At 44.1% G+C, this 270,426-nt stretch overlaps 3 protein-coding genes and 1 pseudogene across 4 annotated transcripts; 2 read left to right on the top strand and 2 right to left on the bottom strand.

The window, feature by feature from the left end:
* Nucleotides 1-30,966: 30,966 nt before the first annotated feature.
* On the bottom strand, nt 30,967-113,167 carry LOC144495054 (isocitrate dehydrogenase [NADP], mitochondrial-like). 2 transcript variants are annotated; one of them, XM_078214889.1, is made up of 11 exons: nt 112,841-113,167; nt 84,374-84,465; nt 80,586-80,751; nt 75,740-75,900; nt 71,328-71,471; nt 70,155-70,291; nt 55,533-55,684; nt 43,553-43,665; nt 40,052-40,149; nt 37,966-38,058; nt 30,967-34,078 (listed from the first exon to the last, which is right to left on the bottom strand). In XM_078214889.1, exons 1-11 carry the CDS (start codon nt 112,926-112,928, stop codon nt 33,994-33,996), a joined length of 1,329 nt encoding a protein of 442 aa, XP_078071015.1. In that variant the 5' UTR covers nt 112,929-113,167; the 3' UTR covers nt 30,967-33,993. The 2 variants fall into 2 exon arrangements, with proteins under 2 accessions (XP_078071015.1, XP_078071016.1); XM_078214890.1 differs by lacking the exon at nt 112,841-113,167 and adding an exon at nt 85,482-85,610.
* Nucleotides 95,201-95,403, top strand: LOC144495385 (U2 spliceosomal RNA; annotated as a pseudogene).
* Nucleotides 113,168-123,337: 10,170 nt separating the features above from the next.
* On the bottom strand, nt 123,338-160,088 carry ptcd2 (pentatricopeptide repeat domain 2). The gene is made up of 10 exons (XM_078214893.1): nt 159,971-160,088; nt 156,307-156,399; nt 152,102-152,231; nt 148,710-148,827; nt 138,899-138,977; nt 136,910-137,001; nt 133,341-133,454; nt 130,993-131,067; nt 128,262-128,375; nt 123,338-125,855 (listed from the first exon to the last, which is right to left on the bottom strand). The coding sequence occupies exons 1-10, from the start codon at nt 160,065-160,067 to the stop codon at nt 125,631-125,633; spliced, it is 1,137 nt and encodes a 378-aa protein (XP_078071019.1). The 5' UTR covers nt 160,068-160,088; the 3' UTR covers nt 123,338-125,630.
* Nucleotides 160,089-160,094: 6 nt separating this feature from the next.
* mrps27 (mitochondrial ribosomal protein S27) lies at nt 160,095-254,299 on the top strand. Its single transcript, XM_078214892.1, has 11 exons — nt 160,095-160,374; nt 166,767-166,847; nt 178,335-178,405; nt 180,359-180,417; nt 210,906-211,020; nt 219,187-219,265; nt 222,410-222,525; nt 232,064-232,166; nt 232,296-232,438; nt 244,097-244,258; nt 253,984-254,299. The coding sequence occupies exons 1-11, from the start codon at nt 160,314-160,316 to the stop codon at nt 254,221-254,223; spliced, it is 1,230 nt and encodes a 409-aa protein (XP_078071018.1). The 5' UTR covers nt 160,095-160,313; the 3' UTR covers nt 254,224-254,299.
* Nucleotides 254,300-270,426: the final 16,127 nt, after the last annotated feature.

Below are 270,426 nucleotides of genomic sequence, written 5' to 3'. Positions count from 1 at the left end.
ACCCACACTCCCGACTTTCCACACCATGCTGTACCCATCCCCCTGTTTGCAATCTCTGCATTGTACAGCATAAAACTACCTGTTTTTGGGCTCTGACCTGTCAATCAGGCTGATCCTGGACATGGAAAGTGATTTTAAAAAAGTACATGCCCAGGATATGGAGTTAAAACTGAACAACTTCTGGGATGACCAGAACTGTTTTCCTCTCCCCCCCCCCACCCCACCCGCCCCCCCCCCCACCACCCCCCCCCACCCCCCCCCCCCCCCCCCCACCCCCCCCCCCACCCCCCCCCCCCCCCCCCACCACCCCCCCCACCCACCCCCCCCCCCCACACCCCCCCCCCCCACCACCCCCCCCCCCACCACCCCCCCCCCCCCCACCACCCCCCCCCCCCCACCACCCCCCCCCCCCCCCCCCACCCCCCCCCCACCCCCCCCCACCCCCCCACCCCCACCCCCCCCCACCCCCCCCCCACCCCCCCCCCCACCCCCCCCACCCCCCCACCCCCCCCCCCCCACCCCCCACCCCCCCCCCACCCCCCCCCCCCCACCCCCCACCCCCACCCCCACCTGAATCCTGCTCCCATTTAGAACTCCTACTCCAACAAGTATCATGGCTGTTAAGTTTATTTATTAGTATCACAAGTAGGCTTACATTAACACTGTAATGAAATTACTGTGAAAATCTACACTTCGGTGCCTGTTTGGGTACACTGAGGGAGAATTTAGCATGGTCAATGCACCTAATCAGCATGTCTTTCAGACTATCGAAGGAAACCAGAGCACCCGAGGAAACCCACGCAGACACAGGGAGAACATGCAGACTCCACACAGACAGTGACCCAAACCAGGAATTGAACCCGAGTCCCTGGCACTGTGAGGCAGCTGTGCTAACCACTGTGCCACCGTGCCGCCTGTCACTGGATCAAAATTCTGTAAGAAGCTGATGAGGATTTTTACGCGCTGTGGTTAAGGTTGACTCAAATAATCAATTTAAAGCAGAAATGTAATAATTGCCACCTGCAATTGTATAGACACCGTCGTGAGAAACAAGAGTCCTGTGGGGAGAAAGGAGAGGGTCAGACCCTGAAGAGGACAGCTGGAGGTGTAAAGAGGTGAAATCATGGGGACTGCAATTATTCCCAGTTAAGTGCGTGTCTGTTTTAACATGAAAACCAGAGGCAGTGATTTTGATTTCTAGATTTTGTTCATGAAATGTAATTGTACATCATTGTAAGCAGAGCCAACAGCAAGTTACCTGAGCACAAATCTCCTTCATGTACAAAAATGCACTGAAGAGGCATGAATATGGAAATATAGACTTCTGGCCGATGACTATCTGAAAGGAAGGTAGGGTGCTGTCTGCAACCAATGAAGGATTAGTTCCAAAATGGCCGCCTATTTCTGTTTTGGACCTTTCCCCTTTAATTATCATTCTTCAAATATTTATATTTCTTAAAGTATTTTAAGAGGATATTTATTAATATTCGCTGCTGATGAAGCCATTTCTATTGCAGAATTGCAAAGCTGGCAACAATATAAAAGAATCAGTTGAAAAAAATAGCAGAACAAAAATCCATCAACAAGTAAAAGACACAGCGGTGTTTGTAATCAGACAAAGAGAAGACTGGAGCATGTGAGGAGGAAGATACGCCTCTTTGTTCGCAGGGAGTGACCGGATTCAATCCCACGAGGCTCTGTATCAGCACTCCTCACTATTTCCTCTTTGCAACATGCACAATGTGAAACAAGGAGATTGACCATTTTCTGGACTTTTTAAATTCCTTTTTCTCTGCGCAACTTGCAGCTGAGTTCCCTTATTTCTTCAAACAAAGGAAAGGAAGCGGAATCGAAAACTCTACCCTCGTTTTCCCGAGGGACTGAGTTCACACAAGAATGACCGACATGGAAAAAAGAGGGATTATAAGAATACAATGGAACATGGCACAGCCATTGCTCAAAGCACAGACACAAGTGAGTGTTTCAGTTCTGCTGACCTGCTCACACAACATTTGTCTACAAGCAGAAATTTTAATTGCATATTTTCAGAAACAACATTCACGCAGAAACAACACACACATACAGACCCACACACATACATATAGATAGACACCCACACACATGCCTATACACTCACACACACAAACTCTCACATACCCACGTCCACATATCCACATTCACACACCCACACCCATGCACATTTGCACATATCCACACCCATGTTAATCCACATGCACATAAACCCACATACATACGCACTCAAACACACTAACCCACACATACATACACAGACACAGGCCCAAACTCACAAGCAGAAAACCATGTACACACACATTCTCACATGCACACACATAGACATGCCCACCCACACACAAACACACATATACATACCCGCACACACACATCCCCACCTACCACCAGACACACACACACCCACATGCACATCCCAAACCCAGGCACATGCACAAACTCGTGCCCACATAAACACGCCTCTATACATACACTCAAATACACATGCCACACATACACTCACATGCACAAAATCACAAACATACAAACGTTAACCCACACAAAATATCCGTGTTGGATTTACTGTTCCCGTTCTTCTCAGCTTCTCGATGACAGGAACAGAATGTCTCGCGAGAGACTCAAATTGCATTTTATGTTGGCGGGAAATCTTGTCAAAAATCCCCCCCCCCCAACCCCCCGACCTCCACCCCCCCCCCCCCCCCCCCCCCCCCCACCACCCCACCCCCCACCATGGAAATCCTGATGTTGAACATTGGAAACCCAATTATAATAAATTTGCATGTCATTATCAGACTTCTACGTCTCATCCCACTCCCGTTAGCTAATCCATTCACAAAGGCATGAATTATGGCTCGATTCCCATGGTGTGCGTCTGGCGGACAGACCCAGCAGAGGATCCCAAGTGAATGTCTCGCTTAGGGGGAGCAGGTCATGAGCAGGCAGTACCCTGGCACTGACCATGAAGTGCTGCTAGGCACTGCCCCATGGCACTGCCCTTGGCACTGCCCCCTGGCACTGCCTGGGAACAGGTCTGGCTGGCACTGCCCTTGGGCTCTGTGCTGGCATTGCTCTGACCCCCGGCAGTTCCTGGGACCAACCCTGGCACTGCCTGAGATCAGCCCTGGGAACAACCCTGTCACTGCTTAGGAACAACCCTGGCACTGCCGCCTGGCATTGTATGGGGCAGCGACGGGGAGGGTTGCATGGGGAGATGCGCACAGGGTGGGTTTCTATATTAACTTTTGTGCATTGAGGCAGCCTTTAAACTGGCACCGTGATCTTTACAAAGCTAAGTAGCTGGGGGGTGGACTCAATCAGGCACCCTGCCATTGTGAAGTTGTGGGACCCGCAGTTTCTAGCAGTGCGGTGAGCAAGCTGCAGTTGGTGCCAGCGACTCCAATGCCACTTTTCCCACCAGCTACCACACTCCGCAACAAAAGAGGTAAAATTCCCAACCTGGTCAATTTTCCTGTTCAGGCCTCAGCATAGATGAATTTGGTGATCGCAGTCACTTGATTGGTTTGATCGTACCTCTGGTGTGAGCCCATTCCCTGGAAGGACCTGCACTTAGAAGCAGAGAGGAAACTCAGCCAATGCTGTCGCAACAGTGGATTCAGCCTGCTGTCCAAAAACAATGATCAGAATCTCCAGCTGATCCCTGGCTCAATGTTCCTGAAGCAGAAAATCGGCCTCTCTCTCTCGAGGGTCCCTGTCTGCCCTGAAGGCAGCTGGACACAAGACTGTAAAGCATGTTCCTTGTGGATGCCCATCTAAATGCATTTGCAGATGCACACACTTTTGCTCACAGATACATACCGATATATTATTGTGTTTGCATCAAATACAATTTAAAAAGGATGCTAACTGGTTTATTTTAAATTACAATTTATTCTGATATCTCAAGTCACATAATGGACCTAGGGATGTCACATGAACACATTTGCTGCCAACATAACACAGCACAACTGCAACTCCAGTGATTGTTTACAGTAATTCCCAAATTACTGATGTTTAATAATGAAAGTAAAAGGTTCTGCAGATGAACGAGAGACTTTTACAACTTTAGTTCAAAACAGCACTATCCTTTGCTTAAACTAGTATCAGAGAGATTGAAGAAAATTGGACTGTGCCTCATTTGAACATAGCCTCAGAGTTCCATAGCCAATTGAGTGCCTTGGCCACTCGCCAATTTATGGGAGAGTGAAAAATCATCTTGCTTCTACACTGGACTGGGCCTGGGAGGGGGGGGGGGGTCAAGCCTGAGGGGGGCCTGAGAGATGGGAAGGAGCCAGGCTGGATGGAGAAGTGTAGGGGGCCAGACCTGGTCTAGGGTGGGGGAGGGGACTGAGCCTACGCTTAGGCCTGTAAGGGAGAGAATAGGGAGGAGGCAGAGGGGTGGGGGGCTGAGGTGGGATGTAGTGGGGGGTGGGGAGGCTCCCATTTGTCCAAAACCCAGTCAGGTTCTCTGACCTCACCCGCAGCTGGGATTTTCCGGTCCCGCTGCAGTGAATGGAGATTTGGCCGAACGCCAAATTCGCTGGCACCGGCAGTGGGGTGTGATTGGCCAGAGAATTCCGGCCCCTTTGTCCTTGTAGACATCAACAGAAAGTAAAATTGGACAGCTTGTATAATGGGTGACTAGTTCAAAAACACCACTTTTACAGCACAATGAGAGTTGTCCCCTTGGGCTTTACAGCCAGGAAGGAAGGTGTCTGAGAGGTGATCTTCTGACAGAATATCGAGAAACCTGCTTGTGAAAGTGAAATGAAACGGTGCAAAGAAGATGCCGTTCCAGTGATTTTATTTTACTGTCAGCACTGAAAATGAACAGAGATGGAAGGTTCAATGCTTGAGAAGGTCCAAGTAGCTTGAAGCGACAGTTTTCCTTTTTAAAAGAAAAAGGCAGAATGAAAAATTAGAATTTCTCATGTCAATGTTCTGATCTTGGTTGCTGTTACAATTTCCCCTGGGAACGGACAACTAGGGAAGCCAATTATCCGTTCTGAGGAGTGAGGTCTAGAGGCTGATTCAGAAACTAGACTGAGTGATAGCTAAACAGGATGGTTAACCAAAGCCAGTGAATGGGACTTTTTGCTGTAAATCAATTAGAAATAAGTACCAAAACCTACATTCCTGGAAGACAATTCATACGAAAATAAAAATGTGCATTAAGCAAAGTTCATTTAGCCCATTAAATCCATTCCTCTATGAGTTATCTATAACTGAGCCAATCATGAACACTACAAAACTGAATTAACCTCTTGAAAGAAATATTCCAAAATAAATTCGCCCTCAACTGCAAATACTGCAAAGTGAATCTCTAGCATATTTAACTAACCTTACTATCTCTGTTATTCAATCCTATCCAACCATTTCTCACTGATAACCATTTCTCTGGTCAAGCCACCTTTTATGGAGTGTCCAATTAGATCTGATTTATTCATATAACCTTTAACCTTGTTCCAACCAGATATTATCCAATTCCTTTTAGAAAAAGTTAACTAACATCCTATTAACCGGTGGTCTGTTGCATATATCCATTATTCTGGCAAAAAATCTTCTAATCTCTCATGTCATTGCAACCTTATTCATTTTGTATTTGGACCCATTAGTTCTGTGTTAACAATCTAATTTAAACAGTCTGGCTGCCTGTGTAACATGAAAGTCAAAGCTTTTTATTCTCTTTGTGAACCATTGATGTGCAATCACTTGGACTTTATACAGAGTTTATTGACTGTTCCTATGGATATGCATTCATCTCAAGCTGCAGATAGTGACAGATCTGCTTGCACTAATGTAGGGTTTATCCACCAGTCAAACAATAGCACTCACACCAACCCTTTGCAAACTTCCAAACTAAATCAGTATCCAACCAGCAAACTAGAAATACAAAACAAATCAAACGCTAGTTATGTAGGCTTCATGAGCCAGACTGCTGGGATTATTTACCAAAGAGAAGGACATGGTGGATGATAAATCTGGGAAAGCGTGTGTAGATAGTTTGAGTCATGCTGAGAGGACCATCAGAGGATACAGCAAGATATAGATTGGTTGGAGGCTTGGGCGGAGAGATGGCAGATGGAATTTAATCCGGGCAAGTGTGAGGTAATGCATTTTGGTAGGTCTAATACAGATAGGAAATATACAGTAAATGGCAGAACCCTTAAGAGTATTGATAGGCAGAGGGATCTGGGTGTACAGGTAAACAGGTCACTGAAAGTGGCAACGCAGGTGGAGAAGGTAGTCAAGAAGGCATACAGCATGCTTGCCTTCATCGGCTGGGGCATTGAGTTTAAAAATTGACAAGTCATATTGCAGCTTCATAGAACCTCAGTTAGTCCACACTTGGAATAGTGTTCAATTCTGGTCACCACACTACCAGAAAGATGTGGAGGCTTTGGAGAGGGTACAGAAAAGATTTACCAGGATGGTGCCTGGTATTGAGGGCATTAGCTATGAGGAGAGGTTGGAGAAACTTGGTTTGTTCTCACTGGAACGACGGAGGTTGAGGGGTGACCTGATAGACGTCGACAAGATTATGAGGGGCATGGACAGAGTGGATAGTCAGAAGCTTTTTCCCAGAGTGGAAGAATCAATTACTAGGGGGCATAGGTTTAAGGTGCAAGGGGCAAGGTTTAAAGGAGATGTAAGAGGCAAGTTTTTTACACAGAGGTGGTGGGTGCCTGGAACTCGCTGCCGGGGGAGGTAGTGGAAGCAAATACAATAGTGAGTTTTAAGGAGCGTCTGGACAAATAGGTGGATAGGATGGGAATCGAGGGATATGGTCCCCAGAAGGGTAGCGGGTTTTAGTTCAGTCGGGCAGCATGGTCGGTGGAGGGTTGAAGGGCCTGTTCCTGTGCTATAATTATCTTTGTTCTTTAAGAGTGGGAAATGGCGCATGAGCAGTAAGTGGAGCACTCCGCTACTGTCTCAACATGTCTCCTCAATGTTGGTTAATGGATAACCCGTCTTCCTCTTTGGATTTTCTTCAGGACACTGACACCCTTTTAAAGATGGAGCACACACAATCACAATGGAAGGGTAGAGTAATGAAAATTTGATGACCTTTCCCGTGGCGGAGAGTAGAGAAATCTCTCTGTAACTTTCACAGACCCAATTCGCACCACCCTCCTCCTGGAAGTAAAGTCACTGTAGAGCCACACTAGCCCACCCTGCAACCAGAATGCACTGCAGGTGAGCTAAAATGGCTGCCAATGGGAATTCCACCTCTCACTGGGAAGGAAAGCACCCCTCGTAAGATGCCAGCCAATCGGATTGGCCAGCAGATCCAGCAATCCCAAGAGTGTCAAGAGTGCACTGGTAGGTGATGCTACAACTGCCGGCATGCCCAAGGAGAAGGGCCATGAATCCTGGAGCAAGCTAAGTCCTGGGTGTGGTAGGTTTGGGCAATCTGAGGAAGGGAGTGAGGAGGTGGGTGGGTTAAGGGTTTTACGGAGCAAGCGGGTAGGTAGAAAGAAGGGTACTATCTTAGAGAGGCTGCCTCAATATGTAAAGGGTGCCTCTCCTCAAAGATTGTACCTCTTCCTTCCCATCCTTTTAAAAAGAGTTTTTTAAAATGGCCTGCACAGTCACGCTTGACTATGCATGTCAACCACATTATGACATAGGACAGCGGGTTAACATTTGTTAACAAATTCAATTTATCCTTGATTATTTCTGTAAATATCGCAGACAGCCTGCTGATTTTGGGTGCCCAGCCCACCTCTGTATTATGGGGGTGAGTTCTGGGGTGGACGGAAAGGTGATGGTGCTAGTTTACATGCCCCCTCCATCAAAACCATGCCAGTCCGGGGCACATAAAACCCAGCCCTCAGTCTCTCAATCTAAATCATTGATACAGATTGTAAAGAGCTGAGACATAGAAAGATAGAAGCAGGAGTAGCCCATTCGGCCCTTCAAGCCTGCTCCACCATTCATTTTGATCTTGGCTGATCATGAAATTCAATATCCTAATCCCGCCTTCCCTCCATATCCCTTGATCCCTTTAGCCACAAGAACTATATCTAATTTCTTCTTGAAATCACATAACATTTTGGCCTCAGCTACTTTCTGCAGTAGTGAATTCCACACATTCACCACTCTCTGGGTGAAGAAATTTCTCCTCACCTCAGTCCCAGCACTGATCCTTTTGGCACTTCACCATTCCTTGCCTGCCAACTTGAAATAGTCCTATTTATGCCCACTCTCTGCTTTCTAGGTGTTAACTAATCCTCTACTCACACTAATATATCACTCCCAATTCCATGAGCCCTTATCGTGCCTACTAACGTTTTGTGTTGCAACTCATCAAATTCATTTTTGAAGTCCAGGTATACCACATCTACCGATTCCCCTTTATCCACCCTGTTTTCTCTCTCCTTCCTTCTTTGAAAGGCGATGTAACATTTGCCAACTTCCAATCCATTGAGTCTGTTCCAGAATCTTCCAGCATTTTCTCTTTTGGTTTCAGATTCCAGCATCCGCAGTAATTCGCTTTTATTCCTGTATCGACCCTGTCTCGTCCTGTTAGAAGTTTCTAAGTTTCTATGAGATCCCCCCTCATTCTTCTGAATTCCAGCAAATATAATCCTAGCCGACTCAATCTTGCCTCATATGTCAGTCATGCCATCCCAGGAATCAGCCTGGTAAACCTTCTTTACACTTCCTCTGCAGCAAGAACCTTTCTCAGATAAGGAGGTCAAAGCTGTACACAATATTCCAGCTATGGTCTCACCAAGGCCCTCCGTAATTGCAGCAAGGCATCCGTGCTCTTGTACTCGAATTCCCTTGCTATGATGGCCAACATACCATATGCCTTCTTTACTGTCTGCTTCACCTGCATGTTTACCTTCAACCACTGGTGTGCGAGGACACCCAGGTCTTGTTGCACATTCTCCTTTCTCAATTTATAGCCATTCCGACAATAATCTGCCTTCCTGTTTTTGCTACCAAAGTGGATAACCTCACATTTATCCACATTATACTGCATCTGCCATGCTTTTGTTCACTCACTCTACTTGGCCAAATCACATTGAAACATCTCTGCATCCTCCTCACAGCTCACCCTCCCACCCAACTTTGTGTCATCTGCAAATTTGGAGATATTGCATTCAGTTCCTTCATCTAATTAATATATGTTGTGAATAGCTGGGGTCCTAGCACTCATCCCTGCGGTATCCCACGAGTCACTGCCTGCCATTCAGAAAAATACCTTTTTATTCCTACCCTTTGTTTCCTGTCTGTCAACCTGTTTTCTATCTATCTCAATACATCACTCCAATTCCACGCACTTTAATTTTACGCACTAATCTCTTATGTGGACTTTGTTGAAAGACTTCTGAAAGTCCAAATAAACCACAACAACTAGCTCCCCTTCATCAACTCTACTAGTTACATTATCAAAGAATTCCAGTAGATTTGTCAATCTTGATTTCCCTTTTGTAGATCTATGCTGACTCTGTCCAATTCTGCCATTGTTTTCCAAGTGCTCTGTGATAAAATCCTTGATAATGGACTTTAGAATACTCCCCACTACCAATGTCAAGCTGACTGGTCTGTATTCCCTGTTTTCTCTCTGCCTCCTTTTTTAAATAATGGGGTTACATTAGCTATCCCACAATCTGTAGGAACTGTTCCAGAGTCTATAGAATCTTGAAAGATGACCACCAATGCATCCACTATTTCTCAGGCCGCTTCCTTTAGTACTCTGGGATGTGGATTATTAGGTTCTGGGGATTTATCGGTCTTCAATCCCATCAGTTTCCCCAACACCATTTCTCTACTTATACTGATTTCCTTCAGTTCCTCCCTCTCACTAAACCCTGTGTTCCCCATGGGGTAGTTATTTGTCTGCATTTTGTGAAGACAGAACCAAAGCATGTATTTAGCTGGTCAACCATTTTTATGTTCCCCATTATAAATTCTCCTGTTTCTGACTGTAAGGAACCACATTTGTATTCACCAATCTTCCCCTCCTCACATACCTTCATAAAGATATTAGTAAACTAGAAAGAGTGCAGAAAAGATTTCCTAGGATACTACCAGGACTTGATGGTTTGAGTTATAAGGAGAGGCTGGATATACTGGGACTTTTTTCCCTGGAGCATACGAGATCTATAGAGGTCTATAAAATAATGAGGAGCATAGATCAGCTAGATCATTGTCATCTTTTCCCAAAGGTAGGGGAGTCTAAAACTAGAGGGCATAGGTTTAAGGTGAGAGAGGAGAGATACAAAAGGGTTCAGAGGGGCAATTTTTTCATACAGAGGATGGTGAGTGTCTGGAACAAGCTGCCAGAGGTAGTAGTAGAGGTGGGTACAATTTTGTCTTTTAAAAAGCATTTAGACAGTTACATGGGTAAGATGGGTATCGAGAGAAATGGGCCAAAAGCGGGCAATTGGGACTATCTTAGTGGTTAAAAAAAAGGGTGGCATGGAAAAGTTGTGCCGAAGGACCTGTTTCCCTGCTATAAACCTCTATGATTCTATGACTCTATATCAATAGAAACTTTTATAATCAGTTTCTAAGTTCCCTGCAAGCTTACTCTCGTACTCCATTTTCCCTTTCTTAATCAATCCCTTGGTCCTCCTTTCTTAAATTCTAAACTGCTGCCAGTCCTCAGGTCTGCTGTTTTTTTCTGGCCAACTTCTATGCCTCTTCCTTGCATATAATACTATCTCTAATTTCTCTTGTAAGCCATACACATTCTTCCTCTTCAGAAATTGCCATTGTACAGCAAAGGACTACTTTGATACATCAGTACCTTTTAAAAAATTTATTTGTTCGTGGGATTGGCTAGGCCAGCAGTTATTGCCTATTCCTAATTGAGAAAGTGGCGGTGAGTTGCCTTCTTGAACCATTCCAGTCCAAGTTGTGTAGGTACACCTTCAGTGCTGTTAGGGAGTTCCAAGATTTTGACCCAGTGACAGTGAAGGAATGGTGCTGTGCGCCTTGTAGATGGTGATGTTCCCATGCATCTGCTGCCCTTGTCCTTCCAGGTGGTAGAGGTCATGGCTTTTGAAGGTGCCATCAAAGGAGCCTTGTTGAGTTCCTGCCATGCATCTTGTAGATGGCTCAGAGTGCTATCACTGTGCATCAGTGATTGAGGGAGTGAATGTTTAAGATGATGGATGTGGTGCCAAGCTGGCTGCTTTGTCCTGTTTGGTGTCAAGCCTCTTGAGTGTAGTTAGAGCTGCACTCATCCAAGCAAGTGGACAGTGTTCCATCACACTGCTGCCTTGAGCCTTGTAGATGGTGGATAGGCTTTGGGGAGTCAGGAGGTGAGTTATTCTCCTCAGAATTCTCAGCCTCTGATCTACTCTCGTTGCCACAGTATTTATATGGCTAATCCAGTTCAGTTCCAGGTCAATGGTAACCCCCAGGATATTGATGGTTGGAGATTCTGAGGTAGTAATACCATTGATGTCAAGGGGATATGGTTACATTCTCCTGTGGGGAATGGTCATTGTCTGACAGTTGCGTGGTGTGAATGCTCAGGTAGCACGGTAGCACAGTGGTTAGCACTGCTGCCTCACAGCACCAGGGGCCCAGGTTCGATTCCCGGCTTGGGTCACTGTCTGTGTGGAGTCTGCCCGTTCTCCCTGTGTCTGCGTGGGTTTCCTCCGGGTGCTCCGGTTTCCTCCCACAGTTTGAAAGATGTGCTGGTTAGGTGCACTGACCCGAACACGTGCCTGAGTGTGGCAACTAGGGGAATTTCACAGTAACTTCATTGCAGTGTTAATGAAAGCCTTACCTGTGACTAATAATTTAACTTTACTTTTAACTTTTGCTACTTGCCACATATCAGCCCATCTAGAGGCAGTTAGATGGGTGGCATTATTATGGAGCTCAGTCAGGGTATGAAATCATTTCATTGACAGAACAATATGTTGGACTCAATAAAAATTCTCATCAAATGAAAAATTCAACTGCTTGGCATGTTTTTACAAATCAAACAGATTTGATTTTGCAGAAATTGTTAAAGATTAGGAGAAAAAACCTGATGTGGAGATGCCAGCGTTGGATTGGGGTGCACAGTACCATGTTGTGGAGCACCAACCTCCTCAGAAGACAAACATGGGACACGACCGACAGAGTACCCTTCGTCGTCCAGTACTTCCCCGGGGCGGAGAAACGATGACATCTTCTTCGGAGCCTTCAACATGTCATCGATGAAAATGAACATCTCGTCAAGGCCATTCCCACACCTCCACTACTTGCTTTCAAACAACCGCACAACCTCAAACAGACCATTGTTCGCAGCAAACTACCCAGCCTTCAGGAGAACAGTGACCCACAACACCACACAACACTGCCATGGCAACCTCTGCAAGATGTGCCGATCATCGACATGGACACCACCATCACAAGTTCAAGTGTTCTCCAAGGCGGCCTTCAAGACACACGACAACGCAGAATCGCCGAGCAGAAACTGATAGCCAAGTTCCGCACGCATGAGGACGGCTGCAACCGGGATCTTGGGTTCATGTCACACTATCTGTAACCCCCACCATTTGGCCTGGGCTCGCAAAATCCTACTAACTGTCCTGGCTGGAGACAATTCACACCTCTTCAACCTGTGATTATCCCTCTCTCCACTCGCATTGTCTGTAACTGTAAAGATCTGATTACCTGTAGAGACTCGCATTCCAACCATTATCTTGCAATTGCGTCTCTGTCTATATGTGCCGTGTTTGTGAACCCAACTCTCCACTCACCTGATGAAGGAGCAGCACTCCGAAAGCTCGTGCTATCAAATAAACCTGTTGGATTTTAACCTAGTGTTGTGAGGCTTCTTACTGAGAAAAAAATCTATCATTGTTACTTCAGTTACCTAAGTAACTATTCCAGGGGGAGGAAAAGAGAGGGATGCAGTGGCATAGAAGAGTTCACAACTGCCTTTGGGGTGAAGAAGACAGAGACCCCTCAACACACCAGGAAGGCTGATTAATGGCTTGTAATGTTTTATTTCACATCTTAATATGGTAACAACAGTAAATCAACCTGATGAGTTGGAGTGAGGTGGAATTTTTCTATTGTTTTGTCTGCTCTAGGTCACTGGATGTTCATTAATCATGAATGATATATGATAGAATGATAAATTTATTTCAATTTGAATAAATGCATTGTGTGTTGGAAGGGATTCAACTCTGGTTATTAATCATTGCTGTAAGTGTTCAGACAATGTTTTTTGAGGACTTTCCATGGCCAAATTAGATTGATTTAAACCCAACTGTTGCTGTCAGCCCCCCGACAGGACAGCAGTCTCACGTGAATAATGGTCGACCAAATTCAATGTAAATGCTCAAGCTTAAACAGGCTAAAAGGAAATTAAATAATTGAAGTATTCAAACAAGAGCAATATGCTGTTCTTTTTACAGATTTCTCTACAGGCCTACAAAAGACAAAGGGAAAGGAAAACTGCAAATTTCATGACTGTTCTTCCAGATATTATAAATAAAGAAACTTTTAACAATCATGTTTGGATGTATTTGAAACATACATGAAGTAACACCTGTAAATATCTTCTTGAAAGCTTCTAATTTCTGAATTGAAATGAGAGGAAAGTGTAATTGTCAGGCAGGTGCTATAGATATGGAGTTGGTGAGGTTTGATTTGCAAAAGTTGTCCAGGGTAGATGGATAGGCCATGCTAAATTGCCCCTTAGTGTCCCAAGATGTAAAGGTTAGGGGGATTAATGAGGGGCGGCACGGCAGCACAAGGGTGACATGGCAGCACAGGTAGCACGGGAGTGGCACGGTAGCACCATAGGGGCGGCACAGTAGCACAGTAGGGGTGGCACAGTAGCACAGTGGTTGGCACTGCTGCTTCACTGCGCCAGGGACCCGGGTTCGATTCCTGGCTTGGGTCACTCACTGTCTGTGGGGAGTTTGCATGTTCTCCCCGTGCCTGCGTGGGTTTCCTCCAGGTGTTCCGGTTTCCTCCCACAGTCTGAAAGATGTGCTGGTTAGGTGCATTGACCCGAACAAAGTGGGAGAAACAGAGAGAAGTTGTGGGAATTCAGACAACATTTTTGACTAGATTTACAGTAGTATTGCAAACAATCTGAGAGTGTGACGACTAGAGAAATTCCACAGTAACTTCATTGTAGTGTTAATGTAAGCCTTACTTGAGACTAATAAATAAACTTTAAACTTTAAGTATGTGGGTCTATGGGGATAGGGCGAGGGGAGGGTTAGCCTGAGTAAGATGCTCTGTCAGAGAGCCGGTGGAGACTCGATGGGCCGAATGGCTTCCTTCTCCTTCTGCACTGCAGGGATAATTATATGAAAAGTTAACCCGGATTTCCATCTGAAGCCGGTTCGAGGAGTATAGTCAGTGGGTGGGAGCAGGTGAATGGGGCAAGAGGCTGTCTCTGGAAACTCACAACATGATCCCCAGCAGTTGGGGTGTAGCAACAGTGGGGATGGAAGCCTCACTTCCGCTTCACCTGGCCACAAAGAAACTTCACCAAAAAAAACTTTTTAGTTAACTTTTCAATCCTGTCCTGGGCTTGCTGCTGCTTTGTCAAAGCTAAAAGGCCTTTTAACTTTAACAAAGGGTCATCTGGACTCGAAACGTCAACTCTTTTCTCTCCTTACAGATGCTGCCAGATCTGCTGAGATTTTCCAGCATTTTCTCTTTTGGGACCTGGATCTGCATCTTAAGTGCTGTAACCTGCAATGCTACAAACCAGGTGCTGCAAAATGGGATTAAAATGGGCAGCCAGTTTCTTTTCTTTCGGCCGGTGAAGACATGATGAACTGAATGGCCTCTTTCTGTATCGCAACATTTCCATAGTTCTAAATACAGCATTCTGCAGTCCCCTCTGCAAGAAATTACAATTAGGGCTCTAACAGTGATTACCACAAGTGGAGGAAACATTACATGGGAACTGCCTTCACTAATCGTGCTAAAAGTTCTTATCAGTTATTGGAACCACATGATATAAAATACACCTCATCAATCGCTGTGATTCAATCACTATTCAATGGCATTGAGTCAAAGTTGTTCCATAGCACTCATAAATATCCTCAATCTCCGAATACAGAAATATTTGCCAAATCGTTTTTGATAATTGCCATTGAGTCTTTAAAGTATGGACCGCAATTCATTTAGTAAATAATGATTCCAATAAATAAAATGGTTATTTTTTCTTCAAAAATGTTGTCATTTGGGAATATTTACTGTGCAAACTTGGAAGCATCAAACCACACGCCACTTTGAAATGATTAATTTCTATTCCTTAAGCATATGGTTAGCTGTTTCTCGTGTGAACGCTCTCAGATTGTTTGCAATACTACTGTAAATCTAGTCAAAAATGTTGTCTGAATTCCCACAACTTCTTTCTGTTTCTCCCACTTTGTGTGGATAGAGACATGAGACTGAAACCAGAAAAATGTGAGGTACTCACATCCTCTTCACAAGTTCCTGTGTGTGAAAATTATCTGTGCTTCATTCTGTTACATATTATTCAAGAATAAGTAATCATCATTATTCTCCAACAAAGAAAAATGATGCCTATTATTCCAGCATTGTCCATTTTTATCAGGCTCTCTAATAAACTACAGACAATTAACGTTGCTTCACTAGCGGAGAACATGCATATATATTCACTTTAGAACATGTTTTTAGTAGTACACACAAAATATGGCAATTCTTTTGATGGCTTGGTGATTTTAGTCAGGGAGTAAGTGAACCACATTGAGCAGAAAGAGACCATGTGTCATTCCTGTGCTGAATTGGCTGATCTCAGCTGGGATGAGAGTAAGAATTTTACTTTCGGCCCTGGCAGTCTTGAATTCAAGGAAAAGAAAAGTCTGCCGTGACTTCTGTTCTTGGTCACGATCCAGTGGTTATTCGGTGAGGACAGGATTGAGTTTGGGTTGTCATAGGAAACATAGAAATCTCTAGCACAAAAGGAGGCATTTGGCCCATCATGTTTGCACTGGCTGACAGGTAGCCACCCAGCACTTGGTCTGTAGTCATATAAATTAGACAACTTCAAGTGCATACCCATGTACTTTTCTGATGGTTTCTGCCTCTCCAGCTCTTTCAGGCAGCAACTTCCCCTGGGTGAAAAGATTTCCCCCCAATCCCCTCTCAACTCTTACTTCCTATCCTAAATCTACACCCTTCGATTCCCTCAATCAAGGGGAATGGGGCATTCTAATCCATGCTATCTATAGCTCTCATCATTTTATGCGCTTCAATTAGGTCTCCTGTCAGTCTTCTCTGTCCCAGAGAGAACAATCCTAGCCTATCCAATCTTTTCTCATAACTGAAATTCTCCAATCTAGGTAACATCTTCATAAATCTCCTTCGTACCCTTCCGAGTACAATCACATCTTTCCTATCGTGTGGTGACCAGAACTGCACGTAGTACTCCAGCTGTGACCTAACTAGTGTTTTACAGTTGGAGAATCTCCCAGTTCTTATACTCTATGCCTCAGCTAATAAAGGCCTTCTTGGCCACCTTATCTATCTGTCCAACTACCTTCAGAACTCAGGGGCATTGACACCAAGATCCTTCCATTCCTCTATGTTTCTCAGTAGCCTACAACTTATTGTGCATTCACTTGCCTTGTTAGTCTTCCCCTAATGCATTCCCTCACACGCCTCCAAATCGAGCTCATTTGCCACTCTTCGCCCCACCTGACTAGTCCATTAATATCTTCTTCCAATTTAAAGTTTCCTTCTTCATTATCAGCCACACAGTTAGTGTTTCTATGGTCTACAAACTGCTTAATCATACCACCTACATTCAAGTCCAAAGTCCTGAAAACAGTCACTGAAACACCCATTCACAATGACCTTTTTCTTCCTGCATCTGAGCCAGATTTGGATCCAATTTGCCATTTTGCCTTACATGCCATGGAATTTTACTTTCATGTCATTTGCAACCTCATCAAAAGCCTTGCTAAAATTTATATAGACGACATCAAATGCATTATCCTCATTGAACCTACTTGTTCTGTCCTCAAAATACTCAATCATTCAGGCAGCAATGACCTTCCCTTAAACCGTGCTGGCTGACTTTGATAAATCTGTGTCCTTTTAAATGAAGATTTATCTCATCTCATCTCTATAAATTTTCAATAATTTTCCCATCATCAAGATTGGGCTGACTGACCTGTAATTCTCAGTCTACTCATTTTGACCTTTTTAAACAATGGTACAACATTAGCTGTCCTCCAGACCTCTGGTAGCACACCTATAGCCAGAGAAGATTGGAACATCATAAAGGCAAAATACTGCGGATGCTGGAATCTGAAACAAAAACAGAAAATGCTGGTGAAACCCAGCACATCTAACAGCATCTGTGGAGAGAGAATAGAGCGAATGTCTCGAGTCTGGATGACCCTTCGTCTGACTTGGAACATGATGGAAGATTGGAAATGAATACCAGAGCCTTATTATTTCTTCTTTTTCTTCCCTTAACAGGCGAGGATGAATTTTGTCCTGGCTTGGGAGCATTCACTTTCAAAGATGTTAAACCCTTTCACAGTTCCTCCCTCACAATGTTAATCTCATCAAACTCCTATCCCCTGTTTATATCATCCCTCTCTTTTGTGAGAACAGATACACTGTATTCATTTAGAACCATACCATTTATAACCCATCTCCACACACCCTTATGTTCCCAATAGTCCTGACTCTTACTGTAGTTATCCTCTTCTTTCCATATTTAAAAAAAATTCCCTATGGGATTTTCCTTGCCAATGTATTTTCATCTCCTCTCTTTGCTTTCCTTTCTAATTTTCCCCCCTATACTTTATATACACCTATAGGTTTTCTAGACCTCTATCTCTGTCCTAAGTTCCCCTTCTTTGCTGAATCCTCCCCTTTAAAATGCTTGACATTATTTATGTATTTGTCAGTCTCACCCTTTTTCTTTAACCGTTCAACCTGCCACTCCATTCCACTGATCCATTTGTGATCCTGAAAACAGTCCAAAATCGTTCCCTCTCCTGTTGGGTTTACTACAGTAAGAAGTTTAACAACACCAGGTTAAAGTCCAACAGGTTTATTTGGTAGCAAATAAACCTGTTGGACTTTAACCTGGTGTTGTTAAACTTCTTACTGTGTTTACCCCAGTCCAACGCCGGCATCTCCACATCAGGGTTTACTACATCATGGGTAAACAAAAGTTCTCCTGAATGAATTTTAAGAATTCTGCTCCCCCTTTGCCTAATCCTATTCGAGTCAATGTTAGGGTGGTTGAAGTCTGTCACCACCACAGCCCTATTGTTTTACAGTTCTGAGATTTGTCTGCAGATTTGTTCCGTTATCTCACTCTGACATTGGCAGGACATATATTCCCAGCGGTATGATTGCTTCTTTTTTTGTTCTTCTGTTCAACTCATAATGCTTCATTTAATGATCCTTCAACCCATAATCCTTCATTTGATGATCCTTCAACCCATAATGCTTCATTTAATGATCCTTCTACCATACTAGCCTTCTTCACAGCTATAATTGCTTTTTCAATCGATATTGCAACCTAACTCCCTCCCTATGTCACCTGAAAATCAATAACCAGGAATGTTGAGCTGCCATTCCTTCTCTTCTTTCAACTATGAGTGGGATTTTCCAGTCATGCCCACCCTGAGACTGGAAATCCCTCCCCCCCGCGAGGTCAGCAGACCTTTAAATAGTCCATCAAATTTTCTGTCTCGCTGTGTCTCTGTTCTAGGTATTTTTTACTCATGTGGCAATCTGTGCTCTCTGTTTATTCGCCTTATTCTGTAGATTTCTTGTAATGAAGGACACTATTTAGCACTGCCAAACTGACTTGTTTATTTTCTAACCTGTTCCCTCTGCCTTCCAAAAACATTTACTAATTTTCTGCCTTCCATTCCAACTCTTCTCTCCTTTCTGAATGTATTTTCAGGATTCCAACCTCCGCCAGGCTAGTTTAAACTCTTCCCTACAGCACAAACAAAACTTTCTGCAAGGACTTTTTAAAATTTCATGGGATGTGGACATTGTTGGCTGGACAGAATTTATTCCACATCCCCAATTTCCCTTGGGAAAGTGATGGTGAGCCATCTTTTTGAACTGCTGCAGTCCATGTGCTGTAGGTACACCCACAGTGCTGTTACAGTGGGAGTTCCAAATTTTTGACCCAGCGACGGTGAAGGAACGGTGGCGATATAGTTTCACATCTGGATGGTGTGTGGATTGGAGGGGGACTTCCAGGTGGTAGTGTTCCAATGCATCTACTGCCCTTGTCTTGCTAGATGGTAGTGGTCATGGATTTGGAAGGTGTTGTCGAAGGAAGCTTGATGAATTGGTTTCATTGCACCTTGTAGATGATACACACTGCTGTAACTGTGCATCGATGGTGGAGGGACTGAATGTTTAAGGGGGTGGATGGGGTCCTAATCAAGTGGATTGCCTTGTCCTGGTGTCAAGCTTCTTGAGTGTTGTTGGAGCTGCATTCATCCAGGCAAGGGGGGAGTATTATATCTGACTTGTGCCTTGTAGATGGTGGGCAGGCTTTGGGAGTCAGGAGGTGAGTTACTCGCTGCAGAATTCCAAGCCTCTGACCACAGTAGCCATAGTATTTATATAGCTAGTCCAGTTCAGTTACTGGTTATTGGCATCCTCCAGGATGTTCATAGTGAGGGATTCAGTGATGGTAATACCTTTGAATTTCAAGGAGAGATGCCATATCTCATGAACGAATAAAAACAGCTCTGTTCTATCATTCAGTTAGATCATCGTTTTACTATATCTTACTTCATTTACCTGTTTTAGCTCTTTACCCCTTCATATCTTTCTTTAACTTATTGTGCTTGTTGGTTATTTTGATTTGATTTGATTTATTATTGTCACATGTATTGGGATATGTTGAATCGTATCTTTCTTGCGTGCTATTCAGACAAAGCATACCATTCATAGAGTACATAGGGGAGAGGGAAAACAGATGGTGCAGTCACAGAGTGTTACAGTCATAGCTAGGGTGCAGAGAACGATCAGGTGAATATATGGTAGGTCTATTCAAAAGTCTGATGGCAGCAGGGAAGAAGCTGTTCCCGAGTCAGTTATCATGCATCATATCAGATTGCTATACATTTCTACATTATTGACTTGTTTGCTGCTTTATACTAATTGGAAAATGTTTCTGTAATAATTTAGACTTGTGACTTTATGGTGGGATTTACCAATCTGCTGCTAAAGCTGTGTCATCAGAAACCTCATAGTAACCACAGATTATCATCTATTGATGGTTTTGCTTGGGGGACCCTAGAAATGTTTCAGCATATTCAGGAAGTCCCTTGGAGTCTGATGTTTGCAGGAGGTCCTTGTGTGTGCTGATTTCTGAACATAGAAAAGGTGGAGAACCTCTTCATTTAAAGAAAATCAATGTTCTTGCATTTATGAAGTGTCTTATCAAAGTTGCCAGTTGGTCCAAAATATTTTACAACCATCAGATGGTTACCTTGGAAGCACAATCATTGTTGTTAGATACCAGCAGTTAGTTTGTACACAGCAAGGCCTACAAACAACAAACAAATAACATGTTGCTCTGTTTCAATGACATTGGTTAAGGGAGGAATGTTGGCTAGAAGTGAAATCCACATTCGGCTTTGTATAATCTCATATCTATCACGCACAAAAACAGAAAATGCTGGAAAATCTCAGCCGGTCAGACAGGATCTGTGGAGGGGGAACAGAGCCAACGTTTCAAGTCTGGATGCTCTTTGGCGGAGCTCTGCATTCCGCAGTAATTTGCTACTATTTTAGTGTCGTGTTTATGTTCACTTGGTTTACTCACTTATTTGAAAGATGATGGGTGGGATTCTCCAATCTCATCCATCCAGTCCCTGCAGCCAATGAGAATGGAGAATATGGCGCTCAGCCAAAACTCCATTCACTGCAGCGGCACTGGAGAATCTCAGCCACTGGCAAGGTTGGAGGTTTCTGGCGGAAGTGTTTTTTATTCATTCATGGGACATGTGCGCCACTGGCTGGCCAGCATTTATTGCCCTTCTCTAGTTGCCCTTGAGAAAGTGGTGGTGAGCTGTCTTCTTGAATTGCTGCAATCCATGTGCTGTGGGTTGACCCAAATGCTGTTAGGGAGGAAATTCCAGGGTTTTGACCCAGCGACCGTGAAGGAACGGCGGTATTTTTCTAGGTCAGGCTGGTGAGTGGCTTGGAGGGGAACTTGCAGGTGGTGGTGTTCCCATGTATCTGCTGCCCTTGTCCTTCTAGATGGAAGTGGTCGTGGGTCTGGAAGGTGCGAAGGATCTTCGGTGAATTGCTGCAGTGCATCTTGTAGATAGTACACACTGCTGCTACTGAGCATTGGTGGTGGAGGGAGTAGATGTTTGTAAATGTGGTGCCAATCAAGTGGGCTGCTTTGTCCTGACTATGTACCATTGCCTAGGTGCTACACTCAAATCAGTTTGGATTATAGGCTTTAGAATATGGTGACACATGCCCTTTTGACTGCAGCAGATACTTGCCTTTATGTTTTGTGGTACTTTAAATTCCAGAGGATGAGTGTGCCCAGAGTGTTCAGGGGACATAAGGGAAATAAGAAATGCTGTTTCACTCTATTCAGGGGGGCACAGAACTAACACTGCCAGCAAACTAAACTCAGCACATAAAACAATTGTTAAATGAGTGGTCTCCTTGGAACATGGAATTAGGTGCTCTCTTAATCATATAGAAAGTTTCACCTCAACTTTTCTGGGTTGCGTACAGTTCCGTTTTAAAGGCATGTACTCTTACTCAGTTGTTTCAGGGAGCACATCCCCTTTCACATTCATTTGAAGTGCTTGTTCCTATGTGGTCTGAAAATGAAATGGATTAAACTTCATTTTTAATTTTTTACGTCTATTTTTATACAGCAAACATTTCAACTACTATTACACAGTGGCAAATTCAACTGCACTTATTGATATAGTTGATAAGCTATAAGGATTAAAAGGAAACATTTACCAGCGCACTTAGAAACTTAGAAACATAGAAAAACTACAGCACAATACAGGCCCTTCAGCCCACAAAGTTGTGCCGAACATGTCCCTACCTTAGCGATTACTAGGCTTACCTATAACCTCTATCTTACTAAGTTCCATGTACTTATCTAAAAGTCTTTTAAGAGTCCACCTCCACCACCGTTGCTGGCAGCCCATTCCACGCACCCACGACCCTCTGAGTGAAAAACTTATCCCTGACATCTCCTCTGTACCTACTCCCCAGCACCTAAAACCTGTGTCCTCTTGTGGCAACCATTTCAGCCCTGGGAAAAAGCCTCTGACTATCCACTCGATCAATACCTCTCAACATCTTATACACCTCTATCAGGTCACCCCTCATCCTTCGTCTCTCCAAGGAGAAAAGGCCGAGCTCACTCAACCTATCAAAGAACAACAAAGAACAAAGAACAATACAGCACAGGAACAGGCCCTTCGGCCCTCCAAGCCCGCGCCGCTCCCCGGTCCAGGATTGAATCCTGAATCCAGGATCCCCGCCCAATTTTCCAGCCTATCTACATACCAATATCCTATCCACCGAGCTGTCCCTCACAGCTACGATGCTTTGTTCATTACAACCTATTAACTTACCCCCACCCCCCCATTCCAGACCATGTGATCTCCAGGGAGAGGCGAAAACCCAGAGTGAAAAACCCCAGGGCCAATATGGGGAAAAAAAAATCTGGGAAATTCCTCTCCGACCCCCTGAGGCGATCGAAACGAGTCCAGGAGATCACAATGGCCCCGATCGGAAAATGCTTCCCAACCCTAGTCATTTCCACTTCCACGAACACCATATGAATTCCCTGCCCCCGAGACAGGTTCCCAACTATCCGCAGTCTCACTCTGTACTGGCACCAGCAAGATGATCGTAGAATGAAGCCTTGAAACGAGAAACAAGGAACAATTAGCCCGCGCCGCTCCCTGGTCCAAACTAGACCACTCTTTTGTATCCCTCCATTCCCACTCCGTTCATATAGCTGTCTAGATAAGTCTTAAACGTTCCCAGTGTGTCCGCCTCCACCACCTTGCCCGGCAACACATTCCAGGCCCCCACGACCCTCTGTGTGAAATATGTCCTTCTGATATCTGTGTTAAACCTCCCCCCCTTCACCTTGAACCTATGACCCCTCGTGAACGTCACCACCGACCCGGGGAAAAGCTTCCCACCGTTCACCCTATCTATGCCTTTCATAATTTTATACACCTCTATTAAGTCTCCCCTCATCCTCCGTCGTTCCAAGGAGAACAACCCCAGTTTCCCCAATCTCTCCTCATAACCAAGCCCCTCCATACCAGGCAACATCCTGGTAAACCTCCTCTGTACTCTCTCCAAAGCCTCCACGTCCTTCTGGTAGTGTGGCGACCAGAACTGGACGCAGTATTCCAAATGCGGCCGAACCAACGTTCTATACATCTGCAACATCAGACCCCAACTCTTATACTCTATGCCCCGTCCTATAAAGGCAAGCATGCCATATGCCTTCTTCACCACCTTCTCCACCTGTGACGTCACCTTCAAAGATCTGTGGACTTGCACACCCAGGTCCCTCTGCGTCTCTACACCCTTTATGGTTCTTCCATTTATCGTGTAGCTCCTCCCTACATTATTCCCACCAAAATGCATCACTTCGCATTTATCAGGATTGAACTCCATCTGCCATTTCCTTGCCCAAATTTCCAGCCTATCTATATCCTTCTGTAGCCTTTGACAATGTTCCTCACTATCTGCAAGTCCTGCCAGTTTTGTGTCGTCCGCAAACTTACTGATCACCCCAGTTACTCCTTCTTCCAGATCATTTATATAAATCACAAACAGCAGAGGTCCCAATACAGAGCCCTGCGGTACACCACTAGTCACAGGCCTCCAGCCGGAAAAAGACCCTTCCACTACCACCCTCTGTCTTCTATGACCAAGCCAGTTCTCCACCCATCTAGCCAGCTCCCCCTTTATCCCATGGGATCCAACCTTTTTCACTAGCCTACCATGAGGGACTTTGTCAAATGCTTTACTAAAGTCCATATAGACAACATCCACGGCCCTTCCTTCGTCAACCATTTTGGTCACTTCTTCAAAAAACACCACCAGGTTCGTGAGGCATGACCTCCCTCTCACAAAACCATGTTGACTATCGTTAATGAGTTTATTCCTTTCTAAATGCGCATACATCCTATCTTTAAGAATCTTCTCCAACAACTTCCCCACCACGGACGTCAAGCTCACCGGCCTATAATTACCCGGGTTATCCTTCCTACCCTTCTTAAATAACGGGACCACATTGGCTATCCTCCAATCCTCTGGGACCTCACCTGTGTCCAGTGACGAGACAAAGATTTGCGTCAGAGGCCCAACTATTTCACCTCTCGTCTCCCTGAGCAGCCTTGGATAGATTCCATCAGGCCCTGGGGATTTGTCAGTCTTTATATTCTCTAACAAACCTAACACTTCCTCCTTTGTAATGGAGATTTTCTCCAACGGTTCAACACTCCCCTCCGAGACACTCCCAGTCAACACATCCCTCTCCTTAGTGAATACCGACGCAAAGTATTCATTTAGGATCTCCCCTACCTCTTTGGGCTCCAAGCATAAGTCCCCACTTTTGTCCCTGAGAGGTCCGATTTTTTCCCTTACAACCCTTTTGTTCCTAACGTATGAATAAAATGCCTTGGGATTCTCCTTAATCCTGTCTGCCAAGAACATTTCGTGACCCCTTTTTGCTCTTCTAATTCCCCGTTTGAGTATTTTCCTACTTTCATTATACTCCTCCAGAGCTCCCTCCGTTTTTAGCTGCTTGGACCTAACATACGCCTCTCTTTTCCTTTTGACCAGTCCCTCAATTTCCCTGGTTATCCACGGTTCTCTAATCCTACCCTTCCTATCCTTCTTTTTTACAGGCACATGCTTGTCCTGTAGCCCTAACAACCGTTCCTTAAAAGACTGCCACATACCAGATGTGGATTTACCCTCAAACAGCCTCTCCCAATCAAGAGCTGCCAATTTCTGCCTGATCCCAATAAAGTTAGCCTTCCCCCAATCCAACACCTTACCCTTGGGACACCACTCATCCTTTTCCATCACTATCCTAAAGCTAACAGAATTGTGGTCACTATTTGCCACATGTTCCCCGACCAAAACTTTGAAGACCTGACCGGGCTCATTCCCCAGCACCAGGTCCAGTATAGCCCCCTCTCTAGTTGGGCTGTCCACATATTGTTCCAACGAACCCTCCTGTACACATTTTACAAATGCCTCACCATCCAGAGTCCCTGCCCTCAGCGATTTCCAGTCTATACCAGGGAAATTGAAGTCTCCCACTACAACAACCCTATATTTCCTGCACCTATCCAGTATCTCCTGACATATCCATTCTTCCACTTCCCTTGGGCTGTTGGGGGGCCTGTAGTACACCCCCAACATAGTGACTGCGCCTTTCCTGTTTCTAAGCTCCACCCAGAGTGACTCGCTACACGACTCCTCCGAATTGTCCTCCCTCTGCACCGCTGTAATATGCTCTCCAACCAATACCGCTACTCCCCCACCTCTTTTGGCCCCTCCTCTGTCTCGCCTAAAACACTTGTACCCTGGAATATTCAGCTGCCAGTCCTGTCCCTCTTTCAACCAAGTCTCCGTCACCGCAACCACATCCAAATTCCTCGTGCGCATTAAGGCCCCAAGTTCGTCTGTTTTACCTGCTACGCTCCTTGCATTGAAGTATAAGCACTCCAGACCCCCAGGCTCAGTGAGGTCGTCCTCCCCCAGAGTGCTCTTCTTCTTTGCCAGCCTTGTCCCAGCCCCAAGCTCGTCCCCAGCCACCACACTTATAGACCTAATAGTTTGATCCCCACCCCCCTGCCATACTAGTTTAAACCCCCCCGAACTGCATTAGCAAAGCTCCCAGCCAGGATATTTGTACCCTTCCAACTTAGTTGTGACCCCTCCCTCTTGTACAGGTGCCATCCTCTCCTGAAAACCTCCCATTGGTCTATGAAAATAAAGCCCTCCCTATCCTCATAAGGCATGCTCCCCAACCCAGGCAACATCCTTGTAAATCTCCTCTGCACCCTTTCTATGGCTTTCACATCCTTCCTGTAATGAGGCGACCAGAACTGAGCACAGTACTCCAAGTGTGGTCTGACCAGGGTCTTATATAACTGCAACATTATCTCACAACTCCTAAACTCAGTTCCTCGATTGATGAAGGCCAGTACACCATACGCCTTCTTAACCACAGCCTCAACCTGCACAGCTGCTTTGAGCGTCCTATGAACTCCTATGAGCGTCCTATGCACTTTACTGAAATCATTTATTTTCTCCTTTCCTCTTTCTCTCCTGTTGACTTCACAATGGGATTCAGTTTTAACAATGGATATCTTACCTGAATAATCATTTTTGTTTCTACATTTAAACAGCGAGTGCTAACAGTATTAGTTGGAAATGAACTTACACTCACCCATTGTCCTCTCTCACACATGTATATTCCTCAAACAGGACACTGGATAGCAATCAGGAATATGAACCCTAGCCAATTTTCTCTCGTAGCAGTATTTTGCAAAGAACAATGTGTTTGTTCATTTTTTTAAAAACATACCTTAATTTTTTCCATGTTTCTTTTCCTGCACATTTTTCCATTGAAATAAAAGTTAATATCACATTTTTTTTGTCCTAATAGGAAACATGCATTCCATCTCGTACTTTATTGTTTGTTACAACCCACTGTTCAGATCTCATCCTACCTTGCCTTTCGCTTGCTGCAAAGCTGACATATAATATCACAAACATTATGCCCCTTTACAATTTGCTTTGCTTTGGCAGTTTAACAATCAGCTAAAGCATAGTGGTCTTACACCAACATTGTCCAAATAATGCAGCTAGAATTGTTTGAGATGGTCACCGACATTGTTGATAGAGAAGTGTCTTGATTGTCTGTATCAACTTCCAGAAGACACAATAAGCTTCCACTGAAGAGAAGATGAGCAAAAATAAAAGAATTGGAAGTAATCATTTGACATGGATTGGGGATTGATTGGGAGTTGGAGACATGGAGGAGGGATAAAGGAAATTTACTCGAGTTGGCGGGATGGGGCAATTGGCGTTCCTCATGGATCTGTCCAGAAGCTTCAGTTATTCAACATTTATATCAAAGATTTGGATTAAAGAATAAGGAGCTGTATATCTAAGTTTGCGAAATTAGAAGTTGTGTAGATGAAAACTGGCAATTACAAAGACACGATGTGTAGATGCCAGCGTTGGACTGGGGTAAACACAGTAAGAAGTTTAACAACACCAGGTTAAAGTCCAACAGGTTTATTAGGTAGCAAAAGCCACAACAAGCTTTTGGAGCTTCAAGCCCCTTCTTCAGGTGAGTGGGAATTCTGTTCACAAACAGGGCATATAAAGACACAGACTCAATTTACATGAATAATGGTTGGAATGCGAATACTTACAGCTAATCAAGTCTTTAAGATACAAACAATGTGAGTGGAGAGAGCATCAAGACAGGCCTTCACGACACACGATGGCGCAGAGTCGCTGAGCAGGAACTGATAGCCAAGTTCCGCACACATGAGAACGGCCTCAACCGGGATATTGGGTTCATGTCACACTATTTGTAATCCCCACAGCCTGCCTGGACCTGCAGAGTTTCACTGGCTGTCCTGTCTGGAGACAATACACATCTCTTTAGCCTGTCTTGATGCTCTCTCCACTCACATTGTTTGTATCTTAAAGACTTGATTAGCTGTAAGTATTCGCATTCCAACCATTATTCATGTAAATTGAGTTTGTGTCTTTATATGCCCTGTTTGTGAACAGAATTCCCACTCACCTGAAGAAGGGGTTTGGGGCTCCGAAAGCTTGTGTGGCTTTTGCTACCAAATAAACCTGTTGGACTTTAACCTGGTGTTGTTAAACTTCTTACTGTAATTACAAAGACAGTCAGACTAAGCGAGTGGGCAAAACGGTGCCAGCTGGAGCTTAATGTAGGAAAGACTGAGGTCATCCATTTAGAATCCAAGAATGACAAGTCGAATTATTTTCTTATTAAGAGACTAAGAACCACGCAGCCGTAAGGAGATTTGCATGTCCAAGTACAGAAAACAGAGCACAGGTATAAAAAAATCAAAAATGCTCATGGAATATTAGCCTTTACCTCGAGGGGACTTGGAATACAAAAGGAGAAGTTAGACTTCAGTTGCACAGAACTTTGACAGATCCCATCTGGAATATGGTGAGTGCACTTCAGAAAGGAACTTTTTATCTTGGAGGGGCAGCATGGTGGCACAATGGTTAGCACTGCTGCCTCACAGTGCCAGGAACCCGGGTTCGATCACTGTCTGTGTGGAGTCATCACATTCTCCCTGTGTCTGCGTGAGTTGCCTCTGGGTGCTCCGGTTTCCTCCCACAGCCCGAAAGACGTGCTGGTGAGGTGCATTGGCCATGCTAAATTCTCCCTCAGTGTACCCGAACAGGTACCAGAGTGTGGCGACTAGGGGTAACTTCATTATAGTGTTAATGTAAGCTTACTTGTGACACTAATAAAGTTTATTTTTGTAACACCGCTTCAGTAGAGTAGGCTTAAAAAAGTAGGTACGTGGACACGCTGCATAAACCTGCAAACCAGAACATGGTAACACAACCTTAAAATTTGAGAAAGGCTAAATATGAGTGAAATCTGGAAGCACTTTTTCCACACACAAGGTAATAGAAAGTTAGAACTCTCTCCACAAAAGGCTGTAGATGCTGGGTCAGTTGGTGATTTTCAAGACTTGGATTGATTGATTTTTGGTAAGGGTGTCAAAGTGGATCAAAGGTAAGTAGATACAGTTGAGGTACAGATATTATTGAATGTCAGAACAGGTTGGAATGGCTGAACGGCATACTGTTCCTATTAATGACCTGGTCCACCAGTGCACGGAGACCTGGACAGGCCACATTTTTGGTATTTTCCATTAAACTTGGCTGCCATTACCGAACAAAAGAAAAATGATTCGACCAATGAACAAAAGGAACATTTCCCAAACAACTCTTCCATGCAGCCTTACCCAATGGGCAGGATTTTACAGCGTCGCTCGCTGCAAAACCGTAAAATCCCACTCAAGGTCTATGGACCTTCCCAGTGTCTGTGCCTCGCACGCTCCAATTCCCGTGGCGGACAGGGTGGTAAAATTCTGGCAAATGAGTTTCATGTGGTCAGATTAACAGGAGGCAAAGCACTGCATGCAATGGGGAAGGGGGGGGGGGTATTTTCCACTCCCATTTAGGGGGGGGGGGGGGGGGGGTGTGGTGGGAAGTACAAAATGGGTGGAGAATTGAGCAGGAGACCCAAAATGATTTTCAAGCCAGTGGGATTTCCCTGCTCACTTGTCCCCACCCCTGCCAATGATGTTACGGGAATCTCTACTTTATAGCCGTGATCTTCATTTGCATTAGTCTCCCTACGTTACATTGTCCATTTATATCGGGGTGACGGCACACCCCCAATGTGAATCACAACAGGTCCCCAATGCGGGCACCTGAGTAATAGAGCCCACCGGAGGTGTACAGGTAGAGCACAGGGGCAGAGAGGGTCATGCCCCAGCTGTACCTGGACAGAGCCAAAGTGGGGGAGGCAGTGAGTTCCACTGGGGGGGGGGGGGGCTTCCCTCTGCCTTTCCCGCTTGAGACACTTAAAAAAAAAATCAGAAAATTCCAGCCAATGTCCCTCTCTCTCTCAATAACGCACAGGACTTTCTTACTTTGAGAGAGCAAAGTAAAAAACCGTTGAGTAAAGCATCAAAAAATAATTGTTGCATATCAAATAATGATGATATAACTCCTGGCTTTGGAGTTAAAAATCTGAAAGTTGTAAGGAGGAAAGACAAAGCAAGGTAAAGATTAATCAGAGATTTAATTAGGTTTGGTTCTACATGCTGCTTCTGGCTGGGTGCTTGCAATGATATGTTACCACTGCAAATTGGTTGGAAGTAGCAGGTCTGGATGGAGAGACTCCTGCATCAATGAGTCATAGCCACATCCATAATGTGAATTCTGCCTTTCCTCTGATATTCTTAATTAAATTTGAGGAAAAATTGCACGATTGGGAGTCATTTGTGGAAAATAGAAGTTTCTTTGTCCTGTTGTTCAACAATACGTTAGAAAGACTCAAAGTTCACCTAACTGTGATCTTTCCTTACTAGCTGCTTTTACAATTGTTTTTCTGCAAGTGGGAGAGTGGATGGAGATATTCTCCTGAATGACTATTGTGGGGAACACACCCAGGGCTATTGTATAGCCAGCAACTGCCTTGATACTGTTACAGGCATAGCCTGCTTTTGCTTGCCCACCAGTCTAACATAGAAACATTGAAACTAGAAGCATGTGTAGGCCATTCGGGTCTTCAAGCTTGCTCAACCACTCATTATGATCATGGCTGATCATCAATTTGAATATCCTGATTCCCCCCTTTTCCCCATATCCCTTGCTCCCTTTAGCCCCAAAAGCTATACTTAATTTCTTCTTGAAATCATGCCTACATATTGCTGTATTGATATATGGTTTGAGGTTAATGAACCATACAGTGCAGGAAGAGGACATTTACCCCATCGAGTCAGCACCGAATCTCAAAAGAATATCCCAGTCCTCCCCTCTGTGCTATCCCCATAATCCTGCGCATTTCCCATGGCTAATCCCCCTAATCTACACATCTTTGGACACTAAGGGACAATTTAGCATGGAAAATCGACCTAACTTGCACATCTTTGGACTGTGGGAGGAAACCGGAGCACCTGGAGGAAACCCACGCAGACACAGGGAGAATGTGCAAACGCCGCACAGTGAAGAACTAGTTTCATATAAACCTACAATGTTCAGCAAGAAATTGATAGATTCCACTAGGTCACCTGTTTTATATCTGACCTGATTCTATTCTCCGTCTCAAAATAATAATAAAATAGCAAAAACTGTTTACTCTAGATCCTTTAGTTAGTGGTATTGACAACGTAGAAAGTAGTGATTCTACCACAATTGATCTTTAAAGACGAATGGAATAAGAATCAATAGGAAGCCATATGGATAATGTACACAATCCGAGCAAACGGTTCATTATCTTGATTCGGTCACACCTTTCAATTTTCATCATTTTCTATTTTCTCAATTGTCAGAATGCCAAAAAACAGGGGGAAAAGGTGTTTCCACAGCTTTCATGGTGTGTGAAGTTCCTCAGATTGACAACATTAGTGAGAAAAGTCAGCACATGTACAAAACAAGAATCTTATTAAGTTGGGCTAATGAATTGTCAGCTGGGTTTTTTTATTACTATGCCACAATCCCTAGAACTTATTAACTCCCTACTTGCTCACCATTCCCAAACCTTGTCATTTCCCATTATTATCCATTCATTATTTTATTCTGGTTTGTTTCTTCTATTGCTCTCTTTTGCCCTTTGTGCATCTAACCCTTAGCCCTTCACTTTGACATCTTCTCACTGCCTCGACTGGAGATAATTCCACTTGGCTCAGTTTATCTACATTTAACTTCCTCTTTCTTGTTCAATACATGCAAGTTCCCATGTCTGCTTGGCCCTCTGCTATTTCAACAGCTGGTGCAATCTGTTTGCACATTCTCCCGACCCGATATGCCTATTTGTCATTTCTGCCGAGCCTTTGTAAAGTTTCTTTAGTCCTTGTTCTTGATCATAGCTGGAGTCAGTGGGAGGAACTGTTATCCCAAACTCGCCTGCAATGTAAAATCAGTCTATCCCTGTTACATAGAATGGACTAATTAGTCACTGTAAAGTAGGGGAGGTTAAACCCAGCAACTTTCCCTGATTGAGAGCAGAACTGCCCTGACATCTATAGAGATAGGTATGACTAGAGGATCGATTGTACTGATGAAGAACAGAGTAGCAGTAATTAAGTTAACAACCTTGATGGGAGGGTATTTTCACAAGCAAGCAAGGGGAGGCAGATTTGGATGCATTCGGGGGGTTAAGTTTTTAAAAAGTGACATCTGGAGAGAATCTAGACATCATCCTGTTATCTTTTGGGTTTTCACCCCAGTGGTTTTGTAGACAAGTGGGGAACTTCCAAGCAGCTGTCAGGTATGGTACTTAAATATTCAAATAGGTCATTCAACTCTGTTTTAACCAAGGGTCCTGTCTTCATCAGGCAGCAGACGGGTTTCCTGAACTGTCGGCAACTCTCCAGCGTCTCCCAGGCAAGTGCATAGTGAGAAATACTCCTGACCTGGGGAGCCTCTAATCAGCGAAAGTGAAGAGCTCCAAACATGGTCAGGTGAGAGGTTACTGCTCACAGGCCCCTTCTCAGAGAGTGTTTTCAGTGCTTAAGGGGTGATTGCCAACTTCTTGCAAGGCACTTCACCTGTCCTGCATTTCACTCACCTTTAGCTGTAGCTCTCTGTTGCCAATCTTTGCCACGGCATGGGAGCAGTTTATATATCTTTACTTTTCATCTCTGATGAAGAGCAAAAGGGGTAACAGCACCAACAACAACTGGACCAGAAGCAGAGGGAGCAACAACAGTGACAGCCACCTTCTCCTCGGCCCCCATGTCGCTCCACAGGTCAAAGGGGATGGACCCCAAGATCCAGTGGAAGGAGGCAACATCTCCAACACACAGAGGATCAGTTCTCTCTCTCAACATCTTTGAGCACCTATGCCTCGGGAGGCTAGTATGGATAGCAGAGAAGGACACCATTTGTCAAGGGTGGTTGTGAATCATGGGTGCGCAAGGGCAATAGGCTGAGGGTGAGAGTGAGTATTAGCTGCTCAGATGGAATTGGCTGATGGAGACTAGGCTGGGAGGCTCGCGGAGGCTGTGGCACCCAGCGGGAAGCCCGCGAAACGGCACAGTGGGCTGGGAGAATCGCCCCCATGCTGTTCGGAGGTGATCGACACTGGAGAATGCTGGAAAAGTCAGAGTGTGGGGTTTGGCATCTGAAATTATCTCTCCACTCAGCTTCCCTATCTCCCCAAGGACCTGGATCCTCCTGGCACTTAGTCTCCAGGATAGAGGGTCCACACTCTGGCTGCTGACTTTCCCCATGCCCGCTTAGTTGGCGAGGTCATCCTTCTCTGTACCTGTGCTGAAGCCTCAACAATCCAGTTGCAGTTGAGCCTTTAAAACATGTGTCGCGATCCCTAGTCACACCAACCGGAGATTCAACAGGTTCCCAACCCAGCCCTCATCCTAGTGTTTTGACGGGGGATATCTTTATCCTGCATCCATTCTTTTCTATAACCACAATAACCTGTTAGTAGTTAAATTTTAACTTTCACTCTAGTATCGATATCATCATTCATTACAAAGGGGCTGGAGATTTTAGCATAATTACTGCAAGTCTATTTCATTCTAATCTCCTCACACAAAGAGTCAATATGATATTTAAAATGAATTGGCAGCATTTTAGAAATCTTAATATGAAAGCTTCCGTTTTAAATCTCGGTGGGCAAGTTAGAGAGCAGCCTTTCACACCTCTTTCACAGATATCCCAGTGCGTAACTCCAGCTTATCTGAACGAGAAGGGTTAAAATGGTATTATAGAGCAGCACAGTTTCCAAAAAAAAACTTTCATTTTAAAAACATTTTTTTTAAATTAAAAGGCGCAAAGTACAAAGTTTCAATGGTTACTGAGCAGTTTCTATTGGCATAAAGAGAAGTTACAATTGGCTCACTTCTGCGTTACAGGTAACAGGCCCGAGACCACATGAAACCAAGAGTTGTTTTTGCATCAAAACTGCTGCCGCAAAGGAAGGGATTACAGGCAGTCGAAAATAATCATTTGTTTCCAATTTAAAATAAAGCCCATGTTCAAATAAACATATAACAGCGACGATGAACAAGAGTTCATCTCAAATCAAAGCAAATCCAATCGCCCGAGTAAACTAACGTCTAAGTGCCTTAAATCTGCATCAGAAAATAACGTCGGCTAACAAGCATCCGGGAATGAATCCTGAAGGTTCTTCATTGTTCTCGGCCCTTTTCAATGACTCAACTTCTTGTCCAAGTTTTCCTTGATGGCATCGAGAAATTCTTCAGTGTACACATAGTGCTGCCCTGGTTTTACACTAGCAATGGAGGAAATGACAGAATGTTAGTGGAAACAGCTTTTGAGCATTCAGTTCCTTTTCAATTCAGGCACAAACAACAGAATTTGACCTTTGCAACCATACCCAGTTTGAACTGGTGCCTACTGCTCTGTAGCATAACTATTGCAACTAACCAGTCCCTGCAGTCGGCATCAATAACTCAAGCAATTTTAAAGCAAGAGATCAAAACTAAGGGGTGCGGCACATTGCATTTGGGCCTAATTTAGGTAATTCCCCCCCCAGAGGAAAAATCAACACAAAATTCTGGCATGTCACTACCTTACATGTGTTACATTATTTTTGAGCACTGTTTACCAGTATAAGGGTGGGATTTTAAGGCCTTGTTCATTCCAAAACCATAAAATCCCGCCCGAAATCAACGAACCTTACAGTGGTCCACCACTCGCCCGCTCCAGTTCCCATGGCGGGCAGGGCGGTAAAATTCCAGCCTAAGTGTTTTTTAAAAATACCTCATTTTTGCTTATTTGTTTCAGACTCCTTTATTATTTATGCCTGGTTTCTTTGGCACTGTGGATGCAGACAAATTTTGTAACTAACTTTCTTCATTGCTCTGCTCACTATCAGTTCTTCATTGCTACTTTTTGCTATTCCTCATTTGCCTACATTTTCGACAACTGATATTGATTATTGATAGGAACTATTAGCTAATTAAGATTTTTTGCCCCACCTATATGTGATGTTTTGCAGCGCACCACTTGGGAAGCAAGGTGTGATACCTTTGAAAGGTAGAGAACTATGGATCTGTACTGCATGCAAAACATTTAATTATATAGGTTTTTCCTTAAGTGAGTAAGCAGCAGAAGATATGAGAAAATTAGTACAGAAATGGAGGAGCTACAGATTTGGAAGTCAACACATCTGTGGGTACAGTGGTGCTAGTTACTTCTGTAAATAGTCTCGGCACCTTGCAGTTAGGAGAATGCCCACACTGCCCAACATCTATTAATACAGTAGTGTAATATAGTCCATCAGCCTTCAGTTTCAGAGCAATACTCATAATACTCTCCATAATGTAACATATTTAGGAAGGTCAATATGTGGCACAAAGTCCTCATGAACTTTGTAACAATGGTACACCCACAAAAAGAAAATGGGAAGAGGTCGTCCAAATCAATTAAGGTTAACTCTCTGGTATATTGAATCTCTCAGCATGACATCAGATTGTACTTTAAACAACCCCAGTGCTTTACTGTACTTAGCAGATTACCCCACATGTTTAACAATCAAAAGAAGCTTTTCCTGATAGCACATTTAAATTTACATTTCAACAATATCCATTTGTGTTCCCAATCCTGAAGCTTGGTATACGTTGAGATAATAATCTGTTTTCTATATCGATATACCATTTTAGAGTTTAAGCTATTTTGATATATTCCCCTATGTATTCCCTTTCTTATCTAGAAGGCTCAAGATTCTTTATTTTTCTCATAGTTCTTTCTTTTCCTGAACTCTTTCTAATGCCACGTTTGTAGTGCAGTGCCAAAATGGCATTAATTAAATTGTTGTCTGACCAATGCACTGTAAAACATCACAGTCTTAAATTTTACTTTTAAGCTAAATTGCCAAGTAATCTATTCATTTTTATAAAATGGTTTTGTTGCATTGTTCCCAGAGTTGAAAATGATATTGCTCTCATTACGCTCCAGTCCCATTCATTCTTTTCCGCAGATCTGTCATCAGTTCCTGACACCAAGCTCAGGTGTACGCAGTAGCGCCAAAACATGGGGTGAGGAAAACTTGCACTGCTGAATCTGCCAATCTGTGCGTCAACAACAAATTTAGATTTATGGCATTCTATCACAGCACTTAAATGTTACTGAATAGAGTGAATTTTTGAGGCCCTCACAAAGGCCTTTGTGGAGACCATTGACCCGATTTTACCATCACGTTGCGCCCGTTTTCGGGTGTGAAAATTCGGTAAAGTCGGGCGTGAGGTGAATAGCGCATTTAAATTGACTTAACGGGTTGCACACCCAAACTTACCAGCATTTCCCCCTTTACCACCGCATTCGCCTGTCCAGATTCGGCACAAAACAGATATGGTCCGCAAAGGTCTGATTCAGACGCTCCAGCTTCTGAAGAGGTAAGGTCAGAGCTTCCGGCGGCTCTCTGACTCAGATCGGGGGGGGGGGGGGGGGGGGGGGGTGGTTTCTGGTGAGGTGGGGAGGGAGGCAGGTCAGATGGCTCTCTGGTGAGGGGGGAGGGAGGGGGGAGAGGGTCACATGACTCTCTGGTGTGGGGGCAAGGGGCGCATGGGGGGTCCGCTGCCACTCTGCGTGCGATTGGTGGGGGGAAAGGAGGGGTCCGCTGCCACTCTGTGTGCGATTGGTGGGGGGAAAGGGAGGCAGAAGGCCGCGATCGGTCCGGGTAGCAGGGGGGTGGGATAGAAGGGGATCAGTTGTGTTGTGGGGGTGGGGCAATGTCTGTGGGGGCCGGGGGAGGCATTATCCGGCCTGGGAGCAAAGTGGCAGGGGAGTGTTTTTCTATTTTTTTACTGCGCATGCATAGTTGAAGGCTCCGATCGGAGCTGCAGTGTTTCGGATGTGTCAAGCCCCGCCCAAAGGCTTGTGCAGCGCAATTCAGAATCGCTGCTATTTTTTCAGGCAAAGTGCTTATAGGGACGCCTGAGAATGGGTCTAAAAGCCGGATCTGAAACACTCCCAGTTTCAAGTCCACATAGCACTTAGAATCAAAATGATAAAATAAGGCCCCATGAGTCACATCCTGACAATTGAAGTACCTACTTGTAATAACTTTGGCTCACCAGCTAGATATGAAACAACTATGGGCAATCTTACCAAAAAATCCTAAGTGCCGAACGAGTGTGAAAATGGAAGAGAATCGCGCAGATCTTTTGGGCGAGTTAAAAATCGAATCTTACCACGCTCTAAGGAAAAATGAAGCAAGATCTGTTTCCTGCCAATAGGGGGAGGGAGCAGGTTCTAAACTGGCCCAAAAGCCAGCGGCTTACAGCAGAGGGCGCCATTGCGCATATTTCTCTGTTCTGTGCTGTTGCACACTGGCAGTGTCACTGGGCACCAGGCAGTGCCAAAGGGTTGGTGCCTAAGGGGAGGCAGCGGGGGGACTGCGCACTCTGCAACTGGGATTGGGAGGGTAGAACATTGCCCACTCTGCAACTCCCCCAATCCCAGTTGCAGAATACGCAGCATCCCCCCACCTGCCTCCCCTACGACCCAACCCCCTTGGCCCTTGGCACTGCCCAGTTCTCAGTGGACACTGCCAGTGTGCCAGGCTGATATGCCAGGGTATTTGGTGGACAGTGCCAGGGTGCCAGGCTGGCACTGCCCAAGTGGCACTACCCTCCCCGCCCCCCCCAACCTCCTGGGGGGTCTCAATGATCTCCGGTTCTACCGGCAAGACCATCACGGCAGGTCCCCGTTAATGGGGACCATACGTGATCCTCGCCAGTGGAGACCTTCACCGGAAAGGCTGCTAAGGCAAATTAGTCCAGACGATTGCGTTCCGGGCTTGCTTGTAATATTTAAGTTCTATTTATCATAGAATTTAAACATTATAATCAGCCTCGTGCCTTTTCTGGGCATTAACCCCAGTTAACTGTCTTTTAGCTGGGGCATTATCAAATGCCTTCTGGAATCTATATTAAAAAATACCCATAGTCATTCCCTGATTAGAAGTAACGATCTTACGGGCACGAATAAACTTCTCATGGATCTTCCCTCATTCCTGTTCTAAACAAATCCCTGACCAAGTTTCATACCTTGCTCTTGATTCCTCTGCTGTTAGTTTACATAGAGGCTTTTTAAACTGATTTGTGGATTCAGGATTAACTGCAATTTTATGATATAAAAAACATGCTCACTTACTTCTGCAGCCCATGAATACAAGCTGCCAAGTCCTTTGTCATGGTACCACTCTCCACGGTTTCTACACACACCATCTCCAAGATATCAGCAAACCTTGGAGAAATATCAATAACAGAAAGTTGTATCACAATGGAAAAACAACAGAATTCTTTAATGTGCCACGTCAGAGAGTGGGAACAAACGGGTTTGTGGCTGTAGCTCTCTGATAGGAAATCCAGTCCCTGCAGTAGACTCGGGAAAATATACTGAAGCAGACCACGTGCTTTCTTACATAGAGGGAAGAGCGAATGGTGAGGCAATCACACTGGACACTTCCTCTAGGTTGCTGCTGCAGCAAAGGCCTTCCTATCTTGGACAGAACTTGTTACTGGGTTTGAAGTGACCTCTTGCAGCTTAATGAAATACAAAATCCCCATAAATAGTGAAGGGAGGCGCTTAACGGTGTAAAGAGGAAGGATTGAGATTGGACAAAGAAAAATTGTATTCTGATAGCGAGTTCATAAGATATAGGAGCAGAATTAGGCCATTTGGCCCATCAAGTCCACTCCGCCATTCGATCGTGCCCAATATGCTCCTCATCCCCATTTTCCTGCCTTCCCCCCCATAACCCTTCAACCCATTACCAATTAAAAATCTGTCTAACTCCTCCTTAAATTTACTCACTGTCCCAGCATCCACCGCACTTTGGGGTGGTGAATTCCACAGATTCACAACCCTTTGGGAGAAGTAGTTTCTCCTCAACTCTGTTTTAAATTTGCTACCCCTTATCCTAAGACTATGACCTCTCGTCCTAGAATGCCCCACCAGTGGAAGCATCCGCTCCACATCTATTGTATCCATATCTTTTATCATCTTGAATATCTCAATTTGATCTACCCTCATTCTTCTAAATTCCAGAGAGTATGGGCTTAAACTGTTCAATCTCTCTTCATACGACAAACCCCTCATCTCTGGAATCAATCTAGTGAACCTCCTCTGAACTGCCTCCAATGCCACTGCATCTTTCCTCCAATACAGGGACCAAGGTTTCTAAATAGATGAAAGCATGAAGATATTAGGGGCATAACTATAGGGTTCGTGGTGGGAGATATAGGAAGGATATCAGAGGTAGGTTCTTTACGCAGAGAGTGGTTGGGGTGTGGAATGGACTGCCTGCAGTGATAGTGGAGTCAGACACTTTAGGCACATTTAAGCGGTTATTGGATAGGCACATGGAGCACACCAGGATGATAGGGAGTGTGATAGCTTGATCTTGGTTTCAGATAAAGCTCGGCACAACATCGTGGGCCAAAGGGCCTGTTCTGTGCTGTACTGTTCTATGTTCTATATTGATATTTGAAGAGAAAGGAGCTCCACTTGCAGTGGGCATCCGATACAGCTGTGAAACTCAGCAGGAGGTTTGACAAAGCTGGGGATACATCACAGCTGAGTGACATGATGTCCATATACATGGGACGGCACGGTGGCAGTGGTTAGCACTGCTGCCTCACAGCGCCAGGGACATGGGTTCGATTCCCAGCTTGGGTCACTGTCTGTGCAGAGACTGCACGTTCTCCCTGTGTCTGTGTGGGTTTCCTCCAGGTGCTCCAGTTTCCTCCCACAGTCCAAAAGACATGCTGGTTAGGTGCATTGGCCATTCTAAATTCTCCCTCAGTGTACCCAAACAGGCGCCGGAGTGTGGCGACTGGGGGATTTTCACAGCAACTTCATTGCAGTGTTAATGTAAACTTGTGACTAATAAATAAATAAACTTTACATGCAATTTCCAGAATGGGTCCCTGGAAAGACCAGATACCATAACCATAGCCCCAAATGATAAAGTTCCGACCCCAGAGGTTCTACTTTCATCCATTTAGAAAACTGGAACAAGCACTTGGAACTACCAGAAGCATAAAATCCACATTTTTGAAATTTAATGCTGAATGGAGTTTTCTGCTTCAGTGTTGAACACTGAGGATTTAACCATTAGTGCTCACTGCGTGAAACACTCAGAGTCTTGTCAGTATAATATTCTGTGTAGTCATGGTCAATCCATAAACTTCTGGGCATTCTCAGTACATTGCTTTCAAAATCAGAAAAGACTCACTGTTTGAGTTGCTGACTGCCATCGAGTTTTGCTCTGTGCTCTAGCCCTCGAGTCCAGGCAAAGATACTGGCGATGGGGTTTGTGCTTGTGGCTCTGCCCTGGTGGTAGAACAAGATAAAAAAAACAACAGCATAAGGTCACTGTGTGGAGTGCTGAGAGGTGGTAATTCAGAAATAAACCGTGATGCACCAAATGTTTGTGCCAAATTCACACATATATCAGGGCTTCCCAAACTCTGGGTTGCAAATGGGGTCACACGATGATGTTCTGGGGCTGCGAGCCCCAAAGCAGAAATGGCTGCTGGGTGCTTGTTTCCTTTCACAGTCCAAAGATGTGCTGGTTCGGTAGATTTGCCATGCTAAGTTGCCTCTTAATGAGCCAAGATGTATTAGGCAGATTTGCGGGGTAAATATGTGGGTTATGGGAATGGGACCTGGGCAAGATGCTCTGTCAGAGAGTCGGTGCAGACTCGATGGGCTGAATGGCTTTCATCTGTACTGCAGGGATTCTATGATTCTATGGATACTATCCCAACACACCCTAACCTGGCTCTCACTCTGGGATCACTTGGGTCTTGGCAATTTTCAAACCTCATATTGGGTGAAGTGAGTAAAAGTTTGGGAAGCATTGGCCTACATGTTTTCTCAGTCACCTGTGGTACTGCACAGAGGGTCAAGACCAAAGTAAAGCATGACTGGAAGGCAGGGATAACACAATATTATATTATAATAGGGAAAACAGATATAATTCAAGTCCCATTTTACAGTCACACATTCTACCTTTATTTTTATACACTCCACTATAAATGCCCACATCTGCACCGATAATGAATGCTGCCTATGTAAACTTTTCCTGCTGTAACTATACCCACCAGCCAATGGTGGTGCAGTAGCACCCCTACTGGAAGCAGAGTAAAATTACAGGCTGACAAGTTCCCATTGTATGTCCATTGGAATTTGTGGCTGGGTTAAAATATTGTTTGGCAACACTCCTGGAGACAAATTACTATGTTCAAGGTGATATGAAAGTCCTGTTTAAGTAAAATTCTGGAGAATAATAAACACATTCTGGCATTCCAGGTACTGTGGACAGGACTATCCTTCACACACGTGTTACAGTTTCTTATACACACACGTGTTACAGTCTCCTATACAAAGTACAAATGAGCAGGACAATGGTATAGCGGCAGAATAGGTAGAGATAGAGTTCAGCCCTGCTCATCTTAGCTCCCAATCTGACACACATCTAGTGATGAAATGCTGTGAATCTCAGGAAATGGCCACTTTTGGGAGTAGCAGCAGTGCTCTGGAAGTGGGGGGTGTACCTGCTTTCTCAAATTCAGAAGTGTCACATCAGATGGGAAATTTACAGTGGGAACTTCCAGGACAAAAACATAAGTAAGTAATCAAACAGAAGTGATTTCAATGGCTTTGTCTATATCTCAGAGCTTTATATTATGCAACAGAACAGAACAGTTTAGGAGAGTGGTCCAAGAAGTGGCTGATGAAATTCAACGTGGGCAAGTGCGAGGTCGTACACTTTGGAAAAAAGAATAGAGGCATGGACTATTTTCTAAACGGTGACAAAATTCATAATGCTAAAGTGCAAAGGGACTTGGGAGTCCTAGTCCAGGATTCTCTAAAGGTAAACTTGCAGGTTGAGTCCGTAATTAAGAAAGCAAATGTAATGTTGTCATTTATCTCAAGAGGCTTGGAATACAAAAGCAGGGATGTACTTCTGAGGCTTTATAAAGCACTGGTTAGGCCCCATTTGGAGTACTGTGAGCAATTTTGGGCCCCACACCTCAGGAAGGACATACTGGCACTGGAGCGGGTCCAGCGGAGATTCACACGGATGATCCCAGGAATGGTAGGCCTGACATACGATGAACGTCTGAGGATCGTGGGATTATATTCATTGGAGTTTAGGAGGTTGAGGGGAGATCTGATAGAAACTTACAAGATAATGAACGGCTTAGATAGGATGGACGTAGGGAAGTTGTTTCCATTAACAGGGGAGACTAGGACGCGGGGGCACAGCCTTAGAATAAAAGGGAGTCACTTTAGAACAGAGATGAGGAGAAATTTCTTCAGCCAGAGAGTGGTGGGTCTGTGGAATTCATTGCCACAGAGGGCTGTGGAGGCCGAGACGTTGAGCGTCTTCAAGACAGAAATTGATAAATTCTTGATTTCTCGAGGAATTAAGGGCTATGGGGAGAGAGCGGGTAAATGGAGTTGAAATCAACCATGATTGAATGGTGGAGTGGACTCGATGGGCCGAATGGCCTTACTTCCGCTCCTATGTCTTATGGTCTTATGGTCTTATATAGTAACTTATGACATAGTGTATATTGAGGTTCCCTCTAGCCTGCACAGGGAACAAGCCCTTCACAAGCGATGTTCCTGTTAAGATGTGGACATGTGCTGCCACACATTAAGCAACTGTACGGTGCAACAAATCTGCAGCTCACAGCAAACAGAAGTTAGAAGGAATATGGGTTGATACAATCCCTACAGTGCAGAAGGAGGCTATTCAGCCCATCGAGTCTGCAGCGACCACAATCCCACCCAGGCTCTATTCCCGTAACCCCACATATATTGCCTCCAATGCCACTGCATCTTTCCTCCAATACAGGGACCAAGGTTTCTAAATAGATGAAAGCATGAAGATATTAGGGGCATAACTATAGGGTTCGTGGTGGGAGATATAGGAAGGATATCAGAGGTAGGTTCTTTACGCAGAGAGTGGTTGGGGTGTGGAATGGACTGCCTGCAGTGATAGTGGAGTCAGACACTTTAGGCACATTTAAGCGGTTATTGGATAGGCACATGGAGCACACCAGGATGATAGGGAGTGTGATAGCTTGATCTTGGTTTCAGATAAAGCTCGGCACAACATCGTGGTAGAACAAGATAAAAAAAACAACAGCATAAGGTCACTGTGTGGAGTGCTGAGAGGTGGTAATTCAGAAATAAACCGTGATGCACCAAATGTTTGTGCTAATCCCCATGACACTAGGGGCAATTAAGCATGGCCAATCAACCTAATCTGCACATCTTTGGACTGTGGGAGGAAACCGGAACACCCGGAGGAAATCCACGCAGACAGGGGGAGAATGTGCAAACTCCACACAGACAGTGACCCGAGGCTGGAATTGAACCCGGGTCCCTGGCGCTGTGAGGTAGCAGTGCTAACCGTTGTGCCACCGTGCCACTCACTGACAATCCTTTTAATTTTAATTACAATTAGCTCCAGTTAAAAAAAAATCAACCAGCATGAGTTCTTATCGTTGAGTCTCAATTTACATTATGAGTGCTTTAAAAAGAATAGAATTTAGAAGTTAAAACAAACATCCAACACCATGGGGTGTTGATGCTACAGTCAGGTTGTCCTTTACAGTATCTCTAACTCAGGTGTCTAGCTTTATCTGTCAGGGAAGATAAATAGATAAGACATCCCATGCTGTATTATTTCCCAGCTCCCATGTGCAGCCACACTGACCTTCTGATGCTCTCTGAAATGGCGAGTTACGGTTCCATGAGCTGCCTCAGCTTCGATTGTTTTCCCATCTGGACAAATCAGCACTGAAGTCATTAGTCCAAGAGAACCAAAACCTGCAGACAAACAATGTCAGTGTGACAAACGAGACACAGTATTAGTCTGCAGAGCCAAGTAGGAGCGGGATTCTCCCCAAAGCAACCTCAAAATAAATTACTGTCAACGTAACATAAACTCAAGTATTTTCATACACTCAGCCAAACACTTGCTTCAGAAAAACATCTTACCAGCTCAAAGAATTTGTGTTCATTCTGTTCCTATTAATTTACTTTTGGGCACTTTCACGTTCAACAATGAATGTTACCACTGCAGAAAGGAAACATGCCATTTCAGGCACTGGAGACGGTGGTTCATGCACCTGCAATTAGTTAGCCCCTTGTGAACTCCGTATTTAAACTATGGAGTGTTCTCAGGAAGCCCAAGGAATTCAAATCCTCACCACCTTTTTAATGATGCTATTTAACTGACAGCAAGAACCAAGAATAAAGGGAGCAACGGCTGAAAAATGTGCTAAAATGATATGTTACCCAGTAGGTAATGTGTTGCGCAAAACTGCAACTAAATGCAAGTCAGAATTCAACACATCCAAACACTTCTATCAGCATCTCAAACTATAATCTCCCTTTAAGTCATAGAATTGTAGAATCCCTACAGTGCAGAAGGAGGCCCATCGCGTCTGCACCGACCACAATCTCACCCAGGCCCTATTCCCGTCACCCCTTAGATTTACCCTGTTAATCCCCCTGACACGAGGGTTAATTTAGCATGGCCAATCAAACTAACCCGCACATCTTTGGATTGTGGGAGGAAACCGCAGCATCCGGAGGAAACCCACACAGACACGGGGAAAACATACAAACTCCACACCGACAGTGACCCGAGGCCAGAATTGAACCCGGGTCCCTGGCGCTGTGAGGAAGCAGTGCTAACCACTATGCCACTGTGTTGCCCATTTAAGGTCTGCGGACTCTACAGGTGGGATATTACGGCCTCGCTTGAGACCAGAAAATCCCACCCGAGGTCAACGAACATGTCCATTGTCCGCTCCTCCCCCGCTCTGATTCCATGGCGGGCGGGGCGGTAGAATTCCGGCAATACTATGGCTGGAATTTTAACCTGTTAGTGACCGGTCAAAAAGTGGGACCTATAGCAGGTCTAGAGCCTCACTGCTGCAGGAGTAAGCTTTCTGTGGCTGTTTCATTGAGTTACAGGTTTCCAGGCCTATCAGACAGGTCTGGTGGAATGAAGGCTCTTTATTAAAGGGATCCTGTCAGGGCTCTGAATGGCTGCAGGATGTTTTGTGTGGGGGGGGGGGGGGGGGGGGGGGGCGAGGAAGGAATCAAAAAGATGCCCAATGGAACATAGGGTAGGTTGTCCCTCCCCTAGCTCCCTCCCCCCACCACCACCGCCCACTGGTTCTCAGTCACTTCCCAGGAAACCATGATGGGGAGAAGGTGGTGTTGGGTAATGTCACCTGACCGGTAATCCAGAGGCTCAGGCCAATGTTCTGGGGACATGAGTTCAAATACCACATGGCAGCTGGTGGAAACTGAAGTCAATTAACAATCTGCAATTTAAAGCTAGCCAAAACCCCTCACACTACACCCCATATAGAACAGGGGAATGAGTAACCTGCATCCACCTTAGCTAAAACCACAGGGGTAGTGATAGAAAGTGGGAGAAAAAAACAAGGGGATTTGCTTGGGTGTTTATAACAATGGTAATGGAGTAACAATGATCTTTATTTCAATGAATGGATAATTTTGTGTGAACTTCTCCCCTGACTTGTACTTTGTTGAATCCACTTTCACCCTGGACTGTCGCCTTCAGGTGAATGGTCTGATCAGCCTTTCACAGAAGGACGGAATACAAGTGTGATGGTTGTCTGATGGAATGAGATGCGGTGAGGGGGACTTCAGAGGTGGGAACGAGGGCACAGTGTTTCCGACTGAATGCTCAGATGCAAAGTGAAGCGTGCATGGATGAGTCTATTGTGTGTCTCTGGCAGCCCAGTGTGTGGCTGCAGGAGCCATGGGAACATCCGATTCCTCCTCCTCCTCAGAGGCCCAGGCTCTTTAGCCAGTGAAGGCTGACAACAAAGGTTGAGACGCACATGAGTGAACTCCAAGTCACTTGAAGGTAACTCTAAAATGTTGTACTTTACTTTCGAAGTAGTGATTTCAGGCAGACACTGGTCAGCACCAGGATTTCGCTGCGGCTCAATACTAGCTGCCATTTTGCAGTATTTGAAGCCTTCCCGACATATCCAAATCTGTAGGCAATCACCCTCCATCACCCTCTCAATCCATGGTGGGATTCCAAGAGATAATGGAACCTGTGTGCGGGCTGTTAAAGCCAGAGCAAAGGGTTAAAGTCTCAGTTAATTGGGACTTAGTTTGTATTATATAGTTCATCATATTCATTTCCTGAGAGCTGGGTAGGAATTCCCTGCCCATCCCCGAAGCTGGCCAGCTGAAATCCGGGAGTGGGCGGGATGATGGCAGGTTCCCAACCCTAATCCCACACCTATGCCCGCATCCCCATGTCCCATTCAAATTCCCCCTTGTGTGTGTGCAACAGCTGAAGCTTTAGTCACTCAGGAGATTCAGTCCAGGACCCAGCTTTAATAACTAGCTGACGCAGACTCAAGCATGCAAGTTTTCAGTGCTGCCTCTCCAGCCCCCAAGCTTGTGCAGTGCTGGGCGCAGTGTGGTTAACCAGCCACATACCCAATTTTATGCCTCACATTCAACACCAGCAAAAACCTCTCATAACCAGTGGGGCAGCATAATCTTCAATCTCGGCATTAAGCACTTCTTGGTCTAATATTATTTGGGTCTAGCATGCACTAGATGGGCTAAATGGTCTCCTTTTATACCTTACTGATTCGAGAGGTTGGATCTTATGCTGGCATATTTGAAGGGGAGCCTCCTAAAATAAAATAGATGTCCTGCTCACCCTTGGCCTATTGAGGCCCTTAAGTGGCCAATCAATGGTCGGGGCCTCATTCCATCTCTGCCGTTGTATTACGTGTGGTGGGAGAAGGTGGAGGCAAGGCAGACAGCTTTCACTGTGTGGCTTGCTGTCACACAGGAAGGGGGATATCTCCTTTGCCCTGTGCCCATCATTTCCCCCAGCAAGTCCAGCCCTATGATGTTATGAATACAATGCAATACTCTCTACTGCAATACGCTCTCTGCACAGTGGTCAGCTAGTTATTAAAGCTGGGTCCTGGACTGAATCTCCTGAGTGACTAAAGCTTCAGCTGTTGCACACACACAAGGGGGAATTTGAATGGACATGGGGATGCGGGATAGGTGTGCGATTAGGGTTGGGAACCTGCCATCATTCCCTGGCTCAAGAAGAGCAGTTCATATTAGACCCACATCAGACTTTTCCACCTCCCTTATCAATCATCCTGTGGCTTTCAGGAGATAATTAATGCAGAATTGGGGTGCATTTTGCACGTTCCTTCACTAACCAGTGAGTCAGATTGAGACAGGGCACATTATGCACCATCCAAAACCATTCAAAGCGAGATTTGAATCGGTCTCAAACCAGCTGAATGCCTAATCCAAAGGTGCACAGTGGCCAGATACTCTTGCTACCTGTTGATCTACTCTGAGCCCTAGAGGTTTACAGCATGGAAACAGGCCCTTCGCCCAACTTATCCATGCCACCCAGTTTTTACCATTAAGCTAGTCCCAATTGCCCGCATTTGGCCCATATCCCTCTTTACCAATCTTACCCATGTAACTGTCTAAATGCTTTTTAAAAGACAAAATCGTACCCTACTACTACCTCTGGAAACTCGTTCCAGACACTCACCACCCTGTGTGTGAAAAAATTGCCCCTGGACCCTTTTGTATCTCTCTACTCTCACCTTAAACCTATGCCCTCTAGTTTTAGACTCCCCTACCTTTGGGAAAAGATGTTAACTAACTACTTGATCTATGCACCTCATTATTTTATAGACCGCTATAAGATCATCCCTATGCCTCCTATGCTCCAGGCAAAAAAGTCCCAGTCTGTCCAGCCTCTCCTTATAACTCAAACCACCAAGTCCCGGTAACATCCCAGTAAATCTTTTCTGCATTCTTTCGAGTTTAATAATATACTTTCTATAGCAGGGTGACCAGAACTGTACACAGTATTCCAAGTGTGGCCTTACCAATGTCTTGTACAACTTCAACAAGACGTCCCAACTCCTGTATTCAATGTTCTGACCAATAAAACCAAGCATGCCGAATGCCTTCTTCACCACTCTGTCCACCTGTGACACCACTTTCAAGGAGCTATGAACCTGTACCCCATGATCTCTTTGTTCTGTAACTCTCCTCAACGCCCTACCATTAACTGAGTAAGTCCTGCCCTGGTTCAATCTACCAAAATGCATCACCTCGCATTTGTCTAAATTAAACTCCATCTGCCATTCGTCAGCCCACTGGCCCAATTGATCAAGATTCCGTTGCAATCGGAGATAACTTTCTTCACTGTCCATTATGCCACCAATCTTGGTGTCATCTGCAAACTTACTAACCATGTCTCTTAAATTCCCATCCAAATCATTAATATAAATGACAAATAACAGTGGACCCAGTACCGATCCCTGAGGCACACCACTGGTCACAGGCCTCCAGTTTGAAAAACAACCCTCGACAACCACCCTCTGTGTTCTGTCGTCAAGCCAATTTTGTATCGATTTGGCTACCTCACCCTGGATCCTGTGAGATTTAACCTTATGCAACAACCTACCATGCGGTACCTTGTCAAAGGCCTTGCTAAAGTCCATGTAGACAACATCAACTACACTGCCCTCATCTACCTTCTTGGTTACCTCTTCAAAAATCTCAAATTCGTGAAACATGATTTCTCACTCACAAAACCATGCTGACTGTCCCTAATTAGTCCTTGCCTCTCTACGTGACTGTAGATCCTGAGTCTCAGAATACCTTCTTACAACTTACCCACCACAGACGTTAGGCTCACCGGCCTGTAGTTCCCAGGCTTTTCCCTGCAGCCCTTCTTAAACAAAGGCACAACATTTGTCACCCTCTAATCTTCAGGCACCTCACCTGTGGCTGTCGATGATTCTAATATCTCTGCTAGAGAACCCGCAATTTCCTCCCTAGCTTCCCACAACGTCCTGGGATACATTTCAGCAGGTCCCGGGGATTTATCTACCTTAATGCACTTTAAGATTTCCAGTACCACCTTCTCTGTAATATGTACACACCTCAAGACATCACTATTTATTTCCCTAAGTTCCCTAACATCCATGCCTTTCTCAACAGTAAATACTGATGAGAAATATTCATTTAGGATCTCACCCATCTCTTGTGGCTCCACACGTTGATGACGTTGTTGATCCTTAAGAGGCCCTACTCTCTCCCTAGTTACTCTTTTCCCTTTTATATATTTGTAGAATCTCTTTGGATTCTCCTTTGCTTTATCTGCCAAAGCAATCTCATGTCCCCTTTTTGCCCTCCTGATTTCTCTCTTAACTCTATTCCTTTACCCTCTATACTCTTTAAGGGATCCACTTGATCCCAGCTGCCTATGCATATCATATGCCTCCTTCTTCTTCTTGACCAGGGCCTCAATATCCCGAGTCATCCAGGGTTCCCTACTTCCACCAGCCTTGCCCTTCATTCTAAAAGGAACGTGCTTACCCTGAACACTGGTTAACACACTTTTGAAAGCCTCCCTCTTACTAGATGTCCCTTTGCCTGCCAACAGACTCCCCCAATCAACTTTTAAAAGTTCCTGCCTGATACCATCAAAATTGGCCTTGCCCCAATTTAGAATTTTAACTTTTGGGCCAGACCTATCATTCTCCATAGCTATCTTAAAATTAATGGAATTAGGGTCACTGGTCCCAAAGTGATCCCTCACTAACATTTCTGTCACCTGCCCTTCCTTATTTCCCACGAGGAGGTCAAGTTTTGCCCCCTCTCTAGTCGAGCCATCCACATACTGAATGAGAAATTCCTCCTGAATACACTCAACAAATTTCTCTCCATCCAAGCCCCTAATACTATGGCTGTCCCAGTCAATTTTGGGAAAGTTAAAATCCCCTATCATCCTATTTTTCTTGGAGCTATCTGTAATCTCCTTACAGATTTGCTCCTCAATTTCCCGCTGACTATTTGGTGGCCTATAGTACAACCCTATCAAAGTGCTCCCTCCCCTTCTTATTTCTCAGTTCTACCCATATAGACACAGTGGGCGAACCCTCAGAAATATCCCCTCTCAGTACTGCCGTGAGGTTCTCTCTAATCAAAAACACAACTCTCCCTCCTCTCTTACCTCCTGTTCTTTCCTTCGTATAGCATCTGTATCCTGGAACATTAAGCTGTCAGTCCTGTCGCTCCTTAGCCATGTTTCAGTAATAGCTATAATATCCCAGTCCCATATACACATCCATGCCCTGAGTTCATCTGCCTTGCTCGTGAGGCCTCTTGCATTGAAATAAACGCAGTTTAATCTAGACTTCCCTTGCTCTCTGTCCTGCTCTTGCCTGACCTGTCTAGTATTAGGATTACCGAAACTGTCTTTACTATGAATGAAAGAAAAATCTCCATGTTTTCCACAATAACATACTTATTTATTGGGTTCTGACAGCTTTTGTTTGTCCTTATAACTGCTAAAAATTAAATTTCCACTCCCCACCCTGCACCACCCCCCCCCCCCCCCCCCCCCGCTCCCTTCAATAACTGTTCGGAAAGCCTGCTTGACAACAAGTAACTAACTGCCAATCTCATACACATCCTCTTCAAAGCCTAAGTTTCTACCTATGGCAAGAGCTTTGACTTGGCCAACTGATAAACTTGATTGCGTAGATATTTGTGCCATTTGCTGAGAATAGTAGCTAAGGCCATAAACTTGTAAGCCTATAATAAAGCAGAAAAGGCAGGCCACACATAGCTCCACAAGCAACAGTTGTGAGTAGTGGGAAGATAATCAGTTTGGTCTAATTCCTTATCACAAACAACTGCATTTGGTGTCAACAGCTTCTCAGAACTAAGTTTCCTGTTGGTATCCACACGCACAGAAGTAACACTATTTTAGTTTAAGGGATCTTTATAATATTTTCACTTCTTCTTCATGAAAGTAACTTCCTTTCACGTGAGATGGCCTTGCCCTCGAGCTCATCCCTGTAGATGAATAACAAGTAGGTTTACAGAGAACGTCGAGAGCCACATGAGGTTTTAAAACCCATTGAAAGATGAAGGCAGCATTAATCTGAACAACTTGCATTTACAGAAGGCCCTTTAATATAAACAAAAATTTCATGGCACATGGAAACAGACACTGAGCCATAAGCGATTCGGGAGCGAAGATAAATCAAAGTAATGAGCTTTGAAAGATACAGTGAGGAGTGTAAAGAGATTTAGGAATCAACTTTAACATTTCAAGATTGAAATTGAATTGACTGAAGAGGGAGAGGTGATGGCCCAGTGGTATCATCACCAAACTATTAATCCAGAAACTCAGCTAATGTTCTGGGGACCCAGGTTCGAATCCCACCATGGCAGATGATGGAACTGAATTCAATTTTTAAAAATCTGGAATTAAGAATCCACTGATGACCATGAAACCATTGTCGATTGTCGGAAAAATGCACCTGGTTCACTAATGTCCTTTAGAGAAGGAAATCTGCCGCCCTTACCTGGTCTGGCCTACATGTGACTCCAGAGCCACAGCAATGTGGTTGACTCTCAACTGCCCTCCAAGGGCAATTAGGGATGGGCAATAAATGCAGGCCAGCCAGTGACACCTATGTCCCATGAATGAATATAACAGACTCTGCCTCTGAAGGGTTGGAATGATACCCAGAATGCCGGTGTGTTTAGGAGTGGTTACAAGGCTGGGGAAGATTGTAGACATAGCTTGGGGTTAGGCCATTCAGACTGATGAAGGGTAAGGATTTTCAAATTGAATGCACTGGGGTTGAGATGTGAAGAAATGACAGGGCAACAAGTGGAATTTGATAAGGAACGTGCAAAGTTTTAGACAGGTTGTAACTTATAGGGTAAAGAAGAGGACAAAACTTCATGTCTGGTGGCTATAACGACATACATAAGAGTTTCAGCTGCAAAGGGACTGAGATAAGGGGCGGAGGTGGGCAATGTTGCAGAGGTTTATATAAAGCAAGCTTGATGATGTATAAAAGCAAAATACAGCAGGTGCTGGATATCTGGATACAAAACACCAGGTTTGACAGCATCTGTGGAGAGAAGAGCTCTGAAGAAGAGTCACACAGACTCGAAACGTTAACTGTTCCTCTCTCGACAGATGCTGCCAGAGCTGCCGAGTTTTTCCAGTATTTTCTGTTTTGGTGATGGATAAGATGTGTAATTTAAAGTTAATTTCACATTCAAACAGGATGCCACGATTGCAAACAATCTGGTTCGGCCCGAGAATGTGGTTAGACAAAGAGATGGCATTAGTGCCAATGGACTGGAGTTGGTGGCAGAGGGTGAAGGCGATGAATTTGGCTTCCCTGATGATGCGCTGGAGGAAGATGTGATTCTGCCAGGACTTGATGTCAAAAAAGTAGTCAGACCACATGGGAGCAATTGAATGTTTGAGAGAAATGATAGAGAGCTACAGTTAAGTTCCATCAGCCCTCTTGTTCCAAAGGATGTTGTCAACAGTGGAACCGCACATTGATAAAGTGGAGGACACAGTGGGTCTCTCAACATCTCAGAAAGTGGAGAAGAGATTAAAGACCATTGCTGTGGATACAATGGTTGTTTTTGGGCAGATAGGAATCAAATCCTGCCAGGGCAGTGCCATGAAGTTAAACAAAATGATGAGAGGCCTTTGAGGTGAACAGCGTGGGTCGCCATATCAAACACTGTGGGAAGAGAGAGGCTAACGGGTAAAATATAGAACAAAATCATAGATCACTTTAAGTTGGACAATTCTGATAAAATGGGACAATAATATTTGGTACAAATCAATATGATCATTAACTAAATTTAATAATAATATAATGCAGAAAGCTGCCAAACAACACAAAACACCGATAACAGAAGCCAGGGGCTGTAACAAATGTAACGACAAGTTAATACTTCAAGTGGAAATCTTGGGTCAGAAGTTGCGGTGGAGGATTGAAACATTGGCTGGGATTTTACTCGTCCACTGAAGATGTGGGCAGGCTGGTAAAATGGTAGCGGGAAGGTGTGGGAAGGGAAGCTCACTGTTCTGGCTTGACCAGCCCCTGACTGAAATGGGCAGCCACACTATTCAATTAACAGGCCAACTGATGGCCATCTTACGACCCCACCATCATTATACCAGCAACAGGACGGACTCCCACCATACGGGAAGACCACCAGGTACATTGAGGTGGCAGGTTGCCTGCAGGAACAAATGTGTTGCAGAGAACTAAATAAAGTTGAACATGTGATTGCCCATTCATAATTATTGCAGCTGTATAAACTCAAATTCTATTTATAGTTGAACTCAGAAGGAGTCACTGCCAGGTTAGATTGGTGAGTGTTGCTCTTGGCTATAGAGGGGGAGACAAACCATTCGACTGAAATATGATATGGGAGGGAGGTAAACTGGAAAAATAACAGCAGACAATACAGGGAGAGAAGATTCTACCCAGGGTCTAGGGCAAAAATGCTCAGCTCAGTTCCTTATAGACGTTAGCTGTACAGAAATAAGGTAACTCTGAAAATACAAGTAATCATATGAGAATTAGTGTGTCAAGTTCATTATTTTCTTTATCTGCAAGAAACAAGGTGAAGGTGAAAGGAATGAATGATTTTAGACTTTGTGTGTTGATATGGTGCTAAATAAGTCACGGAAGCATTTTCTCACCAAGTGCTTGGCTCCTGCGCAGAAAAGCAAAAATCTAATTTGGGTTATAGAACATAGAACATAGAACAGTACAGCACAGAACAGGCCCTTCGGCCCACGATGTTGTGCCGAGCTTTATCTGAAACCAAGATCAAGCTATCCCACTCCCTATCATCCTGGTGTGCTCCATGTGCCTATCCAATAACCGCTTAAATGTTTCTAAAGTGTCTGACTCCACTATCACTGCAGGCAGTCCATTCCACACCCCAACCACTCTCTGCGTAAAGAACCTACCTCTGATATCCGTCCTGTATCTCCCACCACGAACCCTATAGTTATGCCCCCTTGTAATAGCTCCATCCACCCGAGGAAATAGTCTTTGAACGTTCACTCTATCTATCCCCTTCATCATTTTATACACCTCTATTAAGTCTCCCCTCAGCCTCCTCCGCTCCAGAGAGAACAGCCCTAGCTCCCTCAACCTTTCCTCATATGACCTACCCTCCAAACCAGGCAGCATCCTGGTAAATCTCCTCTGCACTCTTTCCAGCGCTTCCACATCCTTCTTATAGTGAGGTGACCAGAACTGCACACAATATTCCAAATGTGGTCTCACCAAGGTCCTGTACAGTTGCAGCATAACCCCACGGCTCTTAAACTCCAACCCCCTGTTAATAAAAGCTAACACACTATAGGCCTTCTTCACAGCTCTATCCACTTGACTGGCAACCTTTAGAGATCTGTGGATATGGACCCCAAGATCTCTCTGTTCCTCCACAGTCTTCAGAACCCTACCTTTGACCCTGTAATCCACATTTAAATTTGTCCAACCAAAACGAATCACCTCACATTTATCAGGGTTAAACTCCATTTGCCATTTTTCAGCCCAGCTTTGCATCCTATCTATGTCTCTTTGCAGCCTACAACAGCCCTCCACCTCATCCACTACTCCACCAATCTTGGTGTCATCAGTAAATTTACTGATCCACCCTTCAGCCCCCTCCTCTAAGTCATTAATAAAAATCACAAAGAGCAGAGGACCAAGCACTGATCCCTGCGGCACACCGCTAGCAACCTGCCTCCAATCCGAAAATTTTCCATCGACCACCACCCTCTGTCTTCGGTCAGACAGCCAGTTACCTATCCAATCGGCCAACTTTCCCTCTATCCCACACCTCCTCACTTTCATCATAAGCCGACCATGGGGGACCTTATCAAACGCCTTACTAAAATCCATGTATATGACATCAACTGCCCTGAGGTTATGAGGGGGAACTTCTGTTAAACACCAGATAGTCTGCCCTTACAACAACAACTTGCATTTAAATAACATCTTTGGGTGGCACAGTGGTTAGCACTGCTGCCTCATAGCGCCAGGGACCCGGGTTCAACTCCAGCCTCGGGTCACTGTCTGTGTGGAGTCTGCATGTTCTCCCCATGTCTGCATGGGTTTCCTCCGGGTGCTCCAGTTTCCTCCCACAGTTCAAAGATGTGTGGGTTAGGTTGATTGGCCATGCTAAATTGACTCTAGTATCATGGGGATTAGCAGGGTGAATATGTGGGGTGTGGGGAATAGGGCCTGGGTGGGATTGTGGTCAGTGTAGACTCGATGGGCCGAATGCCCTCCTTCTGCACTGTAGGGATTCTATGGAGCAAAGCTTACCATGTCACTTTACAAGAGTGTACCAAACAAAATCTGACACCGAGTAACAAAGGAGATATTAGGGGAGTTTAAGAAATGTTTTAAAGGAGAGAGATAGCATGAAACAACTCACACAGAAGTAATAAGGTATTTAGACCATTTACAGCAACAATTGATGTCACTAGAACCAAGAATGTATCTTCAACCTTCATTTCATTTTATAAAGTTAACCACACATGCTATCTACTTATCAGCATACTATTCACAATGCATTTACGCTAAACCTTTATTTTAAGATAAATGATTGCACTTTTCTGCAGATGTTTTTATGTACACAGCGGCCAGTTACACATTGAAGTATTTTGGCAAAATCTTTCTGAATAAGGTGTACACTGATCAGCTACTCAGCAAGTGCTTTCGGAAGCGAAGGCAAGTATCGGTTGTCTCTCCTTAAATGAGAATTACCTTGCGCCAGGATGTCAGATTGAACATCTCCGTCGTAGTTCTTGCACGCCCAAACAAAACCTCCCGAGGATTTCAACATCTGAGCCACCATATCATCGATTAACCGATGCTCATACCAAATGCCCAGCTTGTCAAACGCTGCTTTGTAATTTCTGTTGGAGCATAAAGGCCAGGCAAAAGCCAGTGAACAATGAGAGTCAGGTATTAATCATTATTAACTGCAGATATTTCACCATGTAACAAATGACAGCCCAATTCTAGTTAGATCTTGTTTATAGAAAAAGTCAGTTTGGTTCAGTGAAAATGCTATTGCATCAGTCTACGCTGAGATAAGAACAGAATTTGCATCGCAGTGACCTGGCAAATTAAAACTGATTCAATTTAATACCTACCTTTGGGACCCATACTGAAGACAGTTCTGCTAATTTTTTTTCAATATGGCTTCTCTGGACTGTGGGAGCCGTGTCTATGTATCACTTAAGCACTTTAACAAAGGGGTTTCTGTAGTTAAATCACAGGATCTGATTACAACATATACCCAGCTGAAAATAAAATGTGCATGTTTTATTCAATGGCAAAAGCTCCAGACAGCTAGTGTTAAATTATTGGCTTCAGGAACAGGGAGGATGTGCCTAGCACGACCCCTGCTGGAGACCTTGTGCCTGCACAACCAAGCTGTCATCATGGTACAAATATTCATCAGATTGCGAGGGGGAGAAGCACTATAAAATAACCATCGCTGAAAGTAAGAGATAAAGAATAGAATCATAAAACAGACCTTTCATAATTAATTATGTTTCCTCCTTTATAAGCCACTATCAATTTCTCAAATGGGTTAAACACAAAGCAAAATGGCAGCTTTCAGTCTCATTTCTTCTGGTCAACCTGAGGAATGGTTCCTTGTTTATAAGCTGCTATCAACTTCACCATTTGGAAACTGAGAGTTATTTGGCTTGTGATAAAAGGGACCATGCATTGTCCTCAGGATCTTTGGGTTGATTAAACTCAAACATCTCCATTATAATTTAAGAGGTAGGCCATTTACCCCATGAAGCATGGTTCATCAGTCAGTGAGATCATAGCTCATGTGTGACTTAACCCCACATCCCTGAATACCTTTATCAATCTCCAATTAAACATATGAGCAAGGAGCAGGTGGGGGCCATTCGGCCCATCAAGCCTGCTCCTCTATTTAATAGGATCATGGCTGCTGTGACAGTATCCTCAAACCTACATCATGACAACCCCCAATAGAGTCATAGAGGTTTACAGCATGGAAACAGGTTCTTCGGCCCAACTTGTCCATGCTGCCTTTTTTTTAAACCCTTAAGCTAGTCCCAATTGCCCGCATTTGGCCCATATCCCTCTATACCCATCTTACCCATGTAACTGTCTAAACGCTTTTTAAAAGACAAAATTGTACCCGCCTCTACTACTACCTCTGGCAGCTTGTTCCAGACACTCACCACCCTCTGTGTGAAAAAATTGCCCCCCTGGACACTTTTGTATCTCCCCCCTCTCACCTTAAACATATGCCCTCTAGTTTTAGACTCGCTACCTTTGGGAAAATATATTGACTATCTAGCTGATCTGTGCCCCTCATTAACCTTTCAGTCCTTGCTTACCAAGAAGCTATCCACCTCTGTCTTAAAAATATTCTAAGATTCTGCTTCCACAACCTTTTCAGGTGGAGAGTTCCAAAAACTTTGACTCTCAGAAAAAATTCATCTCATCTCCATGTAAATGGGTGATCCCTTATTTTGGAACAGTGACCTGTAGTTCTCGAGTCCCCGCATGAGGAAACATCATCTCCACATCCACTCTGTGGAGAACCCTCAGGATCTTATATCCTTCAATCAAGTTGCCTCTTACTCTGCTAAACTCCAGCGGATACAAGCCTAGCCTGTCTAACCTTTCCTCATAAGACAACCCACCCACTCCAGCTATTAGTATGGTAACCTTCCCTAAACTGCTTCCAAATTAACAACTGATCCAGCAGCAACTACCGGTTAAATAAGAGAGTTCAGAACTTTAATTATCCTTTTCGTGATGATAGTCCACTCAAACTTCACATGAATGAATGCTACAACTGATTGAAACATAGCAAACATAGTAACATAGAAGATAGGAGCAGGGGGAGGCTATTTGGCCCTTCGAGCCAGCTCCACCATTCATTATCATGGCTGATCATCCAACTCAATAACCTAATCCTGCTTTTTCCCCATAACCTTTAATCCCATTTTCTCCAAGTGCTATATCTAGCTGCCTCTTGAATACATTCAATGTTTTGGCATCAACTACTTCATAGAAATCATAGAAACCCTACAGTGCAGGAGGCCATTCGGCCCATCGAGTCTGCACCGACCACAATCCCACCCAGGCCCTACCCCCACATATTTTACCCGCTAATCCCTCTAACCTACACATCTCAGGATTCTAAGGGGCAATTTTTAACCTGGCCAATCAACCTAACCCGCACATCTTTGGACTGTGGGAGGAAACCGGAGCACCCGGAGGAAACCCACGCAGACACGAGGAGAATGTGCAAACTCCACACAGACAGTGACCCGAGCCGGGAATCGAACCCAGGACCCTGGAGCTGTGAAGCAGCAGTGCTAACCACTGTGCTACCGTGCCGCCCTTGTGGTAATGAACTTCCTGTGGTAATGAATTCCACAGGCTCACCACTCCCTGAAGAAATGTCTCCTCACCTCTGTCCTAAATGGTCTACCCTACATCTTCATACTGCACCCCCTGGTTCGGGACACCCCACCCTTGGGAATAGCTTTCCTGCATCTACCCTGTCTAATCCTGTTAGAATTTTGTAAGTCTCTATGAGATCCCCCCTCATTTGTCTGAACTCCAGCGAAAACAATCCTAACCTACTCAACCTCTCCTCATACATCAGTCCCGCCATCCTCGGAATCAGTCTGGTGAACCTTCACTTCACTCCCTCGAGAGCAAGGACATCTTTCCTCAGAAAAGGAGACCGAAACTGCACACAGTATTCCAGGTGTGGCTTCACCAAGGCGCTGTATAATTGCAGCAACACATCCCCGCTCCTGTACTCGAAACCTCGCGCAATGAAAGCCAACATATCATTTGCCTACTCGTAGTTGTGGTACCAGACTCCAATAAGTCGAAGAAACAGAAATTAGAAGGAGTCAGCCATTCAAGCCTGCTCTGCCATTCATGTTGATCTTGGCTGATCATCAAATTCAATATCCTGACCCTGCCTTCCCCTCATATCCCTTGATCCCTTTAGTCCCAAAAGCGATATCTAATTTATTCTTGAAATCACATGTCAATGGGATCAGGGAAGAAAGCAGTGAAAAAAATTAAACTGATGCTTTTATTTTCAGTGTATCTCCTCAATCGTTAAGCTTTCGTTACCACTTTCACTTGTTTGTTTGAGTTGAATAAGATGGTAGGGATTTAGGATGCTTAGGATCTAGCTTCAATATTTTTGCGCGGTGATTGGAGAGTAATTTAGTAGCTTGCCCCAGTAGCTGATAAACTTTTCGCGCACATTGTGTTGTAAGGTTTCATTTCTGAGTGAACAGTCAGGAATGAAGCAGAGTATCAGACCCCTAAAAAGCAGTGTAGCTTTTGCAAGAGAGGATTTGCGGGGGCAAAAATCTGAAGAAAAGGAAAGCTCAAAAGAATCAGAATATTGAGATGTTAACTTGTTCAAGTCAGGCAGAATGTACAGAGAATGGAAAAAGGAAATGCGAAAAAAGAACTCTAGAAACATGTAAAGAGTAAAAGTCAAAATAATAGTCAAAAGGAAGGGCGAGGTCGATTAGGGGCTGAAACGGAAATCTTGTCTTGGCCAAGGTACTAAATTACCACTTTTCATCTGTTTGTACAAAAAATAATTCTGCGAATGTCAGAGCAAAGGGGAAGAGAGTAGAGAAATTGGATAGGATAAAGGGTTTAAAAGGATGCACAAAATGGAAAAGTCACCAGGTGTGGAAAGGATGCAGCATGGATTGAGTGAAGTTAGGGGTAGAAATAATGCAGGCGCTGGTCAGTCCTCCTCGGACACCATCATGATGTCAAAGGACTGAATGCAGGAATGTTGGGAAATCACAACATCAGGTTTTCTTGCTTTTGAAAACTAACATGAATATTATAACTGATTGACATGGTCATTCTAAACCTTATACTGAACTATATTGTTAATCCTGCTTATGATACGCTCGGTGTAAAAGCAATCTGGAGGTGGTGATTTCGGTCTTCATTGCCAACTGCCCATTGATCCGAAAGGTAAAAAGGGGGACAAACGGTGAAAAGGCAAACTTCAGCAGAAAGCTACTAGAGTGTGAAAACAAAAGGCCTGCTGTGTGGAAAATAAAAGACAGACGTTCCCAGGGGCCCAGATACAGCTTGAACCGAGTGTGCCAAAGCGACAATTAGGCCAGGCATTAGCATTGGAATGTTTATGACCTGATAGGTGTCAAGAACACGGATAGCACAAGATCCCGAGTGTTTTGACTTGGCTTGGATGGGCAGATGGTTCAATTACATCTTTTGAAATTGTGCCGTTCAATTAATAGCAAGGTAATGATTGGGTTAAATCGGTCTCCATAGACTTTACAGTGAAAAGAAAACATGGAAAAGGATTCCCTGGGCAGGGAGAAAGATATATTCAGCCAGAAGTGGTGTGACCATCATGGAAGAACAGGGCTGGGAGAGTGACCAGGCAGTGATTACACGTACACTAGTAATCCAGAGACGCATGGTATTGCTCAGGGGACCCGGGTTCAAATCCCACCCATTCTGTGTCCATTAAAATCTTTCATCAAGTTAAGAACTCTATTAGGTTACCCATCCAACTTCATTTTTCAAGAGAAGGGACTAGTTTGTTCATCCTTTCCTGGGTATAAGCTCACAGCTCTTGTATCAACCTGGCAAACATTTTGCACCCTCTCCAGTGCCTCTATGTTCTGTTTACAATTTGGCCATCAGTACTGTGCACCATACCTCAAATGTGTCTAACTATGGTTCGATACAGGTTTAGCATGACCTCTCTACCTTTCAATTCAATCCCCCTCAAAATAAAATCGAGTGCTTGGTATCCTTTTTAAAGGACCTTATTAATCCCCATTGCTACTTTTAGTGATTTCTGTGATTGCACAATTTGCACCAATACCCCAATTAGAATTTTATTTCCCAAATAATACATACCCTTCTTAGTTTTTGTACCAAAACGTAAAAACTCATATTCACTTGGGTTGAAGTTCATTTGCCAATTCTGTATGTCTACTCTGCAAGATTGGTGATATATTCTTGCAATTTGCTCTTATTCTCCTCAGTATCGACTAGCCCCTGCACAATTTGGTGTCATCTGAAAATTTTGAAAGTGTGCTTTTGATGGGATGGATCTGGAAGAGTTACAGAGGCTGGGATTATTCTCCTTAGAGAACAAAGAACAGTACAGCACAGGAAACAGGCCCTTCGGCCCTCCAAGCCTGTGCCGCTCCTTGGTCCAACTAAACCAATCGTTTGTATCCCTCCATTCCCAGGCTGCTCATGTGACTATCCAGGTAAGTCTTAAACGATGTCAGCGTGCCTGCCTCCACCACACTACTTGGCAGCGCATTCCAGGCCCCCACCACCCTCTGTGTAAAAAACGTCCCTCTGATGTCTGAGTTATACTTCGCCCCTCTCAGCTTGAGCCCGTGACCCCTCGTGATCGTCACCTCTGACCTGGGAAAAAGCTTCCCACTGTTCACCCTATCTATACCCTTCATAATCTTGTATACCTCTATTAGATCTCCCCTCATTCTCCGTCTTTCCAAGGAGAACAACCCCAGTCTACCCAATCTCTCCTCATAGCTAAGACCCTCCATACCAGGCAACATCCTGGTAAACCTTCTCTGCACTCTCTCCAATGCCTCCACGTCCTTCTGGTAGTGCGGCGACCAGAACTGGACGCAGTACTCCAAATGTGGCCTAACCAGCGTTCTATACAGCTGCATCATCAGACTCCAGCTTTTATACTCTATACCCCGTCCTATAAAGGCAAGCATACCATATGCCTTCTTCACCACCTTCTCCACCTGTGTTGCCACCTTCAAGGATTTGTGGACTTGCACACCTAGGTCCCTCTGTGTAAGGGAAGTAAGGGAAAGGCTAATGAAGGTGTGTGAAATAGTATAAGGGGAGAAACTATTCCCATGGGCAGAGAGTTGGTAACTCGAAGGTAGTGACTTAAGAAATTTGACAAAAAATCCAGAAGGTAGATGAGAATTTTTTTAAGCAAAGAGTTGTTATAATCTGGAATGCATGTGGGTGGCGGAAGCAAATTCAATAGATTTCAAAAAGTTATATACTTGAAATGAAAAACTGCCTTTGGAAAGAGCAAGGGAACAGATAGTCCATTCAAAGAGTCAGCACAGGTATAAAGGGCTGAATGGTCCCTTTCTGAGCTGTATGATTCTCAATCAATAATACTGAAATGGAGTAGCGTAGCATCTTCATCCTTTTAATATCATATAGAGATAAGATGTATCAATTGAACAAAATAAATCTGGTTGTAAACATAGTTTTGTATGTAACTCCTGCAGACTAAAACATTTTTACCAATTCCAGATAAGTCTTGCCCCAAACAACTTGGTTTGCCTTGCCGGATGCAGGGTCAATGTGGCAAAGGCCATCCAGTCAGCAGTAACGGATAGCCAACAAAGCCCATAAATGAGGTAAGTGGAGGAAAGGTGCTAGCACTGCCAGCATCTTCCTGACAATGGATGGGCCCCTTGCTGAGGTTGGAGGCTGGCAGGTAACTCCATTTTGAGTTGCCCTCATGGTCTCCTCCCTCGCCAAGCAGCACCCAGCTCTCCCAGCCTGACATAATTGTTGGGTCTCTGATAAGGCTTCCAACCTCTCTGGTCTGCCCACCATGTTTAATTGAACGGGGGTCCCAGAGGTGGCTTTTGAATTGGCGGCCTTCGGGACGACTTCCAATAGTAATCTGCCACAGCCACTTCCAGGTTCCTAATCCCAATGGGATTGTGCTCCTTTGTTTCTCTCTCCAGAAGACCTGCTAAGCATTTCCAAGCATTTTCTGTCTTGATTTCCACATTCATATTCACCTTTGCTTTTTGGCAATGCGTCTAACGCCTCTTCATTGTGCAATCATATTTATCAATTTTAATAACATATACCTTCCGATCAACATCAAATGCCGTTTACGATTCATCTGCCCAAATCCTCCACTCTGTTTTGTTTTTCTGGGATCATGTTGTTTTCCCAAAGTCAGCTGAGTAAACCGCGGTCAGTTTGGAATCAGGAGCCTTGACAGTGACAAATCCTGACGGTAATTGGGTCTCCATGAAAGACGCTGGTGAGGCAGGAAGCAGTGAGAGGAGATCAAGACTGTACAAGAAAGAAAAAAGAGAGGAAAAGAGAAAGAAATAAAGGGAGACGAAGTATTAGTAGAGAACAGATAAGTAGAGGTGACTGCCAGCCAGCAACTAATGAAACTTGAGCAATTCAGAACTGCAGTCAGAACAGTTGAGATGTGACTGGAAGTCACTCCTGTGTAGAGGACCAAGACACTGTCTAGGGACACTGAAGGAAGAATTTCAAAATAATCTCTGCACGTTTATTAAAGCTTAGGTAACAGGGATGACCTCAATAATTTGGAGACAATGATCAAAGTCTAATAATACAATCTGGAACAATGTTCAATGCATCACCTGAACTGGCTGTAAAAGTAAATACAGGGGAGGGAGGAATGAATACATTTGGAAAACAGATAAAAATCCATGTACTGACTGACAGCCTTTGGCTGTGGTGCCACTTTTGCCAGGATAAGGACATGGTAGCTTTGGCATTTTTGTTACTGGATTAATGATCCATAAGAATGCAAATACAGCAAAGGCTATGGGCCCCAACAACATTCCAGCACTAAAACTGAAAATGTGCTCTAAAACTAGCCGTGCCCCTATCCAAGCTGTTCCAGTACAGCTGCAACACTGGCACTTACCCAACAATATGGAAACATTCCCAGGTTTGTCTTGTGCACAAAAAGCAGGACAAATCCAACCTGGCCAATTACTGCCCCAGCAGTCCACTCTCAATCATCAGCAAAGCGATGGAAGGTGTTGATGACAGTGCAATCAAGCAGCACTTATAAAACCTGCTCACTGATGCTCAGTTTGTGTTCCGCCGGGGCCATTCAGCTCCTGACTTCATTACAGCCTTGTTCCAAACATGGACAAAAGAACGGGGGGGGGGGGGGGGATTCTCCCAGCCGGCTGTGCTGCTTGAGTAGCACAGCAGGCCAGGAGACATCAGCGGCAACCGTCGGACGTCACGGAGTTTTTTCGTGTAATAAGCTCCACACCGGAAATCAGCACGGAACTGATTACAATATGGGAATCTTCATTTCCATACGATTAGCAGGCCAAGGACCGAATTCTCCGAGCCCGCTAGCGTGTCCCCCGCTGCCGGGAGTGGCTCACTCCAGAGGGATTTACTCCTGCTCCCTACTAACGGGGAACAGGCGGCCTGACCCCACTGAAGGGAAGAAGCCATTGAGGCCCGCTGGGAGGTCGGGGGTAAGCGGAGGAGCCCCTTGGGCAGTGCCAGCCTGGCATTATCAGCCTGGCACCCTGGCACTGCCCAAGGGGCAAACTGGCAATGCCCAAGGGGCACCTTGGCACTGCCTACCAGGCATAGGACTGTGCCAAGGGGTGGGGCCTATTGGGGTCCCGATCGGTGGGGAGGGCAACTCTCTGACACTCTGCGCTTGGGATGACTGGGAGAGGGAGGGAATGAGGCCAATTGGGGGCTGGCCATCTGGGTTGGGGGGGATCAGGACTGGTCATTGGGGGTGGTTAGGCGTGGACTGTCCGTTACGTGTGGTGGGGGGGGGGGGGGGGGGGGGGGTGTGTGTGTTCGGGGTGATTGGGGTTGGCCAGTGAATGGGGGGTGGGGAGGATCGGAAGGCCAGCGATGGAGGGTTGCGAGGTTGGCCGGCAATCGGAAGGCCGGCAATGAGGGGCCACTGCGCTGACAATTCGGCACACGCTCTGCTGCTGGCCTCTCAGGCAGGAATAGGCCCCACCCATGCTAGAACACTCTATGATGCGCAAAGTGCCGGAAATTCATTCTGAAAATCACACTAAAAACACCAGAGGGATTTAATCCCATTTTCCCACACTTTGAGAACTTAGAATTTTTTTGGGAGAATCCTGGCCCTGAACTCCAGGGCGAGGTGAGATCGACCGCCCTTAACATCGCAACAGCATTTGACTGAGTGTGGCATCAAGGAGCCCCAGCAAAACTAAAGTTAATGGGAATCAGGGGAAAACTCTCCACTGGCTGGAGTCATTCCTAGCACACAGACGGTGGGGTGGTTTGAGGTAAATCATCTCAGCTCCAAGACATCACTGCAGTAGTTCCTCAGGGTAGTGTCCGAGGCCCAACCATCTTCAGCTGCAACATCAATGACCTTCCCTCCATCATAAGGTCAGGAGTGGTGATGTTCACTGATAATTACACAGTATTCAGTAACAGTCATGACTTCAGATACTGAAGCGGTCCATGCCCAAATGCAGCAAGACCTGGACAATATCCCTCCATGACATTAAATGGTATTACCATTACAGAATCCTCACCATCAACATCTTGCAGATTACCATCAACCAAAAATTTAACGGGACTAGCCACAGACTATGACAACAAGAGCAGGTCAGAGACTGGGAATTCTGCAGAATAACTCATCTCCTGAATCCACAAAGCCTGTCCACCATCAACAAGGCACAAGTCTAGATGTGTACAGCTCCAACAACACTCAAGAAGCTTGACATCCTCCAGGGAAAATTAGCAGGCTTCATTGGTGCCCCATCCACAATCATTCAATCCTTCCACTACTGACGCACAGCAATGTGCACCATTTACAAGATGCAGTGCAGCAATTCACCAAGGCTCCTTTGACAACTCCTTCCAAACCTGTGACCTCTGCTGTCTAAAAGAACAAGGGCAGCAGATACACCACCACCTGCTCATTCCCCTGCAAGCCACATATCATCCTGACTTGGGAATATATCGCTATTTCTTCACTGTCACTGGGTCAAAATCTGGAACTCCCTCCCTAACAGCACTGTGGTGTACCTACAGCTGGTGGACTTCAGCATTTCAAGAAGGCAGTTCACCGTCACTTATTCAAGGGAAATTGGGGATGGGCAATAAATGCTGGCCAAGCCAGCGAGGCCCACATCTTGTGAAATAATTTTTTAAAAACTTCAAATCAGAGTATTCTGCGAATTTGACTTCATTTTTGAACAAAAGGAATCTCAAAATAAAAATTGTTCTCAGTAAAAGTAACCATGAAGCTGCTGGACTTTCCTTATAATCCACCTTGTTCAAATATGTCCATGGAGAAAGGAACCCAGTCCTTCAGATCTACTCTGGCTATAATAGAATCATAGTTACAGCAATCAGGAGGCCATTCAGTCGTTGTGTCCATGCTGGTTCCCTGCAAGAGCAACTCACCCTAGTCCCATTCCCTCATCCTTTCCCCAGACACCGACATTTCTTTTGTCTTCAGTTAATTATCAAATTTCCTTTTTGAAAACCCTGATTGAATTTTCTTTTAACACTGGCAGCCAGAGTTTACCAGACCCCCAACTTCACACTGGGTCCAAAACCTTTCCTTTGATTCTGAAATCGATGACCTCTGGTGTTTCACCCTTTTGCCAACAAGGACTGCTTCTTTCTATCTATGATGTGGAGATGCCGGCGTTGGACAGGGGTAAACACAGTAAGGAGTCTAACAGCACCAGATTAAAGTCCAACAGGTTCATTTGTGGCGCCACAGTGGCGTTTGCTACCAAATGAACCTGTTGGACTTTAACCTGGTGTTGTTAGACTCCTTACTGTCTTTCTATCTACCCAGTCCAAAGCACTCATGATTTTTGATCTCCCCTCAACCTCCCCTCCTCCAAGGAGAAGATTTCCAGCTTTCCCAGTCCATCCACCTAACTTAAATCCCTCATCTCTGGAACCATTCCCATAAATGTTTCCTGCATCTGCTTAAATGCCTTCATATCCTTCCTAAAGCGTTGTCTAAAATTGCACACAATACTCCGGTTGATGCTGAACCAGTGATTTATAAAGGTTCACCATAACCACCTTGCCTTTGTATTCTATGCCTCTGTTATAAAGCCTACGATTCTGTGTACCTTATTTACCACTTTCTCAGCCTGCCCCGCCACCTTCAGTGATCTGTGCAAATATGATCCCAGGTCCCACTACTCCGGCACGAAATTTAGAATCATATCCTGCATTTTATCTTACCCTTCCTGGTTCTTCCTACCAAAATGTATCACTTCACATGAGTGAGTTTAATGTACCGCTTGTGAGCCCATATCACCAGCCTGCCTACGTCCACTTATAGAGTCATAGTCAAAGAGGTTTACAGCATGGAAACAGGCCCTTCGGCCCAACTTGTCCATGCCACCCTTTCTTTTTTAAAACCCCTTAGCTAATCCCAATTGCCCGCACATGGCCCATATCCCTCTATACCCATCGTACCCATGTAACTATCTAAATGCTTTTTAAAAGACAAAATTGTACCCGCCTCTACTCCTACCTCTGGCAGCTTGTTCCAGACACTCACCACTCTCTGTGTGAAATAAATTGCCCCTCTGGACACTTTTGTATCTCTCTCCTCTCTCCTTAAACCTATGTCCTCTAGTTTTAGACTCTCCTCCTTTGGGAAAAGACATTGACTATCTAGCTGATCTGTGCCCCTCATTATTTTATAGACCTCTATAAGATCACCCCTCAGCCTCCTACGCTCCAAAGAAAAACATCCCAGTCTATCCAGCCTCTCCTTATAACTCAATCCATCAAGTCCCGGTAGCATCCTAGTAAATCTTTTCTGCACTCTTTCTAGTTTAATAATATCCTTTCTATAATAGGGTGACCAGAATTGCACACAGTATTCTAAGTGTGGCCTTACTAATGTCTTGTACAACTTCAACAAGATGTCCCAACTCCTGTATACACTGTTCTGACCGATGAAACCAAGCATGCCGAATGTCTTCGCCTTCTTCACCACTCTGTTTACCTGTGACTCCACTTTCAAGGAGCTATGAACATGTACCCCTAGATCTCTTTGTTCTGTAACTCTCCCTAACGCCCTACCATTAACTGAGTAAGTCCTGCCCTGGTTCAATCTACCAAAATGCATCACCTCGCATTTATCTAGATTAAACTCCATCTCCCATTCGTCGGCCCACTGGCCCAATTGATCAAGATCCCGTTGCAATTGGAGATAACTTTCTTTACTTGAAATCTTTCACTATCCTCCTCAAAGTTTACAATATTTCCCAGATCTGTACCATTCCCAAATTTTGAATTTATGCCCTGTGCCAAAGTCTAGGTCATTAATAAAGATCATGAAAAACAGTGGTTCTCTCTGAACCCCACTGGCTGTCTTGTCTGGAGACAATACACATCTTTTTAGCCTGTCTTGATGCTCTCTCCACTCCCATTGTTTTGTTTCTTAAAGACTTGATTAGTTGTAAGTATTCGCATTCCAACCATTATTCATGTAAATTGAGTCTGTGTCTTTATAAGCTCTGTTTGTGAACAGAATTCCCACTCACCTGAGGAAGGGGCTAAGAGCTCCGAAAGCTTGTGTGGCTTTTGCTACCAAATAAACCTGTTGGACTTTAACCTGGTGTTGTTAAACTTCTTACTGTGTTTACCCCACTGTACACCAGCATGGATAGACGATTGGCTAACTTGGCTAACCATATCCTGTCATGGATAGAGGATTGGCTAACTAACTGGAAACAGCAAGTAGCAATAAGGGGGTCTTACTCAGGTTGGAGGGCAGTAACCAATGGAGTGCCACAGGGATCAGTGCTGGGAAAACAGCTCTTCACAATATATATTAATGATATGGAGGAAGGAACAAAGTGCACTGTGGCCAAATTTGCGGAAGATACAAAGATGGGAGGTAAGGTAGGTTGTAAGGAGGATATAAATAGTTTACAGAGAGATAATGACAGGTTCAGTGAGTGGGCAGAGAATTGGCAAATGGAATTTAATGTGGGAAAATGTGAGACTGTTAATTTTGGAAGAAGGAATGGAAAGGCGGGTTATTATTTAAATGGAGAGAGACTGCAGAAAACAGTAGCGCAAAGGGGCTTGGGGGTACTTGTTCATGAAACCCAGAATGCTAGCATACAGTGCAGAAGGTAATAAGGAAGGAAAATGGAATGCTGGCTTTTATTTCAGGGGGTTTAGGGTATAAAAGCAAAGAGGTGTTTCTGCAACTGGACAAGGTACTAGGGAGGTCACATTCAGAATATTGTGTACAGTTTTGGTTCCCTTATTTAAGGAAAGATATATCACTGGAGGCAGTACAGTAGAGGTTTACTAGGATGATCCCGGGTATGGAGGGTTTGCCATATGAGGAAAGATTAAACAGCATGGAGTTCAGAAGAATGGGAGGTGATATGAAACATATAAGATTCTTAGGGGGTTAGACAAATTAAATGCTGGGAGGATGTTTCCACTCATGGCAGAGTGTAGGACCTGAAGGCATATTGCAGAATAAGGGGATGCTCGTTTAAGATGGATTTAAGGAAGAATTTCTTCTCTCAAAGAGTGGTGAATCTTTGGAATTCTTTACTCCAGGAAACTGTGGAGGCGAGTCCTTGAACATTTTCAAGGCCGAGATCGATAGGTTTCTAATCAGTATGTGAATTAAGGATTACGGAGTTAAGGCAGGAAAATGGATTTAGTGAGTGTTTAGCCATGATCTCATTAAATGGTGGAGCAGGTGCGAAGGGCTGAATGGCCTACTCCTGTTCCTACTTCTTATGGTTTTATAGTCTTCCTCCAATCTAAAAAAACAATTGTTCACTGCTGCCCCTTGTTTTTTGCTACTCAGCCAACTTTACATCCTTGCTACTGCTTCTCTTTTTATTCCATGGGCTTCAGGTGGCAAGCCTATTATGTGGTAATTCATCAAATGCTTTTTGAAAGTTCAGGTACACCACATCAACTGCATTACCCTCATCAACCCTCACTGTCACCTCATCAAAATCTCAATCAAGTTAGTTAAAGGTGATTTAGTTAAACAAATCCATGCCGCTTTTCTTTAATTAATCCACATCCAGCAATTTGGTAGGACAGACCTGGAGTATAGCTGAAAAAAGAGACATACTGGGTGGGATTTTAGGGCCTCACTCCAGCGAAACCGGAAATTCCCGCTCGAGATCAACAAAGATTTCTGTTGTTGGACCCTCACCCGCTCCGATTCCGTGGCGGGCGAGGTGATAAGAGTTCTGGCAACTAAGTGTTTCATCTCGCACTAATGATTTCATTAGGACAGCTCTCAAGAAAAGACCATCAGTAAAGGGAGCAATGAGAAGAGAGTGCTGACTGGTTGGAAAGTGGACTCTGGTTGGTGGAGGCGTTGCCATGGGGAATGCTGATATTGTTAAATGCCAAGCTTTTTGTTCAAATTCAAACCTGACTCTGGATTGCTCTTCGTCTTTTTTCCATAGCTCATCTCAACTAGAATCAGCATTTAGCTAGCTAGATTGCAGCATAAGATTCAATTCTGAAGGATAAAAGAGGAAAACTCACAGCTCAAAAATATCCTGGAATATATCCTTAAACCGTCCATCATAAGCCTTCATAATGGTGTTTTTTGTACTCATATAAAGGGGCCATTTCTTCGTTAGGGCATACTGGAAGCAGCTGTGTGCAAATCCTGTAATAGACTATACATTTAAAAAAAAGTAGGTTAAAGACTATTCACTACATAAGATTTGTTAAAAAAGATATACAAGATCAGAAATATTAGTCCAATGTTCTATATTCAGTCTCCCAAGGGCTTCACACTGATGCGCTATCAATTAGGCAAAAGACTACTTGTGTGCCAATACAACTGTAGGCTTTTATTCATAACAGAATCAGGAGCACATCCCAACAGGTAACTGACCCGAACTGAACAAGGGGGAGGAGACAGCCACCTTTATACTAGGTGACAAGGGGAGGAGCCGAGCCGGCAAGGGATGTGTCCAGGCATAACAAACACACAATGGTGGTCCAGGCAGGACAAAGGCACAACTGAAGTCCACCACACACACTAATACTGGAGGTGAAATTCAATGGCCGCAGGAGTGGGCCTGTCCACCGGCGAGAGAACTGGTGGCAACTCCACCGTGGCCATTCCAGACCATTCCTCCTGCCATCCCGACCGGATGTGGTGCTTATCAGGCACTTAACTGGTTAGCATCAGGGTCTTTGTTGTGCTCAGGGCAGATATCTAATGTCTCAATCAGAGGCTAGCAGCCAGCTTTCTCGTGGGAAGAGTGTCACTGCCAGTATTGCAGGACCCCCAGGTTGCAGGATTGGCACCAGAGCCTGGAGTGAAGGTAGGAGATGTGGGATCGTAGTTCCCGTCAAGGACACCCATCCACGATGGGGAGGGGTTTGGCTTAAAGGGCAAGGAGTATCTTCAAGCCTGTGTGGCATTGCCATTGGCAGGTATCTCCAATGGACACTGGCCACCCAAGTAGCTTTGAGTTAGGGTTATGATACCTCAGAGCAAGGAAGTTACAGGCCATATATATTATACAACACAAACCAAAGGAAAATACTTTAAATATGAAGGATTAAATATAGAAATTATAATGTGCAAGTTGGGAAATATGCACAAATATTAATAAATACTCAACAAAAGGTTACTGTTAAGTACAGGATGGATGGATAAACTTAAGCCACACTAAATTCTGACAGTCGCAAGTGCCTTACCTCATCTGTATTGAACATTCCCATTCCTACCCCTCCACCAGGGAAGTCAAACACATTCCATTCCAGGGATTTACTCCCATCCTTGGGTATGAAGACAAGTTTAAAATTTCCTGGTTGGTCCATGACAAAATCTATGGCTCGATACTGGAATGCAAGCAATTGTTACATTTAGAGACTCACATAAAAACATAAACCACAAAGAGTAAGAAGACATTTCAGTTTAATGTTTGACACTTGAAACCCAAGTCTGCAGTGTCGTTTTGTTTAATTTTTCTATGTTTTAATCACTTATACAAGCCCTTGGCTTCATCAGTTATTCATTGCTGTTGTGCCTACTTGCTTCAGTTCTCTTCCACTATCTGGTGTTACTTATAAGCTATCGTTTTGTATCTGAAGAGAAAATTCCACACTTATGGGGAAATACAAATTAGGGGCGGCACGGTAGCACAGTGGTTCGCACTGCTGCTTCACAGCTCCAGGGTCCCGGGTTTGATTCCCGGCTCGGGTCACTGTCTGTGTGGAGTTTGCACATTCTCCTCGTGTCTGCGTGGGTTTCCTCCGGGCGCTCCGGTTTCCTCCCACAGTCCAAAAATGTGCGGGTTAGGTTGATTGGCCAGGTTAAAAATTGTCCCTTAGAGTCCTGGGATGCGTAGGTTAGAGGGATTAGCGGGTAAAATATGTGGGGGGAGGGCCTGGGTGGGATTGTGGTCGGTGCAGACTCGATGGGCCGAATGGCCTCCTTCTGCACTGTGGGGTTTCTATGTTTCAGTGTAACATCTTGTGTGTTATGTTTTTAAAATAAGACTAAAATAGGTCATTTTAATATAAAACTCAAGTGTTCTTTGGAGACAACAAGATCCCTTGAATTAATCTCATATGGAGTAACACACGGGCTAGATTTTCAAGGGTGTCTGGGAGATTCTGTGGAGGGGTGAAAGTGATGGCCGGGACCCGATTCCAGTATTCCCTACCCCATTCCCAGGGTTTCCAATTTTCAGGAATGCCTTTTAAGCCAGCAGGCTGGTTCAGGTCGCCAGCACGCTCTCTGCATTCCTGGCCTGGCCTGCTCCATTGCAGGGTCTGACACAGCCTGGTCCTCTGCAGTTTTCATGGTGTCAGGCCAGTTTTTCAGCGAATCGTGTTTCACCGTACCTCAGAGAAGTGTTGTGAACCATGGTCTACATGAGGTAAGTTCGCAAGGTCCTCCTGATTCTCTCTCCCCCATGCCAAGATATACACCTTCCTACCCTCTATGACCCCTCCTGCCTCCTATGCCAAGCTATGGCATTTCCATGCTCATTCACCCTCTATACACTGTATAGAACCAATGAACCCTTTCATGGCAATAGGAAAAATAGCTTTAAAATATTGATAATTTTCTGTTTTCTTTAAAAAAAACTCAATTTTTATTACAGACCAAGTGTCAACCATCCAGACCCTTTAATTCCAATGGATCTCTGGGCTCTCAGCCAAGACAAATTATGTATTCTTGGCTGATACCCCAGAAATCCAATAGAGTGTTGGAACACTTGAACCCAAGGGAAAACATTGCTTAACAGCTCTGGCTGTCTGACCTCTTCAGTCAATTGCCCAACATTTATTTATACAATCATAGAATCCTACAGTGCAGAAGGAGGCCATACGGACAATCGAGTCTGCACTGACCACAATCCCACCCATCCCTGTCCCCGTAGCCCCATGTATTTACCCTGCTGGTACTCCTGACACTAAGGGGCAACTTAGCATGGCCAATCCACCTAACCCACACATCATTGGACTGTGGGAGGATACCAGGGGAAACGAGAACACTCGGAGGAAACCTACACAGTGACCCAAGCCGGGAATCGAACCCGGGCCCCTGGCACTGTGAGGCAGCAGTGCTAACCACTGTGCCACCATGCCGCCCGACAAGATACAGAGGTGTCTAGTGCTTGTAGTTTCAGCTACTGATACTTATAAGGGCAACACACAGACACACACAGACAGTGAAAATTCCATCTTTCCTGGCTCTCCTTCCAAGGTGGGCAGGCTGAACCAGAAATTTTCAACTCCTGCTACCCACCTCAATGATGGAAATTTAGCCCATGGTGTGAAATTAAGCAATTACCTTGTGTTAAAACATCTAACTTTCTGTTTATAGTGAAAAGTGGGAGCCAACTTTCAGGTTCTTTCATGTCCTTTCAGAAACCAATCATTTTTGCTGAAAGCTTCTAATTCCATTTTCTTTCTGTCACAAAGACTTTTTATTCAGACCTCTTACCTCTCTGCCCATCTCTACCTCTCTCTGAGCTGAAAGCACCTGCTTCTGAAACCATCTTTTACAGATGCACCATAGAAAACATTCTTTCTGGTTGTATCACAGCTTGGTATGGCTCCTGCTCTGTCCAAGACCACAAGAAACTACAAAGGGTCGTGAACGAAGCTCCGTCCATCACACAAACCAGCCTTCCATCCATTGACTCTGTCTACACTTCCCGCTGCCTCAGAAAAACAGCCAGCATAATTAAGGACCCCACGCACCCCAGACATTCTCTCTTCCACCTTCTTCCATCGGGAAAAAGATACAAAGGTCTGAGGACACGTACCAACCGACACAAGAACAGCTTCTTCCCTGCTGGCCATCAGACTTTTAAAAGGAGCTACCCTGCATTAAGTTGATCTTTCTCTGCACCCTAGCTATGACTGTAACACTACATTCTGCACTCTCGCCTTTCCTTCTCTATGAATGGTATGCTTTGTCTATACAACGCGCAAGAAACAATACTTTTCACTGTATGCTGATACATCTGACAATAATAAATCAAATCAAATCTGTCCTTGCTTTTTCATTATCAGACACAATTATTTCATTATTCCCCGCCCTGAACCCTCTGCAATTTCCAGTGCATCAAATTTCAGCTACTCAGATCCGATCCCACCCCACATCAATCTTTGTTGGCTTTGGCTGGATGTTCATAAGGAGACCAGTTCCCGACCCCACAAACACATCTCCGTTAAGGATGCCCTGCTGCCCTAGTTTTGTGTCGGGGAGGCGGGATGGAGGCAGGCATGCATTGGCGATGGAGGTGGAGTGTGGTGAGGTCAGCAGGTGAGGAAGGCCCGCCTCTGTTGACTGGGACGTCGGCCCAGTTGTATCATGACCATTACGTTCTCGAGCTCTTGCCCCAAAGATCACTGACCAAAAACGTTCACTCTGTTCCCCTCTCTACAGGTGCTGCCTGACCTAGAGATTATTTCCAGCATTTTCTGTTTTAATTTCAGAAATCCAGCATTCTGCTTTTGTGTTGTTATTAAGAATGACTGGTTTCCTTCCCTAAAGCTCACTCATGAAATAGTTGGGGTTTTTTTACGGCAATCCAACATCCTCAGAGTCCCAGCAAGTCTGACAGCATCTGTGGAGAGAGATTAGAGCCAATGTTTCGAGTCTAGATGATCCTTTGTCCACAGACGCTGTGAGATCTGCCGAGATTTTCCAGCATTTTCTGTTTTTGTTTCAGATTCCAGCATCTGCAGTATTTTGCTTTTATCCTCATGGCCCCTTTTAATTACACCAGGTCTTAATTCCAACTGTATTTATTATAAACTGAATTCAAATCCTCAATCGTCATGGTGACAGCTGTTGCATCTCTAGAACATATGTAGCAACCCCAGCACATTTCAAAGCTCTTCAAAGCTTTATTAAATGTGAAGTGTTGTTCTGTAGTAAATATAGCTGCCAATTTGCACACATTTACGATCCCACAAATAGCAAATGAGATGAATTAACAGTTAATCTCTCTGGGTGGAGCTAGTTGAGGGATAGATATTGACTAGATCACCAGAGACCTCTCCTGGATATGCAGCTATTTAATATCTTATTCAAAAGGGAACAACTCCAACAATACAATGCTCTTACAAGTATCAACCTATTTTACCCTCTCGCTATGAAGCTGCTCTGTATTATAAATCACGGTGGCTATACTCAGAGTAATAGTCATAGAGGTTTACAGCATGGAAACAGGCCCTTCAGCCCAACCTGTCCATGCCGCCCTTTTTTTTAAACCACTAAACTAGTCCCAATTGCCCACATTTGGCCCATATCCCTCTATACCCATCTTACCCACGTAACTGTCTAAATGCTTTTTAAAAGACAAAATTGTACCCGCCTCTACTACTACACTCTGGCAGCTTGTTCCAGACACTCACCACCCTCTGTGTGAAAAAATTGCCCCTCTGGACCCTTTTGCATCTCTCCCCTCTCACCTTAAACCTATGCCCTCTAGTTTTAGACTCTCGCACCTTTGGGTTTGAAGACAAATACTGAATGCCACAAGCAGGTTCAACCATATGCAGAACACTTGAACTGATCTCCGGCAGGGATGAAGCAATTTCTTCACAATAGGGCAATAAATCTCATCAAACAACAGTCTTACCTGATCTCCATACGCATGTCGTCCTATTGTGATAGGTTTCACCCAACCGGGAACAAGCCGTGGGATGTTTTTGCAAATAATTGGATCTCGAAAAACGGTGCCACCTAAAATATTTCGGATCGTTCCATTTGGGCTTTTCCACATCTTTTTCAGTCCAAATTCTGAAAAATGACCAGTTGGGCTTTGGTTAGTGTTCACATTGCAAGAAACTACATTGGATATTCTGCAAAGACTGTGCAAGGAGAACATTCATTATTAAGAAGTCAAACATTCGCAGGCAGTAGATTCGCGGTTCCTGGGTCAGTCAGACGATCATATTCACTATTTGAGAGGAAGTTCACCAGCACCACCAGGTGGCAGAATGATAAAAAAATTAAGATTACAGTCATGGTGAGAAGATGAGGCACATTAGTTTTACAACACAAAATGGAAGAACAGATATTTTAAAACCGCTTTTAAGCAGCGAAGCTGCTCTCATTCTTTTTCCAATGGCTGACATCAACGCCAGACATTTTCTACCAACTGCAGATGAACTGACGAGTATTCCCGAGTGGGGACAGCAAGAGTCAGTCAGTAAATCAGATCACATTATTCAAAGCCAGCCAAAAACAGAATCACCAATTTAAAACACTTTCATTGTAAAGTAAAACTGATCACACCATTACAAATAGATTCCTAGCACGGGATTTTCCAGCCTTTCCTGCCAGCGGGAATTGCCAGCCCCGCCGAAGGTGACCCCTGCCACAGGTTCCCCAGCGGGTGGAATGGGCGAGCCACACAAAACACCATGGACTTCGGTGGGACCAGAAGAGCCTTCCAGTCCCGCTGAAGGCTAATGGTGAGCCACCTCACCACCAGAAAACATGCCGCCGCGTGGTGGGGGGGGGGGTGGAAAATCCACTTGCACCAGGGCTAATCATACCTCGTACTGAGGGAAATGAGAGTTGTCTGTTATCTTCCAGACAATTTAAATTTAAACACCACAGGCAGGCGGATTATCTAATTCAAATGATATTCCATCCACATACAGAGCTGTAAGAACAGATGAACCATATTACAGTCAGTTTAACCTAATTATTTTTTTAAAGTCTTATCTTCACATATCAGCTGCTCTAATTCTTTTTGACTCCAATTGTTATCTTTTCATTCTCTCAACATTTGAGTTTTTGTTCCCTCATCGCTTATTTCCCACTCGTTTTATCCCACTGATTCGCCTCTTATATCAATCTCTGGTTTGCTATCTGTTAAATTGCTCTTGAAGGAAGATCCGTTGACACTAAACAAATCACAATGTATTTAAAGTATTAGAAATCATAGAAACCCTACAGTGCAGAAGGAGGCCATTCGGCCCATCGAGTCTGCACCGACCACAATCCCACCCAGGCCCTATCCCCACATATTTACCCGCTAATCCCTCTAACCTACGCATCCCAGGACTCGAAGGGGCAATTTTTAACCTGGCCAATCAACCTAACCCGCACATCTTTGGACTGTGGGAGGAAACCGGAGCACCCGGAGGAAACCCACGCAGACACAAGGAGAATGTGCAAACTCCACACAGACAGTGACCCGAGCCGGGAATCGAACCCGGGACCCTGGAGCTGTGAAGCAGCAGGGCTAACCACTGTGCTACCGTGCTACCGTGCCGCCCCTAAATTTAAATTCTCATTTAAACTTACAGTTCTGCCTTTATTCCTGCCAAGTTCAGCCAGCCATAGAACGTTTATGGCACAGAAAGAGGTCACTTGGCCCATCGTGACTGTTCCGGACGAAAAACGACCCACCCAGCATAATCCCACTTTCCAGCATTTGGTCTGTAGCCCTGAGGGTACTTATCCAGACAGCTTTTTTTTAATCATTCGTTGGACATGGGCGTCGCTGACCAGCCAACATTTACTCCCTATTCCCAGTTGCCCGAGGGCAGTTGAGAATCAACCACATTGCTGTGGCTCTGAAGTCACATGTAGGCCAGACCAGGTAAGGACGGCACATTTCCTTCCCTAAGGACATTAGTGAACCAGCTGGGATTTTCCGACAATCGACAATGGTTTCATGGTCATCAGTAGATACTCAATTCCAGGTTTTTTTTTATTGAATTCAAATTCGACCATCTGCTGTGGCGGGATTTGAACCAGGATCCCCAGAACATTAGCTGAGTTTCTGGCTTAATAGTCCTGTGATAATACCACTAGGCCATCACCTCCCCTATAGCTTTTAAATGAATTGAGGGTTTCTGTCTCTGCTACCCTTTCAGACAATGAGTTCCACACCTCACAACCCTCTGGGTGAAAAATATTTTCCTCATCTGCGCTCTAATCTTTCTACCAATCACTTTAAATCTATGCCCACTGACCTTGTTCTCTAAATTAAATAGGCCCTTCCCAGCCACTCTATCCAGCTCCCTTTCCTCATAGCTGTAATCTTCCAGTCCTGGCAACATCCTCGTAAATCTCCTCTGTACGCTCTCTAATGCAATTAGATTCTTTCTGTAATGAGGTGGCCAGAACTGCACACATTACTCATGTTGTAGCCTAACTAATGTTTTATTTCCTTCCAGCATAACCTCCCTGTTCTTATATTCTGTGCCGCAGCTAATAAATGAAAGAATTCCCTTTGCCTTCTTAACCACCTTATCAACATGTCCTGCTACCTTCAGAGATCTGTGGGTATTCATTCCAAGGTCCTTCACTTCCTCCACATCTTTCAGTATTCCTCCCATTTATTGTATAATCCTTTGCTTTGTTTGGCCTCCCCGAATGCTACACCTCACACTTCTCTGGGTTGAATTCCATTTTCCACTATTATGTACGGGCGGCACGGTAGCACAGTGGTTAGCACTGCTGCTTCACAGCTCCACGGTCCCGGGTTCGATTCCCGGCTTGGGTCACTGTCTGTGTGGAGTTTGCACATTCTCCTCGTGTCGGCGTGGGTTTCCTCCGGGTGCTCCGGTTTCCTCCCACAGTCCAAAGATGTGCGGGTTAGGTTGATTGGCCATGCTAAAATTGCCCCTTAGTGTCCTGGGATGCATAGATTAGCGGGATTAGCGGGTAAAATATCTAGGGATATGGGGGTAGGGCCTGGGTGGGATTGTGGTCGGTGCAGACTCGATGGGCCGAATGGCCTCTTTCTGTACTGTAGGGTTTCTATGATTTCTATGATGTTCACCTGACCAGTCCATTGATATCTTCCTGCAGTGTACAGCGATCTGCCTCACTATCAACTATGCAACCAATTTTTGTGTCGTCTGAAAACTTCTTGATCCTCCCCCCTCCATTTACATCCAAATCATTTATATATATATATATATATCTGCGCCCTCCACCGGAAACAGCATTCCAGTCACAAAAACATCCATCAACAATTACCCTTCGTTTTCTGTCACTGAGTGAATTTTGCAGCCAGCTGGATTCTCTGAATTCCCCTGGATCCCATGGGTTGTTATTTTTTTAACCAGTCTGCAATGTGGAACTTTGTCAAAAGACTTGCTAAAATCCATGTGGACCACATCAACTGCACTACCCTCATCAATGCTCCTTGTTACTTCCTCCTGTGTGGAGTCAGAGGACATGGATATAGTTCTCAGCTTAAATAGAGAATGGAAACCCAGACTTTCCTCGACTGCATGCTTCAGGTTTAGCTGACCATCGAGCCATCAGAGCAACGCATCAGCTGCCCATTTCAGATTCAGCTTGTAACCTGGATCAAAGACAAAAATTTCTTCCACTACCTGCATAATGTCAAAATACATAACTCTTCATTTCTGGACAAAATATCTCTTTGTCAAATCATTTCAATCTAGATTACACAAAAAATATGTACATTCTGCAAGATATTTATATTTTTTCTATTTTAGATAATTGGGCAGCATGGTGGCAGTGGTCAGCGCTGTTGCCTCACAGCGCCAGGGACCCGGGTTCAATTCTGGCCTCAGGTCACTGTCTGTGTGGAGTTTGCACATTCTCCGCGCGTCTGCGTGGGTTTCCTCGGGTGCTCCGGTTTCCTCCCACAGTCCAAAGATGTGTGGGTTAGATTGGGCTGAATTGACCTTAATGTCAGGGGGATTAGCAGTGTAAAGGTGTGGAGTTACGGGAATAGCACCCGGGTGGGATTGTGGTCAGTGCAGACTCGATGGGCTGAATGGCATCCGTCTGCACTGTAGGGATCCTATGATATAGCTCTTGGGGCTAAAGGGATATGGGGAAAAGGGGATCAGGATATCGAATATAATCAGCCATGATCAAAATGAATGGTGCAGCAGGCTCAAAGGGCGGAATGGCCTACTCCTGCCTCTAGTTTCTTGTTTCTATTATGTACAAGTCTCCTCTTTGCCCAGCAACTGTTCAGAGAGACAGAACTCACTGTTGCATGATATAAATACCAACCTTTTTATTAGTGCGCAGAAGTTGAACCCAGCTTCAACAATAAATCGCGCAGAAAGCAAACTAGCTGGCTACACCATTAGTTACTGCATTCACCAGGCGCTATAGCAGTCACCTCTGCGCGCACACACACACACACACACACACACACACACACACACACACACACGCAATGAAAACATGTACAACAGGACGTCTGTGCTCGGAAAGACAAGTACACAGATCTCCACACACACGCACAGCTAACACTTACCGATTTCACGCAAATGGGGTTACAAGCTCTGGCATTAGAAGAGGATGTGGAGATGCCGGCGTTGGACTGGGGTAAACACAGTAAGAAGTTTAGAAGAGGAGAGGTTGAATGTGGTCTTTGAATTTTGACAGTGAACAATCTAGCAGGCTATTAATTCTCTGTGCAACCACCTGGCGACCTATTTTTTTTAAATGAATCGATCTCAATCATATACCTGCCACACGAGCTTCATCTGGTGTAATGGTGGCACATTTCACTGCAACTCCATATTTTTGTGTTGCCATTGCAGACTCAATTGTCACTCGGTCAGCTGTTCTATCTCGATTTGGGAGACCAAGATCATAATATTTCAACTCCACATCCACATTGGGTAGAATGAGCTGCAAAACAAAGCACAGATCAACATCAGCACACAGCACCAAGAGGCAAGTCCACAAGCCACACTGGCTCTCGGGTACACCATGGGGAAAAATGCATAGAACAGGTTTTCAAAGAAGACAGTGTTGCCAGGACTCTGACACAAAAATGTGTATATATTACTATATGGTCTGCAAAGTCTGGTGATTAATATAGATCTCATATAAAAATGGCATCCTCCAGCTGTATCTCTGAAAGAACTGTTTAAAATGTATTTATTAGTATCACAGGTAGGCTCACATTAACACTGCAGTGAAGTTACTGTGAAAGTCCCTTTGTCACCTCACAACAGTGCCTGTTCGGGTACACTGAGGGAGAATTTAGCACAGTCAATGCACCTAACCAGCACATCTTTCGGACTGTGGGAGGAAACCAGAGCACTCAGAGGAAACCCACACAGACATGGGGAGAACATGCAGACTGCACACAGACAGTGACGGAATTGAACTCAGAATTGAACCAAGAGGAATTTCACAGTAACTTCATTGCAGCGTTAATGTAAGCCTTACTTGTGACTCATAAATAAACTTTAACTTTTAGGTCCCTGGCACTGTGAAGCAGCTGTGCTAACCACTCTGCCACCGTGCCACCTGCATTAATAACTGCATTATTATTGGGGGTGGCGTGATGGTGGTGTCACTGGGGTGTCAGTGTCCGTAAAGAACGATACCTGCCATTATTCAGAGTAGATACTTGCACAAAGGCAACTAAAGTTGATACAAAATGTAATGCTGCTAAAACCTGTACATTAAATCTTTCATTAACTTTAGAAGATGAACATTTTGGATGAATTTCCCCTTCCCTAATCCAGGAGGCAATGAGGCAAATTGTAGCACACACCAGTTAATTCAGGCTGGGCCAGTTATCGAACCCAATTATCCAGCCCAGTAACCAAGATCAGTTCTGAAGAAAGATCCTTGACCTGGCGGGATTTTACTGCCTCACTCAGCTGAGATCAAAAATTCCCACCCGAGGTCAACGGAGATTTCCGTTGTCAGACCCTCTCCCGCACTGATTCCGTGGCGGGCGAGGTGTTAGAGTTCCGGCTATTAATAACTCTGTTCCTCCCTCCACAGATGCTGCCAGACCCGCTGGGTATTTCCAACATTTTCTGACCATAAGACATAGGAGCAGAATTAGGCCACTCGTCCCATCAAGTCTCCTCTGCCATTCAACCATGGCTGATCCCAGGGTACTAAATGAAATGGCAGAAGTAATAGCAAATGCATTAGTGGTAATTTATCAAAATTCACTGGACTCTGGGGAGGTCACAGTAAGAGCTTTAACAACACCAGGTTAAAGTCCATGTTGTTAAAACTCTTACTGTGTTTACCCCAGTCCAACGCCAGCATCTCCACATCATGACTCTGGGGAGGTGCCAGCTGATTGGAAAACAGCTAATGTAACGCCACTGTTTAAAAAAGGAGGTAGACAAAAGGCAGGTAACTACAGGCCGGTTAGCTTAACATCCATAGTTGGGAAAATGCTGGAATCTATCATTAAGGAAGAAATAGCAGGACACCTGGAAAATAATGGTTCAATCAAGCAGACGCAGCATGGATTCATGAAGGGAAAATCATGTTTGACTAATTTACTGGAATTTTTTGAGGACATAACAAGTGCGGTTGACAGAGGGGAACCGGTGGATGTGGTGTATTTAGATTTTCTCACAAAAGGTTGCTGCATAAGATAAAGGTACACGGAGTTGGGGGTAAAGTGTTAGCGTGGATTGAGGATTGGCTATCTAACAGGAAGCAGAGAGTCGGAATAAATGGGTGCTTTTCCGGTTGGCAATCAGTGACTAGTGGCGTGCTGCAGGGATCGGTACTGGGGCCTCAACTATTTACCATATAAATAGACGATCTGGAGGAGGGGACCGAGTGTAGGGTAACAAAGTTTGCGGATGACACAAAGATGAGTGGGAAAGCAAATTGCGTGGAGGACACAGAGAGTCTGCAGAGAGATTTGGATAGGCTAAGTGAGTGGGCAAGGATCTGGCAAATGGAATATAACGTTGGTAAGTGTGAGGTTATCCACTTTGGAAGGAATAATAGTAAAATGGACTATTATTTAAACGGTGAGAAATTACAACATACTACTGTGCAGAGGGACCTGGGGGTCCTTGTGCATGAATCACAAAAACTCAGTTTGCAGGTGCAGCAGGTAATCAAGAAGGCAAATGGAATGTTGGCCTTTATCGCGAGAGGGATGGAGTATAAAAGCAGGGAGGTCATGCTGCAACTGTACAGGGTACTGGTGAGGCCGCACCTAGAGTACTGTGTACAATTTTGGTCCCCTTATTTAAGAAAGGATATATTGGCTTTGGGGGTGGTACAGAGAAGGTTCACCAGGTTGATTCCAGAGATGAGGGGGTTAGCTTATGAAGAGAGATTGAGTAGACTGGGCCTGTACTCATTGGAGTTTAGAAGGTTGAGGGGAGATCTTATAGAGACATATAAGATAATGAAGGGGCTAGACAGGGTAGAAGCAGCGAGGTTATTTCCACTTACAATGGAAACAAGAACTAGGGGGCATAGCCTCAAAATACAGGGGAGTCAATTTAGAACAGAGTTGAGGAGGAACTTCTTCTCCCAGAGGGTAGTGAATCTTTGGAATTCTCTGCCCAATAAAGCAGTAGAGACTACCTCATTAAATGTGTTTAAGTCACAGATAGATAGATTTTTAACCATTAAGGGAATTAAGGGTTATGGGGCGCGGGCGGGTAAGTGGAACTGAACCCACTATCAGATCAGCCATGATCTTATTGAATGGCGCAGCAGGCTTGAGGGGCTAGATGGCCTACTCCTGCTCCTATTTCTTATGTTCTTATTTTTGTTCTCATCCCCATTCTCCTGCCTTTTCCCCATAACCCCTGATCCCATTATCAATCAAGAACCTATCTATCTCTGTCTTAAAGACACTCAATGACCTGGCCTCCACGCCCTTTTGCAGCAAAGAGTTCCACAGATTCACCACTCCCTGGCTGAAGAAATTCCTTTTCTGGGGGGTTTTCCCCCCACTAAGGCCTTCAAGTCCGTACGGCTTAGTACCATTATGCTTCAAGCCATTGTGGGTTTTCTTTATGTAATGTTTGTTAATATAGATATTGTGAAATAATGAAAAATCTCTGTAAGCTCTGATATTGCAACATATGCCATTAATTTTTCTTGGTGTTCTTTTTTAAGACTCGAGTTCACTTTGATAATTTGAGCTACATTCAGATTAGCAAATGGTTAACAACATTAGTCGGAGGTGGAAAAATTACTTGGTCAACAACTGGTTAAGTGGACACTATAACAGAGAGAGATGGGGATTGGATATAAAAGTTCATTACAGTGTTCATCACCCCCACTAAAAAGAGATGATTTGGTATTGAAAAAGCAATTCGAAGCGGCAGAGCTCCTGCTGATTTCCCACTTCCTTTTCTTATTAATGCTTCTCAGTGATTTTTTAAACTTTCAGAAATAATCAGATGCAGTATTAAAATGATTCTTGCAATCAGAACAAATCATCTATTGGGGAGGAGGATGCCACAGAACTTAAAAGGCCTTCACTCATTTGAATTCAGTCCATCCCAACAACTACCTTCTCTTTAATGAAACTCCATATCACTCTGGTCATCTCATCTCCATCCATTTCCACAATTGGATTCTCGGCTTTGATTCGTTTTTTGGCATCTGCAGACAAATAAAGAGAGACATCTTTCAATCATCTACTGAACTCTTTAATATCAAAGGAAGGCAAACCTGTGCGTGTGTATTTGCGTGCAGACTGGAGGGGCTGTATGTGTGTGTGTACAGAGTGACATGCAGACGTTTGGAAAGGGTGAGGGGAACAAAAGAGCAAATGAATGAATGCCGTAGTGATTTATTTCTAGGCCCTACAGTTAGGTAGGTTTTCATCATTCAGAAAATTAGTATTTTCAATCCTAGACTGCCACCTTAAGAGAAAGTTTAAGTTTAATTATTATTGTCACAAGTAGGCTTACATTAACACTGCAATGAAGTTACTGTGAAAATCCCTGGTTGCCACACTCCAGTGCCTGTTCGGGTACATTGAGCGAGAATTAGCATGGCTAATACACCTAACCAGCACATCCTTCAGACCGTGGGAGAAAACCGGAGCCCCCAGAGGAAACCCACACAGACACGGGAAGAACGTGCAGACTCAACACAGTGACTTAAGCTGGAATCAAACCCGGGTCCCTGGCGCTGTGAGGCAGCAGTGCTAACCACTGGGCCACCATGTCACACAAGGCTGGCAAAATAACTCTACAAACCAAGGCTTAAGGTGCAAGATTTTCCCAATAAATTCAAGTCGAATGATACAGTCACAACATAGGAAAGATTTTTGTTTCTATGGTTACTCCAACCAATTCTACGCAAACTGTAATTTCAGTTACAAATGCATTTATTTGTATTGTGTTACCATCTGCCAATTTCTCATGTCAACTTTTTAATTTAAAAAGTGCTGTGACCACATTTATAATAGAAAATGCCAATATCACATTGCAAATACAACCTTCTGCCAGTACAACTTATATCAGCCTGTGCTGCAAAGAAACAATTCTGTTTCTCTGCTTCCAACTGTTTATCAACATTATATAAAAAGAAGAGAATGTATGATTATGATTGAGGACCAAATTACATCTGCCTGCGCAATCCAATTATTCCCCGCCTTCTAATCCCCTCACCTGAAGACAACTGGTCTTGCTGCCTTGTGTGCATTAGCATACCAAGATCGAGTAGAATTTATATTGGCCTGGAATTTGCAGAGTCTTTGCCTGGCAAAATGTCAGCATTATGAATCAGGCAGAATCTTCAGGATTTAGCGCAAGCAAAGAAGAACAGGGAAATCCTGAAACTGCGGTCTGTCCATTACTGCAGGCTTGACTGTGGTCCCACACTCCCAACCTCCTCAGAATCAGCAATCATTGAAATCAATTCATCTGACCTGAACTTGCCCGTTTCTGCAGTCTGCACAAAATCTCACTGAAAGTGAAGTCTTTGTCAACGGGCGACACGGTATCACAGTGGTTAGCATTGCTGCTTCACATCGCCAGGGACCCGGGTTCGATTCCTGGGTCACTGTCTGTGCGGAGTCTGCACGTTCTCCCCATGTCTGCGTGGGTTTCCTCCGGGTGCTCCAGTTTCCTCCCACATTCTGAAAGACGTGCTGGTTAGGTGCAACATCGAGGGCCGAAGGGCCTGTACTGCGCTGTAATGTTCTATGTTATATGACCTAAACAGGCGCCAGAGTGTGGAGAATTTCACAGGAACTTCATTGCAGTGTAACTTCACAGTAACTTCATTGCATAAGCCTTACTTGTGACTAATAAATAAACTTTATGAGGTCTGACTGGGTTTATAGGTCATCAGAGGAACAATTAGGAATGTACAGCCGATTTCACCCTGAAAGAAACATACAGTACACTGCTGAGTGTTTCCAGTGTGATTAGAATCCTGACAGTGCAGAAGGAGGCCATTCGGCCTATAGAGTCTGCACCGACCACAATCCCACCCAGGCCCTATCCCCGTAACCCCTCATATTTACCTTGCTAATCCCTCTGACACTAGGGTTAATTTAGCATAGCCAATCAACCTAACCCGCACATCTTTGGACTGTGGGAGGAAGCCACAATGGTTAATGAATTAATCATTAGAACTTTTAATCCAGACTTTTTAAATAGGAATTTTTAAAAATCATTACATTTCATCTTCTATCTTCACTACATGTGTATCGTTATTTTCCTCTGTGTATAATTTTCAAAAGTTATTTGATTTTAGTGCTTTTCATTTCTTGGTTGGCTATCTGTGAGAATTCTTTAATTGATTGCCAGCTTTAACTGCTTGCTGACATCACTGCATCTGGGCATCCCCACTAATCTATGCCACAATCAAATGCATATCAAAGGGGTTAAAGTTCTCATTGCAGAGATCAAAAGATCTCTCGGCGAGGCTTCCTTTAAGGTCAGTTATCAGCACCCTTACTTCAAGACTTACTGCATAATCTAGACCAATATCTGAAGTTCTGCACTTGGTGTGCACAGCCTGTTAAGGGCACCTACTTCCTGTTGCCACACTTTTGCTCTAATACTTTGCTAATTGGATTACCCCCAACAAATCTGAATGGGAGAGGTTCAAAATGGGCAAATCAAAGGCAAGGAAAAAGAAAGTCGAAAATTGCTAGTGGGAACGGACTCATTAGTTACAACTGACTAAAATTACTCCTACGCCAGTGTCCCTTCACCAAAGTTAGATTTATTTACACAGTAAGCAACACTCAGACGGTTACCTCCTCACACAGAGTATAAACCAGGAGTGCGCGTAACCCTTATGCTCCACATTATGTACACATACAGGGCTCCCCAATTGGACAAGCCTTAATCAGGGCGCTTGTATTCTAAGAGGTCCACATCGTGGGCCTTGTTAAAGTCATTACACTGACAAATCCTGAGTGACCAGTCAAAAGAATAAATAGAAACCCTACAGTACAAAAAGAGGCCATTCGGCCCATCGAGTCTGCACCGACCACAATCCCACCCAGGCCCCACCCCCATATCCCTACATATTTTACCCACTAATCCCTCTAACCTACGCATCTCAGGACACTAAGGGGCAATTTTTAGCATGGCCAATCAACCTAACCCGCACATCTTTGGACTGTGGGAGGAAACCGGAGCACCCGGAGGAAACCCACGCAGACACGAAGAGAATGTGCAAACTCCACACAGACAGTGACCCAAGCCGGGAATCGAACTCAGGTCCCTGGAGCTGTGAAGCAGCAGTGCTAACCACTGTGCCACCGTGCCGCCACATCAATAACAAAAAATAATTTGACAAAAATAATGAAGTGAATCACTCAAAAATCATTGGGAACAAAGTGCCTGACTTTTTATTTAATAGCTGAAATTTCTAATGCACAAAATAAACATGCCAAAAATACATATTTCACAATAATAACTACATTTATTTACTGAATTACCACTGAACATCTTCACAAGGTCCATCCAGCTTGTCCACAAATACTAGGTGTATGGAGATTTTAAAAATATGTTCAGCTGGAGATTTATCCCTGCATTGATGTTTCAGTTTGATGTTTTGTCAGATGACCTATATCTTGCTTGCCTAATATCACAGCTCTTTTGACAGCGTCTTCCAAAACCATGACCAATGGACAGCATGGTTACAAGTGGTTCACACTGCTGTCTCACAGCACCAGGGACCCGGGTTCGATTCTGGCCTTGGAGTCTGTGTGGAGTTTGCGCTTTCTCCCTGTATCTGTGTGGGTTTCCTCCGGGAGCTCCGGTTTCCTCCCACAGTCCAAAGATGTGAACGTTTGGTAGATTGACCATGCTAAATTGCCCCTTAGTGTCCCAAGATGTGTAGGTTAAGTGGATTAGGGGGTGGGCCTGGGTAAGATGCTCTTTTGGAAAGTCGGCAGAGGCTTGATGGGCCAAATGGCCTCCTTCTGCAATGTAGGGATTCTATGACCTTGGTCACCTTGAAGGATGAGGGCAGCAGAGGCATGGAAACACCACCACCTGTAAGTGCCCTTTCAAACTGCACACAATGCAAACTTTGAGCAATGTTGCCATTCCTTTACTGTTGCCTGGTCAAAAAGCTGGAACTCAATTCCTAACAGCTGGTGGGTGCACCTACACCACATAGACTGCAGTGGTTCAAGAGGAGACTCACTACCACCTTCTCAAGAGTAATTAGAGATGGGTAACAAATGTTGGCCCTGCCTGTGATGCTCACATCCCATGAACTAATATATAAACAACACCACCATACTCACAAAGGATCATCAGCCTGAACTGGCAACATGACCCCTCCTTGACTGACAGAAGTTGTTTGTCTTACTGAGTGATTCCAGTTTTTAATTCAGATTGTCAGCATCAACAGTATTTAGCTCTCTATGGCATCATAGTGACCCAGCGTGCATAGGAAACATTTACACATGTTTAAACATTTCACCTACAAGGGCCAATAAATCACAGGTGGCTCTGCTGTGGCTGCAGTGCAGTTTCGTTTGGAAGCTTTGTTTAGCTGCCCTTCCCCAGTCCTGATATGCAGCGTTCAACATAATCTCAGCTGCAACAGAAGAGACTTGCTTCCATTTTGACCTGGCTGGGCTACAGAATTAATCGCAACATATTAACATGGCACAGGGGCCACCTTCAGAAGGCAGGAATCCTACACCCCAGTTTGCTTTCCTAAAATAAGAAAGCCTTTCTTTTCATCGTGGATTTTATTTTTTAATTGGAGATATAAACTTCATGCATTTACTGGCAAAACAACTCCTGTGAATGTTTGCAATATTCACTGGTTGTTTAAGGAGGGGGAGTGAAGGTGACTACAGTACATACTGAGCTCTCTAACAATCACTAGTCTGGTGACGGGCAAAGCAATAAACTGCAACTGATACCGTGGCTGCTGCCAGAAGCCAACACCATCAGTGGGATCAACCTTCACAGCAGAAAATTTAAAAAATGACAATGTGTGTAGAGGACATAGGATCCGAAGGTAAAGCACTTTTGTTGGTAATAGGTGGGAGGAAAGGAAAAAAACCAAAATACAACACAGGCGGCACGGTAGCACAGTGGTTAGCACTGCTGCTTCACAGCTCCAGGGACCTGGGTTCGATTCCCGGCTTGGGTCATTGTCTGTGTGGAGTTTGCACATTCTCCTCGTGTCTGCGTGGGTTTCCTCCGGGTGCTCCGGTTTCCTCCCACAGTCCAAAGATGTGCGGGTTAGATTGATTGGCCATGCTAAAATTGCCCCTTAGTGTCCTGAGATGCGTAGGTTAGAGGGATTAGTGGGTAAATATGTAGGGGTATGGGGGTAGGGCCTGGGTGGGATTGTGGTCGGTGCAGACTCGATGGGCCAAATGGCCTCTTTCTGTACTGTAGGGTTTCTAAGATTCGAAGAACAGACACAGGAAAGAGAGAGTGTGGTGAATGTGTGGAAATCACTACCATAGAAAGTAGTTGAGGCCAAAACATTGTGTGATTTCAAGGAGAAATTAGATATAGCTCTAGGGGCTAAAGGGAGGAAGGGATATGAGGGGAAGGAGGGGATCGGGATATTGAATTTGACGATCAGCCATGATCAAAATGAATGGTGGAGCAGGCTTGAGGGGCCGAGTGGCCTCCTCCTGCTTCTAGTTTCTATGAGAAAGGAATTGAAAAGAACAGAGAGGGAAAAGGAATAACAAACAAAAATGGAACAACAGAATTAGACAGAAGCTAGGAAGGGGAAATAAAACATGGGACAGAAGGAACCACGAATTCAAGGAAGAAATGAGAGACAATTAGAGGGAACAGAGATGATGGAAAGCACAATGAGTGTTAGTCAACAAGCAGAGAGAGAGTGTGAGAAAGAAAGAAATACAATTCGGATTTCATTTAAATATCTGTGGTCAAGGCATGAGAAATCACACTGATGGGCGTTGCCTGAGATGATGGGTGTTGGGGAGGGGGTCATGGTGGCAGAGATACACCGTGCCAGCTCTCACCCAGTCACATCGCCCCGCTGAGATTAAGTCGTCAGCCGGCCAATCAGCAGCTACTGGTGGCAGCGTTGGTAAAGTGGGAAAGGCAGGTAGTCAGGCAGAGAAAGGGAAGGCCCTCAGCAAACAGCAGCTGTCAATGGGTGGGTTAAAGAGCCGCTGACTGTGTGTATCAGGGTGACGGAGAAGCTGCGGCAGGGGGTTAGCAGGACCAGTCATTTACAATTTGCTGCAGATGGAGGGGCTGTCACCAACTGTGCAAATCTCAGCCTGAGGCACTCAACATGACCGCTGACTCTTCATCCAGCTGTCCCACGCCACCCCTCCTCCCCCCACCCCCACTGGCACAGACTGAGAAACATTAATATCATTGCCTAGCTAGAGCAATCGCAACAGTACAGTCACACGTGACCTCACGGTTTGATGATGACTCCACGTGTACCCTTCTCAGAGACCGAATGGTGGGAAGCTCCTCTCCCGTGGGAAGGGAAGAGGCGACATCGCGTCAGGCGAAGCAAACCTGGATGGAAGTGGCAGAGGAGGTTGGTAGCTACGCGGTTGTGCATAGGACCTGGCTAAGATGCCACAAAAGGGTGAACAACCTTCTTTGTTCTGCAAGGGTGAGTGAGGATCCTAACTCTCAATGTGAACACATACTGATGGGAGGGTCTCTGTTTATTGTGCGTGGGAAGCGTTAGCCAGGGACATGGGTGAATGGAACCTGTGCAGCCAGAATGCCAACTCAAGGAGCCCTGGCAGCCCGCCTGAAACCTTAGGGCTGAGATGTGATGGTCGGGAAGGTTGGATGTCATGGGGAGAGCACTGTGATATGGAAAAGCCCAGTAAGAGTTTTAACAACGCCAGGTTAAAGTCCAACAGGTTTATTTGGTAGCAAATGCCATTAGCTTTCGGAGCCCTGCTCCTTCGTCAGATGGCGCAGATATCCACTCCATCTGACGAAGGAGCAAGGCTCCGAAAGCTAATGGCATTTGCTACCAAATAAACCTGTTGGACTTTAACCTGGTGTTGTTAAAACTCTGACTGTGTTTACCCCAGTCCAACGCCGGCATCTCCACATCATGTGGAAAAGCACCAGAGCTTGGAGGAAACCCCCAAAGGAGCCAGAGTCACAGATTGTTTACAACACAGAAAGAGGCCACTTGGCCCATCTTGTCTGCACCAGCCGAAAAATGAAGCGCCGAGTTTAATTTGACTCCACCAGATATGGAACTCATCATTATCTCACTTTCTTCCTGGAATGGATCGCCCACAGCACAGGAGAGAATGAGGACTTGTAGGGGAGTGCTGACAAAAATGGGAGAAGACATCCTGGAGTTGGCCAGCTAGCTGGGGGAAGATTAATTGGATGAGGAGTGGCTGAAGTTGGTGCTTGGGAATGGGGAGTACCGGAGTGGCCCTACCTCAGCATAGGGGGTGGATGTGTGTATGGCAATGGCTGGCTACACATCGCTCTGTAATTGGTGAAAGGTATCTATCTGAGATATAGTGATCTTGGCTCAAGTCTTCTTCTGCAGTGTTGAGGGATAGTCATCCTTGTGTCCTCTTCAACAGGTCAGTCATCAGCCCCAGTGGCCACCAACAGGAGGGACCTCAGAGGCTGCATCGTTACATTGTTACTCCGTACCTTCTGCCAGCTTGGGTGCTATCACCTTGTAGCATATTCATGCATCGCCCAGAAAGGTAGCACCAACTGGTTTGAGCACCAAACAATCGGTGGGCCAGTTGACGGAGGTGGTGACAGTCCAGACCTCTGACACTTGGGAGGAATGTGGGGAGGGTCCTGGAAGAGGCTGAATCCCAGGCACATGAGCAGCCACTGGAGCCCGATAAGGCAGCAAATTTTGGGTGTGCAGCAGGAGATGTGTGAAGATCTGAGAGATTCCAGAGGGAATGGGCTATCTGCATCTGGGGGCTCTTGACAGGGCATTCTTGATGGTGACAGCATCTTCTCCGCTGCTCTGCCAGTGACACCAGCATCTCAGGATGCCGCGGCAACAGAGGAAACTCCTGCCATTGGGCAGGAGTCGCTCACAAAATCAGGGCCCTCATGGGCTTGGGCTGAGGCGGCCATGGAAAGCCTGTCAGCGTTATCCTGGCCAACAGGGCTTCAGGGTCAGCATCCTGCCTCCAGCGCAGCCAGAAATGAAGGGGGGGATCACCATGGCACAGCACACAAACAAATTAAATCACAATAGACACACGTGTGTCATCACGAGTGCTCTTTCAATTTGTTTTCCTGAGTGTTACGTTGTTCTGAGGCACATTATTAAAGGACCATCACCGATTATGATTGTGTCATCTTTGTGAAGAATCGCATAGCAGTATCAACAACAGTAAGCCAGTGGCCATTTTTGGTGGTACTCGGAGGCTCCCTCTCTGAGAAACTTTGCACTCTGGGCCTTTGGGATGTTGGCACTGAAGTAGGCCATTTTCCAAAGCCATATTTTTATTATCTCATCAATATTCACCTCATTAAGCATATTCATTTATTGGACTGATTGGCACCATTCATAACGTGCCCACAATGCAGAGGGGAACACCCGAATGGACATTCGTCTAAATCCCCCTCTGCACAGCTGAGAAACCTTTAATTCAACTTTGATGGAAGATCCTTATTCTGCCCAGCAACAGCACGAAGCTGCATTTTAAACCAGCCCTTGGCCAGAAGATCGGGATATCTGCGAGTCAAGACCTGGCAGTGGGATATATGGCATAACTGTACTGTCAATAAAATATTATGGGAATAAAATGGCCAAGGCAGGCAAAGAAACTTAATAAACCAGGTTAAAAAGAATAAAAGATTAGATTAAATCCCCCTACACACAGCAGGACAAAATGACATTAACACCTAATCTCGCAAGCATAGAATACAGACACAAAACATCAGAGGTCGATTTAGATAAGGGGACACATCGAGAGGATAATGGGAAACACATTAAAACACCGGGGCAAGAACAGGCAGTCCCATTAACACGGACACACACCATACAGATGCAAATTGACAAAGTCTACCAGGGAACTTCCTGACCAGATGGGCCACTTTTTAGGTATTGTAAAAATGTATGAGCAAATGTTCCCGCTCGAATTTGGATTCCTATAAATATCCAGAGCAAATGTGTAACTGTTGCGATCAACGTGGCCAAGCCACTGTTTCTAAGCTGGCTATGGGGGTCTCCCTGGGATCCCAGTAATTGTACAATAAAGAAAAACGCTTTGAACCTTGCCTTGCAACTCGACCTCCTTGAATGCACTGGTACAAGGGATTTTTCCCTACAACAAATGGCGCAGTCGGCTCAGGATTTGATAGAAACATAGAAACATAGAAACCCTACAGTGCAGAAGGAGGCCATTCGGCCCATCGAGTCTGCACCGACCACAATCCCACCCAGGCCCTACCCCCACATATTTACCCACTAATCCCTCTAACCTACGCATCCCAGGGCTCTAAGGGGCAATTTTTAACCTGGCCAATCAACCTAACCCGCACATCTTTGGACTGTGGGAGGAAACCGGAGCACCCGGAGGAAACCCACGCAGACACGAGGAGAATGTGCAAACTCCACACAGACAGTGACCCGAGCCGGGAATCGAACCCAGGACCCTGGAGCTCTGAAGCAGCGGTGCTAACCACTGTGCTACCGTCCCGACCTGATATCTGACTTCTGACTGGTGGCCACGGTCTGGAAGCCGGGATCAAATTTAAACGAATCTGATAAAAATCCAGAGCAGTCAAGGGCGAGTACAAGTCTCCGTTCAAAGCGAGGTACATTTAAGGGTTAGGGTTTGTCCGTTTTAAATATTGTCTTGTAGAACTGTATAATCTTGCCTAAGTTTTTTAAATTGAAACAGAATTCTGCACTAAAGAGGTATAGCTCAGAACGACCGCGTGGGAGAAGGTAAGTAACTTTAATAGAAATAGAGGACCAGAGGTAAAGATAACAGGTTTTGGGCTATTTGATAACGGGAATAAGGAATTAAGACTAATATAAAGATAAGAACCGCATGCAGAACTAATTGGTGTAACTAACCCAGGATTGTAAATGAAACCGCTGTCTGTGCCAAGGCAATAGGACAAGGGAGTGCTTGACTCAAGGTGCCCTACCCTAAACTGGACGTGAAGAGGAGAAATCTCCCACGCTAAGTTTGGGTTTTGAAGCGGGCGCTAAGAGGCACAGGCACTCAGGGTGCAAGGCACGGACAGTGTAAATCGGGTAACAACACAGACTCTGAAGGGACGAACAACCTCAGAGTCGATACAGTTACTAATTATAACAGGGGCTTTGATAACAGATACATATGTGTAAGTGTTGAGGAAGAGGGGACCCGATCCATCCTGACCAAGAGACACGGCGACGGAGAATCCATTAGGGACCCGGGCGGAGTTTGATAACCTTGTTCGTCTGTAGGGAACACCACAGTCCATAGCAGGGTACCAGGGAGCTGAAACTCCCTTTTTGGGGTAACGGATCAACCTTGCTAGTGGAGGTGGTGGCCAAGCGGGAGGCGTTGTACTTAAAGGGGCCGGGGACAGGGGCCGACAAACCCACTAAAGACCAGCACACATCCCAATAAGACAACACAAAATAGACCAAGCGTGAGGTGTCAGGAATAGTTGGGGGAGCACAGGGGCAGAGACCCACTGGGACCCCACTACGAGACCCTACAGCAATACAGACGGTGCTGGAGCAGTATCAGTGACAGGAGATAAGAGAGAGAGAGTTGGGGCACTTTTACTGTTGGAATCAGCATACGGGGGTTGCAGGACTGTTAGACAGAAAAATGGCAAACCACGTTATTGAGGGAGAAACTGCAGTAGCTCTCATTTTTAAGTATCTGTTAGCCAGAGATACAGAGCCAGAGATCTGTTAGCCAGAGATAGCCGCTTCTCGGCCTTTTGGCTAAGATCAAGTGTAGTATGGATTGGATGCTGCACTTGGTTAAGGTCATTAGGTTACATTGAAGCTTCATATGTTTCATATGAAGCAATTTTTAAAAGCGGTATCTCGGCCTTTTGGCTAAGATGCAAATGAGCTCAAGTCTTGGAGGAGGTGTTGCTTTGCTCCTCCAATCAGCTTGGCTCATGTAGATCAGGCCCAGGACAGGGCAATTTGGTCGCTTGCCCTGTCTTGTCAGCTTGGATTGGAAATGTCTCAACTTGTTGAGACTCTGAATTGGACTTGATTTGATTGAATTGGAAAAGTACAAAAAAAAATCTGTTAGCCAGAGAAGCGATTGTTGCAAAGATGAAACGGAACGGGTGGAACGCATCACAAACTTTAGAAGATCAGAGAAAGTGAGTAGACGGAGTTAAACGGGACAAAACAAAAGTAATGGGAATAATGTTAGCGACCCAGTTAGCTGGACTAATTGAGAAGGTAAATGCCTCCATGGAGGAGAGACACAAAGACACAGAACAAATTAAGGTATTGCAGGAGAGAGTGAGGGAATTAGAACACAGAAACCACACTGCGGAGATAACGCAGAGATCAGAGGAAACGGACCCTCGGCCCTCATACGAGTCAGTGCAGAAACATACAACCGCTCCAGTATCAGAAAGGGACATAAAAAATTATAATCTAGCGCCAGTCACCAGAGGAGGGACATTAGCACAACCCAAAAGCAACCTATAAGCCTTTTACCCCAGGGGAAAGGCAGCAGATTATGGCATCCCTGGGGAAGTTAAAACCCAGCGCAAACCTGGGATTTTGGGGCGAATTAGATTCACTCTGGGTAGGACACCAGTTACATTTAAGGGACATACACCAGCTGGTCAGGGCAGCCTGTCCAGCGGATAAATGGAGGTTGGTGGCAGGAGGGCCAGCGACCCAAGCAGCACAGGACTATAATGGAGGAAGGTGGACACATGCCGTTCCTACAACGGCTGAGATAGACGACCAGCAGGCACCCTTAACATTATTTAAGACCGAAATCCAACGGGTCTTAGGGAACTCCCCCACTAATTGGAGCAGGATCACAAATACTAAACAAGGACAGGGGGAAAGTGCATCGGAATTTGGAGAGAGATTATTCCAGGTATATAGGGAGTGTTCAGGACAGGACAACGTGGATAGGAGAGACAGGGCTTTTATCCAGGCATTCAAGGACGGGCTATCAGAGGTACACCAAGAAATCCTTAAGGTGGGGGTGATAGCATCCCAAGACTATGACGAGCTAGTCGAGTGGGCTAGCGGGATAAAAGAAGGGAAGGTTGCCCAGACAAAGCCCAGACGAGAGAGAACTGGAACCCCCCATAACGGAGATAAGGGGAGAACCGGGCTCAGCTGCTACACGTGTGGCCAGCCAGGGCATATGGCTAGATTCTGCAGGGGAGCACCATTCAAAGGGAAACCCGAGAATGGCGGGCCCCATTGTGACCACTGCCACAATGTGGAGATGCCGGCGTTGGACTGGGGTAAGCACAGTAAGAAGTCTCACAACACCAGGTTAAAGTCCAACAGGTTTATTTGGTAGCAAATACCATAAGCTTTCGGAGCACAGCTCCTTCGTCAGATGGAGTGGTTTGAGAACAGATAACCACTCCATCTGACGAAGGAGCTGTGCTCCGAAAGCTTCTGGTATTTGCTACCAAATAAACCTGTTGGACTTTAACCTGGTGTTGTGAGACTTCTTACCACTGCCACAGGGCAGGGCACACCGAGGCAACGTGTTGGGGGTAACATGGGAGACCCCAAGACAACTATAGACCAACCCCGGGGGCACCACATTCCCGGAATCCACTAGGGTGACTAGAAGAGACCCCAAACCAGGGAGATGGGAGACAAGAGAGGATTAGTGTAGCCACGCCCACAGAAGACAGTGAATCCCGACAGAAGCCGGTGTCCGTCCACTCCACTCATCGACCAACACTGGTCGAAATCTCACAGCCCGTAGCTCCCATCCAATACAGGAAAGAGGGGGAGAGAATATATGTAGAAGCCTTGGTAGGGGGTAGGGAATGCCACATGTTAGTAGATACGGGAGCAGCCATATCAATTACAAACCTACCCCTGCCACTGACCAACAAAAGAATACACATAACCGGGGTAGGGGGAGAGAGAATACCCGCCTGTCTTAGCGAAACCACACTAGTAGAAATCAACCACAAGTATATTCCAATGCAATTTTACATATGTCAGAATAATGAGGTCACAATCATGGGGAACGATTTAATGAGGGAATACCAGGTGCTGATAGATTGTGGGAAAGGGAAACTAATTTGGCCACAACCTGACGGTAGGAAGACCGGAATAGGGACATTAGCAAGCCACCTGGGGACGGTTGGGGTAGCCACCATTGTGGCCCGAGATTGGGATCAGGAAAAAGAAGGGTTCGGAGCCATCTGCGCTTCCATTCCCGAAGCCTGGGCTGGGACGAAATTAGATACCGGACTAACCGACACAGAACCGATAAAAGCCCCAGGACCGGAACACAAGCCCCACCGACAATACCCTATCAAGAGAGAAGCGCAAGGGGCAGTGGTAGAAATAGTCAAGGGTTTAATAGAAAAGGGAATCCTCAGGGAAACCACCAGTACCACCAATTCCCCCACATGGCCAGTTATAAAACCTGACGGGAGCTACAGGCTCACCATCGATTACACAGGTTTGAACAAGGTAACACCTAAATTACACCCCATTGTGGCAAACCCCTCGACTATTTTAAACGGATTGGCACAAGACCACAAAATTTTCACGGTGCTAGATATAGCAAATGGGTTCTGGTCCCTTCCGCTGGACACAGAATCCCAAAACAAATTCGCCTTCACTGTGGGAGAGAAACAGTATACATGGACTCGCCTCCCACAGGGATTTCATAACAGTCCTGCCATATTTCACAGAACAATGAGCGATATCCTGAGTAGGGTGAAATTGCATGAGGACAATACGGTCCTCCAGTATGTGGACGATGTGTTAATAGCGTCCAAAACAGAAGAAGGGCACAAGGCAGCCCTGTATGCAGTACTAGAAGGATTGGCAAAAGCTGGGCTGAAAGTCAGCCCACATAAGGCACAAATTGCAAAACCCCAGGTCCTGTACTTAGGACACCTAATTTCCCAGGGAATTAAAGAAATGCCCGCAGACCGCCAAACCGCGATTAAAGAAATGCCGCGACCAGTTACAGTAAGAGGGGTCCGAAAAGTTTTAGGACTATTCAATTACAGTAGGAGTTTTATCCCTGACTTCGCAAGAACCGCGGAGCCAATTCAGAGACTAGTGAAGGGAGGAAAGCCAGCCTTGGAAAGTATAGAGTGGGGACAAGAGCAAGAGACAGCATATGCAGAGTTGAAAGCTAGGTTAGTTTCAGCCCCAGGGCTGGGACTGCCAGATGGAAGCAAGGAGTTCCACATCTTCTGTGATAACCAGGACGGCTTCTATTCTGCCGTAGTGGCACAGACTCATGGAGATAGAAAGAGACCCGTAGGGTATTATTCAATGGCTGAGGGACCAGTAGTCACCGGGATGCCCAGGTGCATAGCCGCCCTAGATTGTGCAGCATGGGCTGTGAGGATAAGTGAGCCCATTGTCATGACAGGAGATATCGTGCTACACACGAAACATACATTGGTAGAGATGCTAAACATGGGCAAACTCAAAACAGTCTCGAATATAAGGAGGGCAAGGTGGGAGGCCACACTCCTACCACCTAACAAGTCAGTCACCATCATTAGGGACACGGGAGAAAACCCCGCGGAAGGGATTTTAGATATTGGGGAAGCGCACAGCTGTGGAGAAATTGACGAAGATAGCAAGGAAGGAAAGATTAGAGATGAACCCCTTCCAACAGCAGATAAGACCTTCTATGTGGATGGGTCCCGCAAATATGTATCCGGATCACCAAGAACAGGGTGGGCAGTAGTAGACCAGAACCTGGAAACCCTAGAATCAGGACGGATCGACGGGGGTCAGTCTGCTCAGGTAGCAGAATTAGTTGCCCTCACCCAAGCCTTAAGATCAGCAGCAGGGAAAACAGTAAATGTGTATACAGACAGCCAATACGCGTTTGGTGTGATCATGATTATATGTCCGCATGGGGGAGAAGGGGGTTCATTACTACAGGAGGTACGCCCATTAAACACCAACAGCAGATAAGGGCGCTGCGAGCAGCTAGTGAACAGCCTACAGAGGCCGCAGTAATTAAAATAAAAGCCCACCAGCGGGAACCCGGAAGGGACACCCCGGGGTGGATTCATTTCAAAGGGAATCAAGCCGCAGACACAGCGACACAGCAAGCACTATAAAACAGCGACATTAAAAGCCTGCCCCTTGCAGCGATAGTGGTAGAACCGGAAGAAATTGACATACAGAAATTACATGGGGACATTCCCCGACAAGAACGAGATAGATGGGAGGAGCTGGGCGCAGTTAAAGGGACTGACAGGGTGTGGAGAAAAGATAACCGGGTATTGGCACCAGGATGTATCCAGAACACATTACTGGAACTACACCACGGACTTCCCCATACAGGCAGGGATGCAATGATATAGAGCCTGGGGAGAGAGTGGTGGTGGAAAGGAATGGGACGGGATGTGGCCGCATACTGCCGCAGATGCATTATATGTGCACAGCACAACCCCGGGAAGCCCATAAAGGTAAAGATGGAACACCAACCCAGACCAAAGGGACCCTGGGAACAGATACAAATGGACTTCATACGACCATTGCCCCCCTCTCACGGGAAAACATACTGCCTGGTAATAGATGATCAATTCACCAGGTGGGTAGAAGCATTCCCCACAACCAATTGTACAGCCCTAACGGGAGCCAGGATTTTGGCAGCAGAAGTCATTCTCCGATGGGGGATGCCAATTCAAGTTGATTCGGACCAGCGAACACATTTCACAGGAAAGGTTATGAAAAACATTTGCCAACTATTAGGAATAAAACAGAAATTTCACATCCCCTATCACCCACAAAGTTCCGGGATGGTGGAGAGGATGAATCGGACTCTAAAAATAACCATGGCAAAAGCAATGCAATCCTCAGGTAGAAATTGGACAGAAGTCCTACCTGCAGTTCTGATGAGGCTCAGGGCGACCACAAATCGAACTACCGACTTGACTCCATATGAGCTGATGACCGGGCGAGCAATGCTCTTACCCGAAAACATTATTACAGGCTGGACAGATGTAGGTCCGATAAAGGATAAGATCCGTCAATACATCCGAGACCTTAGCACCCAATTGAAGGGGATGCGCCAGTCCGTAATTTTAAATCAGGCACAGGTCGATACAGAGGAGGACTCAGAAATATTACCAGAGGTCCCAAAAGCCGGGAGCTGGGTCTTAACAAAAGTGCTTCCTGCAAAACCAGGATTTGCCCCAAGATGGCACGGACCTTACGAGGTCATTATTAGCGGAGATACCTGTGCCTGTATAGATATAAGGGCAGTAAGAAGTCTCACAACACCAGGTTAAAGTCCAACAGGTTTATTTGGTAGCAAATACCATAAGCTTTCGGAGCACTGCTCCTTCGTCAGATGGAGTGGATATCTGCTCTCAAACAGTGCACAGACACAGAAATCAAGTTACAGAATACTAATTAGAATGCGAATCTCTACAGGCAGCCAGGTCTTAAAGGTACAGACAATGTGGTCTCCACATCATAGATATAAGGGGACAGGGGATCTGGAAACATTGGACTCAATTAAAGCTGTATGAAGACAAATGAATTAAAGATACCGTTTTCGTTCGTTCAAATTCCACAGGAACCAGGACCAGATCTACTATCAAGACGTCGGAACAAACTACTTTTAATTTAATTACCTGTTTATTTTCTGTATATACTATAACTGTAAAAATACTGTTGTAAAAAACGATATGGGAATAGGGACATATTTGATGATAACCATGACCATTGCAAATACGCTCCAACACATGGGGGTTAGGGGAACAGAACCACCAATCATGGAAGAAAACCTATTCCTGAAAACACACATCCAGATCTATGGGAATAGGACCGCTTGTTACCCTTCAGCGCGATCAGTAAACTCCCTATTCATCGCAACACCAGGGTGGCTCCCACAAGAGTTATTCACTATTGACACATCGGGGGCACCCTGCAAGGAACATATTGGGTACTTTAAACAAGGGATACAAGGAAGGTGTGTAGAGCTCACTGAGCCGGGAATTCTAGGGGGGATGGGACCCCAACGGAAGGAGACACATAGGAACTACCCACAATGTTTTAAGGGAGAGGGATGGGGGTGCGTGCATGCCTTTGTCCCTAAAAATGATTCGTGCGCTGAGGCACATTGTGCTCTCTGGGAGTGCCGGGTCCGGGAAGGACACTTCACTTGTGACTGCAAGCAACAAAAATGCATTGCAGTCACCGCGGGTAGGCAGCTTATGTGTGGCAAGTGCAACGGCACCCACGTAAGCTCAGCCTCGGGGACATACCCATTTGATTCTCACCAAGGGGTACAATCAAGTGGACAGTCCCGGGGGAGGGAAGGTTCCACAACATGGGACCATGTGGTCAAACGACCCCGGGGTAATGCATGTTATCGGGTTAAAGAAGGTTATGTGTTTTTATTCAAAAATGTATACATGACGGCCACAGACAGGCCTCCAAGGTTCTTTTCCGTAGGGACAATCAGACCTCTCATGGTTCCGTGCCCAAGCGAAGGGCATGTCCAGAAACGCATAGTGACCAGGGCCATCAGCACAGAATTCTGCGCCGACTGGCAGGCCCCTGTCACATTAGGATCTTCTTTGGGGTATGGATTTCTGGGGACACTATCCCTAGGGGGCGCCGCAGGGGTGATCAGTGCCAGTAATAGGAATTTCTTCATATGCGGACTTACCATCTTAGGAAACAGCACCCTACAAGCACTGGGTGCAATTGACCAAGAACTCGCAGAACTCAGACTATACACACAGCAAACGAGATATGCAGTAGACTATCAGCTAGCCAGACAAGGAGGGGTATGCACCATCATCAAAGGAAAATGCATCACATATGTACACGACGAGACATTAAACATAACAGCAGCCATGCCCGGGATACAAAAGCAATTGGATAGCTTTAAACAGGGATTTACAGGGACTGATGGGTGGTTAGGGTGGCTGTTTAACACAGTTTGGGGAGCATACATTATGAAGGGATTAATTTTAGTAGTGCCATCCTGTTCACACTCTGCCTGGGCCTAACCTGTATTAAAGTGATATGTGCAAACATTGCATCAAGAATGCTACCCACTGCCAGTATCCAGATGCAAGAATTTAACCACATCATAGAGGAAGAGGAAAAACGGCAAGGACGACATCTGTACAAGTCACTGTACCTCTGAAGATCGTCCATGGGGGGGGTCAGCCATGAATGGGACCCCCTGGACGAGAGGAGGGACTGAAGTAGGCCATTTTCCAAAGCCATATTTTTATTATCTCATCAATATTCACCTCATTAAACATATTTATTTATTGGACTGATTGGCACCATTCATAACGTGCCCACAATGCAGAGGGGAACACTCGAATGGACATTTGTTTAAATCCCCCTCTGCACAGCTGAGAAACCTTTAATTCAAGTTTGATGGAAGATCCTTATTCTGCCCAGCAACAGCACGAAGCGGCATTTTAAACCGGCCCTTGGCCAGAAGATCGGGATATCTGCGAGTCAAGACCTGGCAGTGGGATATATGGCATAACTGTACTGTCAATAAAATATTATGGGAATAAAATGGCCAAGGCAGGCAAAGAAACTTAATAAACCAGGATAAAAAGAATAAAAGATTAGATTAAATCCCCCTACACACAGCAGGACAAAATGACATTAACACCTAATCTCGCAAGCATAGAATACAGACACAAAACATCAGAGGTCAATTTAGATAAGGGGACACATCGAGAGGATAATGGGAAATACATTAAAACACCGGGGCAAGAACAGGCAGTCCCATTAACACGGACACACACCATACAGATGCAAATTGACAAAGTCTACCAGGGAACTTCCTGATCAGATAGGTCACTTTTTAGGTATTGTAAAAATGTATGAGCAAATGTTCCTGCTCGAATTTGGATTCCTATAAATATCCAGAGCAAATGTGTAACTGTTGAGATCAACGTGGCCAAGCCACTGTTTCTAAGCTGGCTACAGGGGTCTCCCTGGGATCCCAGTAATTGTACAATAAAGAAAAACGCTTTGAACCTTGCCTTGTGACTCGACCTCCTTGAGTGCACTGGTACAAGGGATTTTTCCCTACAACAGCAGGATTTTATCATTTGGGGTGGACATTTGTAAGCTGGCGGGCAGAACCTTATGGCTGAGGGGGAAAGGCCTCTCCTTCATTGTGTGAAGTGCCTCATTATCAAAGGCTCCTAGCACCTATTCTCTGCTAAGCTTCACGTGTTGCAGCATGGTGGTATTGTACACAATGTTCTCCTTAAGAAACATAGAAAAACTACATCACGAACAGGCCCTTCGGCCCACAAGTTGTGCCGAACACATCCCTACCTTCTAGACCTACCTATAACCCTCCATCCTATTAAGCTCCATGTACTCATCCAGGAGTCTCTTAAACGACCCCATTGAGTTCGCCTCCACCACCACTGACGGCAGCCGATTCCACTCGCCTACCACCCTCTGTGTGAAAAACTTGCCCCTAACATCTCCCCTGTACCTACCCCCCAGCACCTTAAACCTGTGTCCTTCTGAGTCATCATTGAATTCTTCATCCAAGGTTGCTTGCTGCTTCATGATGTCCTCACCTGCCAACTCCTCCCACCTCTACAGCACCAAGTCATGAAGTGTACAGCAAACTGCCACAATCAGGGAACCCAAGCCAGTGTATGCTGCAGGGTACAGCAGATCAGTCCAGGCATCAGAAATTCATTTTTAACAGACCAAAAATCTTTTCACCTTGTAGCTGTGCCCTGCTTCAGAGCATGGATTCCTGACTGGTGTCATGGGCCATCTCTTTAACTGATAACCCTTATGTCCAAGTATTCAACCTGTTAACTGCACTGCACAAAGAGCTGTGGCTCCTGGCTACTCCCAGGGTAACTTGCACACACCCGCAGAATGTGCAGATAGTGGTTGTGTGCAATTTGCACATCCCAGTACCAAAGAAAAGCCAGGCAGCGTGCCTTAATAACTATCGTCCGGTGGCTCTGACATACATCATTATGAAGTGCTTCAAAAGGTTAGTCATGGCACGAATCAATTCCAGCCTCCCAGACTGCCTGGATCCACTACAGTTCGCCTACCGCCGCAACAGGTCCACAGCAGACACCATCTCCCTGGCCCTGCACTCAACCTTGGAACACCTAGATAACAAGAACACCTATGTCAGACTCCTATTTATTGACTACAGCTCAGCCTTCAACACTATTATTCCTATAAAACTCATCTCCAGACTCCATGGTCTGGGCCTCGGCACCTCCCTCTGCGACTGAATCCTGAACTTTTTAACCCACAGACCAAATTCAGTAAGGATAAAAGATCCAAAGGTCCAAAGATTTGCGGGTTAGATTGATTGGCCAGGTTAAAAAATTGCCCCATAGAATCCTAAGATGCGTAGGTTAGAGGGATTAGCGGGTAAATATGTCAGGGTAGGGCCTGGGTGGGATTGTGGTCGGTGCAGACTCGATGGGCTGAATGGCCTCCTTCTGCACTGTAGGGTTTATACGATCTTATACGATAAGCAACAACACCTCCACCACAATCATCCTCAACACCGGTGCCCCACAAGGTTGTGTTCCCAGCCCCCTACTATACTCCTTATACACCTATGACTGTGTGGCCAAGTTCCCCTCCAACTCTAATTTCAAGTTTGCTGATGACACCATTGTAGTGGGTCGGATCTCAAACAATGACGAGACAGAGTACAGGAATGAGATAGAGAATCTGGTGAACTGGTGCGGCAACAATAATCTCTCCCTCAATGTCAACAAAACGAAGGAGATTGTCATCGACTTCAGGGGGCATAGCGGAGAACATGCCCCTATCTACATTAACGGGGACGAAGTAGAAAGGGTCGAGAGCTTCAAGTTTTTAGATGTCCAGATCACCAACAACCTGTCCTGGTCCCCCAATGCCGACACTATAGTTAAGAAAGCCCACCAACGCCTCTACTTTCTCAGAAGACTAAGGAAATTTGGCATGTCAGCTACGATTCTCACCAACTTTTACAGATACACCATAGAAAGCATTCTTTCTGGTTGTATCACAGCTTGGTATAGCTCCTGCTCTACTCAAGACCGCAAGAAACTACAAAAGGTCGTGAATGCAGCCCAATCCATCACGCAAACCAACTTCCCATCCATTGACTCTGTCTACGCTTTCTGCTGCCTCGGCAAAGCAGCCAGCATAATTAAGGACCCCCCCGCACCCCGGATCTCTCTTCCACCTTCTTCTGTCAGGAAAAAGATACAAAAGTCTGAGGTCATGTACTAACCGACTCAAGAACAGCTTCTTCCCTGCTGCCATCAGACTTTTGAATGGACCTACCTTGCATTAAGTTGATTTTTCTCTACACCCTTGCTATGACTGTAACACTACATTCTGCACTCTCTCCTTTCCTTCTCTATGAATGATATGCTTTGTCTGTATAGTGTATAATACTTTTCACTGTATACTAATACATGTGACAATAATAAATCAAATTCCCCTCCATGGCTACAGAGTTCCCCTTCACTCAGACTTGCTTCCAGGTGAAGGGGAGCCACCAAAGGCATCACAAGTGTTTCCCAAATAACAGTCCCCTCTCCTCTCACGCAGTCTCAGCTGCAGCCTCCAACTCTTCCATGCCAAGCTCCTTATCAGCCCTTGTGGCCTACCTGAGTGCTGCTGCATCAACCTTGCCAGAAATCCACACCCACCACCCAATGTAGCTGCTGTGATCAATGTAAAATTGCACAGAGAGTGAAAACTTGGGGTGTATTGGCAATTTAATTGTCTCAACTAGGACTTAAGTGGCTTACTAAAGTTGTGCCTGCTTGCCTACCGTATAACTAAGACCGGTATTATGATATCGGGGAATCATGATGCCATGATGTCCGATTTAACATAAAATTATACTCTGTGACTGAGATATACTCCAATTTTGTACATGTGGTGACCTCTGTTACAAATCATTTACTTTTCCTGCTGTGGGCACTTGTCCATGGAGGTGCCATCAGCATACCCTTTCTGGTAGCATAACCTGAAAGCAAGTTCCCAAATCTATCAACATTCAGAATGTTTGTGCAGAATGAATCAATGGCACCTTCGGATGATGCAGCGTCCACGAGAATGTCACAGCGGACATTCATTAGGAAGAAAATGTAACAAAGTCTGTGTCACAGAAAGGACATGTTGTTGACAGGAGTTCTGTCTCTGCAGCACGCTTGGAGTGTCATTGAGGTTTGCCCTGTGCAGACAATGCTAGGATTGATACTGTCCAGTTTCCATCTAACAAATTTGAAGAGAATACAATCACTATATTCATTCATTTACCTATCATAAACCTTCAATTTGGAATTTACTTGGATACCTTTTAGGAACATTTGTGCATATCATATGCATGCTTTCATGTTACCAAAAGCTAGATAGTGTATTCTGCAATAAAATCTCACTATACTGTTTATAGCAAAATAAACCAGATTAAATGTATGGTGTAGTAACAGGCAGTACTGTGCAGTAAATGGCAATTTCTTTATCTAAACTGTTTTAAGCAGCATTTTAACAATATAAAGTAACTTTCAAGAAATAGATTTAAATGTTGACAGCATATTTTATTATTCTAGATAATCAAAAATGTCAATTATCCTTATTTGCCTTAAGGCACTCATTCTTTTACATTCAACTATTTTTGGTTGATTGAGCATGTGGCAGAATGGTATCATTATTTAATGTAAGAAAACATGGGCAGTTTGTTCATCACTGACAGTCCCTCATCTGAGTATTCATGAAAGTTGTCACCTTTCTGTTCTTTCTCACCTTCAAATCACAAATACCACTCCTGCTTTTGAGACCTCAGAGACATTTGTCAATGTCCACTTCCAACAGACATGTCACATTCAATGGTGTTTGCCCAACCAGCATTCATAACAATGTTCATTGTCTCTGCTGGAGAATGCTTCATTTGTAATATATGGTAGAGCAGCCTTTGTTAATAATTTATCCTCAGGATATTTGTCAGCAATGTTGGCCAGGCTCCATTTATTACTCAGTCAAACCTGAGATTGGGGTGGACCATCTCCTCTCTGGGGCAGTGCAGGCATTACCCTGTTGGCACTTCCATGATGGTGCTCAGCAGCGAACTCATGGATTTTGGCAAATTGGCAGTGGTACCACTCTGTGGTAAATGTCTAAGCCTGGATGGCGTGTGCCGTGGATGGTCCAACATCACTTATCTTATCTTTCCTGGTGTTAACGTTTGCAGGACTGCAAGGTACTGGTGAAAAGAGTTTGGCAAGTTACCGCAGTACATGACAAATGGAATTTAACCCTGAAAATGGTACGGTGATGCATTTTGGGAAGACTAACAAGGCAAAGGAACACACAATGAACGGTAGGATGCTAGGAAGTACAGAGGTCCAGAGGGACCTTGGGGTGTGTGTCCAAAGAGACCGGAAAGCAGCAGGACAGACGAATAAGGTGATTAAGAATGCATATAGAACACTTGTTTTATTAACCAAGGCATAGAATATAAGAACAGGGAGGTTATGATGGAGCTGTATAAAACACTCGTTAGGTCACAGCCAGAATACTGTGTGCAGTTCTGGTCACCATACTATAGGAAGGATGTGATTATACTAGAGAGGGTGCAGGAGAGATTCCCCAGGATGTTGCCCGGCCTGAAGTGTTTAAGCTATGAAGAGAGGCTTTTTAGGCTGTGGTTGTTTTCCTTAAAACTGAGAAAGGGGGGGGGGGGGGGGGGGTGGTGGTGGTCTGATTGAGGTGTACAAAATTGTGAAGGACATAGATAGGGTGGATAAAAAGAAATGTTTCCCCTTAGTAGAGGGAAATGTGAGGTGATTCATTTTGGTAGGACTAATTTAAATGTGGATTACAGGGTCAAAGGTAGGGTTCTGAAGACTGTGGAGGAACAGAGAGATCTTGGGGTCCATATCCACAGATCTCTAAAGGTTGCCACTCAAGTGGATAGAGCTGTGAAGAAGGCCTATAGTGTGTTAGCTTTTATTAACAGGGGGTTGCAGTTTAAGAGCCGTGGGGTTATGCTGCAACTGTACAGGACCTTGGTGAGACCACATTTGGAATATTGTGTGCAGTTCTGGTCACCTCACTATAAGAAGGATGTGGAAGCGCTGGAAAGAGTGCAGAGGAGATTTACCAGGATGCTGCCTGGTTTGGAGGGTAGGTCTTATGAGGAAAGGTTGAGGGAGCTAGGGCTGTTCTCTCTGGAGCGGAGGAGGCTGAGGGGAGACTTAATAGAGGTGTATAAAATGATGAAGGGGATAGATAGAGTGAACGTTCAAAGACTATTTCCTCGGGTGGATGGAGCTATTACAAGGGGGCATAACTATAGGGTTCGTGGTGGGAGATACAGGATGGATATCAGAGGTAGGTTCTTTACGCAGAGAGTGGTTGGGGTGTGGAATGGACTGCCTGCAGTGATAGTGGAGTCAGACACTTTAGAAACATTTAAGCGGTTATTGGATAGGCACATGGAGCACACCAGGATGATAGGGAGTGGGATAGCTTGATCTTGGTTTCAGATAAAGCTCGGCACAACATCGTGGGCCGAAGGGCCTGTTCTGTGCTGTACTGTTCTATGTTCTAGAGGGGTCAATAACCAGGGGGCATAGATTTAGAGGGAATCTGAGGAAAACCTTTTTCACCCAGAGGGTGGTGGGAATCTGGAACTCACTGCCTGAAAAGGTGGGAACCCTCACAACATTTAAGAAACATTTGGATGAGCACTTGAAACGCCATAGCATACAACGCTACGGACCAAGTGCTGGAAAATAGGGTTAGATTCTTAGTCCTAGATTCTTATCTAGATAGCCACATGAACAGACTGGGAATAGAGGGATACAAACGGATGGTCTAGTTAGGAACACATGATTGGTGCAGGCTTGGAGGGCCGAAGGGCCTGTTCCTGTGCTGTATTGTTCTTTGTAGAACAGATAAATGCTTGATAGCTGGTGCAGACATGATGGGCCAAAGGCCCATCATGCCTCTCTCAGTGCTGTAAAACACTATGACTCTAACTCTGAAGGAATAATTCAATCTCTTATGTTGTTTGGGCAAATCATGACAACCATGCTTGCCGATTTGTTAAGTGCACATCAAGGCCTTCTCTAATCATGGATCCTTGCACGTGTCAAAAAGAAAGTCCCGCTTTCCCCACCTGAGCGCTGAGACCAAGCATTTCATTCCCAGGTTAGGTATCACAGGCCTAACTCATCGACAGCAATAACATCCCCTGGATGGTAAATGTGTAACAACATAGGGAGTAGGGCACCAGTCTTCAGTCGCTTCCGGTGTAAGAAAGTTGGCTTCCACAGCAATTGCTGGAAATATGTTTACATACATGCCACTTTTTGAAACAGTAAAGCCAGCCAGTGCAGTTTCTGAAGCTGTGAGCAGGAAATCTCGCCCATTAGGTAAACTGCCTTGCCTTTTTTCCCTGAACAAACACATCATTGACAGGCCTGTTCTTTCTTCTCATTTGGGTAAACCACCTTATCAACACTTCTTTCAGCTGTGGAAACTGGCTGTTTGTACTATGCCATATCTCTCACTAACTTTAATTGTATTTCAGGTACAAACATCTTCAGGAGCAGGTTTGCGGCAATTTCCTCTTCTATTTCTATACTGTCTCATCTTTACCGCATCGCTGAAGCAAAATTTAAACAGATTAGATAAGGCAAGTTAAGTATACTCTACAGCCAGATTCAGCCTGACTGTCACATGACAACTATAATTTAGAATCCGATCCAGTATGACAATCATAGACATGCTACAGGATCCGATTTGATATGACAGTCAGAAACACACCATAGGATCAGACTGTGTGCAACTGGTCAGAAGCACAGAATCCGGTTTGGTATGATGTTGCATGCACATTATTCCCCAGTAGTTACAATTTGCAAGAGGATCCATGAAAGATAAAGATGTGCTAACAGTTTTTGTATCAGTTTCTTGCTTTGATGCATATTATCCAAATTACATTGCTAGATACTTTAACCACTGCATTGAAACTTGCATTGCATTTTCAGCTTCACTCTATCTGCAAATGAAATGTTTTTACTTAATTGTGGCTCACCTCTCTGCCGTTCCTATTCAAATCTGTCCAAATTTGACTTCTTTTGCTTCTCCAAGCTACAGGGAAGCAGATAACATTCAAACGGCACTGTGGGTGGACCTACACCTGATGATGTGAAGCAGTTCAAGAAAGCAGCTTACCATTACCTTCCCAGGGCAATTATGGGTGGGGAATAAATGCTGGCTGTGCCAGCGATGCCAATATCCTATGAATTTTTTTTAAATCTCCAGTAGAGGTCAAACTTGTGTTTTAAACAATAATGTATCCTATGCTCCTACTCATAAAGCCCAAGGTCCCTTTTATGAACAATTTTTTCAGCCCGCCTTTCCGCGTTCAATGATTGGTGCACGTATACACCATGTCCCTCTCCTCCAGCATTCCCTTTCAGAATTTCACGCTGGACACCAAGGGGCCATTTAGCATGGCCAATCCACCTAAGCGGCACATCTTTGGAAATAGAAAGACTTCAATTTACATAGCACCTTTCACTCCCTCAGGGTGTCCCAAACTGCTTTACTGCCAATGAATTAGTTTTTCTGTCGTGAAGTCAGGTTGAAATTGAGGAAAATGACAGCCAATTTGCACACAACAAGCTCCCACAACAGTAAGGTACATCATAGAATCCCACCGTACAGAAAGAGGCCAATCAGCCCATTGAGTCTGTACCAAGCACAATCCCATCCCGGCCCTATTCCAATAACCCCACATATTTACACTGCTAAACGCCCTGACACTAGGGTCAATTTAGCATGGCCAATCAACCTAACCCGCACATCTTTTGGATCGTGCAAGGAAACCGGAGCACCCGGACGAAACCCACGCAGACAAGGGGAGAATGTGCAAACTCTGCACAGACAGTGACCTGAGGTTGAAATTGAACCCGGGCCCCTGGCACTGTGAGGCAGCAGTGCTAACCACTGTGCCACCATGCCGCCCATAAACATTCCTGGGTTCAATTCCCGGCTCGGGTCACTGTCTGTGTGGAGTTTGCACATTCTCCTCGTGTCTGCGTGGGTTTCCTCCGGGTGCTCCGGTTTCCTCCCACAGTCCAAAGATGTGCGGGTTAGGTTGATTGGCCAGGTTAAAAATTGCCCCTTAGAGTCCTGAGATGCGTAGGTTAGTGGGATTAGCGGGTAAATATGTGGGGGTGGGGCCTGGGTGGGATTGTGGTCGGTGCGGACTCGATGGGCCGAATGGCCTCCTTCTGCACTGTAGGGTTTCTATGATTCTATGATTACCAGTTAATCTGTCTTGGGGATGTTGACTGAGGGATTGGCCAGGACACAGGGCTAACTCCGCTGTTCTTCCTTATATTATTGCCTTGGGATCATTGACGTCCACTTGAGGGAACTGACCGAACCCTGATTTAACATCTCATCCAAAAGACAGCATCTCTAACAGTGTAGCACTTTGTCAGTACTGCACTGAAATGTTAGCCTTGATTGAACGCTCCTATTTATTAGTTATATAAAGATTGGAGATGTGGAACCAGCTGTTTGACAGTCAAAAATCATCTGACTGGGGAACAAAGTTTTTCTTTCAAACTTTCCAATTGATGCATGGCCATACTCGTTGGGTGACAAACGGAAGCGAGGTGTTGTTGGAGACTGTAATTAAACCTCCTGGAACATATTCAATCAGTTAACAATCCCATTCACTGATACACAAAGAACCTAGTGAACAAATTGAGTATTTTACAACACAAGTTTATAGGTGAACGATATTACAAATATAGACACAGGAATTTGGAATGGAGAAAGCCTGATTCACAAAGTCTGGACACGAACAGGGCACAAAGGAAGTTTTTTTTTGGAAAGGACTTATGGTTATAGGGGCATTCTTCACAAAATTGCTTTAACTCAAGTTTTGCATTGAACCATAATGGACCATTGCTACAAGTTACTAAAGCTAGGGTCCTTCATTGTAGGGTCGCTAGCCATTGCTGGGCTCCTGGAAGAAGCATTTTTTGTGAATTGAATGCTTTGACCAATCCTTACTGATCCACCGTGGAATAGGCAAGAAGTGTAAAAAAGATCATTTTCCAAGATCCTAGAACCAGTGCGAGTAACAGACTTGTGGCTTGTGGAGCCTCGCAGCGTTCAATCTGACCCCAAATAACAATATAACTAACAAATCATAAACCTGCAAAACAACAACGCCTGCAACCCAGCTCCAAGACAGACCTTTACGTGCAAGCCGTCACGTCGCAAACTGATAGCAAAAGCTAAAACTGATAGCAAAAGCTGAAAGTTTGGGGTGAATTGGGGTTGATTTCAGGCTGCAGGAAGTATCAAGCTGACTCACAGTCTCTTCGCTGGAGAGTGCAGACGCTGGGGAGGCTCCGGGACCCGCTGCTGATTGAGGAAGGCACAATCCTGAATAAACTCGCCATCTCTCTTCCTCTGGCTCCACAGGAGAGGCTGCAATGTGGGAGCAGGAAGAAGGCAGCCACGCAAGCAGCGTGCAGCGCCCGCTAACGTGCTGCCATTAGGTTTGAGAGTGAGAATGCGAATCTCAGCCAGCCCCCAGTGGCATACCAACCCTAAGAGCACTGTCCCGAAAGATCATCACCTCGAACACACACACAGGCTTCATTTACAGCCAGCCAGCTCTGAAAACCCCCACACTCTCTTCCACCTTCTTCCATCAGGAAAAGATACAAAAGTCTGAGCAACAGACTCAAGAACAGCTTCTTCCCTGCTGCCATCAGACTTTTGAATAGGTCTACCTTATATTAAGTTGATCTTTCTCTACACTGTAACTGCAACACTATCTATATCCAATCCTTTCCTTCTCCTCTCTGTACTCTACGAATGGTATGTTTTCTCGGTATAGTACAGATTCAATGGGCTGAATGGCCTCTTTCTGTACTGTCGGGATTCGATGGTTCAGACTGCCTGCCAATGGTTGGGTTTACTTCACTGAATTGTATCTCTTGCCCGAATGGCCTTATCACTAAAATGTACTTGTATAAACTGAGGCAATGGTTCAAACAAGGGAGCGGGACACTTCCGAAGGAACACCTCCAACCATTGCCATTCGCAATGTCAGAGGTTTAAACCCCACTCAGTTGTCTCCGGGAGAATTTCCTCAGCTACCGGAAGTCGGTGATCCGGGAGGATGTGAGTGAATGGCAACTTTGGCCATTTGACCTTTGGTTTATAAATGGCCCTGGTGGCTTCAATAAAGCCTCACCTGTCATGATGGTCAGCGTGCTCCGGATTCAATGGGAGGACTGTTGAACTCCACTAGCATTCAGTGGTTACCACTGCTGCCTCACAGCGCCAGAGACCCGGGTTCAATTCCTGGTTTGAGTCACTGTCTGTGTGGAGTCTGCACGTTATGCCCGTATCTGCCCAGTCCAAAGATGTGCGGGTTAGGTTGATTGGCCAGGTTAAAAACTGCCCCTTAGAGTCCCGAGATGTGTAGGTTAGAGGGATTTGCGGGTAAATATGTGGGGGTAGGGCCTGGGTGGGATTGTGGTCGGTGCAGACTCGATGGGCCGAATGGCCTCCTTCTGCACTGTAGGGTTTCTATGATCTGCGTGGGTTTCCTCCAGGTGCTCCAGTTTCCTCCCACAATCCGAAAGACGTGTTGGTTCGGTGCATTGGCCATGCTGACTTCTCCCTCAGTGTACCCGAACAGGTGCCAGAGTGTGGCAACTAGTGCATTTTCACAGTAACTTCAGCAGTGTTAATGTAAGTCTACTTGAGATTAATAAATAAACTTTTTTTAAAAACTCCTGCAAGTTCAACTTTGATGGACTGGACTTTGTGTCTGGATGGCAGAAAAGTGTCTCTGTCACCGGGGCCTGTTTTTTCTCAAATGGCCAACCTTTCAGGGAGACAAAGTCCTTCAAAAGGCACTCCGAAACTCTCCTCAGAAGCACTGACATTTTGACTGGGAAGAGCTTGCCACCAACCATTCAAAATGTTGATAACTTATCCATCAAGCTGCATCACACTTTAAGTAACAATGTCTTAATGGTGAGGCAGAGTAGCTCCGGATCCCACTATCTCATGGGACATCCTGCCCCAAGTGCCCAAAAGACTAGGTCAAGAATCACCCAGTTTCATCACATGAAGACCCATGGCAGAAACTCAAGACCCTGAGTAGACATCATCCTTGAATTGAGAGACAGCTGCCACCACTAACAACTCGGCCCCAATAGAGCCAAAGAGGTTTACAGCATGGAAACAGGCCCTTCGGCCCAACTTGTCCATGCCGCCCTTTTTTTTAAACCCCTAAGCTAATCCCAATTGTCCACATTTGGCCCATATCCCTCGATACCCATCGTACCCATGTAACTATCTAAATGCTTTTTAAAAGACAAAATTGTACCCGCCTCTACTACTACCGCTGGCAACTTGTTCCAGACACTCACCACCCTGTGTGTGAAAAAATTGCCCCTCTGGACACTTTTGTATCTCTCCCCTCTCACCTTAAACCTATGCCCTCTAGTTTTAGACTCCCCCACCTTTGGGAGAAGATATTGACTATCTACCTTGTCTATGCCCCTCATTATTTTATAGACCTTTATAAGATCACCCCTCAGCCTCCTACGCTCCAGAGAAAAAAGTCCCAGTCTATCTTGCCTCTCCTTATAACTCAAACCATCAAGTCCCGGTAGCATCCTAGTAAATCTTTTCTGCACTCTTTCTAGTTTAATAATATCCTTTCTATAATAGGATGACCAGAACTATACACAGTATTCCGGAAGTGTGGCTTTACCAATGTCTTGTACAACTTCAACAAGATGTCCCAACTCCTGTTTTCAATGTTCTGACCGATGAAACCAAGCATGCCGAACGCCTTCTTCACCACTCTGTCCACCTGTGACTCCACTTTCAAGGAGCTATGAACATGTACCCCTAGATCTCTTTGTTCTGTAACTCTCCACAATGCCCTACCATTAACTGTAAACAGCCATTACACATCGCTTACACATATCACCCAACTCCTGTATATTTTTCACAAGAGCTTTGATTGAAGCATCCATAACATTTTTGAAATTTATAATAAAATTTGGGAAATCTATTTAGTTTTACAAAATTTATTTAATAATTCACAGAATTTTAATCTAAAATGTGAAGGGAATCAGACATTTTGGTATATCCATACTCAATACACCAGTCAAGTAACAATTTGTTCAACTGTTTATGAAGTTATTCCTCACTTGTCACAAACTGCCCCTGCTCCAGTTTTATTGAAACATTTGCTGCCAATGCAGAGAATTCCTGATTGGTACTAGCTTGCACTGGACAATTTGCTTTTCAATCTGACAACTTCCATCACAGATTAGATTTTTAAAAAATGGTAATCTTTCATAGCTACTTGGCAGGATAAGACCATAAGACAAAGGAACGGAATTAGGCCATTCAACCCATCGAGTCTGCTCCGTCATTCAATCATGGCTTATATTTTTCTCATCCCCATTCTCCTGCCTTTTCCCCATAACCCCTGACCCCCTTATTAATCAAGAACCTATCTAACTCTGCCTTAACGACACTCAATGACCTGGCCTCCACAACCTTCTGCAGCAAAAGAGTTCCACAGATTCACCACTCTCTGGCTAAAGAAATTCTTCCTCATCTCTGTTTTAAAGGATCGTCCCTTTAGCCTGAGGTTGTGCCCTTTGGTTCTAGTTTTTCCTACTAGTGGAAACATCCTCTCCACGTCCACTCTATCCAGGCCTCGCAGTATCCTGTAAGTTTCAATACGATCCGCCCCTCATCCTTCTAAACTCCAACGAGTACGGACCCAGAGTCCTCAACCGTTCCTCATACGACAAGCTCTTCATTCCAGGGATCATTCTTGTGAACCTCCTCTGGACCCTTTCCAAGGCCAGCACATCCTTCCTTAGATTTGTGGCCCAAAACTGCTCACAATACTCCAAATGGGGTCTGACCAGAGCCCCATACAGCCTCAGAAGTACATCCCTGCTCTTGTATCCTAGCCCTTTTGACATGAATGCTAACATTGCATTTGCCTTCCGAACTGCCGACTGAACCTGCACGTTAACCTTAGAGAATCTTGAACAATGACTCCCAAGTCCCTTTGTGTTTCTGATTTCCTAAGCATTTCCCCATTTAGAAAATAGTCTATACCTCCATTCCTCCTTCCAAAGTGCAAAACCTCCCACTTTTCCACGTTGTATTCCATCTGCCACTTCTTTGCCCGCTCTCCTAACCTGTTCAAGTCTTTCTGCAGCCGCCTTGCTTCCTCAATACTACCTGTCCCTCTATATATCTTTGTATCACCTGCAAACTTAGCAACAATGCTTTCAGTTCCTTCCTCCAAATCAATAATGTATATTGTGAAAAGTTGTGGTCCCAGCACTGACTCCTGAGGCACACACTAGTCACTGGCTGCCATCCTGAAAAAGACCCCTTTATCCCCACTCTCTGCCTTCTGCCAGTCAGCCAATCCTCTATCCATGCCAGGATCTTACTCTTAACACCATGGGCTCTGAACCTATCTGACAGTCTCCTATGCGGCACCTTGTCAAAGGCCTTCTGGAAATCTAAATAAATCACGTCCACTGGTTCTCATTTATCTAACTTCCTTGTTACCTCCTCAAAGAACTCTAACAGATTTGTCAGACATGACCTCCCCTTGACAAAGCCACGCTGACTCAGTCCTACTTTATCATGCACTTCCAAGTACTCTGCGATCTCATCTTTAATAATGGACTCTAAATGATTGAATATATTTATAAAGTGCATCCATTAGCTAACAATCAGTACATAGTATATCATTAGCTGGCTATGTTTCTAATTTCCAATTGCATTGAGGCTAATGGCATTCACTGTTATTTTTATACAAATTGCAGAGCAACATCAGATGATGGGAGATACAAGATTAAACGTGAGAATCCAAAAGTTGCTATCTGAAAAAAATGGCATTGCATTGTTTGACTCACCTCCTAATGTATTAAACAGTGTGAAATTCCTGTACTTGCATGGTAGGTACAAACCAAACATGTCAGAAAGGGCTTATCAATTTCAATCCAAGTATGCTTTTTATATGGGAATTAAAGATCAGGAGTAGGGCAATTAGCTCCTTGACCCTACTCCTCAATCCTATAAGATCATGAGTGATCTTCTGTCTTTGTTCAATTTCTTGTCATTTCACCCCACATCCCCCTGATTCCCTTAGTGTCCAAAAAAACCCATCTCCTCCAGTTTCAACACTGAGCATCCAGATCTCTAGGATAGAGAATTGCAAATATTCACAATCCTCAGAATGAAGAAATTTCTCCTCATCTCAATCCTAAATGGCCACCTATCACCCTGAGACCATGACCCTTAGTTCTAATCTCTCCAGCCAGGGGAAACCAGTCACTCATCATCTATCCTGTTGCTTTATTTTCACAGTAAGAGTTTTAACAACACCAGGTTAAAGTCCAACAGGTTTATTTGGTAGCAAATGCCATTAGCTTTCGGAGCGCTGCTCCTTCGTCAGATGGAGTGGAAATCTACTCTCAAACAGGGCACAGAGACACAAAATCAAGTTACAGAATACTGATTAGAATGCGAATCTCTACAGCCAACCAGGTCTTAAAGATACAGACAATGTGAGTGGAGGGAGCATTAAGCACAGGTTAAAGAGATGTGTATTATCTCCGGAGAGGACAGCCAGTGAGATTCTGCAAGACCAGGAGGCAAGCTGTGGGGGTTACTGATAATGTGACATAAACCCAACAACCCGGTTTAGGCCGTCCTCATGTGTGCGGAACTTGGCTATCAGTTTCTGCTCAGCGACTCTGTGCTGTTGTGTGTCGTGAAGGCCGCCTTGGAGAACGCTTACCCGAAGATCAGAGGCTGAATGCCCGTGACCGCTGAAATGCTCCCCCACAGGAAGAGAACAGTCTTGCCTGTTGATTGTCGAGCAGTGTTCATTCATCCGTTGTCGAAGCATCTGCATGGTTTCCCCAGTGTACCATGCCTCGGGACATCCTTTCCTGCAGCGTATCAGGTAGACAACGTTGGCCGAGTTGCAAGACACAGCAGCCACCAAATGAGCCTTAGGGCAGAAGGAAACGTGGAATCTTTTAAAATATTCTCCAGAGACACGAGAACAAAGTTCCGCACACATGAGGACGGCCTAAACCGGGATGTTAGGTTTATGTCACACTATCAGTAACCCCCACAGCTTGCCTCCTGGACTTACAGAATCTCACTGGCTGTTCTGTCTGGAGACAAGACACATCTCTTTAACCTGTGCTTAATGCTCCCTCCACTCACATTGTCTGTATCTTTAAGACCTGGTTGGCTGTAGAGATTCGCATTCTAATCAGTATTCTGTAACTTGATTTTGTGTCTCTGTACCCTGTTTGAGAGCAGATTTCCACTCCTTCTGACGAAGGAGCAGCGCTCCGAAAGCTAATGGTATTTGCTACCAAATAAACCTGTTGGACTTTAACCTGGTGTTGTTAAAACTCTGACTGTGTTTACCCCAGTCCAACGCCGGCACCTCCACATCATGGCTTTATTTTCAAACATAAACTCGCTCTCTCATCTAGAAACTCAGAGATATATGGTAGAGAAGGAAGTCATTCAACTCATTGCATCCGTACTACAAGCAACTGATTCAATATACTCTTTAAAATACTCTGCAAATAAAATGCAGATCAAATTTTGAAACTGATAAAAGATTTCCTGTAAGCTCTTGGTTCATTAATGAACAATCCGCCAATATGTCATATTGGTTCAATTGCAAAGCTTACACTGACTCCTATCAAAGCTGGCAAGGCTTTGACATACACCCAGCTTCTATACTGGGAAGTAATAATATGGTAAAATGACCTGACCCAAACTTGCAGCCTTCCAACAAAGTACATTGTCACAAACTCTGCTGTAAATGAGGCAAAACCTGCAAATGATGAAGGACGTGTTTCAGGTGCAGGGAGTCATGCCTCATGCAAGACTTTATATAACACTTCAGGAATCTAAAAAAAACAATAGATGGAATGTCAACAAAAAGAAAATAACTTAGTTTTAAAGTTAGAATGTGATCCCACTGAAAATTGCCACAGAAGTTAGAAAGTTTATTTACATTAACTGAATTTTCCATCAAACTAATCTTTTGCATTCAAAAGGCTGGTTAAAAAGCAACTGAAACCATGTTTATCCTCGATGATCACGACACTAACCTTGACCTTTGGCCCTGGTGCGAGATCTTGAATGGCAACTATATTGGCATGACAACCAGTAGAAGCTAAATTTACACACCGGTCTGTCACATTTACTTGAGCTTTGTTCACCAGTATAATGAGGAAAACTAATGGTGACCCCAGACTTCAGCAATTGTGACACTGGGTTTTGTAAACTATGGCTGGGATCGATAAACCTGTGCACCTCAGGGGTCTTTTCACTTTCCTACAAGTCATTTTGTATTCCGAATGCAGGTATCTAGAGCAATGTCCTGCTCACCTTAATAGTCAGCTTGCTTGCTGCAGCCTCATCAATAAATCAGTGTAGCTCACTCTTGGCTACACACAGGCAGCAGGTTGTGTCTTTTCATTGTGGCCTCTTACATGCTTCAATGCAGCAGCTTTACTCCCATCACATTGTGCAGCATTCAGCAAGGACAGGGCCATGGTTATACACTTTGCTGGAGGTTTAATGAATCACAATTAAAATTAAAAGTTTATTTATTTGTCACAAGTAGGCTTACATTAAGACTGCAGTGAAGTTACTGTGAAAATCCCCTAGTCGCCACACTCCAATGCCTGTTCGGGTACACTGATGGAGAATTTAGCATGGCCAATGCACCTAACCAGCATGTCTTTCAGATCGTGGGAGGAAACCAGAGCACCCGGAGGAAACCCATGCAGACACGGGGAGAACGTGCAGACTCTGCACAGACAGTGGCCCCAGCCGGGAATCAAACTTGCTACCCTGGCACAGTGAGGCAGCAGTGCTAACCACTGTCCCACCGTGCAGCCCACAGCATTGGAGCACTGATCTTATTTTGTTCCTGCAACATGGGGTAATCTGCAAAGTTATTTTGCCCAGCGTCTTAATACTTGGAAAACAGCTTACTCAATCTCTCCACATACTTATCTGCTGCTTTCTCCACAAAGAACTCATTATTAGATCTTAGAGAAGCAGATGTTGTTTTGTTTGGCTCAGTTGGCTGGATGGCTGGTGTGGATCAAATTGGTGCCAACAGCATGGGGTTAGGAACAGGAGTAGGTCATTCAGCCCATCCAGCATTTTTTGCCATTCAATACAATCATGGCTGATCGGACACTTCATTGCCTTTTACACACTATTTCTGTAACCCTTTATGTTACTGTTAATCAGAAATCTATCAATCTCTACCTTAAACATACTGAGTTTCCACAGTCCTCGGGGGTGAGATTCGAAAGATTCACAATCCTCTGTGTAAAGATATTTCTCATCTTGGTCCTAAGTGACTTCCCCATTATTTTGAAAATTGTGCCCCTGGTTCGTGATTCGCTAACCAAGGGAAACATCTTATCTGCATCCAACCTGTCTATTCCTTTAAGTATTTTGTAGGTTTCAGTGAGATCACTTTTCATCCTTCACAACTCTACAGAATGCAGGCCCGCTTTGCCCAATCTCTTTTCATAAGACAGTCCCAGCATTCCCGGAACAAGTCTGGTTCAATTCCCTTTCCTGCTGGGATGGATTCAGGACCCCCCTCTTTGCCCTAACTGTGGTGAAGATTGTGGTGCAATGGGTCGAGCATACCTTAGGGCAAAGAACTGAAGAAAGAAGGAATAACACATTGAGTTGCCTATGGTTGTTTATGATAATTACCCTAATTACCTTGACCCTTAGTTACCTTGTATGTGAGAAAATATTGCCAGTGTCACAAACCCTCAAACTCCCTGTTCCTTTAATTTTAACCTCCTCTTCTTCATAATCCTTTCCTCCATCGCTGACAATCATGGCTTTCAGCCTTGTTGGCCCCATTCTGTAATTCTCCCCATAAACATTGTTGTCCCCCCATCTCCTTTAGGATTTTCCTTCAAGTGCCTAATATCTCATTTGGCCCAGTGTCTTCTTATATTATTTTGCAGAGTAGGTTGGGATCATAAACATACATCTCAGAAGGTGTATGACTTGCCAGCGGGAACATTTTCTCCCTACTTGCTCTCCCAAAATCCCTGAAAATTTTGAAAACCTGTATCAGGTCCTTCTTTAATCATCTCTGTTCTAAAGGTGATCAATCCCACCCTTCCTGACCTCTTCTGCACCCTTTCCCTTTTCCAAGGTAACAAACTGATTTTATTATTTTGCGATATTGGAGGGAAAACAATAGTTTTTTGAATATGGACATCACTTTAGGCCGTTTCAGTCTCCCGACTGCCCAATGTCACCCACATAATCAATGCCCAACCAGTTTTTCTTTCAACATTGAGATAAAGACTAGCAAACCCCAGTGACTATTTGTTTTGAGATTTTATTTTAACCTGACTCAAGCTTTCTTCTAATAGGAGTCATTTGATTACTTGCGTTACTGTTTTTTGCATGGGTATCGATGACCACGTCCTTTGTGAAAGGTATAAATGGTAATTCAGATTATTTACCAAAAGTTTGAACAAGGAAGTGAGAATTTCTGCACTCAGAGGATGGTGAGTCTTTGGAATTCTCTCTCCCCAGAAGGCTGTGGAAGTTCAGTCATCAACTCGGTTCAAGCAGAGATCGATATATTTCTAGATATTGAAGACATTAAGGAACATAAGGATTGTGCAGGAAAATGGCATTGAGGTAGGTGACCAGCCATGATCTATTTGAATGGCAGAGCAGCCTTGAGGGGCTAAATGGCCTACTCCTGTTCCCATTTCTTATGTTCCAAGCGGTAAGCTTGTAGATGAGAAATAGGAGATGACCAAGGTAGAACCTTGGAGGACATTGAGGTAATGATGTGGGAGCAGGGAAATAAACTATTGCAAGTGATACGCTGGCTACAATAAGTTTGGAATTAGGTGAGTGCAGTCCAGCTGCATGATGGTGGAGAGGCATTGGAGGATGGTGTGGTCAACTGTGTCAAAGGTCACATATATAAAGGCAAGATGAGATAGTTTACTATTGTCACAATCACATATGATGTAATTGTCACTTTGGCAAGAGTTGTATTGCTATTGTGGAGTGGAGGAACCCGATTGGACAGATGGCATGGATTTGGAAGATGACAGCATATCTGAGGCTTGTGGAGTGGAAAGGGAGATTGGAAATGGAGCAGTAGTTTGCAAGGATGGGGTTTTTGGTCTTTTGGTGTTTTTGAGGGACAGCAAATTTGAGGGAGAGGGGGAACTGTACCTACGAAGAGAGAAGTGCTAACAATATCAGCTAAAACGGGAGCCAAGAAGGGAAGTTGGGTGGTCAGCACTTTAGTGGGAATAGGGTCCAGGGAGCAGGATGTGGATATCATGAACAACATTAGCTCAGAGGGCATAGGGGGAAATTGGAGAGAAACAGGAAGAATATGTGAGTTTGGGGCTAGGACAGGGGGAACCCGAGAGGAGGTTTGGCCTGGTGGGTTTGGGAAAGGGAAGCAATAGTGGAAGCTGATCAGATAGTCTCAATCTTAGTAACATGAGCTTCTTGTTGTTTGGTGAGGGCAGAGGAGACAAGGATTAAGAGGGACCTAAGAAGATGGTTCGCAGTAGAGAAAAGCAGCCGGGAATATCCTGGAATTATGAGCAGTTTTGACAGATTAGAGGAGGACCCTCTAATGGTCCAGCTAGATCTGGCAATGAATGCCAAAATCGGCTGTTACTTGGTGTGACAAATCAATGAGTGATTAATGTGAGGTAGTCACTTAGTAGCTTACCTTAAATCTTTAATTTATTAAATCCAGAGATCAGTGATAATGGACACAAATACAAGAAAATATACTTTGCAGTTCAGAAATCTGATTAGAGGGCCCCTTATTAAACCCATTGAACAACATTTTAAAATAAAATAGTTATGGTAAAGGGAGCAGCTTTGGTGTTCAAATACAGAACATAAACAGATGCAAAATTCACCATATTCTGAGTGGACTGTGAGCATCGATGAAAGGTACATGGAAGGCAAGAAAATGCTTATCAAATTTGAAAGTATAAAACAATAAGTTAGGCATCCGTGTGCATTTACAGATTTTCAAGTCCAAATTCCTTTAGGAATATACAGAATGTATTTGACATTGAACCACTTCGTGTTGTGATTAAGAAGAAGGCCTTCAAAACAGAAATCATGACTGCATGTGTAGAGGATACTGTGGTATTGTATTGCAAACTATTTATAAATACTGTAAAATGTTACTTTTTGACTTATGTTAACCACACAGTTTGGTAATGGACCTTTTAAAGTGTCCAATGAAACTGTTTGCAAGAAGGAACTGAACGTGTGCTAAGATGAAATTTTAAAGTTTATTTATTTTAGAGTTTATTTATTAGTGTCACAAGTAGGCTTACATTTACACTGTAAAGAAGTTACTGTGAAAATCCTCTAGTCGCCATACTCTGGCACCTATTCGGGTACACTGAGGGAGAATTTAGCATGGCCAATGCACCTAACCAGCATGTCTTTCGGACTGCGGGAGGAAACCGGAGCACCCGGAGGAAACTCACGCAGACACGGGCAGACTCTGCACAGACAGTGACCCAAGCCGGGAATCGAACCCAGATCCCTGGTGCTGTGAGGCTGCAGTGCTAACCACTGTGCCACCGAAATTTGACAAAATGCCATTACTTACTAAGACAACAAGTCTCTCTCTATTCAAGGTAAAATGGGGCATATTATTCTCTGTTTGCTTCATCTTAGAAAAATGTTGGCCTGAATCCAAAGTATGCTTCCCTGGTTTAAGAATGGATAAAAACACACTCCATCAAGCTGGCCAAATAATGTTGGAGTAAGTTTGAGAAATTATCCCAATAGAATTCCACTGAAAAAAGGTGGAAAAGAAAAACATGCACATTGCTGACTTGGGCATGTGCACAGGATGAATGATGCACACATCCCCAAGGATATGTTATACAGGAAGGTTGCCCGTGCCAAGGGACAAGCTGGGTGCCCAAAGTTCAGATTCAAGAATGCTGACCAGGGGTATGAAATGCCTTTAACACCAATCACGGCAAGTGGGAAACTGGGTGACGATCAAAGCAAATGGCGACACTAGCAGTGTGCAGGAATTCCCCACCACAGCAGAATGTGGCTTCAGAATCTCCTGAGCAGATGCCAACCTTGTGAACAGGCAGGGATCATCCCACACCACTGGCAAAGGACGACTTTTTGTGTGGTGGGACTTGTGGCAGACTTTGCCTTTTCAGAATCAACTTGTTCGGCCATCCAAAGAAGAGCAATGAATGATCGCACCGGACCTCAGCAAAGTTCCCCGTTGCATTTCCATCACCTCTCGCAGGTGGAAGGATAGCAATCACTTCCAAAAGTAATAACTATTGCTTTCTCTTTTCCAATATTAAATATCCAGCTAGAAGAGACACAGTTTTATTAACACTACAGGAAAGACTATATCATCAGGTTTTATAGTTTTATAATAGCATACTGGTCCAGACAGTGACCAATGACATTTTTGCTAAAACTGTTGCTGCTAAAACTGCTCTTGCAAGAATTTCTTGGTACTTTTAGATCAGTGTACAAATGTATGGATTCTGATTTAAATTGAACCAAAAAGTGTGATGAATAAATAGTTTTTAATTTTACGTTTAAATCTGATGGAACTGTTCCAAATTATTTGAGGGATCTCTGGACATACTATAGTAAAATTGAGTGGGGGCACTTTTTCCTCTTTATCCTCCAAAGACAGGTGGGAAAAGGCAGCATCCAAATTGCAACATGGTTCTTCTTACGTGTGGCAAATGCATGGTTTTGGTCTTGGGCCTTGCACAACTACTGTAAGAACTACAATTGTCAAAACACACTCATCTCCTTTCAATTCCTTTCTTCAATACTTGCTCTGTATCTTTGTGCGTTCTTTAAGTCTTGTTAGGAACAACAAAACCAGACCTTAGAAATAAATCCATTCTTTCAGACAACTGCATGATAGCAATAGTTTATGGAAGATGTCCAATACAGTTGTTCTACACTGTCCAATAATGCCTAGTTCAGTTGAGTTACTCAGAAAGTAAGGCTGAACGTAGAGGCTTGAAGGTCCGTCTGCTCATTTTCCTTGTATCTCGCAAAGGGTTAAGGGGCTTCTTTCCATTCGGTGTGTGGCAAAGCATGTCGTCGAGACTCAGTGCTGTGATTTGTCCAGATATTTTCAGTGTTTCACACACATCCTCAAACCGGCTTCGAAGCTCTGGGTTGTTCTCCAAGGTTTCGCGCACTACAGCCACCTGGATGATAAATGGATCCAAGTTAATGCTGGCTTATGATAAATGACCTGGCAGATCACATGCATTCTTCATATATCCATGTCGCAAGTGCAAATAGTTTACCGATTCACAATAAAAATGAAAATTGGCAATAGACAGGGACAGATTCAATCTATCAGCAGCAATATACTTAACATGAAGGTCCTGCCTTCTCAACCTTGCCCCTCGCCTGAAGTGTGGTGATCCTCAGGTTAAATCACCACCAGTCATCTCTCCCGCTCAAAGGGAGAGCAGCCTATGGTCATCTGGGACTATGGCAGCTTTACCTTTCTTTTTACTTAACATAACTCAGTGGATTAAACAATGCTTTGCCACAATGTTTTACTTCAAGGGCACAAAAGGGCAGAAAAACGCAGAGTAAAGTCCGTGTAGATTATATTATTCACCCCGAGGAGTACCTGCATAATCTCCCTAGCTTTGCACCACAGGAGGTGTAATTATTATGCATAACAATAGGTGCACAATATATAAACCAGAAAATATATGAACAGCTAGAACCAGTGGTGTAGCATTTCCTACAGACACAGAGACGACCTCAACTGATACTCAGTTAGTCAAGTAACTGTCAGATGCTGCACTGAACCAGACAGAGTAGATCATTAAATGTGTGAGAATGTGTTATTGTTTTAATATTTGTGGGGAATATTGTCTTATTCTGGAAAGAAGGCTGTGTGCCTGATTTAATTAAGCTGGGAAAAGGTTACTAGAGACAAGCTGTCTGGGAGGTTTAAGACATAAAAGGATACAGGTGTTAGGGTTGTGCATTTGTAACGAGATATTCTGGTGGATTTGAGGTTCAAGTAAATAGGTCGGATCTAACATCTGCAATTTTAGATAAATTATATGGAATCATAGAATCCCGATAGTGCAGGAGGAGGTCATTCGGCCCATCGAGTCTGCACCAATCACGGTTTACCCTGCTAATCCACTGACGCTCGGTGGCAATTTTGCATTGCCAATCAATCTGACCCATATATCTTTGGACTGTGAGAGTAAAACCAGAGCATGGAGGAAACCCACGCAGACACGGGGAAAACGTGCAGACTCCACACAGACATTGACCCAAGCCGCGAATTGAACCCAGGTCCCTGGCATTGTGAGGCAGCAGTGCTAACCTAAATTAAATTAAGAATTTGTTTGAATATTATAAAAGGGAAGTCAGAAGTGACAAGATACATTTTGCATCTTACAGGAATTCCATGTGTAAACAGAACAGCGTATATTACATTTTATTGACTGGAAGCAGAGACAAAATAGAAACATGAAAGGTTTTATATTTTGAAGGGTTTGAGTTCCAAAGAGCTGTGAGAACAATGGAACCTAAGATGAAGGGGTATTTTCGAGTTACTTTGGAGAATTCTGGAGGTGCTGGCTGTGTGAGGAAGATCTCCTCTGGGCTGGGAGAAGGTGCAGTTTGAATCAGCTATCCCTAGTCATGCTGGAAAAGCTTAGGGCTGCAAAAAACCAGTCTTGTTTCTGAAGGTTTCTTGGATCTCCACAGCAGAACAGAAGAAAGTTTCAGAGGTCATATGGCATATCTTATTAAAGCAACAGCAGCTTTACCTTGGGTAATAGTACTGGATTTAATTGTTAAACATCTATAAGGGAGTGTTGCCTGGAAGGTGTTTACTTGTGAGTCTGACTAAGTAGGAAGACCTTTGGGGGGAATGTTCTATATGACTAATTTTAACTGTGTAACTTCCTTTTCTTCTTGTTAATACACCTTTCACTTTAGATTTTTAAAATTCCAGAAGTGTTACTGGACTTCTTGCTCCTGAGATCAATGTTTTTCTTCTCATTTACAGAATACAAAAAAAGGGTATGGCCCAGTAAGTTTCCCTCTGGGATTTGGTTTGCTGTGCAATTAGCATCTGCTGTGATCATAACACACAATCGAAGCCCGGGCAGCAGAACAGTACTACAGCTGGCTTCAGTGCTTCTGGGCAAGATTCGTGAAGACTGAAATGAGTCAAGGTTCCCGTCCATGATTGCTATTCTCAACGCTATACTGAATTCCATCTAAGTGAACTCGAGCTGATGATGTTAGTCTGTCCCACAGACCTACATTGACACTAGCTATCCAAGTCACATGAAAACTGATTAACCTCTTTTCAATAAAAAATAGGTCTTTGTGACATGGGCATTGCTGACAAGGCTAGCATTTATTGCCCATCCACATTTGTCACTGAGGCATGGTATGTGGGCAGGCCGCCTTCTTGAACCGCTGCAGTCTTTGTGAGGGTATTCACCCAATCTCTGTTAGGTAGGGAGTTTCCAGGATTTTGACCCAGCTATGATGAAGGTACAAGCCAACTTCTCGAGAGTTCAATCAGCTAGAACATCAAGTTTATCTATTTGCATACTCACCACTTCTTGTGAAAAATCCACCTTCTTCACAAACTTTGGGACATTGTCTGCAACTGCTTTTTCCAAAACGGAGAGCAGATTTTGATGTGCTCCTGACAGAGCTAGTAAAAGGACCTGAACAGAAATTGCACAGTTAGATTTGATTTAGTCCTTTAAAACAAAATATATTCCGAGTTGCTGGTGAAAACACACTTGGAATATAGTGTTCAATTCTGGTCGCCACACTACCAGAAGGATGTGGAGGTTTTGGAGAGGGTACAGAAAAGATTTACCAGGATGTTACCTGGTACGGAGGGCATTAGCTATGAGGAAAGGTTGGAGAAACTTGGTTTGTTCTCACTGGAACAACGGAGGTTGAGGGGCAACCTGATAGAAGTCTACAAGACTATGAGGGGCATGGACAGAGTGGATAGTCAGAAGCTTTTTCCCAGGGTGGAAGAGTCAATTACTTGGGGGCACAGGTTTAAGGTGCGAAGGCCAAGGTTTAAAGGAGATGTACGAGGCAAGATCTTTTACACAGAGGGTGGTGGGTACCTGGAACTCGCTGCTGGGAAAGGTATTGGAAGCAGAAACGAAAGTCACTTTTAAGGGGGGTCTTGACAAATACATAAATAGGGTGGGGATAGATGGATATGGTCCCCGGAAGGGTAGGGAGTCTTAGTTCAGTCGGGCAGCATGGTCAGTGCAGACCTGGAGGGCCGAAGGGCCTGTTCCTGTGCTGTAATTTTCCTTGTTCTTTGAAAAGTATATTTAAATATCTATCACTTTCAACACACATCAATATTGTAAGCTCACGGGAATAAAAAACCATTTTATGCAACCAGTCGCTTTAACATTTTGAGTGTCATTCTGGTGAATCTGCAGGGTACTCCCTCTAAGGCCAACATAACCTTCCCTGAGGTGCGATGCTCAAAGCTGAATGGAACACTTTAGGTGGGGTTTGACCAAGTTTCTGTGCAACTACTGTCTCCTACCAATAGTTTCATTTCTTCTCCTTGTCAAATTTTCCTTATTTGTCTCAAGATCCTGCAGCCTAAAAATTTTAGCTCCCAAGCATAAGGGCAAAAGAAGTAGGAACTGACGTAGGCCACATTGCTCCTCAAGCCCACCCTGTCATTCGGTAAAATTTATGACCTCATTCTCACTTCCCTGCCCAATTCGCCTATCCCTTAATCCCCTTTGTGTTCAAAAACGTATCCTAGTCTTGAACATACTTAATGACTGAGCATCCACATCCTTCGAGGTAGAGAATTCCAAATGTTCACAATCTTACAAAGAGATTTCTTCTTATTTCAGTCTTAAATTATTGACCCCATTTTCTGAGACTGGGTCCCATGTTCTGACTCTCAGACAGGGAATCCACCTCTCAGCATCTATCCTGTCAAACATGCTCATAATATTACAAACTCACAAATAATGTTTCAATGAGATTACGTCTCATTCTTCTAACCTCCAGAGAGTATTGGCCAAATCTTCTCAACCTCTTACCATAGAACAACCCTTTCATCACGGTAACCAATCTTGTGAACCATTGCTGCACCATTTCCAAGTATATCATTTGTTAGATAAGGAAACCAGAATTATACGCAGTATTCCAGGTTTGTTCTCTCAAAGCCCTATACAAACTGTAGCATGACGTCCTCGCTCTCTTACTCCAAATTACTTACAATAAAGATGGACATGTAATTTGCCTTTTTAACTGCTGGTGTACCTGATTGCTCACTTTCTGAGCTTCCTGTAACCCAGGCCCTTTGAACACTAACATTTAAAAGTTTCTCACTATTTAAATAAAAATTCTGACTTTTGATTCTTCCCAAAGTAAATAACCCCACATCTTCCCACATTGTACTCCATTGGCCACCGTGACCTGACTAAACCCTCTTTGTGTTGTCCTCACAGCTCACATTCCCACCTAGGTTTGTATGTCAGCAAACATGAATACATCAATCCCTTCCCCCTTCATCTAAATAATTAATAGAGATTGTAAACAGTTGCGGTCCAGCAATGAACCTTGTGGCACTCCAATAGTTAGTCTGCCAACTTGAGAAAATGCTCCTTTTATCCCTGCTCCTAGTGCTCTGACCATAACCAATCCTCCACCCATTCTAATACATCATCCCCAACCCATGAGGGCTTAGTTTGGGTAATAATCATGCTTTTCCTGTAGCCAGGTTTCTGTATTGGCTTTAATTCATACCCGTTACAGTGAATTTGTGCTCCTTAACTCATTTCATATGCTACGTACATATGTGTACAGAGCTTTTACTTTGGTAGCCAGCCCTGCCTTCTCATATATTCTGCTGATCTTTTTATCCCCACTTTTTCATCTTACTCAATGCATATTGAGCACACCAGAGTCACAGATGGCAGAGTAAGTGTCCTCTTGCTTTGCTGCGATGAAACACCTACTCTTTAATGGCACATGGGGCTGAAGTGAGATTAATTGGCGATGGAAGGCAGTTTTTAGTTTGTCTGAACTCCCTTTTGTTCCACATGTCAAATTAGCCTGTTGAAATGTTTACAGATGTTTAGATGGTCTGTAAATATATCACTGCTGCCAAGTTCTATTGTGAAAGACACAGTTGAGGCCACCAGTAGCATGAATCAAGACTATTTTTCTGGTTTGTTCCACAAATGACAAGCTTCCTACTTCATGATCTTCCAGCATTTCTTGGTTGAATCGTGTTAAATGAACCCAAATTCTTTTGTTAACAGTGATGGAGATACTTACGTGAAGATTAAGACAAATTTTGCTGTCTGTGTGCATAATGTGTGAGTAAATTGACCGAGCTTTTACAACGTCATTCTGAAAAAGAGAGAGATGAAAAAGGCATTAGTTTTTTTTTCTGTAACACAAAATTAAGAGCTGGCATCATGTGATGTTTCCAGTGATGGAATAGCAAATACCAGATGCTTCAGATTCGTCCTGGTTACTGAGTAATGTTAAAGTTGCTGATTTTGTTATTTCCACAAAAGAAAGGCCACTGAACAGAGCGTTAAAATTAGAAAGAGGCAAGGTACCACTGCAAAAGGAGAATAAATGACTCAAAATGCAGTTACAATACTAATGGATGAACATTTAAATTCATAATTTAATTACATCTCTGGCACAGTCTTGAACCATTTAAGTAGTGCGAGATTAAAGAGGCTATTTTCCATTGGGATATCAGGATCCTATATGCTAAATTCTGCAAAATAGAATGCAATTTGATTATTTTCTTTAAACATATTAAACAACTTAAAATCTTGGAAATTATACTTCACACAGTTGTAGGTCTCAAACCCAGAAAAAAATTAGAATATCCACAAGCCCAGCATTGCCTGTGCTGTATTAAAGAATATTTTTTTATTGCTTTCGCGTCCCGCCCTCCTCCCCAGTGAAATATTTCTAAAATACCATGCTATCACAATTGGGGTGGGAGGAGAAGAGAGATGAGATTCATTTCAATTCTTTTTAAAGCATTTACTATTCATCCCTCAGGTGAATTTGCTGCAGCCAAAGTCAGCATTTATCATCATCCTTACTGCCCCCTGAGAAGATGACTGGGAGCCACTGTTTCAAATGATTGCAATCATGTGGCGAAAGTACTCCCAAGCTGCTGTTGGAAAGCGGCTTCTAGGATTTTGACTCAGCGATGATAAAGGGATGACGCTATAGTCACACACTGTACTGATGTGGAGGTGGTACAGATTTGGAAGGCTCAAGAAGCCTTGGCTAGTTGCTGCAGTGCGTCTTGTAGATAGTGCACACTGTAGCTATGTTTGTTTATTAGTCACAAGTAGGTTTACATTAACACTGTAATGAAGTTACTGTGAAAATCCCCTAGTCGCCAAACTCCGGCGCCTGTTTGGGTACACTGAGGGAGAATTTATCATGGCCAATGCACCTAACCTGCACATCTTTGGAGTGTGGGAGGAATCCGGAGCATCCGGAGGAAACCCACGCAGACACGGGGAGAATGTGCAAACTCCGCACAGACAGTGACCCAAGCTGGGAATCGAACCCAGGTCCCTGGCGCTGTGGGGCAGCAGTGCTAACCACTGTGCCACCCCAAAGAGAGCAAATATTCAAGGAGTTGGATGGGGTGTCATGCAAGTGGACAATTGTAGCCATAGTATTATTTTTTTTCTTGATTTCTTCATAGGATGTGGTGTTGCTGGCACAAAGGCATTTGTTGCCCGTTCCTAATTGCCCTTAATTGAGTAGCTTGCTGGACCATTTCAAGACGCAGTTAAAAGTCAACTATATCGCTGTAAGTCTGGAGTCTCAAGGAAGTCAAACCAGGTAAGGACAGTGGGGCCGTAATATTCTGGCCTCATCGCGCCCGGCACAGATCGTGTTGGGGCAGCACGGGCGAGTGGTCTAGCCAGTTTAGTGCCAGTGCAAACCCACGTTGGGATTCATCCAGCCACCATGGCAGGATGCCAGATTAGCATATTTAAATAAGATAAATATTAAATATAATATGATAATATATAAAATGTGGATCTCTTTCTTACTGCAATGCCATAAGCAGCGTAGTGTTGAGATTTACTCAACAGCACTAAAAATTAAACAAGAATCCCACTGAAAAAGCTACAGGACTCCTGTACTTTGGTTACAAAAATAACCTTAAATCAAAATGAAAGCAGAAAAGGTGTGCAAAGATGTCCAAAGATGTGCGGGTTAGGTTGATTGGCCATGCTAAAATTGCCCCTTGGTGTCCTGAAATGTGTAGGTTAGAGGAATTAGTGGGTAAAATATATGTAGGGATATGGGGGTAGGGCCTGGGTGGGATTGTGGTCGGTGCAGACTCGATGGGCCGAATGGCCTCTTTCTGTACTGTAGGGTTTCTATGATTCTATGATGAAAAGCTTTTTCATCTGGAAAATAATTGAACCAAATGAAATACTGTTCTTTTCACATGTGTTCTCCCAGTCTGGAAGCTGTTGGAACCAAAACCACATAGAAAAAAACACTTCTTCTATACCCAATTATTACTATGACCCAATTATTACTAATTATGCCTAATTATGGCACTACTGCCCTCAGCAGCAATTTATATACTGTGTGCTGCTAGGCTGTGTCGAAAACCATACCTGCTTGATTGCAAGTGCTATTGCAAAGCAGAATGCATGTCGGGGAATGAACTCTCCTCGTGTCAATGATTCTTCCAGCAGCATGCTACATATCTTGTGTGCTTCCTCCGTATCCTGTGTGAAGATCATTTAGATGTTTTTACCAGGAAACAAACCTGGAGTTCAGATGATGCAGACCTGTCCTAGTGGACAAAGCCACAGGCCATCCTCTCGTACTAGGACAGCAGGACAGGTCAACATTCTCTGTTCAAAATGATACATAGAAGAGAGGACATTCAGGTGACTGGACTGCAAGAAGAGGCAAAATAACAACTGGAGATTTAGGAAAATACATATAACTGAATGTGTGTCTTCCAGCTATAAACTCGAGATATAACTCTAGTAATGATATTTGTCACATTTCTGTTGATGATTAGCAACTTGTCTTTGTTCCTTGGTTTCTAAGAAATTGGCCTCCATCATAGTGAGGCCATCAAGTCATAGAATCATAGGCCGTAATTCGCCCCAAAAAAGTTTTAAGTGTCGAATTTGTGGGAAAACTGGTTCAAATCATGCCAGTTTATTCAGTGCAACTTCAAACTCGAATCTCCCACACTCTGTGCAATGCAGAGGTCACAATCGTGAATATCATTAAAAGCTCAGGGGGCGGGGCCTATTCACGCTGGAGGCTGACAGCTCCGGGCCTCTGCGCATGCGCAGTGGCCCCAATCTGTCATCCTCCCTCTTGCTGACCAACGAGACCCTCTCAGTGCTGCCCGACACCTCCACAGTCCTATCGCAGTCCCCACGAGCATTCCCAGGCCAGCCCCGACCCCCCTCCCCCCGTCCCAGAGCGCCCCGATCTCCAACCGCCCCCATGCCCCAGCAGTGACGACCATTGGCGCCACACCCCCGAGACTGACTACCCCCCAGGCCACCCTGATCGTTGGCCTCCCTCCATTCCCGACCAATCCCAATGCAGAGTGGCAGCGAGACCCCCCATCCCCATGGATTGCGCCCTAAGTCCCACCCCAGCTGGCCCCACTCCCGAGGCCTCGCACCCTTGGCACTGCCCAATGCCCGATTAAAATAAGATTAAAAACAGATTCAAAGTATTTACCTTGTGTTCCCGCCGTTTTCCAGTGTGGCTCAGGCGTTGCGGACATCTGGCGCTGGGAGATGTGCGCGCAGCAGGAACACACGCGAGAATCCCACTAAACGGCCAACCCGCGTTTCTCCAGGATGGGAGATCACCCCCATAGAATAGAATCAGAAAGCCATTTGGTCCATCAAGACTGCACTGACAACAATCTCACCCAGGCCTTATCCCTGTAACCCCATGTATTTACACTGCTAGTCTCCCTGACGCTAAAGGGCAATTTAACATGGTCAATCAACCTAACCCGCACATCTTCGGACTGTGGTTTCCTCCCACAGTCTAAACCACACTACTCGGTGGAAACTCACGCAGACATAGGGAGAACGTGCAAACTCCGTACAGACAGTGACCCAAGGCCGGAATTGAACCCGGATCCCTGGCACTGAGAGGCAGCAGTGCTAACCATTGTGCCACCCTGGTCTCTGTGGATTCGATATTGTGCCTAAAATAGGCTTTTTTCTTTCTTGCCGCCTGCCAAACAAGTGTTACAATATTTCCATCACTGGGCAGACATTGACTTTGTTACAGTGTTGGACATGCCCACATGTGTTAACGATGAGCTAGAAATTCCCTCAGGTTTTATTTTATCCAAAAAAAAATGAGTCTTCCATCTTCAACTTGTAACTGAAGACATTTCAAAAACTTTGGAAAACAGAGGTATGTGGATAAATCATTCTGAACATAATGAGTGTTGGGGTCATCTTGCCATGAAATAACACACCATTTGTCTGCTCACCTATCAACCCTGTTTATATCTGCCTGCAGTGACTCACCACAACAGAGAAGAGGAAGAGGTGATCTGTACAGGTCTTCAAATACTGGTAAATGGTTTTCACTGGTCAGTGAGATGAAATGAGTCATCACAAACTTAAAATGGTCACAAAAAGAATTAAAAGGAGACCAGAAAAAAATACATACACAGAAGATGGTGACAATGGATTGTCACAAATCATTCTGGAAAGAAAATCCATAAATTCTTTTTAAAAGGGTATCCGATGTCTGCCTGAAGAGTATAATTAAACAGTATGGGAAATTAGTAGAGGGGTAGAAGTAGTAGCATAGGTTCATTCTCGAGGAGAAAATAATGATACAGCCTTGGTGGACTCTACCATACATAATTGAAATCACTCATTGGATTTTTAAAAAATTCATTTGTGGGACATGGGTGTTGCTGGCTGGCCAGCATTTATTGCCCATCCCTAGTTGTTCTTGTTCAGAGGGCAGTTGAGAGCCAACCATATTGCTGTGGCTCCGGAGTCACACGTAGGCCAGACCAGGTAAGGACGGCAGATTTCCTTCCCTGAAGAACATTAGTGAACCAGATGGGTTTTTCTGACAATCGACAATGGTTTCATGGTCATCAGTAGGTTCTTAATTCCAGATTTTTTTTATTGAATTCAAATTCCACCATCTGCCATGGCAGGATTCAAACCTGGGTCCCCAGAACATTAGATGAGTTTCTGAATTAATAGTCTAGCGATAATACCACGAGGCAATTGCCTCCCCCAATCGCTGCACTAGATTAATCTCCTGGCAACAAATTAAAAATGTGTTGAATACAGTACATTCAAGCCCATCAAAATGCATGCAGTTGGGCTAAGGACTATAGAAAGGTTACGGCGCAGAAAGAGGCCATTCAGCCCATTGCATCTGTGCTGGCTGAAAAATAAAAAATAAAATAACTGGCCACCTATTCTAATCCCACCTTCCAGTACCAGGCCCATAGCCTTGCAAGGTACAGCACTTCAAGTGTTGATGCAGGTACCCCCAATTAACACACAGTGTATACCTTTTAATGAAATGTTAAGTTAAAACTTGTATTTGTTCAGGCAGATGCTTCTTATAAGCTTACAGTTAGAGCTCCAACCAGGGTTATAGATTTACAGATTAGAGTCTTTGTAGAAGATCTAGATGTTTGCAACAGAGCAGTAAGATTTTTTGCCATATAAGTGACTAAGCCTCTTGGTATAAAGTGCTCGTCGGGTGTTTATATAGCCCGCACCCCTCCTACCTTTTCTCTCCACATCCCAATTTTATTCCTCACATACCTACAGGGAAGTGCCTATGACTGGGGTACAAGTCCTAGTTGTATACATCCCTCCACAATTCACAGACTACTAAGAGGAAACCAAGATGAATAAATGAATGAGCATTGTTTAATAACAACATCCCCACACATGGTCAGGGCATTAACAGGTTTCAGTTGTTTCTTCATTTGCTTTTACACAGGCTGTGCATGAGAATGCTTTCTGTTTATTGATCAAATTCTCTGCATTCAGATCTTTAGGAGTGGTGGCTTTCTTCCAGGGCCTTATCCATAGCTTCAGTTGACACAGTTAAACCAGGGTATAAATATGTTTATTGGCATTAGTGGAGAACTGTCAAACGAACTTAAAGCTGGAAGACCTTGACATGTTTAAAAATCACTTACCATTTTGTAGCAGACAGCAAATGCCAGCGTGTAAGTGTCTTTACTAAATTTTATTCCTTGATTTTTCATTTCTAGAAGAACTCCCAAAGCACCTAATCAAATAACATTAATTCAACACTGAATAATAACAGCACCATATCAAAGAGCAAAGACAGAAATTATTGAATTACCATTGGCATGACATAATTAATTGGCACTTTAATTTGAAGTAATCACATTGTCATTATGCATTATACCAATAGTAATTACCCCGCAGCATTAAACATGCCTCATTCTCTGATGCTACCTTCAATCCCACAACATTCTCGTTACTCTCTGTATCTGGTTATGTGTGCAATCTACTTTTTTCCAGGTGTAATCTAGGCAGAGACTTCAGTACAATATGGACTGAGAGTTGGAGTGCTGTATTATTCAGGGTGGCACGGCAGCACTGTGGTTAGCACTGCTGCCTCACAGCGCCAGGGCCCCGGGTTCAGTTCCCGGCTTGGGTCACTGTCTGTGTGGATTTCCACGTTCTCCCAGTGTCTGCGTGGATTTCCTCCGGGTGCTCTGGTTTCCTCCCACAGTCCTAAAGTTGTGCAGGTTAGGTGCATTGGCCATGCTAAATTCTCCCTCAGTGTACCCGAACAGGTGCTGGAGTGTGGCAATGAGGGGATTTTCACAGTGACTTCATTGCAGTGTTAACGTTAGCCTACTTGTGACACGAATAAATGAAAAAAACTTATTCATGTCTTTCAGATGAAGCACAAAACCAAACTACCATCGATCTGTTGCATTCATTCAATTAGATGTTAAAATATCCCAAAATTCGTCGAGGAAGTGCAAAGAATTCTCCCAATGCCCCGGCCAGCATTCTACCCTCAGAAAATATTGCCAATTAAGTTCATTCAACTGATTTATTATTTGTGTGGGCAATATGGTTGCCATGTTTGCCTTCATAACAGTTACTACACATCAAAAACCTCAATGGACCATTAAGCACTTATGGATATCCCAAGAATATAATAAGACACCTTATAAATGCAAATTCTTCCTTAATTACTACTTGATTTGCAACATCTATTGGGTTTAATTTTTCTTTCAAACAAATAATAACTTTTATATAATAAATGTTTGTAATCAAGAGAAATTTGGGAGGTTTATCATCAGATACCGGGACAGGACAAGCTAACAGATCAGAAACAAGTATAGATTTAAATAGTTGTTAGTACAGAACTTGATGTGGAGATGCCGGCGTTGGACTGGGGTAAACACAGTAAGAAGTTTAACAACACCAGGTTAAAGTCCAACAGGTTTATTTGGTAGCAAAAGCCACACTACCAAATAAACCTGTTGGACTTTAACCTGGTGTTGTTAAACTTCTTACAGTACAGAACTTGAGCATTGCTGAAAAAAGGTACATGCCAAAGTTTTTCATCTTGCACTCATCAGGACACTCGGTATTAATATTCTTTGGTATTCGAACGAATATCCTGATGAATGCAAGATGAAAAGCTTCGACATGAGTCTATTTCCAGGATTACTGAAGTACAGATTGGTTTCAAGTAGAAACCACAGGAAGGTTTACAAAACCATACTTGATAAAGTTACACAATTCATGCTCTAGTAAACAATCATTTAGATAACTTTAACATGCTCCTCCTGTTTCTCACAATTTGCTGGAATGCCCATATTACTTTACACATAATAATCGATTCATTATTTGGATGCTTTGAAAATTGTAAATCACTTCACTATGCCCTTGATGAGTGCAATGATTTGTGGCTGCATCATTATGATTGTCGATATACAAGGACGATTCCACGGACAGACATCAGTTAGATAATTATGGGCACAAGTTTCCAATAATTTGAAAACACGTCTGCACTTTCCTGGGTTGCTCACTATCACAGAATGAGGCCAATGAAGAAACAATCATTCACGTTCAACTACAAAAATCTTTGATTAGCACACATTATAAAGTATTCTGGTTTGTCAAAATTCACTTACGCTCATAGCTTCCCTTCATAAACAGCATATCCATGACGATGTTGAAAGAAGTTGAATCAGAGAAGAAACCCTTCAGATTCTATCGTCAAAAAAAGTGAAGTTTATTGGTCACGAGAGGAATTAAATTATGGGCACATAGTGAGCAGAATTGTCCCAACCTCAAGGAGGTGGTTTTGGAGGCAGGAAGGGCAGGAAAATTCATATAGCTATGATTGAGTTCAAAAAGAATCATACAATAATCATCAGTAAACAGCTAATAAAGGTGGAGAAGCAGTACCGTGCAGGATTTAAATATATTCTTCCAAAGACATTGGAAACACAGTGGTTAGCACTGCTGCCTCACAGCGCAGGTTTGACTGCCGGTTTGGGTCACTGTCTGTATGGAGTTTGCACGTTCTCATTGTGTCTGCGGGGGTTTCCTCTGGGTGCTCCGGTTTCCTCCCACAGTCCGAAAGACGTGCTGGTTAGGTGCATTGTCCATGGTAAATTCCCCTTCAGTGTACCCAAACAGGCGCCGGAATGTGGCGACTAAGGGATTTTCACAGTAACTTCATTGCAGTGTTAATGTAAGCCTACTTGTGACACCAATAAATAAACTTTAAACTTCATTCTAGAAGATTGTTTGCATTTTAAATTAAATTCCATTTCAACTTGTATTTAAATCATGTTCAAATTTCAAATGTTTCATCAACTCAAGTACGTACAATGGATTGAATAGGCTGGCATGGGTAAGAAACAAGGTGTATAGTATCCAACAAAATATCACACCATGTGGTCATGAAGGGAGCAGCTCCATGCGCCAATTAACCATCCTCTATTGTAACGTCAGGCTCTCTGGCACTTAAGTTATCCATTAACCTTGCAACAAAATATGCAGTCTATACACTTAACGTGTGGTGCAACATATTATTCCAACTACACAAGATGTCTATTTATTTCAGAAATTAGTAACATGATTAAATAAATTTGTTCAAAATGCAGGATTATATAACACAGAAATTAATCAATTCAAATTCTATCATAGATAATTTTCTGTGTTGTAAAGGAGGAAACAAAATTTAAGTACTTGTAAGTTCCTCTGATAAGGAGTATGTTTGAATTTTTGACCACTCAGGAAAAAGCACTCCACAAATGTGACTTTTGTCAATCAACATAATTTAGTCTTGCACTTTAAATGTAACATTCCAAAAATCATCTGTTTATGCTTAGACAAGAGATCTCCTTGGTCTATTTGACTTCAATTCATTTATGTGGGTATCGCAGCAGGGCCAGTGTTTATTACCCATTCCCAATTGCCCAGGAGAAGGCTGTGGTGCACCGCTTTCTTGAAGTGCCACAGTCCACCTGGTTAAGGTGCTGTGGGGAAGTTTCCAGGTTTTGACTTAACCACAGTGAAGTAAGAGCGATATAGTCCCAAGTCAGGATGGTGTGCGTCTTGAAGGGAAGCTTGCAAAAGTGGTGGTGATCCCATGCATCTGTTTCCCATGTTTTTCTAGATGATAGAGGTCATGGATTTGGAAGGTGCTGTCGATGGAATCTTGGTGAGTTGTTGCAGTGCATATTGTAGGTGGTATACAATGCTGTTGCTGCGTTCTAGTGGTGGAGGGAGTGAATGTTTAAGGCGGTGGATGGTGTGTCAATCAAGCTTGCTGCTTTGTTCTGGATGGTGTCAAGCTTCTTGAAGTGTTGTTAGAGCTGTACTGATCCAGGCAAGTAGGAATGATTTCATCACATTCCAGACTTGCACCTTGTAGACAGTGGACAGACTTTGGGAAGTCGGAATGAGTTACTGCTTGCAGAATTCCCAGCCTCTGATGTGCTCTTCCAGCTATAGTTTTTATGTAGCTGGTTATTGGTATTCCTCAGGATATTGATGGGGTTTCAGCAATGCTTGAATGTCAAGGGGAGATGATTAAATTCTCCCTTGTTGGCGATGATCATTGCCCGGCATTTGTATGGTGCCCATGTTACTTACCATTTACCAGCCCAGGTCTGAAAGTTGGCTAGGTCTTACTGCATGCAGGCACAGATTGTTTCAGCAACTGAGGAGACAGAAGAGCTCCGCACCTTAGCAAAAATGGTGCTGGAGCCCCAAATCCAGCAATCCTGCTCCTCTATCTGGCACCCACCATTTTTGCTAGGTTGGGGGTGTGGGGTAGGGAGTGGGGGCAGGAGATATGTCTGCATTTCACAGAGGCAGCAACACATTTAAAGGTGCAGCAAAGCTGCCTTCACTCCGAAGCAATTTTCATCACCAGTGTTGCTGAAATGCAATCAGTGGGATTTATGAACGTGGGGAACAGTTGAAAGCTACCAGAGTTCTTTGTAGAAATCAGATACTCTTCTGGAGAGGACGGGATTTGGGATTGGTAAAAGTTGATATTAATCTGCTTAAAAAAAGGATAAGCTCTGTGGAACTGTCAAACTGTCAGGTCATTTGAATTCTCTGCTCTTTAAATTTTGAATAAAAACAACCAAGCATCTTTCAGTTGAAAACAGTGCTCACAATTTCAAACGCGGTTATTGACAGAAGCCTGTGGCTTATATTTATCGGATAAATACTGCATGACTGCTTCCACAACCTGCCATTATCACGGTTAATGGCCTGTAAATTCATTTTGACATAAAGGTTATAAAGGTTAGCTATCTTTGGGTTACAAATACATGTTTATTTTTATAATGAATTAAGTTCTCAAAGGGATTTAAATGCATTGACTGGGTTCTTATCAATAAGATTGTTTCTTTAACATAATGAAGTCTGTAATAGACACTGGGAACTTCATTTTATTTAATCTCAGCATGGCTCCTGAGACCTGCCCATGGTGGATACTGAATGAGTTGGCATGGAGGGTGTAAGTACAAAGGCTGGTGGTTGGCAGGCATGAGCTGGCACTAGGTTGGTATATGGGCTACAAAGGAATGGGGGAATCATAGGTTAGCATTAAGTTGGCATAAGAGCTATAAAGGGCCATGGGAATGAGGCAACGTAGCATATATTGGCATGGATGAGGCATGGGAAATGTATGGGGGTGTGATGTGTGAGGGCTGGAGGGCTCTTTTCTGTTTTACTGTTATTATAACCAGGACAAAATCCCAAAGCATCGAGATGGATTTTTTCAACTGCCTGACTTGACATTCGGCAGCTCCTATAGGTCTACTGCCCCCATGTTTCCGGGGAGAGTGGAACTGATTTCAGCATGCGCCTGCCAATCACTCCTTGAACAAGAATTAGGCCATTCTGGAAGTTTCTTCTGAGTTGGGTTTGCGGTGTCAGGAAAATTTTCCACCTCTGTGATTCAGGCCTGAATATTCACTCCCATCAGCAAACATACATCCATACTTCTGACTTTGTGTAAAGGAAGGTCATTGGTGAAGCAAGTGAAGATGGTTGGGCCTAGGACACGACCTTGAGGAACTCTTGTAGCACTGTCCTGGGACTGAAAAGATTGACCTCCAACAATGACAACCATCTTCCTTTCTGCTAGGTATGATTGTGTGTCAAACTGCCAGAAACTAACTTTATGCACCGAGTCATTAAAGCATTTATTTCTTGCTGGTTTCTAATAGTATCTTCTGAATTTTATTTCAAAATAATTGATGTGGTTTCTTTATAATACAGCAGAAGCCCATGTCAAAATTTAATTTGCTTCTAATAGGTTGCTCAGCTAAAGGTGACATTCTTTGGGGCAGCACAGTGGTTAGCACTGCTGCCTCACAGCACCTGGAACCCAGGTTCAGTTCTGGCCTTGGGAGACTGTGTCTCTCTGTGTCTGCATGGGTTTCTTTTGGGTGTTCTGGTTTTCTCTCACAATCCCAAAAAATGTGCAGATTAGGTGGATTGGCCATGTGTCAGGAGGATCAGCAGGGTAAATATGCGGGGTTACGGGGATAGGGTCTGGGTGGGACTGTTGTGCAGGCTCGATGGGCTGAATGGCCTCCTTCTGCACTGCCGGGATTCCATGATTCTATTCTTTGTTTGTGGCTCATTTCCTGACCAACTGGGCAGACAGATGTTTTACTTTGACATGAAAGATTGATCATTTCATCTCTCTGGAGGTACAGAACCTTCCGCCGGTACTAGATGTGAACAGTACATGTCTGTGAAGATTTATCAAGGTTGCAGTGCCAATCTGCCTCCTTTGTCTTGACGCAGATGCCTTGCATTATTCTCTCTGAAACCTTCACCTATGCGAACTTGCCCCTGCCTTGCTGAGCAGGTTTGTTGCATGAACATTTAAAAGAAATGAAATTCTGTTTGCATTAAAAATCTTAAGACGCGAATGAGCTACTTTCACATTTAATGATATTATCAGAACTGTTCAATCGCCTGGTAATTCACAGTCTGCCTTTTATTATTCTTTATACAGTACTCTAGGGAGACCACACATGCGGTATATTAGAATTTGTTTTTTTTTTAAGTGTGTGTGTCTGTATGGAGTGCTGATGAAATGGAATTAAACTGGAACAATAAGATTAGAGGCTATGCTTCAATTATGAATTAAACTGCCACCTAGTGGGACGTCTGCTGGAAAGTCTCGATAATTCTGTTGCTGGAGAGTGCGAGGGATGGAAACTGGAATTTAAATTGATTTAGGCTTGAAGGCTAGGAATCAGATAATAACATTCTGTTCAATTACAATCCAGTGGATGCAGTAACCATGGAGCATCAAATAACCTTGTGCGGTTCTGTATGTTCCTTCAGCTTGGTTTCACTGATTTACTGGCAAGATATCAGAAAATACACTTACTAAAACTTTATTTTCTCCCAGTAATCAATTAATTTGTAATGATACTGTTGACAACCCTCTGCAAAAATAAACCCATAACATAATACAGCTCAAACAGAAATATTTGGGAACTCACAGCAGGTCAAACAGCATCTGCAAAGACAATGTTCAGATCATGGGTTATATAATAGAATTCTGTGCATTGATAGAATTCTTTGTCAAGGTGGATAGTGATGCAGTTGATTCTGAGACCAGCGTCCTGAATCTCAATAAAGGTAGCTCTGATGGTAAGAGATATGAATTGGCTATGATGGGCTGGGAAACATTACTGAAAGGAAGCACAATGGACAGGCAATGGCAGGCATTCAAGGAATAAATAGGTGAACTCCAAAAGTTGTTTATTCCTGTTTGGTGCAAGAGTGGAAAGGGAACTGTAGCCAAACCATGGCTTACAAGGGAAATTAGAGATAGTATTAGATTCAAAGAAGCAGCATACAAATTGGCAAGAAAAAGCAATAGACCTGAGGATTGGGAGCACTTTAAAATTCAGCAAAGGATGACCAAGGGATTGATTACAAAGAAGTATGAAAGTAAGGAAGCGGGGAATATAAAAACTGACTGTAAAAGTTTCCAAAGGTATGTAAAGAGAAAAAGATTGACAAAAATGAATGTAGGCCCCTTACAGTCAGAAGTGGGAGATTCTTAATGGGGAACAAAGAAATGGCTGAAGAACTAAATTCGTATCTTGCTTCTGTCTTCACAAAGGAAGTAAGAAGCTTAACAACACCAGGTTAAAGTCCAACAGGTTTATTTGATCACAAAAGCCACACAAGCTTTCGGAGCTCCAAGCCCCTTCTTCAGGTGAGTGGGAATTCTGTTCACAAACAGGGCATATAAAGACACAGACTCAATTTACATGAATAACATTATTCATTATTCATGTAAATTGAGTCTGTGTCTTTATAAGCCCTGTTTGTGAACAGAATTCCCACTCACCTGAAGAAGGGGCTTGGAGCTCCGAAAGCTTGTGTGGCTTTTGCTACCAAATAAACCTGTTGGACTTTAACCTGGTGTTGTTAAACTTCTTACTGTGTTTACCCCAGTCCAACGCCGGCATCTCCACATCTTCACAAAGGAAGACATGAACAATGTACCAGAAGTTCTGAGAGAAACAAGTTTTAGTAGAGAAATGGTTTTGGGGAAAGTGATGGGATTGAAGGTGGATAAATCGCTAGGTCCTGATAATCTTCATCCCAGAGTATTTAAGGAAGTGGTTCTAGAAATAGTAGATTCATTGGTGGTCATTTTCCAAATTCTTTGGACCCTGGACTGGTTCCTACAGATTGGAGGGTAGCTAATATAAGCCCACTATTCAAAAAAGGGAGGTAGAGGGAAAACAGGGAACAATAGACCAGCGAGCCTAATGTCAATACTGGGGAAGCTGCTCAAGTCCATTATCAAGGACATCATAGCACAGCATTTGGAAATAAATGGTATAATCAGGTAACATCAACATGGATTAACAAAGGGGAAATGATGCTTGATGAATCTATTGGAATTCTTTGAGGATGTAACCAGAGAGTTGGCCAAGGAGAACCAGTGGATGTGGCTTATGTAGACTTTCAAAAGGATTTCAACATAGCAGACTACTCTGTAAAGTTAAAGTGCATGGGATTGCGGGTAGTGTCTTGAGATGGATAGAAAGCTGGTTAGCAGAGAGAAAGCAAAGAACTGACATAAATGTGTCTTTTTCCCATTGGCAGGCACTGATTAGTGGCGTTCCACAGGGATCTGTGTTAGGACCCCAACTATTCACATTACATATTAATGATTTGGAAGAAGGAACTAAATGTATTATCTCCAAATTTGCAGATGATACAAAATTGGGTGGGGGGGGGGGGGGGGTGAGCTGTGAGGAGGATGCAAAGATGCTTCAGCATGATTTGGACAGACTAAGTGAATGAGCATCTGCATGGCAGATGCAGTATAATGAGGATAAATGTGAGGTTATCCACTTTGGTAGCAATAAGAGAAAGGCAAATTACTATTTGAATGGGTGTAAATTGAGGGAGGTGGATACTCAGCAAGACCTTGGTATTCTTGTGCATCAGTGGCTGAAAGTAAGGGCGCAGAAACAGCAAGAAGTAAAGACGACAAATGGTATGTTGGCCTTCATAGCAAGAGGATTTGCGAATCGGGATAGAGATGTTTTGCTGCAGTTGTATAGGGCGTTGGTGAGGCCACACCTGGAGTATTGCGTGCAGTTTTGATGTCCTTATCCAAGGAAGGATGTCCTTGCTATAAAGGGAGTACAGCGAAGGTTTACCAGGCTGATTCCTGGGATGGCAGGTCTATTATATGAGGAGAGACCAAGTCGGTTAGGATTAATTCACTGGAGTTTAGAAGAGTGAGGGTGGATCTCATAGAAACTTATAAAATTCTAACAGGGTTAGACAGGGTAGATTCAGAAAGAATGTTCCCGATGGTGGGGGAGTCCAGAACTAGGGGGTCACAGTTTGAGGATAAGGGGTAAACCTTTTAGGACTGAGATGAGGAGAAATTTCTTCACCCAGAGAGTGGTGAATCTGTGAAATTCACTATCACAGAAAGTAGTTCAGACAAAATATGTGATTTCTGTAAGAAATTAGATATAGATCTTGGGGCTAAAGGAATTAAGGGAAATGGGGGGGGGGGGGTGCACGGGGGGAGAGGCAAGATCAGGATATTGAATTTGATGATCAGCCATGATCAGAATGAATGGCAGAGCAGATGCAGAGCAGGTTCGAAGGGCCGAATGGCCTACTCCTGCTTCTATTTTCTATGATTCTTTGTAACAAGTGACCCTTCCTATTTCACAAACTGAGTTTCGTGTTGCTTATTCCTTTATTTCATATTTCCAATGTTAGCAGTTTCTTCTCATCAAGGTCTATGTACATTAGTACAGTAGGAAGCTGGTTGACAAGGAAATTATGCACAGGTCAAAGAAAACATTAAAACCAGCAACGATCATGACACAATGAACCGATATTCAGTTTAATCTCAAGGAAATATTTAAAAGAGGTTGCTCAACAACTTTTTATCCCTTGTAAATGTGTGCGGAAAGGTAAATTAACATTCATTTAGAAGTGTGAATTGTTCTGAACCAAATATCAATAATTGGGGTTAAAGGCTTGATCGCCAATTAAAATAGCAGTGACTTCAACATTGCTGGGAGTTGGTTTGTTTTGAACAAATCGACTGATGGTAAAGTAGACTATATTGAACATGCTTTTGTATTGATGCCAGTGGGACAATTTCACTGCAAATTACTGAAGGACAGGTCTTGTGCGGCAAGCAGCAAGCCCAGGGCAAACCTGCCACATTCAGCAAGATTAGCACGTAGGAAAACAACGGTTTTTAGCAGGTTTTCCAGGATGTCAGCCCGAGTGAATCTGGCAGAGTTACAATAGTGTTGCCATCAGCGGTGAGATCTGCAGTTTGGGAACAGGCAGTGCAAACACCCCACTGACACCCATAGAAAACACCTTGGGATGTTAGACTACATTAAAGACACTTTATAAATTCAAGCTCCTGCTATATTTCAAAGCAGGCTTTCCTCCTACAGCTTTATGCTCTCCAGACAAACAATGAATTATAGTTTGCTGAACATGTTTCTCCAATTGGGGGAAGTTGGTCAGAAGGAATGGGAATGAAGCTAATTGAGAAAGAAAATATCTCGTATCTGTACAGTCGCTTATCAGATCTCTCAAAAGTCTGAAAGCGTTCATACAGAAAGAATTATGTTGCATAAATAAAATTCTTAATGTTGATGTACAAAATACACCCAATGGCAAAGCTACGGGTTGTGCCTGGAATGGACACAAGACAATTGGTTCCAGGTCTGTCATTAGTGGTAACAGCAGGCAATGAGTTAAGAGTCTCGCACAAGAAGCCTGTTTCACAATATTAAACCGTATTGGGCTGTTGGTTTTGCAGGTAAGGCTAGCATTGAGATTCCATCTCTAGTTGCCCTGTGAAGGTGGTAGTGGGCCTTTATTCTGAAATGAAATTCATTGAGCAGTTTGCTATAACCGAGTGGCCAGACCAGGTGAGGACAACAGGTTTCTTTCCCTGAAGGACACTAGTGACCAGTTGGGTCACTGTTTAAAATATAAGGAGTCACTTGGTGAAGACAGAGATGAGGAGAAATTATTTTCTAAGAGAGTCTTTGGAACTCTCTTCCTCAAAAGACGGTGGAAGAAAGAGTCTTTGAATATTTTTACGTCAGGGCGAGATAAATTCTTGATTAACAAGGGGGTGAAAGATTGCAATCAGCTCTGCTGTGGTCATATTGAATGGTGGAGCAGGTTCAAAGGGCCGAGTGGCCTACTCCTGCTCCTAATGCATAACTTCGTAAGTCCAACAATTTTACGGTCGCTTTCCCAATACCAGTTCTTTAATTCTAGACTTTTTTTTGTTATAAATTGAGTTAAAATTTCAAACCTTCAAATTCTCACACCACCATGCAGGGATTTTAACTCATGTTCCTGGATTAGGTGAGCACTGGTCCAGATACATTATTACTATATGACCATGCCCCATTCTACAGGCCAGTTTGATAACAACAATTACATTTTAAATTTATTACCCTGACAGTTTGAACACAGCAGATACAAAGATGGATCAAGATTGCTTTAATCTCGATCAGTGCCTCTACAAATCCTCCTTCCACCTTTCAGATACATTAGAACAAAAGTGTTAGCTTTAGGCTTTGATTACCAAACAAGTTTAACAGTAGACATACAAGCAAATAAACATTATATGTACACAAGATTAATTTTACTTATATATATTATATTACACACACATACACACTTGATATTAAATTGTACATACATTGTAATTAACTTTTGGAAAGAGGTTTTCTTTCGAATATGAAAGAATTTGGCCAGTGAATATGCTCTGACAACTGCTCCAAAGACTCTTGAAATTCTCATCTTTATGAAAGGTGTACTCAATTTCATTTCACCCCCCTCCCTTTTCTCTATTTCCCTCGATATCCATTTCAAACAAAACTCTATCGATCCTTGTCAGGAAAACTTTACCTGGTCTTTCACCACCTCTTCTGCAGTGTCTTCTAAGCCCAGCTCATAACACAGTCTTATAAACAGAGGACCAAACTTGAATTCCCCAAATGCCATATTTCTATTCTCAGCATGGTATCTATGGACAAACAAGAAGAGTACTGCATATTAAAGTTTATTTATTGGTCACAAGTAAGGCTTACATTAACACTGCAATGAAGTTACTGTGAAATTCCCTAGTTGCCACACTCCGGCGCCTGTTCAGGTACACTGAGGGAGAATTTGGCATGGCCAATGCACCTAATCAGCATTTCTGTCAGATTGTGGGAGGAAACTGGAGCACCCGGAGGAAACCCAGGCAGACATGGGGAGAATGCACAAACTCCACATAGACAGTGACCCAAGCTGGGAATCAAACCCGGGTCACTAGCGCTGTGAAGCAGCAGTGCTAACCATTTGCTACCATGCCGCCCTAATAGTGATATTAATGTCACTAAATTATACAAAATGAAAGCAGTGTCCATGATTGGAATTAAATTACTAATTACCCGTCGACAACCGTTGTGCCAAATGCAGAGAAAAATTCAATTAATCGATTTTACATCTCCATTCTTCTATCTGTACAATGTCAAGACTGTCTGAATACCAACAGCAATGATTCCATGAGCGGACAGCATTGAACAGTGTGGGAAAATATTTTACTTTGCTCTCTCCCAGAAAATCAAAGAAGTGAATAGATAGCTGAGGAACTTGTATGTTCCAAATAATATTTTCCATTTTCTCATCACAAAAGGCAACTAATGATCGGTTGAGTGTTCATGACAAATCCACAGTTATGTGGCCACATTCCTGATACAAGTTTTTATCTATAGACCTTTTGCTGTCGGTACTGCAGGAGAAGTAGGTCCACGGATCAGGTAAGAACAGGTAAGGCTTGGACAGGGAGTGTCGGGGTAAGCCGGGGTGGGTTTACGCTGGGTGCAAGCTGGTAGCCCCCCTCCCCAACCCCGATCTGCAAAAACGGATAGCCCCCGAAAATCCTGTCCTTTGAAGAACGGATTGCCCGCTCCCGCCTGATTTGCCATACTAAACGTTTTATGGTGTGGGCAGCAGTAGATCAATTGGCCTGGTAACAAGCCTGAGTGACCTTTGGTTGTTTATTTAGATATGGTGGGTGTGCTGTCAAATTTGGTGCCCACCCAGTCCCCCTTCTTTTGTTAATGGGGTTGATCTTGGGGGTGACGGGAAAGGTGGTGGGATGGACACTGCCCTAGTTTTCATCCCCCCACCCCACACACCCAGTGAGAACACACAAAATACAGCCCATCATTTCAGTTCATTTCTTGATCCATCTTTGCATCTGACCACCTCTATGGGAGAGCAGGGCAATAATTGCTTCATGAGATTAAAAAAGGGGACGCTGAGAGGCGAGCAGATTTCAGCAGCAAAGTTAACTTCTTTCACTGCGGGAGCATAGAAGTTCAAACATATGGGTCAGTAAGCAGGATTACTGCTTCAACAAAGCTCCTGCCAACTTCGCTGAAGATTCCCCAGGCATTCTGAACAGGGGACTCAACACTGAAAGTTAAAAGGGGAGGCTATGGTGTAGTGGTATTGCCACCGGGAAAGTAGTCCAGAGACCCAGGTTAATCCCTTGGGAGCCCGGGTTTAAGACTCACCACGGCAGATGGTGAAATTTGAATTCAATATCATAGAAACCCTACAGTGCAGAAGGAGGCCATTCGGCCCATCGAGTCTGCACCGACCACAATCCCACCCAGGCCCTACCCCCACATATTTACCCACTAATCCCTCTAACCTACACATCCCAGGACTCTAAGGGGCAATTTTTAACCTGGCCAATCAACCTAACCCGCACATCTTTGGACTGTGGGAGGAAACCGGAGCACCCGGAGGAAACCCACGCAGACACGAGGAGAATGTGCAAACTCCACACAGACAGTGACCCGAGCCAGGAATCGAACCCGGGACCCTGGAGCTGTGAAGCAGCAGTGCTAACCACTGTGCTACCGTGCCGCCAATATCTGGAATTAAAAGTCTACTGGTGACCATGAAACCACTGCCGATTGTCATAAAATCCCATCTGGTTCCCTAATGTCCTTTAGGGCAGGAAATGTGCCGCCCCTTTACCTGTTCTGGCTCCGGAGCCATAGCAACGTGGTTGACTCTTAAATGCCCTCTGAAATGTCACTCAGTTCAAGAGCAATGAGGGACGCTGGCCCGGCCCATATCCCACAGATCTTTTAAAAAATCAACTTTTGTCGTGTCCAGTTTGTAAAGAAAGCTGACTGGGAAGGCTTTGAGGGGAGCTGTGTGTTTGCTTGCTTTCTGTGGGAGAATCCATTTTGAATGCCAGTAGATTGGGGTTTTCTTCTAGCCCCATGATGATTTATGGCAGAAACTGTGTCCATAACAAAAGCTATCTCCTCAAAAGTCATCAAATTCTTTTTAGCAAACTGCACCCTGTACACCTTCACTTACAGCCTCCATGAACTAATATAAACACTGCATCTTACATTCTAAACACATCTAAACAGCACTGCATGCATTACAAATAAGTGAGACGCCTACAATTCCTGCTAAATCTATGAACATCCATTATAGCCAGACCTGAACTCAAGTCTGTCAGTGAAATGCTTAATCTATTTAAACCAGCGATAGTGCAGTAGCAATATTTTTCCACAGTTATTAGTGTGATATTTAATGAACATAATTGCAACTGCTACAATGCAAGATAGTATTGAAGCGATAGATGGGGAGGGGGTGGAATATATTTCATAGAATCCCTATGGCGAAGGAGGAGAATTTGGCCCATTCGAGTCTGCATCAACAACAATCCCACCCAGGCCCTATCCCCATAACCCCACATATTTACCCTACTAATCCCCCTGACACTAAGGGGCAATTTATCATGCCAATCAACCTTTAATTATAGCAAATTCAAAAATGCTGGACATTTTCAGCACATCAGACAGTCCTTGTGAATAGAGAAACAGAGAAGGAAAGTTGCAAGGACTCAAAATGTTAACTGTGTTTATCTCTCCACAGATGCTGCCGTGTCTGTTACGTTTATCTAACATTTCCAGCATCTGCAGTATTTTGCTTTTATTTTATTGTCAAGTCGATCCCTTTCGTTAGAAGCAGTAAACAATCTGAAACATTCACTCTATTTCACTCTTTCCAGATGCTGCCAGTCCTGCTGAGTATTTTCACACTAAGATTGAATTTAGAGCCTGTTTTACATCTGAACACTGGCTGAAAGTCATTAATATGCTGGGGAAGTGAAGTAAGAAAATGGGAAATATAAATAGAACTCAATATGAACTGTTCACCTTAATCAGGAATAGAAATGCATGTTTATTGGATGTAATAGTATTTTTTAAGTAACATACCTGTAAATTATATTCTTTGCTGCTTCAACATCTGCTGGTGTTTGGCATAAATGTAACAACCTTTTTAAATCATCTTTGAGGATTAACTCATTATTTTTTAATTTCTCTTCAATGCTGTTGAAATATTGATCTGTAAAATTAAAAAAATTGTTCTAGTCTTTAAAGTAAATGATAAGCAAAAATATGTAAACTTTTAAATGAGTAGCAAAGTCAAATATATTATGGGTGGAATTCTCCCAATCACCCCCACCCCCATGGACAGCCAACACGTTGGAAACCCATCGGTGTAAAATCACGTTGCAATTCTCCCAATGGCAGATTAATGGCGGGTCGCTCTTCCTGCTGGCTGGTGGTGCGAATGTCATTTGCATCTTGTGAATGTTCATTAAAACAGTTGCCCACCAGTGTCCCGTCAGGCCTTCCAATCCTAAGTCATGCCAGCAGGAAATCATGTCAGTGTCAAACTCATGAATGGTGTGCACAAGACGGTCCTATGCAGGTTAGGGGGATTAGCGGGGTAAGTGCACGGGGTTATGGGGATGGGGCAGAGCGGGTAAGACCATAAGACCATAAGACATAGGAGCGGAAGTAAGGCCATTCGGCCCATCGAGTCCACTCCACCATTCAATCATGGTTGATTTCAACTCCATTTACCCGCTCTCTCCCCATAGCCCTTAATTCCTCGAGAAATCAAGAATTTATCAATTTCTGTCTTGAAGACGCTCAACGTCTCGGCCTCCACAGCCCTCTGTGGCAATGAATTCCACAGACCCACCACTCTCTGGCTGAAGAAATTTCTCCTCATCTCTGTTCTAAAGTGACTCCCTTTTATTCTAAGGCTGTGCCCCCGCGTCCTAGTCTCCCCTGTTAATGGAAACAACTTCCCTACGTCCATCCTATCTAAGCCGTTCATTATCTTGTAAGTTTCTATCAGATCTCCCCTCAACCTCCTAAACTCCAATGAATATAATCCCACGATCCTCAGACGTTCATCGTATGTCAGGCCTACCATTCCTGGGATCATCCGTGTGAATCTCCGCTGGACCCGCTCCAGTGCCAGTATGTCCTTCCTGAGGTGTGGGGCCCAAAATTGCTCACAGTACTCCAAATGGGGCCTAACCAGTGCTTTATAAAGCCTCAGAAGTACATCCCTGCTTTTGTATTCCAAGCCTCTTGAGATAAATGACAACATTACATTTGCTTTCTTAATTACGGACTCAACCTGCAAGTTTACCTTTAGAGAATCCTGGACTAGGACTCCCAAGTCCCTTTGCACTTTAGCATTATGAATTTTGTCACCGTTTAGAAAATAGTCCATGCCTCTATTCTTTTTTCCAAAGTGTACGACCTCGCACTTGCCCACGTTGAATTTCATCAGCCACTTCTTGGACCACTCTCCTAAACTGTCTAAATCTTTCTGCAGCCTCCCCACCTCCTCAATACTACCTGCCCCTCCACCTATCTTTGTATCATCGGCAAACTTGGCCAGAATGCTCCCAGTCCCGTCATCTAGATCGTTAATATATAAAGAGAACAGCTGTGGCCCCAACACTGAACCCTGCGGGACACCACTTGTCACCGGTTGCCATTCTGAGAAAGAACCTTTTATCCCAACTCTCTGCCTTCTGTCTGACAGCCAATCGTCAATCCATGTTAGTACCTTGCCTCGAATACCATGGGCCCTTATTTTACTCAGCAGTCTCCCGTGAGGCACCTTGTCAAAGGCCTTTTGGAAGTCAAGATAGATAACATCCATTGGCTCTCCTTGGTCTAACCTATTTGTTATCTCTTCAAAGAACTCTTAACAGGTTTGTCAGGCACGACCTCCCCTTACTAAATCCATGCTGACTTGTCTTAATCCGACCCTGCACTTCCAAGAATTTAGAAATCTCATCCTTAACGATGGATTCTAGAATTTTGCCAACAACTGAGGTTAGGCTAATTGGCCTATAATTTTCCATCTTTTTTCTTGTTCCCTTCTTGAACAGTGGGGTTACAACAGCGATTTTCCAATCCTCTGGGACTTTCCCTGACTCCAGTGACTTTTGAAAGATCATAACTAACGCCTCCACTATTTCTTCAGCCCTATTAGAGAGTCAGTGCAGACTTGATGGGCCAAATGGCCTCTTTCTGCACTGTAGCAATTCTATGATTCTCAGTTGACCAGAGACTTCTAGATGAGTTCAACAAAGCCTTTGCTCCATTGGTTCCTGCCCACCATCTCCATGTCGAGTTGGTCTTCATCGATGGCACCATGCTACTGGAACCATGGACCCTCCTACGTCACCGTCACGGGTTATGTACTGAGCCTAGGATTGGGGAGCTCAAGATCTCCTCTCCCCTCTGCTACCACACACCAGTGTCTATCTGAAAGAGGATGGATGAAGACTCCAGATGCAGTGGTAGAGGTCCAAGTGGGGCATAGGTGATAGGCTCAGGGGGAAGGTGGTTGAATTGGGGAACAGACTTCTCCTTGAGGCTGCTAGCCTTTTCCTCAGGATTGCTGACATCCTGCACGGTCTGGTAAGGACAAGGGGCTGGAGCGAGTGATAGGGGTGTGCTGGAGTGGAGTTCAAATATGGCACTGGGGCCTTCAAACCCATCAGCTGAGGGCGGGTGGACGAATCACACTGTGGCCCACCTAGAGAGATGGAGGATAACTCACCTGTGTAAAATTAATGAGTTTCCAAGCACAGAATTCAGGAATTAATCTGAAGAGAGTGTTATAACCATGTTACAGGGGAGTAGGGTGTCATAGGTCTTTCAGCACAGGGCATATCAATATATTTTAAAAATCCATTATTAAGAACACTTTAATGAGAAAGGAAACAATCCCTCTTATTTTAACTTTTCCAGCTTCCAAAGCCACGATCTGCACCGTCGAGAAGGACAAGGGAACACCACCACCTTTTGCAAGTTCCCCATAAAGCTATTCACCATCCTGAATTGGAACTATATCGCTGTTCCTTCATTTGTCATTGGGTCAAAATCCTGCAACTCCCTTCCTAACAGCACTGTGGGTGTACCTACTCCAGAGGAACTTAAGCAGTTCAAGAAAGCAGTTCACCACCATCTTCTCAAGGGCAATTAATGCTGGGCAATAAACCTGGCCTAGCCAGTGATGCCCACATCCCAAGAACGGATTCAAAAAAGCTCTCCTTTTTCCATTTAATATTTTATTATCCTTCCTGAGGTTCTTATGTTTTCAATGTTTGATTAATAAAAATGTTTAAGCAGAGCACAAACACCTAATGTTGACCCTATTGCTTTCCATACCATCAGTCAAAGGCAATAAATTAGAGGGGAACAGGCAATGAGTATCTGCCCACCCAGTTAGCTCAGATGGTTTCAGCGTGGTGCTAATAACACCAAGGTCATGGGTTCGATCCCTGTACTGGCCAAATGCAATTATCTGTGCCGATAAAATCCTGGCTCCTGTTATGTTCAGCAAAAAATCCAACATATCAAGTACACCAAATTTATTAATCTCTCGAGGGAGGCAAATAGTCCAAAAAGGAGAAAAGTCACACAGCCGTCTGGAGGAGACTAATGCTTTGGAAAAAGGGTCAGACTACACAAAGGCAGGTGTGATTGCTCAATCCATTCGGAGAGCCAAGCTTCTGCACATTAATTAAAACCAGAGTTGGTTACTTACTTCCCCCTGACAGATTTTCTCAATTCTTCTGGAGGTACTGCCTCTTTACAGGATAATGTCTCACAGCTGCTGTCAGCCCTCCTGTATCTCAACCAAATGATATTCAACACAGCTGTCAACATCTATCCAACCATGGAAGCCACCAGTGCTCAGTCTGATCTGAACCCATCTGACATCAACACGGATTATTGACAGAGCAATCAGGAGTAAAAACAGTATTTAGTTTCCCCAATCCCCCTTAGCTTAGGGGTGCTGTGGACTACTTGCAATGAATGACGGACTGTGAGAAACAATGGAAAAGAGGCAGGGACAGGATGCAAATCCATTTCAAGCAGTGAGTTTAATGAACAGTTCATGACATAATCGCCAATAACTTTATCATTAATAATTCTTTGTAATAATACTTGCCCAAAGTATTAAAAATTGAATAATAAATCAGACATCCCCTTTGAACAAGGATTCCATTCAATGACAGATGGGTTTCACACCCAACTACGTTCCCCAAATACTTCTGTTGGGAAAAGGCAAACACAAGGCTGGTATGACTTACCTCTACTGATATACATTTGGTTTGCAATTGCAACCTTCTTCTGTTGAAACTCCAGCAAACGAATCACATTGTCCGACAGTAAATATCGCTTCACTGTAGATAGAACATGAAGAGAGGTTTATGTTTGTACTGACACAAGACATTGCTTGCCAATATAAGTCACGTTGCATCATTAAACTTTCCTTTAAATTTCAGAAATCCATTTTACATTACAGAATGTATCTGTCTCCAGTTTCCCTGCCTGCAGAGGCTGCCTGAGCTGCCTTCAGCATTTGCTGTTCAGATTTCAAATTTTCAACGTTCCCAAAAAGATAATATATCAAAGCTGTATACTTTTCAAAAAACTCTTTTCTTTACGTTTCCAGCTGTACCGTGCATTTACTAAGACAAATCTGTGAAGTATTCACAGCTCCAGTAGCTTAGAAGAATATTTAACAGTCCAGTGAACCTAACATTTTAAACGTGAATGGATGGATTCTCGCTGTGTAATGCCCTTCAGCTAATAAACCATTGAGCATTACTAGAGCCACAGGAACTTAATTAAAATAAACACCTGCTGTCTTCCTGCCCCTTCAGCAGCTACCAGCTCCAGTCTATTGGCAAAGTTGCCTCTTATAACCTGTGTGAATTCTCTCTCTTTCCACCTTTTCCCACAATTTATCCTTTATTTTCCGCTAAACTTCTTGTCCATCCGATCCACCTCCTCTCAGTCCTTGTAACCTGATCACCGAACTCCACTGCCTGACTGACCCCCATGCTAGCTGACCATAACCACCAATCCTTTGGAAATCACTGTCTTCAGCCCCCTCAAATAAATCCCATCTCCATACCTTCCAGCCTTGCCAACTACTGACCGCATATAATCTTCCATTTCACTGCAAGCTCAACATATTTATTGACATCCGCCAGGCCTCTGCCCGGCTCTCTTCAAACTCCTTGCTGGAATTCCTCCAGTTCAACTTCCATCCTTCCAACAGCACCACAATGACATTCTCTGCCACTGCGGCCATGGTCCATTATATCTCCTTGTGCTGTCTTCGCAGAGTCGCAGTTATCCACGCCAGCCTCCTCTCCATTGTCCAGCTCCATGGGGTTGCCTCTGCATGGTTGGCATGTCAGCCATGGCTCAGCTGGTACCATGCTCACCTAACTGATACTCCAGTGCCGTACTGAGGGAGTGCTGCAGTGTGAGAGGTGTCGTCTTTTGGATGAGATGTAAAACTGAGGCCAAGTCTGCTTTCTCAGGTAGGTGCAAAATATCAATTTTATTTCAAAAAGCAGCAGGGAAATTATCTCTGGTATCCTAGCCAAGAATTATTCCTCCACCAACATTACAATTGCTGTTTGTGCAAGCTTGCTGTGTTAATATCCTCCTACGTTAAAACAGTGGAAGCGATTGTACCATCGCGTTGCGTCTGTTTTCGGGCGTGATGCAGTGGTAAAATGGGGCATGGTTAATGTATGTAAATTTATTTTAATACTGTTTTACATCTGTTTAGCAAGCCCAATGCTCAATCACCCGGCTCAGCCCCCTTCATAACCTCGCCGGGAAAGGTTCTCGCTGGCGAGGAATAGATATGCTCCCCATGAACGGGGAGCAATTGACTTGGCCTTGCCGTGGAACTGAAGGCCATTGAGGCCCCCCGGGGAGCCCAAGGGCAAGGGGGGGGGTGCCTCTTGGGCAATGCCCACTGGGCACTCGGGCAATGGCAGGGGGAGGGGCTAATGGGAGGAGGGGTTAATGGGCGGAGGGAGCCTGCTGTCTCTCTGCAGCGATCGGCGGGGGGGAACGGAGGGAGAGGGGGCCCGCTGCCACTCTGCAGCAATCGGCGGGCTGGGGGGGGGGGGGGGGCGGTTGGCAGGAGTCCACGATCGGTTTGGGCAGCGGGTCGGCAGGGGCTGTATCTCAGGCCGCGGGCCCCCACGATTGCGAGGGGAGGGGAGCTGCTTCAGGCAGCCTGCACTAGGAGGGGCCTGACAGCTCTCTCTTTTCTGTCAGACCCCTGCTGCTGCTAATGCGCACGTGCAGCATCAGAGCCTGCACATGCCCACTACCTCCCTCTGCAGGGCTTTGGGCGCGTTAAGCCCCACCCACAGGCTTCTGCAGCGAGCAACAGATTTGCTCAAAATTTGGGCCTGAAAACACACCCAAAAGACAGATCTGAAACTCTTCCAGTTTCTTGTCCGCAAAAAAAGGTAAAATCACCCCCAGTGACTACACTGCCAAAACAAAATACTTCATTGGCTGTGCTTTGGGACGTCAGGATGCTATACAATTGCATGCCTTTTCTTTTTTGCTTTATATTCTGTCACTGCACCAGGTCGCACTTTTTAGTGGCTGCCATAACAAATCTCACATTTTCGTGGTCAGTTATAGGATGGATATTTGTCTTCAGCTTCTGGTGGGGGTGGGGGTGGGGGAGGGGGGGGGGGGAGCCTATCCAGAACAATTTGTGTTCCAGCCTTTTGTTTCTGTAGATGTTAACATCAAATGCAATATATGAGGCTCACTCATTAATTGCTCACTCAAGGTCCTTATACAAGGGACTCTGCAAACAAATGCAGCCCAGTTCCCCAAATACGACACCATGTACAATTTCCCAAGTGCGAGCTTAGAACACACAAAATTGACAGACAGAAAATAACATGTGGGCCCATCATGCCTCTTGTTTTTCATTCTTGGGATGTGCGCATTGCTGACTATGTCAGCATTCATTGCCCATCCCTAATTGCCCTTCTTGAACCACTGCAGTCCATGAGTTGTAGGAACACCCAGAGTGCGATTAGGAAAGGACTTCCAGGACTTTGAACCAGTGGCAGTGAAGGAACATGTTCCATTTCTCACTTGTTTCTGAGCAAACATTAACAGCTTAATGTCCCTTGGACTTTGTATGTTGGTCAGTGGATTTTTTTTGTCTCAAACCTTGAAAAGAAAAGTTTCGATTTAGGGTATAGAAAAGGTAAAATAGATAAAGATTTAAAGATCCAACAGGGAATATTATCAGCATTGCATCTTCAAATTAGACGTATTTGATCCTTTTAATCGTCACACTGAAGGGAGTTATTCATCAGGTTGTCATTACCAGAACTAATCACCGATTCGTGAGAAACCCAGATTTTTGTATCCAAAACAGAGAAAGCTGAAAAATCTCAGCAGGTCTGAGAGCATCTGTGCAGAGAATGGAGCCAACGTTTCGAGTCAGGATGACCCTTGGTCAGAGCTTATAGATTTTTATATAGTGGGAAAAGGCATTGTGTATCTTTTCCTTTTTGCAGGCTCAGAAATCATTTTTTTGAGGAGCCCATTCCACCTGACAGCCACATGATAAAAGAGTGCTGCGCAGGGTCCCTCATTTCCACTGGAAACCCCTGAACTTTGGACCTGAACTTTGAAATCAGATGGGCAGGCTGGACAGGACCTTTAAAGGGCAGCTTGGAACTACAATGCCCAGGGGCAGATCTTTTAACAACGGGTCAATCGCTGATTGTAAAAGAACATGACCTATTGCTACTCCTCTCTGCTGCTTTGCTTCAATGGGAACGTGCTGGCTGGCTGGGTACTCAGCAAACACGAATGTCACTCACACCCTGGCAAGGGACACAGGGGATCCCAGTAACCCTCACTCACTCCCTCCCTCACCCTCACTCCCTCACCCTCACTCACCGCAGCGCCAGCAGTCACGGGCTTTGTGCCGTTGGAAAGTGCAGCCTCTGACATTCCAAAACAGAACGCTCAGCCCCCGCATCACAATCACCGCCATTCTACCCGGATATACCACTGCCCCCGCAGGGCGATAGGGGGGTTTGTTATCGGATGTCACAACGCACCCAATACCCTCGGGAGGGGGAAGGGCGACATTAACAGCAGCCCAGTTTAATCAACTCAACTTCAATTGCTACACCTTTAATAACTGGAGAATATGTTTGTTTAAATATCTGGTTTACTTGTTTGAGTTGCTTTATTCCCCACCCCCCCGCGTCTAGGGTTTGATTTGGTTCATTCCAAGATGGCAGCCTCCTTGCTGTGGCGGAGTGCGCTGCTAGCTCGAGCTGCGAGCGGCCGGGCAGGTAGGGCACGTTCCATCGCCCACCTGGGCTCGCGTTCCATCCCTCACTGCCCACCTGGGCGAGCGTTCCATCTCTCACTGCCCACCTGGGCTCGCGTTCCATCGCCCATTGCCCACCTGGGCGAGCGTTCCATCTCTCACTGCCCACCTGGGCTCGCGTTCCATCGCCCATTGCCCACCTGGGCTCGCGTTCCATCGCCCATTGCCCACCTGGGCGAGCGTTCCATCTCTCACTGCCCACCTGGGCTCGCGTTCCATCGCCCATTGCCCACCTGGGCTCGCGCTCCATACCTCACTGCCCACCTGGGCTCGCGCTCCATACCTCACTGCCCACCTGGGCTCGCGCTCCATACCTCACTGCCCACCTGGGCTCGCGCTCCATACCTCACTGCCCACCTGGGCGAGCGTTCCATCTCTCACTGCCCACCTGGGCTCGTGTTCCATACCTCACTGCCCACCTGGGCTCGTGTTCCATCCCTCACTGTCCACCTGGGCGAGCGTTCCATCTCTCACTGCCCACCTGGGCTCGTGTTCCATACCTCACTGCCCACCTGGGCGAGCGTTCCATCTCTCACTGCCCACCTGGGCTCGTGTTCCATACCTCACTGCCCACCTGGGCGAGCGTTCCATCGCCCATTGCCCACCTGGGCTCGCGTTCCATTGCTCACTGTACACCTGGGTGATCGTTCAATCACTGACTGCCCACCTGGGCGAGCATTCCATTGCTCGTTGCCCACCTGGCTGAGTGTTCCATCTCTCACTACCCACCTGGGCGAGCGTTCCACTGCCCACCCTGGCTCTCAGTCAGTATGTGGAGATGCTGGCGTTGGACTGGGGTAAACACAGTAAGAGTATTAACAACACCAGGTTAAAGTCCAACAGGTTTATTTGGTAGCAAATGCCATTACCTTTCGGAGCACTGCTCCTTCGTCAGATGGAATGGAAATCTGCTCTCAAACAGGGCACAGAGACACAAAATCAAGTTACTGAATACTGATTAGAATGCGAATCTCTACAGCCAACCAGCCTCGCTCACATTGTCTGTATCTTTAAGACACTGGCTATGACTGTAACACTATATTCTGCACCCTCTCCTTTCCTTCTCTCCTATGTCCCCTATGAACGGTATGTTTTGTCTATAGAGCGCAAGAAACAATACCCTACACCCTAGCCATGACTGTAGCACTACATTCTCTATGTACGATATGCTTTGTATAGCGTGCAAGAAACAACACTTTTCATTGTATCCCAATACATGTGACAAATCAAATCGAAAACCTTTACGGGCTCCATTGTTTTGAACTTCCAGCTGGTTTAGTGGGTGCTCACAAAACTGTGCAAACTTGAAGATTACAGGTGTAGCTTTTGGTCTGCACTGAATTAATTATATAATCATAAGGAGTTGGGGTTTGTGGTTGTTTTCAGTGCCCATCAGTTAGCAAGATGAATAAAAAAAACAATTGCTATTACTCCAAATTGTTATCCAATAACTTATTTTGTGTAGTGGGGAATGGGGATCGGCAAGTGGTTTGCAGTCATATGTTATATCCTCCACTTTTCAATATCCAATCTTGGATGAACCACAATTTCCTCCAGTTAATCTTGGGAAACTCCATGGACCTGATTTTACTGGCACGGCCGCCTGAGGCTCGTAAGATCGCACCCGGGGTCAACGGGAATGCTGTTCTGTGAGCCTCGCCCGCCCCAATTTCGGGGGGGGGGGGGGGGGGTGCAGATAAAATCAGGGCCCATATTCTTGCCTTTGATTTGATTTATTATTGTCATATGTATTAACATGCAGTGAAAAGTATTGTTTTTTGCGCACTATACAGACAAAGTAGACCGTTCATAGAGAAGGAAACGAGAGGGTGCAGAATGTAGTGTTACAGCCATAGCTACGGTGTAGAGAAAGATCAACTTAATGCAAGGTAAATTCATTCAAAAGTCTGACAGCAGCAGGGAAGAAGCTGCTCTTGATTAGTACGTGACCTCAGACTTTTGTATCTTTTTCCCGGCGGAAGAAGATGGAAGAGAGAATGTCCGGGGTGCGTGGAGTCCTTAATTATGCTGGCTGCTTTGCTGAGGCAGCGGGAAGTGTAGACAGAGTCAATGGGTGGGAGACTGGTTTGGGTGATGGATTGGGCTACATTCACGACCTTTTGTATTCCTTGCGATCTTGGGCAGAGCAGGAGCCATACCAAGCTGTGATACAACCAGAAAGAATGCTTTCTATGGTGCATCTCTAAATGTTGGTGAGAGTTGTAGCTGACATGCCAAATTTCCTTAGTCTCCTGAGAAAGTAGAGGTGTTGGTTGGCTTTCTTAACTATGGTGTCGGCATGGGGGACCAGGACAGATTGTTGGTGATCTGGACACCTAAAAACCTGAAGCTCTCGACCCTTTCTACTTCGTCCCTGTTGATGTAGACAAGGGCATGTTCTCTTTTATGCTTCCTGAAGTCGATGACAATCTCCTTCATTTTGTTGACGTTGAGGGAGAGATTATTGTTGTCACACCAGTTCACCAGATTCTCTATCTCATTCCTGTACTCTGTCTCGTCATTGTTTGAGATCCGACCCACTATGGTGGTGTCATTAGAAAACTTGAAAATCGAGTTGGAGGGGAAATTGGCCACACAGTCATAGGTGTATAAGGAGTATAGGAGGGGGCTGAGAACACAGCCTTGTGGGGCACCGGTGTTGAGGATGATCGTGGAGGAGGCGTTGTTGCCTATCCTTACTGATTGTGGTCTGTGAGTTAGGAAGTTCAGGATCCAGTCGCAGAGGGAGATGCTGAGACCCAGGCCACGGAATTTGGAGATGAGTTTTGTAGGAATAATGGTGTTGAAGGCTGAGCTGTAATCAATAAATAGGAGTCTGACAGAGGTGTCCTTGTTATCTAGGTGTTCCAGGGTTGAGCGCAGGGCCAGGGAGATGGCGTCTGCTGTGGACCTGTTGCAGCGGTAGGCAAACTGTAGTGGATCCAGGTAGTCCGGGAGACTGGAATTGATTCGTGCCATGACTAGCTTTTCAAAGCACTTCATAATGATGGATGTCAGAGCCACCAGATGACAGCCATTAAGGCACACTGCTTGATTTTTCTTCGGTACCGGGATGATGGTCGTCTTGACGCAGATAGGAATCTCAGATTGTTGTAAAGAGAGGTTGAAGATGTCTGCGAATACCCCCGCCAGCTGATCCACGCAGGATCTGAGTGCACGTCTGGGTACCCCATCCGGGCCAGTCGCTTTTCGTGGGTTGACCTTCAAGAAAGTTGCTCTGACATCTGCGATGGTGACCCCAGATACAGATTCATTCAGGGTGGAGGCCATGCTCTCACTGACCTCTTGCTCAAAACGGGCGTAGAATGCATTGAGCTCATCAGGGAGAGGTGCGTTGGAGCCGGCAATTTTACATGCCTTCACCTTGTAGCCTGTTCTGTCTTGCAGACATTGCCATAGACGGCGGGGGTCGGTGTGGCTAGCCTGGGACTCTAGCTTGGTCCAGTACTGTCTTTTGGCATCTTTGATGGATCTCCTTAGATCGTATCTGGCTTTCTTGTATAGGTCAGTGTTGCCTGACTTGAATGCCTCAGACCTGGACTTCAGCAAGCAGTGGATATCCCTGTTCATCCATGGTTTCCGGTTGGGGAACGCACGGATTTGATTCTTTGGCACACAGTCTTCTACACACTTACTTATGAAGTCAGTTACTGTAATGGCGTACTCGTTCAGGCTGGTTGCAGAGTTTTTGAATACTGACCAGTCCACTGACTCCAAGCAGCCCCGTAGGAGATTATCCAATTCCTCAGACCAACATTGCATGACTTTCTTTGATGGATTCTCCCGCTTCAGTTTTTGCTTGTAAGCCGGGAGCAGGAGCAAAGCCTCATGGTCTGATTTGCCAAAGTGTGGGCGGGCGATAGAGGGGTAGGCATGTTTGATATTTGTGTAGCAGTGGTCTAGGATGTTTGGGCCTCTGGTGGAACAGGAGACGTGTTGGTGGTAACTTGGCGGAACACTCTTGAGCTTGGCCAGATTGAAGTCCCCAGCCACGATGAACAAGACCTCGGGATGTTTCGTCTCAAGGCTATTCGTAGTGGTGTATATTTCATCCAGCGCAATCTTCACATCCCCCTGGGGTGGAATGTAAACTGCCATCAGGATAACAGAGGTGATCTCCCGCGGAAGGTAGTAGGGGCGGCATTTTAGTGTCAGGTATTCTAGGTCTGGGGAGCAGAAAGTTGCCAGTGTTGCTACATCTAGGCACCACGAGGTGTTGATTAGGAATCAGACCCCACCCCACCTAGCCTTGCCTGAGGCCATTGTGTGGTCCATTTGATGGATTGAGAAGCCCTCTGGTTGTAGGGCTCTGGTACGGTGAAGCAGGAGTGAGCCACGTCTCCGTGAAGCAGAGCACACAGCAGTCCCTCAGATCGCTTTGGAAAGTGAATCTGGCTCTAAGTTCGTTTAGCTTGTTTTCCAGAGATTGGATTCTTTTCCTTTCGAACCACTAGTTATCAGCTGAAAGTGGAGCATTTGCAACTTTGGCTTCCTATTGATCCTAGCTGAGCTTCCTATCGCTTATCCCCATAATTATAAAAAATATTGACTTCTGCCCTGTGAAGCCATCCAGCCCCCGCTTTGCTTTATTTGGACTGAAATTCTCATCCACATGTGATTATTTTAAAACTCGGCTTCACTGTCTCTCATGTTTCACCTCCTTAAACTTCCACTCATCCAGGAATCTGCTGAATCCAGCACGAAGTCCCACTCACCCCTCCTTGAAACTCGCCTCTTTTACCAAGTTTTTAATAATCCCTCCTTATGTCTCTCATGTTTGCCTCAGCGTCAATTTTTGTCAGATTTCACTTTTCTGCAGTTCCTCGGGATATTGCTGTACATATAAAGGAAAATTAAGTTGGACTATGGCAGTGATGGGTCTGGATCATTTTTAGAAGGGCTGGATAACTGCCCTAGAGTAACTTTCTTTTTAAATGTACCTTTGCCCCCTATTAAAACATTTGGCAGCAGGGCTTCGGTTGAGAGTTGAACTCGTGAAGGATTCACTGTGACCATCGAGGAATGGCACACTAAACTTCAGTGCACTGTTATTGCGTGGCAAGGCAATAATCTTGAAAAGTTTTTACATTTATCATCTCAATGGATGACGGCCAAAAATCTAGAATCCAGAAATCTTTGATTTGATTTATTGTCACATGTATTGGGACACAGTGAAAAGTATTGTTTCTTGCGCTCTGTACAGATAAAACATACTGTTCATAGAGTACGGGGGGCGGGGGGGCGGAAGGAAAGGAGAGAGTGCAGAATGTAGTATTCCAGTCATAGCTAGGGTGTAGAGAAAGATCAGCTTAATGCGGGGTAGGTCCATTCAAAAGTCTGATGGCAGCAAGGAAGATGCTGTTCTGGAGCCAGCTGGTTCATGATCCAGAAAAACTACTTGAAAAGTAGTACGTAACAAATGTCATTTTTTTTGTGTGTGGTAGCTACAGTGCGTAATTTGGATAATGCTGGAGATCTGGAACTTTGAGATCGAGTCATTGTAGACATTTCCAACACTGCAGCTTAATTTGAAGTGGTGATCAGACAAATATTAAAACATTAAGGCAACTCACCAGGAAGATTGATGCAAAATATATTGCTATGCAATATGCCCTTAGTACTCTCACAATACTGAATTTGTATTCCTTCAGCCAGATTTGTACCTTATCTGAAGGTAGGCTAATAAAATCATGTCGAGCTAAGGCCTCTCAGTTGATACCTATTTTAAGAGTCCATAACCTTCAGGACAGTCTTGGAGAGCTTGGGCATTTTATTTTGAAAATGTGTGGACTTTGTGAAGGTATGACTGAGGTCTTAATGAAGAGAAAGGATTCTGGCCACATGAATAGGTTACTTGAGATAAAGAGACAGGGGAAATCAGTGCTGATTAGCATAGAATTAGGCTAAATGCAATGATGTGTTATTCACAGACTCACTGACCTTTAGAATAGGTTGCCAGCGTATGTAGTGTGTTATTTGTTACTATGTTCATAAGGGAGCCAGACATGTTCCTGTACTTGGAAAGCATCTCAAATTATAGAATTTAGATGGTAGTAATATCAGTTGGTTCGTCTCCCAGAGCTTGCTTGATTACCAGTGAGAGCTGGAGAGGAACTGACCAGAATCATTTTCCTTAATTGCCTAAGGTTATTTTCTTTTGCAACAGACTGTGTGACTGGGGGTGGAGGGGCAGAGGGCTGCAGCAGAACAGTATAAATTCAAAGGCTTGACTGTTGGTTACACCACACTAAGAAGGCTTGATGGACCAGCTACTCTTTTCCTGTCCTTATTCTTATTCCCATGTACTAACACATATTTATCTCTTTCTTCTAGTAACCAAAAGGTGTCTGCTCTCTGCAGCTTACTTAGATAATCAGAAATGGGACCAGAGGAAGAAAGATCCTCAAAATCTGGGTAAGTGAAAAATCATTAAGAGCTTAAATTTCAGCATTTTGTCGGGAATTGCTTCTGGGAGTGGGACTCTGGAATTAAATGTTTATATATCCCTGATAACTCCCCCTTATAATCACATTCCATAATGCTTAGAGCCTATCACTCTCAATCCCACTCATTGGGTGTCCTGTATTCAAACTCTACTTCTGTAGTTAAGCCTTAAATGTTAAAGATACCATCCGCCTATTGCGGAAACAGACCTCAAAAATAATTAACAGCAATAATAGGGAAGCATTTACAAAGCCAAAGAAACTCGTGTGGAACAGAAAGTAGAATGAAAGGTCAGGAAACAAGTGAAATGAGAAGGAAAATTGATCTGATGAAGGAAGAGATGGATTTTATTAGTAGGCGCAGTTTCATTCCCAAGTATCTTGTATTGTTAAAACATTTTGCTTTGTTCCATATTTTTTGAAGACAAAATTCAAGCCACTCGTATATTTTGGCTACTTTGATGATGTAGAGGGAGGAAGGTAGCTTTTATCTTTCTTTGCTTTCTTTCGGTATGTGAAATGATTATCTACTATCCTACGAGATGTTACCTTCATCACCCTAAAGCAGGCTGATACAGTCTGGGCGGCGTGGTGGCACAGTCGTTAGCACTGCTGCCTCACGGCACCAGGGACCCGGGTTCGATTCCTGGCTTTTATTTATTTATTAGTGTCACTGTAGGCTTACATTAACACTGCAATGAAGCTACTGTAAAAACGCTTGGGTCACTGTCTGTGCAGAGTCTACACGTTCTCCCCGTGTCTGCGTGGGTTTCCTTCCATAGTCTGAAAGACGTGCTGGTTAGGTGCATTGGCAATGCTAAATCCTCCCACAGTGTACCCAAACAGGCACCTGAGTGCAGCGTCTAGGAGGTTTTCACAGTAACTTCACTGCAGTGTTAATGTAAACCTACTTGTGACACTAATAAATAAACTTACTTAAACTTGATCATTTTTTGTGTGCAAAGCTTTATGTGCTCCTCAATCTGACAACAACATACAACCTAAAATCCTCTGTCTTCTAAAGTGGAATTATTTTTTCCCCCATTCTGTCCACACGCTGGATTGTGGTATTGATATTTACAATTACAATTTCTTACTGCTTTTTATTTTGCTGGGTCTCAGTTTTCACAAAACTGCTGAAATGAGGCTTTTTGAACAAGGATCATTAAATATATACATTTTATTAAACAAATAAAAATAATGATATTTTTAAGTGTCATTATCCTTGTTCCAGTTGTTTAAAGGCCTGTTAAAATTTGTGTTGTCATATTTAGCCTGAAGGCAGAAGTATCTGCCCTTCCTTCTCACTGGAAAATTACAGGAGCTATTTTTTTTATTTAAAAAAGATTATTTGATTTAAAAAAATATTTAATAAAGATTATTTGATATCAGGTGATTTTTATATATTTTTTAAAATACCAATAGCAATGAAAACTTGCATAAAGGCCTGCTTGTGTGGGGGTAATTATGTTTATATCATTGGAATTTCAGATACGAGTTATATAAATCTGATGCATCAATTGTTTTGTGAGAATTTGGAGGTTTGCAAGGTCGATGCTCATTATGGAACTGTCACATGGGAAATAAAATATGAAAAGATTGCTTCTGGCAGTTGCATTAATATTGCTTCCATAAGCAATAACCCATCATCAATATGTTGGATGCTTGTTATATTTGTCTGCAAGCCTGTTAGAGGAAGAACTCCTTTTTAACACAATTCTTTTGAACCGTGTTCCACCACTGTGCATTCAAAGTCATTTACTTGAGTCTTGCTCCTTCCGGCTTAAGTGGTGCAAAGAATGTTTTGAATGTGGACAAGTCAGGTTGCAGGAAATGGACAAACGTATCCTGGTACCCAATACCCAGACTGACTTTGCATAAGCAATTTTTTAAGCCCCGGATTCAGCCCACAATTGAATTGGCAAGGCAAGCCTTGGGAGTACACTCTGTTCAAAATATTGCTCTTACTCCATTGAAAGTATTTTCAGGAACCAATTGAGAAGCAAATGGTGCTTGAGGAGCAAGTTAGCAGTAGCAGTGATTCTGGGCTTCCAAAGTAAAGAGAGATTTGTTACACTCCAAAAAATATCTATTTAAAATATCCGTTTGAAGTGCGTTTGGGTATGTGCTGGATACCATAATTGTAAGAAGTCTCACAACACCAAGTTAAAGTCCAACAGGTTTATTTGGTAGCAAATACCATAAGCTTTCGGAGCGCTGCCCCTTCGTCAGATGGAGTGAAAATCTGTTCTCCAGGTTGGAGAACAGATTTTCACTCCATCTGACAAAGGAGCTGTGCTCCGAATGCTTATGGTATTTGCTACCAAATAAACCTGTTGGACTTTAACCTGGTGTTGTGAGACTTCTTACTGTGCTTACCCCAGTCCAACGCCGGCATCTCCACATCATGACTACCATAATTGTGCCATCGATCATGGACATCTGTCCTTGAACGTGTTGTAACCTCCCAAAACTGTGCCCATCTCTCCCGCAATTCCATGCTCGAGACCCTTCGTTCAAGTTTTTGCTCCTAGCGGAGCATTGAAATGGCCCTTATTGATGTCATAAATTACATCCTCTGTGACCATGGCGCTGTATTCCTTCCCATCTTCCTGACCTGTTTGCAGCCTTCGATGTGGTTGACCATGCCATCTACCTCTGATGCTGCTGCTCTATTGGAGTCTGTGTGGAGTTTGCACGTTCTCCCCGTGTCTGCGTGGGTTTCCTCCGGGTGCTCCAGTTTCCTCCGACACTCCAGAAATGTGCGGGTCAGGCCGATTGGCAATGCTTAATCGTCCCTTAGTGTCAGGGGGATTAGCAAGATAATACGTGGGGTTAAGGGGATAAGGCCTGTGTGGGATTGTTGTCGGTGCAGGCTTGATGGACCGAATGGTCTCCTTCTGTACTGTAGGGATTCTCTGATTCTATTCTGTTCTCCAGCTGAGTATAGAACCCCACTGGTTCTAAATTTGGAACCGCAAGAATCACCTGCAATGTCTTCTCTTCCCACTTCCACATCATTACTTCTGGAGCCCCTAAGCATCAATCCTAGGCCCTTTTGATGTTTATTGGGACATGATTAAGTGGTGTGAAGTGAGGTAAGACTTGTGTTATTGATACTATAATGGCTTATGCGAGTGGCACTTTAAGGGGATTGTAAAAGCAACAGCTTTTTTCAAAGCAGCTATTTGAATGGATTTAAAAATATATATTTCAGGACCTGCCTTCATCATTATGTGGCTCGTTGATTCTATAGAGCAAAGTGGGCATGCAGGATGTAGGGAGAGCGTGGAGGCAACATGGGGGCCATGGAAGGGGAATGATGAGGGGGTACGAGGAGTGAGAGCGCAGGGTCTTACAGCCACAAATGCGACGGGACAAAGTCCGAGAGACCTGAGGCAAGCCTTGCTAATCAGCAGCCTCATTACTTGTCCATCTTCAGAATTCCTCCGGAGGCTCCATCCCACCCCTGCTTCCCCAGAATGAAAATATGGCAGGAGGGGGGCTCTTTTAAAGGAGATGGATATGCTGAGTTAGGCAGTTTCCAACTCGAGCATCCCATATCAATGGTGAAATTCCAGCCCATTATCTTAGTCCTTGTCGCTGATTCCATCCCCTTCTAAATTAAAGAAGAAATAGCAGGCCATCTGGATAAGAATGGTTTGATTAAGCAGACGCAGCATGGATTCATGAGGGGAAAGTCGTGCTTGACGAACTTGTTGGATTTTTATGAAGATGTGACTAGTGCGGTTGACGGAGGGGAACCGGTGGATGCGGTGTTTTTGGATTTCCAAAAGGCGTTTGATAAGGTGCCTCACAAAAGGTTGCTGAAGAAGATTGGGTCACACGGAGTTGGGGGTAGGGTGTTAGCGTGGATTGGGGATTGGCTATCCGACAGGAAGCAGAGTGTCGGAATAAATGGGTGCTTTTCTGGTTGGCGGATGGTAACTAGTGGCATGCCGCAGGGATCGGTACTGGGGCCTCAACTATTTACCATTTATATAGACGATCTGGAGGAGGGGACTGAGTGTAGGGTAACAAAGTTTGCAGACGACACCAAAGATAAGTGGAAAAGTGAATCGTGCGGAGGGCGTAGAAGGTCTGCAGAGAGATTTGGACAGGCTGTGTGAGTGAGCGAGGATCTGGCAGATGGAGTATAACGTTGACAAATGCGAGGTTATTCACTTTGGAGGAAATAATAGCAAATTGGATTATTATCTAAATGGAAAAAAATTACAACATGCTACTGTGCAAAGGAACCTGGGGGTCCTTGTGCATGAGACACAAAAACCCAGTCTGCAGGTACAACAGGTGATCAAGAAGGCAAATGGGATGTTGGCCTATATCGCAAAGGGGATAGAATATAAAAGCAGAGATGTCTTGCAGCATCTGTACAGGGCATTGGTGAGGCTGCAGCTGGAATACTGTGTGCAGTATTGGTCCCCTTATTTGCGGAAGGATATATTGGCCTTGGAGGGAGTGCAGAGAAGGTTCACCAGGTTGATACCAGAGATGAGGGGTGTTGATTATGAGGAGAGACTGAGCAGATTGGGTTTGTACTCGTTGGAATTTAGAAGGCTGAGGGGGGATCTTATAGAGACCTATAAGATAATGAAGGGGCTGGATAGGGTAGAGGTGGAGAGATTCTTTCCACTTAGAAAGGAAGCTAGAGCTAGAGGGCACAGCCTCAAAATAAAGGGGGGTCAGTTTAGGACAGAGTTGAGGAGGAACTTCTTCTCTCAGAGGGTGGTGAATCTCTGGAATTCTCTGCCCACTGAAGTGGTGAAGGCTACCTTGTTGAATATGTTTAAATCACGGATAGATGGATTCCTGATCGGTAAGGGAATTAGGGGTTATAGGGATCAGGCGGGTAAGTGGAACTGATCCACTTCAGATCAGCCATGATCTTATTGAATGGCGGGGCAGGCTCGAGGGGCTAGTTGGCTGACTCCTGCTCCTATTTCTTATGTTTCTTATGTTCTCTGCCTGAGGCTAAGCTGGATTTTCCTATTTTTCCCGAGCATAACTTCTCCATTACCAAGAGTACCCATTTCCACCTGTTTTCATCCCTACCTTCCCATCTGCTGCTAAAACCCCCATTCATGCTTTTGTTACTTGCAGACTTCACTATTCCAACATACTTCTGGCTGGCCTCCAACCTTCCGTCCCCTGAAAAGCTGAGGTCATCCAAAACTCTGCTGCCCATATCCTGATTTTGGCTGAGTCCTGTTCGCAGATCACTCTGTAATCTCTGAACCTAAATTGGCCCTTGTTTCAGCAACAGCTCAAATTTCAAATTCTCATGCTTATGTTTAAATCTTTCCTTGGTTTCGACTGTCCCTATTTCTTTAACCTTCGCCAACCCTACAACCCTTGGCATTTCTCCAATTTCAGTCTCTTGAACATGCCCGATTTTAATCGCTCCAGCAGTGGCAGCCGTACACTCAGCTGCCCAGATCTGAAGCTCTGGTATTCCCTCCCTAATCCTCTCTGCCTCTTGACTACTCTCTCCACCTTTTCAAATACTCCTTAAAACCTACCTATTGATCAAGCTTTTGGTCACCTGTACTAATATCTCTTCATGTAGCTTGTGTCAGATTTTGACTATTAACACTCCTGTGAAGTCGCTTTGCACGTTTTGCCAGGTTAAAGACATTATATAAATACAACTTGTTCCAGCCTTCCTCATTCTCCACTCTAACTTTACATGTCCCACGTGAACTCTCTGCTCAAAAAAACATCTTTGGCCTATCTGTCATCTCCAACTACTGCTAGAAATATTACAAAATGTAATGTACATAAATTGTGTACAAAGTTATGAGAGACAGATAGGATAGATATGAAGAAACTTTTCCACTTAGTAGAGAGATAAATAACCAGGGGGCAGAGATTTAAGATAAGGGGCAGTAGATTTAGATTTGAGGAAAAACTTTTTCACCCAGAGGGTGGTGGGTATCTGGAACTCTGCCTGAAAGTTTGGTAGAGACGGGAAGCCTCATAATATTTAAGAAGCATTTAGATGAGCACTTCAAAAGCCATAGCACTTGTGTCAAACTCTGTGTGGAGTTTGCACATTCTCCCTGTGTCTGCGTGGGTTTCCTCCGGGTGCTCCGGTTTCCTCCCACTGTCCAAAGATGTGCAGGCTAGGTTGATTGGCCATTCTAAATTGCCCCTTAGTGTCCCGGGATGCATGGGTTAGTGGGTAAATATGTCGGGATATGTGGATAGGGCCTGGGTGGGATTGTGGTTGGTGCAGACTCGATGGGCCGAATGGCCTCTTTCTGCGCTGTAGGATTCTATGAGACATAAAATTGACGAATTCCACTTTGCATCGTGTACATAATCCACTGGCAACCAGTTTGAAAGTGCTTTTACCCCAATTTCACTTAGAATCCTAAGAGCTGTTCAAGGGGCTTTATGTTATAATTCTGGGCTGAAATTGAAGCCAAGTTCTGGAGATTCAGAACATATTACAGGACCGCACTCAGCCCTTTGAAAAGAACATTTTCCTAAACATATGAAGTGAAGAGCACAGACTTTATACCTAAACATTGCTGAACAGCTCCCTCCGTCGACCAGAGTAAGACTTTGGATTCTTCCATTTTTATTTATTTCCTCCTTTTCTCTCTCCTGAAAGTAGTTGTCTTGCCGAAGATATCGTTCCACATATGACATAGAATTATAGAATTTTATGGCACAGAAAGAAGCCATATGGCCATTGTGTCCACGATGGCTAGAAAAGAGCTATCCAGCCTAATCGCCCTTTCCAATATTTACTCCAGAACCCTGTACCTCAAGTGCATATCCAAGTACATTTTAAATGTGACAAGGATTTCTGCCTCCACCACCCTTAGGAACAGTGAATTCCACCATCCTCTGGATGAAAACAATTTCCCCTTGTTAGGGACCAGATCAGAAAATTCCAGGTATATTATGAAATTAGCCGTGACCCCAACCTTTTTTGATTTTGGCAATAGAGCGAGCATAAGGTGTTTCGCTCCAGATATGATTCCATTAAGAAGATTTCCATTAGGAAGCTTTAATCAAACAAACTTTATTTAACAACACAGTTAAAATATAACAAAAAGAAGTGGCATAACTTTTACCAATTGAAATACTTAAACATGACAAGGTATAATTCCTAACAGTTAACTATCTCTATAGTTCCAATTTAAGCAATATTCCCACAGGCATAAATCCCTCTTCAGAAAATGTTAGCACAAAAAAAATTGGCTGATATGGATGCTAGATTTCTAACCTTTTAATCCCTCGGGACAGATACAGAAATACACCTGTCTTCTGACTCCTATACAGCAGCTTCCAGAGAAAGAGACTTATTTCCTGGCAGGTCCCAGTCTCCAAATTCAGAGATAGAAAGAGAGGCACTTCTCTCTAATAATTCCAAGCAGTGCCTGACTTGATTTCTCTGTAAGCCTAATCCTGCCCCATCACATGATTTTCCTGTCAATCAACCTATTCAAGCCCCACTCTGAAAAACCCCAGGGGAAAACCTAAAATAACAGAACTGCTTTACTCGAAATGAAAACAAACATCCCAGCAATTAGGATCAATTATACTTCTGCAGCATCAACATGTAGGTGAGCGGTTATAGACAAAGGTGGCACCAATAAATAGAACTGACTGCTAAATAAAAACCTTTGCAAGAAACACGACACAAATACATTTTTTAAAAGCAAGGTATTGTCACACCCTCAACTCCTTTCAATGTTCTAGCAATTATTTCAAATCGATGCTATGGTTTTGACCCCCTTGCCAATTAGTCCTTCCTATCTAGGCCCCTTGTAATTTTATATATCTTAATTAAATCACCCTATAGCCTACTTGTATATATCTTGAATGCCTTGTCTACCACCATATCTACCTATTCTGGTGCTTTTGTGGATCTGTGGAAACACGCTCCTTTTTTTCCTCTACGTTTCTCAGTCTTCTACCATTTATTATGTGTTTCTTTATCCTTTATGCCCTCACCAAATGCATGACCTCACAATTCTCCAGATTGAATTCTATTTGCCACTTTTCTGCCAACCTGACTAGTCCATTGATATCTTCCTACAGACTGCAGTTTTCTTCTTCAATATCAACCCATGGATCATTTTTGTATCATCTGCAAACTTTTAAAATCATACCTCCTACAGTTAAATCATGGATATATAACATTAAAAGCAGGGGGCCTGGTACTGAACCCAGCAGAACACCACTGCCTTCCAGTCACAAAAACATCAATTGACTATTACCCTTACTTCCAACTTGTCATTTGCCCTTGAATGCCTATGGCTCTTACTTTTCTGACCATGTCATGCGGACCTTGTCAGAAGCCTTGCTAAAATCCATGTGCACTACATCAAACACTCAACCCTCATTAGACTTCCTTATCACCACCTCAAAAAATTCAATCAAGGTAGTCAGACAGTGCCTTCCATTAACAAATCCAATCCGGCTGTCCTTGTTTACTCTGTGCCTTTCTAAATGACAAATAACACTCTACCTGAAGTGTTTTGAAAATGTATTCATTCTCAGGATGTGGGCATCGCTGTCTAGACCAGCATTCGTTGCCCATCCTAATTATCTCTGAGGAGGTAGTGGTGAGCAGCCTTCTTGAACTGCAGCAGTCTATGTGGTGTAGCTGCACACACACACACTGCTGTTTGGAAGGAAGTTCCAGGATTTGGATCCAGCAACAATGAAGGACTCGCGAAACAGTTTCCAATTGATCAAAATGAATGGCAGAGCAGGCTAGAAGGGCGGAATGGCCTACTTCTGCTTCTAGTTTCTGTTGAATGCTAAATTAGGATGGTGTATGGCCTGGAGAGGAACTTAAAGGTTGTGGTGTTCCCATGTATCCCACAGGCGGTGTGCAGATTTGCACATCATCCCACCCTTGGGCCGTTTTCACCGGACTACCCCACAAACCAGAAAATGGTTAATTAATGCCTATTGCTAGAGGCTGACTGGATTGTCCATTTGTCCTCCAAGCCCGCTAAGATGTTGGGGGATAGGCCAGCGGTCTGAAGATGGCCTCCCAGTGACAGGGGCAGCATGGTAGCACAGCAGTTAGCACTGTTGGCTCACAGCGCCAGGGACCTGGGTTCGATTTCCAGCGTGGGTCACTGTCTGTGTGGAGTTTGCACGTTCTCCCTGTGTCTGCGTGTGTTTCCTCCGGGTGCTCCGGTTTCCTCCCACAGTCCGAAGATGTGCCAATTAGGGTGGATTGGCCATGCTAAATTGCCCCTTAGTGTCGGGGGGATTGGCAGGGTGAATATGTGGAATGACAGTGATGGGGCCTGTTGTTGGTCGGGGCTGAATGGTTGTCTCCTGCGCTGTAGAGATTCTATGACAGACTGTGTGTGGGGCTAGTGCTCCAGGCAGGTTTTGTAACTAGCCTCCTTTTTGCCTACAGCTAAATCCACTGGTGGTTCTGCTGGTGAGTCTATTTTGTGTTTAAAAGTTTAAGAAGTTGGAGAGAAACTACTTCCAGCTTGAAGTGCCCTTTTCTCTGCCTCACCTGAAAAGGCAGCTTGCTGTTGCTTCTGTGATAGAGGCCTCTTACTTCTCCTTCTCTCTCTCTCTCTCGAGTCCTTCTGTCTTGAGGGGCGGCACAGTGGTTAGCATTGCTGCCCCAAAGCGCCAGGGACTCAGGTTTCATTCCTGGCTTGTGTCACTGTCTGTGTGGAGTTTGCATGTTCTCCCCATGTCTGCGTGGGTTTCTTCCGGGTGCTTTCATTTCCTCCCACGTTCTGAAAGACGTGTTGGCTAGGTGCATTGACCTGAACAGGCGCCAGAGTGTGGCAACTAGGGGAATTTCACAGTAACTTCATTGCAGTGTTAATGTAAGCCTCACTTGTGACTAATAAATAAACTTTAAAAGAGTCCACCTGTTACACTTGTAAGAGCCTGCCCTCTGGTCAATTGAGGGAAAATCATTCTGGGCGACAGTGCATGTTGTGACCCCCATTAGGCTCTGATGTCTGAGTCCTGACCAAAGGTCAACATCCTGCCCAGTATTCTCTTGCAGCTTTTTTTAGCAGTGTCCTATTGGAACTGAGGCAGAGCTGGAGGAGGAAATTGTGGCAGAATTGCTGAAGTGACGTTTTCCAATTATTTCACGATGTTGAAGTATGCCTTGAGGCTTATTTTTAACATTCCAACTTTTAAGTACAATTTTTTCTTAAATTATTAATGATGCAATGTCTTTAGATTTGATCTGAAAAACTGTGATTTTTTAAAAAACATAATCCATAATAAGAAAGCAATACAACCAGCATTATTAGACCTATAATGGAAAATAAATCACTATATTAAGAGTGGAAACGTTGAATATTTGATCAGTTGCTTGTAGGCCTGTAATAAAGAGAGTGTAGTAGTTTTCATCATAGCACTCCATACTCTTGCAATATACATGGTAACATAAAGTAATACAGGCAAGGATTCAAAAATATTAATTTTGAAGGTATTCCTGGAATTTGGGAGGCACCTTTAATGATTTAATGGATTGGTGTACGTACAGAACTCCTTAATTGTAACAAGCTGAATGATGTGGGGGGATGGTTTAGTTGAGATTTAGAGCAGTAGAAAAGCACGGCAGGTGGCAGTGTGGTGTTCCTCCCGGAGACATTTTTATATTGCATCTCATTTTCGCTTATCCAGAAAATGTCTGTGCCACAGGTCATTGCCAGTTCCAGTATATAGTGGAATGCTTGCTGATATTGCTATTTCTATTTTTCTACGAGTAATTGCCAATAAACCACAGGCCTCCCACCACCCCGCTGCCCAAGAATTCCCAGCCGTATGCAGAGTATAATTTAATATGAAATTAAAAGGGAGAAATTTTCCTGAAGGACAGTTTGCCTCAATCCGCGTGCATTTTAATTGTAAAAGATGATTTTGTGCTCTTTATTTTTGAACAGCTAGGTTAGAAACAATTGTCCTCCGGTTTGTGGTGAAAACTATTCCTTATAATTTGAAGGAAATTTGAACGTGATTTTCCAGAACATATAATTTCGTGAGCCATATTTTGTAACCTTGCTGGAATATTGATCGACTGTATGCTCTTGGTTAATGAGAACTGATGGGTTCGTCCCAGGGCCAGCACACTGGAAGCAAAGGCCTTTGTTAAACAAGATCGAGCAAGTCAAGGATTCCTCCTTCCATTTATGTTTCAGAGATCTTTGCAGAAGAGCAGCGCTGCTATCTCTTAAGTAATGTAAAGCATTCAGGCATATTGCTAGATTTTCTTTGCAGGGCGTTTATTGAATTTAATACAAGGAATCACATTCAAAAATAGTAACTGAGATACTGCTGTAAAATGGTTGCCTGGTGGAACAAAAGACTATCACACTTCAGTTATTTTCCACAAGAATGGTTCACTTACTATTTTGATGTGGGTATAAGTATCTGTAATAAAAATATAATTGAACATGATTCTGTTTCTTTCAATCAGCGGAATTAGCTGCACTAATGGACATAACATATGAGAAGAAACTTCCTGTCAGCTCGTTAACAATAGCACGGGTAAGGCTGGTACAGGCTTCCTCCATGTATTATTAATAATCATACAGAATATCTATGATGTACAGATTTACAACTAGTTCACAAAAAGCCCACTCGATTTCATGTACGCATTTTAAAGATTTTGTTTTTGAGTCCAAAAATGTAAGCTAGTTTAAAGTATTGCCTTAACTCTATATCTATAATGCAATATTATCCTCGGGTTTCTGAGTTCTGAATGTACCCTCATGATGACATATTTAGACTGAAATAAGCATTATTTATAACTTTGAAGGAAAAACAGGGGGTATGCCAGAGATTCACACTGTATTACTGGGGACATTGAGGCGAGAACCAAATAAAATTATGTTTATTTGCAATGATGTTATAACTTTCCAAAAATAACTGAAGATTTTGCCTGACACTGTATTAGTTGGAGGAGAAAAGAATTTCAACCCTTTACTTCTAAATATTGTCTTTCCAGCCTGAGTTTTATTCGCAGCCAGGGTTCCATTAGATCACAACAAATGAATGCTCTGGTTCTCACCTAAGCTTCTTTCTGAAAATAGTCCACATTATTGCAAAACCCTACAGCAGTCATTAATGAGAGAAGAGAACTGTCAAGAAATAAAGTGGGGTCAATCTCCTTTAGTCTTACTTTCTCTGACTCTTTAGCAATTTCTTACTTGTTGCCAGAGTCAGTGACTTAATAATGGAATCTTTATTAGGTAGAACTAAGCATAGAAATCATTGAATCCCTACAGTGCAGAAGGAGGCCATCTGGCCCATCGAGCCTGTACCAACAACAATCCCACTCAGGCCCTATCCCCGCCTATCATGCATTTACCCTGATAATCCCCCTAGACATTAAGGGGCAATTTATCATGGCCAGTCCATCCTAACCCGCACACCTTTGGACTGTGGGAGGAAACCGGAGCACCCGGAGGAAACCCATGCAGACACGAGGGTCCCATCAAGTAAAAGGGAGATGACTGTCTTTTAAAAATAGATATGATATGACAGGCCATCACTTTAGCAGCATATCCAGAGGCCTAGAGCTGGACATTTTTTGCCCCGGACTCTCACGCGGTGACCAAAGAGCGGCCTCTGGTATGATAATGAGCCCTGGGCTGGAAAACCTGCCTGGGTTGGAGAGCTATCTCAGGACTAGCAGAAGTGCATGGCCACCTCACTTCTGTTGGTGAGGACAATGTCAGGAGGTCAGGCCTCGCTGTCTTAATCCTATTAATAAAAAATTGTTATTTTAGGAATTAGTAGTTTTCATTAAGTAATTTAAATATCTCAAGCGTTTTACGCACTTTTCAAAGCCACAGTTAATTTGAACGAAGGCAGTATTATTGGCTATGTGGTCAGTGTGTTATGTCCTACTGACTTTTCTCAGAACTGTACCGATCACCATCCACATGGCACAACAATATTCAATGCAATCCTTTTATTTCTACTTGATATTGTCCATTGTAGATGAATTGCCATCACTCAAATGAGCCAGTTTGGCTTCTTGCTGGAGGCATAAATGAAATAAAGAAAAAGGCGAATAAAGCAGTAACTGATGCACATAAACAGGGTCTTCATTTTCAATTCTGCGGAAGATTTTCTTTGAAGAATAATTTCTCTCCCCCTTGGGTTTATTTTGCTTGATTTGGCCGTAAAGGGACATGTCAAATTATGTTTTTACTTCACCATTTATTTCTTGCGTTATCCTTATAGTCAGATAGCTTCAAGCCTCGACAACGAGGCGACTATTGCTTTGTACAAGAGCTTTGATTTATCTCAAATTTTCCTTATCTGTTGGACATTACTTGCAATAAAACGTGACAACTTTAGTTGGTGTAATTATTAGTTAGTGTGATTTAAATGACCATCGCCATGTGTCTTTTGTATTGCAGTAAATGCTGAGGTGATACAGTTAGCAGATTTATAACCAGATTTAAATACTTCCGCTCATTATTTCTGTAGTTTATCGACAACATTTCTTCAAGAGAAGAGGTTGAGCAGGCTGAATACTATATTTACAAGTAAGTACATTTTGCTTGATCTCCCAAGTGTTTTGCATAGAGTAATACTGTGAACAAACGGTACTTTGTTCTGTTCCATGCCCACCGACCTGTTTCTGGGCTGCACGTTCTATGTAAAGAAATAACAATCTTGGCTGTCATGAAAGGAAGTATCAAAATGTTCGTGCCCTTTTATTCTAATGTTTTTCACATTTCTCTTCACCATCACCAAGTCTGCCACACAGTGAGGAATAATTCACATTGCTTCGTTGGTACGTTAAAGAAAAAAATATATTGTCTAAATATTGAAGACAGCCGGAGCACAACAATTCTCTACCACATCCAGTCTCTTGACTCGGCTGAACATTGAAAGGTGCAGAGGTGATTGTGTACTTGACCTATGTTAGTTTTACTGTCCGTCTCAGTGTTACATGTGTATTGAACTCGGAGGGGAAGGATAGCTCCTTAACTTTGTTCCTCGGTACTTACTGTCGATTGCATATTTTTCAAAGAAGCCGCAAGCAGTGGCCTGGACAGTCGGAAATTATATGATTGGTCACTTCAGTTTACCTTTTGGAAAGGTCCCTCCAGGTGGAATGAATATATGCTGAATGACCGAGGGCAGGATTCTCCCATCTGGGACTAAATCCCATGGAGGGGACAAGAATGTGGAGTGTTTTCCATTGAAGTCAGCAGGGAAAAGGCACCATATCATCCAACGCTGACCTAATTAATTATGCAACCGTGTGTTCTTCACCATATTCCGTGGTGGGACAGGTCTGATGGCGCTTCATCTGCCGTCGTTTCCGGGTGCCACATTGAAAGGCAGCATTGGAGAGAGAAGATGGACCTTCTGAAAATTAAGGTGGATCTCTGGGAACATTCTGAGTTCAGAACGGTGGCACAGTGGTTAGCACTGCTGCCTCACAGTGCCAGGGACCCGAGTTCGATGCCAGCCTTGGGTGATTGTCTGTGTGGAGTTTGCATGTTCTCCCCGTGTCTGCGTGGGTTTCCTCCAGGTGCTTCTCTTTCCTCCCACTTTCCAAAGATGTGTAGGTTAGGTGGATTGGCCATGCTAAATTGACCCTTCAGCAGGGTAAATATGTGGGCTTACGGGGATAGGGCCTGGGTGAGATTGTTGTCAGGGCAGGCTTGAAGGGCCGAACAGCCTCCTTCTGCATTGTAGGAATTCTGTGATTCTATGAAGATGGACTTGTGAATGCTCCCCCAAGCCACTGCTGTGGTGCTCCGGAGCGAAGGTTGACAGCGGCCCTACATCCTGAGCTCTGGAGACAGCCCCAGGCATTGCTCAGGTGAATCCCAGTATCTGCATGCCGTGTTATTCCAGGCCTGTATCGCACTGGTGTGTTTCCTTGCTGGCGTCAGAGAGTTAGACATGGGTTGTTGGGCCTTCATCTGAATCCCATTAGCGGGATGCAAATCCGTTTCATGTCAGCCTCCTGCGAGTTTTCCGATCCTTCATGGATGGCACCAGCGGAAGACATGACGGGAAATTCATGCCGATGTAAAACCAATTGATGGGCCTCCTGCCAAATTCTTCCCCCTCTTTCTGTTTATGGATGGGTGAGGAGAAATCCGGGCTGTTTAAACCCTATCCGTAACAACTGGCATAGACTAATTAGGCCCAATTGAGTCTTGTGCTGTAGATTGTACATAATGTTGAGAATATTAAGCAATTTCTAGTTTAGTATATATTTACAATCTAGAGCTGAAATTACATTTAGAAATTTGTACTTGGGTGACATTCAGTGGGAGAGACTGCATTCAGGTAGGAGTCAGTATGAGACTTTGCAGAGTCAGGCCAATCTCAACAAGATGGAAGTCCTCCATTTCAAATATCTATTGTCCGTGCCTTGGATGTTAATTCAGAAACTTTGGACAGAATTTTACGTTCCATCTCCAGGTGGGCTCGAAGGCAGGAGCGGGAAGTGGAAAACGGGATTTCCCCCAGGATTGCGCCTGCTCCGACCCAGACACAATTTCAGGGTGGGGCAGAAAGGGCCTTGGGCGGGAAACCTGTCCTTTCCCGCCCAGGTTGAGGTTTAACGCTGGTCAGTGCAGGGTGGGAAGCAGACAAAGAAACAATTCTCCATCTCAGGCGGGAAGGTAGGGGGAGAGCCACAATCTGAAGACCACTTCACATTTGGGGGCCTCCCCTCTGGAACTTGGTCCATCCCTTCCAACCCAGGACCCCAGTGTGGCAACTAGGGGATTTTGGCAGTAACTGCATTGCAGTGTTAATGTAAGCCTACTTGAGACACGAATAAATAAACTTAAACTTGGAACTTTAAGAACAATCCTGGGGCTTGATTATAGGCAGAGAGTTGCATTAGGATTAGGGTACCTCTTCTGGCCACTGTAGCGCTATGCCTGGACAGGTTGGAGAGTTGTCGGCCAATCAGATTGTCTGCTAGCTCTTCAAGGCGGAACTTCCTTCCAAGGGGAACAGGGGTCCTGCCCACCACCAATCAGAACTCAATTGGGCACTTTCCAACTTGAAAATTCTGCCCTTAGAAAACCCATAAAAGCATGCAGCCCTTTTGCTAATTACTGCAAATTGGCATCTCTGCTTCTGACTTATGTAACCCCAGAGTTAGGAATAATCCAGGGGCTGATGCCTCATAGAATCATAGAATCCCTACTGTGCAAAAGGAGGCCATTTGGCCCATCGAGTCTGCACCAACCATAATCCCACCCAGGCCTTATCCCTATAACCCCACGTTTTTACCCTTACTAGTCCCGCTGACACTAAGGGGCAATTTAGCATGGCCAATCCACCTAACCCACACTTCTTTGGACTATGGGAGGAAACCCACGCAGACATGGGGAGAACATGCAAACTCCACACAGACAGTGACCCAAGCCGGGAATTGAACCCAGGTCCCTGGCGCTGTCAGGCAGCAGTGCTAACCACTCTGCAAACTGTGCCGTCCTCGGTGGACAAAATGGCAGGAAGTTGCATCCCTTGTGTTGTTGAGCATGAAATGTCACCAACTAAAATTTATAATGGAAAGCCCGCTCCTGAAATGTTGTTGTAAGGACATGAATAAAAGTAGTTTCAACCAGGGAACTCAACAATACACTGAAAAGTCCCGTGCAGGATCTTCTGCTAATGGGTATGTAGATTCTGTCAGTAATCATTTTCGACTTGCTGCACACTTCTATCTGTCTTCTCTGAATTTTCAACCATCGCACAAAAACTAACACCCCTCCGGAAATGCAGTGCTACTACTGGAAATTGAAAATGGAAATACCTGGGCTAAGGATTGATTAACAATACAGCAGCACCTCTTGACCTTGTGAGAAAGATAATTAATCTAACAGAAATATAACATTGTTTAAAGGTTTCACGACAAGATGAGAAGGATATGAAAACAACTTTATAAATTGAGGCATAGAGTACAAAAAAAGGACGTTTTTTTTAAAATACTGGTTATGCCCCAGCTGGAATATTATGGCCAATTCAATGCAACGCACTTTAGGGAGGTTGCCATGGCCTTCGAGAAAGGTACCACAGATGGAGGACTTCAGTAATGCGGAGCGATTAGAGAAACTGTTTGACTGTTCTCCTTTGAGCAGAGAAGGTTTGATGGAGATATGATAGAGGTGTTCAAAATCAGGAAGATTTTGAGAGGGGAAATAATGAAGAAACAGTTTCCAGTAATGAAGGGCTGGATTTTTACCGAGCCTTTTAAAAATGGCGGGCGGGTCCCAATTCCAACATTCCTGACCCCGTTCCTGGGCTGTCTGGATCTCGGGAGTGCCTCTGAAAGGTGTGGGTCAAAAGCACATACCCAGCATTCCTGACCCGGCCGGCTCCATTGCAGAACTAGGCATGTCCTGCTCCACCTCATTTGTCATGAAGTCAGGCTAGGTTTTCAAAGAGCCATGGTTCATCGGCACTCAGAAGTCGTAAGCCGTAGATTGCATGAGGAGACCTTTTAAAAGGTGCGTTCAAAAAGTCCTCCTCGTGCCCCCTTTGCCAAGTTATGCCACCCAAACAACCTCTATGGCCTCTCATGCCACCATGCCAAGTAATGCCCCTGCACCCACCCCTCTTGCCCTTCATGCTCACTATGCCAAGCTATGACATTCCCATGCCCATTCACACACTATACACTGTAGATCCAATTAACCCTATCGTGACAGTAGGATATGTAAAAGAAAGCTTTACAAAAAAATCATTCATTTATTACTTTCCACTATGTTTAAAAAATGTAATTTAGCGAAGGGCAGTAAAAGTGTCAATCATCCAGGCTGAGAACCCAAAAAACCTTTATTCTGTGATGGCAACCTCAGTGATGAAAATGTAGCCCAAAACAGAGGTAACCAGAGGTACCTTCTGTGTTGTAGCATTCTATGTTCCTCTGAATGGTTTTAAAACTATTTAAGTTTTAAAACCACGCAAGCTTTTAAAATTGCACTTCTGCAATATTTCAAACTATAGAATGTGCACAATGAATTTGAAGGAAAGTAATAAAGGCGGCACAGCGAAAGTAAAGGCAGCACGGTGGCACAGTGGTTAGCACAGCTGCCTCACAACGCCAGGGACCCGGGTTCGTTTCCAGGTTTGGGTCACTGTCTGTGTGGAGTTTTCACATTCTACCCATGTCCGCATGGGTTTCCTCTGGGTGCCTCCAGTTTCCTCCCACAGTCCAAAAGACGTACTGGTTAGTTGCATTGACCATACTAAATTCTCCCTCAGTGTACCCAAACAGGCGCCGGAGTGTGGTGACTAGCAGATTTTCATTAACTTCATTGTAGTGTCAATGTAAGCTATTTGTGACTAATAAATAAACTTTAGGAAAAAAACGCACAGCAACTACTTATTTGTTGTCCTAACTATGTACTAAGAGGCATCTCGAAGCACATGGAGATCCATTGCTTTAAGTTTGCAATTAATATTGGTCTAGGAAATAAAATGCCCTGAGCTTTCATTTCAGCCTCCTGACTTAATTTTCAGTGATCTCACCCATTGTGAAAGATTAGTTCTGAGAACCACAGACAATAATTGAGATATATGAGCCTTTTAAAACTATGAAAATATACCAGCAAACAATCAAATTTCCAACACTTGGCTGTAAGTGCCTTGAAGTTAATCAAGCCAGTATGATGCCCAGGAGCTATTTAACATTGTTCTCACATTGAAACACAGTCAGACTGACCTATCAGTGTCATGAGAGCAGGCTAAATAACGGTCATAGGTAGGGAGTGCAGTCTTAACTTACATTAACTTACATTAGGTGATGTTTATTTCTATGTTCTTTTGCTATTAATGGGTTAAAGAGTTAAGATTAAGGGATTCATTTCCTTGCTTGGTTGGCTTGATTAGCACAGTAAGAAGTCTCACAGCACCAGGTTAAAGCCCAACAGGTTTATTTGGTAGCAAAAGCCACTAGCTTTCGAAGTGCTGCTTCTTCATCAGGTGAGTGGGATTTCAGTTCGCAAACAGGGCATAGAAAGACACAAACTCAGTTTACAAAATAATGGTTGGAATGCGAGTCTTTACAGGTAATCAAGTCTTAAAGGTACAGACAATGTGAGTGGAGAGAGGGTTAAGCACAGGTTGAAGAGATGTGTATTGTCTCCAGCCAGGACAGTTAGTGAGATTTTGTAAACCCAGGCAAGTCTGGGGGTTACAGATAGTGTGACATGAACCCAAGATCCCGGTTGAGGCCGTCCTCATATGTGCGGAACTTGGCTGCTCAGCGATTCTGCGCTGTCGTGAAGGCCGCCTTGGAGTACGCTTACACAAAGATCAGAGGCCGAAAGCCCGTGACTGCTGAAGTGTTCCCCAACAGGAAGAGAACACTCTTGCCTGGTGATTGTCAAGCGGTGTTCATTCATCTGTTGTTGTAGCGTCTGCATGGTCTCCCCAATGGACCATGCCTCGGGACATCCTTTCCTGCAGCGTATCAGGTAGACATGGTTGGCCGAGTTGCAAGTGTATGTACCGTGTACCTGGTTGATGGTGTTCTCACGTGAGATGATGGCATCCGTGTCGATGATCCGGCACGTCTTGCAGAGGTTGCTGTGGCAGGGTTGTGTGGTGTCGTGGTCACTGTTCTCCTGAAGGCTGGGTAGTTTGCTGCGGACAATGGTCTGTTTGAGGTTGTGCGGTTGTTTGAAGGCAAGAAGTGGGGGTGTGGGGATGGCCTTGGCGAAATGTTTGTCTTCATCAATGACATGTTGAAGGCTCCGGAGGAGATGCCGTAGCTTCTCTGCTCCGGGGAAGTACTGGACGACGAAGGGTACTCTGTCCAGCGTGTCCTGTGTTTGTCTTCTGAGGAGGTCGGTGCGGTTTTTCGCAGTGGCGCGTCGGAACTGTCGATCGATGAGTCGAGCGCCATATCCTGTTCTTACGAGGGCATCTTTCAGCATCTGGAGTTGTCTGTTGCGATCCTCCTCATCTGAGCAGATCCTGTGTATACGGAGGGCTTGTCCGTAGGGAATGGCTTCTTTAACGTGTTTAGGGTGGAAGCTGGAGAAGTGGAGCATCGTGAGGTTATCCGTGGGCTTGCGGTACAGTGAAGTGCTGAGGTGACCGTCCTTGATGGAGATGCGTGTGTCCAAGAATGCAACCGATTCCGGAGAGTAGTACATGGTGAGTCTGATGGTGGGATGGAACTTGTTGATGTCATCATATAGTTGTTTCAGTGATTGTTCACCATGAGTCCAAAGGAAGAAAATGTCATCGATGTATCTAGTGTATAGCATCGGTTGAAGGTCCTGTGTGGTGAAGAGGTCTTTTTCGAACCTGTGCATGAAGATGTTGACATATTGAGGTGCGTATTTGGTCCCCACGGCTGTTCCGTGTATCTGGATGAAGAATTGGTTGTTGAAGGTGAAGGCATTGTGGTCCAGGATGAAGCGGATGAGTTGTAAAATTGCATCTGGAGATTGGCCGTTGTTGGCGCTGAGTACTGAGGCCGTTGCAGCAATGCCATCGCCGTGGGGGATGCTGGTGTAGAGTGCCGAGACATCCATTGTGACGAGGAGTGCTCCTGGTTCAACTGCTCCGTGTGTGCTGAGTTTCTGTAGGAAGTCCGTAGTGTCACGACAAAAGCTGGGGGTTCTTTGTACAATGGGTTTCAGGATGCTCTCGACGTAGCCGGAAAGGTTCTCGCACAGTGTCCCATTGCCCGATACGATGGGACGGCCGGGGTGTTTGCCTTGTGTATCTTTGGGAGGCTTGATTAGTACATTGTTTTCTAAGAACACTCTCTCTAACCTATACTTCACTGGTCACTTTTGGGTTTGTTTTAGGCAAGGGAGTTTCGCTTGCCCTAGTGCTGCTTTCTAAATATAATGAGATTGGCTTAATATTTCAGATGGTGGCTGTCCAATAGATTATGAACAGTAGAGACAGCCTTAAGAAGAGATCAGAAAATGAAAGCTCCAGGACTAAAAATGTTCCTGCGTTTGTTCGTTGCATCATTGGATGATTTACCGTACCAAATCAGCAAAATTACACTGGTAATCATCCAGTCGAGACTTTATGTAAAATATTTGGAATGAAGCGTTAATATGACAAAGGGTTTAACTGTGATGCGAGGTCGAGGGGAGGTGTTGGAACATTTACTAGTATTTACATGGCTGTTTCCCAACTGGCAAGGAGAAATGATTAGTAGGTATCATTAAAGTACTGTACTTCAATCTGCAGTCGGCCACATTACGAAGCAGAAAGCTGTGCTTGCTGATAACCTATAATCCCTCTTATCAGAACATAGTGAAATTTCTGAGATTTTGGTATTTAAGCAGTTTTGATGTTTGCTGCTGATATAAATCAGACTGCACTGAAGCTGCATTAGCACTTAGCAGAGTGCTGGAGGAAATTTCATAATTGAATCGCCATAGCAACCACTCACCCCATCAGTCTGCTCAGTATAGTTAGCCTATCATAATTTCAGATTCCAGATGACACTTCACTTCTCAACCAATACCAATATAGATACATATACCATTTTTATGTATAATATATTTGCATGTTTATGTCTATATCTGAATATATCACGGTGTAATTTGAAAATCAATGCAGAATATTTAAAATCCACTTTTTTAACCTTTTTATAATTGTTATATTTCAAGAATAGATTTGTTAGGCTTCCTATAAATTGAGAATCCATGTTGTAGCTGCTCTAGTAATATGGCTGTTACAGGCCTCCAATGCATGTAACATGGCAGGCGATGAGTTACAAGACTGTTCCGATATTTTCTGTGTTCAGCTGTGAAAATACTGAACAAAATAGCTTTGTCTTAATTTTATGTTGGAGTTTTGTGATACATCTGAACCTGGTTTCTGCTCTTCAATCTTGCCCTCTGGCAGCTCCCTGTCTCCATATTGTTCTTCCTAGATTAGAATACATGCAGGCAGGCTCTGGCCTGTTGCATCAATTGGTTGTTGGTGACCAAAGTTCATTGGTTGAAATTGCTGGTGTGAAGATTCTCCCCTTTCTGTCATTTGGTTCTTTCTGCTTGAAAACTAGTAAGGTTCATCCCACTCATTTACTTTGGTTATCGAGATCCTGAACTTGAAGCCATGGTGCAAGCTTTCTTCTGGCTATAATCTGTCACAAATTCGATCGCTTTCTATTTTCAAAATGCTAAGAAGCTAAATTTAGGGACCTAGGTACAGAAATCACTACACCCAGAAAATGCTGGAAAATCTCAGCGGGTCTGACAGCATCTGTGGAGAGAGAATAGCGCCAAATATAGGAAGAATATCAGTGGCAAAAACACAGCTTAGCTGTTCAGTCAACACATTTATTGTTTGTGGGATGTGGCTGCTACATCTCCCCACAGAACAGTCACTGTGTTTCAAAAGTAATTCGTCCTGTGAAGCACTTTTGAGATCTTTCAAGAAAGTAAGGTTTTTATTATCGTTTTAGGAGGCTTATGAGACATCACTTGTGAGAGGCTTGAAAAGCAGTGCCATTAAAAACAATTGGAAGGAACCATGTTCTCAATTGCTCTACTGACTGATTCAGATTTTTTTTTAATGTGTTCATGAAATGTGGGCATCATTGGCAATGGTCAGTGTTTATTCCTAATTGCCCTGGAGAAGGTGGTGGTGAGCTATCTTCTTGAACCGCTGCAGTCCATGTGGTGTAGGTATATCCACAGTGCTGAAATTGTCACTCAACCAGTGCAATGAGAAGGAACCAGAAGTTGTACCCATTGAGGGCATACAATACAAAATGATCATGCACCCTACTTCTGACGTGGCTGAAATCAGCTAATTCATCCACGGTCTGTATGTGAGTACTATACCATTTATTCATTTGATTAACCCACTGGAATCCGCTCAGGACCAATTATTTGTCCACTCGTGAGGGGAAAGGTCTAAGACCTATTCCTTCTGGAGGGAAAAGTACACTGCAGAAGTTAATGCTGTTGAGAACTGCAGCTGATGCATCTGTTCCAACGGGCTACAGCCTGTTTATACCACCTAACCCTGGCCACAAGTTATCTATCTGGAATGTAGTACTGTAGTTATATACAAATGACACAGAATCCTCTCCCATGTGGATCGAATTTATATATTCACAGCATGCATGTGGGCCTCTCAATATTCAATTCAACAACACCTGGTCTATGGGACACCCTGACCACTTTTAGACATGGGTTGATATCGCACTGGAGTTGATGTCAAATCCTCACTGAATGGCTCTGCCTCCTCCATAGCAAAGCATCACTCTTTCTAGGATCAAGCTTATATCTGGTGCTGTATTCAACATCAGTGTTGTGCGCAAAGTGAAAACCATTAAGTAGCAATGTTCAAGTTGAATTACATCCTTCATCTCTAGGCTTACACTCTAAAATTGTGAGCCTTCTCTTAGATCCTTCATGTCGCTTGCAAACCTTGATAACTTCAGATTGGGCTGGAGCAGAGGGAGTACATTAAAATTGTTCTCTACAGCATTTAAATTGCTTATGAGCTTAAGAACTTCCAATAGTGTACAGTGCTTCCTGTAAATTTGGTACAGAGTTGCTCTCTGTAAGTTTTGTCTGCATTATTTGACCCCGCCCCATGTTGTAATGATTTCTAACTTTTTCCCACCCTAGTAAAAATACTTTTGAGTCCTTGTCCTCCCTGCCATAAAATTAATTTTGACCGTGAAATAAATATATTTCTTAATATATCAGTGAATAACTTACCGATGACAAGTCATCGCAAATAAAAATAATTAAAATTCCTTTTCAGCTGTGACATTCATTAGTGTAGGAGAATTAAAACTGATGATTACATACAGAATGAAATGCAGTTATTAAAAATCAGCCTTCTAATATAAAAATGACATTGCTGTTTTTTGTCAAGCTCATCCTAGCCCCCTTCCCGTGACTCATCATTTGCTGCAATGCAGCACTCCAGAAAAAGAAACAAATAACTTACTGTTACAATTTTAAAAACTCACTTATGGGATGAGGACATGATTGGCAAGGCTAGCATTAGGCCCATCCTGAATTGCGCTGAGTGGCTGCAAGGCTATTTCAGTGGGCTGTTAAGAATACACCTCGTCGTTGTGGATCTGAAGCAACATATAGACCAGTAAGGATGGCAGAGCCCTTAAAGGACGTTAGTGAAGCAGATGGGTTTTTATTGACAAATCAGTAGTTTCATGGTCACCTTTACTGATTTTGGTATTGTATTACTATTTTATTCCAGATCTTGTTTAGACAATCTGTCTTTAAATTCCACATCTGCCATTGTAGCATTTGAATTTTTGTTTCTGAATCAATAGTCCAGCCCTCTGGATTTTTAGTATTGTTAACATAGTGACTGCACCACTGTTCCAATATTGTTCCAACAGTATGGCTTAAGGTTTTGTATTGGGAAAGGAGCTGTGCCAGAAAGAATCAGGAGGAATTTTCTGATCAATGAAATTGAGTATGAGTTTTCCTTGCTTTGCATTTTGATTGTGTGCATCCTCTTCCTTCAGTCACTCAGTTATTTCTTCTTCAGCATTCTGCTCTGTGTTTGGTATGAGATGCCAATGGTATTTGCTACCAAATAAACCTGTTGGACTTTAACCTGGTGTTGTGAGACTTCTTACTTTGGTATGAGATACAGTGAGAAGTCTCACAACACCAGGTTAAAGTCCAACAGGTTTGTTTGGTAGCAAAAGCCACTAGCTTTCAGAGCGCTCGCTACTCCTTTGTCAGAGTGGGAGTTCTGTTCACAAACAGGGCATATAAAGACACAAACTCAATTTACAAAATAATGGTTGGGATGCGAGTCTTTACAGGTAATCAAGTCTTAAAGATACAGACAATGTGAGTGGAGAGAGGGTTAAGCACAGGTTAAAGAGATGTGTATTGTCTCCAGACAGAACAGTTAGTGAGATTTTGCAAGCCCAGGCAAGTCGTGGGGGTTACAGATGGTGTGACATGAACCCAAGATCGCAGTTGAGGCCGTCCTCATGTGTGCAGAACTTGGCTATCAGTCTCTGCTCAGCGACTCTGCGTTGTCGTGCGTCGTGAAGGCCGCCTTGGAGAATGCTTACCTGAAGATCAGAGGCCGAATGCCCGTGACCGCTGAAGTGTTCCCCAACAGGAAGAGAACACTCTTGCCTGTTGATTGTCGAGCGCTGTTCATTCATCCGTTGTCATAGCGTCTGCATGGTCTCCCCAATGTACCATGCCTCGGGACATCCTTTCCTGCAGCGTATCAGGTAGACAACGTTGGCCGAGTTGCAAGAGTATGTACCGTGTACCTGGTGGATGGTGTTCTAGAACATAGAACATAGAACAGTACAGCACAGAACAGGCCCTTCGGCCCACGATGTTGTGCCGAGCTTTATCTGAAACCAAGATCAAGCTATCCCACTCCCTATCATCCTGGTGTGCTCCATGTGCCTATCCAATAACCGCTTAAATGTTTCTAAAGTGTCTGACTCCACTATCACTGCAGGCAGTCCATTCCACACCCCAACCACTCTCTGCGTAAAGAACCTACCTCTGATATCCGTCCTGTATCTCCCACCACGAACCCTATAGTTATGCCCCCTTGTAATAGCTCCATCCACCCGAGGAAATAGTCTTTGAACGTTCACTCTATCTATCCCCTTCATCATTTTATACACCTCTATTAAGTCTCCCCTCAGCCTCCTCCGCTCCAGAGAGAACAGCCCTAGCTCCCTCAACCTTTCCTCATATGACCTACCCTCCAAACCAGGCAGCATCCTGGTAAATCTCCTCTGCACTCTTTCCAGCGCTTCCACATCCTTCTTATAGTGAGGTGTTCTCACATGAGATGATGGCATCTGTGTCGATGATCCGGCACGTCTTGCAGAGGTTGCTGTGGCAGGGTTGTGTGGTGCCGTGGTCACTGTTCTCCTGAAGGCTGGGTAGTTTGCTGCGGACAATGGTCTGTTTGAGGTTGTGCGGTTGATTGAAGGCAAGACTTGGGGGTATGGGGATGGCCTTGGCGAGATGTTCGTCTTCATCAATGACATGTTGAAGGCTCCGGAGGAGATGTCATAGCTTCTCTGCTCCGGGGAAATACTGGACGACGAAGGGTACTCTGTCCACCATGTCCGTGTTTGTCTTCTGAGGAGGTCGGTGCGGTTTTTTGCTGTGGCACGTCGGAACTGTCGATCGATGAGTCGAGCGCCATATCCTGTTCTTATGAGGGCATCTTTCAGCGTCTGGAGATGTCTGGTGCGATCCTCCTCATCTGAGCAGATCCTGTGTATACGGAGGGCTTGTCCATAGGGGATGGCTTCTTTAACGTGTTTAGGGTGGAGGCTGGAAAAGTGGAGCATCGTGAGGTTATCCGTGGGCATGCAGTACAGTGAAGTGCTGAGGTGACCGTCCTTGATGGAGATGCGTGTGCCCAAGAATGCAACCGATTCCGGTACATGGTGAGTCTGATGGTGGGATGGAACTTGTTGATGTCATCATATAGTTGTTTCAGTGATTGTTCACCATGAGTCCAAATGAAGAAAATTTCATCGATGTATCTAGTGTAATACATCGGTTGAAGGTCCTGTTTGTTGAAGAGGTCTTGTTCAAACCTGTGCATGAAGATGTTGGCATATTGAGGTGCATATTTGGTCCCCACGGCTGTTCTGTGTGTCTGGATGAAGAACTGGTTATTGAAGGTGAAGACATTGTGGTCCAGGATGAAGCGGATGAGTTGTAAAATTGCATCTGGAAACTGGCAGTTGGCGGCATTGAGTACTGAGGCAGTTGCAGCAATGCCATCGTCGTGGGGGATGCTGGTGTAGAGTGCCGAGACATCCATTGTGAAGTGGAGTGCTCCTGGTTCAACTGCTCCATGTATGCTGAGTTTCTGTAGGAAGTCCGCTGTGTCGCGATTAAAGCTGGGGGTTCTTTGTACAATGGGTTTCAGGATGCCTTCGACGTAGCCGGAGAGGTTCTCGCACAGGGTCCCATTGCCCGATACGATGGGACGGCCGGGTGTGTTTGCCTTGTGTATCTTCGGGAGGCAGTAGAAATCTCCAACGCTGGGAGTACGTCGGATGAGAGCACGGAGGGTGCTCTGTAGGTCCGGATCAAAGGTCTTGATCAGTCTGTTGAGTTGACGGGTGTGTTCTTTGGTCGGATCTGTGGGTAACTGTCTGTAGTGTTCGTCGTTGTTCAGTTGTCGGTACACTTCTTTGCAGTAATCCGTTCTGTTCAGTATGACGATGGCCCCTCCTTTGTCTGCTGATTTGATGACAATGTTGCGGTTGGTCTTGAGAGCGCGGATGGCGTTGCGTTGTGCTTGGGTGATGTTCGGGGCTGTCTTGTGAGTGCGGTTGATGAATCGGTATGAGATCCCATCCCTGCAAAACTGTATCCTCCCCCCCCCCCCCCCCCCCACCCTTCAGAGCCAATGCTACCTTTCCATTGTCATAAACCAACTGTTGAAACTAGCACACATTATGGATTGTTCATTGAAGTTGTGTTACAAAGGCTTTTTTATTTCTTCTCAAGAGAAGTATATGGCAGCTGTTCAAAAAATGTTACAGCCTCTGTTAATTCTGAGAGTCTTGTTGAATCACAGGTTAATGGTCAGAAATGAATCACAGAAAATTAGCATGCAGCTACATCAAGTAATTAGGAAGGCTAATGAAATGTTGACCTTAATCCAAGGGAGTTGAAGTATAAAAGTAGAGAAGTGGTGAGGCCACAGCTAAGGTACAGCTTCGGTCACCTTGGGAAGATAGGAATGTAGGAGCAGGAGTAGCCCATTCAGCCCCTCGAGCCTGTTCTGCCATTTAATGAGATCGTGGCTGATCTGTGGCCTAACTCAATATGCCTACCTGCCTTTGGCCTATATCCTCTAATACATTAGCTTAACAAAAATTTATCTATCACAGATTTAAAATTTGCAACTGATCTAGCATCAGCTGCCGTTTGTAGAAGAGGAGGCATATACATGCATTGGAAGCAGTTTAGAGAAGGCTCACTTGGCTGATTCCAGGATGAGGGGTTTGGCTAATGAAGGCAGCTTAACCAGGGTTGGCTATACTCACTGGAGTTTAGAAGAATGAGAGGTGATCTTATTGAAAGATTCTGAAAGATTCTGAGCAGGCTTGACAGAGTAGATTCTGAGTGAATTGTTTCGTCTTGTGGGGGAATGTGGAATGAGGGACACAGTTTAAAAATAAGGAGTATTCCATTGAAGATTGGGGTGAGGAGGGATTTCTTTGCTCAGAGGGTCATTAATCTTTGGAATTGTCTTACCCAGAGAGGCTGATCATTGAATATATTCAAGGCTGAGTTAATAGAGTTAGGACCATGATCAGATCAGCCATGACGGCATTGAATAGCGGTGGGTCAGGCCTGAGGATCAAAATGGTCTACTCCTGTTCCTATTTCTTATGTTTTTATGAGAAAACAACATTTTCAAAGTGCACAATTATTTGGCAAAAAAAATGAGACGAAACAAAGGAAGAAATTTCTAGGAGAGATGACTAAAATCCTCAGTTTAAGGATGGTTTTTGCATGGGGAGAGAAGTGGAGGCCAAACGTTTATGAAGGGGATTCCAAAGTTGAAGTCACTAAATTGCTGAAAGCACAGTTTAATTTTTTTTGGCAGTGTTGTTAGACCTGGAGAGAAAACCAACCGATTGCCCTGGAGAGAAACACGTCAGTTTTCTTGCCTGAAACAACACTGCCATTTTTTGGTAAGATTTCGCCCATGGTTTTTGAGCCTATGGTAGCTTCTTTTGGAGTAATGAAATTTAACACACCAGGATTGAATCATAATGTAGTGGATCATAGTCAAGTGGAAGAGACTGCTTCATCAGAGAAGGATGTCTAATATTGCAAAGATTGTGTCGTTGCTGACATGTTATTTTTAAACCAAAGATTTGTCATTTGAAATTCTTACGATGATCAAAATGCCAAGGATGCTAAATGTAAGTGACTCCACATTTGTTTATATCAGATTTAAAATTGCAAGTCGCCTAGTCATAGTTCACTGAAATGCCAAAGCAAAAAAAAGTTCATGACCTTTTTAAATAACCCAATGAATGCAGTGGAAAGTGTGTTCATCCATGCAGAGGAACCAGCCATGAACCTGACTGCTGGTACAAAATCGCCAGAGGCTTTTGACATCACAACTGCTAGAACATAACCCAGTCTGCTGTTAGAGTGTTTAATTTGGGAGTCTGTCTGCATTTGTCACAAGCTGGCTCTTTTAGTGGCAAAAAATCTACAAGTCGCAAAGAGTAGCATTTTCCGTCATTCATCTAAGAGCAGTCTCCTCACCAAACCCCTCCACCAAACAATTAGTAGAAAACCTGTGCATGTTATCATCCAGCTAATATTTAGACATGTGGATCGGTTAGCTCAGTTGGCTTGTGATGCAGAGCAACGCCAACAGCACAGGTTCAATTCCCGTACCGTCTGAGTTATTCATGAAGGCCCACCTTCTCAACTTTGCCCCTCGCTTGAGGTGTGGTGATCCTCAGGTTAAATCACCACCAGTCAGCTCTGCATCACAAGCCAATGGTCATCTGGGAGTGTGGCGACTTCACTTTATTTGGACATGACAGAAGCACTATTCTCAAAGTAAATAACAAAGCTGTAACAGGTTTATTTATTTTAAAATTAATGGAGCTTGGGTAGAAATTACAATAATTTTAAAAAGATCCACGATAATTTCAACATTTTCAGACGGTACAAAATTTGAAAGTATTATAAACAGTGACAAAATTAGTGATCAACTTCGAGGAGACATAGAAAGTTTGGTGGAACGTGTAGACATGTGACAGGTGAAATATAATACAGCAAAGTGTGAAGTGATGAATATTTGTAGAAAGAAAGAGATGAGGCAATGCAAAATAAAGGATATAATTTTATAGAGGATGGAGAAACAGAGAGACTATACAAACAGATAGTTTACTTGCACCATTTATTGATGATGCCAGGGCAGATTGAGAAAGTGGTTAATAAGTCATCTGGGATCCTGAGTTTTATAAATTGAGGCACAGAGTTAAATAGCAAGACCGTTTATGATGAAGCTTTATAAAATTCTTGTTCAGCCTCAATTGGATTATTGTGTCCAATTCTGGGCACCATCTCTCAGAAAGAATGTGAAAGCTTAAGAGACGACGCCGAACAGATTTACAAGTATGGTTCTCGGCATGAAAGCTTCAGCTATGTGAATAGATTGGAGAAACTGAAGTTGTTCTCCTTAGAAAAGAGAAGGTTGAGAGGAGGTTTGACAGAGAGCCCAGAGTGGGTAGAGAGAAACTGATCGCACTGGCAAAAGAGTCAAGAAGTTGGTTGCCAAAGGAACCATTGGTGACACAAGGAATATTTTTTATGCAATAAGTTGTTAGTATCTGGAATGCACTGTCTGAAAATGTGTTGGAGGTATATTCAGCCATGGCCTTCAAAAGCACCTGAAAACAAAACATTTACAGGACTACAGGGAATTGACATGGCAGTGGGACTAGCTGAGTTGCTCTTGCAGAGAGCCAGCATGGGCATGATTCTATTTTAATAGGTCAATTTGAGGATGCCATCTACTCAGGGTGATGAGTTTCTGCCCTGGGTTTGAACAGGCCATTTCTCGAACCACAAATCTTTGGGGACTGGGGCAGGATTGTACTCGAGCTGACATTTTTTATGTAGGCTACATTTACAGGCACTGGACCTTGTAGCCAGGAAGCGTGGGACTGGACATGGTGGTGGTGGTATCACATTGCTCTGTTTGACCCATTCTGGATTTTGAACGCATTTGTTTCAGATCTCCCACTCGAGACAATTGCAATCACGTGAAAGAATTGCAGGATTGTGAAGAAGTTTCCTGCACTTTCAAATATCTGGAGCATCCTCCACAGAGCCTCGCGACTTACTGAATCAAATGCTTTGATCAACTTAATGAATGCACAAAGAGTTCCTGATATTTTTATTAGATTTGTCTGGCAACAATACCCATGTCGGGGGTTCCTCAGGAAGGACAAAAGCCGTACTGTGTCTTTAGGAGGATTTCCCCAGTCACAGAAAGTAGGCAATTCAGGAGAAAGCATGTCAGGATTTTTCCTGCTATGCTCAAGGGAAATCCCTCAATAGTTTACAATAGCATGATTCATCTCCCTTCTTGAAGATAGTTGCATTTGTTGTATTCCTGAAGTTGGCGGTGGAATTCTTCTTCCTCCAAAATCTGGAGGATGACTGCATGGAGTCTTTGTGGACCTCCACTGGAATACCATCGGGACGGCATGCTTTGTTTTTTTTTATCAGTTTGATTGCTTGTTGCAGCTCTCACATTGATCGTGATTCACCTATGGATTCTACCACAGGGTACTGGGCAATAGCCTGGTGGGTATCAGCTGCCACTGTGGACCATGGTCGAGGAATTATTGAAATTGTTCTTTCCAGTATTAAGAGATGTTACTGTCATCTTTACGATCAGAAGCACCATCCTGTGAGTGAAGGGGAGTTTATAGATTTGACCTTTTGGTTTATAGGTGGCCCTGGTGATTCCCAAAATGCTTTGCATGTCATGGTGGTCAGCACATTGATTTTGATTTGATTTATTATTGTCACATGTATTAGTATACAGTGAAAAGTATTGTTTCTTGCGCGTTATACAGACAAAGCATACCATTCATAGAGAAGGAAAGGAGAGAGTGCAGAATGTCGTGTTACAGTCATAGCTAGGGTGTAGAGAAAAATCAACTTAATACGAGGTAGGTCCATTCAAAAGTTGCAGCAGGGAAGAAGCTGTTCTTGAGTTGGTTGGTACGTGTCCTCAGATTTTTGTATTTTTTTCCTGACTGAAGAAGGTGGAAGAGAGAATGTCCGGGGTGCGTGGGGTGCTTGATTATGCTGTCTGCTTTTCCGAGGCAGCAGGAAGTGTAGACAGAGTTAATGAATGGGAGGCTGGTTTGCATGATGGACTGGGCTTCGTTCACGACCCTTTGTAACTTTTTGCGGTCTTGGACAGAGCAGGAGCCATACCAAGCTGTGATACAACCAGAAAGAATGCTTTCTGTGATGTATCTATGAAAATTGGTGAGAGTTGTGGCGGGCATGCCAAATTTCCTTAGCCTCCTGAGCAAGTAGAGGCGTTGGGCTTTCTTAAGTATAGTGTTGGCATGGAGGGACTAGCACAGTAAGAAGTCTCACAACACCAGGTTAAAGTCCAACAGGTTTATTAGGTAGCAAAAGCCACTAGCTTTCAGAGCGCTGCTCCTTCGTCAGGTGAGTGGGAGTTCTGTTCACAAACAGACCATATAAAGGCACAAACTCAATTTACAGAATAATGATTGGAATGCGAGTCTTTACAGGTAATCAAGTCTTAAAGTACAGACAGTCCAACGCCGGCATCTCCACATCGTGGAGGGACTAGGACAGGGTTGTTGGTGATCTGGGCATTTTGAAACTTGAAGCTCTCGACCATTTCCAGTTCACCCCTGTTGATGTAGACTGGGGCATGAGCTCCACTGCACTTCCTGAAGTTTATGACTTTCTCCTTCATTTTGTTGACATTGAGGGAGAGGTTATTGTTGATACACTAGTTCACCAGATTCTCTATCTCTTTCCTGTACTCCATCTCATCATTGTTTGAGATCCAACCCACTATGGTGGTGTCATAAGCAAACTTGAAAATCGGGTTGGAGCGGAATTTGGCCACACAATCATAGGTGTATAAGGAGTATAGTACGGGGCTGAGGACACAGCCTTGTGGGGCACCGGTGTTGAGGATGATCATGGAGTTGTTGTTGCCTATCCTTACTGATTGCGGTCTGTGGTTTGGGAAGTTCAAGACCCAGCCGCAGAGGAAGGAGCCGAGCCCCAGGCCATGGAGCTTGGAGATGCAATTTGTAGAGATAATGGTGTTGAAGGTTGAACTGTAGTCAGTAAGTAGGAGTCTGACATAGGTGTCTTTGTTATCCAGGTGTTCCAGCGTTGAGGGCAGGGTCAGGGAGATGGCATCTGCTGTGGACCTGTTGCGGCGGTAGGCAAACTGTAGCGGATCCAGGCAATCTGGGTGGCCGGAATTGATTCAAGCCATGACTAACTATTCGAAGCACTTCATAATGGTGGATGTCTGAGCCACAATTGTCATTAAGGCACACTGCCTGCCTTTTCTTTGGTACTCAGATGATGGTCATCTTCTTGAAGCAGATAGGGACCTCAGATTGGCGCAAAGAAAGGTTAAAGATGTCTGTGAATACCCCCGCCAGCTGGTCCACACAGGATCTGAGTGCTTGTCTAGGTACCCCATCAGGGCCAGTCGCTTTCCCTGGGTTGACTTTCGAGAAAGCTGCTCTGATGTTTGCGATGGTGACCTCAGATACAGGTTCGTCCGAGACTTCCAGGGTGGAGGGCATGCTCTCGTTGAATCTCACTGTTGGATCTCTTGGGCTTTCTCTTCCCACCACATGTTCTTTATCTTCCAGATTTGCCTTGGGGGCTGGCCTTGAGCTTTTGGAATGCTATCTTCTTGACTTGTAACTTTGGGTTGTTCTGCCAGGGAATGAAGGCTGCTTGTTTTTGTTCCAGGAGGTTACATATTTCTGAAACATTCCAAAGGAATCGGTCACAGTGATGACGATACTCAAACCCAATGGTCTGGACATGGGAGTCTAGTCCAACTGACTTTATTTGATCTATTGTTTGGGAATAGAGTTGGAATTGTGAAGACTTCCTAGACTTGTTTAATGCTGCCCTTGAAATTCCTCTCTTTGGTCAAGCAGCTTTAGGGCTGAGAAAATGGTCGTCTTCCTTTTGGACTTTTGGGCCTTGTGATGTCTTGGGGCTAGGTGGATGTGCATCACCTATGGAACCAGACTATGATGTGTCTAGCAGGCCTCAGTTCCCTAAGCAGTGACGTAACCCAGGAGGTGTCAATACTTTGATCTAGGATGGCTCCATGTGGTCTTGTATTTGTCCTTCTGGTGGAAGAGGATGTTTGTTATAATGAGGCCATGCTAAGCACACTTTGTCAGCAGGAGGATGCCACTTGTGTTGGCTTTTCCCACTCCATTATCCCGAGTGGTTCCACTCTAACTCTATTATCCCGAGTGGTTCCACTCTAATCATCGGAGTCATGATCAACTCTGGAATTAAAGTAATAAAAACTAGAAACTGCTTGAAAAATTGAGCAGATCTGGCAGCATCTGTGAAAAGATGAACAGAGTTAATGTTTCAAGTCTCTTCATGACACTTCATCAGAACTGGAGAACCCCTCCATGAGCCTTATCTTTCAATTAGAAGGTGTATCTCCCTCTTGCTCCTTGAGCTGTCCTCCTGCCAGAAGTTGGGGTTTCACTGAGTGCAGTGATGTCACTTTGGAGTCTTCATGGTTCATGTGATATGATTGTAATTCTTCTTTCTGGATGGTCATTCTTGAGATTATTATGAGTGTTCTAACATTCCAAATTGCAAAATTTGAAGCTTTCTGTCTTTGACCACGATGATGGTGATCCCATAGGGAGTGGTTCTTCAGTCAGGAATTTGTGGGATTGAGTACTTTTTCTATTCCCCCTTCCCATTTGAAGTGCGCAGAGGGTATCCTGAAGAAGACTACTCATTGACAGATGCTGCTGCCCAAAGACACCTCTATCCCAACACAGGTGCCAAATGACCTTCACACATCTGTCATCAGTGTGCAGGTTCTTGACTTCAGAATCATAGAATCCCTACAGTGCAGAAGGAGGCCATTCAGCCCATCGAGTCTGCACCAATTCTCCAAAAGAGTATCCTATCCAGGACCAACTCCCACTCCCATCCTATCCCCATAACCCAGGTATTTAATATGGCCAATCCACCTAACCAGCACATCTTTGGAGTGTGGGAGGAAACCAACGCAGACACGGGAGAATGTGCAAACTCCACACACAGGCTGGAATTGAACCCGGGTCCCTGGCGCTGTGAGGCAGCAGTGCTAACCACAGTTGCACCATGCTGCCAGATTCACAGCTCTGTTCCCTTTGCCAAATCTCCATTGACACAGAATTTGGCAAATTGACCCTGTTAGAAGCCTGTGCGTGACTTTGTTTAATATGGTGGTCTTGGGGCATCGTCATTATCCACGCAATCTTGATGGGCTGGTAGTCAGATTTCAATGATGTGTCGAGCTACAACGATCAGGACCACCTTGCCGCTGCAGCTTTCTTCCACTTTCACAACTGGTGAGAGACACAGTCTTCCTCCACCTTTCCTGCCTCAGCTTTGTTTGTGTCAGCATGACAAACTAACATGAATATGACCAGCTGATATGGTAGCCATGGCAATGAAATAATTACAATGATGATCTAAAGACGGGTTTTGAAGGTTTCAGAAGATGAGGATGTGACTATTACCTTTGGCAGCTTGTTCCACTGTGGGTTTGTTCTTGGAAGGAAAGATTATTTTTACGCTGCCTTGGAAACAAATGGTCTTTGTAGGTTTTGTGGATGGCTACCTCATGTTTTGTCATTGGCAGAGGGTACTTGGTATTTGTTTCCTGTTAAGGACTTTTTGGACTGCACTTTGTTTGGCACCTCTCGCCACCCTTACTGCATTACCAGGAGCAAGGAGCTCCTGATGGCTTGGCTCAAGGGATTGCCAGTGCACACAAGCCTCTCCACACGACAAGGGATTGCCAGTGCGCACAAGCCTCTTCCCCACGACAAGGTGTTGACCCACAGAGCTTCTAGAAATGTGAGTATCACAATCAGTAATGTGAACTGATTGATCGAACAGATTTTTGCTCAGAACAGTGAATTGGGGCACACAGTGTTTGGTCCAGGACAAGCAGGTGCAGAACAAAGTTCTCTGTACCCTGCCCTAACTGTGTGCCTCAGCACAGCTCTTGTTAAAGCCTGCGTCACACTGTTTTCCATTTCTCCCTTCGGCCATCCTTACAAGACTCACCTAAGCCCAGAGAACTTGGAGTCAGTTTAGTTTAGGGACCCTAACGAGCAGCTGGGCATATTGATCGCTGACTAAACCCACTCAGCATGGTGCACTGATGAGCTTTTCATTGCCTGTCTAATTAGGACCATGCTTTTCTGAGCAAAGTTGCCAATTAGTGCTAAATTAAAGACAGTTTTGTGCTAAAACTGGACTAAAACTGCCCAAGCTCATTTTTAAATCTGAACTGGTAGTCAGCTAACCAATCCAAGCCATCTGTGTTGGATTTGTACATGGTTTTCAGGGACGAAAGACCATTGCGTGCTGCTGCTTTAAACCACACTTTTGAACTTCAGCTAATCTGCTGTGCTGCCATTCACCTTGTAATAACCAGTTTTAATTTATGCCAGCAAGGTCCTCTTGTACACAGAAACCAATCAACATTCTTAATCAACTCCAAACTGTGTTTTAGTTTGCCTGACAATGATTGTATATTCCCCTGGGAGAAGACCCTTCTCAGTTCTCTGGGATTTTGTCTGAGTTGTATTTAGGCTTGCTCCCCATCCTCCAGGCAACCTCAGAAACAAGCCCCCCTCCCCCCATGCCAGCTCCATAGCAACCCATCCAGTGTCCACCATGGGCAGGTATCAAGAGCCAGGGCAATGTGATTAACTCTTAACTGCCCTCTGAAATGGCCTAGCATGCCACTCAATTGCAAAGACAATTAGGGTTGGACAACAAATGTGAGCCTTGACAGTGACACCCAAGTCTCATCAAAGAATAAGAAACAACATTTCAAAGATTTTAAATTCCTATATGTGGTGAATTTGTTATAAAAACAAAAACTTTCAGTCATAAGCACATCAAAGATGCTAATCCTTTAACAGCCTCTTTAATTGTCAATGAAAATGTGAACTCATTCACCTCTGCTGAGATTGGCTTTTGAAACTCACCCAAGCATTCATAATAGTCTCCGTGATAATAGCAGCCCTTGAGGATTGTCAACAATGAAGTCTATTGAAACCAACAACAGATGTTAATGGTATTTTCTAAGCTACACCAGATGGCCTATCAACCAGTGGACTCGAGCAGTATGTGTTTATTTTTTAACTCCTGATAGCTGCACACTGGTTTTGTTCATGTTTAAAGGGCTGGTAATTTAAATAACTTCAGATCATGACACTTAACAGACGTGATCCACCCTTCAAGAGAATTTACGCTTTATCCATCAAGTTGTGACTCCCATGCTGTGCGTTAAAGCTTTTGGAACACCCAAAATGGGGTCTTGTTTGAAATCAACACTAATTTCCAATGTTCCTGCTGTGTTCAAGTTTCCTGTCTGTGTCCTTCACGCCTTTCCCATCCTCTGCTGGCAAAAATGGGATCTGCTGGAAAAGGAGGCGGGTCTTCCACATTCCAGTCCCGTTTGCCATTTTTAAAGGCTTTGGCCCAATTCAATGAACATCATGCCCATACTGTCATTATGCATAGAAGGAGGCCATTCTGCCCATTGAGTCTTTGCTGGTTTTCTAAAGCAGTCTAATCTGCCCATTCTCCCACTCTATCTCTGTATCATTGCAAGTTTATTTCTCTCCAGTGCCCATCCAATTTGCTTTTGAAATAGCTGATTGTTTCCATTAATACCACCCTTGAAGGCTGGTAGGTCATTACCACTCATTGTGTACCATGTTCTTCTTCACATTCCCTCTGTATCACTTGCCTAAAGCCTTGAATCTGTGTCTCTTTGTCTTTGTACCATCAGCTAGTGGGAACAGCTTGTCTTTGTCTACCTTATTTGAACCTGTATACATTTGTAGGTTAGGTGCATTGGCCACGCTAAGTTGCCCCTTAATGTCCCAGGATGTGTAGGTTAGAGGGATTAGCGGGGTAAATAAATGGGGTTGCGGGGATAGGGCCGAGGTGGGATTGTTGTTGGTGCAGACTCGATGGGCCGAATGGCGGCCTCCAGCACTGTAGGGATTCTATGGGTTCTATAAGATCGCTCCATAATCTTCAGAACAACTCTAGATTCTCCAACCTAACCTTTCAGCTAAATTCCCTCTTCCCTGGGGCTATTTCTACATTCTCCCAAGGAATTTCACATCCTTCCTAAAGTGTGGTGACCAGACCTGGAGAAAGAACAAAGAAAAGTACAGCATAGGAACAGGCCCTTCGGCCCTCCAAGCTTGCACCGACCATGCTGCCCGACTGAACTCAAACCCCCTACCCTTCCGGGAACCATATCCCTCTATTCCCACCCTATTTATGTATTTGTCAAGATGCCCCTTAAAAGTCACTATCGTATCCGCTTCCACTACCTCCCCTGGCAACGAGTTCCAGGCACCCACCATCCTCTGTAAAAAAAACTTGCCTCGTACATCTCCTTTAAACCTTGTCCCTCACACCTTAAACCTATGCCCCCGAGTAATTGACTTTTCCACCCTGGGAAAAAGCTCCTGACTATTCACCCTGTCCATGCCCACCATAATCTTGTAGATTTCTATCAGCTCACCCCTCAACCTCCATCGTTCCAGTGAGAACAAACCAAGTTTCTCCAACCTCTCCTCATAGCTAATACCCTCCATACCAGGCAACATCCTGATAAATCTTTTCTTACACTCTCCAAAGCCTTCACATCCTTCTGGTAGTGTGGCATCCTGAATTGAACACTATATTCCAGGTGCAGCCTAACTAAGGTTCTATAAAGCTGCAACATGACTTGCCAATTTTTAAATTCAATGCCCCGGCCGATGAAGGCAAGCATGCCGTATGCCTTCTTGACTACCTTCCCCACCTGCGTTGCCACTTTCAGTGACCCGTGTACCTGTACACCCAGATCCCTCTGCCTATCAATACTCTTAAGGGTTCTGCCATTAACTGTATATTTTCCATCTTCCAAAATGCAATTGCCTGATTAAACTCCATCTGCCATCTCTTCGCCCAAGTCTCCAACTGATCTATACCCTGCTGTATTCTGACAATCCTCATCGCTATCTGCAATTCCACCAACCTTTGTGTCATCCGCAAACTTACTAATCAAACCAGTTACATTTTCCTCCAAATCATTTATATATATTACAAATAGCAAAGATTCCAGCACTGATCCCTGAGGAACGCCACTTGTCACAGCTCTCCATTCAGAAATGCGCCCTTCCACTGCTACTCTCTGTCTTCTGTGACCAGTTCTATATCCATCTTGCCAGCTCGCCTCTGATCTCGTGCAACTTCACCTTCTGCACCCGTCTGCCATGAGAGACCTTGTCAAAAGCCTTACTGAAGTCCATGTAGACAACATCCACTGCCCTACCCTCATCAATCATCTTCGTCACTTCCTCGAAAAACTCGATCAAGTTAATGAGACTCGACCTTCCCTTCACAAAACCATGTTGCCTCTCGCTAATACGCCCATTTATTTCCAAGTGGGAGTAAATCCTGTCTTGAAGAATCCTCTTTAATTTCCCTACTACTGACGTATGGCTCACCAGCCTGTAATTACCTGGATTATCCTTGCTACCCTTCTTAAACAAAGGAACAACATTGGCTATTCTCCAATCTTTTGGGACCTCCCCTATAGCCAGTGAGGATACAAAGATTTTTCTCAAGGCCCCAGCAATTTCCTCCCTTTGCCTCTCTCAGTATTCTGGAGTATATCCCATCAGGCCCTGGGGACTTGTCTGCCTTAGTGTTTCTCAAGAACCCCAATACCTCCTCCTTTTTGATCTCAACATGACCCAAACACTCTACACACTATTCTCCAGACTCATCATCCACCAAGTTGGGTATAGAGGGATATGGGCCAAATGCGGGCAATTGGGATTAGCTTAGGGGTTTTTTAAAAAAAATAAGGGCGGCATGGACAAGTTGGGCCGAAGGGCCTGTTTCCATGCTGTAAACCTCTATGACTCTAAGTCCTTCTCTTTGGTGAATAGTCCTCTAATTTTGGCCAAATCAGAATTTTATAAAAGTTCAACATAACTTTCTTGCTTTTGTATACAACCAGTTACTTGGTACAACAAAACTTGAATATCGCTGAATAGGGAGACCTGTTGCTGAAGCTTTTTATCTTGCACTCATCAGGACAAACACAAGCGATCGCAACAATTTATAGTGCAGGAGAAAGAAGTGCTGATTGGTTAGCAAGTCAGCTTTGATCGAGGTGTAATTATGGAGAAAGCAACAGCGAATAATAAGTTCAAAAAGCTCTTGGGTAATTCAAAGAAAGTGCAAGGGTTGAACATAAACCTTTTGTTAGCAGAGAACAAGTCCTTGCATATGAGTGTATGTCACTTCCAGCAAGCATAAATAAACCAGGTTATGAGCTTGGCTGAACATCTTAAATTGGTTTTTAGTGTATCTATTAGCACACTTTGGATTCTTCAGCAAGTGCTGTCCAATTCCAGAATCATATCTCACAGATATTGCGTTTTGCAAGTAGGGGATAGTTGAGTACAGTCAGAACTCTGCTTATTATGAACTACTGAAGGAACATATTGTTTCACTCAATCAATCAATTGTTGGGACATAGGACCTACGTACCTGACCGCTACAGCACTGAAATGACAAAAACATCTTCAAATAAGTGCACCCTTATTGGTTTCCCTGTTTATCCAATTCTTTATTTAATCCCAATTTTATTTTTAATCTCAATTTTACCCAATTCTTGAATCTTCCTTTTACTCCAGTATCTTTACATTTAAACCTATGGTTTGGCATTCTGCCAAAATGTATCACCTCACACTTCTCTATATTAAATTCCATCTGCTAGTTGTCTGCACACTCTGCTAGCCTATCTATATCCTGCTTCAATCGATTGGTGTCATCCTCACTCTCTGTCACGACCCCAAGTTTGTTGTCATTGATGGATTTTGAAATCCTATTCTATTTTTGGTGGTGGACATACGGAACCAATTAAGGCCTGTCAACAATGCTCGACTGAGACCTTCCAGATACCCACAGATGTTGGGGGCCAGCTTAACTACCTGGAGGTGGCCTCCTGCTGGCAGGCCAGGGTTCAAGTACTCCAGGCAGGCAAAGAGGTTCACGCTGCCTGCCTTGGTGCAGCGGCAGTCTCTGGCTGCTCCATAGTGGGGTTTCCACAATCCACAGTAGTGGCACGTCTGCAAACACCATTGTTTAGCTGAAACACCCTCTCCTGCTTGGCACCCTGCTACTGCTTTCAAGCTGCATTGGGCCTCCAGCTTCGAGCGCTGGCTACTAATTGGCCTCTCTGGGGAAAATCACAATGAGCGACTGTTTCCTACAGTCTCCAGGTTTCTGAGCCTGATGGAGGGGATCAGAAGCCCGTGGGAGAAATGTCACATATAACTGCCTGGTGTAAGATTGGCATAAAGTGGAATCCATGTAGAGCCGTTATAACTAAAGATGTTGTTGAAATGCTTCAGTGTCAATTCATCAGCTAGAATGTTTGATGCCACACAATCGTTTTCACAAACACCTCTGGAGCAGCAATACCTCTGGTGGCAAATGTAATTCCTGTGCCTGAGCAAGACAGGAAGTCTGCTGCCTTTAAAGGCCATGGGAAGGTTGGATGCTCAGAATAAAGATCACGCCTGCTGAGTTGATGTGATGAAAAGTGAACATTGCTCGTATTAATCTACCATTACACTGTCACCACTATTACAAAGTCTGTCTTTAAGAGGTGACAAATTCTAATATTCATATCCAAAAATTGGCATTATTTGTGCAGTAACCTAAACGATCATCTTCTATTCAATAAACTCCTTTCACAACTGTATGGAAAGGTTAATAAGATAATTAACACCTGTTCCAGGCATTAAGACTAAAATGTCTGAGAGCCATTTGGAAATGCTTTGTTTTTTTCAACCATCCTGTTATTTGCATTTTACTCCTGTATATATAATTATATCCCAGGCCTATATAAACTGCTGCATAAATCATGGCCCACTTTGTATACGATTATTGGAATTTGCCAGCTTTTAAAAATGTCTTTTGCAATACCAATGGCAGGGTAAAGTAACATTAACATTTGAAGGATAATTTACTTGTGTGTCTTATGTTCTTCATTCTAACCACCTCAACAGGCGTCATCATTATGCTTGTCCCTAAACAATCACCACTGAAAATGCAGAGCAACAGCGTGGGTTTAATTCCCATACTGGCTGAGGTTATTCATGAAGGCCCTGCCTTCTCAACCTTGCCCCTCACTTGACGTGTGGTGATCCTCAGGTTAAATCACCGCCAGTCACAGCCTATGGTCATCTGCGACTATGGTAACAGCTTTACATGTTACTTACTGCTGAAAATGTTTTGCTAATTATAATTTAAATTTAAAATGAATATGTGTGAGAATTAAATCTAGGTGATACTTTGTGCCGCACTTATACTACAGAAGCACTTCTACTTGAAATCATGCCTTTTGTTTTTGTTTAACATGTGGTAGAAATTTAACTCGGTCTGTCCTGTTCCAACAGCTCTGTAAGTAACTCTGTTTTGGACACAAATGCAGCAAACATCAGTGGCTTCAGTTTTGGGAAATATTTTGAGTCTGACATTTAAATGCCAGTGGGAGAGTTTCCACAAGGTTCTCCCACTCTTCTGCCTTAACATGGGCAGAACTGCCCCTCCGCTCCCACCCTCCTCCTCCACTCCCACCCTCCTCCTCCCCCACCCCCACCCTCCTCCACCCCCACCCCCACCCCCTTCCTCCCCCACCCCCCCTCCTCCCCCACCTCCCTCTCTACCGACACACCCACACCACCCAGTCCACCCACAAAAATAAAGTAAATGGCTTTTTTTGGTCAATGCAAATTAATTTTGTGGGGTAAGGGGGGTGGGATGTTATGGCAGGAGTTTGAACGCACCCTCTCAGGCATTCCAGCTGCAGGTTTGCTCTCCTGGTCTCATGCTTTCAATTCCAAGCTGTCGTGAAAGGCGATTGATTTACATTGTGAGTGATTTGTACAGCACGGGTATCAAAAAGCATATGCAGTTATTTAAAATTCACAAGTTATGATGTACATTGCTTATTTGTCCTTTTTGGTGGAATGACAGATGTTTATAGTTTGTAAAGTGGAGCACATCATGTCTTTGCTAGCTCTTGCTAAGCAATTCAAAATGAACCCGACCTACTCCCCATTGCCTTGTAACTTCCTCTTATCAAATATTTATCCATTTTTTTCTTTAAATGGTACACTAGGCTCTGACTCAGCTAGTCCCTGTGGTAAAGCAATCTCTGAATAAAGAAATTGATGGAGAATGGGATTCAGTCAGCAGCTATAAAAAACAATGGGCAGAATTGTAGGGGTCACCAGCAGGAAGGGGCCTGCAAAATTCACCTTATGGCCTTCCCACTGGCCCATACACCCTAACCTGTCCAAAGCTTTACTGGGGCTGGTTGAGGCCTAGATGGCCCAGCCACCCACGCTCCTACATAAGGGGCACTTCCTACCCAGTCACAGTTTTGAAACCGGCAGAAGGAGCTCAGGGACAGGGAGAGGAAGCTGGGTAAGTTAGTCTGCTCTGGCCTCAAGCAGGAAAGGGGATGGGGGGCGGAGGGGCTCCTCCATCATTGGCCGCCTACATCACTGCCCTCCTTTCCTAATCAGGGCAACCCTCTTGAGCACTGTGCCACACTACCATCCCCTCCGCCAAGTGCTTCCTTACCCTTGCCTTTCCAGCATTATACTCCCCTCGCGCCCGCCACTTCACAGGGGACACCCTGTCCTGCTGTGAACCCCCCACACCATCATACTTACCTTTATCCTGGGCCCCTGGCACTCGTGGGACTAGGTGTAGTCCCAGCAGTGGCTGCCACTGCTGAAGGTTATGCCAGCCAATCAGATGGCCAGCCGCTGTCTGAGGTGGGATTTCCTCCTGACTGGGGCAGAAGTTCCACCTCCAACCAAGTATTGCTCCACAGAGCGTTATATGGCAGCCAACATCGCGGCTGACGTTTTAGGTGGTGAGGCAGGAAACCCCAGCATCCAAACATTCCTGTCCCATGTATCTAGTGTTCCAGCACTTCCTGTTTTGAATTCAGTTATCCATATTTGATTGTGAAGCACATGAGAAACTTATGTCCCTCACTTTTTTAGTTTTATTTAAAATCTGTGTGCCTGAAACATTAGTTTAATTGTTTTTCATGAAAATACTAAAAGGCTTTGAAACTTATTCAGTCTTCATGTCCTTTTAAATTTTAGGTTTCGACATAGTCCAAATTGTTGGTATTTAAGAGATTGGACTATCCACAGCTGGATTCGACAGTGTTTTAAGTATGATGCTAGGGACAAGGCCTTGTACACCGTGAGAAACCAGGTACAATTAGTAAGCTGTAATTGGATAAACATGCATTGCAACAGGCAGCATTTTGCGAAGGTACGAATGAACAATACCTCACGGTATGAAAATGAATTAAAATGGGTGAAGATTTTATTTTTAATTCTGTTTCAGTTTTTCTGACATGATTAAAGATTTGTCAGAAATGATTTATTTGTGCATATTTGACCTGAATAGGTCTCTAAAGATATATATCATATTTCCGAGAAGCAACTGATTTGAACTTCATCATAGAAATGATGGTGCATTAAATTAAGTCTCTGGTACATTCCCAAGATGGAGTTTAGCAGAGCAATCCTGATAGCATAGGTAACACACTAAACATTCCCACTGAAAGCAAGAATCTGATCAAGTAAGCATGCAATCCTGTACTGCATTATCACTCTCAGAGGCAGCATTACCTCATTTTGAGTCATACAAGTAGTTACTGAGTAGGAACTTAGTCCTATCAATAATAAAGACTGTGCTATTAACACACTTTTATATGTGTGCAGAGAATTACTGCAGGAGATTTTGTTTTGCACATGACTACTTGAGCTGCTTTTTTTGTGACAGTTGTAAACTTTATAGTCGCAGGCATATGACTAGAAAGATTTTTCAGGCTTATGCAGGTAGGAGATTGGAATTCTGAACATGTGTAAGGCAGTTTGGCAGCAGCAGTGCACCAGAAAGCTATTCTTTAGAAATAAATAGGTCCTAGTATTTTCCGACAGGTTCCCCCTATCATCCTGAAGGGGATTTGTAGTTTATAGATCATAGCCGAGATCTTCCTTTTTGGGATGAGATTTACCACTCTGTTTGACGAGAGAATGATGAGCTATGTTCCCACAGCTAGTGCTCGGAATATCGGAATGGAGAGCTAATGCAACCAAGGGTAGAAACTAATACAGCGTAAAACCAACCAGAACGTTGTAGGGATCTGCAACTCACAACACATTTCTGGATCCCCTGAACTTGTTGGCCAAATTGAACATGAAAAGGCCATTATTTTTCTCCGAGATCAAGCCCATTGTCTGCAATAGTAGAAAATGTGTTACTTCTTTGGAGTGCTGAGCCAATGTTTGCATTTATAAAAGAACAAGCAATTTATCTTCTAATAGATTTTATTATAGTCTAAAATATACAGCTCGCACGCTTTGTGGTCAGAACATTTTCATTTAGGGAGCTAAAATATGATCTAACTTTGTCATGGTGACTAACTCTAATGCTGATATGTGAAACAGATGTTTTTCAGTGTCAGTTTTAATCTTTTTCCAAATTACCATGCACTGTGCTATGCAGTAATGTCAGTGGGTTACCCCGAGTGCTGTAGCGAGGCTGTGAGGTCATTGTGGTAGATTCCTGCAGCTAACTGTTGTTTCACTGAAAAGCTGGTATACTGCCTTTTAAATGTTTGCCAAATTAAAAGAATTTCTGAAACTGAATTTTCATCTGGGGTGGGAAAACCCAACCCACGCACTTTTCCGGCTTGTAAAATGAACACCTGAACCATGTGTGAATTTACTAGGGATTTTTATCTTTTCACATTGATTGGGTTCATACTGCCCTTTGCGAGCCAAGATGGAGTGTGTGATGAGTATGGGCGCAGAGGCAGGCTGGGTAGGAAGCCTGCCTTGGTTCTCTTAACACAGCAACCCTCTTCCCAACATTGTTTCAAGGCCCCTAAACCTGAGCCCTCACCCATCTCATTTAAAATTAAAAGTCTGAGGCCACGTACCAACCGACTCAAGAACAGCTTCTTCCCTGCTGCTATCAGACTTTTGAATGGACCTACGTCGCACTAAGTTGATCTTTCTCTACACCCTAGCTATAACTGTAACACGACATTCTGCACTCTCTCCTTTCCTTCTCTACGAACAGTATGTTTTGTCTGTATACCGCGCAAGAAACAATACTTTTCACTGTATGTTAATGCATGTGACAATAATAAATCAAATCAATTCAAAAAATTTCTTATGTTCTTATGTTCTAAAACCAAATTGCTATCCCACCCACCTCCATGCCTCCTCACATTTGCCCGGGCCAGCCCATTTAAAGGTGTCAAAACATTTTGACACTCACCTATCAGAATGTTCCCGACTCCTCAGCAAACGTTTGCATTTTCTTCACAAACTATTCAACCTTGTTTTCCAAAACCCCCGCATCGCCAGACAAAAATTCTGCACCGGAGGAAGAACGATTGTTGGCCCCATTTGAAATGGGGAGCCTGACCTCCGCGGCAGCAGAGGCGGAGGAAAACGGTGCAGGGTCGGGTGTGCTGAGGAAAATCGAATCTCCTCCAAAAGAAAACAGCGTGGCCATTCATGCACCCCAATGCATCGTGACAAAAATTCACCCCAATAACTAGAATTCAAAATCTAGGGAGAATACGCAACAAGAATCTGGAATACAGAATCTGTTTTCCATTACAGTTATTAGTTTTCCGTATTATTACAGGTGTCAAGAAGAGGCGATTGAATTCTTCGAATGTCGGAATCTTTTGAATCCTTAAACAATCTAGGTTTCTATATCAGCTTGGTGGCTTTTGAACATGCTAATGATGCAGTGATAGTAATTGAATTCTGCAGCACCATTGAATCATAGACTGATACAGCACATAAGGAGACCATTTGGCCCTTTGTGCTTATGCCAGCAATTTGAAAGAGCTACCCAATTAACCTTGCTCCCCTTTCTTTTCCCTATCACCATCTTAAAATTATTCCCTTCAAGAATTTATCCAATTCCAAGCTGAGGGGCGACCTGATAGAAGTTCATAAAATTATGAGGGGTATAGATAGGGTGAACAGTTGGAAGCTTTTTCCCAGGGCAGAAGTGACAATTACAAGGGGGCACAAGTTCAAGATAAGGGAGGAAAGGTTCAATGGAGATGTGCGGGGGATGTTTTTTTTTTACAAGAGAGTGGTGAGGGCCTGGAATGCACTGCCAAGTGAGGTGGTTGAGGCAGTTACGTTTGCCACATTTAAGACTTATCTGGATAGACATATGAACAAACGGGGAATAGAGGGATGTAAGCGGTTGGTCTAGATAGGACAACGTGATCGGCGCAGATTTGGAGGGCTGAAGGGCCTGTTCCTGTGCTGTACTGTTCTTTGTTCTTTTGTTGTAACTCTCTTTGGAATATTTCTATTGAAATTGCTTCCACCACCCTTTCAAACAGTTAATTCCAGATTCAACAACTCGTGTTTGAAAAAAGAAATTATGGTCATGTCACTTCTGGTTCTTTTGCCAATCACCTTAAATCTGTGTCCTGTAGTTATTGACTCTAAGTATGAGAATGGTTTCTCCTTGCTTCCTCTGTAAAAAACCTTCATGTTGCTTCTGTCAAATCTCCTCTTGACCTTCTCTCCTCTAAGGAGGACTGACTCTGCATAACTGAGGGTCCTCATCCCTGGTACCATTCCAGTAAATCTCTTCTGCACCCTCTTCACATTTTTTCCTAAATTGTGGTGCCTAGAATTGCACACATGCTCTGACATGAACATGAACCAGTGTTTTAGAGGTTCAGCATCATAGAACATAGAACAGTACAGCACAGAACAGGCCCTTCGGCCCACGATGTTGTGCCGAGCTTTATCTGAAACCAAGATCAAGCAATTCCACTCCCTATCATCCTGGTGCGCTCCATGTGCCTTTCCAATAACCGCTTAAATGTTCCTAAAGTGTCTCACTCCACTATCATTGCAGGCGGTCCATTCCACACCCCAACCACTCTCTGCGTAAAGAACCTACCTCTGATATCCTTCCTATATCTCCCACCACGAACCCTATAGTTATGCCCCCTTGTAATAGCTCCATCCACCCGAGGAAATAGTCTTTGAACGTTCACTCTATCTATCCCCTTCATCATTTTATAAACCTCTATTAAGTCTCCCCTCAGCCTCCTCCGCTCCAGAGAGAACAGCCCAAGCTCCCTCAACCTTTCCTCATAAGACCTACCCTCCAAACCAGGCAGCATCCTGGTAAATCTCCTCTGCACCCTTTCCAGCGCTTCCACATCCTTCTTATAGTGAGGTGACCAGAACTGCACACAATATTCCAAATGTGGTCTCACCAAGGTCCTGTACAGTTGCAGCATAACCCCACGGCTCTTAAACTCCAACCCCCTGTTAATAAAAGCTAACACACTATAGGCCTTCTTCACAGCTCTATCCACTTGACTGGCAACCTTTAGAGATCTGTGGATATGGACCCCAAGATCTCTCTGTTCCTCCACAGTCTTCAGAATCCTATCTTTGACCCTGTAATCCACATTTAAATTAGTCCTACCAAAATGAATCACCTCACATTTATCAGGGTTAAACTCCATTTGCCATTTTTCAGCCCAGCTTTGCATCCTACCTATGTCTCTTTGCAGCCTACAACAGCCCTCCACCTCATCCACTACTCCACCAATCTTGGTGTCATCAGCAAATTTACTGATCCACCCTTCAGCCCCCTCCTCTAAGTCATTAATAAAAATCACAAAGAGCAGAGGACCAAGCACCGATCCCTGTGGCACTCCGCTCGCAACCTGCCTCCAATCCGAAAATTTTCCATCCACCACCACCCTCTGTCTTCGATCAGACAGCCAGTTACCTATCCAATGGGCCAACTTTCCCTCAATCCCACACCTCCTCACTTTCATCATAAGCCGACCATGGGGGACCTTATCAAACGCCTTACTAAAATCCATGTATATGACATCAACTGCCCTACCTTCATCAACACACTTAGTTACCTCCTCAAAAAATTCAATCAAATTTGTGAGGCACGACTTGCCCTTCACGAATCCGTGCTGACTATCCCGGATTAATCCGCATCTTTCTAAATGGTCGTAAATCCCCCCATCAATTTACCAACCACTGAAGTAAGACTAACTGGTCTATAATTACCAGGGTCATTTCTATTCCCTTTCTTAAACAGAGGAACAACATTCACCATTCTCCAGTCCTCTGGCACTATCCCCGTGGACAGCGAGGACCCAAAGATCAAAGCCAAAGGCTCTGCAATCTCATCCCTTGCCTCCCAAAGAATCCTAGGATATATTTCATCAGGCCCAGGGTACTTATCGACCTTCAGTTTATTCAAAACTGCCAGGACATCCTCCCTCCGAACATCTATTTCCTCCAGCCTATTAGCCTGTAACACCTTCTCTTCCTCAAAAACATGGCCCCTCTCCTTGGTGAACACTGAAGAAAAGTATTCATTCATCACCTCGCCTATCTATACTGACTCCATACACAAGTTCCCACTACTGTCCTTGACCGGCCCTAACCTCACCCTGGTCATTCTTTTATTCCTCACATAAGAGTAAAAAGCCTTGGGGTTTTCCTTGATCCGACCCGCCAAGGACTTCTCATGTCCCCTCCTAGCTCTCCTAAGCCCCTTTTTCAGCTCGTTCCTTGCTAACTTGTAACCCTCAATCGAGCCATCTGAACCTTGTTTCCCCATCCCTACATAAGCTTCCCTCTTCCTTTTCACAAGACATTCCACCTCTTTCGTGAACCATGGTTCCCTCACTCGGGCCATTTCCTCCCTGCCTGACACTTCCTGATCACTTCCTTGCTTTTGTAGTCTTTGCCTGTACTAATAAAACCAAGATTCCCTTATGCTTTTTTTTTTAACAACCCCTTCAACTTGTCCTTGTTCTCTCTGTTCCTGCGTCCTCTTTAAAATTGTACCATTCGTTCCATGTCCCTTTCCTCATTCCTCCTGCTCAAAATTAATTCCCGTGCCAAGCCCAACCAGATTCTCCAGCACTTATTTAATTCTTATAAAAAGTGTAACTGCAGCAATTTTTGTAATAAAAAGTACAAGTGTGGAGAAATGGGTTTGAAATATGAACAGTCCCCAGTGAGGGGAGACAGAACAGCAATGAAACAGGAGCCGAAGCAAGAGTGCAGCTGCCAATAGCAGAATGGGAAACCAAGACCTGGAGCAGCCAGTCAACAACTAGCCACTCCACTAGTCCGCAGTCAGATTATTATTTCAACAATAGTTTTTAATATGAAACTTTACATTGATATTGAAGGCGGCACTTTGACCAAAGACTACTCACCCCCTTGGTTTTTGCCACTAATACAAAGTTGAGAGGAAACAGTGTAGTGGTGAACAGTTTTTCTGACTGGGGTTCACCAGGATCAAACTACTGCTTTTCTTGATATAAATTAATGATTTAGGCTTGGATATGCAGGGCACAATTTCAAGATTTGCAGATGGCACAAAGCTTGGAAGTATTTTGAACTCTGAGAAGGTTAGGGATAGATTTCACAATTCAAAGCCAGACTGGTGGAATGGGCAAACATTCAGCAGATTACATTTAATGCAGAGAGGTATTGCATTTTGGGAGGAAGAACGAGGACAGACCATATAAAATAAAGGATACAATATTAAAGGGAGTGCAGGAGCAGTGGGACCTCAGGAGTATGTGTACAAATCATTGAAGGCAGCAGCGCGGGTTGAGAAAATGGTTTATAAGACTTACATGATCCCACTCTTTATTAGTAGAGGCATAGAGTACTAAAGCAAGGACATTATGGTGAACCTTTATAAAATTATGATTCAGCCTCAGTGGGAGTGTTGTGTTCAATTCTGGGCACCGCACTTTATGAATGATGTGATGCTATTAGAGAGGGTGAAGAAAAAATTTCCAAAAATGATTGCAGACATGAAGGACTCCAGTCACGTGGATAGATTGAAGAAGCTGGGGCTGAACTTCTTGGAGAAGAGAAGAGCCTGGAATGCACTATCATAGAGTGTGGTGATTCAATCTTGGCCTTCAAAAGAGTTTTGGATAATTAACTGAAGAAGAAAAAATTATGGGGCTATGTAGAAAAATGGGGCAGCTGAGCTGCTCCGCCAGGGAACTGACATGGACATGATGGGTTGAATGGCCATCTCCTGTGCTGTAACTGTCTATAATTCCAAATAGTGTTTAATGTAGAATAGCAACCTGCTGCTTTACCTCCTCCCTCCTCACTGTCCAAGGACCCAAACATACTTCAGGTGAAGCAATATTTCATTTGCACCGTCTTCAATTTGGTCTACTGTATACACTACCCGCAATGCAGTCTGCTCTACATTGGTAGCCTAAATGCAGACTGGGTGACCGCTTTGCAGAGCACCTTCACTCCGTCCGCAAGCATGACCCCAACCTTCCTGTCGCATGCCATTTCAACTCAGCATCTTGCTCTCATGCCCACATGTCCCACCTAGACCTGCTGCAACTCTCCAGCGATGCCCACTGCAAACTGGAAGAACAGTACCTATACTTCATGGGCGGCACGGTAGCACAGTGGTTAGCACTGCTGCTTCACAGCTCCAGGGTCCCGGGTTCAATTCCTGGCTCGGGTCACTGTCTGTGTGGAGTTTGCACATTCTCCTCGTGTCTGCGTGGGTTTCCTCCGGGTGCTCCGGTTTCCTCCCACAGTCCAAAGATGTGCGGGTTAGGTTGATTGGCCAGGTTAAAAATTGCCTCTTGGAGTCCTGAGATGCGTGGGTTAGAGGGATTAGCGGGTAAATATGTGGGGGTAGGGCCTGGGTGGGATTGTGGTCGGTGCAGACTCGATGGGCCGAATGGCCTCCTTCTGCACTGTAGGGATTCTATTCTATTCTATGACTTCCGATTGGGCACATTGCAGCCTTCTGGGCTCAATATTGAGTTAAACAACTTTAGACAGTAAACTTCCCCCTCAATCTTAACCCGCCACCCCCCACCTTTTGGTAGTTTGTTGTTAGTTGTTTTTCATTTGCCTGGCCTGCCTCAACATAATCCCACCCACTTAGCCACCTCTCCCTTGCTGTTCAGTTGCTCCCAGTAACACATTCTGCTTTCTCACCTTTTGCCACCATTAGCACTCTTCATCCCTGAATGGCACTCCCCCTTGTCTTACATGCATAACAAGGCCTCCTATTCTGTCCCAACTCCTCCATCCCCTTTCCAATTATATAATTCCTTATATTTCTACTTTTCTTCAGTTCTGTAGATCTGAAATAATTGTTTCTCTGCACAGATGCTGCCAGACCTGCTGAGTTTATCCAGTATTTTTTTTTTATTTCAGATTTCCAGCAGTATTTTGCATTTATTTTTTAGAAGACTTCTTTAATTTGAATGTTGGTGATTTTATTTTCCTCTCTTGGATCTGTAAATGTCTGACTCTTTTGCAGGTACAATATGGAATTTTTCCAGATAACTTCACATTTAATCTACTAATAGACAGTTACATTAAGGACGACGACCTTATGAGTAAGTGAAGAAAGTTAATTGACTGACGGTAGTTTGTGTATTTAAATTGTCTTATTTGAGGGGAAAATGCTGCCAGTCATTTATCTCCAAAGTGTTTGTTGTACAAAGGTCCAAAGTGTACTAAAAACACCATATATGCATTTAATTTTATAAAATTACCCTGTCATTAAAATCTCTTTTAAGTTGGTTGATAGTGGTAACGCAGCACATCTGAACATCCATTATCCCTGTCATATAGTGAGAAGACCCACAGTTTCCAACACACTAATTTACTAACCTTGGCTGCACTGTTATTGGAAGGCCCAATGTGGAGACTCAGGCCAGTATTTTGCATTTTGAGTTGGGATCCCAACCACAGGGTCGAATGTAGGTCTGAAATTTACACACTCACATCTTCAGTTTCTGCCCCAGATCTTTTCCCAGACTGATAGGGACATAGGAAGGTAAGAGCAGGAGTAGGCCATTTGGCCCCTCGAGCCTGCTGTACCATTTAATATCAGGGCTGATCTTCTACCTCAATGCTATCTTCCCACACTATCCCCATATCACTTGATGTCATTGATATGTAGAAATCTATTAACTTCTGCTTTGAACATACTCAATGACTCAGCCTACCCAGCCTTCTGGGTAGACAATGCCAAAGATTCACCACCCTCTGACTGAAGAAATTCCTCCTCAGCTCAGTCCTGAATGATCTACCTCTTATTCTGAGGCTGTGTACTCTGACTCCAGACTCCCTCCCCACCCCAACAACTCCCCCAAATAATGAAAAGATCCTTCCTGCATCTACCCTGTAAAAAATTTTGTACGCTTCAATGAGATCACTTCTCATTCTTCTGAACTCTAGAGAATACAGTCCCAATCTCCTCACTCTTTCCTCATAGGAAAATCCTGCTATCCTTGGGATTAGTCTGGTGAATCTTCATTGCGCATCCATCATTCCTCAGTGTGAAGTCTCACAACACCAGGTTAAAGTCCAACAGGTTTATTTGGAATCACGAGCTTTCCACTCACCTTATGAAGAGCAGCGCTCCGAAAGCTCGTGATTCCAAATAAACCTGTTGGACTTTAACCTGGTGTTGTGAGACTTCTTACTGTGCCCACCCCAGTCCAACGCCAGCATCTTTCACATCATATCATTCCTTGGGTAAAGAGACCAAAACTGCACAGAATAATCTAGGTGTGGTCTCTCAAAGGTGTTGTACAACTGCAGCAGGACTTCCTTATTCCTATACTCAAATCCTCATGTAATAAAGGCTAACGTACCATTTGCCTGCCTCATTACTTGCTGCACCTGCATGTTAGCTTTCTGTAATTTATGAACAAGAACTCCCGGTCTTTCCTCTTTTAAATTATTACGTGGGCGTCGCTGGCTGGGCCAGCATTTATTGCCCATCCTTAATTGCCTTGAGGAGGCAGTTAAGAGTCAACCACGTTGCTGTGCGTCTGGAGTCACGTGTAGGCCAGATCAATCAATTCAGTATGACTGATGGCAATCTCCCCATTCCAACGAACCTAGATCACTTAAACCTCTTTCCCAATGGTTAGTTGCCTCTTCCATGTGCTGTGACTGTTCAATATGTATCTATAAACAAGCAGCAATGGTTAAATGTTCATTAAGATGTCTTGTTTGGGAAGGAAGCATGGGTTGGGAACACAACAGACAGCTGTCCGACAGTTTAGCAATTCACTAATAGGAAGGCTGCCCCCCCCCCCCCCAACATGTCCAGCCAGCCTCAACCCTCTCCTCCCCCCCTCCTGCAGTCCCGACCCCCCCCACCCCAATGCACAGCCCTGACTGCTGGCCTATTTCCCTATGTCACTCAGCCCGAGTGCAGAGTGGCAGCAGGACCGCCTCCCACCACTCCCCAGTGCTTCAGTATGTGCTGATGTTTATGGTATTGGGCATCAGTATGTGCTGATGTTTATGGTATTGGGCAATGTCTTTAACTCCATCTTGTCCTCCAATCAGTTTCAATTATACAAAAATCTGCCGACCTAATTGTATTAAATATTATGTGAAGACCTGCTTGTGGCAGTGTGTGTAACCGAGGTTGATGCTTTCTACTCTGTTGTTGTAATTACTTTAATTTTTGATGTTTGTGCAATAGATTTATAATCTTGTACACACCTAGAAGGACAGGGGGTGGGATTCTCCCCAAAAAAATTTCTAAATGTCGAATTTGCGTAAAAACTGGAGCAAATCGCGCTGTTTTTTTCAGTGGGATTTTCAAAATGAATCTCCCCTCACACACTCTGTGCACTGCAGAGTGCACTAGCGTTAATCTCGTGAAGAATCATGGGCAGCAGAATGACGCTGAGCGAGCCACTGTGCATACGCCGGTCTTTCAGAGCTGAGACCGGTACATGTGCAGTGGCCCCTATCTGCCGGCCTCCTGATGGCTGGCCAGCTCAATTGCTGGCCAGCCCCATGACCCCTCATTGCCGACCTTGAGACCCCACCTCCTCCACAACCCAATCGCTGAATCCCCGAACATGTCCCGCCAGCCTCAACACTACCCCCTGGTAGACCGACCCCGCACCCACCCCTCCTTCCCTCTGTCACTCAGCCCGAGTACAGAGTGGCAGCAAGACCCCACCACCCCTGCAACCTTGGCACTGCCCAATGCCTGGTAGGCAGTACCAAGGTGCATTGGCACTTTGCCCTTTGGGCAGTGCCAGGGGGCAAGGCTGGCACTGCCAAGCAGGCACTGCCCAGGGCCTCCCACCTCCACTTACCCCGCACCTCCTGGAGGGCCTCAATGGCCCCCCCCCCTTTCACTCCAGCGGGGTTGGGCCGCTTGCTCCCTGCAAGTGGGGAACTGTTGTAAACCCTGCTGGAGTAAAACACACCTGGGGGGGGGAGATTCTAGCAGGCCTGGAGGCTTTGTAAAATACATTAAAATGAGGATTTGCATAAATTGTGTAGCTCCGCGCTGCTTTCTGGCACAGAGTTGACTGTGTCGGAAATCCGGCTTCTACAGACTCGCGGAGGCAAAAACAGCGCAGCAGGCTGGGAGAATCGCCCCCAAAATGTTTGCACAATAAGTAGAATTTAAGAGAAATAGTTTTTGCCCCAATTAAAAATATTTTATTTCTAAATTGACTATGAGGATGATGTATGAAATGTTACTTTCCTTCCAGATGCACTAGCGGTTGTCAGTGAAGTAATGCTGCAAGAAGCATTTGATGAGCAATGTACACAGCTTCTTTCTCTCTATGTGCTACATAAATATCTACACAGTCAGCCAGAGTTGAAGGTAAAGAAAAGTACATGCATTTCCTCAATAGTGCCCTTGTTATGAAATGCACATTCAGTTCTGATTAGGCAGTTAAATTATAGTGACAAGTTGGTGAGGAATTTACTTTCTCAGTGGAAAGACAATTTGAATTCTGCATGCATCTGCACTGTCATTAGTTAATCACATTTTGGCAGACACGAAGGAGCATTAAACCTTCAGTGCATCTTCAGCATTGATGCATTTAAGGGGAAGATGAGGCATTCAGGGGAAGCTAGATCAGCAGATGGAAAAAATGATTTGAAGGTTGTGCCGCTCGGATTTGATGAAGAGGGGGTGGGAGGATTCTTGTCTGGAGCAGTTGGGCTGAATAGCCTGTTTGTGTGCCGCACCTTCTGTATATTTGTTTCTTCTGTTCAAGCAACTGGCAGGTCATTGCAGTGACTACAGGATAAAAAAGGAAAATGGTGATAGAAATCTTACAATTATACTGAACTCCAATCTGCAGAAAGTCGTCTACAGTGTAATTGCTTGCTGACCCTGATGCACTGAAAGCATAACTTGTAATAGTCCCAATGTATGTCAGGGTAAATATACAATTGTTTCTATAAATGGAAACTGCAATCTTAGCAGTTATTGCATAGATGACCTTCACATACATATCCAAACCCTGCAGCTACACATTCTGATTGTTACTAATAGCTGCATAGTTTTAAACATGCGTTAAAGATAAATGGATGATTGACCAAGTCTGAAATGACTGGAGCCTTGATGGTTAACATTATCAATTTTCGAGGTGTTTTGCATGATGCTCTCATATACACATAGATAACAAGACTACTTATTGGCTCTAATTTTTGCATTTATGGTGCTTGGATACTACAGCAATCGTTAAAGAATTAATAGGAGGATCGCTCCATGAGCCGTTATACTGTGAAAGCAATTATCAGGAACCACAGTCAGAAGCGAAATCCTTTTAATTCTTTTCACAAAATCATGACTGCACTTTTTTTTTAACCCTTGTGTATGTGCAGATTAATCCTGTCGATTTTCTAACATCTGAAAGACCATCAAAACTCTCAAATGTGTGATGGCGTTTTGACACTGCCTTTCGCTTACGTGAATCAATTATAATATTGTATTGACAGTGGAAATGTAAAATACATTATCAGCAGAGAATTTAACAGGATTATATTTTAGAACTCAGACTGGAGAGTTAAAAATTACAATTTTTGAGTCTACACTTTTTTAAAAGTTGTTCTGTGAGGCAAGTCAGGCTTTCATTTCTATCAAAATCAGAGCTGATTAAGACGTATAGACCAAGTAACCAATGGTCCGGTGGCATAAAGTAAATCAGATTAGTAATTCATCATTTTATGACCTTGTATATATGAGAAAATCCAGTGAAAACCACGGAAGATTTAAAGAGAACTTCTATTTGTTAATTTTTCATTCTTTGAAACCCCGCTGTCCAGCAGATTCTCCCCACCCACCCCCCCCAACCCCCATTTATACAAGCCACATTAGGAAACAAACTGTGAACTTGTGTCTTCGACTCAGGATCCCACAACACTACTGTTGTCATATATCAGGCTGCCTTAAAAGTATTTCCCAGGAACAAAGCTGTTTTCTTGTGTATAATGTTTTAATATTCAAGCCTTACAACTGTTTGTTTCTGCACCCAAGCTTTTAATTAGAAAATATGTATACCTGGTATCTAAACATAAGAATATCTTACATTATAAATGGCCAGCTTAGTCAAGCTGCACTCACGCAGGTCCAACTCACAGACTGAATGTACTATGTCAGACTCTTCGCTGTGCTGAGGAATCTGTGTGAAGCAGTGCTCCAACTGGAGTGTAGAATTACAGCTCCTTTCACTGTCTTAGTTCTGTTCTGTGAACTGAAGTTAGGTTGTTCGTGCCCAACTGGGAAGAAAAAATGTTGCTCCTCCAGCTTGTGCCGGACTTGACTGGGGTGTTGTGCAGGCCAAGATGTTATAGAATCTTTATAGAATCCCTACAGCACAGAAGGACACCATTCAGCCCATTGAGTCTGTACCAACCACAATCCCACCCAGGCCCTATCTCTGTAACCCCACTCATTTACCATGCTAATACCCCTGACACTAGGGGAAATGTAGCATGGCCAATTCACCTAACCCGCACATCTTTGGAGTGTGGAAGGAAACCAGAGCACCCGGAGGAAACCCACGCAGACACGGCGAGAAAGTGCAAACTCCACACACAATGACCCGAGGCTAGAATTGAACCCAGGTCCCTGGCGTTGTGAGGCAGCAGTGCTAACCACTGTGCCACCGTGCCGTGTTAGCAGGTTATTCAATGTGGAAGGCATTGCAACCAAATCTGACATTCAAGCTCATCAGTGTGTGGACAGAAATGTGGATCAAGCCCATTGGCCATGCAAGGACCCACTGAACCCTTGATTAGTGACACAGAATTTCTTAAGTGGATAGTCATACTAATTAGCCAGTGATCGCCAAAGAAAAGTGCCACACAACATGATGGAAGATATCCTGAATGTGAAGACAGAACTTTGTCTCCACAAGGACTGTGCAGTGGTCAGTCAGAGTCACAGAGGTGTACCCGTACAGAAACAGCCCCTTTGGCTCATCGTGTCTGCATCAGTCAAAAATAAGCCACCCAACTATTTTAATCCCATTTCCCAGCACTTGGTCCACAACCTTGTATGCCTTGGCATTGCAAATGCACATGTAAATACTTCACCACCCTTTCATGCAGTGAGTTCCAGACTCGTGCCACTCTCTGGGTGAAAAAGTTTTCCCTCCCGTCCCCTCTAAACCTTCTACCCCTTATCTTAACCCCCACACACCTCTTAAACTCCGTGCCTTGGCTAATAAAGGCAAGTATATCATATGCCACTTTATCCACCTGTCCTGCTACCTTAAGGGATCGGTGTAAATGCACACCAAGACCCTTCTGAACTTGGTGCTTCCCAGGGTTCTGCTGTTCATCATATCTTGCCTTGTTTGTCCTGCCTCAGTGCATCACCTCACACATATCCAGATTGAATTCCATTTGCCACTGATCAGCCCATCTGACCATATTCTCCTGTAAACTAAGATTATCATTTTATTTATTCTTTCGTGGGACATAGGCATCACTGGCTGGCCAGCATTTATTGCCCATCCCTAGTTGCCCTTGAGAAGGCGATGGTGAGCTGCCTTCTTGAATTGCTGCAGTCCACGTGCTGTGGGTTGACCCACAATGTTGTTAGGGAGGGAATTCCAGGTTTTTGACCCAGCCACTGCGAAGGAACGGTGATATATTTTCAATTCAGGATGGTGAGTTGGTTGGAGGGGATGTTGCAGGTGGTGGTGTTCCGATGTATCTGCTGCCCTTGCCCTTCTAGTTGGAAGTGGTCGTGGGTTTGGAAGGTCCTGTCTAAGGATCTTTGGTGAGTTGCTCCTCATTGTTTATTACCCTACCAATTTTTGTAAAGTCTGTAAGTATGGCTCAGTATCACCACTACTGATGAACATTGAGGTCTCCATTCAGAGTATATTCTGTGCTCCTCCCATCCTCTGTTTCTTCCATGCGGTGTTCGACATGGATTAGTACCTATTCATCAGCTGAGTAGTGGCGACACTAGGTGGTCATGAATAAGAGCCCATCTTTGATCTGACCAATGAGACTTCATGGGATCCAGAGTCAATGTTGAGGACTCCTAGGGCAACTCCCTCCCGACTGTATACCATTGTGTCTGGTAGGTCCGTCCTGCCAGTGGGACAGGATGATGTTGGGGGTGTATGATAAATTGTCTGTGGGGTATGGAACCATGGGTATTATAATGTCCAGTTGTTGCATAATTAATCCATGGGATTGTTCTCCCAATTTTGGCGTAAGCTCACAGATGTTCGTAAGGAGGAGTTTGGAGGAAGGAAGGGTTGGAATTCTTAAGAGAGTTGTCTAATAGTTTTCTGTTGTGGTTTCTGGTTACCTAGCTTGATGCTGGGTGTTCCATCCCTTTTGATACAACTGACTGACTGACAGAACATTTAAGAGTCAACTACATTGCTGTGGGTCCAGCCTATATGTAACTTCCTTCCTTAAAGGGTATTAGAGAACCAGATGTGTTTTTTATGACTATCAGCAATGATTTTATGTTCACAAGTTTTTAATTCCAAACTTACTAATTGAATTTAAATTTAAATTTCACCAGCTGTTGTGGGATTTGAACCCATGTCCCCAGAAGTATTAGCCTGGGCCTCTGGAATACTAGTCCAGTGACATTACCACTATGTCATCCCCCTCTCTCCTCCCCACTTTATGGGAAGTGACTCCATGAAGCTCCTACTAGCCACCTCACACGGCATAGGCCTTGCGAAGAGGGACACTGAAAATCATGATTGCTGTGAATTATATGAGATATTATTTAACGTAAAGACAAGCCACTTGACCGAGAGCTTGCTATTGTCACATGCTGACGTTTGAAATCACATTCTGTCCAGGATCGCAGATCTGTCAAAGGTCCAGATATCCCTGGAATGGCTTGTTATTCCACATTAGGGCATTGATTTAACTGTACCACAGCAAGCTCCATGATGAATAAACCACTTTGTTTATGGCACAGCCAATAGCTGATCACAGACCTACCACATAGCACTATAAAATAAATGAGGACAGACGCTACAAATCAGACTGAGGCTTGCCACTAAAATGAACTGTCGATTCCAAAATTAGCTTTCATAAAGTTAAATTTTAAAAAGGCTGATTCCAATTAGAAATTGTTTTGCAGAACACGAAGTAGTAATTAACAGCATCTGCACAGCCCTCTTGCACAGATATCCACAGCACGGATTGGTCTGTTTGACTATTGCAGTTTTGATGAAGTGACAGAGGTGTTTGATGAAGGGAGTGTGATCACTGTTGTCTATGTGGATTTTAAGAAAGCATTTGACAATAAAGTACCATGTAAAAAGCTGGTTTACAAAATTGGGGCTCACAGAATAGAGTGGTCAGTGTCAGTCGCGCTTTATGTCACTGTCATTAGTACAAAACTTTTCAAAATAAAATCTCAGAGAATTCATCAACATTAAGGCAGCCTTGAAGAAAAATGGAAAACATTGAGAACACTCAGGTCAAGCAACATCTGTCCTGATGAAAGGTCACAGACCTGAAATGTTAGCTCAGTTTCTCTCTCCGCTGCTGCAGTGCGTATGGTGTAGGTACACCTACAATGGTGTTAGGAAGTGAATGTAAGAAGTCTCACAACACCAGGTTAAAAGCCCAACAGGTTTATTTGGTAGCAAATACCATAAGCTTTCGGAGCTTGCTGCTCCTTCGTCAGATGGAGTGGTCTCTGTTCTCCAACAGTGCACAGACACAGAAATCAAGTTACAGAATACTAATTAGAATGCAAATCTCTACAGCCAGCCAGGTCTTAAAAGGTACAGATAATGTGGTTGGAGGGAACATTAAACACAGGTTAAAGAGATGTGTATTGTCTCCAGACAGAACAGCTGGTGAGATTATGCAAGACCAGGGGCGAGCTGTGGGTGTTACTGATAATGTGACATAAATCCAACATCCCGGTTTAGGCCGTCCTCATGTGTGCGGAACTTGGCTATCAGTTTCTGCTCAGCGACTCTGCGCTGTCGTGTGTTGTGAAGGCCGCCTTGGAGAATGCTTACCTGAAGATCCAAGGCTGAATGCCCGTGACTGCTGAAGTGCTCCCCCACAGGAAGAGAACAGTCTTGCCTGGTGATTGTCGAGCGGTGTTCATTCATCCGTTGTCGTAGCGTCTGCATGGTTTCCCCAATGTACCATGCCTCGGGACATCCTTTCCTGCAGCGTATCAGGTAGACAACGTTGGCCGAGTTGCAAGAGTATGTACCGTGTACCTGGTAGATGGTGTTCTCACGTGAGATGATGACATCCGTGTCGATGATCCGGCACGTCTTGCAGAGGTTGCTGTGGCAGTGTTGTGTGGTGTCATGGTCACTGTTCTCCTGAAGGCTGGGTAGTTTGCTGCGGACGATGGTCTGTTTGAGGTTGCGTGGTTGTTTGAAGGCAAGAAGTGGGGGTGTGGGGATGGCCTTGGCGAGATGTTCGTCTATATCAATGACATGCTGAAGGCGCCGGAGGAGATGCCGTAGCTTCTCCGCTCCGGGGAAGTACTGGACGACGAAGTACTGTCCGCAGCAAACTACCCAGCCTTCAGGAGAACAGTGACCATGACGCCACACAACCCTGCCACAGCAACCTCTGCAAGATGTGCCGGATCATCGACACGGATGCCATCATCTCACGTGAGAACACCATCTGCCAGGTACACGGTACATACTCTTGCAACTCGGCCAACGTTGTCTACCTGATACGCTGCAGGAAAGGATGTCCCGAGGCATGGTACATTGGGGAAACCATGCAGACGCTACGACAACGGATGAATGAACACCGCTCGACAATCACCAGGCAAGACTGTTCTCTTCCTGTGGGGGAGCACTTCAGCAGTCACGGGCATTCAGCCTTGGATCTTCAGGTAAGCGTTCTCCAAGGCGGCCTTCACGACATACGACAGCGCGGAGTCGCTGAGCAGAAACTGATAGCCAAGTTCCGCACACATGAGGACGGCCTAAACCGGGATGTTGGATTTATGTCACATTATCAGTAACTCCCACAGTTCGCCCCTGGTCTTGTATAATATCACCAGCTGTTCTGTCTGGAGACAATACACATCTCTTTAACCTGTGTTTAATGTTCCCTCCAACCACATTATCTGTACCTTTTAAGACCTGGCTGGCTGTAGAGATTTGCATTCTAATTAGTATTCTGTAACTTGATTTCTGTGTCTGTGCACTGTTGGAGAACAGAGACCACTCCATCTGACGAAGGAGCAGCAAGCTCCAAAAGCTTATGGTATTTGCTACCAAATAAACCTGTTGGACTTTTAACCTGGTGTTGTGAGACTTCTTACTGTGCTTACCCCAGTCCAACGCCGGCATCTCCACATCAGGAAGTGAATGCCAGGGTTTTGCCCTGATGACAGTGAAGGAACGGTGGTATAATTCAAAAGTCAGGATGGTGTGTGATCATGAGGTTGGGAGGCGCTGTTGAAGGATCCTTGATGAGTTGCTGCAGTGTATTTTGCAAATGGTACATATTGTTGCCACTGTGCATTGGTGGTGGAAGGGATGAATATTGAAACGTTGCTGCCAAACCTGGTGAGCATTTCCAGCATTTTCTGTTTTTATTTCAGATCAGCAGACCTGGCAAAAGTGCAGTAAATAAGAATCAGGGGGAAAACTGTGCACTGGCTGCAATCATAACCATCAAAGATTGTAGTTGTTGTACTCTTGATTATGAGCAAAGGAATGAAAGGCGTTGTTGACAGTGCTAACAAGCACCAGTTACAAAGGAATAACCTGCTCACTGACGCTCAGTGTGGACCCGCCAGGGCCACTCAGCTCCTGACCTCATTACAGCTTTGGTTCAGACATTGTCAAAAGACCTGAACTCAAGAGGAGAGGTGAGAGTGTCCTTGGCATTTGACCCAAGTGTGGCACCCTTGCAAAACTGGAGGCAACTGGAATCAGAGGCTAAACTGTCTACTGGTTGGAGTCGTACTGAGCACAAAGGAAGATGCTTGTGGTTGTTGGAGGTCAATCATTTCAGTCCCAGGATATCGCCACAGGAAATCCTCTGGGTAGTGTCCTTGGTCCAATCTTCAGCTACTTCATCAAGGACCTTCCCTCCATCAGATATAGGGATGTTCTCTGATGATTGAGAAAGGTTCTGTGCCATTTGTGACTTCTCCGATACTGAAGCAGTCCATGACCATAAGTAGCAAGATCTAGACAACATTCAAGCTCGGGTTTATAAGTGGCAAGTAACACATGCTACACAAGTGCGAGGCAACGAGAGTCTCTAATGAGAACAACAAAGAACAATACAGCACAGGAACAGGCCCTTCGGCCCTCCAAGCCCGCGCCGCTCCCCGGTCCAGGATTGAATCCTGAATCCAGGATCCCCGCCCAATTTTCCAGCCTATCTACATACTAATATCCTATCCACCGAGCTGTCCCTCACAGCTACGATGCTTTGTTCATCACAACCTATTAACTCACCCCCACCCCCCCCATTCCAGACCACGTGATCTCCAGGGAGAGGCGAAAACCCAGAGTGAAAACCCCAGGGCCAATACGGGGGAAAAAAATCTGGGAAATTCCTCTCCGACCCCCTGAGGCGATCGAAACGAGTCCAGGAGATCTGAGAGAGAATCTAATCATTTCCCATTGACACTCAATGACATTACCATTGCTAAATCCTCCACTATCAACACCTTGAGGGTTACCATTGACTAGACACTGAACTAGAGCAGTGATATAAATACTGTTGCTACAAGAACAGGTCAGAAGTTGGGAATCCAGCAACAAGTAACTCATCTCCCAAAGCCTGTCCACCATCTACAAAGCACAATCAGGAGTGTGATGGAATACTATCCACTTGTCTGGGTGAGTACAGTTCCAAAAACACTCAGGAAGCTGAGCACCATCCAGGGCAAAGCAGCCCACCTGATTAGCACCCTTCCACCATCTTTGCAATATTCATCCCCTCCATCACTGATGCACAAGTGGCAGCAGTAATACCATCTAAAATATGAGCTGCAGCAACTCACCAAGGCTCCTTTGACAGCACCTCCCAAACCGGCAATTGCCACCAATTTTAAGAGCAGATATGCATGGGAGCACCATCACCTACCACACATCCACACCCTGACTTGGAACTATATCGCTGTTACTTCACTGTCGCTGGGTCAAAATCATAGAGTCATAGAAACCCTACAGTGCAGAAGGAGGCCATTCGGCCCATCAAGTCTGCACCGACCACAATCTCACCCAAGCCCTACCCCCATATCCCTACATATTTTACCCGTTAATCCCTCTAACCTACACATCTCAGGACACTAAGGGGCAATTTTAGCATGGCCAATCGACCTAACCCGGACATCTTTGGACTGAAAATCCTGGAAATTTCTTCCTAACAGCACTGTGGGTGTGCTACCAAAAGGAAAAATGCTGGAAAATCTCAGCAAATCTGGCAGCATCTGTGAGGAGAGAAAGGAGCTGATATTTCAAGTCCAGATGACCCTTTGTACTACACTAGATAGGACTTCAGTGGTTCAAGAAGGCAGTCCCCACCACCTTCTCAAGAGCAATTAGGGATGGGCAACCAATGCTGGCTTGGCCGGCAACACCCACACATCCCTTCAAAGAATAAACAGAGTGGCTGTCAAAATTTCAATCCGTTTACAGTTAAGTAGTTCCATAGCCAGATGTTTCACTTCGAGCAAATGTAAGGGCGCAGCTCTTGGTTCGTGGCGAACCTCATCTTATGAAAACCATCTTTTTGATGAGCAGAAATTCAGGGTGTTGGAAGAAAACGAAAATCACAAAATTGAAATCGGAATTATTTTAAAATCTTGGTTAGTGCTTTCCTGAGACACTTCTGTCTGTTTGGTTGGTATAAATTTTCCAGCTCAAATGTAAAGATTTTCTGTGCACGCTGTTGTTTTCCAGTTGGAAGATGAACGGAATCTGGGTGCAGCTTTACTCTTGGTCGGACTGAAGCAGAACAATACGATTGGCTTTAGCTCCCAGCTTCTGGGACTTGCATTTCTTGGTATGTTTCCTGCAGCTACTTGTGTCTAATGTGCCGTCTTACATAATCATTTCACAGTGTTGTATATTTGGGTTACTTTTGATTCAATGTAAGCTTTAATTTTCTGAAAATATGGATAATCTTTCCCAGGAAAAGTTGAACTGGCGAAGGGGATCCGGGCTGTTTACACCAAAATGCCCCTGATCTGGACCCCAGGATACTTGAGTCGAGCTCTAAATGTGATGGAGAACACAGTGAAAGCTACGAATGGAGAAAAGCTTTGTAAGGAAGCGGTAAGAAAACAATACAATACATTTGCCAGAATTTTACCGCCTCGCCCGCCCGAGACTCTTAAGATCCCACCCGAGGCCAACGGAGAATGCTGTTCTGCGAGCCACGCCCGCCCCGATTCTGGGGTGGGCGAGACAGTAAAACTCCAGCCATTGTGTTTATTTTTCATTTGCGCTTTTATGATGCTGTCGGAGGTACTAGTTTGTATTAATATTCACTCTGGTTGTTGGGCTTTGCTTGTACTGTGCATCCTGCATCCATCACGATTGGCCTTAATGGAAGTAGGTGAGAGTGGATCGCGAAAGTTTGGCTGGCCCCTTTCATTTTCCATTAAGCTGGGTCCTTGAAGTGGGTGCTCAGCATGGAGTGGGGAAAGAAACTTGTGTCCGACTGGTCCCTGATGCTTTGAGATACCGCAGCACTAGAAAAGAAAATGATGTAATTGGCTCATTTCAGAATGCTAAGACATCGAGTTTAAAGGTGAAACATGAATGTTTGTACTCTGGTGTGGTTTCCCTTTTAAAAGCTTTAAGTAGGCTCTTGGAGCTGAACCACTTGTACAAATGGAAGAATGTGGCACATAATGAAGTTTCTTTTTTAGTAACCATTGGGACAGCAAAGCCTGTCCCGTCTTGGGCATTAAAATGTCAATTGAATTTTAAATATTTTCATTCACACAGTCCATTTTCTTGATTCAGCTAGGGAAGGTTTTGAAGGACTTAAGCATGCATGTTCTCTGTAAGTGGTGGGAATGGCCGGACCTCATGCCTGACCGGGATTGCCCTGCTTCTGTGCAGTGATTTGGCCGGCAGCAGTCACTGCAATCATTCCGGTGACTCTGTCCCCGAATCGGGAACCACTTAATTTCTGAACCACTCACTGTGCCACATATTTGAATGGACTTTAATAGTTTTTTAATCTGTGCAGCTTCTACAAACAGCAACTCAGTGAATGAACTGAACGTTTTTTTAAAATCATTTTGACAAGGAAACACATTTTTCAGCAAAAGGATAGAATTTCCCCCTCCTGGACACCATGTCTGCACTACAAAAATGTCATTATGCCTGAGGGTAATTGCTGAGCAGTAGCCCACATGATGCTGGCAATTGACCATCTAATTTAATTGCCAGCGACTGTCTGTCGCTGTTAACATCCTGAGGAAAAAAACATCCTCAGATGCTTTAACGTGTTCAGAGAAGTGTTCACTGTGTCGCTATTTACAGCAATACGACGCGGTGCTCCAAAGATTTCACTATTTGAGAACTACATGCTTGATTTATCAAATGACTCACTAAACAAATGATAAGTCAACGTTAACTAAAATGTTTTTATTATTTGTTTACAAGTGCTGGGGCCAGTGTACTCTGACAGTATCATTTATAGTATTGTAGCAAATGGCCTGCATTTTGTGGTGGCAATGACAGCAAAGCTGGAGTCGGAATATGCACTCATTCCCAGAACGAAGAAATGAGTCTGTTCTCACGCTGTTGGGTCATCCCTGCGGACCACCCCCCCCTCCCCCAACAGCAATCAATAGGAAATGCAATGCTGTTGGCTTGACTGTGAAAACCCTTGAAAAAGTTATACCTTGTTGAATGAGGTATAACTGGAATTTCAGCTTTTTAAAAAATTCATTCATGAGATGAGGGTATTCCTGTCTAGGCCAGCACCAATTGCCCTTGAGAAGGTGATGATTAGTCACCTTCCTGAACCTCTGGGCGGCATGGTAGCACAGTGGTTAGCACTGCTGCTTCACAGCTCCAGGGAACTGGGTTCGATTCCCGGCTTGGGTCACTGTGTGGAGTTTGCACATTCTCCTCGTGTCTGCGTGGGTTTCCTCCGGGTGCTCCGGTTTCCTCCCACAGTCCAAAGATGTGCGGGTTAGGTTGATTGGCCATGCTAAAAAATTGCCCCTTAGTGTCCCTAGATGTGATTAGCAGGTAAAATATGTTGGGATATGGGGGTAGGGCCTGGGTGGGATTGTGGTCGGTGCAAACTCGATGGGCCAAATGGCCTCTTTCTGCACTGTAGGGTTTCTATGATTCTATGATTCTCTCCAGTCCATGTGGTGTAAGTACACCCACAGTGTTGTTCAGAAGGGAGTTGCAGGATTTTAACTCAGCGACAGTGAAAGAAGAGTAACATAGTTGTAAGTCAGGGCAGTCTGTGACTTGGAGAGTTGCAGATGCGTTTTCTTAGGACAGTCTTGCTGTCTACAAACACCCCCCAACATACTGCAGTCCAGACGTGTGACCTGATGTACTGCAACCTAGTCTAGATTATTTATATGTGCTTTTTAGTTTCTTATTAAGTTTGTTTTTTTGCTACACAACTTACACTAAACACTAAAAAAACTGGACAAAATTTTAAAATACTCAAAGCCTTAAGCTTACACAGTCCACCATAGCTTATGGAGGCAGAAACAGAACCTCCCCCAACCTCCTCTGCACCAAATTTCCACTCTCACCAAATTTACCAGCAGTAATTTAGTGATTATTGCTAAACACTCTCACTGACCTTGAAAAGCTAAGTTTATATTTTCACATCAAATTTCTGCATTATGATTTTTTAAAATTCTGCATTTTTGATTTTTTAATTGTCTGTTTATATTGATAGTTTGGCTTCTATCTAATTTCAAGCATCAACATAAATTCTGAGATCTGAAAATTTAAATTAAATGAAGGGTATCTAATTGTTTTTAACTTAAAATTAAAGTTTAAAGTTTAAGTTAATTTATTAGTCACAAGTAGGCCTACATTCACACTGCAATGAAGTTACTGTGAAAATCCCCTAGTCCCCACACTCCGGCACCTGTTCGGGTACGCTGAGGGAGAATTTAACATGGCCAATGTTCCTAACCTGCACGTTTTCGGACTGTGGGAGAAAACCGGAGCACCGGAGGAAACCCATGCAGACACGGGGAGAATGTGCAAACTCCACACAGACAGTGACCCAAGCTGGGAATCGACCCCGGGGTCCTTGGCGCTGTGAGGCAGCAATGCTAACCCTTTCTGCTTGCTGTGTGTAAATACTTCAATGTGATTGGCTGCTTATCTGTTTACTGGCATCATGCGGTTGCCAAGAAATCCCCTTGACTTGACACTAAATTTAAACTGATATCGGGAAAAGGGAAACCAGGCCACACTGGTCACTAGCTCATTGTGAGCAGCTTGCTTTGAGGTGAACAGTGAGTGGCGTTCCTTTGCTATTCACCTCAAAATCTCGCCAACTGAGGTGGAAGTTAAATATTATGTTACCATATCCCTTTGTAACAAAAGAAAGTGCTGATGGATCTTACAAATGGATGGTTCTTTATATATTTCCGGAGAAACTGTGGTACTGCAGAAGTTAAAGCACTTCAAGCATCCTGGCCTCGTAAGTTTCAACTTTGAGATCTTAATTCATGACCCTGTGGCAAGCTAACTCAAAGCTTGAAATTATTCCTTTTTTAGAAATGATTTGAGCTTTCAAATGACTAAGGGAGGTGGATAAAAAAGCTCTTCATTTAAACAGCTCCCCACCACCCCCGTCACCATATCTTGGAAGTGAAATTCAACCAGATTAGTTGTAGAGAACATAGTGCTTAGCACATAGAAAAAATGTCACCATGACATTTTTGTTGTACGGTGTAGCCTGTGGCCTCATATTGAAGAAAAGCCCTTATCATCCTTGATTGGCACTGGCGAGGCACGCTTGTCGACTCACTGAGTGCCTGCCAAACATGGCTTCCCAGTTTGATAATGGGCCAACAAAATGTCCTCTTGTTTTATCTACGATCACCCCATTCTGAAATGGAGTTTTTTTTAACTTTATATCCCTTTGTACTTTCCCTATGTTACTCTTTGTCTCCAATAAAGCACATTTGGAAGTGTCTACAGATATTTATTTCCTATCATGTAAAGCTGCAGATAGCTGAGTAGGTCACTCAGTAGTACCGCTTGCAGCTTGCAGGGAATAACGTCAAAGAGCAAATTAAGAGTCCTTTGACCACTTGAGCTGAAAATGATAGTTTTAAAAAATTCTTTCATGGGATGTGGGCATCGCTGACTGGGCTAGCATTTATTGCCCATTCCTAATTGCCCTTGAGGAGGCATTTAGAAGTCACATGTAGGCTGGGCCAGGTAAGGATGGCGGATTTCCATTCGTAAACCAGATAAGTTTTTACAATATTAGATTTTTAATTCCAGATTTTTACTGAATTCAAATTTCACCATCTGCATTACATTGGGTCTCTGGATTACTAGTCCACTGACTATGCCACTATAGGTGGAAGGGCATGTTGTGATGAGGATATTGTGATTCTGCAATGGGATATAGATAGATAGATTGGGTGACTGGGGGAAAACCTGACAATTGGAGTTTAATGTGGACAAGTGTGAGGTCATGCTTGATCAATTGGGCCAGTGGGCTGACGAATGGCAAATGGAGTTTAATTTAGACAAATGCGAGGTGATGCATTTTGGTAGATTGAACCAGGGCAGGACTTACTCAGTTAATGGTAGGGTGTTGGGGAGAGTTACAGAACAAAGAGATCAAGGGGTACATCTTCATAACTCCTTGAATGTGGAGTCACAGGTGGACAGAGTGGTGAAGAAGGCATTTGGCATGCTTGGTTTCATCGGTCAGAACATTGAATACAGGAGTTAGAATGTCTTGTTGAAGTTGTACAAGACATTGGTAAGGCCACACTTGGAATACTGTGTGCAATTCTGGTCACCTTATTATAGAAAGGATATTATTAAACTAGAAAGAGTGCAGAAAAGATTTACTAGGATGCTACCGGGACTTGATGGATTGAGTTATAAGGAGAGGCTGGGACTTTTTTCTCTGGAGCGTAGGAGGCTGAGGGGTGATCTTATAGAGGTCTATAAAATAATAAGGGGCACAGATCAGCTAGATAGTCAATATCTTTTCCCAAAGGTAGGGGAGTCTAAAACTAGAGGGCATAGGTTTAAGGTGAGAGGGGAGAGATACAAAAGTGTCCAGAGGGGCAATTTTTTCATACAGAGGGTGGTGAGTGTCTGGAACAAGCTGCCAGAGGTCGTAGTAGAGGCGGGTACAATTTTGTCTTTTAAAAAGCATTTAGATAGCTACATGGGTACGATGGGTACAGAGGGATATGGGCCAAATGCGGGCAATTGGGATTAGCTTAGGGAATATAAAAAAGAAAGGGCGGCATGGACAAGTTGGGCCGAAGGGCCTATTTCCATGCTGTAAACCTCCATGACTCTATGCACTTTGGTAGGAGGAATCAAAAGGCAGATTTATCTAAATGGAGAGAGACTGCATGTGAGTGAAGTGCAGAGGGACCTATAGGTGTTCTGGTGCATGAATCACAAAAAGCTAACAGGCAGTAGTTAAGAAGGCAAACGGCATTTTGTCCTTAGTTGCAAAGGGGTTGGGGTTTAAAAATAGGGAGGTTTTGTTGTAATTGTACAGGGTGTTGGTGAGGACTCACATGGAATACTGTGTACAGTTTTGGTCCCCTTACCTTAAAAATGATATCGTAACATTGGAGGCAGTCCAAAGGAAATTCACTAGGCGAACTCTAGCAGCGCAATGGGCTGGAAGATATCAACGGAGGCTGTTTAGCGGAGGCACGGAGCTGATTTCCATGTTTAAATTCGAATTAGCGGGCCCTGGACTGAAGTCCCTCCCCCGCTCCTCAGACCAGGAGCAGTTCACTCCAGCGGGATTTACAACAGCGCTGGAGTGAAGGGAGGCCATGGAGGCCCCCCAGGAGGTTGCAGGTAAGGAGGGTGCCCTCTGGACATTGCCCACTGGCCCCCTGGCACTGCCTAAGGGGCACAGTGGCAATGCCCAGGGGGCACCTTTGCACTGACCATCAGGCATTGGGCAGTGCCGAGGGGGCAGGGCCTAATGGGGCGTTCCGGGGAGATTGAAGGGGAGGTTTAACACAGATATCAGGCAGACATATTTTACACAGAGGGTGGTGGGGGCCTGGAATGCGCTGCCAGGCAAGGTGGTGGAGGTGGACACACTGGGAACGTTTAAGACTTATCTAGACAGCCATATGAACGGAGAGGGAATGGAGGGATACAAAAGAATGGTCTAGTTTGGACCAGGGAGCGGCGCGGGCTTGGAGGGCCGAAGGGCCTGTTCCTGTGCTGTATTGTTCTTTGTTCTTTGTATTGGGACTGCCTGGGGATGGGGGTAGGGGTAGGTGGGACATCAGGGTTGGCCTGCAGAGGTCCAGGAGGTTAGCGATCGGGGGGGGGGGGGGCGGTTTCACAACCAGCGATGGGGGGGGGTCAGGGGGCTGGCCGGTGATCGGGAGGCCAGCATGCGGGACCACGGCGCAAGCGCCGATCTCCACTCTGACAGATCGGCACATATGCAGTGGCCTGCTCAGCGCTATGCTGCCGGTCACTCCAGCAGGAATAGGCCCCCTCCCCTGGATTTTCAACGTGAATCTCCCTGAGGCACTCTGCAGTGCACAAGAGTGGGAGAGATTCATTTTGAAAATCCTGCTTAAAAAAACAGCCGGAATTACTTCAGTTTTTATGCAAATTCGGCACTTAGTGGGGGCAATTCTCCCTAAAAAATTCTATGTCTGAATTTCAAAGTCAAAAATTTAAGAGATTAAGAAAAACTAATATGATACTGAATTCAAGGCTGTGGAAGATTCAAAGGAAAGAAATAAATTTGATTTGATTAATTATTGTCACATGCAGTGACAATAATAGAGTGGGGGTAAATGGGTGTTTTTCTGGTTGGCGATCAGTGACTAGTGGTGTGCCTCAGGGATCAGTGTTGGGACCGCAATTGTTTACGTTTTACACAAAGTCTTCAAAGGGATATAGATAATCTAAGTGAGTGGGTGAGGTGTCTGGCAGATGGAGTACAATGTTGATAAATGTGAGGTCATCCATTTTGGTAGAAATAACAGCAAAATGGACTATTATTTAAATGGTAAGAAATTGCAGCATGCTGCTGTGCAGAGGGACCTGGGTGTCCTTGTGCAGGAATCTCAAGGAGTTGGTTTGCAGGTGCAGCAAGTAATTAAGAAGGCAAATGGAATTTTGACCTTTATTGCTAGAGGGATGGAGTTTAAAAACAGCAAGGTTATGTTGCAGCTGTATAAAGTGCTGGTGAGGCCACACCTGGAGTACTGTGTATAGTTTTAGTCTCCTTACTTGAGAAAGGATATATTGGCACTGGAGGGAGTGCAGAGGAGATTCACTAGGTTGATTCCGGAGTTGAGAAGGTTGGCTTATGAGGAGAGACTGAGTAGACTGGGGCAATACTCATTGGAATTCAGAAGAATGAGGGGAGATCTTATAGAAACATATAAGATTATGAAGGGAATAGATAAGACAGAAGCAGGGAAATTGTTTCCACTGGCGGGTGAAACTAGAACTAGGGGGCATAGCCTCAAAATAAGGGGGAGCAGATTTAGGACTGAGTTGAGGAGGAAATTCTTCGCCCAAAGGGTTGTGAATCTGTGGAATTTCCTGCCCAGTGAAGCAGCTGAGACCACCTCATTGAATGTTTTTAAGGCAAGGATAGATAAATCTTTGAACAGTAAAGGAATTAAGGATTATGGTGAGCGGGTGGGTAAGTGGAGCTGAGTCCAAAAAAGATCAGCCTTGATCTTATTGAATGGTGGAGCAGGCTCGAGCGGCCAGCTGGCCTACTCCTGCTCCTAGATCTTATGTTTTTATGTATTAGTATACAGTGAAAAATATTGTTTCTTGCACGCTATACAGACAAAGCATACTGTTCATTGAGAAGGAAACGAGAGAGTGCAGAATGTAGTGTTACAATCATAGCTAGGGTGTAGAGAAAGATCAACTTAGTGCAAGGTAAGTCCATTCAAAAGTCTGACAGCAGCAGGAAAGAAGCTGTTCTTGAGTCGGTTGGTACGTGACCTCAGACTTTTGTATCTTTTTCCCGAAGGAAGAAGGTGGAAGAGAGAATGTCCAGGGTGCGTGGGGTCCTTAATTATGCTGGCTGCTTTGCCGAGGCAGCAGGAAGTGTAGACAGAGTCAATGGATGGGTGGCTGGTTTACGTGGTGGATTGGGCTACATTCACAACCTTTTGTTGTTTCTTGCGGTCTTGGGCAGAGCAGGAGCTCTGGAAGGAAAAAAAAAAATCGGACCTCTCAGGGACAAAAGTGGGGACTTATGCTTGGAGCCCAAAGAAGTAGGGGAGATCCTAAATGAATACTTTGCATCGGTATTCACAAAGGAGAGGGATGTGTTGACTGGGAGTGTCTCTGAGGGGAGTGTTGAACCGTTGGAGAAAATCTCCATTACAAAGGAGGAAGTGTTAGGTTTGTTAGAGAATATAAAGACTGACAAATCCCCAGGGCCTGATGGAATCTATCCAAGGCTGCTCAGGGAGACGAGAGGTGAAATCGTTGGGCCTCTGACGCAAATCTTTGTCTCGTCACTGCACGCAGGTGAGGTCCCAGAGGATTGGAGGATAGCCAATGTGGTCCCGTTATTTAAGAAGGGTAGGAAGGATAACCCGGGTAATTATAGGCCGGTGAGCTTGACATCCGTGGTGGGGAAGTTGTTGGAGAAGATTCTTAGAGATAGGATGTATGCGCATTTAGAAAGGAATAAACTCATTAACGATAGCCAGCATGGTTTTGTGAGAGGGAGGTCATGCCTCACTAACCTGGTGGTGTTTTTTGAAGAAGTGACCAAAATGGTTGACGAAGGAAGGGCCGTGGATGTTGTCTATATGGACTTTAGTGAAGCGTTTGACAAAGTCCCTCATGGTAGGCTAGTGAAAAAGGTTGGATCCCATGGGATAAAGGGGGAGGTGGCTAGATGGGTGGAGAACTGGCTTGGTCATAGAAGACAGAGGGTGGTAGTGGAAGGGTCTTTTTCCGGCTGGAGGCCTGTGACTAGTGGTGTTCCGCAGGGCTCTGTATTGGGACCTCTGCTGTTTGTGATTTATATAAATGATCTGGAAGAAGGAGTAACTGGGGTGATCAGTAAGTTTGCGGACGGCACAAAACTGGCAGGACTTGCAGATAGTGAGGAACATTGTCAGAGGCTACAGAAGGATATAGATAGGCTGGAAATTTGGGCAAGGAAATGGCAGATGGAGTTCAATCCTGATAAATGCGAAGTGATGCATTTTGGTGGGAATAATGTAGGGAGGAGCTACACGATAAATGGAAGAACCATAAAGGGTGTAGAGACGCAGAGGGACCTGGGTGTGCAAGTCCACAGATCTTTGAAGGTGACGTCACAGGTGGAGAAGGTGGTGAAGAAGGCATATGGCATGCTTGCCTTTATAGGACGGGGCATAGAGTATAAGAGTTGGGGTCTGATGTTGCAGATGTATAGAACATTGGTTCGGCCGCATTTGGAATACTGCGTCCAGTTCTGGTCGCCACACTACCAGAAGGACGTGGAGGCTTTGGAGAGAGTACAGAGGAGGTTTACCAGGATGTTGCCTGGTATGGAGGGGCTTGGTTATGAGGAGAGATTGGGGAAACTGGGGTTGTTCTCCTTGGAAAGACGGAGGATGAGGGGAGACTTAACAGAGGTGTATAAAATTATGAAAGGCATAGATAGGGTGAACGGTGGGAAGCTTTTCCCCGGGTCGGTGGTGACGTTCACGAGGGGTCATAGGTTCAAGGTGAAGGGGGGGGAGGTTTAACACAGATATCAGAAGGACATATTTCACACAGAGGGTCGTGGGGGCCTGGAATGTGTTGCCGGGCAAGGTGGTGGAGGCGGACACACTGGGAACGTTTAAGACTTATCTAGACAGCTATATGAACGGAGTGGGAATGGAGGGATACAAAAGAGTGGTCTAGTTTGGACCAGGGAGCGGCGCGGGCTAATTGTTCCTTGTTTCTCGTTTCAAGGCTTCATTCTATGATCATCTTGCTGGTGCCAGTACAGAGCGAGACTGCGGATAGTTGGGAACCTGTCTCGGGGGCAGGGAATTCATATGGTGTTCGTGGAAGTGGAAATGACTAGGGTTGGGAAGCATTTTCCGATCAGGGCCAGTGTGATCTCCTGGACTCGTTTCGATCGCCTCAGGGGGTCGGAGAGGAATTTCCCAGATTTTTTTTTCCCCATATTGGCCCTGGGGTTTTCACTCTGGGTTTTCGCCTCTCCCTGGAGATCACATGGTCTGGAATGGGGGGGTGGGGGTGAGTTAATAGGTTGTGATGAACAAAGCATCGTAGCTGTGAGGGACAGCTCGGTGGATAGGATATTGGTATGTAGATAGGCTGGAAAATTGGGCGGGGATCCTGGATTCAGGATTCAATCCTGGACCGGGGAGCGGCGCGGGCTCGGAGGGCCGAAGTGCCTGTTCCTGTGCTGTATTGTTCTTTGTTCTTTGTTGAGCCATTCCAATCTGTGATACAACCAGAAAGCATGCTTTCTATGATGCATCTGTAAATGGAGCAAAGACAGAGGATAAGGAGAGAAGTCAGCCAACCCAATGGAAATCTAATAGTCTTGTATGAACTCACAAATGATAAAAGGGGGAGGGGGGTAGTAAAACAAGGAATGGGCTGATTAGGAATCTTACAGGGGAATTACACATGTAGGAAGGAACCTGGCTGAGAAATAAACTGAATGCTTTGCATCTGTCTTTACCAAGGTTGAAGATGCCGCCCAACTCACTGTGACAGAGAAAGTAATTGGGGGAAAGTAAGTGGTTGGGCTAAAAATTGATAAAGGAGAGGCATTAGATTGAGTGTATTTAAATTTGATAAGTTCATTCAATTTCACTGTATTGTCCATGCCAAAATTTGTTTTGTGTACATTATTCGTTCATTCAAAAATTACAGATAAATGAATAACAATAAAGAGCATAAATGTTCTTGATTCATCTGCTAGCAGGATCGCTTGATAAATCTGTGTAAAACATTGGTTCAGCCTCGACTGGTGTATTATGTTCAGTTCTGAGTACCAGACTTTGGGAAAGGTGTGAAGGCATTCGAGAGGACACAGAAAGATTCACGAGAATGGTTCCAGGGATGTGGAACTTCAGTTCGATGTGTAGATTGGTAAAGCTGGGACTGTTCTCCTTGGAAAAGAGAAGGTTAAGAGATGTTCAAAATGATGAGGGTTCTGGACAGAATAGATAAACTTCAATATTGGGAGGACAGCTGTTTCGAATTTATATGAATAAGAAACCAAATTATAAATGATACTAAACTAGGAGGACAGAAATGATAAAAGAAAAACACTGCGGATGCTGGAATCTGAAACAAAAACAACAACAGAAAATGCTGGAAAATCTCAGCAGGTCTGACAGCATATGTGGAGAGGGAATAGAGCCAACATTTCGAGTCGAGATGACCCTTCATCAGAGCTCTATTCTCTCTCCACAGATGCTGTCAGATCTGCTGAGATTTTCCAGCATTTTCTGTTTTAGGTCAGAAATGAGTTGGACAAGATATCTAAGTGGGCAGAATCCTAACAGATGAAATTTAGTGCAGATAAATGATAAATGTTGCACGTGGAAAGAAAAATATATTCCACGAATATTTTTTGACACAGTTACAGGCGAAATTGAAAGAGGTCTAGGCGTCTTAGTCAACTAAGGAGTCGTAGTAAATCAAGGTATTGGAGCATAGTCACCAAAACACCGACCACGAATGCTGATTTATTAGCTGGTGAAGTCACTGGAGATTTTTGCTCATTTTCTACAGGTGGATGCCATGGCAACCATTTTGGAGATAGCTGCATCTGAGACCAGTGAATCCATGGTGACAGATGAATCACAGGAAACAAAACAAGATTCTGCGTTCGATGACAATGACGATGATGATAATGAAAAATCAAAGCTTGCAGACTACTTGAACAAATTTAAGGTAGTTTTGAAAAAATGGCAATGTTCTTTCCATCTTGCATATGTGAATTCCTAATCATTCCCCACCCAGGAAAAATTTGTACAAGGTGACAATGGAAAACTGTCCCGGGAGAGTCGGAAATCACTGTTACATTAAATACTCCTTTCCAGTATCCCTAATGTATAACTTTGTTTACGAACCTAATCTCAAACCTTCATAGATAGGCCTTTATGCAGTAACAACTGAAGAAAATGTAGTTTTATGTCTAATGTGATTTTTTTTTAACACTGCCAATATCCTGAATATCTGCTGGTGTAAAATGTGTTTCTGACTTTGAAGGCTGTTTTCCTCAGGTTTTTTTGATTGAGATTGCTTAATATTCTCTCACAACAAACTAAAGCACTTGGTAACATTGCATTGGCTCATCTTTTAATTAAAAAATAGTCTGGAGCGACACTGCTCTGATCAGGAAATTATTTTTTCCCCCAATTTGTAACATTAGTATCCTTTACAAAGCAATCATTAAGTACCTAGCCTTTGATTTAAATGGGAAATAGTATGTTGAAAGGCAAAGTAAGATCCAAGGCCTTGCATTTTTGCTCTGCAGGGATCTGCCACATGTCGTTATAGATTTTTTGGGGTCAATCATAGTTGTGTTGTCAACAATGACAACTCTTCTTAAAGGCCCATATGTTGTGCTGCGTTGAGCTACTTCTAACTGACCGGACTAGTGCACCAAGATACCCTGCGGTTAATTATTAATTTGCTGTTGTGTTGACACTCGATTGCAAAGCAAGATATAATCACATCCTACTGACTGAGAAATGGGATTTAGTCAATAAAAGGAACAACAATACATTAATTTTGTAACACTATTCTATCACAAGCTGTGTATGAATGAGAAGGTATGAAGCATATACTATATTTCAGAGAAATGTATTTAACCAATCAGTTGGTTTGTGCTCGTAACCTAGAAAGAAGCTTGTATTTAATATTTTGTCATTGCTCAGGCCTACCTACATTTGAGCCTGTTGAATGTGATATTTTAACAATTTACTTTATTTTTAATATTCATAATTGCATGAAGTGAAATTCAATTATTTTCATAAAGACAGCTCATTACTTTATTTGCTGCAAGTACATAAGGGGAATAAGTGCCGGTTTATGATGCTGTGTACTGTTGGAACATATATTTATTTCGTTTGTTTTCCTGTAACTGCCACAATCCGAGGTAAACAATGCAAGGCCTTGGATCTTACTTTGCCTTTCAACATACTATTTCCCATTTAAATCAAAGGCTAGGTACTTAATGATTGCTTTGTAAAGGATATTAATGTTATTAATTGGAGGAAAAAATAATTTTCTGATCAGAGCAGTGTCGCTCCAGACTATTTTTTGATTAGAAGATGAGCCAATGCTATGTGACCAAGTGCTTTAGCTTGTTGTGAGAGAATATTTAGACTCAAAAAGTGCTTAATCTTTCTGCCTGTTGAAACTGATGAACCCTCTGTGGAGTGACGAGAAACCTCCAACTTAAGTTAATACCTGAGCTGCCACTAAACGCTAGGGACAATATTTTCCTCTGTTTGCTAAAGAGTAGGTGTGAGCTAATACGCCACGAGAGAGTACCGTTGGATGTTTGTGTTTCATCACTGTGAACGTTAGTGAAAAAGTCAGGAAAATAATTGATCATTTCATAAAGGAACACGCTTAACATTTTTCAGTTGTGATCAGCTGAGTGTTTTACTCTTGGTCAGACCCACTGTTATTAAGTTTTAAGGAATATGAAGATTTCAAAGTGTGATCATAACAGTGACCAAAGTGAGTAACGCAGTCTCATTCAGTGGGAGGGTGAGGCAGTTTGTACAAACCAGATGCAGCTTGTGCAGAGGTGCAGAGGGAAAGTGGGTGGTAAGTGTGGGAATCTCTGGGGATTTTATTTTGTTTTTTAATTAGTGCCCCGGTTGAGTGCAGAGCAAATCCTAATTGTGCAGCGTTAGTTTTAGTAAGTACACAGAATCCTGCTGGTAAGAATCATAGAATTATACTGCATGAGTTCCCCACTATCAACATCCTGAGGGTTACCATTGAGCAGAAACTGAAGTGGACCAGCCGTATAAATACTGCTGACTACAAGAGCAGCTCAGAGGTGAGGAACGAGGAATTGTGCGGCAGGCAACTAACCTCCTGATCGCTCCCCCCAAAACCTGTCCACAATCTAAAAGCACAAGTCAGGAGTGTGATGGAAAACTGTCCACTTGCCTGGATGAGTGCAGTTCCAACAACACTCAAGACATTTGACACCATCCAGGACAAAGCAGTCCACTTGATTGCTACCCCTTCCACAAACATCCATGTACCACTGACGTGCAGGAGCAGCAGTGTATACCATCTACCACGGCAGGAACTCACCAAGGCTCCTTAGGCAGCACCTTCCAAACCCAACTGGAAGTTCCCCTCCAAGGCACACACCATCCTGACTTGGAAATGTATCACCACTCCTTCACTGCTACTGGGTGAAAATCATGGAACTCTCTCCCTAACAGCACTGTAGGTATACCTACACTGCAAGAACTGCAGTGGTTTAGGAAGGCAGTTCACCACCTTCTCAGGGGCAACTAGGGATGGATAATAAATGCTGGCCTGGCCAGTGACGCCAGCATCTCTTGAATGAATAAAAAAATCGTAACTATTCGCCACTACTATCTGCTTTGTGCCTCTTTGCCGACTTGTTTCCATGCAGTTAGTGCCCCTTTAATTGCATGGGCATTAACTTTACTGACATTTTATCAAGTGCCTTTTAAAAGTCTAAATACCAACATCAATTGCATTATTCGCATTAATTCGCTCCATAACTTCATCGAGAAACTTAATTAGGTTAGTTAAAGATGGTCTGCCTTCAACAAATCCATGCTGACTTTCAGTTATTCACCCATATTTTTAAATGTGCAACTTAATTTTACCCATTGATGATACAAACCTCGGAACAATTGTAAACTGTGAGGAGGACAGTGCACAACTTCAAAAGGACATAGGTTGTTGGAGTGGGCAGATAGATAGTAGATAAAGTTCAATACAGAGAAGTATGAGGTGATTCACTTTGGTAAAAAAGAGCATGGAGAGACAAAAAATAAAGGGTACAACTCGAAAAGAGAATGCAGGAGCAGGAGGACCTGGGTTTAAACGTGTTTAAGTCCTTAAAAGTGGCAGGACAGATGGAGAGAGCAGTTAATAAATCATAAAAACTCTGGGCTTTATTAATAGGGGGATCAAGTACAAGAGCAAGGAGGTTATGCTGAAATTGAAAACACTGGAATATTGTGTACAGTTCTGGGTGCCATACTATAGGATGTGAACGCATTGGAAAGAGTGCGGAAAAGGTTTACAAGAATGGTTCCAGGGATGAGAAACTTCTGTTATGAAGAATGATTGGAGAAGTTGAGACTGGTCTCCTTGGAGAGGAGGAGGCTAAAAGGAGATCTGATAAGAGAGGTGTTGAAAATCATGAGGGGGGCTAGACAGAGTAGATAGGGAGAAACAGTTCCCACTTGTAAAAGGATCATGAACGAGAGGGCACAGAGTTAAATTGATTTGCAAAAGAAGCAAATGAGATGTGAGGAAAATCATCTTCACCTAGCGTCTTGTTGGGATCTGGAATGCACTGCCTGGAAGTGTGGTGGAGGCAGGTTCAACCGAGGCATTCAAGAGGATGTTCGATGATTATTTGAATAGAAAAAACATGCAGGATTATGCGGAAAAGGCGGGAGAATAGCACTGAACCATAATGCTCGTCTGGAGAGCCGGTGCAGACATGACGGGCCGATTCCCCATTGACTGACCAATAGTTACCAGGCCTCCTTACCTTTTTTTAACAAGGGTGTAACATTTACAACCCTCCCATTCTCTGGCAACACCTCCATATCAGGAGAGCATTGGAAGATTGTGACCAAAGCATCTGCTATTTGCATCCCTCACTCTCCTCGGCAACCTTGTGTGCATTCCATCCAGACCAAATGACTTTACTATCTTGAGAGCTAGCAATCTCTAAAGTGCTTGCACTTTATCCAATTTCAACCCGTCCAATTTCTCCACTCTCTTCTCCTTTATTGTAACATTGTCAACATCCTATACGTTAGTGGAGACCGGTACAATGTAGCCATTTAGACCCTTCCTCCATACTATATGATCTGAATCAGCCCCGCCATTCCTTTGACTATCCTTTTAGAATTTATGTGTGGAAAATAATTTTGAGTTCCCTTTTATATTACCTACAAACCTATTCTCATAGTCTCTATTTGCCTGTCTTATTTCCCTTTTCCACTCCTCCCTCTATTTGTTGTATTCAGTTTAGTTCCTTACTTACATTAACACGGCAATGAAGTTACTGTGAAAATCCCCGAGTCACCACACTCCGGTGCCTGTTCGGGTACACTGAGGGAGAATTTAGCACGGCCAATGCACCTAACTAGCACCTCTTTCGGCCTGTGGGAGGAAACCCACGCAGACATTGTGAGAACATGCAGACTCCACACGGACAGTGACCCAAGCTGGGAATCAAACCCAGGTCCCCACCGCTGTGAGGTAGCAGTGCTAACCACTGCGCAACCGTGCCACAATTATTGCCAATTGCCACTCGGGGCGACACTGGCACAGTGGTTAGCACTGCTGCCTCACAGCGCCAGGGACCTACGTTCGATTCCCGGGTTGGGTCACTGTCTGTGTGGAGTTTGCATATTCTCCCACGGGTGCTCCGGTTTCCTCCCACAGTCCAAAGATGTGCAGGTTAGGTGCATTGACCATGCTAAATTCTCCCTCAGTGTACCCGAACAGGCACTGGAGTGAGGCAACTGGGGGATTTTCAGAGTAACTTCATTGCAGTGTGAATGTAAGCCTACTTGTGACACTAATAAATAAACTTTTTTTTACTCAATTATGATCAAGGCCCTCTTTTGTCAGTTTCTCTTTAATCTCCACATAGATAATCAGCCACAGTTCTCTATTTTTGGAGGCCTTCCTTTTCTTTTACAGGATGTGTAGAGTTGGTCCCCAAGCAATCTCCTCTTTTTGAAAAACTCCCATTACTTATTTACTGTTTTACCCTGCCAATCTCTGATAACAATCCATCGGAGCCCAAATCCCTTATCCCCTCATTAGCCATCCTCTAGAATCATAGAATCCCTATAGTACTGAAGGAGGCCATTCGGCCCATCAAATCTGTACTGACCACATCCCACCCAGGCCCTATTCTGATAACACCACACATTTACCCTGCTAATCCCTCTGACACTAAGGGGCAATTTAGCATGGCCAATCAACCTAACCTGCACACATCTTTGGACTGTGGGAGGAAACAGGAGCACCCGGAGGAAAACCACGCAGACACGGGGAGAAAGTGCAAACTCCACACAGACTGTGACCTGAGGTCGGAATTGAACCTGGGTCCCTGGCGCTGTGAGGCAGCAGGGCTAACCACTGACTGTGCCACCGTACTTGACGCTCTAGTGGAGTATTATAACATTTGATTTTTCCATGTCTTTTTCCATTACTACTCATAACCCAATATTGTGATTACTGTTTCCTAACTACTCCCAGAGTGAAACATGCTCCACTTGCCCAATTTCATTCCCTGGGATTTGGTCCAGCACTGCTTCCTTCCTTGATGGACTACATACCGATCAGAAAAGCATGTAATAGAAGCATTATTGTACCCATAAATCTACATATCTCTGGCTTGAATATACTCAATGACTGGGGATCCACTGGTTCTGGGGTAGTAGATTCCAAAGGATCCACGATCCTCAGAGTGAAGATATTTCTCCTAATCTCTGTCCTAATGTGTTGACCTTTTAATCTGAAACTGTATCCCTGTGTTCTAGATTGCCCAACCAGGTGGATTTTCTCAGCATCTACCATGTTTCAATTAGATCACCTCTCATTCTTCTGAACTCCAGGGAATATAGGCCGAGTCTATTTAATATCTCTGCATAGAACAAACCCCTCTTTCCATGAACCAGTGTAGTGAACCTTTGTTACATTGCCACAAGTACATCCTTTCTTGCGTAACCAGATTAAAACTTTCACCATGATCCAGGTGTGGCCTCACCAATTGCTTCAAGTAGAACATCCAGTCCCTGTCAATATAAACATTTCCCAGTCTCTCACCATTCAAAAAAGAATTTAAAAAAATTTTCTGACCAAAGTTGACAAATCACACCTTGCCACAATGAATTCCATTTTCCATGCTCTTGTTCCAATCTACGTGTCTTTTTGTTCTGTTTCTCCTTTCTCCTTCCCTTTGTACTGTTTCCTGCAGAGGAGTGGGAGTAGACTCATGAAGTATAAACACTGGCATGGACCAGTTGAGCTGATGGCCTGTTTGCTTTATATTCTTCTATATGTATGTGTCTGGTTTTTTTTCTGCTGTCCCTTTCCTCTGATGTCCCTTTCTGGTTTAATCTGGTGATCTCTTTCTCTTTTTCTGATTCACATGCTATCTTTATCTCTCTCTCTCTCTCTGTTTCTCACAATCCCACGCTCACTCTCTCTCTCTCACTCTCAAAGAACAAAGAAAATTACAGCACAGGAACAGGCCCTTCGGCACTCCAAGCCTGCACCGACCATGCTGTCCGACTTAACTAAAATCCCCTACCCTTCCGGGGACCATATCCCTCTATTCCCATCCTATTCATGTACTTGTCAAAAGTCACTACCGTATCCGCTTCCACTACCTCTCCCGGCAATGAGTTCCAGGTACCCATTGCTCTGTGTAAAAAATCTGCCTCGTACATCTCCTTTAAACCTTGCCCCTCGCGCCTTAAACCTGTGCCCCCTAGGAATTGACTCTTCCACGCTGGGAAAAAGCTTCTGACTATCCACTCTGTCCATGCCTTTCATAATCTTGTAGACTTCTATCAGGTCGCCCCTCAACCTCCGTCGCTCTAGTGAGAACAAACCAAATTTCTCCAACCTCTCCTTATAGCTCATGCCCTCCATACCAGGCAACATCCTGGTAAATCTTTTCTGTACCCTCTCCAAAGCCTCCACATAGAACATAGAACATTACAGCGCAGTACAGGCCCTTCGGCCCTCGATGTTGCGCCGACCAGTGGTACCAATCTAAAGCCCCTCTAATCTACACTATTCCAATATCATCCATATGTTTAACCACTTGAACGCTCTCAACGTTGACGAGTCCACCACTGCTGCAGGCAGGGCATTCCACGCCCTTACTACTCTCTGAGTAAAGAACCTACCTCTAACATCTGTCCTATATCTCTCACCCCTCAATTTAAAGCTATGTCCCCTCGTGCTAGCCAACACCATCCGAGGAAAAAGGCTCTCACTATCCACCCTATCTAATCCTCTGATCATCTTGTATGCCTCTATTAAGTCACCTCTTAACCTTCTTCTCTCTAACGAAAACAACCTCAAGCCCCTCAGCCTTTCCTCATACGATTTTCCCACCATACCGGGCAACATCCTGGTAAATCTCCTCTGCACCCTTTCCAACACTTCCACATCTTTCCTATAATACGGCGACCAGAACTGTACACAATACTCCAAATGTGGCCGCACATCCTTCTGGTAGTGTGGCGACCAGAATTGAACACGAAATTCCAAGTGCGGCCTCACTAAGGTTCTATAAAGCTGCAACATGACTTGCCAATTTTTAAACTCAATACCCCGGCCGATGAAGACAAGTATGCCGTGTGCCTTCTTGACTACCTTCTCCACCTGCATTGCCACTTTCAGTGACCTGTGTACCTGTACATCCAGATCCCTTTGCCTATCAATACTCTTAAGGGTTCTGCCATTTACTGTATATTTCCTATCTGTATTAGACCTTCCAAAATGTTTTTTCAATTATTCAGTATTACCTAGTTTGGTTTTTCTGATTTATTTTCTTAGCTTGTGTTTTTCTCTGGCTCACATTCTTTCCTCTCTTTAGACTCTTCCCTATTCGCTCTCTTTCTCCTCTGTCTTTCTTCTCCTCTTCTCGTTTTCCCCATCACTTTCCTGTTTATTCCTATAAATGTCTGCAGGATGTGAAAAGTGCAGGCGCCTGATAAAGATTTGCTGGATCCACAGCAATGGCAGCTGGCCATTGGGAAGAATTATGTTAAAACCATTGCAGAACAACAGGGAGTAAGTAGATCAAGTTGTGGTGATGTGCTACAGATCATTCAGGGAATCCGATTTGCTGTGACAACATGCAATTTTACATTCATGTTGTAGCCTGAAGCCATAGATGGTGATGGTAGAATCTAGGCTCCAATGTTCTTTCCATCATAGCATCTCTTCTGCTCTGAGCACCTGCCATTTGTGTGTGTTTGGAAGGATTTTAGGTTGAGGCTCAAGCTGTTTTCCACGTAATGAACTCTTGGCTCTTCCTCTGACTTAGAGGCAGGGGCGCTACCCACTGTGCCACAAGACCTGTTCCAAGTGAGTCAGGACCATTACACAAAACGATAATGGACCTGGAGGAAGTGGGTTCTTGGCAACTTCCACAAGCACTGATCAGGGTCTCCAATCTAGAGGTATTCTCTCCAAGGTGCATTTCTTCCGTTGCCACTATTTACTCATTCTTTTGTCTTTTTCATTGTTTGATCTTACTCCCTGTTGTTCTGCAGTGGTTTTAACTTGATTCTTCCCAATGCCACTTCAGACAAAGATCTTCTGTATCATGTATCATAAAATCATATATGGCTACTGTTAGAAGGAGGCTGCTCTCAGCAAGAGGCACTCAACCTTCCTTTTTCCCATAAATCTGCACTTTATTATGCTTTAGTTAACTATCCAATCCCCTTTTGAAAGTCATCCTTGAATCCGACTTCACCGCACTCTCAGACAGTGCGACCCAGATCCTAATCATTTGCTGCATAAAAAAGTTTTTTCATGTCATTATTGCATCTTTTGCCACTCACCTTAAATGACAAGGTGGTTCTCAAACTTCTGCCAATGGGAACACTTTCTCCCTATCTAATCAATCCTGATTCCTCGTGATTTTGAGCACCCTATCAAATCTCCCCTCGAACTTCTCAATACTAAAGAGAACAGCTTCAGCTTCATCAATCTATCCTCACAACTGAAGCCTGTAATCCCTGTAACTATTCCCGTGAATCTTTCCTGCACCCAATTGAAGCTGAACAAATGTTTTATGAAGGTGCACCATAACTTCCTTGCTTTTGTCCTCTCTGTTTCCATTTGTAAAGCTCAGGATCACGCATGCCTTTCCATTAACAGTTTTAACACCCACATTCTCTCTCTTTGATTGATGTATATAATAGTTTTCCCTGACTCCCATTCCCATCTTTGTCTCTCCATGTTTCCACCCTTGCTAAAATTGTCTTTATCTATCAGTCTTTAGTTCTGGTGACAAATGAATGTCCAGAACAATGTAACCTGTCTTTTTTCTTCATCAGTCCTGAATGATCTCTGCATTTTTGGTTTTATTAATAGCATAGTTACTTCCTTTGAAATGAATGCTCCTGTTTATCTTACTCTTGCAGACAAACTCTTCTGTTTAGTTCAGTAATATTGCTTTGATTAATTTGTCAGGGATCAGGAGAGAGAAAGGTTGGTGCTGATGCCAAGAACTAATTGCTTGGCTCATAGCATTCACAAATTTCCTTACGCTTTGTCGGTTCCTAATAATGTTTCTGTGCACCTCATTGTAGAGTAATGGAAACTCCTTTCTAGATTTATAGTCTACAGGTAGTAACATATATCTTTGGTTCCTTCAATAGAAACTTTATGCAGAGCTAGAGTCTCTTGCAAAGATTGAAACGGAAAGTCTAGTGACTCTGACAGACAAGTTTGTCAAAGAGAATCTCCCATCGGCTGAAGCTGGCGAGATCCTTAATTACGAGAAGAGGTTGGAAAAGTGGGAAGAAGAACGTGCTGCCCTGATTCAGAGAGAGAAGGAGTTGAGAGAGAAGGCTCGCCAAGAGAGAGAAGCCAGACAAGCAGCAAAAGCCACATCTTAAACCTAGTTATGCTCCATCTTTTGTAGAAGTGACCATGTTGACCTGCTGAGTTGATTAAATTGTACCATGAATTGCAGCACATGCGTATTTTTTCATTCTTTATCTAACATTATAAAGCAATAGAAATAATTTGTTGAGTCTTGCTGCTTGATATTTGCAAAGCTGAAATATGCATTTTCCACAAGCTAATTCAATCTGAAACATCTGTATATAACACTTTAATCTCACTTTAAAACGTAAACTAACATATATGAACTGAAAAATAAAAAGGCAGTGATTTGCAGAAAACCCTCTGATTAGCTGTTATATTAAAGAGGATAAATATTTTCTAAAATGGTCAGAAACAACCTTACAGCCATGTGGAGAATACAACCTTCATAGTGTCAAGAAGCAGGTTAGAAACTCCAAAATATTTTATGAAGTTCGCCTAGACCCTAACTTTTACATTTGATTTTGGCATTATGGTGAGCATAAGGTGTTTCACTCCAGGTGTGATTCAAGTGACCCACTAGGAAGCTTTTATCAAAACAAACTTTATTTAAGAGCACAGTTAGAATATAACAAAAATAATTAGCATAACCTTTACCTTTTAAATGCTTAAACATGACAAAGTATAATTCTTAACAGCTGGGTATCTCTATTGTTCTAATTTAGCAATATCCCCCACAGACATGAATCCCTTCTTTAGAACCAGTTAGAACAGAAACCAAAGATACTTACATAGGTGCTAGATTTCCAGCCTTTTGACACTTCGGAAGAGCGATCCAGACAGATCCCTGCCTCTAATTCTCATGCAACAACTTCCAGAGAAAGTGCCACCCCAACAGTAGAATCTCAGAGGAAAAGGCTTAATTCTCAGCAGATTCCAGTCTCCATTTAAAACAGAGCAAGGGATACAGAGAAAGCAACCTCTCTCTAAAAATACCAAAAGCAGACTGCCTTGAGTTCTCTGTGAAAGCCTAGCTGTACCCAGTCATATGACCTTATTCAATCAACCTAATGAAGCCTATTCTGCAATATCCCAGGGGAAAACACAAAACAACAGAGCCCTGCATTAATTCAGATTTTAAAAAACACTGCTTCACTTGAGATCAATTATGTTGCTGCAGTAACAATACAGAGTTCTGGATCCAGTCAATATGGTTCTGATACAATGGAAGGGACTAGTCAACACATGCAGCACAGAATGACTAGAATACATTTCTTAAAGGCACAGTATTGTCAGAATAGAAAGCGATCACCCTTGACACAGGTGCCCCACAAGGCTGTGTCCTCAGCTCTTTACTATACTCCTTATACACCTATGACTGTGTGGGCAAATTCCCCTCCAACTCAATTTTCAAGTTTGCTGATGATACCACCGTAGTGGGTTGGATCTCAAACAATGGCAAGACGGAGTACAGGAAAGTGATAGAGAATCTGGTGAACTGGTGTGACGAAAATAATCTTTCCCTCAATGTCAACAAAATGAAGGAGATAGTCATAGGCTTCAGGAAGCATCATGGTGAACATGCTCCTGCATACATCAATGAGGACGAAGTAGGTATGGCCGAGAGCTTCAGGTTTTTAGGTGTCCAGATCATCAACAACCTGTCCTGGTCCCTTCGTGCTGACACTATAGTTAAGAAAGCCCACCAATGCCTCTATTTTCTCCAAAGACTGAGGAAATTTGCCAAGTCCACTACAACTTTCACCAACTTCTACAGATGCAGCACAGAAAGCATTCTTTCCAGTTGTATCACAGTTTGGTATGGCTCCTACTCTGTCCAAGACCGCAAGAAACCACAAAGAGTCGTGAACGAAGCCCAATTCATCACCCAAACCAGCCTCCCATCCATTAACACTGTCTGCACTTCCTGCTGCCTCGGAAAAGCAGCCAGCATATTTAAGGATCCCACGCACTCCGGACATATTCTCTTCCACCTTCTTCCGTCAGGAAAAAGATACAAAAGTCTGAGGACATGTACTAACTGACTCAAGACTTCTTCCCTGCTGCCATCAGACTTTTGAATGGACCTACCTCGCATTAAGTTGATCTTTCTCTGCACCCTAGCTATGACAGTAACACTGCATTCGGCACTCTCTCCTCTATATACGGTATTCTTTGTATAGTGTGCAAGAAACAATACTTCTCATTGTGTACTAACTAATACATGTGACAATAAATCAAATCAAATCAGTTAGCAGTTGTGATATTCTCTCGTTATTTACAGGGCTGTAAAGTTCTAGCAATGTAATGCAAATCTCAGATGAAAAGTTAGTGTTTTGAATTATTGCAAGAGAATATCATTATTAATAAATGGAATAAGCTATTATTCGAAAATGATTCTCAAAGTAACTTTATCCTTGAAGGTATTATTTATCGATTAATTGTGTAAATTGAGAGAGGTGGATACTCAGTGAGAGACTGGTGTCCTCGTGCATCAGTCGCTGAAAGTAAGAATGCAGGTACAGCAGGCAGTAAAGAAGGCAAATAGTATGTTGGCCTTCATAGCAAGAGGATTTGAGTATAGGAATAGGGATGTTTTACTGCAGTTGTATATGGCATTGGTGAGGCCACACCTGGAGTATTGTGTGCAGTTTTAATATCCTTATCTGAGGAAGGATGTCCTTGCTATAGAGGGAGTACAGTGAAGGTTTACCAGGCTGATTCCTGGGATAGCAAGTCTGTCATATGAGGAAAGTTAGGTTAGGATTGTATTCATTGAAGTTTAGAAGAGTGAGAGGGGATCCCATAGAAACTTATAAAATTCTATCGGGATTAGACAGAGTAGGTTCAAAAAGAATTTCCCGATGATGGGGGAGTCCAGAACTAGGGGTCATAGTTTGACTCTCACTGCCACAGAAAGTAGTTGGGGACAAAACATTGTATGATTTCCAGAGGAAATTAGATATAGCTCTTGGGGCTAAAGGGATATGGGAGGAAGGGGGGAAATCAGGATATTGAATTTCATGATCAGCCATGATCAAAATGAATGGCGGAGCAGGCTTGAAGAGCCAAATGGCCTATCCTGCTTCTATTTTCTATGTTTCTAATTGTCTTTTATGGGGTAACGATGAGCTTAAAAATTAGATAATCCCCCTTTATTGGACCATATTTTCAATTTTATTTCCAGTTAAACCATGCTAAGTGTATGATTCAAGCCTGATTCAGAGTGTTTCTTAGATCAATTGATTCATGGTTTAGGTCAAACAAAAGAACTAGCAAACAATAGTCATAAAATAGAAATGCTGGTGTTCAGTTGTTTCTTATCGTACACTGATAAATCATGGCCTTTTATTTGACAATTTTAATAAGTCATGGATGATGCACACAATATAAAATTCTGGCTTGCTCCATTTTATGTTCTTGCACTGAGCTGTGTGTTCAATAGCCTTGATGTATCATCTCTATCAATTTAAAACAAACCAGCTAAGCCATTTCTGCTAATCATTGCAAGACCACCCTGTCCTCCTCAAAAAGATCATTGAGTGGGTTCTTCAGGGAAATGAAAGCAAGAATGTGTATTTATTCTGAGGAGGGTGGCTCTTCGCCATCTCCAAAGGGCAAACGAAGGTAACAGGGCCGAGGCCCAGAGTACAGGATATGAAGATTGAAAAAAGTAAAATCAAAAATGAGATGAAACAAAAAGTGATGCCAAACTTCTTTTCTAAAAACCTTTGGCACGTATGAGGAAGACAGTTAAAAGTTTAAGTATTATTGTCACAAGTAGGCTTACTGTAATGAAATTACTGAAAACCCCCTAATCGCCACACTCCCTTTGGCATTTTTCACAGGTCATGTTTAGGACTAACTTTCTTTTATATCCTGCATTCACTTTTGTACGTTGTTAAATAGTAGATAGACACCTGCAACACATGGAATACTGATGATCTTTTGGGTAGATAGCACCATTTTATGCAGCATTGACACAAAACTAGGAAAGCACAAGATTCAATCCTGACTGTGTGATCAGTCAGACCTGTTCGGGTACACCAAGGGAGAATTTAGCATGGCCAATGCACCTAACCAGCACGTCTTTCGGACTGTAGGAGGAAACCCGTGCAGACTCCGCACAGGCCGTGACCCAAGCCGGGAATCAAACCCAGGTCCCTGGGGCTGTGAGGTAGCGGTGCTATCCACTGTGCCACCCCCACAGATCTGGAGAGGTAAGGAATTCTGAAGTTTTAGATTTCTAGGAGAGAATGTATTTTAGTCAGAAACTAATGCAAGTCTTGGTTTCAATACATTGGGGAGAAGCAGTATAGAGATGAAGAATGTTTGGGATTGCTAAACTTAATATCTTACCTCATTAATCATCAAATCTCCAGCTGCCAAAAAAATAAACTGCTTGAATATTAATCTGTGGTTTGTAACTTTGCATTTCAGACCTTTTTGTTATCCGTCTAGACTAATATTGAGGCTTTGGCTGGTTCTGTATATTTTTTTTCTCTATTCAGGTGAATGTACTAGAAGTATATCCGTAGATACTTTAACTTCTCCCCCAATTTTCTTCTGTCCTCATTGTGAAGCCTTGTATCACAATATGTGTACACAGGCTCTAACAGGCTTCAACTATCTCCAACAAGTGGCAAGCTTAGAACATAGAACAGTACAGCACAGTACAGGCCCTTTGGCCCTTGATGTTGTGCCGAGCTTTGTCCGAAACCAAGATCAAGCTATCCCACTCCCTATCATTCTGGTGTGCTCCATGTGCTATCCAATAACCGCTTGAAAGTTCCTACAGTGTCTGACTCCACTATCACAGCAGGCAGTCCATTCCACACCCCAACCACTCTCTGAGTAAAGAACCTACCTTGGACATCCTTCCTATATGAACCATGAACCTTATAGTTATGCCCCCTAGTAACAGCTACATCCACCCGAGGAAATAGTCTCTGAACGTCCACTCTATCTATTCCCCTCATCATCTTATAAACCTCTATTAAGTCGCCTCTCATCCTCCTCCGCTCTAAAGAGAAAAGCTCTAGCTCCCTCAACCTTTTCTCATAAGACCTACCCTCCAAACCAGGCAGCATCCTGGTAAATCTCCTTTGCACTCTTTCCAATGCTTCCACATCCTTCTTATAGTGAGGTGACCAGAACTGCACACACTATTCCAAATGTGGTCTCACCAAGGTCCTGTACAGTTGCAGCATAACCCCATGGCTCTTAAACTCCAACCCCCTGGTAATAAACGCTAACACACTATAGGCCTTCTTCACGGCTCTATCCACTTGAGTGGCAACCATAGAAATCATAGAAACCCTACAGTGCAGAAGGAGGCCATTCAGCCCATCGAGTCTGCACTGACCACAATCCCACCCAAACCCTATCCCCACATATTTACCCACTAATCCCTCTAACCTACATATCTCAGGACTCTAAGGGGCAATTTTTAACCTGGCCAATCAACCTAACCCGCACATCTTTGGACTGTGGGAAGCAACCGGAGCACCCGGAGGAAACCCACACAGACACGAGGAGAATGTGCAAACTCCACACAGACAGTGACCCAAGCCGGGAATCGAACCCAGGTCCCTGGAGCTGTGAAGCAGCAATGCTAACCACTGTGCTACCGTGCCGCCCCTTCAGAGATCTGTGGATATGAACCCCAAGATCTCTCTGTTCCTCCACATTCCTCAGAACCCTGCCGTTGACCCTGTAATCCGCATTCAAATTTGTCCTACCAAAATGAATCACCTCGCACTTATCAGGGTTAAACTCCATCTGCCATTTTTCGGCCCAGTTCTGCATCCTATCAATGTCTCTTTGCAGCCTACAACAGCCCTCCAACTCATCTGCTACTCCACCAATCTTGGTGTCATCAGCAAATTTACTGACCCACCCTTCAGCCCCCTCCTCCAAGTCATTGATAAAAATCACAAATGGCAGAGGACCCAGCACTGATCCCTGTGGTACACCGCTGGTAACTGGTCTCCAGTCTGAAAATTTTCCATCCGTCACCACCCTCTGTCTTCTATGAGATAGTTACTTATCCAATCGGCCAAATTTCCTGCTATCCCACACCACCTTACTTTCTTCATGAGCCGACCATGGGGAACCTTATCAAACGCCTTACTAAAATCCATATATACGACATCAACTGCTCTATCTTCATCTACACACTTAGTTCCCTCTTCAAAGAATTCAATCAAATTTGTGGGGCAAGACTTCCCCTTCACGAATCCATGTTGACTATCCCAGATTAAGCTGCATCTTTCCAAATGGTCATAAATCCTATCCCTCAGGACCTTTTCCATTAACTTACCGACCACCGAAGTAAGATTTACTGGCCTATAATTGCCAGGGTCATTTCTATTTCCTTTCTTGAACAGAGGAACAACATTCGTCACTCTCCAGTCCTCTGGCACTATCCCCGTGGACAGTGAGGACCCAAAGATCAAAGCCAAAGGCTCTGCAATCTCATCCCTTGCCTCCCAAAGAATCCTAGGATATATCCCATCTGGTCCAGGGGACTTATCGACCCTCAGGTTTTTCAAAATTGCTAATACATCTTCCCTCAGAACATCTACCTCCAGCCTATCAGCCTGTATCACACTCTCATCCTCAAAAACATGGTCCCTCTCCTTGGTGAACACTGAAGAAAAGTATTCATTCATCGCCTCTCCTATCTCTCCTGACTCCATGCACAAGTTCCCACTACTGTCCTTGACCGGACCTAACCTCATCCTGGTCATTCTTTTGTTTCTCACATAAGAGTAAAAAGCCTTGGGGTTTTCCTTGATCCAACCCGCCAAGGACTTCTCATGCACCCTCCTAGTTCTCCTGAGCCCTTTTTTTTAGCTCATTCCTTGCTACCTTGTAACCCTCAAGCGACCCAACTGAACCTTGTTTTCTCATCCTTACATACGCTTCCTTTTTCCTCTTGACAAGACATTCAACCTCTTTTGTGAACCATGGTTCCCTCACTCGGCCATTTCCTCCCTGCCTGACAGGGACATACCTATCAAGGATTTGTATTTGTTCTTTGAACAAGCTCTACTTTTCATTTGTGCCTTTCCCTGACAGTTTCTGTTCCCATCTTATGCCCCCTAATTCTTGCCTAATCGCATCATAATTACCCCTCCCCACACAACAGCAGTGACTACACTTCAGGGGTTTATGGACATTCTGTGACCGTGATAAGGAGCTGCAGAAATGGAAGTTATTTTCGTCTTTAGCAAGAGAATCTCAGAGACATCCAGAGGTGTAAGCCCCAGAAAGTAGGAACAGGATTATCTGATTGTACAGCTTTGCATTGAACTATCACTTGGCAATGTGTTAAACAGTGCAGGCTGATAAAGTCATGGAACACACATTATTGAAAGCTTTCCTACTGAATACAGTGGGTGTCAGTTCAAAATGGACCAACTGAGATTTGGAAAGAATTTTGGGTAATGCATTGGTTAATAAAAATAATAGGTTTATAACACAGAGTTAGCTAAGTTATTAAAGGCAGGGAGTGGGTGCTGTAAAATGGATGTTATTGATCAGCTTTCCATTATAATACTTACCCGACATCTCCCTTTCTGTTGAAGTCAATGGAATGGAAATTCATGCAGGAGGTATAATGTTTCTCTACTTTTCCCTTAATACCTCAGTTATTCCCTGTGGCAAGGCATTTCTTTCTCTAATGACCAGATAAAGATAGTTTTCCCAATCTCTCTTTTCACTCTGGTCATAACTTTAAATTGATGACCCCTCGTTACTTAACATCTGACCAGAAGAAACAGTCTTTTGCCAATTACTCAATCAAAATCTCTTCACGATTTCAAAAACCCATATTAAATTTCCTCTTCATCTTTTCTGCTCCATTATGAGTAGTACCAGCATCTCAAGACTGAAAGCTATAATATATCATCCAGGTGAACCTTTACCATACACTATGGCTTTAATGCTCTTTCTATAACGGGGGTAACTATACACTGTCCTTTTAACTGTGGCATAACCAATGTTATTTACAAATTCATTATTATTTCTTTATACTTGTTCCCTACCCGTGTTTCTAAAACTCAAAATTCTATTTGCCTTTTCAACAACATGTACTTCCCCTTGTAGGGAATTGTATATTTGAATTCCTCAGCCTTCTTGTTCATCTGCATTCTTCATTATCTTTTCATTCAACATATGTTTCTGTTCTTTGTTATATCTCCAAAAACATATCACCTCACATTTATTCACATTAAAGTAGACCTGCCATCTATCTGTCAATTCTGCTAACCGGCTATGCACTCCTGAAGTATTTTGCAGTCTTCATTGTTTGCTAAAAGCCCCTTTCTCTCTACTTATCTTCCAAAGTTCTTCCTCATGCTGGCTGTTCCATAGGGCAGGGTTTTCCGGCCCTACCTGCCGCTAGGATCGTTTGATCTTGCTGAAAGTCAATAAACTTTAGGCTGGTCTACTGCACCCCCTGCGGCAGGTCCCGCCATGGCAGAGCCGGAGAATCCCAAACATAGACTTTCAGTATCTTGTCCAAACAGGCCTTCTGCCAACGTGAGTCTAGTCGATGGATGTTGGTAGTCCTATCAACTATGTCCTCACCTGATATCGACATGTACACTTTCTATAGGTGGTAGTTGAGTATTGATCAAGAGTGCAAACCCTAGCTATATTTTCTTCTCTTGCCAAGATAATGGGGCCAATTGTATTGCTCCTGCTGTCACTCAGTTGAAATCAAATTTAAAGTTTACCTTTCTATTTTGTAAGTTATTTCTATCTTTTACCCCCCAGTGAGGAGTTCAAACCCCACTCTAGGACTTGAACACATAATCTAGCTTGGACTTCAATTACATAAAAACATCATGCTTGTGGAAGCAAAGGGTGACATTACAGCCAATCGACAGTAGCAAGTCAGATAGGTACCTACTTCTTTTCTTTATTGTGGTTCACAAAACTTGGAGAACTTTGGCTCTGAGTTGTGAAACTCGGGTGAACAAATATTGCACAAGTTTTAAAATCTAGTGATTATGTGCATTTATTCAAAAAAACTTCTTTAAAAATAATTTAGCAGGAGATATTCTGAGATTCAGTAGAAGGAACTCATGTTAACAAGTGATTTATAATGTCCTCAGGACATCACAAAGTGTTCATGAGCACTTGAATGCTAATTTGATGCGAATTCTTCATAAATGAATGAGCACGTCTGTTACCATATTCAGAATTAAAATTGAAAGTGTAGAGAAATGAATTACAGTACATTTCCCCTTAAGGATGATGTATTTAAATTAGAAGTTGTTCATTGATTTTCAATCGTGAATAGCTTTTGAATTCAGATAAAATGTTTTGTTAAAGGAAATATTTGACTGCATCAAAACTGATTATTCAATGCTTTAAATCACCTCCTTTCCATTTTGCTGAGATACTTTTATTGAAAACCATTGTGGATTTTTGTATAAGTATAAAATGAAGTTTTTTTTTACAGATGCAGGTTTCAGACACATGGGGAAATATTGAGCCTGCGTTCGCTGTCCGAGTGAATGCCGGCGGGGGCTCAAGATCTGGAGTCACAGTTCTCACCATCGAGAATAGGATTTCGGATCTTCTCCGCCCCTCGCCAGCAAGCTCATCAGGTTCACGCCTACTGATTTACATCGATTTCCATTCATTTCAATATTATTAACCCCCTTCCCGCGCTTGCTGTATCTTGACCTTCTGCCATATCGTCAAACCATGCCGGTGTGACCAGTTTCTCTGGAGAGAAACATGTCAGTTTTCTCACCAGAAACAAAACTCTGTCATATTTTGGTAAGATTTCACCTATATTTTGCATTAAAACCCCCACTCAAATGATACTAACAGGTTCTAATCCAATGATATAAACAGTGGGTTGTGAATATTATGTGCAAGTTGCCATTTGAGGGGTGAATCAACTCGTGGGCCAGCAGGCAGCTATGAGGGAGCATTAGCAAGCAGGCTTGGCTGGTATTCTTGCCCAGCCCTCATTAGCTTATCACTGATTTCCTGACCAAAAAGGCCGGAATGTCAGTGAGAAGGGAATATTTACGTCTTAACATAAGATATCAGGAAGAAGCAACTTGGGCCCCAGAGAAGCAGCCCTCCGCACGAGGTTAGTACTCCAGAGGGACATCTAATCCAGAAGGAGAGGAGGACATGAATCAAGGGAGGCCCAAGGTTTCCTTACGGGTTTGGACAAGGACTCCAGCTAGTTTTAGCCAGCAAAGAAACTCAAAAAAAAGTTTCAAACTTTCCTTCTGGGGCCCTGCATGGTACTGGCTCTGTTCCTGGCTGCTTGGGTTGCTGGAGAAGCAACCACTGCTCTGCCACTCCGGTCTCAGGTGAGAATGGCAGATTGGGCCCTGATGGTGCCAATTCATTTTCTTTGAAATTGTAATGGAATAGAGCAAGCTCCACATTACAGTTTAACTGCCTCCCACCATGTGGAAGCTGAAAGCCACTCTGAAATCTTAATTTCCCAACCTGCTTTTACCCAAAGCTGTTAAAGGACAGAACAAGGTCGTTAAGAAATATTGATAAACGTGCCTATCCTCTGCCTTTCTCCATTGATATTTTGAATTATGAGAACAACCTAGTGAATTGTATCTATTCAATGGTTTAGTTCAATACCTACTCTCCAAATAAATTCATGTATAAACTCTAGTTGCTGCAATATAAATTAAAAATGTCATTTGTATTGTGTCTTTTGTCAGAAGTGAAACAAACCACAAAATTCTCTCCTTGCAATAGGTTTCACATAATTAAAGTAGTATAAAGTATGTTAATGTAAGGAATGAGATCAAAGTTCAAAGCAAAAACAATTGCTGATCTTTTAACTATGCAGCTATTTTTAAGAGTAGAAGATTAAAATAATGTCCCACTGTAAACAATTTAGAGTTACGGGTTGCACAATGGACAAGGCATAGAGATGTAACTGAAACTTTGCGATTGCTGCAAGATTGTATTGCAATTGAAGTAACAAAAGTGTCACAGCTCAATTTGACTTATTTACCTTTAGTTTGTTATAATGGTTTGGGCTACGATGATGGCACAGTGGTTAGCACTGCTGCCTCACAGCGCCAGGGACACAGGTTCAATTCCTGCCTAGTATCACTTTTGGTGCAGAGTCTGCACATTCTCTACATGTCTGCGTGGGTTTCCTCCGGGTGCTCCATTTTCCTCTCTGAAAGACATGCTGGTTAGGTGCATTGGCCATGCTAAATTTTCCCTCAGTGTACCCAAACAGGCACCGGAGTGTGGCGACTAGGGGATTTTCACAGTAATGTCATTGTGGTGTTAATATAAGCCTACTTGTGACACTAATAAATAAAAACTTAAAAACTGATTATAACAGAATATACTTCAAAATAGAATAACCAACAAATCATTCTAATTATAAATCATTTAATCCCACCAGGGGTGAAACCTCAAGCATGTGGTAAGCTTAGCCTGTAAACACTGGACTAATCTGAAATGATGTGCTGCAGCGAGGGCTCTTGAATGATGTACCTTCAGTAAAAATACTTTCTTCTTTTTAACTGTCACGTTAGAAATGATTTGATCATATTGTATTAAATCTTAAGTGTTTCTGTTGAGGATCCTTCCTATCTTTACTGAGGATGGTGTTAAGTCATCAATCTTTGCAATATCATACCCCTACTGTGTTGGCCATGCCCAAATTATGGAACAAGAAATAGAATGCACATATATAATTTAGGCACAGGAATAGGCTACCTGGCAACTGGAGCCTGCTCCACCATTCAATATGATCTTGGCTGATTGGATCATGACCTCGATGCCATTTTCCTATAACCCTTTGACTGCCTTATTAGTCAGGAATCTATCTGCCTCTGCCTTCAAAATAATCAATAACCCTGCCTCTACTATCTGGAGAAGAGAGTTCCACAGACTCATGCCCCTCTGAGAGAAAAAGAAATCTAATCTCCGTCTTAAAATGGGAGAGACTCTTTATTTTTAAACTCTGTCTCTTCCCCTGGGGCAAACATTCTCTCAGCATCCACCCTGTCAAGTCCTCTCACGTGTTTCCAATTAGCCCATCCAATGTACTCCCTCTTAAAACAATCTACACCCTACCCTATCATTGCAAAGTCTAGATTGCTCATATTCACATCGCTGTGGTTTCACCTGTCATCCCAAACTTCTCTTGTTTCGTATTTCATTAAGTCATTCTCATCATCATGTATGCTCTGTCTATGGCTCATAAACGTGTCTCTCTGTCCAGAGACGGTCTTTTCATTTTCCAATAACTTCCTTCAATTTTTAAGCCATCAGGCATTGATAGTTTCTTCCTCCTCTTCCCCTATTTCCTTCAATTCTTCACTCTGCAACATCTCTTACAAGTCTGTTTCCTTTTGGGATGAGCCCTGCCTAGACTCTGTCTTTTCATAATTTTATGCAGCAAATTTCTAGGTTCATTCACTTTCCCAGCACTTTGTCATTTGTTACTTTTTCCTTCCAGCTCATCCTTTCCATTCTCCTCCAAACTTGCGTTTCAAAGCTATTTAGCAAGTTTCTCTCCTCCCTCTGTAAAGTCCAAGTCTCTCATCCATACAAACCAACATCCCAAATCAAGCTCTATACAAAGTGCTTCTTGAGTTGTTTATTTAGCTTCCTGGTTAGCAACTGTCTAATCACACTGAATCCAGACTTTCCCATTGCTATCCTTGTTCTTATTTCTTTGTTCAAACTTCCATCTGCATACATTATGCTTTATAAATAATTGGATTCTTGAACCTGTTCTAGTTCTATTTGGTCTATGAATATATGAGTATTTCATGGTGATTTTGAGATATGCATCACGTTGGTTTTACCAATGTTCACTTCGTTCCAAAATTCATGCCGTTTTAAAAAAAAATTCATTTTTCAGATGTGAGTGTTGCTGGCACTGCCATAATTTGTTGCCCATTCCTAATTGCCCTTGAGAAGGTAGAGGTGAGTTGCCTTCTTGAACTGCTGCAGTCTATGTGGTATAGGTACACCCACAATGCTCTTGGGGAGGGAATTCCAGGATTTTGACCCAGGAACAGTGAAGGAACGGCAATATATTTCCAAGTCAGGATGGTGAGCAGCTTGGAGATGGAAATCTAGCTGGTTGTATTCCCATGTGTCTGTTACCTTTGTCCGTCTAGGTTGTAGCGGTTATGGGGTTAGAAGTGCTGTCAGAGGAACCTTTGTGAGTTCCTGCAATGCATCTTGTAGATGGTATACACTGCTGCCACAATTCATCAGTGGTGGAGGGAGTGAATATTAGTGGATGGGATGCCAATCAAGTGGGCTGCTTTGTCCTGGATGGTGTCGAGCTTCTTGAGTGTTGTTGGAGATGCAACTATTCAAACAAGTGGATAGTATTCCATCACATTCTTGACTTGTGTCTTGTAGATGGCTTTGGGAAGTCAGGAGATGAGTCACTCACCACAGAATTCCTAGCCTCTGACCTGCTATTGTAGTTACAATATTTATGTGGCCAGTCCAGTTCAGTTTCTGGTCAATGGTAACCGTCAGGATGTTGAAAGTGGGTGATGCAGCAATGGTAATGCCATTAGATGTCAAGAGATGATGGCAAAGTTCTCTCTTGTTGGCTATGGTCATGGCCTGGCATTTTTGTAGACTGAATGTTACTTGCCACTTGTTGGCCCAAACCTGAAGATTGTCCAGGTCTTGCTGCATTTGGGTATGGACTGCTTCAGTACCTGAGGAGTCGTGATTGGTGCTGAACATTGTGCAATCAGCGAACATCCGCACTTCTGATGGAAGGAAGATCATTGATGAAGCAGCTGAGGATGTTTGGGCCACAGGCATCCCCCTGAGGAACTCTATTCAAAATACAACCATGAACACTACCCTGAGTAACCCTGCTGTTACTAATCTAGTTCGGAGTTCTTGTCATTCTTGCTTGTTACAAGTGCTTTTTCATCTGAAAATCTAACTGATGTTATCATTAATTTCCCCAATATTAACACCATTTTTGGTGACTTGAGATGCTTCTTTAATCATTGCTTCTGCATAGACATTGAAGAGAACTGATGATAAACAACACCTTTATCTCATTCTATGCCAATGATATTTAACCACCTTTTAAAGAACTTAATCCAGTCATCCTCAACTGCATTTGTTGTATTTAATATTCACCACTGTGCTGGAATATCATTTCTAATCTTGCTCAGACTTGCACATTTTAAACCAGTGTCTTCTAGATATATCTTTGGAGTCCAGGTCAACTAACCTGATGGCCCTTTCAGCATATTAAGTTGCTTGGCAATTCAGCAATTAAGATCATATTTCTTACAATGGTCTTTCCTCCAATAATAACAAATTCTGATTTAAGAGTCTCTCCTCATAACTTGCAACCCAGTCATCAAACCTCATTTCACTGTGGCTCAGCGGGCAACACCATTACGTCGAATCAGAAGATTGTGCGTTCAGAATCCCACCCTGGACATGAGAGCTCAAGCACTCATGATGCTCCACTGCCGTACTGAGAGTGTTGCACTGCTAGAGATGCCATCTTCCAGATAGGATATTGGACTGGGACCCCCATCTAAGGTGGATGCAAAAGATCCCATGGTACTATTTTGGAGAAGAAGAACTGGGGGATTATCACTGATTCGTTGGCATAATATTTATCCCAGTCAATATCAAGAAAGCAAATTATCTGGTCACTGTCACATTAGGGGATTTTCACAGTAACTTCATTGAGGTGTTAATGTAAGCCTACTTGTGACATTAGTAAATAAACTTTAAGATCATTTTTGTGCGCAAACTGGCTCCTGTGTTTCCTACATTACAATAGCGGCTACGCTTGAAAAGTAGTTTATTGGCTACTGAAGTGATTTAGGATGCCCTGGTGTGAAAGGTAAGACCATCGAGTCTTTCTGTTATCTCTGAATCCTCCTATCTTCAAAACACTAATATTAAACATTATTGTGTCTTTAGAACATGCTAGAGAACTCTACAGCCATTGATCCTATCTGAAATAAATCAAAAAATGCTGAAGTACTCAGTTCAGACAGCATTTGCAACTTTTCAGGTTGTGATTACCTTTCATCAGAAGTCAGTTCCTCTCCAGATGCTTCCTGACCCGCAGAGCACTTCCATCAATTTTTGATTTATTTCAGTTTTCCAGCATCGACAGTATTTTGCTTTTGTCTTACGTTTAAAATGTAGTTACTACTTTGTGAATGAATGTGCAATGTCGCACAAACAAGACACAAGTATGAACTATTTTTGATTGATGTTAGCCAAGACAACTTCACGTTCTGCTGTGGAATTACTTATATTCGCCAGAACAGGTAGGCTGGCCCTCAGGTTAACATTTCATCTGAAACATGGCACATATAATCATTAGCCCTTCAGTCCTGCACTCAATTGTCAGGCAAGATTATGTCTTCAAATCTTGGAGTGTAGTCTGATGCTACAACATTCTGATTTAGAAGCGAGGGTTTTATCAAATGAGCTAAAGCATACCTGATTTTGCATCGGTAATGATGACAAACCTGTCAGTGTTGGTCGTCATTCCTCTGCTAAAACTGACAGCTGCTTCTGGAGTCCTCACATGCAAAATCATGCAGAAATCCAGAAGTAGCTGGCAATGATTATATGCTTCACCAGATATGTGTTATTGAGCTGAGCAATCTTCTGAATGGACAAGAAGTTCCATTCAACACCCTCACTCTTCGTGAGAAGCTAATTTCATAGTTCTGGAATGTCAGATTTCTGCACATGATAAAAATTACACATTTTTAAGTGTGATTATCTTTATTTTAGCTTCCACCTTAATCCAGTCATAATTTCAGTATCTGAAATTTTAATTTCAAAGTGAAGGATATTAAGTGCTTTTAATATTTTGTTTTGCTGTATTATTATTATACATTGTTATATACTGCACTGCTATTGGCTGCTTATCTGCTTGGTGACATCTCTGCTGCTGTATGCAAGAGATCCCCTTGGTGCCAAAATTCAACTGGCATCAGAGAAGTGGACAGTGACATTGGATCTTTTTGGGTAGCGTCCTTTGAGGTCAACAGTGAGCGCCTTTGCTTCACTGCTAACAGCAAAATCCAGGTCATTATTACAGAACTGTTGCACAAAATAAATGATTGTCCCAACAAAGAATCTCAAATTCCACTTATTATTCCAGTTATGAACATACCAGTCATCTGCCCGGGATTAGAATTTGTTCTAACTTCTGGTCACTTGACCTCACTCCCAGCCTGAGCACCCTGTTACTTTTTTAAAAAGTTATTAAT

Source organism: Mustelus asterias, chromosome 6 (genome assembly GCF_964213995.1).
Source record: "Mustelus asterias chromosome 6, sMusAst1.hap1.1, whole genome shotgun sequence".
NCBI classification, from domain to species: domain Eukaryota; kingdom Metazoa; phylum Chordata; class Chondrichthyes; order Carcharhiniformes; family Triakidae; genus Mustelus; species Mustelus asterias.
Note: the sequence above shows the minus strand (reverse complement) of the source record. Positions and strands in the feature narration are given on the sequence as shown.

What these genes read in the sequence shown, in the direction of transcription:
- mrps27 (XM_078214892.1), top strand. Translation starts at nt 160,314, where the DNA reads ATGGCAGCCTCCTTGCTGTGGCGGAGTGCGCTGCTAGCTCGAGCTGCG. An exon ending in AGCTGCGAGCGGCCGGGCAG is followed by an intron (nt 160,375 to 166,766) that starts GTAGGGCACGTT and finishes TCTTTCTTCTAG; the next exon opens with TAACCAAAAGGTGTCTGCTC. An exon ending in AAAAGCTTTGTAAGGAAGCG is followed by an intron (nt 232,439 to 244,096) that starts GTAAGAAAACAA and finishes CATTTTCTACAG; the next exon opens with GTGGATGCCATGGCAACCAT.
- ptcd2 (XM_078214893.1), bottom strand. Translation starts at nt 160,067, where the DNA reads ATGGCGGTGATTGTGATGCGGGGGCTGAGCGTTCTGTTTTGGAATGTC. An exon ending in AAGAGGTGGTGAAAGACCAG is followed by an intron (nt 138,978 to 148,709) that starts GTAAAGTTTTCC and finishes TTTTGACGATAG; the next exon opens with AATCTGAAGGGTTTCTTCTC. An exon ending in TGGATTTTTCACAAGAAGTG is followed by an intron (nt 125,856 to 128,261) that starts GTGAGTATGCAA and finishes TTTATCATCCAG; the next exon opens with GTGGCTGTAGTGCGCGAAAC.
- LOC144495054 (XM_078214889.1), bottom strand. Translation starts at nt 112,928, where the DNA reads ATGGCGAGTTTATTCAGGATTGTGCCTTCCTCAATCAGCAGCGGGTCC. An exon ending in CACTCTCCAGCGAAGAGACT is followed by an intron (nt 84,466 to 112,840) that starts GTGAGTCAGCTT and finishes ATTTGTCTGCAG; the next exon opens with ATGCCAAAAAACGAATCAAA. An exon ending in ATTTCAGAGAGCATCAGAAG is followed by an intron (nt 40,150 to 43,552) that starts GTCAGTGTGGCT and finishes TTCTACCACCAG; the next exon opens with GGCAGAGCCACAAGCACAAA.